Source organism: Trachypithecus francoisi, unplaced genomic scaffold (assembly GCF_009764315.1).
Source record: "Trachypithecus francoisi isolate TF-2019V2 unplaced genomic scaffold, Tfra_2.0 Lachesis_group4, whole genome shotgun sequence".
Classification (NCBI taxonomy): Eukaryota; Metazoa; Chordata; class Mammalia; order Primates; family Cercopithecidae; genus Trachypithecus; species Trachypithecus francoisi.
The window spans coordinates 92,276,586-92,563,636 of NW_022681469.1; the positions used below are offsets into that span (position 1 = coordinate 92,276,586).

Sequence of the window (287,051 nt, forward strand, 5' to 3'; positions counted from 1 at the left end):
CAGGCATTGAGTGAATCGTCCATTGTCTCTGTGTTTGTGTTTCTATGCACTGTCTGTGAGCCCATGAAAGGAGGGGCTGTGCTACTTTCTGGCCACACCCTTGAGTCACAGTATATAACCTATTGAGGTGGCTGCTACCCCACTGACATTCAATAATATTTTGAACAAATTGATTCCATTTCATCTATAATATTCCATCATTGTATTTGCTTTAAAACCTAGATTGTTTACATTGGTTCATATTTACTATTGCCATCCCCATCCCCAGAATGACTATAACTGGTATTTATCTGCTAATGGAGCCTGGAAACAAATACAACCACCTCCTTATGCCTTCACCCACAAAAATAGCCCTGTCAAACTGCAAGCCAAATAAAGCAAAAAAAATTTAATAACCATTTTTTTAAACTGCTAAAAAAAAAATAGAAGGGACCTTGTTTTTCAAGTTAATCAGTCCTCTGTGTTACATAGGTTGTATGAATAAATTTAAATTTTACTTTTTGCCTGTGATGGCAGTTTCACATTGGCCTAAATACTTGGTGATAAACAATTCTTTTATATTTTCTGTGTACTATGGATTTACTCTGAGTGCCTAAAAGTGATGATAATTCATCCAAAGGTAGAATCCTAGGACTTCTAATCAGAGCAAGGTCAAGAGCAATTGCAGCTTGTACTCTATATAACTACACTTGCCTTTTTCCCATGCAACTGTTGAATTTCTGAAAAACATAAATAAATTAAAATATCAGATAGGATATTTAACATAATATGCAAAGGATTGATGGGATTAATATACTAATTTTCATATTACTTTTAATCTAGGTGTCATACTGAAAGTACAATTTTAGTGGCTTTGTAAAAAGCACTGACATAAGCAAAAACTATTTGGGGATAAACAATGAAAAGACATTTCTATAATTTATATGCAAGGAAAGCCTTCAAAGAGGTTGAAATATCTAAAGTCTTGCAAAGTTGACTCTATTAGTCAGGATAGGCTATCTGTTGTAACAAACAGCACCAATATCTCAGCTGAACGCAAGATTTATTTCTTGCTCATATCACATTCCTTTGCAGTCATTCAGGTGTTTTTCCAGTTAGTGCCTCCACCATCCCCTATGGCCTCAAAGTCCTTGCATCCTCAGCATCCACGGCTGTATGATGGAAGAGAGCAAGCGTGGAAGAATCTACATCTATAGGGGTCAGGAGATGTATGCAACATACTTGAACTCTAATTCAAAGTAATTTTTTATTTAGATGGGGTTACATTTAAAGGCTTTTATAAAGTAAGTCAATATAAAGAGAACCATTAGATCATTAACAATGATCTATTGTTGATATTGAATTTCACTATCAAGGCAAAGACAAATTTTAAAGAAGTTTGTGAATGACTGCAATGTGGCATCTAAGGTCTGTTCCAGGTCAAAATTCTGTTACTCCATGACCTGGGTCTGATTTCCCCCACATTCCTCAGTTTCAGGTAAGTCATTTCTAGTTAAATCTATGTTCCTTGGCCCACGGTTTTTCTGAGCAAAAGTTATGGATATGTTGAGCTAATGGTGTATCCTCAATAGAGCCAAGGGGAACTATAAGCATGTGGTACACTGACCACAGTCTGAAGGATCAGGATTTCCATTTCCCAAACATGCTGTGACCTAGAAGTTGTTAAGAAACACCAAGATACGTATATAAATAACCCCTAGACCTAACTGGTTTTAAAGCACCTGATAGCAGAGATGATAGTTGCCTTTTCTAATGGAACGTCAGGTTTGAAAAAAATCTAGAGAAATCCACAAAAAAGCAAAATGAGGCATTATGCATGTGTCATGACATTTTTGACATTTGCTTGTCTCTAAAACATTCCTGGCTGGCCTAACAGAATAAACTCAGAAGACTGCTGGCTAAGGGTCATCCATTGTTATGGGTTAATTATGTCTCTCCCAAATTTATATGCTAAATTCCTAAACCCCCTTACCTCAGAATGTGACTGTATTTGGAGATAAAGTCTTTAAAGAGATAACTGAAGTTACATGAGGTCACTAGGGTGGGCTTTAGTTTGAGGTGACTACTGGTTCTTGCAAGAGATTAGGGTATAGACCCACAGACAGGAAAACATAGGGAGAAGATGGCCATCTATAAACTAGTTTTCTCTTGATTTGTCTTGAGAGGAATCCCTCTGACAGACTTAATTCCAAAGTAATACTTAGGTCTATATGACAGTATGCTAGGGATTGAGCCAATTTGCAGAACTCTCCTAAGTTTAGAGGTTGATCCTCAGAAAGACCTTATTTTTAGAGCAAAAGTCTCTAAAGTACACTTTAGTAAACCACTGTTCATTATGAATATCCCAAACAGAAAGAGGAGGAGAGGGAGGCTGGAAAAGTTTGAATCTGTGTCCCTTTGTAAGAGATAATTTAATCTTATTTATATTCAAGCACATAAAGAAAAAGTAAGTCTTGAAAGTAAGACACAACATCATTACTGAATTGGCAAAAGCTGGAAGCATTTCCCTTGAAAACTGGCACAAGACAGGATGCCCTCTCTCACCACTACTATTCAACATAGTATTGGAAGTTCTGGCCAGGACACTCAGGCAGGAGAGAGAAATAAAGCACATTCAAACAGGAAGAGAAGAAGTCGAACTATCCCTGGTTGTAGATGACATGATCCTATATCTAGAAAGTCCCATCATCTCACCTAAAAGATTCTTAAGCTAAGAAGCAACTTCAGCAAAATCTCAGGATACAAAATCAACGTGCGAAAATCACTAGCATTTCTATAAACCAACAACAGTCAAGCCAAGAGTCAAATCACTAACAAACTCCCATTCACAATTACAACAAAAAGAATAAAATACCTAGGATTGCAGCTAACTACATGGAGAAATACAAACCACTGCTCAAATAAATCAGAGATGACACATACAAATGGAAAAACATTCTATACACAGGGATAGGAAGAATCAATATTGTTAAATTAGCCATACTTTCCAAAGCAATTTATAGATTCAATGCTATTCCCATTAAACTACCATTGACATTCTTCACAGAACTAGAAAAAAACTATCTTAAAATCAATATGAAATCAAAAAAGAGCCCAAATAGCCAAGGCAATCCTAAGCAAAAAGAACAAAGCTGGAGGCATCATGCTACCCAACTTCAAAGTATACTAAAGGGCAACAGTAACCAAAACAGTGTGATACTGGTACAAGAATAGACACATAAACCAAAGAACAGAATGGGGGACCCAGAAATAAGACTACACATCTAGAGCTATCTGATCTTTCACAATGCTGACAAAAACAAGCAATGGGGAAAGGATTCCCTGTTCAACAAATGGTGCTGGAATAACTGGATAGCCATTTGCAGAAGACTGAAAGTGGACCCCTTCCTTACACCATACACAAAAATTAACTCAAGATGGAATATAGACTTAAATTGTAAAACTCAAAACAATAAAAACCCTGGAAGACAACCTAGGCAATACCATTCAGAACATAGGTACAGGCGAAGATTTCATGACAAAGACGTCAAAAGCAATTGCAACAAAGCAAAAATTGCCAAATGGAATCTAATTAAACTAAACAGATTCTGTATAGCAAAAGAAACTATCAAAAGTGTAAGCAGACAACCTACATAATGGGAGAAAATATTTACAAACTACACAACTGACAAAGGTCTAATATCCAGCACCTATGAGGAGCTTAAACAAATTTACAAGAAAAATACAAGCAACCCCATTAAAAACCAGGCAAAGGACATGAACAGACACTTCTCAAAAGAACACATACAAGGGGATAACAAGCATATGATAAAAAGCTCAATATCACTGATCAGTAGAGAAATGCAAATCAAAACCACAATGAGATACCATCTTGCACTAGCCAGAATAGATATCACACAAAAAAGTCAGGAGATAACAGACACTGGCAAGGTTGCAGAGAAAAGGGAATATTTATGAAATACTGGTAGAAATGTAAATTCGTTTAACCATTGAGAAAGCAGTGTGGTGATTTTGCAAAGAACTTAAAACAGAAGTACCATTTGACCCAGATTATTGTGTGTATACTCAAAGGAATATAAATTGTTCTACCATAAAGACACATCACTCCACTATTCACAATAGCAAAGACATGGAGTCAACCAAGTGTCCATCAGTTGTAGACTGGATAAAGAAAATGTGGTACATATAAATCATGGAATACTATGCAGCCATAAAAAAGAATGATATCGTGTTCTTTGCAGGGATATGGATGGAGCTGGAGACCATTATCCTCCTGACTCAGGAACAGAAAACCAAATACCGCATGTTCTCACTTATAAGTGAAAGCAAAATGATGAGAACACATAGACACAGAGGGGAACAACACACACGAGGGCCTATCAGATAGTGGAGGGTGGCAAGAGGGAGAGGATGAGGAAAAATTACTAATGGGTATTAGCCTTAATACCTGGGTGATGAAATAATCTGTACAACAAACCCTCAGGACACAAGTTTACCTATGTAACAAACTTGCACATGTAGCCTTGAACTTAAAATAATGTTTTAAAAAAGTGAGACATTTTAACTTGCATTTATAAACCACAGCAGTGTTTCCCAAAGTGGTCCTCTTGGAACACTAGAAGGGTTCCATGATCAAATGGATTCGAAAAATATTGCACTCTCTATCACTCCAGGACTCACGATTTTCATAGATATATAAAAGGCCCCAAGAAATCTTCCAGTTATACACAAAACTTTTAAAACCTTTAATTCTCTCAAATCCAGAATTTCTCAAACCTATCTGACCATGAAACCATTATTAGAATTACTAGCAAACACCCTGTGGTACCACAGTTTGGGAATATAATTTAGAACAAGAGTTATAAAGAAACAATCAGTGATGAAACTGTCTATGCAGGTGACTATAGGCATGCACCACCATACCTGACTAATTATACTAGAGTTACAATGTTAAAGGAATTGAAATTCCCTTCCTTTAATAATAATAACATTTATTTGCTTTGAGCAAAGCAGTGCATTTGGTCATTCAAATATATGATCTCTCACTTCTTAGAATGCTTATTTGATTATATATTTCCTTAACTTCATGCACCATGTTAAGTGCTAAAGCACATGTAAAAGCTCACAGTTCAGCCTTTTGCTTATTTGCAAAAATTTTTGGCATTTATTGGTAGTAGAGTAATGTCCTTTCTAAACTGGGTTAAAAGGCAGCACGAATAACAAAGAGGGAATCGTCTGTAAGCATGACTTGACTCCAATTACTCCTAACTGAGAGGGCTAAGTAGTTCTGTGTAATCTCTGTCAAAAAGATGACTGGCTCAAAGAGGTTTGGCCCTTACCCGTTGGCAACCATCTTAGTTTTGTGATTGTTTATGCCAAAAACAATCCGCTCAAACAATATGCATTTCATACAGAAAAATAACATCATCCAAAATGGTATAAAGTTATGTGAGAAGCTAACTGTTTCAAATAGATTGATTGTTTTATTTGTTTTACAGTCGTGTATGGAATATTTTCCTACCAGCCTTGATTCTAAAATGCAGTAGAACAGATAAGCTATATTTAAGATGTGAAATTACTAGTAGGTTGATCTTGTTTAATTTTAAAATATCTAACTTGCATATTTTTAAGAACCTGGCCTTCAGATATTTATTCACATTTGTCTGAAACTGTAGATAGTGTCAAAGCTGGAATGTACCCAGGGTGATTCATCACAATAGGGTAGGTAGATGCTGACAATTTCTGACTGGCAGATACCAAATTGCTTCATTATCCTCAATTAACCCCAAAGATTAACAAGCAAGTGAACCACCTGCCACCGTTGTTTATGTGAGATTTTAAGAGGGTTGGGAGGCAAACTGGACTTGGACCATTTCTTGATAAAGATGTCCCAATCCCACCCCCACCAAACACAACTCAATCAAAGCAAATTCTCTACATCTATTACTGCTGAGGAATGCATAATCTTGTTAATTAAAGGTCTAATTAATTCTATTTGTTAAATATATTACCATGATTTTAACTCATTTAAAGAAATTTTATCACTTACAAAATCAACAAAAATATTTAATATTATATGTTCCTTTTCACTAATAAATCTTATAATTGATGACACCTTAAAATTAAATAAAAAGTGTTTCACTGACACTTTTTTAAAAGAAATATTTTAAACAGAATTGGATTTATGTTATATGTTGGTTCATGATACACAGTCCTCATTAGAGTGTGTGTGTTTGTATGCAACTAATAACAGAACATCAAACTACACAAAGCAAAACTAATAGCAACAAAGGAAGTAAACAGCAATTCAGCAATAATAATTGATTACCTCAATACTCCACTATTAATGCTGGATAGAACAGCTAGACAAAAAAAAAGAAAGAAACAGAAAATCTGAACAAATCTGTAAACATATATAGATGTAGACATCTATATGATATATGTAGACATCTATAGAACATATAGCATAACAACAGAATATACATTAGTCTCACGTGTACACAGAACATTCTCCAGGATAGACCATATCCTTTAGAACTTATTGAGGCCACAAACTTCAATAAGTTCTAAAAGGAGGAAGCAATACAAAATATGTTCTCTGACTACAATGGAATGAAATTAAACTCAATAGCAGAAAAGTATTGGGGGAAGTTACAAAAATGTAGAAATCAAATAACACTCTCATAAATAACCAATGGGCCAAAAAAGAAACCAAAAGGAAAAATTACAAAATACTTTGAGATGAAAGACAATGAAAACACAGCACAGCAAAACTTTTGGGATGCAGCTAAAGCTGTGCTTAGAGGGAAATGTATATCTCTAAATGCCTATATTAGGAAATAATAAATATTACAAATCAATAACCTAGCCTTCCTGCTTATGGCACTGGAAAAGAGCAAAAATGAACTTAAAGCAGAAGGAAGGAAATAATAAAGATTATGGCAGAAACTAATGAAATAGAGAATACAAAACAATAAAGAAAATCAATAAAACTAAAAGCTGGTTCTTCAAAAAGATCTACAAAACTGCCAAATGTTTGGATAGCTAGAACAAGAAGATAACAGAGAATACTTAAATTACTAGAATTAGTACAAAAATGGGGATATTACCACTGACTTTACAGAAATAAAGAGGTTAAAAAGCAATACTATGAACAACTGTAGGTAATAAATTAGATAACTTGGATGATATTAACACATAGAAAGACACAAAATGCCAAAATTGACTCAAGAAGAATACTCTGAAAACTACAAACATTCTTGAAAGAAATTAAAGAAGATGGAAATAAATGGAAAAACATGGCCCAAGTTCATGAATTGTAAGATTTAACATTGTTGAAATGGTAATACTCCCCAAACTGAACTACATATTCAACACAATTTTTATCAGAATTCTAGCTCACTTCTTTGTACAATATGACAAACTGATTCTAAAATTCATATGAAATTTAGGGGGACTTAGAATAGCCAAAACAAATTTGCAAGAGAAGAACAAAGCAGGACTCACATTTCCTGATTTTAAAAATTAACTACAAAGCAACAGTAATTAAGACAACATGGTGTTGGCACAAGGGTAGATGTACAGATCAACGGAATATAACTGCCAGTACTAAAAATAAACCCATACATCTATGGCCAACTGATTTTTGACAAGGCTGCCAAGATCATCCAATGGGGAAAGAATAGTCTTTTCAACAAAGGGTACTGGGGCAGCCAGATAGGGACAGTGAAAATAATGAAATTGGATCCTTACCTCAAACATCCACAAAAATTAACTTAAAATGGATCAAACACCAAAATGTGAAAGCTATCACTACAGTAGCTTAAGAAGAAAACAAATGGGTAAGCCTTTATGATCCTGGATGTGACAATGGATTGTTAGATTTGACATCACAATCATAAAGTCTTAAAATAGACTTCATGGAAATTCAAAACTTTTGTGCTTCATCCTCCTTAGAAAAGTGATTATTTTTTTCCTTTTTTTCTTTCCTTTTTTTTAAAGAGAAAATTGTTCAGAGTCACAAATACTTCTGTGCTTCAAAGAACACCATTTAGAAAGTTAAAATCTACAGAATATAGATGCATTTATATGGTGTATATGTATGTGCAAATCATATATCTGTCAAGGGACTAACTTGTATCTAGAATCTATAAAAACTTTTACAACTCAATAAGAAGAAGACAAATAACCCAATGTAAAACATGGGCAAATAGTTTGATTAGACATGTCTCCATGGAAGATATACAAATGGCCAATAAGTATATGAAAAGATGCTTGAGAACATTAGTCATTAGAAAAATACAAATTAAAACTACCGTGAGATACTACTTCACACCCACTAAGATGGCTAAAATCAAAAAGTCATATTCATAGTGACAGAAGACAGGCAAATTCCTAGGCCGACAGGGATGGATCCCTGGTAAAACTCAACCTCAAGCGAAAGACAGTTTAAAGCCTGAAAACTGAGCTGCCAGTTCTGGATACAGTCCACAACTGGAGTGAGAACTTCTATCCCCATCTTACCCTCTCTCTCTATCAGTTCCTTCTGGATGATGCCTTTTAACCAATGCTTTTTCCGTAGCTCACCCGTGGACAAATCAGCATGCATTTCCCCATTGTAAGCCCATAAAAGCCCTGGACTCAGCCTGACAGATGGCTACCTGCTCTCAAGTCGTCTCTCACAGCTGAGAGCCCTCCTTCCGTAACTCAATAAAATTCTTCTCTGCCTTACTCACTCTCAGGTGTCTGCCCACCTCATTCCTCTTTGTCTCAGGACAAGAACCCAGAACCTGTCAAACAGTGGGAGCAAAAAGAGCTATAACACTCCTGCTCGCTGAGCTATGGGAGTGAAGAGCTGTGACATTTCTTGGGGACTCAGACCTTGGGATTCCCCAAGCAAGAGCTGTAACACCCTTTGGGGCTCCACAATTGCTGGCATCTCTGGGTTTTTGGGCACCACCGTGTTCCCTTTGTCTAGATGCCAGACATGGAAGCCACTTGTGGCATGCTCAGTCCAGCTGCAAGCTGAGCTGGAGTATGGCAGGCTTGGGATTTGGCCTGGCTGCAAGCCAAATGCAGCCTCCCAGGCCAAGCAGGCAGAAGGAGCCCAGGAGTCCCCAAGCGAGACCTGGGCAGAGGCAGCAGTGGCCATAATTCTCTGCTCGCAAAGTGGCCCTGAAGGAATCTTGTAACAATATAATAACAAATGTCAGCAAGGATATGAATAAATAAGAATCCTCAAATATTGATGGTGGGAATGTAAAATAGTGCCACTGTTTTGAAAAACAACCTAGCAGTTTCTAAAGAGGTTAAATAGTCACCATATAACCCAGCAATTCCATTTCTAGGTATATTCCCAACAAAAATAAAAACATATATCCACACAAAAATTGTACATGAATAATTATAGCAGCATTATTTATAACAGTTAAAAGGTGGAAAAAACCCAGGTGTCTGTCAATGGACAAATGAATAAACAAAATGTGGTATAGCCATATAATGGAATATATTTATCCATAAACAACTGAGTACTGATACATCATACAACTTAAATAAATCTTGAAAATATTATATTAAGTAAACAAAAGCCAGTCACAAAAGTCTATATATTATATGATTTCATTCACGTGAAAATCCAGAATACAGAAAGTAGTAGAAACAGAAAGTAGATTCATGTTGTTTGGGATTAGAGGTAGGGTATTGGAAGACAGGCAGTAATAGTTAACGGGTAGGGAGAGTTTTTTTGGTTTTTTTTTGAGGTGATAAAAATGTTTTAAAATTGACTGTGGTGATGGTTTCAAATTATCTTTGAATATTCCAAAACCATTGAATTGTACACTCTAATAGGATGAATTGTATAGTATGTGAATCCTCTCCCAATAAAGCTATTTTTAATTGATAATTAATATAGGTAAACAAATTGAGGGAACTAGTGGAAGAATTAGACAATTTCACCATCATAATGGAAGATTTTAACATATCTCTTTCAAATATTGATAGATCAAGTGGATAAAAAAATCAGCTAACTATGGAAAATTTCAACATAATTAAATAACACTGAATGAATGGACCCCAAAATCAGAATACATGTCCTTCTAAAGCACACATGGAACAGTTACTAACTCAATCATGTTAAGGCCATAAAGCAAGTCCCCAGAGTTTCAAAAAGTTAGGTCACACAAAACCCCATTCTATCACTACAATGCAATTAAGTTAGAAATTAATAACAAAAAGAAATAACAAATTTATCTCATATATTTAGAAACTAACCCATAGGTAAAAAAAGAAATTTTAATGAAAATTTAAAAATTTTTAATATATTTTATCCATTTTTAAGAAATCTGAAATATGATAAATGCATTAAAGCTAACTATAATAAAAAATTATACAAGTACATACACTGAAGTCTTGAAGTTTCTCAAAGATTGTTATAAGTCAGTCTAAGCACTGGATAAGAAGAAATTTCTAGCTGATAGGCAGGATAAATTACTCAGCTATACAAAAATATTTAGGCATTGCTGGGATACTCACAAATATTTAGGTATTGCTGGGATACTTGTCTACGAACGGCACTATGGGTAACAAGCTTACAAAGCCAGACTTTTTTTTTTTTTGACTCTCCTCCTGTAAATACATGATTCTCAGTATCCATTGACATGGGAAACACGTTGGGGAGTTCCTGATTTTTGTGATTATACTCCCAGCAATAATTATTCCATCCAAAATGATATTCAGAGATGAAGAGCCTGAAAAAACAAGACTTGATGAGATTTTTTCCTAAGATTTTCCTTTCCCTGCCCAAAGTAGCCAAAATTTAAGTACACCTATTTTAATCGGCCTCCTAGAAACAACATCAAACTTCAACAAGCAAAAACATACCCATGTTTTTATTTCATGGGGCACTAGTTGATATGATAATTTTATAAATGCTGTAGATATTTTACTCACCCAACTTAAAATAGATTTTCCCTGGTAAACAATGATATATTACATACAGGAAAAGTTGTACAGAACTACCTAAAGTACGTAAAATTAGGAATACCACCAAATTAAAATACTCTCTTTTTTGTAGACACACTTCAAGTAATATTATTTTTAAAACATCGGTAATTGGTTAAAATACAACACTCATATATCCAGTAGATACAACTTCTTTCATTATCAAACTAAAATTTCTGGAGTTTAAATTGTCTTTTGACATTTAGAACAAAACTTAAATGCTAGAGGCTAAAACTGTAGCAATGGAGTATGGTCGGCTTTTTGTCCTATACAGCTATCAGTAAGATGAAGTATTTCTGAACTAAAATCTAATAAAAATTTCAATAATATTAAGTTACTATTTCAAAGCCCTTAGGAATGTTTCAAGACATGTGAAGAATAGAATTATTTATAGAATATATTGGCTTCCTCTGAACAATGCTCAAGGAGAGATATATCTCTTTACTTAATGGCTTACAAAGCAGGTTCTCTTAAATATTATACATGCAATGAGCACATTTCTATTCTATGTTCTCTCTCTAATGAATGGCACTTATAATAAGAATGATATAGGTTACCACTGATTAACTATTTTCTTTGCATCAGGATGTGTTACATGCTTTACCTGTCTTACATATACACTCATGGCAATAAAACAAGGTAGTTCTTAAGATTATTATTATTATCACTATCATTTAATTTTAAAGATATAAAATCTGGAACCACAAAAGTTTAATTAGCCAAGGCCATGTACCCAGTAAACATTCAATTCCAGGTATGTAGTTCCCAAAAGCCTGGAAGATTTCCTTTATTCCATGATTTCATTTGCTTTTCCTTGTTATCAGCCAGCTATAAAACAAAATCCAAATAGGTATGTATACACCCCAGAGTGAGAAAAATATGATTGCTTTTGACAGTCTTCCAGGCTCCAGAATAAAACACAAGAATTGTGTTGATCTGCAGCAAGAAATTATTTGTCCTACTTTTGGCCTGCCTGTTTTATTTTCCAGTGAAGATCAAATATTTCGTCAGGCCTCCTTTATGGAGTTGTGTTGTTGGTTTATTTTCAAATAGCTTCTTATTCTCAGAGCACACCTGTGTTAAACTTAATTTTGAATAACTTTAAAAGATGAAATAGTGAAAGTATTGTTTTTGATGTGTGCTTTTCCAGAGTCTTCCATAACCTCGTTTTGAGCAGCAGCTGTCAAATTTTAATATGAGTAACAATGCACATCTATGGACTGGCTGGATTGCCAGGCTTGGAACAGGACGGGGATTTCCAGATGATTCTGAAGCAGGTGACACTAGGGTGACACCTCAAGAAAAGTGATTGTATTGAATATGATTATAATCTTGTTTAAATAATAAGGGTGGCCAGAAGAGGAGTTCCAGGGTCAGATGAACCTATAGTTAGATTTTATTTCTGTTGCTTTCTAGCTCTGATTTAGGACAAATCTTTTAACCCCTTAGCCAGTGTTGTGAGGATTTAAAGAGATCAAATGGGAAAGACTTTCACTCTTCCTTTTTAAAGCTCAGATCTTTGCACAACAAATCCAGTTTTCTTTCTATTCCACAATACTACCTCTAAGAAAGGGCAATGTGCTGCCTGCTCCAAATGCTGTGCCTTAAAAATGCTGCCAGTCTTCTTAAACTCCTAAGCATCAAGCCAAGGCTATTCATTTCCTTGATGATTAATCTTAACACTCACTACTTTTTGAATTTTCCACTGCACCACTTTATTTTGGCATTCTGGGCCTTCTTTTGGCAATAATGCCATTTGTTTGGAGAAATACAGTGAGGGTAGAAATGTAACACTTCACACCACAGTTTATAAGGTACCATGTTCCAGGCAGCAGGAATTCACCTGAGCTTTGTCACAGAGGCTTGCTGCCTCTCTGGTTCCTTTGAATATGGCTGGCAGGTAGCTTAATTCATTTTGGCTTGAGCAGCTTTTGCTCTGGCTTCAAGTAGAAGTAAAGTACCTTTTATTACTGGACACACTTCAGGAGACATAAGTACGTTGGAAGACGCTAAAAGAGTATGTTCTCTAGTCATAGCTGTGCTACAGAAGAGGATAGAAAAAAATTTAAAAGTCAGGAATTTGTACTTTAATCTTTATGTATATAGATCCTTGGTGAAACGCAAAAGAATATTCCCTGATTTATTAACTTCTTACAGCCTACAGACTTTCCATCTTAACAGGGCTCTTAATTTAAAGTGAGTTTCTAATAGAAAGCAAATGGTAGTAAACTTTACAAAAGGATAGAATGGTATAGTCATTAAAACATTATTGAAGTAATATGAAATACTTATTTGAAATGACTACTGGCATCACCAGAAAGGATCTTTAACCTTTCAGTAATTTTATAGTTCTGACTCTTATTTCCAAACTTAGATTTCATCAGCACTAACAGAAAATATAAGAACAGTAGCCTCAGTGCAGGTTTAGTTTATATTTTGCCATCTTTAATTTACAGTTCTCTAGTAAACCAAAATAATAGAAACAAAAATTAGGCTAAAAAATAGTTACTAAAACTAATCATTTTGTAGTTGCATTTCTTTCAGGCAATAGTTTACCCTCAGGAATCTAATTTATGGCACTTATTTCGTCCAGACCAAAGTATGAACTTTGACTCCACAGCTTCCAGACTATGTGACATTGGTGATATTCAACATCTCTAACCCTCCATTTTCTTGTGCATAATACAGGAATAGCAATAATTCCCTCATAGATTATGGAAGCATCAAAGACCAATGCTAAAACATAGTGGGCACTCAACAAATAATAATTTTTACCACACTATGATATGAATATTTTAAAGTAAATAACAATAAAGATTAAGTGGAATTACAAAGGAAGACAGGCAAGGCATCTTCATGGGATGTCTAGTTGTTTGAAGAATGGAATCATACAAAGTTAATCGCCATGAGAAACTTAGAAAATCAGTGTTTGCATTTCTTTAGAATCAAACACTTGAGTTTTCACTGTTTCAAGGTTGAGCTCATCAAGCTAGTATTTGGTTTTGATGAATTTTATGAATTTTTTAGTTTTTCTTACCATAACCATTGTGTCTAAAGTTCACATTTATGGGTTCATCTATGGAAGAACACTGCGTACTTACCACTTCATTAATGTAGAGGTCTTTAGATTTGGAATCTATCCTATTATACTGTAATACCTAAGATTTGAAAGTATATTTCTGTAAGAAAAATGTATTACAGTTATAATAATTTAAGGATGCCATTTTCAGAATGTTAATTGTGTAAAGGCAAAATTACTAAAGCCAAAAAATATGCAACAGCTTGGAATTTAATTGCAACTAGGAGACTACCCTTTGGAAAGTGCATGTGGATGGAAATATTTATGAGTTGGCATGGAAAGCTGGCTCAGTATATTTGCTATGGAATAATTTTAACTGTTACCTTGTTTTACAAGCTGGATTTTATCTGGTGCCTTTTGGGGAGGGTTGAACAAGTCTATACATCTACTCTACATGCTGAGGTTGTTGTTTTAGTTTTCAATTTCAGATATGCTTGAGAAGATTTTAATAAACTTTCACAGGAAAAAAACCAAATAAATCAAAACTCCAACATTCTCCACATAAGAGTGACATGATATTTTACATGCTCTATTGTTTCATATACCATCAATTCTGTACCAGATTCTGGCAAAGAAAAATATCTTGCCTCAAGAATTTTTATTTTTTGGACCACCAACAAACAAAAATCCAAAAATAAACAAAGACCAAACCAAGAAAGAAAGCATGAAACAGTAAAAATCAAAACCATGACTTGCATGTTAAATCTAAAAAGAAACCATATAATAAATTTTCTGTTCATTTTGATTACAATCAAAGTTTGTCAAACAGAGAGGTCTTTTTCACAAAAGATCTAATATCTAAAAATCTACATTTGTCCAAAGTAAGGAACTGATTAATGAGATATATTTAAAATGGATTATTCTGCAGACATTAAGAGAAGGCATTGTAAGAAAACATAATGGCATGGGTAAATGGGCATTATATCTTAAAGTGAAAAAATATAAAATGTGGCCCTATTTCTGTTTAAAAAGTGGTGCTTATTCACTGGAAAATTGGTTTGTAATTCTATTCACCAGAAGTTTTTTTTCATGTGGTATAGACTTACAGTAGTTTATTTGCTTTGAAGTTAAATATATTTTCTAAAATTTCTAGTAATGGATATATTAATACTTATTGTGAATATACTTATTGTGAAATAAGTTCTATTATTGGAAAATTGGTTTGTAATTCAATTCACCAGAAGTTTTTTCCATGTGGTATAGACTCACAGTATTTTATTTGCTTTGAAGTTAAATATATTTTCCAAAATTTCTAGTAATGGATATATTCTACTTATTGTGAATATACTTATTGTGAAAAGAAAGAAATTACTATAATAATAAAATATGAAAAATGGGGTATAAGCAGTGGCTACTGTCTCTTCATAAGTAAGTAGCCTATTCAATATTGACATTTCACTCCCAAATTTATGGCAGAGTGTTCAAGTGTGTCCAACCGGGACAAGTCACCAGAAGAGCCAAGTCATGGACCAAGGAGGAAACGAGCACAGCAGGCCCCAGGTGAGTTAGGAACTGCACAACCACAGCAGATTCAGAATTGAGGAACATAGAGAACACTGTGCAGGTCATCCCAGTAACCAACGGGTCCGGAGCCAAAATCCAAAAGATGAAAGACAACTGTTTCTTGCCCAGTGATATTTTCCATGTTAAAAGGCCCCCTTCTCTCTCCCTTTCTGTATTTTTTTTCTCTCTCAAAAGAACCCCCAAACTGTATGATGTGTTGTGTCCCGAAGGCAATAAAACTTTAAATCAAGAAAATCTTACCTTAAGAATCCATATTCTCAAGGTCAGTAGAGGAATACTCTGACTTGATGATGCCTAATGAACCCAATGTTTTATTAATTAAATCAAGTCACACATACATACAAATATACATTATTTACTTACACATCTTGTTTTTATATGGTTTATATATCTGTATCAATTTTTAAATCCTGTTATTCCTGCAATATGTTCAGAACTGCTTAACGACTCTTTATGAGACTTAGGAGAAGTTAGATGTTAGGAGAGTTCTAGGTGAGTTCTAATTTTCCAGAAATTATATTAGGAAAGTAACTTTAAAATAACTATGTTGAATTCTAGAGAAAACCAATGACCTAAATTTAAATTCTAAACTTGAAACCAAAATTTTTGACCCCATCTTTAGGGTGCTTCTGTTGTGCATATTGTAAGGAGAAGATCAGGTTATACCCCACTGAGGAATTCCTCAGCTAATGTCTTACAAAATTATAAAGACACTTCCAATATACTCATCCTGGGAAAATGATTACTTAATGCATTTATAATCTTTATCTCCAGATTAAAATAATCGGGGGGGGCGGAGCAAGATGGCCGAATAGGAACAGCTCCAGTCTCCAACTCCCAGCGCGAGCGACACAGAAGACTGGTGATTTCTGCATTTTCAACTGAGGTACTGGGGTCATCTCTCTAGGGAGTGCCGGACAATCGGTGCGGGTCAGCTGCTGCAGCCTGACCAGCGTGAGCTGAAGCAGGGAGAGGCATCGCCTCACCTGGAAGCGCAAGGGGGAAGGAAATCCCTTTTCCTAGCCAGGGGAACTGAGACACACAACACCTGGAAAATCGGGTAACTCCCACCCCAATACTGCGCTTTAAGGAAACAGGCACACCAGGAGAATATATCCCACACCTGGCCGGGAGGGTCCCACGCCCACGGAGCCTCCCTCACTGCTAACACAGCCGTCTGCGGCGATCTATCCGCAAGGCAGCAGCGAGGCTGGGGGAGGGGCGCCCGCCATTGCTGAGGCTTAAGTAGGTAAACAAAGCCGCTGGGAAGCTCGAACTGGGTGGAGCTCACAGCAGCTCAAGGAAGCCTGCCTGTCTCTGTAGTCTCCACCTCTGGGGACAGCGCACAGCTGCAGTCCATTAGGGGAAAGAGCGGGGCCGCTGCAGACCCTAACGACTCTGTCTGACAGCTTTGGGGAGAGCCGTGGATCTCCTAACGCGGAGGTTGAGATCTGAGAACGGACAGACTGCCTGCTCAGGTGGGTCCCTGACCCCTGAGTAGCCTAGCTGGGAGACATCCCCCACTAGGGGCAGTCTGATACCCCACACCTCACAGGGTGGCGTCACCCCTGAGAGGAAACTTCCAAAGAAAGAATCAGACAGGTACACTCACTGTTCAGCAATATTCTATCTTCGGCAACCTCTGCTGCTGATACCCAGGCAAACAGGGTCTGGAGTGGACCTCAAGCAATCTCTAACAGACCAACAGACAGTCCTTCTGACTGTCAGACGGAAAACTATCAAACAGGAAGGACACCTATACCAAAACCCCATCAGTACGTCACCATCATCAAAGTCCAGAGACAGATAAAACCACAAAGATGGGGAAGAAGCAGGGCAGAAAAGCTGGAAATTCAAAAAATAAGAGCGCATCTCCCCCTGCAAAGGAGCGCAGCCCATCGCCAGCAACGGATCAAAGCTGGTCAGAGAATGACTTTGACGAGATGAGAGAAGAAGGCTTCAGTCCATCAAACCTCTCAGAGCTAAAGGAGGAATTACGTACCCAGCGCAAAGAAACTAAAAATCTTGAAAAAAAAGTGGAAGAATTGACAGCTAGACTAATTAATGCAGAGAAGATCATAAACGAAATGACAGAGATGAAAACCATGACACGAGAAATACGTGACAAATGCACAAGCTTCGGTAACCGACTCGATCAACTGGAGGAAAGAGTATCAGCGATTGAGGATCAAATGAATGAAATGAAGCGAGAAGAGAAAACCAAAAGAAAAAAGAAGAAAAAGAAATGAACAAAGCCTGCAAGAAGTATGGGATTATGTAAAAAGACCAAATCTACGTCTGATTGGGGTGCCTGAAAGTGAGGGGGAAAATGGAACCAAGTTGGAAAACACTCTTCAGGATATCATCCAGGAGAACTTCCCCAACCTAGTAGGGCAGGCCAACATTCAAATTCAGGAAATACAGAGAACGCCACAAAGATACTCCTCCAGAAGAGCAACTCCAAGACACATAATTGCCAGATTCACCAAAGTTGAAATGAAGGAAAAAATCTTAAGGGCAGCCAGAGAGAAAGGTCGGGTTACCCACAAAGGGAAGCCCATCAGAATAACAGCAGACCTCTCGGCAGAAACTCTACAAGCCAGAAGAGAGTGGGGGCCAATATTCAACGTTCTTAAAGAAAAGAATTTTCAACCGAGAATTTCATATCCAGCCAAACTAAGCTTCATCAGTGAAGGAGAAATAAAATCCTTTACAGATAAGCAAATGCTTAGAGATTTTGTCACCACCAGGCCTGCCTTACAAGAGACCCTGAAGGAAGCCCTAAACATGGAAAGGAACAACCGGTACCAGCCATTGCAAAAACATGCCAAAATGTAAAGACCATCGAGGCTAGGAAGAAACTGCATCAACTAACGAGCAAAATAACCAGTTAATATCATAATGACAGGATCAAGTTCACACATAACAATATTAACCTTAAATGTCAATGGACTAAATGCTCCAATTAAAAGACACAGACTGGCAAATTGGATAAAGAGTCAAGACCCATCAGTCTGCTGTATTCAGGAGACCCATCTCACATGCAGAGACATACATAGGCTCAAAATAAAGGGATGGAGGAAGATCTACCAAGCAAATGGAGAACAAAAAAAAGCAGGGGTTGCAATCCTAGTCTCTGATAAAACAGACTTTAAACCATCAAAGATCAAAAGAGACAAAGAAGGCCATTACATAATGGTAAAGGGATCAATTCAACAGGAAGAGCTAACTCTCCTAAATATCTATGCACCCAATACAGGAGCACCCAGATTCATAAAGCAAGTCCTTAGAGACCTACAAAGAGACTTAGACTCCCATACAATAATAATGGGAGACTTCAACACTCCACTGTCAACATTAGACAGATCAACGAGACAGAAAGTTAACAAGGATATCCAGGAATTGAACTCATCTCTGCACCAAGCGGACCTAATAGACATCTATAGAACTCTCCACCCCAAATCAACAGAATATACATTCTTCTCAGCACCACATCGCACTTATTCCAAAATTGACCACATAATTGGAAGTAAAGCACTCCTCAGCAAATGTACAAGAACTGAAATTATAACAAACTGTCTCTCAGACCACAGTGCAATCAAACTAGAACTCAGGACTAAGAAACTCAATCAAAACCGCTCAACTACATGGAAACTGAACAACCTGCTCCTGAATGACTACTGGGTACATAACGAAATGAAAGCAGAAATAAAGATGTTCTTTGAAACCAATGAGAACAAAGATACAACATACCAGAATCTCTGGGACACATTTAAAGCAGTGTGTAGAGGGAAATTTATAGCACTAAATGCCCACAAGAGAAAGCAGGAGAGATCTAAAATTGACACTCTAACATCACAATTAAAAGAACTAGAGAGGCAAGAGCAAACACATTCAAAAGCTAGCAGAAGGCAAGAAATAACTAAGATCAGAGCAGAACTGAAGGAGATAGAGACACAAAAAACCCTCCAAAAAATCAATGAATCCAGGAGTTGGTTTTTTGAAAAGATCAACAAAATTGACAGACCGCTAGCTAGACTAATAAAGAAGAAAAGAGAGAAGAATCAAATAGACGCAATAAAAAATGATAAAGGGGATATCACCACCGACCCCACAGAAATACAAACAACCATCAGAGAATACTATAAATGCCTCTACGCAAATCAACTAGAAAATCTAGAAGAAATGGATAATTTCCTGGACACTTACACTCTCCCAAGACTAAACCAGGAAGAAGTTGAATCCCTGAATAGACCAATAGCAGGCTCTGAAATTGAGGCAACAATTAATAGCCTACCCACCAAAAAAGTCCAGGACCAGATGGATTCACAGCTGAATTCTACCAGAGGTACAAGGAGGAGCTGGTACCATTCCTTCTGAAACTATTTCAATCAATAGAAAAAGAGGGAATCCTCCCTAACTCTTTTTATGAGGCCAACATCATCCTGATACCAAAGCCTGGCAGAGACACAACAAAAAAAGAGAATTTTAGACCAATATCCCTGATGAACATCGATGCAAAAATCCTCAATAAAATACTGGCAAACCGGATTCAGCAGCACATCAAAAAGCTTATCCACCATGATCAAGTGGGCTTCATCCCTGGGATGCAAGGCTGGTTCAACATTCGCAAATCAATAAACGTAATCCAGCATATAAACAGAACCAAAGACAAGAACCACATGATTATCTCAATAGATGCAGAAAAGGCTTTTGACAAAATTCAACAGCCCTTTATGCTAAAAACGCTCAATAAATTTGGTATTGATGGAATGTACCTCAAAATAATAAGAGCTATTTATGACAAACCCACAGCTAATATCATACTGAATGGGCAAAAACTGGAAAAATTCCCTTTGAAAACTGGCACAAGACAGGGATGCCCTCTCTCACCACTCCTATTCAACATAGTGTTGGAAGTTCTGGCTAGGGCAATCAGGCAAGAGAAAGAAATCAAGGGTATCCAGTTAGGAAAAGAAGAAGTCAAATTGTCCCTGTTTGCAGATGACATGATTGTATATTTAGAAAACCCCATTGTCTCAGCCCAAAATCTCCTTAAGCTGATAAGCAACTTCAGCAAAGTCTCAGGATACAAAATTAATGTGCAAAAATCACAAGCATTCTTATACACCAGTAACAGACAAGCAGAGAGCCAAATCAGGAATGAACTTCCATTCACAATTGCTTCAAAGAGAATAAAATACCTAGGAATCCAGCTTACAAGGGATGTAAAGGACCTCTTCAAGGAGAACTACAAACCACTGCTCAGTGAAATCAAAGAGGACACAAACAAATGGAAGAACATACCATGCTCATGGATAGGAAGAATCAATATCATGAAAATGGCCATACTGCCCAAGGTTATTTATAGATTCAATGCCATCCCCATCAAGCTACCAATGAGTTTCTTCACAGAATTGGAAAAAACGGCTTTAAAGTTCATATGGAACCAAAAAAGAGCCCGCATTGCCAAGACAATCCTAAGTCAAAAGGACAAAGCTGGAGGCGTCACGCTACCTGACTTCAAACTATACTACAAGGCTACAGTAACCAAAACAGCATGGTACTGGTACCACAACAGAGATATAGACCAATGGAACAGAACAGAGTCCTCAGAAATAATACCACACATCTACAGCCATCTGATCTTTGACAAACCTGAGAGAAACAAGAAATGGGGAAAGGATTCCCTATTTAATAAATGGTGCTGGGAAAATTGGCTAGCCATAAGTAGAAAGCTGAAACTGGATCCTTTCCTTACCCCTTATACGAAAATTAATTCAAGATGGATTAGAGACTTAAATGTTAGACCTAATACCATAAAAACCCTAGAAGAAAATCTAGGTAGTACCATTCAGGACATAGGCATGGGCAAGGACTTCATGTCTAAAACACCAAAAGCAATGGCAGCAAAAGCAAAAATTGACACATGGGATCTAATTAAACTAAAGAGCTTTTGCACAGCTAAAGAAACTACCATCAGAGTGAACAGGCAACCTACAGAATGGGAAAAAATTTTTGCAACCTACTCATCTGACAAAGGGCTAATATCCAGAATCTACAAAGAACTCAAACAAATATACAAGAAAAAAACAAACAACCCCATCAAAAAGTGGGGAAAGGATATGAACAGACATTTCTCAAAAGAAGACATCCATACAGCCAACAGACACATGAAAAAATGCTCATCATCACTCGCCATCAGAGAAATGCAAATCAAAACTACAATGAGATACCATCTCACACCAGTTAGAATGGCAATCATTAAGAAGTCAGGAAACAACAGGTGTTGGAGAGGATGTGGAGAAATAGGAACACTTTTACACTGTTGGTGGGATTGTAAACTAGTTCAACCATTATGGAAAACAGTATGGCGATTCCTCAAGGATCTAGAACTAGATGTACCATATGACCCAGCCATCCCACTACTGGGTATATACCCAAAGGATTATAAATTACTCTGCTACAAAGACACATGCACACGTATGTTTATTGCGGCACTATTCACAATAGCAAAGACTTGGAATCAACCCAAATGTCCATCTGTGACAGACTGGATTAAGAAAATGTGGCACATATACACCATGGAATACTATGCAGCCATAAAAAAGGATGAGTTTGCATCCTTTGTAGGGACATGGATGCAGCTGGAAACCATCATTCTTAGCAAACTATCACAAGAAGAGAAAACCAAACACCGCATGTTCTCACTCATAGGTGGGAACTGAACAATGAGATCACTTGGACTCGGGAAGGGGAACATCACACACTGGGGCCTATCATGGGGAGGGGGGAGGAGGGAGGGATTGCATTGGGGAGTTATACATGATATAAACGTCATGCACATGTACCCTAGAACTTAAAGTATAATAAAAAATAAAAAATAAAAAATAAAAAATAAAAAATAAAAAAAAAAAAAAATAATCTCAATTCAGTTTAATTTTCTTTATAGGCTGTATTCCTTTTTTGCTCACTTGTGAATTTCCTTGATTTTTCTGAAAATGAGATGCCCGAAATTAAACCTTGCACTAATAGAGTCAGTATACTAATTCATTCTAATGTTGGCAGGATTTCACTCCCAGCACTTTTAAGATAATTAATCTCAGATTATGAAAAGGCAGCAACTTGTAGAGCAGCCCACCCTATGGTTACAAAGATAAAACAGAACCTGCAAATCAGATGGTAAGTTCAACTAGTAATAATAATTGTTGTTTATTAAGTGGTACTAGTAAGGACATTGTTTTAATTCATCACACCTGTCATAAATATTTGGCCCGAAGGCTGGCTCTTCAAGCAGAAGATTTCCAGCTGGCTTCCCAGAGAGTCTTATTATTTCCTACTGGCAATACCCAAGGACCAGCTCTTCTTCCAGCACCTTACTCCTGGTCCTAAGGGTCTTTCCTTGCACCTCTTATGAGATGCCCCTTGCAGCTCATCTTAATACGCTAACCAAAACAACTACTTAGAGTGCGGAAGCCTGTTCCTGTGAGTGTGGAGACCTCAGGGGACACAATACATTTTACCTAAGTACAGGCTAACCACTCAATTCATCTTATCATGAGTCAACACATAAATCCAGGTTTCACAGCCATCTCCAGTTATACTTCCTAGTTCGTTCCCTGTGACATTGGAACCCTTTACATACTGGTGCGTAAACACATCCAGAAAGAGCCAACCTAAGTGATTTCAAGTAGTCCACTAGTTGGCAGAGGTGTTTACGAGGAAGTGAAGCTCAACAAGGCTCAAGTCTCCAACAGTTTAGCAAGTCAAGAAATGAAAGATAACCTAATTGGAGAATATATGGTATTTCTGAATTACATGATAAATATGTATTAAACTGTGAATCTCCCCCACCCCCAAACACACACCACACTACAGGAGTTCCAATTTTAAACAAGATATGAAAAACCATCAAAAATAGCAACAGCTACCTGACTTAGCCAACATTGCTATTTTAAATAATTTTTAAATTATTAATAAACATAATTCATCACATAAACATAATTAAAGACAAAAACCACATGGTTATCTCAATAGATGCAGAAAAGGCCTTCAATAAAATTAAATATCCCTTCACATTAAAAATTCTCAATAAACTAGGTATTGATGGAACATACCTCAAAATAATAAGAGTCATTTTTGACAAACTCACAATCAGTATCATACCGAATGGGCAAAAGCTGGAAGCATTCCCTTTGAAAACCAGCACAAGACAAGAATGCCCTCTCTCACCATTCCTGTTCAACATAGTATTGGAAGTCCTGGCCAGGCCAATCAGGCAAGGGAAAGAAATAAAGGGTATTCAAATAGTAACAGAGGAAATCAAACTGTCCCTGTTTGCAGGTGATATAATCCTGTATCTAGAAAACCCCATCGTCTCAGCCCAAAAACTTCTTAAGCTGATAAGCAACTTCAGAAAAGTCTCAGGATACAAAATCAACGTGCAAAAATCACAAGTATTCCTGTATAGCAACAACAGACAAGTAGAGAGCCAAATCGTGAATGAATGCCCATTCACAATTGCTACAAAGAGAATAAAATTCCTAGGAATACAGCTAACAAGGGAAGTGAAAGTCCTCTTCAAGAACTACCAACCATTGCTCAAAGAGGACACAAACAAATAGAAAAGCATTCTATGCTCATGGATAGGAAGAATCAATATCATGAAACTGTCCATATGCTTAAAGTAATTTATAGATACAATGCTATTCCCACTAAACTACCATTGACATTCTTCATAGAATTAGAAAAAACAACTTTAGAATTCATGTGGAAGCAAAAAAGAGCCCATATAGCAAAGACAGTCCTAAGCAAACACAGCAAAGCTGGAAGCATCACGCTACCCAACTTCAAACAATACTACAAGGCTACAGTAACCAAAACAGCAAGGTACTGGTACAAAAACAGACACATAGACCAATTGAACATAATAGAGACCTCAGAAATAAGAACGCACATCTACAACCATCTGATCTTCGACAAACGTGACAAAAACAAGCAATGGGGAAAGGATTCCCTATTTAATAAATGGTTCTGGGAAAACTGGCTAACCATATGCAGAAAATTGAAACTGGACCTTTTCCTTACACCTTATACAAAAACTAACTCAAGATGGATTAAAGACTTACATGTAAAACCCAAAACTATAAAAACTCTAGAAGAAAAGCTAGGCAATATCATTCAGGATATAGGCACAGGCAAAGATTTCATGATGAAAACATCAAAAGCAATTGCAACAAAAGCAAAAATTGACAAATGGGATCTAGGTAAACTAAACAGCTTCTGCACAGCAAAAGAAACTGTCATCAGAGTGAACAAAGAACCTACAGAATGGGAGAAAAATTTTGCAAACTATCCATCTGACAAATGTCTACTATCCAGAATCTACAAGGAACTTAAACAAATTTACAAGAAAAAAACAACCCCATCAAAAAGTGGGCAAAGAACATGAACAGACACTTCTCAAAAGAAGACATTTATGTGGCCAACAAATATATGAAAAAAAGCTCAACATCATTGATCATTAGAGAAATGCAAATCAAAACCACAATGAGATAACATCTCACACCAGTTAGGACAGCAATTATTAAAAAGTCAAGAAACAACAGATGCTAGTGAGGCTGTGGAAAAACAGGAGCACTTTTATACTGTTGTTAGGAATGTAAATTAGTTCAACTATTGTGGAAGACAGTGTGGCAATTCCTCAAAGACCTAGAAACAGAAATACCATTTGACCCAGCAATCCCTTTACTGGGTGTATCCCCAAAGGAATACAAATCATTCTGTTACAAAGATACATGCACGCGTATGTTCATTGCAGCACTATTCACAATAGCAAAGAGACGGAGTCAACCCAAATACCCATCAATGATAGACTGGATAAAGAAAATGTGGTACATATGTACCATGGAATACTATGCAACCATAAAAAGGAATAAGATCATGTCCTTTGCAGGGACATGGATGGAGCTGGAAGTCATCATCCTCAGCAAACATACACAGTAACAGAAAACTAAACACCACATGCTCTCACTTATAAGTCAGAACCGAACAATGAGAACACAAGGACACAGAAAAGGGAACAATACACACTGGGGCCTGTTAAGTGGGCAGCGGGAAGTAGAGCATCAGAATAAATAGCTAATGTGTATGGGGCTTAATACCTAGCTGATGGGCTGATAGTTGCAGTAAACTACCATGGCACACGTTTACCTACGTAACAAACCTGCACATCCTGCACATGTATCCCAGAACTTAAAATAAAATATAATTAATTTTTTTAATTGTCCCTATTTTTTTATTTTTATTTATTTATTTATTTATTTATTTATTTTTTTTTTTTTTTGAGACGGAGTCTCGCTCTGTCGCCCAGGCTGGAGTGCAGTGGCCGGATCTCAGCTCACTGCAAGCTCCACCTCCCGGGTTTACGCCATTCTCCTGCCTCAGCCTCCCAAGTAGCTGGGACTACAGGCGCCCGCCACCTCGCCCGGCTAGTTTTTTTTTGTACTTTTTAGTAGAGACGGGGTTTCACTGTGTTAGCCAGGATGGTCTCGATCTCCTGACCTTGTGATCCGCCCGCCTCAGCCTCCCAAAGTGCTGGGATTACAGGCTTGAGCCACCGCGCCCGGCCCTATTTTTTTATTTTTAAGAGTGAACTTCAAAGGAAATCCTGGGTTACTGATGTTCCACTGACACAGTCATTTATTGAAAATGACTGGAAGTCTGCGCACTTACATGCTCTGGGCCTCTTCCTGTTGTCTGTCATCTGCTACATGTCAAAATTTGTTATTTAATCAGAGCTAACATACCCCTTTTAGCCATGCAACTGGATTCTAGATTTGACTTGGTCACAGTAGTTGGAAAGATGTCTCTTTGTTCTTTCTGTGCAGTCTTTATTTAAGCTATCTTAGCAATTATCCTCTTGGTTTCACAAAAACATCACCTCTACATATGTTCCATATGATAAAAATAAGTAAGACCTGGTGGAAAGAAACTGAGATTATTTTCACCCAAAGACCTAGATTTGAGTGTTGACTTTGCCACTTATTAAATCCTGGGCATGTTTTCTGACATTTTCAAGCTTTGGTTTTTTTACTAGTAACATGGAGAAAACAGCTAAACTCACAAAATCATTGAGAAGATTAAAGGAAAGTATATGGAAATCAACTTAAAGAATTATACAAATGTAAATAAATATGTGTATGGAACTATGTAAATATATATGCAAATACATATTATCATTTAGTTTTGCCAAATAAAATGTGAAAGAAACATAGGACTCAGGAATATCAATACTGCAAACCTAGAAAGACAAGAAGTGCAAATTTTGCAGGGCTCAACTTGAAAGTTTCTAGAGGACAAACACTTGTGTTGGTGGAAGGCCATGGTGTGACAGGACACAGAGGCTTGCCTGCTGGAGAGCTTTTATGAGCCTTGGCAGCACAGCATAAGAGAACAGATGATTCAGATCCTCTTCTTGTGAAGTCAAAATTATGTATTAATAGAATGTGTGCTGTGACTGTTTTCCTTGATACAAATGTAAGGAAGTAGTCTCAGAATTTCAGATCTAATTGCTTTGTTTTGGATTCTTGTCATCTAAATTTAATCCTAAAAAATGCATGCTTTATCGGATGATTCTTCATTGTATTGCTTTTTTGTTTTTAATCTACACACAAGGGGTCAGAGCGTATATATTAGAAGTTATATTAAATATTTTAATTTTTCATATAAGACCTTCATGTATTTTGCACACACACACAAAAATGAGAGTATTCTAAAGCCTCACTATGCCAAGCGTAGACTATAATACAGCAGCAGCAGCAGCAGCATCACCTTGGAGCCTGTTAAAGATGCACAATCTCAGGCTCTTTCCTAGACCCATTAAATCAGAATCTGTATTGTAGTAAGAATCCCAAATGATTTATATATGCATCAACTTTGAAAAGAACTGGTTTTGATCATCTAATAGTTAGGTTTAGTTCAGTTATTATGTCATTTGTTCTATCCAACAATATTGACTTTCTCTATAACTCTGATAGAAATTAGGAAGTTTCTCCTTTTAGTACTTATACTTTTTTTTTTTTTTACCCCCATACCATGGAATGTGAAGGCATTTGTGTTTGGGTCCCACTACCTCACTAAGCTTCCGTTCTCTCCCTTTTTGTCTTCCTCCTCCCTCCCAAGCTATGTTTCAGATGTGATGCAATACTCAAATCTTACATTAAGAGGCTAAGTGTATGCTACGTAGGGTCCCAGCTGGGTATTCAGTTTGACTACAGCATTGCTCAAATATTAAATATGGTGATGCTAGGAAGATTTTTAGCCAGGAAGATGTTGAAAAAAGCAGCTAAAAGTGGAAAATATTTATGGCTTCATTAAGATTGGCCTGAGGCACCATGGAACATTTTCTCTCTTAATCTTTTTTCATTATGTAATCTGTTCATGGAATTCCTAATTCTGCATGACATGCCATATGGGTAAATGGGTTTTGCTTATGGATGTAAAGATGGAAATTCAATTTAAATTCAAGGATAAAGAGAGGGAGGAGAAATAGAATTCCATAGAATAGAATGGTAGTTCCTCAGAGGATATGGAACATAGAATAGGAACTCCAGGTTTCAATACCTAAAGAAAGTTTTGGGGTGCAAAGGGGTAAGAAAACAGTTATGGAGATTTGCGAAAGATTGAACCCCGAAGACCATTATTCAGAGATATGAGGAATCTGGGCTCTTTCCTTAGCATACAAAGCAAGTCTTTCAAGGATTTTTGCAACATGAAATGAGTGCACTGGTGATAGGCTTGTATCATATTTTGATTTTAGAAATGAAACAACATTCAAAGTAATCATTTTTAAAGCATTTAAGTAGGAAAACGCTCAAAACTATATTGCTAAAAACATAACCATTAAGATGTCACAGAAATCAAAATATCACATTATTAAAGTCCCAGCAAAATAATAAAAAAAGAATAAAAATATTTTTTAAAATAATCATAAACAAACAAACAAACAAAAAAGTCCCAGCAATTTGACTTGAAAATATTTTGCCATTGGTAGTTACAAAGCAGCTTAAATTCTGAAGCTTTCAAGTGCAAAAAAAAAAAGTATTTTTCGAATTGCAAATTAGCATAAACAAATGGAAAAAATGACCAAGGATGACTACATATGCCTAAGTATGAAGTCACTATAATTAAGAAAACTCACAGCTTTGTGAAGAACTCTATTCTTGAAGCCATCGATTACACTGTAAACTAAAATAGAATTGCCTTTGAAGAAGTTATTTCAGCCCTCTGAGCCTGAATTTTCCCTTTTGTTTAATGCTGATTGCTACCCCCCACCTTGCCTGACTTAATTCATAGGAGCTAATGACACAATGGTCCTTTCTCTGACCAACAATCTAATGGGGACTTTTTCCATTAAATTTTGGAAAAGTATTGCAAAGGCATATGAATAAAATATATTTATCAAAGTATGTAAGGAATTATCTTTATTAAAAAGCATAACATTACATAAAGTAGATGTTCAGAAAAACCCAGATAGTTAATCACAGTTACTCTAGTCTTTAAAGTCAAATAATTGAGGCATAACTGACTGAAACTGTTTGATATCATTAGGTGCAAGACCTTAAATTAAATGCAGGCTTTTATATTGGGCAAAAGCCAAGATTTTTGAGTACTCAAAAGGGTATAATGTGTGTAAGGCCTTCTACTTATTTATTCCTCATAATTATAATTGTATGAGTGTGAAGGAATTCGATTAGCACATTCACATAATTGATTTCTAACCAGAAGGAAAAAGCTAGAAATAAATAAAACCTCTATCTTCCCCCTAGCACATAACTGAAGAGGCAGCTCTCCAAGGGTTGCTGTTTTCATTCCTGACAGGAAGGAAACGCTGAGGGAGTCCATTTCCTGTAGCTTCTATGGGCAGTCTCCATGGCCATTATGGAAGTTTCTATCCCTCTTGCTATTAGATGTTTTAAAATGTCACAGATACGCTTTCTCCTTATTTTAAAACACAAAAATAAAATACACAGATTAGAGAAAAAGGAGCATGTCTCTCAGGTGGCTGGAAACACACACTTGTTTTTGTTTAAGCCTTAATTCAAAGGCACATTTCACTTTTTTATTCTGAAATAATTTCAAACCTAGAGAAATGTTGTAAGAATTATACAAAATACTTTTGTACCTTTCACCCAGATTCACCAATTGTTAACATTGCCACGTGTTTCATCTCTCTCTCACTCTCTGTTTATATGGACGTATATGTACATATAAAAAAAATTCTGAGCCATTTGAGAATAAGTTTTAGACTTCGTATCTCTTTACTCCTTTAATACTGCAGTCTGTGCCTCTTGAGAAAAGAATATTTTCTTACATGGCTCCACTACAACGAACAATTTTAGGAAATTTGACCTTGATGCTATTACCTAATCCACAATTCATATTCAGATTTCACCAATTATTCAGTCCCATCAACTTCTAATCAGCAGTCTTAACAAATAATCTGGACATTCCTTTTTCTTTAAGATACAGTGGACAATCAGAAATTGCAAATAACCATTTTATTTTCCAGAATGCACTAGGTACCAATATAGATATGTCACTAATTAGTTGACCAAACATAATGTCTTCTGTTGTCATGTAGAAAAAAAAAAATAATCCTTAACTAAGGTAAATATCTTAGCTACCTACTAGAAATGGGTTAACTAGGAGAATATACAAATAAGAGACAATTAATATTTAATTAATTCTTTTACTATATGAAAATCATAAAAAAGTAGAAAGGACCTTTTTCTCTTGAAGCTTCTTTGAACTAATTCAAATATATTTAGAGTCTGAAGAATTCTAACTTCACCAGCTCATAAATTTAACTAATCTAATGCCATTTTTCAAAGTTTAACAGTATGAAGATCTGCTGGTAGAATAACAAAGGCCAAAGAACCACAAACAAAGAGCAGATTGGTTTGGTTTGTTTTTTGTTTTTTCCTTAAAATTTGAGTACAATACTTGGGGAAAAGAAGACTGCCTTCTCCTGAAGATTTCTTAGGGGTTACCCTGAAAACTAGCCTTCATGCCATGACAATCCACAATGAGATCACCAATAAGAAAGGAATGGGGGTAACAATTCAGTCAATAACAATGCTGCTATGAAGAATCTATTTGAAAACCCACAGTACTCTTTGTATGGCAGTGCAGATTGTTCAGACCTCTTGGGACATCTTCCCAATATGAAAAAGACATATTGGGAAGATGTCCCAAGAGGTTCAAGTACTCATGTTAAGGCTGATCCCAGACAACTGTACAAAATGCAGACATTATGGCCACTTCCCTGAACAGAAGACTTGTGGAACAGGAAATTCTATCAGCTTTCAGAAAAAAATGGACAATATTTGACTTGGTAAATGCATAAATACAATGTTTAATTAATTCTTTTAATTAAGTTAGAACATTCTAATCAAACAAACATGACTCTAAAGTGTAACCTAATTACAATGGTACTGAGATGAACATAGCTCTATAAGTGCCAAATATTTAAAATCTCAGTTTCTTATTTATTTGCTTGGATAAAATTTTTATTTCTATTTAAACTTTCAGAATTTCAGTCACTAAAATATCAAATTTATTCATATACACAATGAAATCTCTTGTGTTACTAAAAAAAAGAGTATATCTACTGATTACATCAGAATGATACTATGCTACATGTAAGTTGCACAACTTTATAAAGCATATATGCCCAGTAAGTATTTATATCTAAGAAATTTTCCATTGCAATTGTTATTGCACTTTAAAATTGCATATATATTTAAAAGCTTTTCTACCAATTCAAAATTTAAAAGGTAATTTTTAAAGATAGATATCTAAGCCCTCCCCTAAAAAAATTGTGTGTGTAATTTAGTCAGTTTTTAAAAATTTAATAAGAAATTTTTTCTTATGTATTTCTGACTTAATTTAAATAGATTTTTTCTTTCATTTAAATATCACTTTTTTCAAAAAACTAATAGTTGGGAATTACACAAACAATATTTATAATCATTTACTACACCTGTGTGGCTATAAAAAGAATTTTTCTATTTACTTTGTGTTATTACATTATATATATTTTTATTAAAATCATTTTGTTTTTAAGAAAAGTACATTTAGCTAATTTACAGATGAAGATAGCAATTTAATTGGGCTTGGCAAATAATGTAATATAAGGTTCATCCTATAGAAAAGAAATTTTAAATAAAGCAAAACAGCAAAATATTGAAACCAAACCAAATGGTGATACCTTATTTGTGCATCATATTGCCATAAATAATGTGAGAAAGAGAAGAAATGTAATACAGTACATAAATCTTAACTCTTGGCTCATTCTTTGCTTTATCTTTTAGCATAATTAGGCCAAGTTTTAATTTTTTAAAAAATCTTTCTTAAAATGCATTATCTGCTGATGCTGTTATCAGCAATTCTCTTTAGTGTCAAAATAAAATATATTGTACTGGATAAAGCATCCCAGAGCCATACCATCTCCCAGCAGACCCTTCCTGCCCAATTCATCCAACCACTCACACCTTTAATTGTGATATTTGATCCCCAAGTCTAAGTTATAAAAAGAATGGTCAACTAGGAAAAAAAATCTAAATCTCTTTGGGATGGAGTCTTTGAAAACATGCCAACAGCTACTGGACACAGATGAAGTCTTTTAGTTTTTACACACAATGGAAAACAATTACAGATCCAATAAGAGTCAGAGACATCCTTTATTTTCTGTTGTTTAAAAGCTTTACTGCATCTCTTATGAAGAGAGCAGCTACCTTTAACATTAATTTGATGTCTACTTGCGTGCAGCAGAATTGAGGGCACTTACTGTCAGGCCTCTGAGCCCAAGCTAAGCCATCACATCCCCTATGACCTGCATGTATACATCCAGATGGCCTGAAGTAACTGAAGAATCACAAAAGAAGTGAAAATGGCCTATTTCTGCCTTAACTGATGACATTACCTTGTGAAATTCCTTTTCCTGGCTCATCCTGGCTCAAAAGCACCCCCACTGAGTACCTTATGACCCCCGACTCCTGGCCACCAGTGAACAACCCCCTTTGACTGTAATTTTCCTTTACCTACCCAAATCTTATAAAGCAGTCCCACCCCATCTGCCTTTGCTGACTCTCTTTTCGGACTCAGCCTGTCTGCACCCAGGTGAAATAAATAGCCTTGTTGCTCACACAAAGCCAGTTTGGTGGTCTCTTCACACGGACGTGAGTGAAATTTTGGTGCCATGACTCGGATCAGGGGACCTCCCTTGGGAGATCAATCCCCTGTCCTCCTGCTCTTTGCTCCATGAGAAAGATCCACCTACGACCTCTGGTCCTCAGAACGACCAGCCCAAGGAACATCTCACTAATTTTAAATCCGGTAAGTGGCCTTTTTTTACTCTCTTCTCCAACCTCTCTCACTATCCCTCAACCTCCTTCTCCCTTCAATCTTGGCACCACACTTCAATCTTTTCCTTCTCTTAATTTCAATTCTTTTCCTTTTCTGGTAGAGACATAGGAGACGCGTTTTATCCATGAACCCAAAATTCAGGCGCTGGTCACAGACTCGGGAAGACAGTCTTCCCTTGGTGTTTAATCACATGGGGACACCTGCCTGATTATTCACCCATGCTTCAGAGGTGTCTGACCACGCAGGGACGCCTGCCTTGGTCCTTCACCCTTAGTGGCAAGTACCACTTTTCTGGGGGGCAAGAACCTCCCAACCCCATCTCTCCGTGTCTCTACACCTTCTCTGCTTTTCTGGGGGGCAAGAACCCCCCAATCCCTTATCTCCATGTCTCTACCCCTTCTCCACTTTCCTGGGGGGCAAGCACCCCCCATCTCTTCTCTCCATGTCTCTACCCTCTCTTTTCTCTGGGCTTGCCTCCTTCACTATGGGCAACCTTCCACCCTCCATTCCTCCTTCTTCTCCCTTAGCCTGTGTTCTCAAGAACTTAAAACCTCTTCAACTCACACCTGACCTAAAACCTAAACGCCTTATTTTTCTACAATGCCGCTTGACCCCAATACAAACTCGACAGTGGTTCCAAATAGCCAGAAAATGGCACTTTCGATTTTTCCATCCTACAAGATCTAAATGATTCTCGTCATAAAATGGGCAAACGGTCTGAGGTGCCTGACGTCCAGGCATTCTTTTACACACTGGTCCCTCCCTAGTCTCTGTTCTCAATACAACTCATTCCAAATCTTCCTTCTTTCCCTCCTGCCTGTCCCCTCGGTCCCAACCCCAAGCGTCGCTGAGTCTTTCTAATCTTCCTTTTCTATAGACCCATCTGACCTCTCCCCTCCTCGCCAGGCCGAGCTAGGTCCCAATTCTTCCTCAGCCTCCGCTCCTCCACCCTATAATCCTTTCACCACCAATCCTCCTCACACCCAGTCCGGCTTACAGTTTCGTTCCGCCACCTGCCCGGAAATTTCCTCTTAAAAAGGTGGCTGGAGCTAAAGGCATAGTCAAGGTTAATGCTCCCTTTTCTTTATCCAACCTCTCCCAAATCAGTTAGCATTTAGGCTCTTTTTCATCAAATATGAAAAACCCAGCCCAGTTCATGGCCCATTTAGCAGCAACCTTGAGACGCTTTACAGTCCTAGACCCTAAAAGGTCAGAAGGCCATCTTATTCTCAATATGCATTTTATTTTATTACCCAATCTGCTCCCGACATTAAATAAAGCTCCAAAAATTAAATTCCGGCCCTCAAACCCCACAACAGGATTTAATTAACCTCGCCTTCAAGGTGTACAATAATAGAGTAGAGGCAGCCAAGTAGCAACATATTTCTGAGTTGCAATTCCTTGCCTCCACTGTGAGAGAAACCCCAGCCACATCTCCAGCACACAAAAACTCCAAACGCCTAAACTGCAGCAGCCAGGTGTTCCTCTAGGACCACCTCCCCCAGGAGCTTGCTACAAGTGTCGGAAATCTGGCCACAGGGCCAAGGAATGTCCGCAGCCCGGGATTCCTCCTAAGCTGTGTCCCATCTGTGCAGGACCCCACAGAAAATCGGACTGTTGAACTCGCCCGGCAGCCACTCCCAAAGCCCCTAGAACTCTAGCCCAAGGCTCTCTGCCTCCTTCCCAGATCTTCTCGGCTTAGTGGCTGAAGACTGACACTGCCCAGTGGCCTTGGAAGCTTCCTGGACCGTCACAGACACTTTAGGTAACTTAGAATGGAGGGCAAGTCCGTCCACTTCTTAATCAATATGGAGGCTACCCACTTCACATTACCATTTTTTCAAAGGCCTGTTTCCTTTACCTCCCTAACTGTTGTGGGTATTGACGGCCAGGCTGCTAAACCTCTTAAAACTCCCCAACTCTGGTGCCAACTTGGATAACATTCTTTAATGCACTCCTTTTTAGTTATCCCCACCTGCCCAGTTCCCTTATTAGGTCAAAACATTTTAACCAAATTATCTGCTTCCCTGACTATTCCTGGACTACAGCCACATCTCATTGCCGCCCTTCTTCCCAACCCAAAGCCTCCTTTGCATCTTCCTCTCGTATCCTCCAACCTTAACCCACAGTATAGGACATCTCTACTCCCTCCCTGGTAACTGATCACATGCCCATTACCATCCCATTAAAATATAATGACCCTTACCCTGCTCAACGCCAATATCCCAACCCACAGTACTCTTTAAAAGAATTAAAGCCTGTTATCACTCACCTGTTAGAGCATGGCCTTTTAAAGCCTATAAACTCTTCTTACAATTTCCCCATTTTACCTGTCCTAGACCCAGACAAGCCTTACAGATTAGTTCAGGATCTGCACCTTATCAACCATATTGTTTTGCCTATCCACCCCGTGGTGCCAAACCCATGTACTCTCCTATCCTCAATACCTCCCTCCACAACCCATTATTCTGTTCTGGATCTCAAACATACTTTTTTTTACTATTCCTTTGCACCCTTCATCCCAGCCTCTCTTTGCTTTCACTTGAACAGACCCTGACACCCATCAAGTGTGTCACCCAGCAAATTACCTGGGCTGTACTGTCACAAAGCTTCACAGACAGACCCCATTACTTCAGTCAAGCCCAAATTTCTTCCTCATCTGTTACCTATCTTGGCATAATTCTCATCAAAACACGTGCTCTCCCTGCTGATCATGTCCTGCTAATCTCCCAAACCCCAATCCCTTTTACAAAACAACTTTCCTTCCTAGGCATGGTTAGTGGGGTCAGAATTCTTACACAAGAGCCAGGACCGCATCCTGTAGCCTTTCTGTCCAAACAACTTGACCTTACTGTTTTAGCCTAGCTCTCATGTCTGTGTGCAGCAGCTGCCACTGCTTTAATACTTTTAGAGGCCCTAAAAATCACAAACTATGCTCAGCTCACTCTCTACAGTTCTCATAACTTCCAAAATCTATTTTCTTCCTCACACCTGATGCATATACTTTCTGTTTCCTGGCTCCTTCAGCTATACTCACTCTTTGTTGAGTCTCCCACAATTACTGTTGTTCCTGGCCCAGACTGCAATCCGGCCTCCCACATTATTCCTGATACCACACCTGATCCCCATGACTGTATCTCTCTGATCCACCTGACATTCATCCCATTTTCCCATATTTCCTTTTTCCTTGTTCCTCACACTAAACACACTTGGTTTATTGATGGCAGTTCCACCAGGCCTAATCGCCACTCACCAGCAAAGGCAGGCTATGCTATGGTATCTTCCACACCTATCATTGAGGCTACCACTCTGCCACCCTCCACTACCTCTCAGCAAGCCGAACTAGTTGCCTTAACTCAGGCCCTAGCTCTTGCAAAAGGACTACATGTCAGTATTTATACTGACTCTATATATGCCTTCCATATCCTGCACCACCATGCTGTTATATGGGCTGAAAGATTTCCTCACTATGCAAGGGTCCTCCATCATTAATGCCTCTTTAATAAAAATGCTTCTCAAAGCTGCTTTACTTCCAAAGGAAACTGGAGTCATTCAGTGCAAAGGCCATCAAAAAGGCATCAGATCCCATCACTCAGGACAATGCTTATGCTGATAAGTTAGCTAAAAAAGCAGCTAGCATTCTAACTTCGGTCCCTCATGGTCAGTTTTTCTCCTTCACATTGGTCACTCCCACCTACTCCCCTGCTGAAACTTCCACCTATCAATCTCTTCCCACACAAGGCAAATGATTCTTAGACCAAGGAAAATATCTCCTTCCAGCCTCACAGGTCCATTCTCTTCTGTCGTTATTTCATAACCTCTTCCATGTAGGTTACAAGCTGCTAGCCCACCTCTTAGAACCTCTCATTTCCTTTCCATCATGGAAATCTGTCCTCAAGGAAATCACTTTTCAGTTTTCCATCTGCTATTCTACTACCCCGCAGGAATTTCTCAGGCCCCCTCCCTTCCATACAAATCAAGCTTGGGGATTTGCCCCCGCCCAGGACCAGCAAATTGACTTTACTCACATGCCTCCAGTCAGGAAACTAAAATACCTCTTGGTCTGGATAGACACTTTCACTGGATAGGTAGAAGGCCTTTCCCTCAGGGTCTGAGAAGGCCACTGTGGTCATTTCTTCCCCTCTGTCAGACATAATTCCTCAGTCTGGCCTTCCCACCTCTATACAGTCCAATAGTGGACCGGCCTTTACTAGTCAAGTCATCCAAGCAGTTTCTCAGGCTCTTAGTATTCAGTGAAACCTTCATACCCCTTACAGTCCTCAATCTTCAAGAAAAGTAGAACAGACTAATGGTCTTTTAAAAACACACCTCACCAAACTCAGTCACCAACTTAAAAAGGCCTTGACAATACTTTGACCACTTGCTCTTCTCAGAATCCAGGCCTGTCCTCGGAAAGGTCCAAGGTACAGCCCATTTAAGCTCCCGTATAGACGCTCCTTTTTATTAAGCCCCAGCCTCATTCCAGACACCAGACCAACTTGGACTGCGCCCCAGAAAACTTGTCATCCGTACTATCTTCTGTCTAGTCATACTCCTATTCACTGTTCTCAACTACTCACAAATGCTCTGCTCTTGTTTACACTGCCGATTTACACTGTTTCTCCAAGCCATCACAGCTGATATCTCCTGGTGCTATCCCCAAACCGCCACTCTTAACTCCCTCTTAAAGTAAATAAATAATCTTTGCTGGCAGGGCTATGCTGAACCTCCTTGGGCACTCTCTAATTAGATGTCCTGGGTCCTCCCAATTCTAAGTCCTTTAATACCTGTTTTTCTCCTTCTCTTATTCCATTTAGTTTTTCAATTCATACAAAACCGTATCCAGACCATTGCCGATAATTCTACATGACAAATGTTTCTTCTAACAACCCCACAATATCACCCCTTACCACAAAATCGTCCTTCAGCTTAAGCTCTCCCACTCTAGGTTCCCACGCCACCCCAATCCTGCTTGAAGCAGCCTTGAGAAACATGGCCCATTCTCTCTCCACGCCACTCCCCAAAAAAAGTTTTTTTGCTGCCCCAACACTTCGATACTATTTTATGTTATTTTTCTTATTAATATAAGAAGGCAGGAATGTCAGGCCTCTGAGCCCAAGCTAAGCCATCACATCCCCTATGACCTGCATGTATACATCCAGATGGCCTGAAGTAACTGAATAATCACAAAAGAAGTGAAAATGGCCTATTCCTGCCTTAACTGATGACATTACCTTGTGAAATTCCTTTTTCTGGTTCATCCTGGCTCAAAAAGTTCCCCCACTGAGTACCCTGTGGCCCCCCACTCCTGCCCACCAGAGAACAACCCCCCTTTGACTGTAATTTTCCTTTACCTACCCAAATTTTATAAAACGGTCCCACCCCTATCTCCCTTTGCTGACTCTCTTTTCGGACTCCGCCTGTCTGCACCCAGGTGAAATAAACAGCCTTGTTGCTCACACAAAGCCTGTTTGGTGGTCTCTTTACATGGACTCGAGTGAAACTTACTAAGAAGAATGAAGCATAAGTGCTACATTCTCTGGTTTTACCTCCACAGAATTCAAATTCCCATGTTTTCTTTGTGCTGTTCAAACCTGTATCACTAGGCTGGGCGCAGTGGCACAGACCTGTAATCCCAACACTTTGGGAGGCCGAGGTAGGTGGATCATGAGGTCAAGAGAATCAAGACCATCCTGGGCAACGTGGTGAAACCCCATCTCTACTAAAAATACAAAAATTAGCTGGGTGTGGTGGTGCACACCTGTAGTCTTAGCTACTTGGGAGGCTGAGGCAGGAGAATTGCTTGAACCCAGGAGGCAGAAGTTGCGGTGAGCCAAGATCATGCCACTGTACTCCAGCCTGGTGACAGAGCAAGACTCCATCTCAAAAAAAGAAAAAAAAACAAAAACAAAATCTACATCACTACAAAGTATCAGGAGTAGGAGCTGACTTCACTACAAACTAGGGTAGCTTGCAAGCAAACATTATAAGTTAAACAGGGTTAGTTCCCTGCTTCTGGAACTACTTAAGCTGCCCTGACCAGTCCTTTTCACCAAAAGTACCTGCCATTTTGACTAAACTCATGTCAACTATTTGTTTGTTTTCTGACTCATAAAAAAAATTTCTAGTCTAGATCACTATGCTTCTGCTGTGCATTTTTCTGCAGAATGAAGATCTTTATATTTTGTTTTCAAAAGTATAATATCATAAATGTGGACAACTTTGCCAGGTCACCATTTAGGGAAGGAAAATACAATGAAAGATGTTCTACTGCTTTTGGACTCCAAAACAGGCTTAAGTTTGTATTAATTCCATCAAAGTAGTCATCAGCATTATGTACCAGAATCTGACAACTCGCTTTTGAATTCCAATTCTAATATGGGAAAGATCTCAAAAGAGAGATCTTAACCTTTCCCAGTCTCTTTTACCTCATTCATACATAATACTTAGCTCACACTGTTGTGAGGATGAAATTCAAGATAATGTATTACTTTTGCTGTAATACATACTTTTGCTTGCAAGTACCAAATTCTTAACTGACAACATCTTGAACTTATATAACAAGGAGACTGAAGGTAGGTGGTGGCACACACAGGTTCAGTGATTCAGCACTATCAAGGTCACATCTGTTAGGCTCCTGGCCTTTTTCTCGTGTCTGTAAACTCGTGGTCACAAGATGGCTGCCTTATTTCCAATTATCACTTCAGTGTTCTCTATCTAGTCTCCTCCTAGATCTCATTAGGTGGAATTACATGACATACTTAGCTTTAAGAGAAGCTAGAAAAATTAGCATTATTGCACTTCCACAGCTTCTATAGTGAATGTGCCCAAGGGAAGGGATGGTGAGAATGGGTGTTGGAAAAAAATAACCAACAGCATCTGCCATATTTCCTCTGAAAAGTTTTGAACAGTATGTTAAGTAATGTTATTAAATTCCCTTGTAACAAAATATTTTGTTTTTACTCCATGTAGTGTACATTTATACCTCTCCTGAGGCTGCTTACTTTATCAGCTTCCATAAGTCTCTCTGACCCTGGTCTCAGCAGCAAGAGATAGCATGTGAGTTTTTGTTTTTGTTTTTTTTCTACAAAAGCTGATTTAGTCTGCCTTCCATGAAACCTGGCACAGGCATAAAAAAAAAATAGAGATGGCGCATCCCACAGTTACCTTAAGGAAGATAAAAACAAACATACCCAATTATTGTATTAAAAGCAATTTCTTAAAATTTTAATTTTGTAGTAATGTTGTTAATAAATAATTTACTTATGGTATTTCCTTTAAATAACTATTCTATAATTAGTTTAATGTGGCAAGATGTCCTGAGTCTGCAAAACCTGATTCCCTGCCTTGCGTGTTGCTTCTGCTAGGTCACACGTGCTTACTTAATCTTTATTGCCATCTTCTGGAGGATTTGTTTTTATATGCAGATTGTTAATACCAGGCCAATACAACTCTTCTTTTAAAGGGATCTGGAGCCTCAGGCCCTTTCAGTGTCTCAAAGCACTGAAAACACTAGATCAAGTGTCATAACCACACGGGCTGTGGAGGCAGTGCACCTCAGAGAGAATCTCAGAAGTAACAAGAAAGCCAAATGTCCAGAAAAACAGCTCCCTATTTCCAAGCAGAGGCTTGTATTTTCACTATTAAAGTTCCACTTTATGGAAGCCTTCATGATATGAGGCTTTGACCCATGCCAAAATGCAGGCAACACTGGGAATATTAATATTTGAAACTAATTAAATCAATTCTATTTGAGCATAAATGAATTTGGAATGCTTTTCTATTGTGATGAATGAGGTGCAGAAGTGAAGAACACAATACATGAGCAACATGAATGTCACATCTCTGAGCATCACCCATTACTGCCCTGCTGCCTAAAAGGTATACATAAGAGGACCACAATTTGGGTCTGGAACTACCTAGGGAAGGTGAAACCAAGCTGTGAATCCAAAGGGAATGACTAATATGGCAGCCAAGGAAGTACAGCAACCACGCTTTGTAAGCAGTTCACATGCAGGAATCCGATCGCAATCCATTGGGCATCCCATAAGACAAGCTGAACATTGCTAGGAAATCCACCGATGGCAACGGTCAACTTTTAGGTGGAAAGGCTAACAGCTAACACCAGAGAGGACTATCTGCAGAGAGTAGCAAGCCAGCCACCTAGCCAGGGCTTAAGAGTAGGCTGCAGCCTCTGAGTCCCAGGCTGTGAAGAATAACACAAATATTTATCCTTAGAGGGTTTTGCAAGCTTATTCTGACAGAGAACAGAGCTACGACAGTGCATCTCAACTTCCTTACATCTTGCTATAAAAAGAAAATCATGGTATTTTTATCCTGAGAAGAAATGGATGAAGCTACTCATACATAGCAAAGGCTCTGACCATTCACCACATCTCGAACCCTCCACCTCCACGTGACAGACAGGAAGCTCCAGTCTGCAGAAAGTCTGAAGCCTGGTTCTCTAAATGTGGCCTGAAGACAGAGCCAGAGGGAAGGAAGTAAGAGGATCCTAAAGTTCAGACTCAGGGTTAGTGAGGGATCCAGTGTAACTGAGCTCTGCTTAGAAGGCAGATGGCTCCGATTATGCAAAGAAAAGACTTGAAGAGGACACTGAAATGAGCAGAGCAGGGGGAAAGGAGAGGCAGCAAACAGGCTTGGAAAGTTAGAAAATTAAACTTGCATAATTTTACCTAGGCTCAACAGTTGCAGTGTTCCCTTTAAAAAGAAAACATAATCATATTGTTCAAGCATTCATTCATGCAACAAATATCATTGAATCTGTACCACATGATTAATATAGTTTCAGCACTACAGATATACCCATGGTCTCTAACCTATGAGCTTGAGTCTACTGAGGAAGCTTGACATTAAGTAGTAAGTTCAGATTTTTTCTCACACATTATCGTAAGTACTATATAGGTAAAGGACTGGATACTTGCTCTGAGAGAGAACAATAAAACCTCAAGAAACTAAGTACTTTAGATTAAGAGATTAAAAGATGACCTTTTTCAGGAAGTTATATTAAGGTATTCTAAGAAGATGCAGTAAGAAAACATTAGCAATTCTTTTAAAATACTTTAAATATAAACAACGTTTATTATTATATATTATATATAATATTATATATATTTTTGTTATGTGTGTAGTAATACATAGTAATATATACAGACACAGGATTATTGTACAACAGCTAATGACAGACAACTAAAGCTTAGTTTTAAAAACCTGCTTATACTATGAAATATGAAACACCATTACTGGACTCTTACTTTTCTTCTCATATAGAATAACAGTTAATATTTCATAAAAAAATTAAAGACTCAAGAGAAAAAGAGGAAAAAGAAGTTGCCAGATTTTACTTCTAAATGTATATACTTTCATACATATGTGTTTCTACAAAAGAAATATTTAATCTTGGTTAATCTTTATGCAATCTTAATATGTAACAGCTGAAACCTGAGCAAATAAACTTAAATAGGCTCCATGTTCAAGGGCAGAGTTTCCAGGCTGATAAAAACATTCTGCACACTAGTGGTTGCACCTAGCTCTGAGAAGAACATCAATATAGTTGCAAATGTTTATAGAATAAGCAGAGAAATTCATTCTGCTATAATACACAGTTCAACTTAAAATGTAGTCAATTCCTAAAAGAGGGTAAAAACTCTAAACCTTGAAATGATGCAACAGGAGGTTAGTGGGCTAATTTTGCTTTTGTATACAAAAGTTTGTGAGCATCTAGAAGGAAATATAAAGGGGATCTTCTAAGTTGCTAGTTGTGTATCATGTACAATTTGTGAAAATCTACTCAGTGTACATGAATCATTTGCATAAACTTTTCTGTTTGTATATTATATGTCAATTAAAAGTGGCTCATTTGTTGTTTTTGTTTTGTTTTTAGTTTGAGGGGGAAAAAAAATCAAGTTCAGGAAAACTTTATCTGGGACACTAGAACAAACTCCTAAAAGGAAAGCTTAGAGTAACTTTTACAAAATTGGAAACTAGTTGGTAAGACAGTTCCAAGTATATTACTTATTTTAAATACATATACAAGGGAGGATGTACAATATATTACTTATTTTAAATAAATATACAAGGGGGGATGTACAAGAGGTGCACAAAAGCAAATAAAATCAGAAATCATTGTATTTACCTAAAAGAAAATTTCACTGTAACTGTAGCCTTTAAATATCAGTGTCATCCTTTAATCTGTATTCTAATCATATTATAGCTTTATCTCACATATGGTCTTCATTTGCAACACCTGGAAAGTTTTATATTTGTGCTTTTGCAATTTCAATCACTGATGCCTAAGGCAACTACTCATAAAACTGTAAACACTGCACTTTCCTCTTTCAGTTATAAATAAAGAAGAAAAGTAATTGGATGCTTATGTCACAGGATCCTTGGGGTGTTGCTTTTCCAGCCGGAAAAGCTCTGTGACCGGTGTTGCCTTTGCCCGAGTTTTGCTTGAGCCTGCTGGGTTCATTCTGCCCACTCTGCCCAGCAGGCTGCACTCACCTCATGCTACCAACCTGGATCCCATGCCTGCTAAGGGTGAGCCACACGCAGAGTGGCGAGGGGTGTGTTGGTGAGCAAACGTGGGGTCCGGTCACTGTGCACAGACAGGTACACTGGCTGCGGCGGCGGGACAGGAAATTCTAGGCGCCAACACGGGCATCAGCTCCCTGTGAGGCTGCGGCTGGACCAAGCGTACTACAAGCAGCTTCCACTGCTGGCACTGGGGAACGTGGTGGCATCCAGAAGCTTGGAGATTATAGGAACCACAGAACCCCAAAGAGGGTGTCACAGCCCTGACTCGGGGAACTCCTAAGTCTGGGCTCTCTGAAGGGCCACAGCTCCTCTGCTTCTCTCTTCTCTCCTTCTTGTCACCGCAAGGTGGTGGGCAAGGGGCGTGTTTCAGCCCTGTTTGTGTTACAGCTCTTTTAGTCCCACCATCCCGCGGGTCCCAAGTTCTTCTCCCATGCCCAGGAAGAAAGAGGTACTCGGACAACTGGAGGGTGAATAAGGTGAGGAGGTGGTTTATTGAGCGACAGTACAGCTCTCAGGAGACCTAAAGTGGATAGCTCTTACCGGCAGGCAGGTACTCCCAACATCTGCTCAGCCCTCAGCTGAGAGGAGACCCACAGTGTGTAGCTCCTCTCTACAGGCAGTTTGTCCTGATGTCTGCTCAGCCCTCAACTGAGAGAACAACAATGGGTAGCTCCTCTCTGCAGGCAGGTCATCCTGGACATCTGCTCTACTCAAGTCTGGCTGAATCTGGGTGATTCCATGGGCTTCAGGTGGATGGAAGTGTGCGCTGACTGGTTTATGGGTGGCCATGGCAGGCTTGCAAAAAGCACCATAAATTCTCACTTCGGTGGGCAGAACTGGCAGCCCAGCCCGAAGGTGGGGCTTCACTAGGCACCTGCCCCTTTCTGCCCAGGAGCCTGTCTGCCTCCCACCCTCAACCTATGGCCACCAGCACCCAGGCTGTTTGTGACAAGGTGTCTGCAGGTCCACACCAAGCCACCCTCAGTACCCCCTGGCCTTCCTCTTGTGCTCATTTGCACCCAAAGTCCAGACGGGGCCAAGGGAGTAGGAGACTGGCAAGTCAGTGCTGCCCCCAGCACGCGCACACCCGGCCAAGTCATGACAGCACCAGCGCTCAGCCTCAACTTTGCTCTGAAATTGGAGACAGTGCTGGGAGTGGGGAGGAGCCAGGCAGCGGGAGCAGGCATTTCCAAGCTTGCAGGGGCAGGGGGGGCCTTCCCAGGTCCCCAAGAGCACAGGAATGCCAGGTTCGCTGCCACACTTGGGTGGCTGCAGCTGCGCCCGGGAGGGAGGGGATCTGCCCCTCCAACTAGGAAGGGGTGGGGCTTCTGCCTGTTTCTGACTCCTGCTGGCTCCATGGAGCCCGTAGCCCTGCCTAGCCCTGGCCCCACCTCCCCAGCTGCAGGCAGTGTCTCTGCAGCAACCATTTCAGATGGGCCGCAGCTGCCATCACTTACTCCTCAAGAACAATGGAGAAAAATCTGAAGTTGCACTTACTCAATATTTATGAAACGATCTAAGTTAAATTTTATAGTATTCCTCTTTCTTGTGACCCATTTGTTCTTTTCTCTATTTTTTATGTATTTCACAGATATTTTGAGACATGAAACAACTTCTTTCAAGTGATTTCAACATCTTCTATCCTTATTCTTTTGAATATTTTCCATTTACTAATACATTTTTAAGACCTTAATCTACTTAAAATTTTGGATTTCCATGTCACGGATAATTATTTAAGAGTAAGACTCTTCTCCATTTTATCCCCCACCACCAACTGATGCCTTGAATTTTCCTGAGACACAGAAAATTGATGAATATTTTAATTAGTAGTTACTTCTCCTTTGAATGTGTAGCAGTTATGAAGCTCTAGGCAAGAACTGGGCTCAAATTTGTCTCCTAAGTGATATATCATCACTCTTAGAAAACGTTTTAAGTAGTAACCTATGACATAAATTAAACAGATTTACAGAAATCATTTACTTGTGGAAAAAAGAAAGGGAAAGTGAAAGGCAGAGTTTGTGTACTGTGGAAAATTACAGATTTCGACATCCATTATCTTTTTCATGAATGCAGCCTTAAAGTCATTGAAGAGAAAAAAAATCCCTGAGTATTTTCTAATGTTGCTGTTTGTTCCAACATTTGCTTCAGATCATACAATCAATCCTTCATTCACTTTGTTTGTGAAACTAGTTACTCATGGTCACTCAATTTCCTTATATTGAATCCTAACAGAGGCATTGACCAGGACTATTGTTCTCAAAGGTTAAAATACCCCATGAATGACTACATCATTGCCAAAGTATGTCCAGGTCATGGAAACAAACTCAACAACATGGCCAAAGACTCCTGGAGGAGGGAAGGAAGACCTGAATTTTGATCTGGTCTTTCCAACTAACTAAAAGAGAAAACTCAGCCAACTGTCCTATCTTGAGCCTCTGCCCTAGGTATAATTTTATAAATAAAAAAGCATTGTCTAATGCAGGTTTTTCTTAGACGTGTTTCAAAGCACTAAATTGTTTCAATAAAATTTTGAGCAATTCTGAGATATACATCCCCTTCTTGGAGGTTCACAAGGAACATTATTAACACAGTGAAGTTTCTGAGAATTCCTGCAGTTCTGCTTCACTTTGTTCAACCCACACAAAATGTTTTACATGTTTTTGTAACCTAACACCCCTTACCATCTGTGGAGACTTCATTGAGAGTGCTGTACTGGTTATTTTCAAACTACACTCTCTGGAATTCTTTTAGGGATTGCCAGAAAATGTGGTAAGAAGTGGAGAGCAGGAAGGTGGAAAGGAAGCAGTCAGCAGGCAGGATATTGGGACCCCAAGCCCCAATTCAACCTTTTTACTCTGGGTACTCAAAATATAATATTCTTTAAAAATAATAGATCCTTTAATCTTTAACAGATTTTTAATACATTTAATGAAATCTTTAATCTATTTACTTTGAGGCCTCAAAATATAATATTCTAAAATTCTCTGACTTAGAAATGATTTATTTCTAGTATGAATTATCATGTTGAGCTTTTTATGAGATTTCACAGAAAAGGTCCACAGTGTTTCCAAGACAGGGTGTATTAGTCAGAGTTCTCTGGAGGGACAGAATGAATAAGATATATGAATAAATGAAAGGGCACAATAGGTTCTTATAGTAGGTTGAATTATTGCTCATGATTATTCATTCCTGTCCAAACCTTGCTGTGCTTTCCTGGAGGCAGAATTTACTTCCTTGCCCCATTGATTGGGGCTTGGCCTTGTGACCCACTTTGGATAGTGGAATGTGAGTGTCTTACATGCTTTTTTTGACCTCTCTTCATGATGAGACAAGCATGCCCCAGCAAGTGGGTACTCATCAGCCAAGGCCCAGGAATTGGAAGACATGTGAAGCCCAGTGAGACCAACAAAACTGCAGTCAACCTACAGCCTTCTGGTAACATGAGCAAGAAATTAATGTTTATTGTTTATTGTAATAAACACAGAAAAGTAATAAAAATGTAATGTTTACTGTAAGTCTCTGAAATTTAGGGGTTGTTTGTTGACAGCAGAAGCTGATGGCTACAATTCTAAATCAAATGTCTGCAATATTACCCTTGAATAACTTTAAACTAGAAAATAAGATCCAAAAAAGAAGATGCTGAATTAATATATTAAGTTTTGTGATTACCTTATATAACTTTTTTTAATGTTCAATAATATTATCTTTTCTCTCTATATACCCAGATACCATTTTTCTCCCTCCAAGGATAAATGTTTTACTCTCCCATGATTCACAAAACAATTAGAAGTTAACAACAATGCCATTAAAATTCATTATACATAGTTTTCCACCAAGAGAATCAAAGCCAACACTACTTTGGGGTTGAGATTTAATGAGAAAAATTTTAATGTGTATTATCTATGCCTATGATTGTTTATAGACCACTTAATCAGGTCAAAATTAAAACTCAGCTATGCTTAATCAAGTTGTAAATCAAACAAGAGCCTTCTCTACCAATACACATAAAAAGAAGGCCAGAAAAAAAAAGCTATATTTATTTCATCCTAAAAATTAAATTGAAACCACATCTGCTAAAAGCAGGTACACAAGGAATGAGTAAACTTTTGCTTTACTCAAGTTCTTTAGATTTACAGGACAGTTATACAAAAACAGTGTCCCATAATGTATGGAATGACCATGGAATGATTCCACTTAATAGAAAGTACAGTCAGAAAAACACTTAAGAGAAAAGTCTACTAGTAAGGTATCTATCTACTAGGAAATCAATAAGGAAAGGCTTATGAAAGTAATCTATTCTTACTGAGTTAACTAGGTGCACAGAAAAGCCATAAAACCAGGAGCAAAATTATATAAAAACAGTAAGAGATGAAACAGTAGAAGGTTAAAATTTTCTAATAACTGAATACTGATAATGAGTGTGATGCTTAGAGTTTGTGATTCCTTTGAAAAATCTTGAAAAAAGAATTTGTGATCTACATGGGAGATATTTTTCTTACATGATTAAAAATAACATTAACTACTATTTATTAAGCACAGCCAATGGTTAAATGTAATCATGGAAGTACGGCACAGCTATCTGGCATGGGCAAGGACTTCAGGACTAAAACACCAAAAGCAATGGCAACAAAGGCCAAAATTGACAAATGGGATATAATTAAACTAAACAGCTTCTGCACAGCAAAAGAAACTACCAGCAGAGTGAACAGGCAACCTACAGAATGGGGGAAAATGTTTGCAATCTACCCATCTGACAAAGGGCTAATATCCAGAACCTACAAAGAACCCAAAAAATTTACAAGAGAAAATCAAACCACCCCATAAAAAAGTGGGTGAAGGACATGAACAGACACTTCTCAAAAGAAGACATTTATGCAGCCAACAGACACATGGAAAAATGGTCATCATCACTGGCCATCAGAGAAATACAAATCAAAACCACAATGAGATACCATCTCATATCAGTTAGAATGGCGATCATTAAAAAGTCAGGAAACAACAGGTGCTGGAGAGGATGTGGAGAAATAGGAACGACTTTACACTGTTCGTGGGACTGTAAACTAGTTCAACCATTGTGGAAGACAGTGTGGCGATTCCTCAAGGATCTAGAACTAGAAATACCATTTGACCCAGCCATCCCATTACTGGGTATATACCCAAAAGATTATAAATCATGCTATTATAAAAACACATGCACACATATGTTTATTGTGGCACTATTCACTATAGCAAAGACCTGGAACCAACCCAAATGTCCATCAATAATAGACTGGATTAAGAAAATGTGGCACATATACACCATGGAATACTATGCAGCCATAAAAAAGGATGAGTTCATGTATTTTGTAGGACCATAGATGAAACTAGAAACCATCATTCTCAGCAAACTATCCTAAGGACAGAAAACCAAACACCGCATGTTCTCACTCATAGGTGGGAATTGAACAATGAGGACACTTGGACACAGGATGGGGAACATCACACACCGGGGCCTGTCAGGGGGTGGGAGAAGAGGGGACAGATAGCATTAGGAGATATACCTAATGTAAATGACGAGTTAATGGGTGCAGCACACCAACATGGCACATGTATACATATGTAACACACCTGCACATTGCACACATGTACCCTAGAACTTAAAGTATAATAAAATATAAAAATAATAATAAAGAACCACTGCTAAGATCACAAAAAAAAAAGAAGTGGGCAGATGAAGGAGAGCTTGATAGATAAATTTGTTAAATGACAGTTAACAGTGATAGTGAGAGATGTTGAGTAAGTACCAATATATACAGGGGCCTGTAGTTCAAATGCCAGAATATGTGCACTTATAAGACATTCAAATGATTCAAAAATGCATTTCCTTCAAAGACTCAGTATTTACTTCATTATCACTGTGTTAGTTTTCCAAGGCTACCATAGCAAAATACCACAGACTGGTATTTTCTGGCAATTCTGAGGGCTCTCCATGGCTTGCAGATGGACACCAGTCCCCTGTGTCCTCGCATGACCATCTCTTTAAACACATTCATCTCTTATATCTCTGCATATCCTAATTCCCACTTTTTATAAGACCGCCAGTCAAACTGGATTAGGATCCCAACATAATAGCCTGATCTAACTTTCTTTACCTCAAATTTCTTGTCTCCACATAGTCACATTCTGAGGCATACTAGGAGTTAGGACTTCAATATATGAATTTGGGAGGGAAACAATTCAGTCTTCAGCAATCGCACATTGAGTTGAGTTGACTTTCCTAGTTACTTGTGCATGCTATCAACCAGAGAAAATAAGAGACCATAATCCTTTTATGTTTTTGCATCACTATCTACTTATCCTTCCAACCATATTTCTTGAGGTATTCACTATTAACATTCACAGTTTTACATATTATACATTTCTAGATATCCAGCCTTTTTTGTTTGGTCGACTGGTTGATTGGTGGGCTGTTTTACGTTTTACTCAACAGCAGAAAAAATAAAAATAAAAAAGCAGGCCATTGAAGCCAAGTGAAACTTTGGAAGAACATCTTTATAATTCTGCAAGTTTATTCCCGAGAGATTTTATAACACTGTGGGACAAGTCTGAAAGCAAAACTTTTCCTCAAAAAGTTTTAATATTCTGGACTCCAGATTTACTCTAGACCAGGAAGTCCCTAAGTATTTAAAATAAAATAAAAGAAAGTTACAAACATTTCGTAACATTTAAAAAATATTCTAGATGAAAATGAAATTAAATTTGTTTTCTTTTTTCCCAGGTTCATTTTAAAGTCATTTCTGTAAGATCTTCAATAGCCATACATTTTTCCTTCTGAATTTTTACCTGATTTACATTCATAAGAAACTATGTTCTTGCATGCACTGATTAAATTTCTCAGTTGTCATCTGACATCAATAAATATTTATAACAAACTAGCTAAATAAGCTGCATTAACTGAGCACATATATTTTATTTCTCACAAATTGCAGATGAGGAGCTGTCTTTAATTCAAGCGCCTAATTGGTATGTTTAAGTGTATATTAGTATGTGTGCTTATTTGTTGGTTTAGCTTCTTTTAATGAAAATTTACAGTATTGAGAAAAAACACAGCTCTCTATGAAGAGCTATGTATTTAATATATGTGCTTTTCAGTAATACGAGATTGGGCACATCTTTTAATCAGTAAAATGGACTAATATGGGATAATAATTTAGAACAGTATCTAAATGGAGGAGAAAACAAGATTGTTCAAATTTACATAATATTTGAGAGAACCGTCTCCCATACTAAGGACATCTTTGTTTAGATAGATTTAATGTTTCTCACTATACTTTTTAAAGTATAATCAAATTCATAAATTTTACACCCCAAATACTCTTTGAAAAGGCCCAAGTTTTTCTGCCTTTGTCTTGCAAATATTCATCTACACTGAGTGTTCTTTTAAAAGTTACATATTATATATTTTTATTTGTAGATCAAAGTGCTGAATAAACAGTTATCTCTCTAATACACCAATGACATCCTTAAATATAGCTCACTACATTAAAAATCATTCTAGTTCAATGAGAATATCAGCTATCAAACTGAATATCAGTAATAGTTATATTCAGATGAGGGGATCAGAATGTTAACTTTCAAATGGATTACTAGACTATCAAACTCTTCTCCATCATCCTGGAGACACTGGCACATAATACACTTCTTCTCTGAAAAGTGCAGAAAACAAAGTATAGTCATGGTAGGAATTTAAAATGACACATCAAGGAAATATTGATGTTGACCCAAATGTTGCTCTCTTTTTAAAACTTTCTTGAAGACTCAGAAGAACCAATATTTTATGACTCCCAGCTTAGATTGGACCCCCAAGTCTATTAAAATAGTTAAAATGGCAAGTAAAGGGGTAGGCAAGTTGGAGATATGTTTTATTTAATAGTCAACTTCTACATAACATTTGGAACATCGATACCTTGTTGGCGGCTGGGATCTTCATCACGAGGTAAGTATGAGTGCACTGATACCAGGAAGTGTTCCAGCCAGTCTGAAACTATGAGATGAGCAGCTCAGCACAGCTAGAATAAACCCTCACTCTCTGTATAAGACTTACACAACGCAGACATTCTTATCTCAGAATTCCTTCTCTGCCACCTGATGCACTTCTTGACTATTTTGTCTTGTCATTAATTTTATGGCTTTATGAAATGTAAATTAATTTTAGTATCAGATTAGGAAAAACGGAAATGAAAATATGGAGTCACATACAGTGCATAAGAGGATCAAATAAGGATACTTTCAGGTAGTTTTTGCCATTGCTTTCTTTCTTGAGTGAGGAGTTGATTGCATTCATAATTGATTCATGTGTTTCCATTTCACCACTGAAACATTACCAGGTCATCAACGATTCTGCCTTTGGTCAGAAAGCTTCTCCTGCTGTCACTCTTATCTAATCTTATACTGAAAAAATAAATGGCATGTTTTTGGATAAAGCTGGCCTTCTGACTGCATTGGATGGTTGGCAGGAGCTAGAAATGAAACAAGCTATCCAACAACCACATTACTAAGAAGGCAGGCTCCTTTTACAAGATTTATTCCTAATTCTTTTGGGGTTAGAGAGCAAAATGTGATAAGAACGAGGATTGCTTCTGATACTAGTTACACTCTGCTCGCCTCTCTCTAGAGCTCTGTCTTTATCTCATGAATTCCCTGAGACCCAGCCATCACATTTATGTGGATGGTTCTGGCCCAGCGCCTGCCCTGCCCTCCAGACCAGCACTTCAGCCTCACACTTGACACTTCCACCTGGATGTTCTGCCAACAATGCTGGCCCCAAAGTGTGTGCACCTCTGCCCTCTCCCTGCCTCGTTTCCCTTGCCTTAATAAATCTCCCTTCTCACTTTTCTATTTCCTGTTGGCCACCATTATCTGTCACCCATCACTGAAGTCATGTGTGGGTTCTTCTTTCATTGCCTCCCACCTAGATTCTCTATCAGCCTCCCTTCCAAGTGAAGCTCCTGTTTTTGTGTGTACAGTTATCAAAGTCTCCAGACTCTCCTTGAAGCCATCAGTTCTACCTTTAAGATGTGTCTACCCAGAGCACAGCTGTCATGAACTACCATTGCCCCCACATGGTGCATTTGTACAAATCAAGAAAGGCATCCCATCTTCAAGACACTTGACTTCCATCTGTCAAGAAATTTCTCATTATATAACACACTTATAATGACTAAAATATGGTCCTATGAAATACAGAAATCAACAGGGTCACCAGGTGAATGACACTCTCTAAGATTCTGCAGTGAACAATCTGCACACAACACTCAAGGTTGCCCTGTGATCCTGTCATCCCTTAACTCCATACATTAAATGACTCCTTATCACCTGTGAAAATAAGTGCAGACCTGTTAGCCTTGTGAGGAGACGCATCACACTTGACTTCAGCCTGCATCTCCCGTAGCAGCTCCTATGCCTCACCTCCTCACATTCGTCTGCTCCACTCTTCTGGTATACTTTCTCGGGACTCACACTTGCCTGTCATCACACCTTTAATCATCTATCTGCCTGGTACATTCTTCCTCCTTTTTTTTAACCTGTAAGTATTTCACCCATTTTCCAAATGTCATTTCTCCTAGGAAGCCTTACCTTTTCTCCACCCCAAATAGGAAGTGAGCGGTTTCTCCTTTGAATCCACTGTACTTTGTTTATACCTCAGTTACAATATACATAATATATTGCCTTTTATTATAGTTCCTGGCTCATTTGACTGATGTGTGCCCAGTGGTAAACTCTTTAAAGATTGTGTCTCATTTTATGATTTCTTCAGCACCAAGTTTAAGATTTTATGCAGAATAACTTTTTAATTCACCTAGTTGAACTAAATCAGTAGGTCTCACTCCTAATAAGATGATTGATTATAAGCATTCCTATTCCTTGGGAATCTTATCAAAAAGAAATTTTTTACTTTCTATTCAATTGCCAAAAAAATGGAATTATAATTATGTTTCTGGTCTTTATATGTGCATTGTATTCCATTTGCTTTACTTCTACAACAACTAGGTAACCTTCCTGGTCTTAGATACATAACCCATAAGATACATGTTCACTGTTGCATTTTGCTTAACCAAGCAGGATTGAATATGATTCTTTCTTTCCTTTGTTTTATAAAGTTAGTCTATCCTTGATTTTATAGGTCTTCATTTTCCAACATCTTTACTGTATGAATAAGAAAAATCTTACAAGGAGGGTGAGAGTAGTTTCTCTTTTTTGCTCTAGTTTTGAGAGCAGCTCACAAGTAATAATATGACAAGAAGTATTTTTGGTCTTCCACCTGCTGAGACTACCATGCCACTGTGGGTTTTAAAGAGATCAAAATCTCAACTGAGTTAAGAACTTTTAATTCTTTTTATCACTTTGCTGTTAAAACTATACTTAGTGGTAAGAAAAATAATAATTATTTTTATTAGATTTGGATTAATTGATAAATGTGTAATAAGTGCATGGCTTTTAAAGATTACAAATGTTTTATGGGACCCATAGATTCCTAGACCTGTGTCAAAAACTAGACCATGGATGGCAATTAAAGATGGTAATTATCAATGACACAAGGATATAAATGCAAATGAAGTTGGTAATATTTATATTTTAAAACCACCTTAAAGCCCCTGTTATGTCATACTTCCTCTAAGGAGGGAGATTAACAAATAAACACTGACCTTTGTATTCAATTGCCCTCTGAAATGAAAGCAAAGGAAAAGTTTGCTATTACTCATTAACTTTCTACCTTTTTATCAAATTCAGAATATAATTTTCCCTTTCTGTTTTGGCTTCCAGGGAAATCAGAGTTAACTGAGATTGAACTCTTATTTTTCAAGCCTGAAAATACATGTAATCCAGATGTTGAGGAACTAACTCATATCATAGTAATTTTAAACCACAGGGATTTAAAGGTCACTTGCTCTAACATTCCCACTCAAATCTGAAATCCCTCTACAGCTTCTCTGACACGTGGCCATTTTAGCTGCACTTGAATGATTCTAGTGTATACAGCTCATGATTTCATGAAGGAGTTCTTCCCCCAGGGTTAGTTCTAAAATTCAGAAAGCTTACAACTTACTGAAATTTACCTTTTTCTTTAACTTCCCATTAGTTCTGCCCTCCAGAGCTATACTTGATTTAAAAAAAAAAAAAAAAAATCCCCCTTCACATGACTTTCCTCTTTGAATATTTATTTTAAACTACCTTGCCTTTCCTTAGATTTCAATCCGAGCTCTGCTACTTGGTAGCTGTGAGATCCTGGGAAACTTATTCAACGTCTTCAAGCCTCAGTGTTTCCCTCTGTAACATGGAGATAATAATAGGATCCACTTCATAGGGTTATCTTAAGGATTTTATGAGAAAAAAAACTTGTAAAAGTGCTTAACACATTTTCACTACCCCCCGTGACTATCTTAAAGATCTTTTTTCCTCAAATATGTTCTGTTAGTGGCTTATATGGGAAGCCCTGTTTCTCTCAGTTCATCTGCATTCCTCCATTTTTGTGATTATTCGAATTGCTCTTTCGCAATACTTTTTCCACCTCCATAGCAAATAATTAGAATGTGACAGTGATGCTGCCAGATCTCCACAGAGCTAGTGAGCCCTGCTAAACTCACTCAAGTCCCACTTGTCTCCCTGTTGAGGTCTACCTTCTTCTCTGTAGGCCAGAGCTCAGCACAGCGTCAAAGAAAACCATGTTGGTGATTGCCTACTTCTCTCTTGGAATCTCCCGTTCCTTCACTGTAACCTTTGATCCCCATGCAGAGCTGTAAAATCTGGGCTGCCATGTATACCCTTTCTCATTCGGCTTCTCCCAGGTCTCGCCAAATATAAATAAAAAAACTTACCTGCTCTGTGTTATTTTTCATCAGTGCCCTCATCTGACCTGGTATTGGTCATCTAGTCTTGCAAACCAATTGTGTTCGTCAGCTAATAGAAACGCATGGCTTAATTTTTCACCCTAGCAAGAAACAAACAAAAAAATGTTAATTTTAGGCCAACCTTAGAACCTTGACACATCCCTGAAATGACGTTAAGTCTTTGATAACACATGATTTCTTTTTCCTTTTTTTCCTTTGCTGTAGGTATCTTAACAAGTGCGTGTGTATGTGTGTGTGCATGCATGTGTGCACACAGAGCATTGCAATCTCCTACACCCATTAACAATAAGTGGTATCTTCTTTAGGAAGGCAACAGTGTCAATCTCAGGTAATTGGAAGAGGGTGGCATGAGATGGGCCTCTCAATAAGAAATCTTGTGACATACCTTAATAAGGGTATCTTCCCCCAAAATACTTGCATTATCTATGGCTTAGTTCAACCCTAAATACAAATTTATTCATGATCCCATGCTATGAACATACTTATACATAAGAGATATTTCACAAATGCTGTTTTGGGGGGATGAATATTTACTATCAGCATTTGACTTTTTAAAAAATTAAGAAATTAACATAAAAAGATAAAGAGAAGATTTTCAAATGCCTTAGGGCTAGATGTTGTGAGATTCTCTTTCCACAGTATTTTCTTAATGCTCTCTTAATGCCAGATTTCAAAATGAATCATCCAAGTAAACTAAAAAGACCCTGTAATAGATTTTTCAATCAAAGTCAACAGAAGCACAACTTTCCTAAATATTTCATGTATCCCCCAAAACAGAAAATGACTGCAATTTCTCTAAAAGTTAGGCTATTCTCTGAACATATTCCCTCAACCTTTCCCATTTAGAAGTTGTCCACAATAAATATGAGTTCACTCTTTGAGTATGAACTTATAGTTAACATGTTCAAATTTATTCTGCTCACGCTGGTTGCTGGCTTTTCTTAGAAATGTCTTCTATTGACTTGTTTTCTACTTTCAGAGATGTGGCAAATTTCAGAAAGCCTATATTATAAAAATTTAAATGGAATAAAATGAAAAAATAAATCAGCGACTCAAAGAGTTGTTTCAGCTGTTAAACCAGACACTTTAGGTGTTCTGTGCCATTCACCATAAAGTCACCATTTAAGTTGATCAAATTGATTAAGAAGTTGATAATGGCTAAACCATCACTAAAGTCCATCTTATATTTTCACAAACATCCAACTTTTTCACTTATAAAACAAAAAATAACAGATTATTTTTCTACAAAAAGAGTTACAGAAACAACACAGACATATCACGAACAAATGACATTAATGAGATTTCTTTTGTAGAAATTGGCAGCTGGGAGGGAGAAGTGGATAGGAAGGCATGAGCCAATAATAATACTGAACTGCGGCCAACCAGTTAACTAGTTACCTGGGCTTGCAATCTGATATCCTAGGTTGCAAGAATGTTTCTTAAAGTACCCACTAATCTACACATCCTAAAATGTGCCATCATTTTGATGACTATAACAGAGTTTTCCTAAGATATATATTGTCTTGCTCTCTGGAAGCCTCTCTCTACCTCAAGATTTCCTTTCTTTTCCTCTTTGAGACCCATATCATAAGGCTCTGAACAGTTATGCTCCATTCTCAGGGTCATCCCCAAGCTAGCGAGACCTTCTCTCTGACAAGAGTTCACACATTGGTAGTGACTTGCACTGCAGCTATTTTTTTTTTTTTTTTAATCCTTGACAGGTAATGTATTGGAAATATCTTTGGACTGACAGTCAGCTGTCTTGAGAGTCATATCCACTACACCACTTATTCATTGTTTGATTTTGGGCAAATCACTGGACTTCACATATCTTCATAAGTGTTTAATGAGAATAACACTTTGCACAAAATCCAATAAGTAATTATTTAGGGGCTGTTAAAACTAGACATGATCTTGGAGGCTGCACTCCTCTAAACGAGACCTTGTCTCTGCCCTTGAGAAGTTCAGGGTTTAGAAGGAAAGGCAGGTATTTGAATTGGCAAGGAGAATACAGAGCAATAAGTGCCAAGCAGGGGGAGGCCCCAGTGATCTTCCTGGAAAAATGAACATTTCTGAGCATTACTGATAAAAGATATTCCTGGCACTGAAGCTTGTAGCAAAACAGATATAAAAATACGTCAGTTAACATAAAGTCAAAATGTACGCAAGGCCAAAAAGTAAGATGAAAATGGTTCGATTATGGCTGCTAGAAGGGTATCCTGTAGATACAAGGCTGCATTTGAATCAATAAAAATGTATTCAAAATTGTGTGAGTGTGTGAGTGTTCAATTTTGGAGACAGGGTCTTTAACTTTCATAAAATTATTTTAAAAATAATTGAATGACCCCAAAATGCTGGGAATCGATGCTTCCTAAGGTAGATACACTTTCAGGGAATTATAAGTGAAATGCTTGGGTAAAAGTGTATGTTTGTGTGTGTATGCATGCATAAATATATGCACATGTCATCTTCTGCCACCAATTTACATGCTCCAAAAATTGTTCATGTTTCTATACTTACTATTATAAGACGTCAAGTATGGTAAATGTCTGTACTCTATGGAGTTGCTGAAAGTGTTTTTTGAGATTTCCAAGTTGACTAATATGTAGCTCCCTTTCAAAACACACACAAAATATTGGCTTGTATAATCACTATCTCAATGAGGAAGAGAAGTGAAATCTTATAAATTACTTACTTAAATATAAGATGGCTATATTGGAGATGTCCAACAACCTTTTATCTTAAAAGGAAATGTGCAAAGAAAAAATAGTGTTTTTTTTTTCTATTACTGATCTAATGTTATTCTTAAGCCACACACTGCTGGATATCAAGAGGAAAAAAATGTTAAGTTTTCCAAGTAAAAGTGTTAAGTTTCTTCTGGTCTAAGGAGTAGTTATACAAGGTTTGCTTGTATAGCAAAGGGCTTTAGAGGGAAGAGTGAAATATATAGAAATTAAAGTGGTATGATACCCGGATTTGCTTTAAAATATTTTTGCCAGACTAGGAAGGTGCAGGGGCGGGGGAGGGGAGGGCAGAGCAGAATGGGGGAGGGCATAGGAGAAAAAGGAAAAGAAACAAAAAAAAGCTTTTTCATAACGAGTTTGTAGCCAGAACATGAGTGTTGTGAAAATTACCACTAAATCAAAGCCAAAACGAGAAAGAAATGACTCATATCAGCATCATCATTAATAGACATGTAGATTAGGGTAAGTCCACCACTACTGGCCATCTGACCTACAAGTGTGGGGTGATCAACAAAAGAACCATTGAAAAGTTTGAGAAGGAGGCTGCTGAGATGGGAGAAGGCTCCTTCAAGTATCTCAGATTTTAAATGAGTGAAACAACGAATTATTGATGTTAACAAAATGGATTCCACTGAGCCACCCTATAGCCATAAGAGGTAAGAGGCAATCATTAAGGAAGTCAGCATGTACATTACAAAAATTGGCTACAACCCTGACACAGTAGCATGTGTGCCAATTTCTAGTTGGAATGGTGAGAACTTGCTGGAGCCAAGTGCTAATATGCTTTGGTTCAAGGGACAAAAAGTCACCTCTAAAGATGGCAATGTCAGCGAAACCATGCTGCTTTCTTGAAACTCTGCAATGCATCCTACCAACAACTCATCCAACTGACTAGACCTTGAGTCTGCCTCTCCAGGATGTCTACAGAATTGGTGGTATTGGAACTTTCTGCAGCCTGAGTGGAGACTGGGGTTCCCAAACCCAGCACAGTGCTCATCTTTGCTCCAGTCGACGTCACAACTGAAGTAAAGTCTGTTAAAATGCACCATGAAGCTTTGAGTGGAGCTCTTCCTGGGGACAATGTGGGCCTCAATGCCAAGAACATATCTGTCAAAAATGTCTGTCATGGCAATGTTGCTGGTGACAGGAAAAATGACCCATCAGTGGGAGCAACTAGCTTCACTGCTCAGGTGATTATCCTCCACTATCCAGGCCAAATCAGTGCTGGCTATGCCGCTATTCTAGATTGTCAAACAGTTCACATTGCTTGCAATTTTGCTGAGTTGAGGGGAAAGACTGATCACCATTCTTGTAAGAAGCTGGAAGATGGCCCTACATTCTTGAAATTAGGTGAAGCTGTTGTCACTGAAATTGTTTCTGGCAAACCCAGGTGGGTTGAGAGATTCTCTGACTGTCCTTCTTTGGGTCATTTTGCAGTTTGTCATATGAAACAGATAATTGCTGTGGGTGTCATCAAAGCAGCAGACAAGAGGGCTGCTGGAGGAACCTAGGTCACCAAGTCTGCCCAGAAAGCTCAGAAGGCTAAATGCATATTATCTCTACTCCCTGACACCTCAGTCTTAATCAATGGTGGAAGAACAGTCTCAGAACTATTTCTTTCAACTAGCCATTTAACTTTAATAATCAAAGACCAGTTAATGATAACATTGCCTTGTAAAATCTTCAGAAGGAAAGGAGAATGTTTTGTGAACCATTTTGGTTTCTTTTTCATGAGGCAGTTTTAAGTTATTAGTTTTCAAAATCAGTACATTTTAATAGAAAAAAACAAAAATCTGTCACAGAATTTTGAGACCCATTAAGGAAAAGTTTAATGAGGAAAAAAAGAAAGAGAAAAAGAAAGATAGGTTATGTGTCCATGGCAACAAATTGATGATTCTAGAATCAGAATATATGGTAGTTCATTACACTATTTTCTTTAATGTTTTGATGTTTGAAATCTTTATTAAATAATTTTTTTCTTTAAAAGAGTCTGAGCAGAAAATAATTTATTTAAAGTAAATGCTCAGTCTTTCACAGTTCTTTCCTCCTCTGGCATCTGGGCATATGATGCAGTTTATGGGAAATTTTTGTGCTGAGGGACAGGGGGCTTTCATCCCACACCCTCAGGCCCATGTGTGCTATCTTCTGGGATTTGAGGATTTTGCTTATATCCATGGTTAGATGGCCTACCAGGGTCACATTGTGTCTGGAATTAGTTCCTTCCAGTGGGTTCTTGGTCTCACTGACATCAAGAATGAAGCCACGGACCCTCACACTGTTACAGTTCTTAAAGATGGTGTGTCCAGAGCTTGTTCCTTCAGATGTTCAGATGTATCCAGAGTTCCTCCTGGTGGGTTCATGGTCTTGCTGACTTCAGGAGTGAAGCCACTGACCTTTGCAGTGAGTGTTACAGCTCTTAAAGGTGGCACATCCGGAGTCGTTCATTCCTCCCGGTGGGTTCGTGGTCTCACTGGCTTCAGGAGTGAAGCTGCAGACCACCGCAGTGAGTGTTATAGCTCATAAAGGTAGTGCAGACCCAAAGAGTGAGCAGCAGCAAAATTTATTTTGACTAGAGAAAGAACAAAGCTTCCACATTGCAGAAGAGGAACCAAGCGGATTGCCACTACTGGTTGGGATGGCCAGCTTTCATTCCCTTATTTGGCCCCTCCCATGTCTCACTGATTTGTCCATTTTACAGAGTGCTAATTGGTCCATTTTACAGCATGCTGATTGGTGCATTTTTACAGAGTGCTGACTGGTGAATTTACAATCCTTTAGCTAGACACAGAGCACTGATTGGTGCATTTACAATCCTTTAGCTAGACATAAAAGTTCTCCAAGTTCCCACGGACCCAGAAGTCCAGCTGGCTTCACCTCTCAACATCTCAGATGACTTGTTTTGGTGCTGCTAAGTTGTTGCTAGTTGGTCTGGCTCACTGGGCTCTCATGGTGGCACCTGTTATTGTCCTCAGCCATTTGCCACCAGAAGGAAAATCTCTACACTCTTAATCCTGACCTCAGGTCTGAACCACTTCACGTGTCTTACCATCATCTCTAAACCACAATGCCCAACACACAAACACACACACACACACTCGTGGAGGTTGGGATAGCAGAGGGAATCTCTGAATGCCTTGCATGTCAGGGTTGGCCATGAGGCACCAGGAACCTCAAGTTTATGCCTCAAAAGCTAGTTCTGCTAATATTGCATCACAGCTATAAATCATGATGTCTTACTCAAGCAAATGTGTAGGTTGCTCTGGAGGATCTGCCAGGGAAAGCAGACAACCAGCCCTGACACCCTCAGCTTTCCCAATATGCATCTGGATTTGCTATGGCAGCCCCCTCCCCAGCTCCACTGCCACAATATTCAACCCAAAAAAAGCCACAAGCAAAGACACTACCCTTCTCTCTACTTCAAATCATTTATTTAAAAATACATCTTGTATTATCTAACTTTGATTCTAAATATGGAAATTTGCAGAACCCAAATATTGCCCCAATCCTTAGCCCAGGTACATCATTTTGGATAAGTCAGAACCTGAGTGAAAAGGTCACTGCATAATTTTAAGTCTTCTAGTCCCAAGTTCATCCTTCTTTCTATAGTACCTTCTTAAGCATGTCTTTACTAATTTTTTAATCATACTCCAATCCATATTTAATTAACAATGGAGCTGAATGATATTCACAGGTATTTTCTATGTCATAGCCACACTGATCTAAGTTCAGTAACCCTGGAATTAGAGATACGGATAAGATATTAAATCAGCAATGAGAAGCACCATGAATGAAAATAGATGCTTATTTACTGCAAAGGAATAATGATGCCCTACACCTCTGCACTCTGAAATAAAAATGGTTACTAGAAAAATGTTTGTATTTTGTACTTAAGCAGAGAACAAATTAAACGTAAGTTCTAAATAGAAGTAATCACAAGGATCCTTTGTATTTCAAGTAAGTCCTTTTTTGTAGGTTCATAGTCATGTAAATTACAAATAAATATATATTGCTGAATTAATTTTATTTCAATTCAAGGTGGGCTATCTTTGGCTATTTTAAATTATATTGGAAAACTTTGGAAAGAACAATAGATTTGACAAAGGAATTCAACTTCAATATATTATCTTTGTATATCTTCTCAAATTAGCAAAATTTATTTTCCTCAGTGTATCTTAATACATAGTTTAAGGCTTTCAGAACTAACAATTTCAGCTATACAAAATTCTATGACTAGTAAATTTGAGTCTGGTACTATAAAAGATCAGTGCAACTTCTTCTTTATCCTTGGACATAATGTATTTTCCACAAAGTTTAGCAACTGAAAGCAAAAGAAAGCTTATCTGTTGTGTTGTCGTTTGTTGTGTTGGTTGTTATTTGGCTGTGTCCACAGATCATGGGTTTGCCCATTTTTCATTTTCTATGAGCCCTATCTTCCAAAGGCCTTCTGAAACTTTATTTCAAGATCTGTTTTCAAGATACACTCAAGAACGCACTGGTTCAGTATTTCATAGCTCGTCACTGAATTCCTAAAGATTACGTCCAGTATCTTGAATTCCCTGGGATTTTCTATACCCCACTGAGTTCCATACCTAATGGATCGACTTGCACTCTTATTGTCTTGAAAATATATTAATAGGAGTTTTATATTTTTAAGTCCATTAAACATTCAGATGTCTGCACTCAGAATCTACACCAACCCTTTTTTGATCACTGGTCCAAGGATATAATTTTTATTGGATCAGCAACTCTCCACAGTTCTTCCTATAGTGTTCCTTACCTCAGAAAATGGCAGTGTTGTTCTTCCAGTAGCTCAGTCTGAAAACCTTAGAGATAGCCTCCACTCTTCTCCTTCACTCACACTCCACTTCTAGTCTATCAGTTTTATTTTCAAATACACTTCAAATCTAATCACTGCTTACTACTTTCACTATTCCCATCTGGGTCTAAATCAGCATCATTGCCATGCTAGATTAGTTTCCTAATAGGTCTACATGCTTCCAACTTGAATACCCTTCCATCACTCCCAACACACACACACACACACACACACACACAATTATTTATACCACAGTCAAAACGATACTATAAAATACCTTTACTTATTTATGTAGCACATACTTCCATGCATTAGTTTGTGCCAGGAACTGCTCAAAACACTTTACAAATATTAAATACTTTAATACTTATTCTACCCCTATGTAGTGGGAACCATGATTATCCCACTTTACAGGAAAGAAAACAGAGGCACAGAGAAAATAATAATAATTTGCCCAAAGTCACCCAGCTAACAGGTCAGAAAACTGGGACTCAACCCCAGCAGCCTTAGCTCCAGACTGCATTCACTCAGAGCATGTCACTGTCTTGCCTGAGAACACCCATCATCTTCACATCTCACACAGAGTGAAAGTCCGAGTCCCCAAAGGGCTTACTAAAGTTACATGTCACTGGTCTACCTTAGACAAACCATGAATTCTCCCATCTCAGGGTCTTTGATCCATCCCTCTGCCAAGAACACTCATCTTCCATGTATACATTTGTCTTGCCCTCTCTCTTCCTTCAGATTAGTGAGCAAAGACCAGTGAGGACTTCCTAAATTCACACCTGTGCCTTGCCAAACTTCTTTACTCTGCTTTATTTTTCTCTGGAGCACTTATTACCGCCTAAATATATGCATTTGTCTTTTTGCTTTTGTCTACTCCTCCCCTTGAAGATGTAAACTCTGTGAGGCAAGGGCTTTGTCCTTTGTTCCCTGTTGAATCTCCAGTGCCTAGAATGTAGAAGGCCCTTAATTACCATCTGTTGGACAACTTAAGAATTATTGAACGAATCACAAAGATCAATGTGTAGAAGAAACATTTGTGAAAGAGGAAGTAGGCAATTTTGACTTCACTCTTTCTGTCCTGCCGCTTTGACCCCAGTGCTATTTAGCCTGACATTTTAACCCTGCTGTTTGCTTTTGCTTCAACAGGACCCACAATAAAGTGATTCAACATATATAGATGATTAGATTTGTAATGCCATGAGCCAACCCTGGATATAAAATAATCCTAAAATATTTGTGGAAGATTATTCACAGTTTTCTTATGGTTTTGATAAAATTTAAATATAACACTTTAAATCACGTATAACTATAGTACAACTCCGATGAAAAGCAGTATGGAGAGTTTTCAAAGAACCAAAAACAGAAGTATCATTCAATCCAGAATCCCAACACTGCATATCTATCCAAAAGAGAAAAAAATCATTTTTCCAAAAAGATACCTGCATTCGTATGTTTATCACAGCACTACTATTCATAATAGCAAAGATATGGAATCAACCTAAGTGTCCATCAAAGAATGACTGGATTTAAAAAAGTGATATATATATATATACACACACACACATCATGAAATACCACTCAGCCATCAAGTATGTCTTTTGTAACAACATGGGTGGAACTGAAGGCTGTTATTCTAACTGAAATAACTCAAACAAAAAACCAGATACCACATGGTCTCACTTATAAGGGGGAGCTAAACAGCTAAACAGGGACATAGACAGTGAAGTAGACACAGGAAATTCAGAAAGGTAGGAGGATGGAACAGGGTTTAGGGATGAGAAATTACCTAATGGGTACAATGTACACTATTTGGGTGAGGGTCACAGCGAAAGCTCAGACTTACCACTACGCAATATGTTCATGTAACCAAATTGCACTTGTATCCCCTAAACCGTATTTAAATAAACAAATCATATATAATTAATATTGTTAGTAAAAATAATCACAAATATTCTACTCGTGGGAAAATTTTTTATAGTTTAAAACTGACAAAACCTATATTTCATCAGTATAATTGATACCACGGAGGACGGTAGATCTCCCCAGGGTGGAACACCGGAATCGTCGTCCTCCTCCAGCCTCCCAGGTTCCTCCGCCATCCATCGGAGTCCTCCTTCGGCCGTTCCCCTCCCGGGGCCTCCCAGGTGATGAGGGTCAGTACCCTCTGGCGGGAGCCATGCAGCCGTGACTTCCAGAGCCCTTGGGGCAGCATACTGGTTGATTCTTCCTAATCCTTTGATGAAAACTGTGACACAAGATGGCCGCAAATAAGCCCAAGGGTCAGAACTCTTTGGCCTTACACAAGGTCATCATGGTGGATAGCGGCAGTGTGGGCAAGTCAGCTCCGACTCTATGTGTCCAGAGTTGGTTCCTTCCTGTGGGTTCCTAGTATCTCTGACTTCAAGAAGGAAGCTGCCGACCTTGGCCGTGAGTATTACAGCTCTTAAAGGTGGCACAGACCTGAAGAATGAGCTGCAGCAAGATTTATTGTGAAGAGCAAAAGAACAAAACTTCCATACAGCAGAAGACAACCCACGCAGGTTGCTGCTGCTAGAAGGGGTGGCCAGCTTTTATTCCCTTATTTGTCCCCTCCCATGTCCTCCTGATTGGTCCATTTTACAGAGTGCTGATTGGTCCATTTTACAACCTCTATCTAGCTACAGAGTGCTGATTGGTGCAGTTTACAAACCTCTAGCTAGCTACAGAGTGCTGATTGGTGGGTTTTTACAGAGCACTGATTGGTGCATTTTACAAACTTCTTGTAAGACAGAAAAGTTCTCCAAGTCCCCACTCGACCCAGGAAGCCCAGCTGGCTTCACCTATCATCTACAGTTCATGTACAATGAGTTTGTGGAGGAATATGAGCCTATTAAAGCAGACAGCTATCAGAAGGGAGCTCGGGATGGGGAAGAAGTACAGATCTATATCGTAGATACAGCTGGGCAGGAGGACTACGCTGCAATTAAAGACAACTACTTCCTCTGTGTCTTCTCTGTTACAGAAATGGAATCCTTTGCAGCTACAGTTGGCTTTGGGAACAGATTTAAGAGTAAAAGAAGATGTGATTATTCCATTTCTACTGGTTGCTAACAAATCAGATTTAGAAGATAAAAGGCGGGTTTCCGTAGAAGAGGCAAAAAACAGAGCTGACTAGTGGAGTGTTAACTATGTGGAAACATCTGCTAAAACACGAGCTAATGTTGACAAGATATTTTTTGACTTAATGAGAGAAATTCAAGTGAGAAAGATGGAAGACAGCAAAGAAAAGAGTGGAAAAAGAAGAGGAAAAGCTTAGCCAAGACAATCAGAGAAAGATGCTGCATTTTATAATCAAATCTCTCTTATCTTGACTATACTAATAAATATAATTTATAAGTATTGCCACTGAAGGCTCAACTGATTGAAATTACTTTAACATTTTGGTAACTGTTGTATATCACTGAAAGCATGAATTGGAACTGCAGTGAAATTCAAATTTACTTAAAAAAGAAATTAATGTGGCTTCACCAAGAAGCAAAGTTCAACTTATTTAGTAATTGCCAACAATTGTCATGGTCCTGAATGTAGTGTGTGAGCTTGTTTCTTGAGCAGTCTTTCCTGAAATATTAAAGAGGTGAGATGGGGGTGAGGAGAAGGAGGAAAGAGGACTTCCTCTGGTATTTTGTTATAAAGCTTACATTTAATATCATATTAAAATATCTTGGTCTTCTACTGCCTTGAAAAATGACAATTGTGAACATGATAAACTGTACCACTTTTTAAAACCATTGTTATGCAAAATTTAGAAGAAAAAGTTATTGGAATGGTTGTTGCATATAGTTAAACTGAGAGTAATTCATCTGTGAATCTGATTTAATTACCTGGTGATTAACTGAGTGAAGTGGTGTAAACTTGTACGTGGAAATTTTTGAATATGCCTTAATTTAGAAACAGAAAAATACCTGGTTATATCATTCTGGGTGTGTTCTTACTGACACCAGGGGTCCATTGCCCCATGTGTCCTGGTGAGAAAATATATGCCCAGCATGGAGGACAGCTTTTGTATAGAAGATTCTTGAGAATTAACTGCCTGCTAGGAGCCTGTCCAAATTTAGAATGTGTGCCATACGCCGGTTCTTGAAAATAAGATTCCAGAGCTCTTTGATAGCTTTTAATAAACTTCAAGTTCATTTAAAATGAAGGGCCAGCATATACTTGTAAGATAATTTTCGACTGCAAGGATTCAGTACCAGTTATGTTTGAATGAACGCTGTTTTTCTCTAAGATGCTGGTCCGTGGAAATCACTGTCTGCCAGTGGTGAGCATGTAAGTGTTAAGTTTTTGATCTCCTGGGAGCAGGTCACAGGAAGAAAATGTCAGTAGTGCTAGTGCATTTTGCATTGTTGAATGAAGAACACTGTAGCTACATTTTCAGAAGTTAACATCAAGCAGTCAAACCTGCATACAGTGCAGAAAACATGTTTGTCATACACTGACCAAACATCAGGCTGTGTCACCATTGTGTGGTGTTCCTGCAGGAAGAATTCTAGCATGCTATTTGGGGACATAATTTCAGTGGAAAATATGCCGCTGTCCGATATTTTTTTCCTTTTGGCAGTGGAACTATGACAGTTGATTCAACAGAGTATTTTTTTCCTTTTGCTCAGTCCTGACTTAAACAGGTGAAAGATGTGTTCAGGCATTCCAGGTAACAGGTGTGTATGTAAAGTTAAAAATAGGCTTTCTAGGAACCCACTCCTTAGATATTACATCCAATTTCTCATGTTAAGTATTTGTCCTTAAAGGGTTTGAGACACACAGCTTTCATTTTGTATCTCTCATAGGCTATGCCGTGTGCAGAATTCAAATTACCAGTGTAACACTGGCCAGTGGGCCCAGAAATCTCCATGTGTACTCATTACAGTCTTATTAACCAGAGGTCCTAACCACTAACATTGTGACTTTGCTTTGAGACCTTTCCTTTCCTGGGTACTGAGGTGCTGTGAGGCCAACTGACAAAGATGCATCATGTGTCTTAGGCTGATGCCACCACCTGATTTGTTCAGTTGCAATTTGAGCCATTTAAAGACCAATAAACTTCTCTTTAAAATACATATATTTAAATTAAATAATATACATATAATTTACACCCACAAGAATAGAGCAAGTAATAAGTATACTTTATACAAATAGTCAATAAAAATAAAGTTAATCGTTAAACCTGTACATTTTAGTCACTTAAAAATATTTACGGGCCAGGCACAGTGGCTCACGCCTGTAATCCCAGAACTTTGGGAGGCCAAGGCGGGTGGATCACCTAAGGTGTGGAGTTCAAGACCCGCCTGACCAACATGGCGAAACCCTGTCTCTACTAAAAATACAAAATTAGCCGGCCGTGGTGGCACATGCCTGTAATCCCAGCTACTCAGGAGGCTGAGGCAGGAGAATTGCTTGAACCCAGGAGGCAGAGGCTGCAGTGAGCAGAGATTGCAACATTGCACTCCAGTGGGCAACAAAGAGTGAAACTCTATCTCAAAAAATATATATATTATATATATGTATATATACATGCATATATATGTGTGTGTATATATATGTGTGTGTATATGTGTGTGTGTATATGTATCTATCTATCTATATATACATACATAGCTTTTATTGTTGCAGGCACTGTTTTAAGAGCTTTTTTAAAAAAGTAACTGATTTACTCTCATAAAATATTTTATGAGTTAGATGCTAATACTAATATGATCCTTTTTCACAGATGAAAAGGAAACAGAGAAGTTAAGTAACTTGCCCCAAGTGGCACAGTAAGCAGTGACAGAGCCAGAGTTGGAACTCATCAGTCTCATTCTAGAGTCTGTTTGATGCTCTGCCTTCTTTCTAATAATCCTTTATTATTGATTAGAAAATTACAAATTTACATCATCTTATCAGAATTTAGATCTGCAGAATTTAGCACAATCAAGTTAAACTTGTTAGAATAAGATCGTGGTTTTTGCAGGGATATGGGTGGAGCTGGAGGCCATGACCCTTAGCAAATGAACATAGGAACAGAAAACCAAATACCACAGGTTCTCACTTTTAGGTCGGAGGTGAATAATGAGAACACATGGACACATGGAGGAGAACAACACACACTGGGGCCTATGGGAGGATAGAGGGTGGAAGGAGAGAGAGAATCAGGAAAAGTAACTGTTGGGTACTAGGCTTAGTACCTGGGTGATGAAATGATCCATACAATAAACCCCCATGACACAAGTTTACCTGTGTAACAAACCTGCACATTTTCCCCTGAACTCGAAAGCTTAAAAAAGAGAAATAATAACCACAAAAGAAAACTCACAATGGCAAAAGCTCAATCAACACAGTTTGATATGAACTATGATTTAATAATTTCCAGAATTTCCAGTAATTTCCACCAAAAAAGTTGAGGGCAGCAAAAGCAACTTCTGAAAACTAAAATTAAAAATTTTTAAAAATTAAGAGACAAAAAGATGCCATGCAAAATAGTTATCAAATAGTGAAACAGGTTTCATGCAGTTTGCTTTTAATACCAGCCAAGATGGACTCAGTAATGGTTTGGTAACAGATAGCAACCACACTTTAGTCTTTCTGTGATTTGAAGTGAAAAGCTCACTGATTTTTATCGAAAGTCTCAAGAGAGGGTAATGTGACAGACATGTAGCATGAATGTCATTGTTTGTGGTGTCAAGCATCTCATATTTCACTGGCCACAGCAAGTCACATGCCCAGGTCTCCCTTTAGGCAAGTTGTGCCATGCCCTGAATACTCAGAAATAGGAGAGCCACTTATTAACAAGAGTTAGTTCAATCAAAACTCATCAGCATGTGGTTCCCAGATAAATATACAAAATTAGCACTCTAATTACAAGGAAGACAGAGCAGCAGGAAATGCCTGTAGGGCAGCCAACCAACATTTTCTGCCACCATAAATGCTGGCAGTAATAAATGTCATGACAAAGCCAGCATTCACTAAGAGCTCAGAAAATGCCAGGCACTGTGCTTCTTATGTGTTTTCTTATTTAATTTCCAAGTCCTACAAGGTAAGCACATGATTGCCTATGTCACAGAAAGGAAAACTGAAGAACGAAGATTAAAATACTTTTGCAGATCTTAGAGCTGGTAAATGTTGAAGCTGGGACGATAACCTAAGCAGTCCGATCAATACTCCCTCTTAGAACTACTCCCTCATTGTGCTTCCCTTCTGAATTGCACATGATTCAGAGCGTAGAGCACTTTCTCTCTGGATATTCCTGGCTTTGCAATAGTATTCATCTGTGGATCTTGAGTGCAAAATAAAATTTGACCCTGGTGGTTTAGCTATAACTGGAAAGGACAACTTCCACAACATTTTCTCAGAAAGCCCGTTGCCAAGATCATCGAGAACAGCATGTGCTCCTCCAGATTACAGTGATAAGAAGGTTGATGTTGCTGAGAGCCGCAAGTCCTGATGCAGCAGCCCTTCTCTGGGAGAGGGACATTTCCGCTGGCCTCCGCTGAGTACTGTGCATTGGCTTTTTAGGGAAGAACTGGCTGAAACTGCTGGAAAACCACATCCATGGGATTCATGCTGTTGGAAAGGCCGTCAACAGGAAATGGTCAATAAATTGCCCTAAACCCACGGAGCTTGCAGAGGGGCACTGCTGCCATTCTGTCTGGGCATAACCATGCTGTCTACTCACTTGAAGACTATCAGACCCCTTCCATTCTAAGGCAGGAGTAATCGAAAGAAAAGGGAATCTCTACCTGAATAAGTTGTATTCAAATTATTCACCTACACCTCAGAATTTACGCCAATCATACCAAAATAAAATGTAGCTAGTGCAGCGTCTGGTGTCTGCTGAGCTGTAAATCTCTTCAACAGGTGCTTGTTGTTACGGGCTGAGAGACACTGATGATAATGCCCTTGAGGCATTAACCCCCTCCAATACACACACACACACACACACACATACCCATGTCTTCCTTATCTTGCCCTAGGTTTTTTTCAAATCAATTGGATCTCTTTCAATACTCTACACCCCCCTTGGATGCTTTCTTTCATCCTCGGGGTACACAAGGGCTCTGTGAGGAGGCCCTCAGGGCTTTCAGTCCAGGCTGTTCGTCATTCCGTGACTGACCTGCTATTCCAACTCCATGATCACCAAGGGATTCTAACAGGCTTCTAGTCTCCCCTGGCTATGCAACAGGTAGGATACTCTAGGATACAACACATCCATTCCTTTCTGTTTGGGAGGTGGGGAGGACAGGGAGGGCTGGGCAGGATTTGGGTTTCTCCCACTAAATCTTACATCACCATATGTTGTGCTGATTTGGACATAATCTGCATGCCTTTTTACCTTCAAGATTTTTAATTCAGATATTCAAAGCCAAGCATTTGAACTTTGAAAGACGTTATCTGTCTTAAGTACTTGGCTTTTAAGACTTTTGCCTTTGCTACGAGTTTTAAAACCCATCCATCAATCCAACTAACGTCACCTTTCTAAGCAGTACCTGCTCTCCCCCAAGAGCCATGTGCTGCCCAGTGGAGGAGCAGGAAGGAGGTGTCGAGAACTCTCAATAATGGATCTCAACATACTTTTTGTTAGATCTGCTTTCTGGAATGCTGAGTGTTTCCTCCTATTTGGAAATTATGCTAATTTATGTTGCATTCAGTATATGCCAGCAACTTCCATAACTTTAACCTTCAGTCCTCACAGAAACACTATGAGTTGAAGCTTTTATCTTTTTTCACTGATAAGAAAAGGGAGTCTTAGAGACATTGATTAACTTGACGAAGTTCACAAAGGTGGTGGAACCAGGCACTGTGTTAGTCTGTGAATGTATGTAGATTAATGATACAAAGATGACTGCATCGACTGGTGTAAGCATCAAACATGTAAATGAATCTTGGTGGCCCATTTGGCTGGGACTATCATTGAGGTTTACACACATAGGATGGCCATTTAACTAAGGGTTATGGAAGACTTCCTACAGAGATTCACACCTGAGTTGATTCACAAAGGATAAGCAGAAAAGTTAGACAAGTGAAAAAAAAAAAAGAGGAAGTTGGAAAGAAAGGGTATTTCAGGGCCTAGGAACAGCATGAACAAAAGCACAAGGGCAAGCTGAAATAGAATGTTTTACTCTCTGTTTTAGGCTATTTCTCCAGTTACCTACAAGTGACCCAAAATTTCATACGTTATAACAATAGTCATCGTGCTCATAAACCTGCAATTGAGATGGAACCTGGTGGGAATAATTCATCTACGTCCTGTGTGGCATCATCGAGGATAGCTCAAAGGCTGGGACTGAATCAACTGAAGGCTCATTTACATGTGAGTTGACATTGGCAGTAGACTGAGACCCTGGCTGAGTCTATGGGCTAATAATCCTAGGTAGTCCTGGATGGCTCACGTGGCTGGGCTTCCTCACAGCATGTTGGCTGGGTTGCAAAAGTGAGCATTCTGAGAGATACAAACCACGTGGAAACCATAACACATTTTAAAATTTATTTTATTTTTATTAATACATAATATGTGTACACATTTATGGGGTGCATGCAATATTTTGTTACACAAATAAAATGTGTAATGATTAAGACAGAGTATTTACGATATCCATTCCATGAGCATTTATCATTTCTACGCACTGCGAATATTTGAGGTCGTCACTTCTAACTGTTCTGAAATGTACAATACATTCGTAACACATTTTTGACTTAGCCTTGTAAGTTATGCATGTCACTTCCACCATATTCAATTTGTTGAAACAGTCACAAAATGCACCCAATTTCAAGGATAAGAGAAAAGCCTTCAACCCTGAGAGGGCAGAGCAGTGTTTTAGAAAAGCATGTAGATGTGGAAATACAGCTGTTGTCATTTTTCAAATATACAATATAGTATAACTCTAAACATAAAAGAAAAATACAAAATGCAAATACAGTCACTTTCCATAGCTATACTGTGTCTTTCTTGATCTAATCATTCTATTAGCTGCATGAGATCATTGATTGACTCATTGCTTACTAAGAGGGGGTTACTAGCAAAAAGCCAAGAAAAGAATTTAAGTCATTTGCCAGGCATCAGCATGAATTATCCACACAGTAGGCTAAACACAGGAAATCCTGTCATCACTGCACAAAATGCTTCCTGTGTTTTCTTGGCCACATGGCAAATAACCATTCATAAACTTTCTGTAACAAAGACTGATCTAGAAATTGTCAGAAAGCCTTGAATGTATTCTTGCAATTGAAAGACCATTGTAAGCTATTTGTCCCAGCCACCACAGGGACCTCTTTTACTAAAGGCAGTGTTAATAAATCTTGACCAAAAATCTCTAATGATTTTGCAGAGCCATTTCAGTAAAGGTCCTTATTATTTGTGGAAATATCTTCAAAATGACTTGAATCTTTTACTTCATCTCAGTTACCAGGTCCAACAATCATAGCATGCTATTTAATTGTAATGGATTGTAAAATGCTACATCCTACAAGACCCAGGGTGCAAATGGCTCCATACTGCAGGCCATGTCAATGAACTGTAAAGTTGCTACTCTCGGGCAACCTGGAGTGACACTAAAATGATTAGAAGCAGCTCTTCTAGAGTCGTTTAACTCTAAATCCTCAGCTTCTTAGTCACCGCCCCTCCCCTCTATGGGCTCATCAGAGACCCAGTAGAAAAGCAGTGATTCTTCTCTTTCTCCCACCATGATGAGAATAGACATGATGGAGAGCAAATGCGGACATAAGCCCTTTTACCACAGATTTTACATTCTAGAAGGAGTAACAGACGTTAATCACACAATTACATAAGTATGAAATACAAATGAAAAGGGATAAATGTTGTGACGCAAAAGCTCCTGGTTCTGTGAGAGTGTATTGTAAAGAAACTGATGTATGTGTAGAGAAGTCTTCAAGTAAGGGGAGGAAGGGTGGAGGAAGAGGGGATGGAGACAGAGAACAACTCAGGCAAGAGCCTGAAGCAGAAGGCATGTGATGAACTCAAGGAACTGAAAGAAGAAAACGGCATAGCACCAGGATGCTTGGACCTGTGGCCCTAGATGACTGGGGAGTGGGGGGGCCTTGTCCTGAGAACAAAGAGGGCCATTCACAAGGTTTAAGGCTCCAGATATTTTAATTTTTTCCATTCAGGAGCAGGTCTTCCTCAACTACAGAAAGCCACGTCAGGGTAGCCCAGTCGTTTTTTTGTGTTCCCCTTACTGGCCTTCTGCTATAGTTTGTTACCTGGACACTACAGCCGTTGTCCACTCTCTGCAGTGTATGTGATCTCCCTGACATGACTCTTCCTTTCTCCGGGATCTATACACCGCTGACACTTCATCTTCCTAAAGTGCAATTTTCATCACATCACTCTCCTCGGAAACTTTTAGAGGCAAATTCGGGATGGAAGGTAAATTCAAGCACTTCCTCTGTTTTTTCTGTTCCTATATGATCTGTCACCCTCACCACCAGCTCTACTCTTCCCAGAATGAATCTTCTACTTCACCCAAAGTCAGTATTTTTTTCCCACCATCACACGAATGCTCATGGCATGCCTCCTTCTTGAAATTATCTTGCTTTCTTCCTGCCCTACTCTTACTCATCCATTAGAACAGCACCCAGATCCCACAACTCTGGGAGCTTCCACAGCCAGTGCAGTTTACATTTATTTCTCTCTCTGGGATCTGAGAGCTCTTGTTACCTCTATTCTTCATATTTGTAACTGGCCATAAATGAATGCACATTTGCATTCTGTAACTGTTCAGATAGGTTTATCGTGCTTCCATCAAGGACACAAGTTTTTTGTGATCAGAAGCCACAAGTTCTATATTACTCATAGCTCTTAGTTGAAGGGTAAACTTCAGGGAAGAGGACAGGAGTCATTCAAGGATCTACACACAAACGCTGCAGAATGAGCCATTCTATTTCGTGAGCAACAGTGACATCTAGTGGTTGATAGGTTGCATGGCTTCTTCTGACTTTAATAATTAGACAAGGCATTTAGAAAGAGAATATTACAGAATATTTAATGAACCCAAGTTATTCCCACCAAGTACACTGCTTATGAAGGTATTTCAAATATGGATTTATGTGTTCTGGCTGCCCAAAGGCTTCCCCCATCCTCCTGTGGTCCAACGACCCACAAACTGCTGGTAAGAGGTCCCTGCGTGAGCTCCTTGCAAACCGCAACTTCTCTTTCCCGTAGGAAGATCACCAGAAATTTTCATGGAGATTATGCGATTTTCAACTTTCTGCTTCCTGTGAAGATAGAGGTTTATGTGGATAAATATTTATTTTGGAAATAAAGTATGTAATTGAGTAGGAAACTTGAGATGATAAATACGATAGCCAGAGTAGAAACGCACTTGAAAGTCAAACGAGAGAAAGTCAGTGTGGCGTAGAGGAAGTTTGCGGGCTTTGGCTTCTGACAGACTTGGGATCGGATGCCAGGTCTTCCCATAAAGTCATGTGATCGTTATCACAGACTGACGTCTCTGGGACGCCATCTTCACATCCCAAACATCGAAGGCGACATCTATACAGCGTACCGGGCGGCTTGGGGGAGGATTCGATGCAATCCTATATAGTAAGATTTCGGCCTGGAGTAGGTAGCCCATAAATAATAGCTATTCCTATGGCTTTACATTTTACTGGAAATAATTGTCCTCCTCTTTCTAATTTGATATTTTTTAAAACCGAAAACCTGTTTTTTTATCTGAAATTGTCAATAACTCATTCTGATCCTCATTTAAATTACCTCGTTGCTTCTGATTTCAGATGTTTATGCTGAAAAATAATGAGGCTGAGGAAAATATCTCAAATCTCTGAAAATTACGTAGGAATTCTAATCTGCAATAGACCTCAAAATCTGAATAATGATGAAGGGTGTAGAAGAACTGGAGCAGACTATAATTATTGTTATATATAGCCATTGGAAAAAGTGACTCTTTTAACTCAAGGAACCTTTTAACTCAAGGAACTGCTTTGTGGCAGGAGAAAACAGGCCTAGAAAGACATATGTAAACAAATTGATTGCAAGAAAATATTGTGCAGTCCTGATTTGTGTGGCCCCCCTGTGGGCAGCACGGGAATCACAATCACCCTTATAAAACGTGTTTCGTTAGAAAACATCATCTTGGTCTTCTAAGCTTTACCTGAACCTAAGGTAAAGCAAGATCTTGTTTCAAAAGTTTACTTTTTTGCTTATTATTCAGAATGCAGCAAACATTTTTCTTATGTTAAGTATTATTATATGCAATGGTTTATTTCACAGCCAATCCCACAGATTAACGCCACAGACTTCAATTACATAACTCCACAAATAGGACTGGCATAGGTAGCAAAAATGGAGTGACGTTTCTTTGGGAATACAGAATAATAGAATTCCTGCACTAGAAGAAATTTGAGATCTCCATTCTAAATTCTAAGTGAGTAGATAAAAAACACACCTTCTCTCAGTTTCAGCTCTGATGTGGGAGCAAATAATCCTCTCTCCACTTAAGACAAATTCAACCGTCTTCCTCTCCTTCTCAGTATTATAACAGAAACCACAGGAGGGCGGGGCGGGGGTGGGGAAATGGACAGAAAACCTGGCTCTAATTCTCACTCTTCCATTGTTGGTGGGTGGTGGCCCATGAGGAGTGTTAGTCATCCCAAAATCTCAGGGGTGAAAACAACCCAGATTTGTTTCATGCTCACATTAAGGACCATCGCAGTTTGGCTGCATCTCTATTCTAATACTTCTTCCTTCTGGGATTCAGGCTGAAGAAACAACTACTAATAAGGACATGCTATTCTGGTGACAGAGGGAAAACAATTAATTGACAGATGAGGTGACTCTTTCAAGTTTCTGCTTAGAAAAGACACAGGCCTCTTCCAGTCACATGCATTAGTCAAAGCAAGTTACAAGGCAAGCCAGAGGTCAATCGGGGAGGAAGTATACTCCTCGCAATGGAAGGGGCTTCAGAGAGGGTATAGTAAGGAGGGACAGCAAATAATTTGGACAAATAATGAAATATGCCACATTTCTTCAACATAAGCAGATTGCTTAAGGTTTCTTAGTCCTCAGACTCAACCAAAAATCAGATATAATAATCCTTTCCAGCCTAGTCTCAGGATTGCAGTAAAGTCAAGCCTATGATTACCTCAAGGATGACCACTTTCAGAGATTCCGTCCAATAGGTATCATATGGAAACCTGGTGTCTGTATCGTTTACATGCTCCAGGATTAAGAGGCACTCGGGTTAAGTTCTGATCAATGGTTTCCAAACCTAGTCACTCAGAAACCCAGAAAGCTCTTAGAAAATGCACATTTCTTGGTCTTATCCCAAAGATTCTGATTCAGCAGGGCTTGGTTAGAGTTCCAGATTCTGCATTTTAAAAAAGATCCCCAGGAGATTCTGATGTAAAACTAGGTAGGGAATCCCTGTGCTATAGGATTCTTTTTAGCAACAAAATTCTGTAACTTACAGTCAGTAACTTCCCCCCTTCCCGCCTCTTTTTGTTGTTTTTGCAGGGAGGAAGGGTGTTCTTTGGTGAGCACATCTATGCAAACTTAACCACAAAGTCCACAGAAGCTGAGAGGCCAAAGAAAGAGGCTGACATATCTGGTTTCTCAGAAAGAAACATTTAATGGGGGCTTATGAACAGAGGCCGTGTCACAGGCAGCTGAGAGACAAGATGCTGGATTCCCACCCATACAGTTAGCGCTGAGAACCAGGGCTTATATAGAGTAGCAAAGGAATATGTATGACAATCAAAGTCAGTCTCTTCAACTGGCAAGAACCAGAATGGCAAGAATTTAGTTAAGGACAGAATTTATGGCAAGTATGTCTTTAGGATAATATCAAGGTTGTTTTGACCTAAAAGCAGGATTTACAGTAAGTACAGGAAAATAGAAATCTTTAGGCATTCCCAGAAGTCAACATGGCGGATTAGCAGCAAGATGGAGTCACTTTAGCCTCCACAGAGGAATTTTTGTTGCATTGCTTGTGCAACTTTATATTTGAAACTATTATTTGTATTCCAATCTAATACAAATTTAGATGGCTAATTTTACCAGGGAAAAGGAGTGGGTACTGACTTGCTCTCAAGTAAACCAAGGAAAATTTTCTCCACTGGAGAAAGAGTTAGGTGACAGAAAAGTAAAGAGCAAAGGTGCTTCAAGTGACTATATAGCACCAACTGCAGACAATAGTGATGACGGTGGTGATGATGAAGGCTTCCATTTATTCTGTGATCAAATACTTGGTTTAACATGAAATATCTCTTTGAATCTTCAGGACAGCCTAATAACGTAGGAAATGTTGCAATCACCTTAATGATGAAAGATCTAGGTGCCAGAAAAGTTAAATTACACAGCCCAGAAATGATAAAGTAGGATTCATGCTTACATCTGCCTAACTTCAAAGCTCGGGATCTCAGCCACTACACTGTCCAGACGTCAGTGTCCCCTAAGCCTTCCAGGAAATTCCATCAAAAAGACCATAGGAAAAGAAAGAGGAAAAGCCAATGATAACAAAAGTGTCAAGGAAGCAATAAATTGGCCGGGCGCGGTGGCTCAAGCCTGTAATCCCAGCACTTTGGGAGGCCGAGACGGGCGGATCACGAGGTCAGGAGATCGAGACCATCCTGGCTAACACGGTGAAACCCCGTCTCTACTAAAAAATAGAAAAAAATTAGCCGGGCGAGGTGGCAGGCGCCTGTAGTCCCAGCTACTCGGGAGGCTGAGGCAGGAGAATGGCGTGAACCCGGGAGGCAGAGCTTGCAGTGAGCTGAGATCCGGCCACAGCACTCCAGCCTGGGCGCAGAGCGAGACTCCGCCTCAAAAAAAAAAAAAAAGAAAAGAAAAAAAGAAAAAAAGAAAAAAAAAAAGGAAGCAATAAATTTCACTTTGTAACACCTCCCAAGTTGCAAAATGTCAGTGGTTACCCCTCACTGCTGTGTGCCAGCCAGCTCTGCCCCATCAGCAGACCTCCCTCTCTGCTATTATCCCTGCAGAGGCAACATCCTAGATCAGTGACCACAGATGTCACCATGCGTTATCACTTACTTTGTGCTTTCATAGCAATCTCATTTACTATCGTCAAAAACACAAGTATTTAATACAGAAGCCAAGAATCATAAAAATTGAGCTGATTTATCTAAATTAGGGTTTCCTAACTTCGGCATTATTGTGCTGGATAATTCTTTGTTGTGGGCTCTGTCCTGTGCAATGTGGCATGTTTAGCAGCATCTTTTTATTCTACCCACTAGTGCACCTTCTCCTCAGCCCCTGCCAATTATAACAACCTAAAATGTCTCCAGACTTTTCCAGATATCCTCTGCTGGGGGCAGAGTAACTTCTTGCTAAGAATTGTGGACATAAAGTGATGCGGCAAACAAGTAGAAAATATGTTCTGACCCAGATCTTATGACCAACATGGTGTGTGATCCATTGCACCCCTGAGACTGCAATGGAACGTTGAATTTTAGAAATTTATGTCATAGAATTTTAGAACCATAGAATTTGTAAGGGCCCACTGACATACAGGCAACTTCCTTATTTTGCTGATGAGCAAACCAAGGCTTAGAGATGTGAGGTGACTATCACAATTCTATGGCTCAAAATATTTTAAAAATAATTTCAAGCAAACATTCCTAAGATTCTTGGCAAAAGTCGTATTACTGATATGGGTACATCGTGTCCTGTAGCTGCACCAGTTAGCCATCCCATCTGTCAAGAGAGTCTTTCTAAAACATATAGGTTAACTTCATTTACACCAATGCTAAAACAAGTCATGCCATACCTCTGCTGCCCTTCATGTTGAAGCCTTTCAGTCGCCTATACATATTTCTGTAGTTCTAGAAGCCAGAATTCCAAGAAGCAGAAAATCTACCATAGGTATTGGGGGAGGTAAAAGGAAAACCACCATTCTGATCAGATGAGACCATTTGAAAAATGGGATAATGGCTGTGCTCAAAGAGCCTTCCTTCTTGGCATTCCATTCTCGGACCCTTCCCTCCTCTTTTGTCTGTATCCTGATCACTTCTACCCTATAGCTGGGGCCTCTACCCAGACCCACTTTTCTCAGAGGCTCACTAGACAGTATTAGGTCTGTGTGGAAAATTATCGTTTTCATCAGGAACCAGCGAGATCTTAGCTAACCTCCTGCTTCCATGCCTGTAGTGGCAACTGCTGGGATACAGTTCTTCATTTATAAGTTTTCTCAGGTCTCCACTGACGATATTTGAGTGCTTGGTGTTCCAAGGAAGAAAACCAATTATTACTTCTCTTTGGCCACACATGGAATTGCAGAACACATGGATTTGGATGCCAGATGTTGCCATAGAGTTCAATTTTTTTCTGGCTCCAAATTAAAAATGCCTTTATAATACTTAGTCTATCAAGAATTTAAAGAATGCTAAAGAGTGCCTTTTAATTCCTAAAAAAAAGCGATAGAATATTGACATATTACATCAGAATAAAACTAGTGTATAAGAAACCACCAACCCCCATCCCCAGCACACACACACACGCAACAAGTACATCTAATGTATGAATTCAAGCATTTGTCCTGTTTTATAGTGACAGCACAGGAGCTTCCCCTTGTACTAATTAGGTTTTTTATTTTCTGTATTTTCTGATGCTTCGCTATCCTAGGGCCTTGCTGACCTTAAAACGTCTGTCCCTCCCAGGATTAGTTAATTCCTAGAGATAGAAAACAACTCATTCCCCAGGAATATACCTTTTATATGGAAGCCAACCAATCCAGAGCCTCTATTCTCAACCACATCCTTTATCAGGCTTTCACACTATCCCCCTGCCCTAATCACTGCAGGGCCAGCTACCAGGCAACTGGAGACATTATTCAAACTAGCCGATCCTAAACCTGTTTACCTTGCCCTGCCTTTCCAGAGGAAAGCATAGTAAAGGTTCTAGCTCAAGTTTTCCCCATTTCCTCTGCCTCCTGACAAACCCCAGTGGTTGCCCATGTGGCCCTACATGGTGGCCATGCCTTCTGTTTCCAAGGATCTGTAAGTATAAACTTCTTCCTTCATGATAGCCATTTTTAGTTCTGTGTGTCTTACCACATCTGATTAAAGCAAGTCCTGGGTTATTTTATTATTTATTTATTTATTTAGAGACGGAATCTTGCTCTGTCACCCAGGCTGGAGTACAGTGGCACCATCTTGGCTCACTGCAACCTCCATCTCCTAGGTTCAAGCAATTCTCCTGCCTCAGCCTCCTGAGTAGCTGGGATTACAGGCACCCACCATCATGCCTGGCTAATTTTTATATTTTTAGTAGATACCGGGTTTCGCCATGTTGGTCGGGCAGGTCTTAAACTCCTGACCTCAGGTGATCTGCCCACCTTGGCCTCCCAAAGTGCTGGGATTACAGGCGTGAGACACCGCGCCTGGCCAAGAGCTTTGATTTTTAAAGTAGACAAATTTGGTTCTGCTACTTTAATAGTTGTGTTAACTAGGCAACACTACTTAAGTCATCAAAGCCTCAATTGCCTCTTGTAACAATGGAGCTAATAAATCAATGATTAATGACAGCACTGGCATAATAGTAATAATATTTAATATTTATTGAAGCATCTATAAAATTTTTTCACAGTACATAACTCAGAGTAAGTGTTTCTAGTGGGAACTATTATTATTATTGTTAACTTTAACAGGAAAGCAATAAATTTTTTCCTAATGTAAACAGATAGCTAATGGATAAATGATTAGTCATCATCATACTTGCTTACTTTATTAAGAAACAGAGTAAACATGAATAGACTACGTAGCTAGGTTCAGATCACAAAATGACTCTGTGGCATAGTTGGATTTCTGCCCTGTCCAAGACCCAACCCTTCTCCGATTCTTTCATTTCACTTAAAACAAAAAACTTTCATTTGGGGAATTCCCTTGCAGAGTTTCATGGTTTTGTCCCAAATTCTCTTGAGTCTGGAAAATTACTTTGTATTCTTATGTTTAATATTCTGCATTTCTGTTAAAGACGGATTTTTGCTGAGTTAAAGGCCCACACAGTTCTTAGAGGTTCCAATTTAGAAACAACCCTAAATCTGTTGTGGCTTTGAGTTAGTCTTGGCAGAACACTTCAGGGTGGGTGGGAGAGTTTTTAATGGGTTTCTTTAAAGGGATTCTTTAAAGAGCTTGTTTAGGCTCAAACCAAAGTACACTGACCATCCTATTCCCATAGATTTTTAGCAAGACAAGGTTAGAATTCAGAGGAAATGTGGTAGGCAGAGTCTACTGAGAATTTGGTTGATATCGTGGGCCATAAAGTGGTAGTAGGACTATGGTGACATTAAAAGAAACTTTCTCACAAAGACATTTTAAAACTTTTTACTCCTTTATGTTCCCATAATATTAGAGTTGTTTTGAATATATTAATACATGGACAGTTTCTATCTATATATACACATATACATACACACCCATACATTCAAAGTGTATATATACACACACACATTGAATGTATTTATATATATATGCTTTGTATAAAGTATATACTACATATACTTTGTATAAAGTATATACCATACATACATTCAAAGTATATATAGTATAGTATATGCTTCAAATATGTAGTGTATATATATACTTCAAAATACATATAGTGTATATATACTATATATACACAAAATAGTATATATAAATTATATATACATATGTACCGTATAAAGTGTATATACTAGATATAAGATATGTGTGTATATATACTTTCAAAGTATGTATAGTGTATACTTCATACAAAGTATGGTATATATATACACTTTGTATGTATATGTATACATACTTTGTATCAATGCCAAAATACTGTGTGATCAAATTGATGTTTTGCTGAATGTCAAATCAGAAAATGAGCTTTCAGTATCAAAGAATATCTACATATTGTTATTGACAGGGTAGTAAAAATTTAAAAGTCTAATATAAAGTGAACAATCACAATTTTCAAACACTGCCAGCTGGTAATACCTCCTGCAGTCACTATGCAACTTATCTGCTTTATTAAACAGATATTTATCTGAGATAAGTGAAAGACAAAGACTTGTTTCTCTAATATTTTCTTATTTTCTTCATAGCTTTTCTATTTTTATTACATCTAAAAATATATATGATTTTGGGGTTTCTAATCTTTAGGAATATTTTAGGTCACAAATATACCCTGCTCTTAATTCTTTTTCATGCATTGTGAAGAATTCCAAGTGGGACATTTTCTTGGATGAAGTCATGGCCCAAATATAGTTTAAAACTTAAAAGTTCAGTATGTTTTATAATAATGAAGTTAATGTTCTTAATTTTTATATCCAATAACTTTATAACATTTAAAAGAATAATACCATTTTGTTTGTATTTTACTGTATCTTTCAATCAAGTAACAATTTTTTTTTTCAGTTGGAATTTCGCTCTGTCACCCAGGCTGGAATGCAGTGGCATGATCTCAGCTCACTGCAGTCTCTGCCTCCTGGGTTCAAGTGATTCTCCTTATAGTACAAGTCACCAACGTTAGAAATTTAAAAAGTGTCCTTTATACATTAAAAAGATAAAAACAGGATATTATAAGTAATTTAAAAGATAAAATTCAAAATTTGGAGAAATTCCTTTTGAAATGCATCTCACCAAAAACTGACACAAGAAGAAACAGAAAATCTGAATAACCAAATTCTTACTAAAGAGTTGAAATCCAGTGTTAAAAACTTCAACAAAACACCTCCAGACCCACAGGACCTCGTTACTACACTCTTCCAAATATTTAAGAAAGAAATAACATTGTTTTTCCTATAAACTTTTTTTTCCTATAACCTATAAACTTTTTCAGGGAGTAAAGAGGAAATATTTCCCAACTCTTTTTATGAAACCATTATAATTAGATAAAAACATCACCAAAAAAAAAATTTACAGACAAATTTCTTGTAAGCATAGATGCAAAAATCATAAACAAAATAATAGCATATGAAACATAACCATATATAAAGAAAATACAAAGAAAACATATATAAAGAAAATATTTTAAAATTAACCGTACATAAAAAGGATAAATATCTTGACCAAGCATGGTTTATTCTGGAAATGCAGAGATGTTTAACAATCAAAAATCAATTGCTGTAATGTAAGATGTTAATAATAGTGGGATGGAGAAAAAGGAACGCCTGTACACTATTGGTGGTAATACAAATTAGTACAACCATTATGGAAAATGGTATGATTAAAAAAAAACTAATGATAGAATTACCATACGATCCAGCAATTTCACTGTTGGAGATATATCCCAAGGACTTCAAATCAGTATATCAAACAGATATTTGCACTCCCATGTTCATTATTCACAACAGCCAAGTGATGAAATCAACCTAAATACCCATCATCAGATGAATGGATAAAGAATATGTGGTATGTATACAAGGGAATACTATTCAGTCTTTTTAAAAAAGGAGTTCTGTCATTTAAAACAACACGGAGAAACCTGGAGGACATTATGCGAAGTAAAATAGGCCAGGCACAGAAAGACAAAAACCTTACATGAGGAATCTCATGTGAATTATAAAACGACCAAACTCATAGAACCAAAGAGTAGAATGGTGGTTATCAGAGGCTATGGGGATAAGGAGAAATGGGGAGACATTGATCAAAGGATGCAAAGTTGCAGTTAGGAGGAATAAATGACAAGTATTTAAGGTGATGGCTATGTTAATTAGCTTGCTTCAATCACTCCAAAAATTAAATTAAATGTATACATATATCATAACATCACTGTGTACCCCATAATTATATATGGTTATAATTTGTCAAAAAAGTTAAAATTTTTTCAAAAAATAAAATTTGTAAAAAGTAAGGATAAGACTGGAAAACAATGCTAAAAATAATAATGGGAAATTGTGTGCATGTGGGGAAAGGGTTATATAGGAATTCTCTATCCTATAGGAACTCTCTATCCTATCTTCACAATTTCTTTTGTAAATCTAAACATATTACAAAATAAAAAGGATATTTTAAAAATCAATTGTTGTAATTTACCACATCGAAAGAATAAAGGAGAAAAATAATATGTGGTTATATCCTTAGAGGCAGAAAAAGAATTGGATGAATTTTACCATACAATTATAATTTGAAACTCTTAGCAAATTAGAAATGAAAGGAAACTTTCTTAATCTGGGAAAGGATAGTTCCCAAAAGTTATAGTAAAAATTACATTTAATTATAAAATATTATAAGCTATCTCTCTGAGACAAAAGCTTGAGACAAGATACTTGCTATCATCAGTTCTATTAAAAATTAAACAGAACGACCTACCAAATGTAATAATGGAAAAAATCAAAACATAGGATTTTATAATTAATAAACAAAATTGGCATCACAGAAAATTTAAAAAATCAGCAAACTATTAGACACAGTAACTGAATTACTAGATACAAAGTTAACATAAAAATCAATTTAAAAATTTTCTGTATTATAGAAATCAATTAGTTCTGTGTGCCAACCACAATCAGAAAATAACTTTTAAGAAAAAATACATATGCCAACATCAAAGAATATCAAACACCTATGGGAAAATCTAACGATGTATGTGTAAGACAGCTACAGTCAAAACTATAAAGCGTTACTTAGAAAACTACAGAAGACCTAAATAAATGAAAAAATATATTATGTTTATGGATTGAAAAATGCTATATTATACATATATCAATTTTTTAAACATATCCACAAATTTAAAACAGTTAAAATGCCAGAAGTAAGTTATCTGTGGAAAAGGAGTGTTTCATCTTAAAATTTATATTGAAAACAAAGAGACCAAGCATAATCAAGGCAATCTAAAGAAAAACAAAGCTGTAGAACTTAAACAACAGAAACGAAGACCTATTACAAAGCTATAGTAATGAAGACAGGACAAGGACAGAGAAATAGAGCAATAGAACAAAGCCAACCCAAACATATGTATCACTTGTAACAAGGATGACATATTAAGGTAGTTAGGAAAGAAGAATCTCTGTCATAAAAGGTGTTGGGTCAACTGAATATTCTTATTGGGGAAAAAAGTATCTACCTCACACAAAAATTAATTTCGGATGGATTTTAGATCAAAATGTGAATGCTCAAACATGAACTTATACAAGAAAACGTAAGATAACATCTTTGTGACCTTGGAATAAACAAAGATTTCTTTAAAAGGAAAAAAAGGGCTAACTGAAAGAGAAAAAAATAACATATAGCACTATATTGTTGGAGAATATATATTCATCAAGATAAAAACATCAAGAGAAAAGTAATGTACCCCACAGAATTGGAAAAACATTTGCAATTCATATTTCCAACAAAGAAATCATATAGGGTCCACTTAAAATACTCCTACAAATCAATAAGAAAATCTCCAGTAGCACAATATAGTAATGAGCAGAAGACTGATTGAACAGGCACTGCATAAAAAGATATCCAAAGAGCCAATAATAAATATATGAAAGAGTGCTTAACTTTATAAATTACCAAGGAAAGCAACAAAACCTCAATGTAAATACCACTTGTATTAGTCCATTTTCACACTCCTATAAAGAACTACCTGAGACTGGGTAATTTATGAAGGAAAGAGGTTTAATTGACTTACAGTTCCGCCTGGCTGGAGAGACCTCAGGAAACTTACAATCATGGTGGAAGGGGAAGCAGGCACCTTCACAGGGTGGCCGGAGAGAGAGAAGAATGAAGTAGGAACTTCCAAACAGTTATAAAACCATCAGTTCTCATGAGGACTCACTATCACGAGAAGAGCATGGAGGAAACCTTCCCCATGATCCAATCACCTCCCTCCCTCAATATGTTGGGATTACAGGTCCCTCCCTCAACACGTGGGGATTACAATTCAAGATGAGATTTCAGTGGGGACACAGCAAAACCATACACTACTGCACCCACCATATTGACTATTGAAAAGAATCATTATGCCAAACATCGTTGAGAATGTGGAGCAAGTGGATATCTCATGCACTGCTGGTGAGCACATAGAGTGTGCAAGCACTTTGACAAACTATTTGGCTCCTTCAGCTAAAGTTAAACACGTACATATCCTATGACCTAGCAATTTCACCTTTGTATATATCCAACAAAAATAATATGTTTACCAAAAATCATGCATGATAGTATTCATAACAGCACTCTTCCTAATACTCCAAGCCCATAAATGACCCAAATGTCCACCAACGGTAGTAGAATAAAAAATTAAATAGTAGTATATTCACAAGAAGAAATATTATTCAGCAATTACAATGAACAAACTACAACTACATATAAATCCACATGCAAATGGTCAGTTGATCTTTAACAAGATGCCAAGAATACACAGTGGAGGAAAGATAATCTCTTCAATACACGGTCTTGAGAAAACAGATATTCTCATACGAAGTAATGAAATTAGACCCCAATTTTACGCCACTCACAGAAACTAACTCAAAATGAATTAAGACTTAAGCGTAAAACTTAAAACTATAAAAGTCCTAGAAGAAAACATACAGAAAAACTCCTTGACATTGATCTTGGCAGTGATGTTTTGAATATAACACCAAAAGCACAGGCAACAAAGGCAAACAAGTGGGACTACATCAAACCTAAAAGCTCTGCACAGCAAAGAAAACAAGGAACAAAATGAAAAGGGGCCAAGCGTGGTGGCTCACACCTGTAATCCCAGCACTTTGGGAGACCGAGGCAGGCAGATTACATGAAGTCAGGAGTTCGAGACCATCCTGGCCAACATGGTGAAACGCCCTCTCTACTGAGTGAGATACTCTGCCTGGGCAACAGAGAAAGACTCCATTTCAAAAAAAAAGAAAAGAAAAGGCAATGTACACAATGGAAGAAAACATTTGCAAGCCATATTTTGAATAACGTGTTAACACCCAAAATATATGAGAAACTCATACAACTCAATAACAAAAAGACAAATAATTCCATTTAAAAGTAGGCAAGACCCAAATAGATATTTTTTCCCAAGTAAGACATATAAACAGCCAACAGGTACATGAAAAGGTGCTCAACATCAGTAATCATCAGAAAAGTACAAATAAAAAACACAGTGGGATATCACCTTCCAACTTTAGAATGGCTATTATAAAAAGATAAGAGGTAACAGGGGTATGGAAAAAGGGAACCTTGTGTACTTTTGGTGGGAATGTCAACTGGTACTGCCATTACGGAAAACAGCATCAAGTTTCCTAAAAAATTTAAAAACAGAATTGCCATCTGATCCAGCAATCTCACTTCTAGGTGTATACCCCAAGGAAATGAAATCAATATTTCAAAGAGGTATCTTCACTCCCCTGTTCATTGCAGCATTATTCTCACCAGCCAATATATGGAAACAACCAAAGTGTCTGTTGACACATGAATCGATAGAGAAAAGCAATATTATTCAGTCATAAAAAAGAAGGGAACCTTGTCATTTGTGACAACATGGATGGACCTGGAAGACATTATGTTCTGTGAAATAAGTCAGAGATATGTGTGAAATCTAAAAAAGTCAAACTCATAGAAGCAGACAGTAGCATGGTGGTTACCAGAGAGACTAGGAGGTGGAGGAAATGGGGAGATGTTGGTCAAAGGGTACAAACTTCCAGTTATAAGATGGGTACGTTCTGGGGGTCTAAAGTATAGGATGCTGACTACAGTTAATAATTCTGTATTGTATATTTGAAATTTGCTCAGAGAGTGGATCTTAAGCATTCTCACCAGACACAGACACACACACACACCCCTAAATATGTGAAGTGATGGATGTGCTAACTGCAGTAATCATTTCATAGTGTATATGTATATCACATCATCATGTTGTAAACCTTAAATATAGACAATCATATTTGTCAATTATATATGTTAAAGCTGAAGACAGGCCGGGCGCAGTGGCTCAAGCCTGTAATCCCAGCACTTTGGAAGGCCAAGACGGGTGGATCACGAGGTCAGGAGATCGAGACCATCCTGGCGAACATGGTGAAATCCCATCTCTACTAAAAAATACAAAAAAACTAGCCGGGCGTGGTGGCGGGCGCCTGTAGTCCCAGCTACTCGGGAGGCTGAGGCAGGAGAATGGCATAAAACCTGGGAGTAAGAGCTTGCAGCAAGCTGAGATCTGGCCACTGCACTCCAGCCTGGGTGACAGAGCGAGACTCTGTCTCAAAAAACAAAAAAAAGAAAAAAAAAGAAAAAGAAAAAGAAAATTAAAAATAAATAAAGCTGAAGACATAAATTAATTAAAATTATATAAAACTTGAAATTCAGCTCCCTCACTAGGCACGTTGAAAGCGCTTAATAGCCATATATGTGTAGTGGCTAGGATATTGGATGTGTGGAGAATATCTCTATTATTGCAGAAAGTTCTACTGGACGGTTCTGCTCTAGAAGTAACACTTTTAGCTACATTACACCACTTCCCCTGTGCATTTAGATGACATCATGAGATTTTTAAAGCAAAATTAATTATTCCTTCTGTGCATATGACAATTGCAAGTTTATCTCGAGGTTGGCAATTTTCCTAATCATTGGTGTGCCACATTTCCATCTGTTTGCCAGATATTTTCACTTGGACAATAATATCAACCCAAATTTGCATATTTAAGCTGAATGTTACCTTTTCCCCAAAACCGATTCTGTCTCATAACTTCCCTATTCCCATCTTTACTACACTTTTATTCCAAGTTTTAAAAGTTTGATCACTGAACTTATATTTTTTATTTCTTCTTCCTTGTCCTCTGAATCTATCTACCTCCTTAAAAATGCCTCTCAAATATGTCTTACTTACTGCTATCAAACTAGATTTTAGTGAGTCTACTTTAATCTTGTCTTTCCCCGAGTCATTCCAGTATATCCATGACTATAATGTCAAATAATCAGGTTAATTGTACCAAATACCAATGGCTTTGTCTCTTTTATTCTTGGAAAATTATAAAAGTTGTTCTAAAAATTGGTTCAGTGCCTTTTACAATCTTATGTACCTTATCTCTCTCTCCATTTCTGCATGAACAGTCCATCCTATCCAAACTGATCTCATTTCTCTGCCGTGAGATAATTCACCCTGCATTCCTAAAACTATGCCCTTGTTCCTCCTCCACATTTTTCTACTTACTGAAACCTTAGCCTTCCTCCAGAAACTAACCTGAGGGCCATCCTCATCTGTGGGTGAAACCATTTTAGATCATAATGTTCTTCCTCAGTCTTCTTAGATACTAGAATAGTCACTCTGTACTGTTCATCACATAACTTCTGTCTTGCCAGGTGTATTAGGTTCCCCTAGAGAAATACAGTCAATAGGCCTTGTGTGTGTGTGTGTGTGTGTGTGTGTGTGTAGAAAGAGAGAAAGAGAGAACAGGCTCATGTCATTGTGGTGACTGGCACTTCCAAAATCCACAAGCCAGACTAGAAGGCTGGAAATTCTGGCAAGAAATTGATATCTTATATCTCAAAGCTTTATCCTACCATCTTCAGAAGACTTCTGTCTTTTCTCTTAAGGACTTCAACTGACTGGATGCGGCCCACTCAAAACAGCATCTGAGGAATTACAGTAAGTCAAAGCAAAAGTATTAGAGATTATGAAAACAATTGAAGTTTGTGAAGAATATAAAACACTTCTCCATCTTATAATAGTTTGTGGTAAAGGTGGAAACAAGAATGTGTGTGTGTGAAACTTTTCACAGTCAAAAATGATCATCCTACTATTATTTTGGTCATTTTAAAGCATCCATACAATGGATGCTTTAAATACAATCCATACAATATCTTCTTTCTTTCTTTCTTTCCCTGTGACAGGGTCTCACTCTGTCGCCCAGGCTAGAGTGCAGTGGCGCGATGTTGGCTCGCTGCAACCTCGACCTCCCGGGTTCAAAATCTTCTCCTGGCTCAGCCTCCCGAGTAGCTGGGATTGCAGGTGCCCGCCACCACGCCTGGCTAATTTTTTTATTTTTAATAGAGATGGGGTTTCACCTTGTGGACCAGGCTGATCTCGAACCCATGACCTCAGATGATCCAGGTGCCTCGGCCTCCCAAAGTATTGGGATTACAGGCGTGAGCCACCACGCCCGGCCATATCTTCTTTCATATGACCAAAGATCCCATGCTTTCCATCCAGCCAGTTTATCTTAGCTATTTGTCAGATTATTCTTACCAAGAATGCTTGAAGATTAAGTGCATCTCTGATGATTTCTTCTCACATAGGTATTTTGTCTTATGATTTCCATCTTGGCACATGAACCTAGAAATATTTTTTAAGGCAAAAGTCCTTATAAACAAAATATTCTCTCTATTTTTACATTTCCTTGTATGTTCCATAGTACTAGCCATGATAGCATCCATGTAGCTGTCAATAAGTAAGAATTGGCTGGCTGATAGATTTTGTGTAGAGCAATTAAGATGTTCAGAGTTCTACTTTCATGTTGTCTACTTAGTGCTAGATATTACTACCTGATTATCTCACAAATATCTCAAACTTGACATGTTTCAAGTCAAATTTATCTTCCTTTTGAAACAGTGGGTAACAGAGAGGAACACGGGGCAGCCATCATGGTCGACCTGTAGCTTTCCATACAGTGAGGACCTGCTCACTGGCTCACAAATTGCTTTGACTTTGTGTCGCTTTGTCTCAGTGCACTTTTCTCTATCATCTAAATCGTATTCCTTCTGCCTGGGATAGTCTTCTTGATCTTTATATAGCAACCTCCTTTTATAATTCAGATTTCAACTTAAACATTATCTTCTACAAGGGGCTTTCTCTGACCAGACATATATAAATGCCACATTACTCTTCATAAAATTGCCCTGTTTTAATGATATACCAAAAACTGAGCACTCTAATTTTTCTTATTTATGTATGCCTTTTTTTTTTTTCAAGTGTGACTCTCCCTGCAATGGAGTCTAAGCTCTATGACAGCAGAGATATCTAGGCTGCTCAGTGCTTACAACAGTACCTGGCAAAGTATATATCTACAGAATGAGTAACTTTTTTAAAAATCATCGAATGAGCTTGTTAAAAATGTAGATTTTTTTTTCCAGTACATTTCTTTAGATTCTCATTCAGTACATGTGGGGCAAGACCTAGGTAGGTATCTGATATTTTTAACATGCACTCCAGGTGATTCTGATGCCGGAGGTTCTTTGACAATACTTTAAAACTGTGCTATTGACAGCAGATAAAAAACAATATGTTGTCAGCATTAAAGTGTATTTTAAACTTTATTTTTATAATCTTGCATTTAGGAAGATAAAATTTCCTCTAGATAAGTAGTGCCTTCTGTTTCTCAAGACTTTGTGATAGATACTATATAGTCATATTTCTCAAAATTTGATATGTATTACAAACCACTTCGAGAATCTTGTTAAAATGCAGATTCTATTCAGAAGTTTCAGAGTGAGACCCCAAAATCACATTTTTATAATGGATTAAAGATATATAATCTAACTGTATGCTGTCAATAAGAGAATCATTTTAGATCTAAAGGCAAACAGGTTAAAATTGAAAGGATAAAAAGAAATATCCCATGCAAAATTAACCAAAAGAGAGCTGGAATGGTTATAGTAATATCCAGACAAGTTACAACTCAAGTCAAAACCTTTTATAAGAGACAACAAAGAACATTAGATAGTGATGAAACAGTCAAATCACCAAGAAGATATAACAACTATAAGCATACAGCCACAAAATATCACAGCTCCTAAATAAATACTGACAGAATCAGAGAGAAATAAAAATTTCTGTAATAATGGTTAGAAACTTTAATATTACCCTTTTCTGTTAACAGCTTTATTGAGATATAATTCACATATCATAGAATGTACCCATTTAAGATGTACAAGTCAATAGTTTTTGTATTTTTGTAGAGTTGAGCAGCCATCACCACATTCAATTTATACTGGTTTTATCATCTTGAAAAGAAGCCCTGTATCACTCCCATTAGCTATCATCTCTATTTCTCCCCCACTCAGCAACTACTAACCTACTTTTTTCTCTATGAATTTGCCTGCTCTAGGCATTTCATGTTAATGGAATTATATAGTATGTTGTTTTTCGTGATTGGGTTATTTTACTTACCATAATATTTTCAAGGTTTATTTATGTAGCATGTATCAGTAATTCATTTTTATGGCTATCTTCACCTTTTATATAATTTCGCCTTTTATTTTAGATTTTGAGCTTACGTGTGCAGGCAGGTTTGTTACATGAGTTTATTGTGTGACACTGACTATTGAGGTATGAAGAATCTCGTCGCCCAGGTAGTGAGCATAGTATCCAGTAGGTAGTTTTTCAGCACCTGCTCCCCTTCCTCTCTCCTACCTCTAATAGTCTCCAGTGGCTATTTTTCTCATCTTTATGTCCATGTGGACCCAATGTTCAGCTCCCATTTATCAGTGAAAACATACAACATTTGGTTTTCTGTTGTCATGTTAATTCACTTAAGATAATGGCCTCCAGCTGCATTTACGTTGCTACAAAAGATTTTATGGTGTATATCTGCTACATTTTCTTTCTTTTTTTTTTTTTTTTGAGATTTATCTTTCTTTTTTTTTTTTTATTATACTTTAAGTTCTAGGGTACATATGCATGACGTTTATATCATGTATAACTCCACAATGCAATCCCTCCCTCCTCCCCCCTCCCCATGATAGGCCCCAGTGTGTGATGTTCCCCTTCCCGAGTCCAAGTGATCTCATTGTTCAGTTCCCAACTATGAGTGAGAACATGCGGTGTTTGGTTTCTCTTCTTGTGATAATTGCTAAGAATGATGGTTTCCAGCTGCATCCATGTCCCTACAAAGGACGCAAACTCATCCTTTTTGATGGCTGCATAGTATTCCATGGTGTATATGTGCCACATTTTCTTAATCCAGTCTGTCACAGATGGACATTTGGGTTGATTCCAAGTCTTTGCTATTGTGAATAGTGCCGCAATAAACATACGTGTGCATGTGTCTTTGTAGTAGAGTAATTTATAATCCTTTGGGTATATACCCAGTAGTGGGATGGCTGGGTCATATGGTACATCTAGTTCTAGATCCTTGAGGAATCGCCATACTGTTTTCCATAATGGTTGAACTAGTTTACAATCCCACCAACAGTGTAAAAGTGTTCCTATTTCTCCACATCCTCTCCAACACCTGTTGTTTCCTGACTTCTTAATGATTGCCATTCTAACTGGTGTGAGATGGTATCTCATTGTGGTTTTGATTTGCATTTCTCTGATGGCCAGTGATGATGAGCATTTTTTCATGTGTCTGTTGGCGGTATGGATGTCTTCTTTTGAGAAATGTCTGTTCATATCCTTTCCCCACTTTTTGATGGGGTTGTTTGTTTTTTTCTTGTATATTTGTTTGAGTTCTTTGTAGATTCTGGATATTAGCCCTTTGTCAGATGAGTAGGTTGCAAAAATTTTCTCCCATTCTGTAGGTTGCCTGTTCACTCTGATGGTAGTTTCTTTAGCTGTGCAAAAGCTCTTTAGTTTAATTAGATCCCATGTGTCAATTTTTGCTTTTGCTGCCGTTGCTTTTGGTGTTTTAGACATGAAGTCCTTGCCCATGCCTATGTCCTGAATGGTACTACCTAGATTTTCTTCTAGGGTTTTTATGGTATTAGGTCTAACATTTAAGTCTCTAATCCATCTTGAATTAATTTTCGTATAAGGGGTAAGGAAAGGATCCAGTTTCAGCTTTCTACTTATGGCTAGCCAATTTTCCCAGCACCATTTATTAAATAGGGAATCCTTTCCCCATTTCTTGTTTCTCTCAGGTTTGTCAAAGATCAGATGGCTGTAGATGTGTGGTATTATTTCTGAGGACTCTGTTCTGTTCCATTGGTCTATATCTCTGTTTTGGTACGAGTACCATGCTGTTTTGGTTACTGTAGCCTTGTAGTATAGTTTGAAGTCAGGTAGCGTGACGCCTCCAGCTTTGTCCTTTTGACTTAGGATTGTCTTGGCAATGCGGGCTCTTTTTTGGTTCCATATGAACTTTAAAGCCGTTTTTTCCAATTCTGTGAAGAAAGTCATTGGTAGCTTGATGGGGATGGCATTGAATCTATAAATGACCTTGGGCAGTATGGCCATTTTCACGATATTGATTCTTCCTATCCATGAGCATGGTATGTTCTTCCATTTGTTTGTGTCCTCTTTGATTTCACTGAGCAGTGGTTTGTAGTTCTCCTTGAAGAGGTCCTTTACATCCCTTGTAAGCTGGATTCCTAGGTATTTTATTCTCTTTGAAGCAATTGTGAATGGAAGTTCATTCCTGATTTGGCTCTCTGCTTGTCTGTTACTGGTGTATAAGAATGCTTGTGATTTTTGCACATTAATTTTGTATCCTGAGACTTTGCTGAAGTTGCTTATCAGCTTAAGGAGATTTTGGGCTGAGACAATGGGGTTTTCTAAATATACAATCATGTCATCTGCAAACAGGGACAATTTGACTTCTTCTTTTCCTAACTGGATACCCTTGATTTCTTCTCTTGCCTGATTGCCCTAGCCAGAACTTCCAACACTATGTTGAATAGGAGTGGTGAGAGAGGGCATCCCTGTCTTGTGCCAGTTTTCAAAGGGAATTTTTCCAGTTTTTGCCCATTCAGTATGATATTAGCTGTGGGTTTGTCATAAATAGCTCTTATTATTTTGAGGTACATTCCATCAATACCGAATTTATTGAGCGTTTTTAGCATAAAGGGCTGTTGAATTTTGTCAAAAGCCTTTTCTGCATCTATTGAGATAATCATGTGGTTCTTGTCCTTGGTTCTGTTTATATGCTGGATTACGTTTATTGATTTGCGAATGTTGAACCAGCCTTGCATCCCAGGGATGAAGCCCACTTGATCATGGTGGATAAGCTTTTTGATGTGCTGCTGAATCCGGTTTGCCAGTATTTTATTGAGGATTTTTGCATCGATGTTCATCAGGGATATTGGTCTAAAATTCTCTTTTTTTGTTGTGTCTCTGCCAGGCTTTGGTATCAGGATGATGTTGGCCTCATAAAAAGAGTTAGGGAGGACTCCCTCTTTTTCTATTGATTGAAATAGTTTCAGAAGGAATGGTACCAGCTCCTCCTTGTACCTCTGGTAGAATTCAGCTGTGAATCCATCTGGTCCTGGACTTTTTTTGGTGGGTAGACTATTAATTGTTGCCTCAATTTCAGAGCCTGCTATTGGTCTATTCAGGGATTCAACTTCTTCCTGGTTTAGTCTTGGGAGAGTGTAAGTGTCCAGGAAATTATCCATTTCTTCTAGATTTTCTAGTTGATTTGCGTAGAGGCATTTATAGTATTCTCTGATGGTTGTTTGTATTTCTGTGGGGTCGGTGGTGATATCCCCTTTATCATTTTTTATTGTGTCTATTTGATTCCTCTCTCTTTTCTTCTTTATTAGTCTAGCTAGCAGTCTGTCAATTTTGTTGATCTTTTCAAAAAACCAACTCCTGGATTCATTGATTTTTTGGAGGGTTTTTTGTGTCTCTATCTCCTTCAGTTCTGCTCTGATCTTAGTTATTTCTTGCCTTCTGCTAGCTTTTGAATGTGTTTGCTCTTGCCTCTCTAGTTCTTTTAATTGTGATGTTAGAGTATCAATTTTAGATCTCTCCTGCTTTCTCTTGTGGGCATTTAGTGCTATAAATTTCCCTCTACACACTGCTTTAAATGTGTCCCAGAGATTCTGGTATGTTGTATCTTTGTTCTCATTGGTTTCAAAGAACATCTTTATTTCTGCTTTCATTTCGTTATGTACCCAGTAGTCATTCAGGAGCAGGTTGTTCAGTTTCCATGTAGTTGAGCGGTTTTGATTGAGTTTCTTAGTCCTGAGTTCTAGTTTGATTGCACTGTGGTCTGAGAGACAGTTTGTTATAATTTCTGTTCTTGTACATTTGCTGAGGAGTGCTTTACTTCAATTATGTGGTCAATTTTGGAATAAGTGCGATGTGGTGCTGAGAAGAATGTATATTCTGTTGATTTGGGGTGGAGAGTTCTATAGATGTCTATTAGGTCCGCTTGGTGCAGAGATGAGTTCAATTCCTGGATATCCTTGTTAACTTTCTGTCTCGTTGATCTGTCTAATGTTGACAGTGGAGTGTTGAAGTCTCCCATTATTATTGTATGGGAGTCTAAGTCTCTTTGTAGGTCTCTAAGGACTTGCTTTATGAATCTGGGTGCTCCTGTATTGGGTGCATAGATATTTAGGAGAGTTAGCTCTTCCTGTTGAATTGATCCCTTTACCATTATGTAATGGCCTTCTTTGTCTCTTTTGATCTTTGATGGTTTAAAGTCTGTTTTATCAGAGACTAGGATTGCAACCCCTGCTTTTTTTTGTTCTCCATTTGCTTGGTAGATCTTCCTCCATCCCTTTATTTTGAGCCTATGTACGTCTCTGCATGTGCGATGGGTCTCCTGAATACAGCAGACTGATGGGTCTTGACTCTTTATCCAGTTTGCCAGTCTGTGTCTTTTAATTGGAGCATTTAGTCCATTTACATTTAAGGTTAATATTGTTACGTGTGAACTTGATCCTGTCATTATGATATTAACTGGTTATTTTGCTCGTTAGTTGATGCAGTTTCTTCCTAGCCTCGATGGTCTTTACATTTTGGCATGTTTTTGCAATGGCTGGTACCGGTTGCTCCTTTCCATGTTTAGGGCTTCCTTCAGGGTCTCTTGTAAGGCGGGCCTGGTGGTGACAAAATCTCTAAGCATTTGCTTATCTGTAAAGGATTTTATTTCTCCTTCACTGATGAAGCTCAGTTTGGCTGGATATGAAATTCTGGGTTGAAAATTCTTTTCTTTAAGAACGTTGAATATTGGCCCCCACTCTCTTCTGGCTTGTAGAGTTTCTGCCGAGAGATCTGCTGTTATTCTGATGGGCTTCCCTTTGTGGGTAACCCGACCTTTCTCTCTGGCTGCCCTTAAGATTTTTTCCTTCATTTCAACTTTGGTGAATCTGGCAATTATGTGTCTTGGAGTTGCTCTTCTGGAGGAGTATCTTTGTGGCGTTCTCTGTATTTCCTGAATTTGAATGTTGGCCTGCCCTACTAGGTTGGGGAAGTTCTCCTGGATGATATCCTGAAGAGTGTTTTCCAACTTGGTTCCATTTTCCCCCTCACTTTCAGGCACCCCAATCAGACGTAGATTGGTCTTTTTACATAATCCCATACTTCTTGCAGGCTTTGTTCATTTCTTTCTCTTCTTTTTCTTTTGGTTCTCTTCTCGCTTCATTTCATTCATTTGATCCTCAATCGCTGATACTCTTTCTTCCAGTTGATCGAGTCGGTTACTGAAGCTTGTGCATTTGTCACGTATTTCTCGTGTCATGGTTTTCATCTCTGTCATTTCGTTTATGATCTTCTCTGCATTAATTAGTCTAGCTGTCAATTCTTCCACTTTTTTTTCAAGATTTTTAGTTTCTTTGCGCTGGGTACGTAATTCCTTCTTTAGCTCTGAGAGGTTTGATGGACTGAAGCCTTCTTCTCTCATCTCGTCAAAGTCATTCTCTGACCAGCTTTGATCCGTTGCTGGCGATGGGCTGCGCTCCTTTGCAGGGGGAGATGCGCTCTTATTTTTGAATTTCCAGCTTTTCTGCCCTGCTTCTTCCCCATCTTTGTGGTTTTATCTGTCTCTGGTCTTTGATGATGGTGACGTACTGATGGGGTTTTGGTATAGGTGTCCTTCCTGTTTGATAGTTTTCCATCTGACAGTCAGAAGGACTGTCTGTTGGTCTGTTGGAGATTGCTTGAGGTCCACTCCAGACCCTGTTTGCCTGGGTATCAGCAGCAGAGGTTGCCGAAGATAGAATATTGCTGAACAGCGAGTGTACCTGTCTGATTCTTTCTTTGGAAGTTTCCTCTCAGGGGTGACTCCACCCTGTGAGGTGTGGGGTGTCAGACTGCCCCTAGTGGGGGATGTCTCCCAACTAGGCTACTCAGGGGTCAGGGACCCACCTGAGCAGGCAGTCTGTCCGTTCTCAGATCTCAACCTCCGCGTTAGGAGATCCACAGCTCTCCCCAAAGCTGTCAGACAGAGTCGTTCGCGTCTGCACTGGCCCCGGCTCTTTCCCCTGTTGGACTGCAGCTGTGCGCTGTCCGCAGCGGTAGAGTCTACAGAGACAGGCAGGCTTCCTTGAGCTGCTGTGAGCTCCACCCAGTTCGAGCTTCCCAGCGGCTTTGTTTACCTACTTAAGCCTCAGCAATGGCGGGCGCCCCTCCCCCAGCCTCGCTGCTGCCTTGCGGATAGATCGCCGCAGACGGCTGTGTTAGCAGTGAGGGAGGCTCCGTGGGCGTGGGACCCTCCCGGCCAGGTGTGGGATATATTCTCCTGGTGTGCCTGTTTCCTTAAAGCGCAGTATTGGGGTGGGAGTTACCCGATTTTCCAGGTGTTGTGTGTCTCAGTTCCCCTGGCTAGGAAAAGGGATTCCCTTCCCCCTTGCGCTTCCAGGTGAGGCGATGCCTCGCCCTGCTTCAGCTCACGCTGGTCAGGCTGCAGCAGCTGACCAGCACCGATTGTCCGGCACTCCCTAGAGAGATGACCCCAGTACCTCAGTTGAAAATGCAGAAATCACCGGTCTTCTGTGTCGCTCGCGCTGGGAGTTGGAGACTGGAGCTGTTCCTATTCGGCCATTTTTTTTTTTTTTTTTTTTTTTGAGATGGAATCTTGTTCTGTTACGCCCAGGCTGGAGTGCAGTGGCATGATCTCAGCTCACTGCAACCTCCACCTCCCAGGTTCAAGCGATTCTCCTAACTCAGCCACCCAAGTAGCTAAAAATATTTCATGATATATATGTGCTACATTTTCTTGTTTTTCTTTTTTGTTTTGTTTTGTTTTGTTTTGAGATGGAATCTTGTTCTGTCACCCAAGCTGGAGTGCAGTGGCACGATCTCAGCTCACTGCAACCTCCACCTCCCGGGTTCAAGTGATTCTTCTGCCTCAGCTATCCAAGTAGCTGAGACTACAGGCATGTACCACCATGGCAGGCTAATTTTTGTATCTTTTGTGTCATGGCAGGGTTTCACTATATTGTCCAGGCTAGTCTCAAACTCCTGGCTTCAAGTTATCCACCCACTTCGGCCTCCCAAACTGCTGGGATTATGGGTATGAGCCACCATGCCCAGCCACGTACCACATTTTCTTTATGCAATTCACCATTGATGGCACCCAGGTTGCTTCCATGTGTCTGCTATTGTGAATAGTGCTGTCATGAACATAAGAGTGCATGCGTCTTTTGTGTAGAATGATGTCTTTTCCTTTGGAATTACTGGAGTGAATGGTAGTTCTGTTTTAAGTTCTTTGAGAAATCACCACACTGCTTTCCACAATGGCTGAACTAATTTACATTCCCACCAGCCTTATACAAGTATTCCTTCTTCACAGCCTTGCCAGTATCTGTTATTTTTTGACTTTTTAATAGTAGTCATTCTGATTGGTGTGAAGTGGTATCTCATTGTGGTTTTGATTTGCAATTTTCTCATGATTAGTGATGGTGAGCATTTTTTTATGTTTGTTTTGGCCACTTGTATGTCTTCTTTTGAGAAGTGTTTGTTCATGTCCTTTGCCCATTTTTAATGGTTTTTTTTTTTTTTTTTTTGCTTCTTGAGTTAAATTTCTTATAGATTTTAGATATCAGACCTTTATTGGATGCATAGTTTGCACATATTTTCTCCCATTTTGTAGGCTTTCTGTTTACTTTGTTGATAGTTTCTCTTGCTATGCAGAAGCTCTTTCGTTTATTTAGGTCCCATCTGCCAATTTTTGCTTTTGTCACAATTGCTTTTGAGCATAAGCTTTAAATTATTTGCCAAGGCCGATGACAACAAGGATATTTCTTAGGTTTTTTTCCAGGGTTTTTATAGTTTCAGGTTTTATGTTTAAATCTTTAATCAATCTTGAATTAATTTTTATATATGGTGAAATGTAGGGGTCGAGTTTCATTCTTCTGCATATGGCTAGCCAGGTATCCTAGCACCATTTATTGGAGTCATTTCCCCACTGTTTATGTTTGTTGACTTTGTTAAAGATCAGATGGCTATGGGTGTCCTATTTTATTTCTGGGTCCTGAATTCTGCTCCACTGATCTGTGTGTCTCTTTTTGTATCAGTACCATGCTGTTTTGGTTACTGTAGCCTTATAGTATACTTTGAAGTCAGGGTAATGTGATGTGTTTAGCTTTGTTCTTTTTCTTTAGGGTTGCTTATAGATTAGAAAATATCAGAAAGGACAGTCTATTTAACAAGTAAAACTGGATATCCACATTCAAAAGAATGAAGTTGAACTCTTACTTTACACTATATAAAAAACCAACTCAAAAATAGGTTAAAGACCTAATCATAAGTGTGAAAATTATCCAACTCCAGAAAAACACATGGGAAAAAGCTTTACGATGTTGGATTTGGCAAAGATTTCTTAGCTATGATGCCAAAAACACAGGCAAAAACAATTAAAAAGTAGATAACTTTTTCTTCAGAATTAAAAACTTGCTTATTAAAGGAAACTATCCAGAGAGAAGAAAGACAATCCATATAATAAAAGAAAATATTTGCAAATCATGTACTTAATAAAATCCAGAATATATAAAGAACACCTACAACTTACTACAAAAAAAAAAAACACACACACACACCAAAAACGCAATTTTAAAATGGGCAACAGATTTGAATAGACATTTCTTCACAGAAGATACAAATGAGCAGTAAGCATATGAGATACTCAATATCACTATTCATTAGAGAATTGCAAATCACAACCACAATGAGATACCACATCACACCCACCAGGATTTCTATTGTCCATTAATCAGAAAATAACAAGTGCTAGTGAGAACATGGAGAAATTGAAACCCCTGTACATTGCTAGTAGGAATGTAAAGTAAAACAGCTGCTATGAAAAACAGTATGAATATTTCTCAAAAAGTTAAACATAGACTAACCACTTGATCCAGCAATTCTACGTCTAAGTATATACCCAAAAGAACTGGAAGGAGGATACTCAAGCAAATACTTGTATGCCAATGTTCACAGAAACATTATTCACAATAGCCAAAAGGTGAAAACAATCCAAGTGTCCATCAACAGATGCATCAATTTTAAAAATGTACTATATATGTGCACCAGAATAGTACTCAGCCTTAAAAAGTAATAAAATTCTGATACATTGATGAACCTTGAAAACATTATGTTAAGTGAAATAAGCCAGACACAGAAGAAAAAATATTGTATAATTCCATTCATATGAGACACCTAGAATAGTAAAACAGAGGTTACCAGAGACTGCCAGTAGGAGATAACAGAAGTTATTGTTTAATGGATGTAGAATTTCAGTTTGTGATGATGAAAAAGTTCTGAAGACAGATATGGTGATGGTTATACAATATTGAGTATGCCCTTAATCCCACTGAAATGTATACTTCAGATGGTAAAATGCTAAATTTTGTTATGTATATTTTGATAAAATTAAAAGACTGTTTTAAAAAGTTCTGCATTTTTAATCATGTCCAGGCTGGTGCCTATGCTGCTGCTCTTGGGACCATTCTGAGTAGTAAGACTACAGTCTAGAGTAAAGAATAAAACATGGGGTTCCTCAGGAAAAGGAAACATATCTTTTGATTCTTACAAACTAATAGCTGTCACATCATATAAGCTCAATACTTTTTTCAATTATTCATGAGGAGAGAAAAATATGTAATCTAATAGGTTAACTAGGATTTGCAATATAATGCAGAATGTGTCATGAATATAATACAGATACAAGCAAAGAGCAAAAGGAAATCAGAGAAGGAGGTGATTATTTTAAGGGAACAATAGTAGGATAATAAAATCAATGCCTTGCATAAAGTATTACTCAATAAATATTTCTTGTGCAAATGTGCTGTTGAATTGTAAAAATTTTACCTATTATAATTAAGAACTCAACCAACTAACTAAAAAGATATAGGACTGTACAATAGAAAACCAGGTATACAGACACTATGGCTCTTTTTAAAAAGAGTGTTTATTTGACTCAGTGAACTTTCTTTGCTCACATTGTTTCCCAAGTGCAGTATGACATGGAGAACACAGTGTGCTTTACGTGGATACTCACCAGTGTTGTAATCAGTTACAGCACGATCAGAAGATAAGCTTGGTAAAGCACAGTTATGAAAGTGCAGCTCGTTATTTATTGAGGATAGAATGCATGCATGATTTTGGTGTAAACGAACAGATCATGCACTTACCAAGGCGAGCCTTAATTGTTTTGATTTCTTTCTATGAATAGATGCATTTTTATTATATAATTATTAATTTCTATAAAATGCAAATGTTTGAGATTTGTCAATCATTTTATTACTTTTCTTACATACATGTCAGATTACTGGAGATGGTATAAAGTCAGTTTAGCAGTTGTAAATATCTCCCATATGAAGTATGACCATTTACACCTGTAAAAGGAAGAAGAAGCCAACAGATGGCTGTATTTGTATTATGCCTTCCTCCTTGGCACTGAAAGCAGTTCTGATCCACTTTCAATGAGAAATTTACTACTTGAAAGTTTATTAGCTTTTTCAGATGTGTAGTGACTCTTTAATTAATTTGTAATTCCACTTTAAAGTTTAAAGCTATATCTTTATAATTGTCTTTATATAGGGTAATATTTTATATGGCCTAACAAATGAGACTGAGTCAAAACCATCTCTATAGATCCATAATAAAATGATAATTTATAATTTATGAACATAATTGTGATCTTAAGACAAGGTAAAATCCTCAAGTATCATCCCAAGGAAGAGTAAATTATGCTTAATACAATTTTAATGATGAGTAGATTTTCAAAATATTCTAATTTTTTGTAACTGTTAATCCAGTTTGTGAAAGCTCCAAACTTTGTTTGATAAGGTAGAAAACCCTATTCCCTCAAACTGCTGGCTAACAAAAAGTACTGCATCAGTTTTTTAAAGAGAAAAAAGCATGAAGTAGATTGAAAATTTTCGCCAATTCCAGTCAAATGAGTGGCAAAGTAGGAATATCTAATATCCTGACAAACAGTGCATTTTCCTTGGAATCTCACTTTCCTTCTTTTATTCCAATTCCAACACTTCCATTAACTCCAAATCTAAGCCTAGAATGAAGCAAGGAAGTTATAAATTCAATGACAAAATTTGAATCCATGAACTGCCAAGCCAGAAACTTCAGTTGGAGTAGGGGGCTGGGCAGGGTGAACTTCTGAGATGCTTTCTTTTTCAAACTGTGAGAGATGTGGGACATAGAGAAAGGTGTATATCAACTAAGTGATAAAAGTCACATAGCCATGATACATTTGTTAAAATTCTATTTCAGAAGAAGTAAATTGTAAATAAGATGGAAAATTCTGAAAGAGCTGAAGAAATGCAAGAAAATTATCAGAGAAATGGGTAAGCTTTCACTAAGTTCTGTTAGTATTCTTCTACAACTTCACATGCAACTCATCCTTTCCACACCTGTAGCAAAAATGTTTATAATTTTTTTCCAAAAATAGCAATGCTATTTGCATTTTGCTGAACTTCAACATAAGCAGTCTTATAACTAATTAAATAGTGATTTTAGGAAGTGCAATAGGATTAATTGTAATAGGATTTATTTATCCAGGATTTATTGATTTAGTGCTTCAGATATCTCTTCTTCTGAATTTCTCGTTGTTAATTTCTTGTCCACCATTATATAGAAGAAAGTCACCTGCAAATTTTAATTTCAGTTATCTGTGGACCCTTCATTCCATGTGGTACATTTAATACAAGAAAATATTGGATTCCGATTATTTTTTCACTGAATAGAGGTCTCTGTGAATATGTATATTATACAAGTTTCTATACCTGGAATTCATTAATTGAGAGTTTTTAAATGGAAATAATTTTACATCTATTTTATTTCCACTTTTACCATAATAATTGTGTTATATTTGGACATACAATCTATAAAACTGGAGAAGACGCCCCGAGGTCATGTAGTTTATTAATTCAGTAAATAGCCAGAGAGGGTGTTCTTTTGAGTCATTTTCTTATGAGTCAGAATCAGAAACTTCCTTAGGCTAAAGCAAATTCCATTTGGGAACATTTTGAAAATCAAAAGAACTGCATTCCAAACTTCTTTAATCTTTTTGTTGTTATTTTCCCAAAGTAAATGTTCCCCTTTCTAAGCGCCTTTTCCTCATAAATTCAAAACATTATCTAAAGATGCCCTAGCATCCTAGTGTGAGGGGATGCTGAGGGGACAGGTTTATTTTAGAATACATTTGTGCTCTTAAGCATTACCTGTGGACTGAATAAATCATGTGTTCAGCGTATGTTTCACAGGAGGCATTGTAACTGGATAGTTAAGAGTTTGGGCTCTGGCATCAGACTGAAGTTCCATCACTGGCTACATAAACTTGGGTTGTTTTACTCTGTGACTGTTTCCTCATCTTTAAAGTGGTCATGATAATAATATACTACAGACCTCATTGGTGAACCACAAAAGCTAATAGGTCAGTAGCAATACCAACAGCAAACTGCAACATCTATATGCTATCACACAGAAAATTAGAATGGGGAGGTGGTTGTTTTTGCTGGTTTCCATGAGGAACTGAGAAAATACACACCTAATTTCATTTGGATGACTAAAGAAGACTGGAGAGAATGGGAGAAAACAATATGAAAGAAAATAGCAACGGGAATTGAAGGTAGGGGGTGGATGGGCCCTGAAAAGTGAAATTAGTGGAATATAGGTGTGGGGTCTGGCCATGAAATATAGGCAGGATTCCTATTAGGTGGAGGTAACACATTTGGAGCTGAGAGCAGAATCGTCGCAGCTCTGGGCCATGCTGATTTGCACTAATGAAAGTACTGGGCCACCAACCTCTCTAAGATCCCCTCCAGTTTGCAAATCAGCAACTAGCACGCTAGGACTAGGAGCTAGTGCGGGTGTGACCCGCACAATGGAATCAGTTTCCTCTAGGCGCCTCAGGTTCCGCCCTCGGTCTTCGCCAAAGGACACTTGGCCCCAAGAACTGTGTAGAGGGAGGAGACCCCCAAACCCGCCCGCCTGCCCACATGTCTTATCTCGACGCTGATAAAGAGACTTTCACAAAACGATCCAAGCCCTCCTTCGAAACCTTTCCATGAAGGTCAATCGGAGTTAGAAATTATTTCCCTGAAACAACATTTACCAAGAGAAGAGGGTTTACTGGGTCTTAAGCTTCAAAATCTGCATCTAGAGGTGGGGAAACGGATTGTAGGGTTTTGCAATGGTAAAGCATTTTTTTGTCATCTCATGCCTCACCCCAGAGCAAATTGACCGGAACACAAGTAAATTATTAATCTCAGGTGGAATAAAATTAAGTGAATTGTCATTTATCAAAGCTGACAGAATAATGCGTTATAAAGCTGGAGAGGAGCCAGATGTTTGTCTTCCTGTGATGTGTTTATAAAAAACTTAAACTGTTCCCTCCAGTCTTCTCTTAATGTTTCAGAATTTTGCGCATGCATGTGTGTGTGTGTATTTGTGTGTGTGCAACTGACAGATTGCTGTGAAATCAGTGGATACAATGTACAGCTTTCATGTGGACCTCCTTGAAATGTGAGCATACAAAGCTAAGAAATGAAATTTTCAAATAGGGAGACAAAATTCAGAGTACAGTTGTTTAATGTGTACCTATTAGAACTCATTTCATTTAAAGCTCAGATTTTGTTACTAAAGGTTAAAAATTACAGTCCATCACTTCATACTCATTATGATGGCTAATACAAAAAAGATAAAAGAAAAAGGAAAGAACAAGTGTTGGTGAGGATATAGAGAAACTGGAATCCTTGTGCTGGCAGGAATGTAAAATGGTGTAGTTTCTATGGAAGACACTATGAATGCTCCTCAAAAAATTAATAGTAGGATTAACGTGTAACCCAGCAATTCTACTTCTGGTTATATACTCAAACGAATTAAAAGCAATGAGTTGAAGAGGTATTTGTACACTCATATTCCTAACAGCATTAATAGGAATAGCCAAAATGTGGAAGCAGTCTTAAGTGTTCGACAAAACGTGGCAAAAACATACAACGCAATACTATTCAGCCTTAAAAAGTAAATATTGCAACATCTACTACAATGTGGATGAAACACGAAGACATTATGCTAAGTGAATAATTCAAGGATGAACTTTGAAGACAGCCAAACACGAAAGGAGAAATGCTGTATGATTCTATTTATCTGAGGTGCCTAGAGCAGTCAGATTCATAGAGACAAAATAGAACCATGGTAGACAGGGGCTGGGAGGAGGGGACGATGGGAAAATGTGTAATGTGTACAGAGGTTTAGTTTTGCAAAGTAAAAAGAGTTCTGTGGGTAAATCAAAATAAATGGTGGCACAACAATGTGACTGTACTTAGTGCCTTGGTTATACAATTACAATTATTCAAGAAGATAAAGTCTACATTATATCTATTTTACCACAACTTTAAGAAATTCTACTCCAGACACATGTCTTCAAGTTACTACCCTAACAAGTTTACAGACAACCAGTGACAATTGTCTATCATTAAGTCTATTTTTAAAATGTCAGTGTTGGTAGAAATTTGCTACGAAAGTAGCAAAGTATTAATGGAAAAATTTTGTAAATTATATTCACATTGCAACTGTTGCATTTTGAACTTTTATTTTCCAGAACTGTAGAAGAACAGTCAAAACTGAGAAAGGAAGCTGTTGGATCTATTGAGATAGTAAGTGAAATCAGTTAGAAAGTATATGCATTAAAGATTTTAGAGACTTGTCAGTAGTGCGTAGAATGATTGTGTTTATTAGATTGCATCCATTATTTGTGGGAAAAAGGGAACCAAATGATTCATTAAACTATCATAGGAAAAAGTATAAATAATCTCAAAATTCCACAATAAAGGATAGGGAAAAATAGCATAACATCCACATAATGACTCAGTGTTTTAAAAGTGTTTGTGGGGTGTGTGTGTGTGTGTGTGTGTGTGTGTGTGTATCATACATAAATGTTACCAAAGGAGATTTCGGAGTGGTGGGAAATTATGAGTGACTTTTACCATCTATGTTTACATTTCAGTATATTCCAATGATTCTGCATTGTTATGTGTTGTTATTATTTTTAAAGTGTTACAAATCCTTTTAAATCAAAAATAATTATCTAAGTATTTTTTAAAGCCTGTGTATCACAGAATGTGTCAGTACCCTTCTTTGAAATCATGTTTAAGGAGCGTTTCATGCATGTGTTCCCAGACATGGCCTTCACCAACTCTAATCTCTGTGTCAGCCTGGCTGTCAATGTTATGTCCCTATAAATATACATGAAACAGCCCCTGTTTTTTCAAAAGTCAATTAAAAAAGAAAACTGAATAGTAGCAGAACATGATAAACTTTATCAAGGAGATAGCATTATTCTGGAGGAAGGTGGAGGAGTAGATACCCTCTTAATATCCGTAATGCTGAATGCAATGCTCTGGAAGTAACACTATAAATATTTATTAGCTATTGCACTGATGAATGGAAAAATAATTTTTTGGTCTCCATTCATAAAATACGCAGTAAGTTCCTCTTGCTGTTATTCAAATCTAATTACATTTTAATGCTATTTAAATTTTATTTTGGCCTCTCTTGGTAAAATAAATAATCCATGTTTTCAATTCTGCTCATGGCTTGGTTTTGAACAGATGCTATGGGGACAGAATATAATATAAAACACTCAATAGATGGCTTTCAGGCATTTCTTTCCTATTCCAAACAGCCCTTAAAAATTATTATTGACCCCCTTAAATATCCTTATTTACAGGATAGGCATTGTTCTGGGTAGAAAAAGAAATCTAAGGAAGTTAAAATAATCACAAATATAATTCATTACATTTTTACCAGTTAGTTCTGGTCACTGAACTTAGCCATGATATTGCTATGATGCCAGTGAGCCTAGGGCATTGAAAGTGTGTAGATCAACTTTCCATAAACTAAAATATTGTTGTTGCAGTCTCCAAAATATCTTAACTTATTCCAAAATCAACCAAATGGAATGAAGTTTCTGATTCATACCCACCTCTGACCTGACTTGTGTCAGGTATCTACAATTTGTACCAATTTAGCTGCTTTATTTATTTTTATTATTATTATACTTTAAGTTCCAGGGTACATGTGCACAACGTGCATGTTTGTTATATAGGTATACATGTGCCATGTTGGTTTGCTGCACCCATCAACTTGACATTTACATTAGGTGTTTCTCCTAATACTATCCCTCCCCCAGCCCCTGACCTCCCAACAGGCCCCGGTATGTGATGTTCCCCTTCCTGTGTCCATGTGTTCTCATTGTTCAACTCCCACCTATGAGTGAGAACATGTGGTGTTTGGTTTTCTGTCCTTGTGATAGTTTGTTGAGAATGATGGTTTCCAGCTTCGTCCATGTCCCTGCAAAGGACATGAACTCATCCTTTTTTATGACTGCATAATATTCCATGGTATATATGTGCCACATTTTCTTAATCCAGTCTATCATTGATGGACATTTGGGTTGGTTCCAAGTCTCTGCTCTTGTGAATAGTTAGCTACTTTACTTTTTAATGCCTTTAAAGGAGATGGTAAATTCTCAGTTTTAGTATTTGTTTTTACTTTAGATATAAATACATATCTATGATTTTATGCATTTATTTACCATCTTAATCAATGTGTAAAGTCATGTTTACTAGGTGGCAAAGGGTGTAGGCTGCTGTTTTGTGTGTGTGTGCTTGGTGTGTTTGTTTGTTTTACAGCTGTGGTGCTTGTTTTCCTCAGTTCCGCTTTGCTGATGGTCTGGACATCACACTCATGATCCTGGGTATACTGGCATCACTGGTCAATGGAGCCTGCCTTCCTTTAATGTCACTGGTTTTAGGAGAAATGAGTGATAACCTTATTAGTGGATGTCTAGTCCAAACTAACACAAGTGAGTAAACGATTATTTTTCTGTATCACTCAAGACACAAAAGCACTGAATAAAGCAAACACACATTAAGCTCGTAAGGCAGATTATTGTGTTGTAAAACAGTATCCATATAATCTGTATTTAAGTCATTTATTCTGCTATATTGCTAGGCACTAAAGAAACAAAATCTTAATGACCACTGAGGTCTATAATTAAATTAAAATAAATAAATAAATAAGAAAAAAATCCCCTACTAGTCAGGGTTCTCCAGAGAAACAGAATCGATAGGATGTGCGTGAGAAACAGAGAGAGAGAGTGTGTGTGTGTGTGCGCGCGCGCGTGTGTATAGAGAGATTTTAAAGAATTGGCTGGCTCACCTGGTTATAGAGGCTGGCAAGTTCAAGAGGGTGGGCCGGCATGCTGGGGACTCAGCAGAGAGCCAATGTTGCAGTTCAAATCAGAAAGCCATTTACTGATGTTATGTAGGAATCATCTGAAGCCCACAATAGTTCAGCTTGTCTCTCTGAGAATTCAAATAATTTTTTATCAGAAGTGGTGATTACATCAGGATTTAATCAAAGGCTTGGGTCATCCCAGGCCACTAGGATGTAACACATCCTTTAAAAATAAGAAATCAAGGCCGGGTGCAGTGGCTCACACCTGCAATCCCAGCACTTTGGGAGGCTGAGGCCAGTGGATCACCTGAGGTCAGGAGTTCGAGACTAGCCTGGCCAACATGGTGAAACCCCATCTCTATTAAAAATACAAAAAATTAGCCAGCCATGGTAGCAGGTGCCTGTAATCCCAGCTACTTGGGAGGCTGAGGCAGGAGAATCGTTTGAACCCGGGAGGCGAAGGTTGCAGTGAGCCAAGATTGCACCATTGTACTCCAGCCTGGGCAACAAGAGTGAAACTCCATCTCAAGGAAAAAAAGAAGGAGAAAGAGAGGAAGAGGAAGAGGAAGAAGAAGAAGAAGAGGAGGAAGGGGAAGAAGAGGAGGAGGAGGGGGAAGAGGAAGAGGAAGAAATAATCAAGTATGATCAAATCTTTCAGTTTAGTAGTTACTTAGGTTTTGTTTATTTGTTTGTTTGTTTGTTTTTTAGTAGTTTTTAGCCATGCACTATATAACATAATGCAGAAGAGAAGAAGAAAATTATAGCACTAGAGACAGGTACCCTGAATTGGTGGTGAGAGGAACTAGCGATTAGGTGTGGAAAAGGTGTTTTTATATTGCCCTTATTTGTAGGCATCTTTCGTGTATCCTTTGCAGCATCCCATTTCAGGGTCATGTCTTTCAAGGTGACATTATTCTTTAGGTGTAAATGCCAGTGATTTTCCTACGCACTGATGTAATAGCTATGAAGTGTTTTTAATCTGGTAGATATTATAAATATTAGTAATTTCCTGATTTTATGTGCTTTTCCCCAAATTCCACACTAGGAAGTATTGTTATAAATACTTATTATAACTGGGACAAATGACTCTTTACGACCTAGACTGTCTTTTCATCAACAGTAGCCTATCTTTGTGCAGTCTACTTCCCTCTGTGCTCTGTTTGACTTTAAATTCTAATTTATACCTAAATTATACCTTCTTGTTTTCCAAAAAGCAAATCTTTAAGCAAAAAAAAAAAAAAAAAAATCTTTAAAGCAACAAAAATCTTTAAACCCAAAAGCAAATCTTTTACGTGTACTAATCTTGAGTGGAATAAACTCATTGCTTCCATCTCTGTCTTTCCATAATCTCCTGCTTAAACAGTTATGATTTTTTAAATATTTTAATAATATAAATAAAATTAAGAATATAAGTTAAAGCCTGACATATTAATGATGTAAATTGATATATATGCTAAATAATTTGTTGTTAAACAAATGGAGCCACCAATTCACTGAGTAAATATTTATTGATTGTCAACTACATCTGTATGAACAAATGAATGAATGAATGCATGAGTAAATGAGCAACCTGGCAACCTAAGACCTTCTGCTTGGCAGTATTCCTTTTGTTAAATTTTTTCTGTAATTGATTGCCTTACCTGTTTTGGATAGGCTAGGTACTACATATCTAATTGCTATTGCTGTGAATTATAATTTTTGTTGTTGTTCAAGGCTTCTCCAGTTTCCTGGTTTTATCAAATGTGGTAAACATATAGAGGAGTTCAATAATGATTTAGATAAATTCATGGATATTATTGGTATATTATAATACATTGTTAAAGAGAAATAGGGATATTAAGAGGCAAACCTTCAACCTTCTAACATTGATTTTCAGGAGGATAATAGAGCAAGATTATTCATTCCTATAAATAAAAATATGAATAATAGCTATCATTAGTTGGAGATCCATTTTTGTTTGAGTCCTGATCTTTCCAAAATATTACCTCTATCAATATAATCTATACACTGAGATTATGCCATTTTTATGAGATTGCAGGAACCATTTTTAGAAACAATGTTTATTTCCTTTATTTGCTCAGTTAAATCTCATTGAAATCTCCACTTCTGCCATATGAATTTTGGTATTTTTTCCTACCACAATTCCATAAATAGAATAAGGGAGAAATTATTGTTGGCATATAAATAAAGATCATAAACATTGTAATATGTGATGATGTTATGGTTATAACAGATGAAGAGTCATGATGTCTGCAATTCATTTCAAATGTTGATTTTAAAGGTATAAGGAGAAAATTAGAATCATGGATATCGACCACGGTTTTGTGTTGTTGGTGAAATCAGGACTTTGGTATATTACACAGTGTACAATATTTTTTTCTACTAGAAGATATATAGAAAAGTTTACATAGAAAACTAACAACCTGGGCGGGCGCGGTGGCTCAAGCCTGTAATCCCAGCACTTTGGGAGGCCGAGACGGGCGGATCACGAGGTCAGGAGATCGAGACCATCCTGGCTAATACGGTGAAACCCCGTCTCTACTTAAAAATACAAAAAAAAAAAACTAGCCGGGCGACGAGGCGGGCGCCTGTAGTCCCAGCTACTTGGGAGGCTGAGGCAGGAGAATGGCGTAAACCCGGGAGGCGGAGCTTGCAGTGAGCTGAGATCCGGCCACTGCACTCCAGCCTGGGTGGCAGAGCGAGACTCCGTCTCAAAAAAAAAAAAGAAAACTAACAACCTTTCAACATTGTTTTACCATGTTACTATCCTGGTTATACTCAACACGTTTCAATGAGCTTTCCATTTTTCCCATGGCTAATTCTTCTAGAACTTACACACATGTTCTTGCTTTTCTTGGACTTCTGAAATCATTCCCTGGAGTGTTTTAAACTGAATTCAAAGTATATAATCTCAGGCAGAAGCAGGGAATTCTATTACTATTATTTTCCTGACTGTTGCCTGATCAGAGATGCCCCAAAGAATTCTTTCCAGTTATGAGCTATATGGATAATGCTTCCTTATAGTTTTCCAAGTTTCATGAGTACTTCTTCAGAGCAGAGATAATTATTTCTAGTTCTAGGTTAAAGAATAGAAAATGAGATGATGATAAACCTGTTTGTGGGCAGTAAATCTGTTGTCTTAAGAGGGCACTATATTTGGTTTGGAGGGCGATCTGTGTAACAGTATGATCAATTATAAATTAATTTCCTCTATAATTTAAATAACCTTTTTTACAGCAAATTATCAGAACTGTACTCAGTCTCAAGAGAAGCTGAATGAAGATATGACTGTGTAAGTTCAAATGAAATGTTAATATCACATTTGTTGCCTGATGCTTTATTTAAAGCTTACAAGAAAAAAGCAACTGAAATTTTGTATGACCATTAATATTACATAACAAATGATTAAAGCAAACATTTCCTCTTCTTTCATTAGGCATATAAAATGCAATTAGCACATATTTTTTCTTCTACTCGAAAGATGTATAGGTCATATGCTTTGAGTTGTATTTGACAAAGTTGCCATAAATTTAAAAATTGTAAGGATTTGCATTTTTGTAGGAATTTTGCCTCCCAGTAATATCCTAGGAAAGAAAGGACTTGATTTGCCTTCTAAAAAATTATATTCCTTGTGAGGCTCATTGAAAATTCTATTTCTTTAAACATCAAAAATCACAAAATGTGTGCAACAAATAAATAGTAAAAGTAATAAAATACTTTTTAAAATAAAAATAGTAAGGTTTTATTCACACTAAATTTGGAGACTAATTATTCAGACTGTTATGGTAAAGTTGTATCCAAACAAAAAATTGTAAAGTCTGAATAATAAATAATTTACAAGGATGTTCTGTTTTGTAATTTTAGGTATTAAACAGTATGGTTCATTTACTCAACATGTTCTGACTTTCTTAGGTAGACACTACCTCTCTCAGTATATTGACTGGATTTCCATACTGCCTCACTAAAATTTTCTGGGTCTTTACTCTAAATCTAAATGATTCCTATTCTTTTCCCCCAAAAATGAAGACACCATGTTGTCAAGGGACACCCATCACATTGCAGTGACATCTTCTGGGCCTTAATTTTTTTTAATTAAAAAATTATAATTGATGCACAATAATTGTATATATCTATGAGGTACATAGTGATGCTATAATACATGTAATATATAGTGATCAGATCAGATTAATTAGCATATTCATTATCTCAAACATTTATCATTTCTTCATGTTGGGCATATTCAGTATCTTTCTTCTAGCTATTTGAAATCATGTAATATATTATTGTTAACTATAGCCATAGTTAACTATAATACTATAGGACATTAGAACTTATTTCTTGTATCTGGCTATAATTTTAGCATTAACAAATATCTCCTTATCCCTTCCTTCTCTCTACCTTTCCCAGCCTCTAGTATCCTCTGTTCTTCTTTAGTTTTAATTCCTAATATGTCCTGTCCAATATGTTAGCCATGGCCATTTGTGACTATATAATTTTGTTTATAGATTTAGGGGGTACAAGTGCAGTTGTGTTACATGAATATATTGCATAGTGGTAAAGTCTGGGTTTTTTGTGTAACCATCACCCAAATAGTAAACCTTATAGGCATTAAGTAATTTCTCATCTCTTACACCCCCTTTTACCCTCTCAGCCTCTAAGTCTCCAATGTCTATTATTCCACTCTCTTTGTCCATGTGTACACATTATTTAGCTCCCACTTATAAGTGAGAACATGTGGTATTTGACTGTTTCTGAGTTATTTCATCTAAGATAATGGCCTCTAGGTCCATCCATGTTGCTGCAAAAAAAAAAAAAAAAAACCATGATCTCACTATTTTTTATGGCCGAGTAGTATTGCATGCTGTGTGTGTGTGTGTGTGTGTGTGTGTGTGTAACATTTTCTTTACCATTCATTCATTGATGAACACTTAGGTTGATTCCAGATCTTTGCTATTGTGAATAGGGCTACAATAAACATACAAGTTCAGGTATCTTTCTGGCACAACGATTTCTTTTCCTTTGGGTACATACTCAGTAGTGACACTGCCAAATTGAATGGTAGTTCAACTTTTAGTTCTTTGAGAAATCTCTATACTGTTTTCCATAGAGGTTGTACTAATTTACATTACCCCCAATAGTGTATATGTTCTCCTTTCTCTGCATTCTCACCAGCATCTAGTATTATTTGACTCTTTAATAGTAGACATTCTGATTGGTGTAAGACATTGTTTCACTGTGGTTTTATTTGCATTTCTCTGATGATTAGTGATGTTAAGTATTTTTTCATATGCTTTTTGGCCATTTGTATGGCTCCTTTTGAAAAGTGTCTGTTCATGTCCTTTGCCCACTTTTTAATGGAGTTATTAAGGTTTATTTTATTGTTGTTGTTGAGATGTTTGAGTTCCTTGCAGATTCTAGATGTTAGTTTTTTGTTGGTTGCATAGTTTGCAAATATTTTCTCCCATTCTACAGGTTGTCTTTTCACTCTAAAACATAATCTAAAAGATTATTTCTTTTGCTGTGCAGAAGCTTTTTAATTTAATTAATTTCCATTTGTCTATTTTTGGTTTTGTTGTATTTGTTTTTGAGGTCTTAGTCATGAATTCTTTGTCAAGGCCAATGTCCAAAAGAGTTTCTCCTAAGTTTTCTTCTAGGATTCTTATCATGTCAGGTGTTAAATTTAAGTCTTTAATACAACTTTAGTTGATTTTTGTATATGGCGAGAAATAGGGGTCCAGTTTTATTCTTTTGCTTACAGATTTCCAAATTTCCCAGCACCATTTATTAAATAGGATGTCCTTTTTCCAATGTATGTTTTTGTTGGCTTTATTGAAGGTCAATTGGTTGTAGGTATGTGGCTTTATTTCTAGGTTCTCTATTCTTTTTCCTTGATTTATATGCCTATTATTATACCAATACCATGATGTTTTGGTTACTATAGCCTTGTAGTATAATTTGAAATCAGGTAGTGTGACACATTCAGCTATGTTCTTTCTGCTTATAGTTGCTTTGGTTATTAAGCGTTTTTTTTTTTTTTGGTTGCATATGAATTTCAGGATTGTCTTTTCTAATTCTGTGAAAAATGACATTGGCATTTTGATAGAAATTGCATTGAGTGTATAGATTGCTTTGTCCAGTAAAGTCATCTTAATGATATTGATTCTTCAGATCCATGAGCATGGGATGTTTTTCCATTTGTTTGTGTCATCTACAATTCCATTCATCAGTGTTTTGTAGTTTTCCTTATAAAGATCTTTTAATTCCTTAAATATATTCTTAGATATTTTTTGTAACTATTGTAAATGGGATTGATTTCTTGATTTGATTCTCATTTTGATCATTATTGGTGTATAGAAATGTTACTGATTTTTGCACATTGATTTTATAACCCAAACCTTGACTGAATTTGTTAGCAAATCTAGGAGTATTTTGGTGGAATTGTTATGGTTTTCTAGGTATAAGATCATATTATCAGCAAATAAATAATTTGACTTTCTGTTTTCCAATTTGGATGCCTTTTATTTCTTTCCGTTGCTTGATTTCTCTATGAATATGAAGTGATTAAAATTAAATGAAATTTAAAGTTCAGTTTCTCATTCTCAATCACATGTCAAGTGTTAATAATTATATCTGGCTGGCTTCCATACAGTACAGCATAGATATTGAACATTTTTTTCATCATGGAAAGTTCTATTGGATAGTGTTGTTCTGGGCTACAGTGTGAATGATGCTCCCTCGAATTGAGTTTTGCTGCAGCTTCAACTTTCTTTGGTGTAAAGTTCTTTTCTTAGCTAATTTTACATAAAATTTCTTTATATTGGATCTTTTGAAAATTCTTGATTAGGATCTAGGGTAGTGCTTTCTACTGAATTTTTGGTCTTACAGTATTAAGGCAGGGCTCCAATGTACAGTCACAAAGTATATTTTTTTCCACAAAAAGTTTTAAAAAATTTTAATAGGAGCATCTGTTTAAAAGTAGACAATAAAAGGGACAATAAGATGAAAAGATATGTCTATGTACAGTTATTTAAGGGCTACTAAATTTATAAGAAAACATACTTACCTTTTATAGTACTTGTTATACTATTATTTCTTTTTTTAAGATTTATTTAAATAATAAGAAATTTATTACTGAGACCAGCTGCGATGGCTCACTCATGTAATCCCAACATTTTAGGAGGCAGAAGCAGGTAGATCACTTGAGGTCAGGAGTTCAAGATCATCCTGGCTAACATGGTGAAACTCCATCTCTACTAAGAATACAAAAATTAGCTGGACGTGGTGGCGGGCACCTGTAGTCCCAGCTACTCAGCAAGCTGAGGCAGGAGAATCGCTTGAACCCGGGAGTTGGAGGTTGCAGTGAGCTGAGATCACACCACTGCACTCAAGCCTTGGCAACAGAGCAAGACTCCATCAAAAAAAAAAAAAAGAAGAAGGAAGGAAGGAATTACCTATAATATTCAGTACATTATTATTAATTATAATTATTAATGTATTCAGTATGTTAATATTTTTGAAATGTTTGAGATACATATTAAAGAAGACTCCTCAGTCAAATTGGTTTGAAAAATGTTATCTATGACAGCCTTCTATCGGATACATACATGACAGATATGGACAGTAAGGGTTTCATTTAGTTAGCTTGATTTAATCCAAGTTTTCCAAGCCTATTAATATTTGATTATGGAACCTAATTCATTTCTGCTAAAATTGATTAGCATCTGTGGAACTAATATTTTAATGAACACTGATTTGCATAATTTTTTGAGTATAAGGCAATAGTACTTCTTCCATCTGTAATAATCAGGAACTAAAGAATTCTATTCTACCTGTTATTTTCCAAAGAAAATGACTCAGCTTTATAATTTTAATGTTAAGTCTATGCCTCTGTCTTATTTCTCAGAAAATTTTTCTAAAAATAGTTGAATCTTTTGTTGCTGACTCCAGATTGGAATGACTAAATAGTGCCAGGACTACTGCTGGTGAATATTATGCCTCCTCTTTTGCTGTCAAAAGTTGATTACTTAATTTTTTGTTTTTAGATGGAGTTTTTGCTCTTGTTTCCCAGGCTGGAGTGCAATGGCACAATTTTGGCTCACCGCAATCTCTGCCTCTCAGGTTCTAGAGATTCTCCTGCCACAGCCTCTGGAGTAGCTGGGAATACAGACATGCACCTCCATGCCCAGCTAATTTTGTATTTTTAATAGAAACGGGGTTTCTCCATGTTGGTCAGACTGGTCTCGAACTCCCAACCTCAGGTGATCTGCCCGCCTCGGCCTCCCAAAGTGCTAGGATTACAGGTGTGAGCCACTGCGCCAGGCCTTGATTACTTAATTCTATATGAACTTCTAAGCAACTTGATCCTTTTCTTTTGCTACTTCTAATGTATCTAGCATAACCTACTTGAAACAGAAGGGGCAAACTAGACAGCCAACTCCATGTTAGATTAATACATAGTAAGTGCTCACTAAATGAAGCCATTAAATCAATGTTAATTTGGGTGACTTTTGGAATCAGAAAGCTAAGCCCTCAAGGGTGGTTTCATTTCTTGATGCAAAATTAATTGCCTGGGCTCTGGGGCTACTAAAATTCTTCTTCTGGATCCCAGGTAGTTTGGAAGTCTGATTACTAGATGAATGTGGAGTTAATAAGTAGAGTTCTTCCATGTGGAAAACTTGAGTGTGTTGTTTCATTTATTTGTTTATAAGGAATAGTTTTAAAAAAGTGAGTCAGTTCTTCTATAAAATTATTTTAAATTATTTTTTCTGATTAAATTACATTTTCATTGTAGCAAGTGTGAAAAGATAGAAATGCACAAAGAAGACAATTAAATCACTTATATATAATCCCACCACTAATAGATAAAAATATTAATTTCTGTTTATATTATTATAGTATGTTTACATGTATAGTGGTACACCTATAATTTTAGTGCAATTGTACTGTTCATATGATTTTTAATACGTTTGTTGATGTATAATTTACTTAGCATATAATTTACCAGTCTTAATTGTGCAACTTAATGATTTTCAGTAAATGTATGGAGTTGTACAACCATCACCACGGTATTTCTAGAACACTTTTATCCTCCTACAAAGATCTTCATTTGCAACCAATCCCTATTCCCACGCCCAGCTTGAGGCACCTCCTTATCTGCTTTTTATTTGAAAATATTTGCATATTACTGACACTGTATATGCAGCCTTCTTGCACTAAGGAACACTAGCCATCACTTCAGCATGATGCTTGGGAACTATTATAAATAGCAAAATCATCAACCAAAAGCACAAAAATGAGAAAAACTTGGCACTAAATAGACCACGAAAATAATCTTTGTTTACAGTACAAGAGCTGAAACAAGAAGGCAGAGTACGGGCCCTGCTGGACCTCAGCTGAGAACGTGTGCATCAAGCAAACCAAATTTTTGGTCACTCTGTGCATGTCCATAAATAACCATGAAAACACTACAAGTATTGACTTGGGACTTAGAAAAAAAATTTCAGCAAGGAAGCAGATTTGCAAATACTGAATTTTCAAATGATGAGCATCAATTGTATTTTTCTCTCCTGTGTTGCTTGGTACTTCACTCTCCTGGATTTTCAACCACCTCACAGCCTTCTTGGCAGATTCTTTATCTTCATCCCAAGCTACATCTTTGCACAGTTACTGATAGTCCTTGGCCCTCTTCTCTTCTTTACCTACACTTAATTCTTCCTCTTCCTGGGTGTTCTCAGCCAGTCCCTTTGTTTTAATTCCCACCTGCCTATAAGTTACTGCTTTCAAATCCACATCCCCGGCCTAGACCCCCTCTCTTGTGCTTCCATTTCTCATTTTCAGCTTCTTACTTGATCTCCATTTTGAGGTTTAACAGGCATTTCTGACTTCCCATGTCTAAATCTGAACTCTCTCTATGTCTTGCAAATCTTGTCTTTGTCCCAGTCTCTCGCATCTGTAAGTGATACCGTCATCACCAGCTGCTCTACTCAAAACCTAAGAAGTTATTCTTGATTTCTCCCTTTCCTACATTCCTCATATCCAATACATTGGCATTTTTTCCAGGAAGAATCTATTAAATAAAGATTACTTTATTATTACAAACACACACACATACACAATTATAAAACACTAGTGTGCACCTGTAGTCCCAGTGTTATGTACTATCAGTGCCAGCTACTCAGGAGGCTGAGACAGGAGGATCCCTTAAGCCTAGGAGTTTGAGGATAGCCTGGGCAATATAGTGAGATCCCATCTTTTTTAAAAAATCAAATAAACTATAAAGCACTAAGAAATCTAAATATCCATGCGAGAGCAAACAGGTGGCAATTAAACATCCTGGGTCTATAGCATGCTTGAAGGAGACTGTGACTGATTAGATCCCCATGGTAGAGAGAGCATCTCCATAGGCAAAGGGGGCTTACCTGTAACAGCTGTTCAAGTTCTCTCTTCTCATCAAGGATCATGAAAGGTACTCCATTCAAGGTGAGGTGTACAATCTGATGCTCTTCAAGCAGGCCAAATTCTCATAATCTAGAGGATTGAATGGAAAGGACTTTTCTTTTTCAGGATAGGTGTCATTGGAGGCAGGAAGGGAGCTTTTTGCTTTGACAGTCTTCCCAGTCATGTGTCTAGCAGAGAAAGTTGGTTGTTCTTATTCAGGGCATCCATTAGTCTGGAAATTTTTGTTTCTAAAATACACCTAAAATCTGTCTGCTTCTTTTCATGTAGGCTGTCATGATGCTCATCCAAGCCCCCATTCTTCTCACCTTGGCCATGGCAATAGCTTCTTAACAGAACTTCATGCTCAATTATTTCTGCTTTCATCTGTTCTCCACAGAGAAGCTGGAGTGGTCTTTTAAAAAGTTGAACAGATAATGCCATTCCCATGCTTAGATCTTCCAATGATCTTCTGCTTCTCCTGGAATAAAACATGAACAATGTACTGTAAAAACCCTAGAATATGCCAAATTCTCCAGCCTCATTATTTCTTACCACTTTGGACTTCTTTTGTTTCTAGAACATGCTAAACAACTTTTTTCTGACTCAGTCTCTCCTGGGAGAGATGTTTTTTCCTCTCCCTGGAATGCACTTCCTGCTCTTTTTATGGCTGGCTTACTTTCATGTTTTGGATCCCAGCTATAATATCACTTCCTCACAGAAACATTTTTTAACCACTCTATTTATCTGTGCTAGCTCTCCCAACCCATGTTTACTCACCAGTTAGTCTGTGAACTATCACCCTGTTTACTTCCTTCCTAGAAAAACCTATTTTTTTCTCTTTGCATATTGTCTGCCTCCTGCCAGAATTGGAGGACTTATTATCCTGCTCATGGCGGTGTCTCTAGAACCTCACACATAGTGGGCACTCAGTATACATTTATTAAATAATTACATTTCTTATTTGGTCTCCTACTGTAAAATATTTGGATTGTTTTCAATTTTTCTATATTGTTACAAATGCTACAAAGACCAGTTATATAGATGAATCTTTGTATGTATTACCTCAGGGTGAATTCCTTAAGTTGAATTTGGGGCTGACTATGTATAGTTTTTTAAGCTTTTTATCAAATGCTTTTGACTGCTATCATTTTTTTTTTTTTTTTTTTTTTTTTTTTACCCTCCAGTTCCACCTACAGTTACCTTGATTGCCTCTATGGAACTTTTTCATACGGAAGTATTAAAAATACTGAAAGAAGACATAAATAGCAAGAATGCTTTAAAATACTAATTTCTGATAATAATGTAAAAGATGTACTCTATGTTTTACAAGGAAACCTAGATCATTATATTCAATGTACTTCACTCTCATGGCATGTTATTTTTAGTCCTTTTTCTAGTTCTAGCATAAATTTCCTCAATCAAATACTGTGATCGATTTGTGTGTGTGTGTGTGTGTAACAAGAGAAAAATGTTGCACTTCGGTCTCACATTCTAATACTCTTTCTTCAGGTTGACCCTGTATTATGTTGGAATAGGTGTTGCTGCCTTGATTTTTGGTTACATACAGATTTGCTTTTGGATTATAACTGCAGCACGACAGACCAAGAGGATTCGAAAACAGTTTTTTCATTCAGTTTTGGCACAGGACGTCGGCTGGTTTGATAGCTGTGACATCGGTGAACTTAACACTCGCATGACGGAGTAAGAGGATGATATTGTAGTACATTAGCTTTGTTTACATATGTGACATGTAAATGACCTAACTACATTTATTTGCCTGTTTCAGTGACATTGATAAAATCAGCGATGGTATTGGAGATAAGATTGCTCTGTTGTTTCAAAACATGTCTACTTTTTCAATTGGCCTAGCAGTTGGTTTGGTGAAGGGCTGGAAACTCACCCTAGTGACTCTATCCACATCTCCTCTTATAATGGCTTCAGCGGCAGCATGTTCTAGAGTAAGTGAGATGGCTAATGCAATGTTGAATGGAAGCAGCAGTGTGGACTAAATGACACACTGAGTTTGTCCAAAAATGGCTTTTCTATTCGTTTGCCATGTCCCAAACTACAAAGGGATATTATACACCACAAATACTTTTGATTTTGTTCTCCATTAATCCCCTTTCTATCTTCAAGTTATTTGGCTAAAATGAAATGTTTTTAATAGCTTGCTAACATTAAAAACATTTCTCTTCATTTAGCAGTCTAACACAACTTCAAGTGCTAGCATGGATAAAGTATGATGCTGTCATACATGTGATGTGTAGTTGTTGCTGTTGGGACAGCCTTGTTTGTTCTAAATACCCAGATCAACATGTTATGATTCATTTCATTGGGTAGAATGGAATTTTTTATATCATCCTCTTAAAGTTTATATGTATATATACATAAAGATTATTCGAGGCAAGGTCTCACTTTGTCACACAGGCTGGAATGCAATGGGACAAACACGGTTCACTGCAGCTTCAGCTTTGCAGGCTCAAGTCATCCTCCCATCTCAGCCCCCCAAGTAGTTGGGACTACAGGCGACCATGCCCAGCTAACTTTTGTATTTTTTGTAGAGACAGGTTTTCACCATGTTGCCCAGGCTGATCTCTAATTCTTGGGCTGAAGCTGTCCACCCACCTCGGCCCCCCAAAGTGCTGGGATTGCAGGCCAGTGAGCTACCGCACCCAGCCAAGCTTATATTTAAATAAGGCTTTCAATTACATTTCAAATGTCTGCTAATATCTATTTTTATGTACTACATAAATATGTTTCAGTTTTTTAAACAAATTATGTACTTGCATTCTAAATTACATTTTTAGCACTGTTTTGCTGTAAGTATACCACAAAATTGTAATCTTATCTACAGCCTGGTTTTGAAACCAATACTCTTTGTGAAATCTAAAAACAGCAAATGCATCTCTGATATTACTCTTCAAATCATATCTTTTGACAATTCTACCAGTGTATATACTCATCTTCTAGATCGGAGGCACAGTGCTTTAAATTTGGCAATACTAATTGTTCTTTATGGAAATACAATTCATAAAATTTCCAGAGTTTATTTGCTAACAATATACTAATCAACCAAACAAGAATTTTCAGCAATAAAAATATTCTATAGTGGGCTAAGCCCTTAACAATAGGCTTGGAGATTTGGACAGCACGTCTTTACTTAGTGTGAGTCTGAGTGTTGACTGTGTAGCCTTTATAAAAATCTTCATCCTCAGCTTATTTGAAATGAGGAAGGAAATCTCAGTAGAAAGATTGCCTGCAGTAAGTTACTAAGATCAGAACCTTAACTGCCCACAGAAGAGAAGTAAACAAGGAGTTGTAAAGGAATAGCAGTGGGTAGTCTAAATTCTGTCATTGTATTACTTGATCATGAAGAGGAAGCAGGTGAAGGTCAGAGTTGTCCAAATGATGCGATACCAGAGTGGATGGTTTCTAGCTTCCTTCAATTCAACTTGGCAAGTATCTATTAAATACTTGCTAAGTATAAGGCTTTGTGCCAGGTGGTGTTTCCCCTCTAGTGATACACTATAGGAATAAATATCTTTAGTAAGTGAATTCAGAAAATAATGAGTATTACTCAGCTTCTGTTACTCTCTGACTATAACAGTTATCCAAGCATATCTTATATAAAATCAGCTCCTATTATGTGGAATATATTTTTCAGGTGGATAGACTTGCTATGCGAATGGGCAATAGTCATGAATTCACAGCTCTGAAGGCAGTGTCCCCGCTGTTCCCTTTCGTGGAACTGTTGTGCTAATTTCAAAATGTAAAGTGATTAGTAAATGGGACGTATAATAGAGAAAAGGGCATGTGAAATCAGGTAAACCTGTCTAGTCACCAATAGTGATATTTTCCCTTTTCTCTCTGAAATCTTACCTCTTAGTATTTTGACGACAAATTTTGAAAATGCAGAGATAGAGTTTTTAAAAATACCATTAGGCTACTTAGAATTCAAATTCCACCTGACTTAAATGCTCAGTACATTATTACTACGCAGAGCCATTTTTTAACTGTGGTTGTGGTTTATTACAGATGGTCATCTCATTGACCAGTAAGGAATTAAGTGCCTATTCCAAAGCTGGGGCTGTGGCAGAAGAAGTCTTGTCATCAATCCGAACAGTTGTAGCCTTTGGGGCCCAAGATAAAGAACTTCAAAGGTCTGTCCCTTTAAATATAACAAAATATGCTTGGTTTTATTTTCCCCAGTGGCTATTAAGTTGTGTTCTGTTTTTGTAAGGTATACACAGAATCTCAAAGATGCAAAGGATTTTGGCATAAAAAGGGCTGTAGCCTCAAAACTGTCTCTTGGTGCTGTGTACTTCTTTATGAACGGAACCTATGGACTTGCTTTTTGGTATGGAACCTCCTTGATTCTTAATGGAGAACCTGGATATACCATCGGGACTGTTCTTGCTGTAAGTCTTGTTTGAGAACAAGGTATCTGGCCTGGATGATCTTTCCTTACCTAGTTTAGCCAAAATTCCTCTTTGAAGATGAATATTCAAAGATGAATGTTTTTAATAAACAAATATTTGTTTCCCTCAAATTATTTGTACACAGCTTTGAATTATAGTTATGAATTGATGGGATTTATTCATCCAACATGTTTTAGTGTCCTCGTTGTGTCAAGCATCTGCATTCTGCTTTTAGAAGAATCACAATTGAATTCCCCTTGGGAAATACACTGAGTTTTCTTAATCTAGCAGTGAAAAAGGCCAATCTTTTGTGAGACTTTTCCTTGCATCTTGGCTGAGATCAGACAGTGTTCTGCATTCACCTTGCTAAATGTCTTCTCTCCGGAAATGGTCTGTAGAGTTTGCATTCACCTCCTCTTCCTCTGTCCTTTCAGCATGTAGTAATGTTAAAAACAGACTACATACAGTTCTGTCCAATATCACAGTTTGGAGACTTTCAAATTCCTAGGAGTTATGTGTTAATTAATAATTTATTCAGTTATCCTCTCAAGTTACAACAATAAACGGATCAGTTCAGGATTAAGAAATATTTGTCTTGAGGAACCAAAATGATCTGCTCTTTATACTTTGATCCTTGTTTGGCCTTTCCATTCTATATAGATTTCTCTTCTTTCCATTAAATTCATCTTTTGAATTTGAGGCATTCATAATTAAGACTTTAGCTAGTCATTTATTTCATATAAAGTGAAATGTGAACATGAAGGATTTTTCACTCATCCTCGCTCCTCAATTTATGTGTGGCTGGGTAACTGGCTTACTAAGCCTAAGCATCCTCATCTGTATGGTAGGAATAAGAGCTCCTAGCTCGAGGGATTCTTTTATTATTTGACTTTTTGCAGAGATGAATCTGTCTCAAAATGGACAGCTGTTCTCTAACACAAAAATTCAAAACCAGCTTGAGTGAAAACAGTACAATGTCTCTGAGCCAATGAAATCTACTGAATTTTTCTTTTTAAAGTTCAAGGGGTCACCCAGCAAGGAGGAAGGCGCAACTCACCATGGGGTTTATACAAGGCCAGTACACTTCAGTCAGCAGATTTTTCTGATCACACATCCCAGCAAGTGATAACCACAAGACTATGAGATAATCGAAATTTGTTCCATATTAGGAAAAGGCCAAGGATACTTTGGTGATATCTTCCATTCTGTCTTACCTAATTCCTCTAATATTTCTCTGTGAGCTTAAACCAATAATTATATATTACATTCTATTGTCTTTCTTACATAACTGCAGAAAGCTAAATACCATTTTGTTTGTTCCTATAGGTTTTCTTTAGTGTAATCCATAGTAGTTATTGCATTGGAGCAGCAGCCCCTCACTTTGAAACCTTCGCGATAGCCCGAGGAGCTGCCTTTAATATTTTCCAGGTTATTGATAAGGTAAGACCCCTCCTATTGCTTTGAAGAATAACTATCATTACTGCAAGAAGGAGACAAGAAAACACGCACACTCATTTCACTAAAACAATAGGATGGACAAATTTAATGTTGGCCTGTTGTTTATGGGAAAGAGAGATTGCCTTTAAGTCTTTTCTAAGAGGAGATTGCGTAGTATTGAAACCTTCATGTCTAACTCAGTGCACTTCTATAGCAGAAAGGAAACTGGTGTGGAAGAAAACCATCCTTCAACTATTTTTAAAATGTATAAACTGTCAGATTACTCCTTTGAAGATTTACAACATTTCCTTTGTTTTTCCAAGAAACCCAATATAGATAACTTTTCCACAGCTGGATATAAACCTGAATCCATAGAAGGAACTGTGGAATTTAAAAATGTTTCTTTCAATTACCCATCAAGACCATCTATTAAGGTAGGTTAAAACAAATTATACAATCGTGCAGTTTTCTGATATTATCTTCTACTGGCCAAGATCTCTGACAAGATTACTCAGGATCACTTTGGCCAAGATTTTGGTTACTTTGCCTAGAGACTTGAGGAGGTAGACAAATAATGGACAAATAACTCTGAATCAACTAGTTATATTTTGCACAATTCTTTCTATATTCAACTGACTAAAGCATTTTCAGCTCCGTGAAATTCTTCTACTCTGGGTTTGAGAACACATCAAAATGTCTTGGGTTAATGCTGCCACCTATTGGTGGTTCCTAGATGCTACCCCACTCAACATAGATAACTCATTTTAACCCCCTCCTCTCTAACCTAGGAGAATTATGCACATGTGCCTTTCCCTTCTTCCTTTCCTGGGGCTTTTACTGCACCAGCAATTGTGGCAAGTACTTTATCACACACACACACAAACACACACACACACACACACGCAGTTTATCCTACTCCATTCAGCCTTTGACAAGTTCTTGTGAAAATGTGTGTATTTTTGTCTTCCCCCTTTCACTTCATTAGTGTATTTACCAAAAAAGCAGTAGTTGTTAAATATTGCAAAAGGTAATTACTAATGAAACACTTGCTTCATTAAAAAAAGACATGATTTTAAGTGAAATAGATAAAATTACTAATGTGATCAATTTCTAATGTCTGTTACAGAATTTGCATAAAGACCTACCTACTCCTACTTCCTTATTTTATTCTGATTAAAACTTTGATTGAAAATCTCTTATTCAAAGCTCTTTATTTTTTAAAGTTGTGACTTAATTACCTATTACCATTATTGGAATAGTATTGACTTCCACCATTTTTCTTAAGTGTACAGTATTTCAAACTACATTTTGCAACTGCATTTGGATTGGCTTCTTGGGGACTTCAGCACGAATTGTGCCAATATATTGCATGGGAAAGTGTTCTTTGGGTTTTAAACAACTATTTTTAAAATGAACTTTTGAAACATAACCTTTTTTGTTAAACTAAAGAATGAAACTGGGGGGGGGAGGGGTTCACCCATTTTAAATAAATAAAACAAATTCTTTCGAGGAAGGACCAGAAACCAAATCTGGAGTAAAAGTGCAGGTGTGAGAAGAGGTACTCCTACTGGTGGTCCTCGATTTCTCACCTTCTTCAGAGAACTTTTCTCGGCTTGGCCCTTTGAAAGTTTTATGTTTGGCTTATGCAAAGGGTCCATTGCTTTACAAATGGTAAGATCAAAGCAAGAGAATTCAAGGGGAGATTCCCCTGTTTAGGGCTAACTACATACAGATGCAAGCAAGGATAGGTGAGAATTTCTCAACAGGATCACTGTTGTCATTTTGAGAGGGTAATTATTGTGAAGCTTCACTCACATTGCAGATCCCTGGCACACTAAATGCTGTAGCAACCCCAGTCATTGAGAAAATGTTTAAAATGTTCCCTCATGGGTCACCATGAGACCACCAAGGTTTCTAATAATAAACTCTCATCTATTGGGAGACACTAAGGAACTTTGCCAGTTGTTTTATTTTAGAATATGCTTCGCAATTATGTTAATATATTCTAAGGAGGAGCTTCATTCAATAGCTTGTGAAAATATCTGGCAAGATCTCATTCACTTGTTACAAATTAAGACAAGACTTTCATTAGCTTGATAGTCAAAATTCATACAAAATATTTTAGTTGAAAATGTGAACAGTTTACTAGTTAATATTCTGAGAGTGACAGTACTCTTAATTTAGGTCTCCTCTTTACATAGAGAGATAATGATAGATTCTTTTACTACTATTTTCCAAAGTTATTTAGGCCATTACTATGCATGCACATGAAACAAATGTAACAAGATCTAAATTTGTGTTTAAGCTCCACAGAAGAATTTGTTTTCAGTTTATAATTATATATTCATTTTCTGAAAATGTGTCCATCATATTCTCATTGTGGTTTTATGATTTTCTGTCCATACATTCCAATAGATTCTGAAAGGTCTGAATCTCAGAATTAAGTCTGGAGAGACAGTCGCCTTGGTCGGTCCCAATGGCAGTGGGAAGAGTACGGTAGTCCAGCTTCTGCAGAGGTTATATGATCCGGATGATGGCTTTGTAAGTATAGCTAGCAAAACCATGCACAGTCCACCTAATGGAATTTGGAAACACTGCAGGGCTCGCAGATCTGTAACTTTTCATTTTCTTTTTTTTTTTTTTTTTTTTTTTTTTGAGACGGAGTCTCGCTCTGTCGCCCAGGCTGGAGTGCAGTGGCCGGATCTCAGCTCACTGCAAGCTCCGCCTCCCGGGTTTACGCCATTCTTTCGCCTCAGCCTCCCGAGTAGCTGGGACTACAGGCGCCCGCCATCTCGCCCGGCTAATTTTGTATTTTTTTAGTAGAGACGGGGTTTCACCGTGTTAGCCAGGATGGTCTCGATCTCCTGACCTCGTGATCCGCCCGTCTCGGATTTTCAACAGTAGAACTGGGAGAGAAGCCATATTGTTTTCTTTCCTTTGTATCCATTCATTCAGCAAATATTTATTTAGTGCCTACTATGTGTCAGGCACTATTTTGGGTTCTGAAAATACCTAGGTGAATGAAACAGATAAAAATGTGCCCTCATGAAGTTTACATTCTAATAATCAGAGACAAACAATAAAAAAATAAGTAAATTATATAGTATGTTAGAAGGTAGGGAATGTTGTGGAGAAAAATAGCGTATTAACATGTAGCCAGCATCTATCAAGAATTTCCAAGTTTGTCCCGAAAGAATGATGTTGAAAACATCTCCACTTTTCTTTTTTTTTTTTCTTGGAGCTTACAATGTTGTACTTAACTTTCTCAGCCTTGTAAGTGGCATAGAGGATAAGACTGTGATATTCAAAAGGATTAATTCTTAATGCTTCTGTTAAAACTTTCAACAGTTATTTTTATAAGAAAATCTACTCCCCTAGAGCCTGGCTTTATTTAAATTTTACTTCATAGTTTTCATTTGAAGTATCCTAGACCCATGTGACTACATAAGTTATTAGATGAGTGTTACACGTATAAAAGAATTGCATAGAATATCCATGCCGTGACAGAAAACAAGGGTTGGTAAGAAATAGAGACTCTATGAGTTAGAATTACCAAACCCTGGTTTCTGTCACTGGAATATGTTGGGGCAATTGGCAATGGCACCACCTGGGGAGAAGACAGAGGTCACTTATTATTATGTATAGCAATGAATAGGAGACACTTTTGTCTTTTGCAGAGGTGTGAGGTGTTGAAATAATGAAGGCTATTTCCTAGAAGAAACGTAAGGGCCACATCCAAAACTGAAGTTTTTTGTATGTGTCTACATCATAACATTTGTGGAACCTAGAATATGTATCTTTATAATATCTAACTTGTGGATCTTAGAATAAAGATAATCAGATGATCTGGCAACGTTTTAAGCCAATTATTCTTTTGCAGTTTTGTTGGTGTCCATCTACCAGAACAAGTCTACGGACAATATTTATGTTATAAATATTTTATCAAAATATAGTCAGTCTTTCATTTCTAAAATATGCTACTTCTCAGTTTATATTTTGGTCTAGTATGAAAGACCCTAAAATCAATACAGTAAAAGGCATCACAACATGGTTCATTCTTTGGATTGACAGATCACGGTAGATGAGAATGACATCAGAGCTCTAAATGTGCGGCATTATCGAGAACATATTGGAGTGGTTAGTCAAGAGCCTGTTTTGTTTGGGACCACCATCAGTAACAATATCAAGTATGGACGAGATGATGTGACTGATGAAGAGATGGAGAGAGCAGCAAGGGAAGCAAATGCTTATGATTTTATCATGGAGTTGCCTAATGTGAGTACACTGTGCAGCCTGTGTCCTTAGCTTATAGTGGCAGCACTGCAATATTCCAATATAAAGTATTGAAACAACAACTGATGCAGAATAGTAGGGGTGTGATTAAATTCTGGATTGTCCTAGAACAAGCTTGTCCAACCAGTGGCACAAGATGGCTTTGCATGCGGTCCAACACAAATTTGTAAACTTTCTTAAGAGACATTATGAGATTTTTTTGTGATTTTTAAAATCTTGTCACTATTGTTAATTTTAGTGTATTTAATGTGTGGCCCAAGACAATTCTTCTTTCAATGTGGCCCAGGGAAGCCAAAAATTGGACACCCATGTATGAAACATCTATAGAGAAGAATGCATAGTAACAACCAAACGAAGAAATGCATCATTGAAAGGCCAGATTGAAAAGAATCATATTTTGTTCTGCAAATGAAAAGGAAAAAAATGAAAGATATATTAAAGCATAGCAAAGAAATATGAAACAAAATCATCAGGCCAAGCTGAGAAATTATGTCTAAAATGTTTATTTGCGAGGCCATCTTGTGGCTGAGAGTGGGAAAGTCATACACACAATCAGATTAGTTCTGTGACAAACCACAAGAAAAACTAGGATCATTTTTTAAAGCACAGGAAGCTAACATTGCATAAAAAATGTGAAATCAGGCCAGGTGCAGTGGCTCACGCATGTAATCCTAGCACTTTGGGAGGCCGAGCTGGGAAGATACCTGAGGTTAGGAGTTTGACATCAGCTTGGCCAACATGATGAAACCCTGTCTCTACTAAAAAGACAAAAAAAATAGCCAGGCGTGGTGGTGCACGCCTATAGTCCCAGCTACTAGGGAGGCTGAGGCAGGAGAATTGCTTGAACCTGGGAGGTGGAGGTTGCAGTGAGCTGAGTTCCCAGCACTGCACTCCAACCTGGGCAACAGAATGAGACATTGCGGACAAAAAAAAGAAAAAGTGAAATCATATTTGGAAAGCAATATAGTCCCCAAAAAAGTGAAATCATATTTGGAAAGCAATATAGTAAGCTAAAATTCTTGCTAACCAGACTTATGAGATCTTAGAGGGTATTTAGAATTAATAGGGTGCTATAAAGCCATTTTTTTTGTATTTCCTAAAGTATTAGATCCTCAGCATCAGCTGAAATTGTTGTGGGGAGCACCTTGTGATGTATGAAAGGATGAGATTTGTAATTAAAATACATATAAAATTTCACCATCCCAGAGGGTCACAATAACAAAAATGTTTATTTTAATGGGCATATTTCACAAACCACATTTGATGGATTGTAATAATTTTATTCTTATTTTCTAATTTAAAGAATTTGTTATGCCAGTAATTATCTCTTGTCCCCATTATTTAGGATCATAATTAGGACATATTTAGGCCAACAAAATCATTAAAGATTGAAGGTGATTCTTAAATCGTTGGGAACACACGTTTCCTTCTGCTGATGTTTTGCCCCTTTCAATGACCTCCTTTCCTTAAAACATCAGTGCTCTCATTTCCCATTTAGATTAGGGAGCTTTCTGGTACCTCTTAAATCATACCCTGTAAGTTACTACTTGCTTTTACCAAAAGCCCAGTACTACACAAAGATGTCCCTTGCTATAAATCTAATAATAAATTCAGAAGATATAACCCAAATAAACTAAAGATAGTAGCTTATCATGATGAAAACTAAATTCCACAGCCATAGTTAACCAGAAAAATGAGGAGGCACAATAATGAATAAAAGTTCCAGAAGTGGCTAATTTCGGTAGGTGAAAAATTGGGGGATGCTATTGTAAAAAAAAAAAAGTATAGCATTACTTCCCTTATACACAGATTTTAAAATTAATGTATAATAATTAGCTGAAAGTTAGCTTTTCATTAATAAACAACCATGAAATTGGGTAAAACATATGAAGCCAAGGGCAGTTATTGGATGAGAGGTAATGAAAGACTGATTCCTAACAAAGAGGAATCTCATAAAAGTACTCCATGAATTCTGTCTAGTAACACTGAGTTGAAAGGCAAAGATCAAATTTTAGGGAAGCTTGGGCAGCTGGAAAGGTGATAAGAGATCCCCTGTGGCAATGAGGCAGGGGCAGAAGGCCATGTCTGTGTGGGCATCCCTCAGGAATCCCTGTCTGAGGATAAGACTACCTACCCAAGGCTTACCAGAGAGTGGCAGCCATAAAGCTGCAAGCAGAACACTGGATAGAAGTCAGGCAGTGATGTGGGGGTGTTGAAAGTGCAGCCCAGCTGGAATGGAGAGATCACATTAACACCTTTTTAACACCCCAGGCAAGTAGCTAAAACACCAAAAAAGCCACACCTTAGGAGTCATGACCACACCTTAGAGTAAGATCTACCTGCCCTAACAAACCCTGAGACCAAGCCATGACAAGATGCCCAGAGGAGAGAGGTTTTGGAGGTTGTGTTCCGACAAGTTATGTGGCTTTCTCCAAATTCACCCCAAGGAAACCTAAAATGAAGATTGCACAAGTTCAAGATCAGTCAGTACTTGAGTTGCCTACCATGACAAAAATCGGCAGTTTATTTTTCAGAAGAAAACAGAACTCAGAGTCTCTTCAGCACAACAATCACAGTACTCAGTACATCATTTACAAAAATCAGACATGCAAAGAAACAGAAAAATATGGCTTGTATGCAAGAAACATAATCCTAAATGTTTATTCTTTAAGAAAAGGGCTTCAAAATACATGAAGCAAAAAACTGATACATCTGAAAGGAGAAAGACAAATCCACAAATTTACTTGAGGTCTTCAGTGCTTGATAGAATATGTAGGTGTAATATTAGTAAGAATATGAATGAACAAACTATCAAGCAACTAGATTTCACTGGCATTTATAGGACGTTCCAGCCAACAACAGCAGAATACACTCTTCTCAAGTGCACGTGGAACATTCTCTAAAATAAACAGTATTCTGGGCCATCAAAACAAACAAAGCAAAACCTTAGCTCTTTCAAAGAATAGAAAACATAGAAAATATGTTCTCAGACCATAATAGAATTAAACTACACAAATATTTGAAATATCACAAAAAACACTTCTAAAGAATGTTTATCTCAAAAGAGAAATTTTGAGAAAAATTAAAAACTATTCTGAACTAAATCAAAATGAAATTGCAATGTATTAGTATTTGTGAGATATAGTTAAAGTACTGCTTTGAGAGAAACTTATCGTATTTAATGCTTATTTTTAGAAAAGAAAAAATATCTACAATCTACAACCCTAATTTTCACCTAGAGAAACTAGAGAAGGAAGAGCAAATTAACCCAAAACAAGCAAGACTAAGTAAATAGAAATCACAGTAGAAATCAGTAAAATCCAAAACTGAAAAACAGCAATGATTGAAACCAAAAGCTGAAAAGATTTTTAAAAAAAGTATAACTGTAGCAAAGCTGAAAAAAGAGAGAAAGAAGAGAAATGAACAGTATCAGGAATGAAAGATGGTACATGGCTATTGATTTTAAGGATATTAAAAGGTTAATAAGGAAATATTATCAACAATGTTATGCCTGTAAATTTTATAACTTAGGTGAGGGTCAATTACTTGAAAGATACAAATGACCAAAACTCACTCAAAAATAAATAAATAAATAAATAGTAAATAAATAAATAAATAAATTTAGTGTATCTATAATTATTTCAAAAAAAACAGCTGGGCGTATAATCCCAGCACTTTGGGAGGCTGAGGTGGGCAGATCACTTGAGGAAAGGAGTTTGTTACCAGCCTGGACAACATAGTGAAACCCTCTACTAAAAATATAAAAAATTAGCTGGGCGTGGTGTTGCACACCTGTAATCCCAGCTACTTGAAAGGCTGAGATAGGAGAATCACTTGAACTCAGGAGGCAAAGGTTGCAGCGAGCTGAGATGGCACCACTGCACTCCAGCCTGGGCAAAAGAGCAAGACTGTGTCCCCACTGCTCTCCTCCCACCAAAAAAAAAAAAAAAAAAAAAAACTGGATGTCTAAATAACAGCAACAGTTACAAATGAAGTTAAAATAAAAAGCAATATTCACAATAGCATCAAAAACCAAAATTCTTTTTTTTTTTTTGAGACGGAGTCTCGCTCTGTCACCCAGGCTGGTGGCCGGATCTCAGCTCACTGCAAGCTCCGCCTCCCGGGTTCACGCCATTCTCCTGCCTCAGCCTCCCAGGTAGCTGGGACTACAGGCGCCGCCACCTCGCCCGGCTAGTTTTTTGTAGTTTTTAGTAGAGACGGGGTTTCACCGTGTTAGCCAGGATGGTCTCGATCTCCTGACCTCGCGATCCGCCCGTCTCGGCCTCGCAAAGTGCTGGGATTACAGGCTTGAGCCACCACGCCCGGCCTAAAAAACAAAATTCTTAATAATAAATTTAATGAAAGACTTGCAAGTCTTCTAGTAAAAACTATAAAATGCTGATAGACATGAAAACATCTAAAGAAATAGGAAGTGCCTTATTCATTGATTTAGAAACTTCATATTTTCAAAGATTTGCATTCTCTCCAAGTTGATATATAAATATTATGCTTTATCAATCAAAATCTCACCAGTTTTTATGTGTATGTGTAGAAATCGACATGTTGATTCCAAAATCTATTTGGAAATTCAAAAGACCAATAGCCAAAACAATTTTGAAAGAAAGACCAAAGCTGGAGGACCTAAATATCTAATTTTAAGACAGCAATTAAGATCGTGGTAGTGGCATAATGATGGTTGTATAGATCAGTACAATGGAACAGAGAGACCAGAAATAGATTCACAAATACCTACTCAGTTAATTTTTGACAAGGCCAATGGAACTCAGTGGGGGTAAGAAATATCTTTTCAACAAATGGTGCTGGAACAATTGGCTATCCTTGTGGAAAAAATAAAATGTGACCTTTACTTTACATCACACACAAAAATTAATTTGCCATAGGCCTTGTACCAAAATTGTAACGCTTAAACTTCAAAAATTAAAACTTATGAAAATATCTTTGTGACTTTGAGATAGGCAAAAGTTTCTTAGAGTGAAAAGCATTACTATAAAAAAATGATAAACTGGAGTTTATTAAAATTAAAACCTCCTTTTTAAAAGACATCATTTAGAAAACAAAAAGGCAAGACAGAGCACAAGAAAATATTTATAATATACAGTGTCCGCCAAGGACATGAATCCAGAATGTAAAAAGAACTGCTATAGCTTGATGATGAGACAAAAAATAGAAATTAAAAATGGGCAAAAATTTGAACAGACGTTTTACAAAATAATCAAATGAACAATACATACATTGAATATGCAATATTATTAGTCACCAGGGAACTCTAAAATAAAACGATAATGAGATACCATTTTACCCTCTTAGAATAGCCAAAATTAAAAAGACTAACAAATGTAACTTTTGGTGATGATGTAAGCAATTAGATCTCTCATTCATTGAAATAAAAGTGAAATCAGTACAAGCATTTTAGAAAGCAATTTGGTAGTTTATTATAATGTTAAACATACACTTATGACTGAGCATTCTATTCCTACGTATTTATTCAAAAGAAATGAAAACATGACCACAAAAAGTATCTTGTACATGAATATTCATAGCAGCTTTATTTATAATAGCCAAAAATAGGAAACAATTTAAGTGTTCATCAGCAGTTGAATGAATAAACAAATTGTGATAGATCTATTTTTTCTTTTTTTTTTTTTTTTGAGATAGGGTCTCACTCTGTCACTTAGGGTGGAGTGCAATGCACAATCTCAGCTCACGACAGCCTCGACTTCCCAGGCTCCCAGGCTCAGGCAGTCTTTCCACCTCAGCCTCCTGAGTAGCTCATACCACTATACCTGGCTAATTTTTGTATTTTTTGTAGAGACAGGGTTTCACCATGTTGCCTAGGCTGGTCTCAAATTCCTGGCTTCAACCAATCCATCCCCCACAACCTCCCAAAGTGCTGGGATTACAGGTGTGAGCCACCACACCCGGAAAAATTGTGATAGATCTAGAGTTGCCAGATGAAATACTGGATTCCCAGTTAAATCTGAATTTCAGATAATGAATAATTTTTTAGCAATATTGCATAAAACATACTTATACTAAAAAAAATTCACTGCTTTTCTGAATTCAAATGTAACAGCTTTGTGTTTTCCTCTGTGTTGTTTGTTTTTGCTAAATCTGGCAACCCAAGGTAAACTCGCATTGTGTGGAACACTACTTAGCAATACATAGGAGTGAACAACTGATATAACACGGATGAATATCAAAAACATAACGCTAGGTAAAAGAAACAAGCCAAAGAAGTACATACTGTATGATTTTATTTACATGAAGTTCTAAATTCAGCAAAATTCATGTATAGTGATAAAAATCAAATCAGGCGTATCTGGAGGCAGGGTGTGGGTTTTGACTGAAAAAAGTGACATGAGGAAACCTACTAGGGCTACAGAAACGTTCTATATCTTTATTGGTGTGGTGGTAACATGGATGTACCCATCTGTCAATACTCATAGAGTTATATCCTTAAAATGGATGCATTTTATTGTGTATAAATTTCTTCAATAAGGCTGTTTTTTAAAATGTGAAGATCAATCTCTAGAAATTATGGGTTTAGAAAGAATATTTAAATTTATCTCCGTGAAGAAATGAACTTTGAATCAGGGACGTAACCCAGTAGAATATTACTAGCCATGTTTCCTGGATGCTAGAAGTTACCCCTACTGCAAATATGAAAGAAAAAATATCTACTTTGTTAAAGATAAATTTATTTTAAAACAAATCAAAAGAACACCAAAAAAGTCTCTTAAGGTGGAAAAAAGTTTCAGGGGAAAGTTTGTTTTTGCAGTAGTTTTTTTCATACTGTTTTTCAGAGTATCCAGGAAGGAAATTGTGGGTAACATACCAAATTGCTAATAAACACTGCAGAAAATAGTTATTTGTATTACAGTGGTTCTTTTAAAGATTTCAAAGCATTCTAAAAATATCTAAAAGAGATTTTCACATTAGTTTAAATTATGATTAATTTTTCTCAATACACTTGATTATAGTATGGTCTAATTTCTTTTAGTCCTAGCCAAATTTTTCTTATGTCCTCTCTCCTTTGGGCTCTTTTTTTCACAGTGGTTTGTTTTCACAAAGAACAAATCAAAAGTCATAAGCACCCAGAGGCTGAAGTACTGATTAAGCTAATATTAAAACACAACTGGGGTTGTCATTTCCTGTTCTAACCATTTGATCACACTGACTTCTGTTTCTGTGCTTCTTTCCTATTTTGCATTAGAAATTTAATACATTGGTAGGGGAAAAAGGAGCTCAAATGAGTGGAGGGCAGAAACAGAGGATCGCAATTGCTCGTGCCTTAGTTCGAAACCCCAAGATTCTGATTTTAGATGAGGCTACTTCTGCCTTGGATTCAGAAAGTGAGTCAGCTGTTCAAGCTGCACTGGAGAAGGTAAGTGAGCAGAAACGTTTCTTATTTCCATACTCCTGGTTCATTATTGTTTTTAAGTACAAGAAAGTATAGATCTGTAGTAGATCACTCAAGTTCAGAGCCCTCCTTAAGGTATGAAGGCAGGATGTTCATCCACGTTAGAATTTATGTGATGACTATAGGAACTGGTTTAGAGGAGAGAGGAGATTTGGTGGTTGGTTTGTGCTAGAAATATATATATGAGGCTCATAGACAAGCAGTCATCCAGCCTATACCTTCATTCCAAGAGGTTTGCACTTTTCACCTCCCTAGAGTGGCCCACCACTATCATCACTGTTATAACCATGCCCATCCTTTGCTTCTTCTACATACACCTGTGGGATTCTCTTCTCCAACCACTTTTCTTCTTTAGGATACCCCCAGGTATTCATTTTGACCTAATTTCACCTCAAGTGGAGAATCGCTGACCTTGAACCAGCGCCCTTCAACAGCTCTGGCCTCTCAAACCTTACCCTGACCTCCTGCTGACTATGAGCTTCTGTACATACCTCAAGACCATATGCAGTTGTGGCCCTGCACCAAATTGCACTGCATCTAGGAGGGGAGTTGGCAGTGGCGATATGAAAAACCATTGAACACTTTTCTCGATGGCCCGACTCCCTTATAAACCAGAGCCTTCAGACCCCTTACAAGGCTTAATGGCACATTTTACTTTGCATTTGCTTGGAAATGAGTTAAGTGCTTTTTTCTCTAAGAAAATCGCAGGTTGTTTTTTTTTTAAATGCTGCCTTTATGGAACCAGAAACGGATACTGGCAGGCTAAATGTTCACTGCTTATTGAAAAATCTCGTAGTCACTATTATTTAGTAGCAAATCAGATTGTGCAAGTTTGAACGCTTGTTTCCCACCCATGATAACAGTGCCATATGTTGCTTGTGTGATAAATAAATAATCTTTGTTTACTGTTGACACTTCGGCAATTTGGTTCATCTTGGTACAGAAAATACAAAGACAGGACTAATGTTTTATTCTTTTTTTATATTTAGTAACTAGGACAGGGATCTGCATTTAGACTATATTCAAGTCTCACTCTGTCGCCCATGCTGGAGTGCAGTGGCATGATCTCGGCTCACTGCAACCTCTGCCCACTGGGTAAGAGCGATTCTCCTGCCTCAGCCTCCGGAGTAGCTGGGATTACAGGTGTGTGCCACCACGCCCAGCTAATTTTTGTATTTTTAGTAGAGACAAGGTTTTGCCATGTTGACCAGGCTGGTCTCAAACTCCTGACCTCAGGTGATCTGCCCACCTCGGCCTCCCAAACTGCTGGGATTACAGGTGTGAGTCTCCACACCCGGCCAGTTATATAAGATTTTTAAAAATGCATTGTAATAGGCTTTCCAATTGTTTTGAAGGTTTGATGTTGTGCCCGTAGTCTTTTCATCCACTGGTAATCACTTTAGGTAATCAAAACTAGTTCAGACTTTTAAAATAAGTAGATGCTTGGTGACATAATAAACTAATAAATGTTTTTCTTATTGGTTAATATGAAATATCTATCAAAAGTGAAAAAAGAAGAATGCAGATGTTTGTAATCTGATTCCAAAATTACACAAAATAGTAACTGTGAAAAAAATGAAGGCAACATATGAAAATAATAACAGTTGTGTGGCAGAATTATGGGGGAATATAAATTATTTCAAAAATTCATTTACTGTCACTGTTTTTCCACTGTTTAAAGGAGAAAGAGATTAAATCAATGTAGAAATAGGTGTGAAACTGCTTTATGTATGGTTTGCTGGGTGAGGGTAAAGGGTAACCAATAGGATGAAAAGTAGCATAGTAAACTAGATTAATTGCATACTCTTTGGTTTACTGGAAAATGGCTTATGGAGAAGGGGAGAGTTCAAATATAGGCAGGGTGATGGAAGCTGTAGCACCATAAGAGCCCTCTCCACTCACCACCGTAGACGACAGTTATGGAAGCAAGCCCTTGGAGTGGGCTCTAGGTAAGAAAGGTAGGACATCCAGCAGGTCTTGCTCCTGATCAGCTGTATAAGAGGCCCCAGACTCTGTTACATGACACAGCCTAACCCACACAGCAGTTTTCTGCTGCTCAAAATATCCTGCAAGCCACTAACCAACAAAAAAAGGCATAATGAAATGTGTCCCTCCTCCCTGGTGATAGAATCTATACCCATTTCACTCCACAACCTGCCCTCACATATCCCTTCCATCCCCTCCTCTCCATTACTCATTTATCTTCCACTTATACGAAGTTCTAGAACCTGTGAAACAAATCAATGGTATTTAAAAAAATCAAGTCAGCAATTTCTTAGGGCAGGGGTGAATTTTAACTAAACAGCAACATGAAGGCACTAACACCCTTCTCCTCGCTTGGACTATTACAGTAGCTGACTCTGCATCAGCCCATGCCCTCTTCGATCTGTTCTCAACACAGCAGCCAAGTGCTGCTATTCAAATGCAAATTTGGTGACATCACACTTCTACTTCAAATCATCCAATAACTCCCCGCCTCACTCTAAGTAAAAGCCAAATTCCTCACAGTAAGCACAAGACTCTATGGAGCTGGATTCCAAGCTCCTTCTGGAACCTTTCTTCCTACCATTCTCCCCAACAATGCCTGCTTCTTAAACATACCCTCGCACTTTTCATCAGCTAACACACAATGCATATGTTGTTTATTTTGCGATTGTCTCTCTTTCCCCACTTCAGTGTAAACTCTCTGGTGGTGAAGGCTTTGATTGATTAACTGCAGCATCCCCACCTCTAGAGCAATGCTGGCCCCAATAGACAGAAAGCCAAGAGATATTGTTGGATGGACTTCAATGAGTGTGATCCAGGATACTTCTGAGACCAGAAATACTCTTTTTTCTTTCTTTCTTTCTTTCTTTTTTTTTTTCGAGACCGAGTCTCACTCTGTCACCCAGGCTGGAGTGCAGTGGTGCGATCTTGGCTCACTGCAACCTCCACCTCCCCTGCCTCAGCCTCCTGAGTAACTGGGATTACAGGCACGTGCCACCACACCCAGCTAATTTTTGTATTTTTAGTAGAGACAGGGTTTCACCATATTGGTCAGGCTGGTCTCAAACTCCTGACCTCGTGATCTGCCCACCTCGGCCTCCCAAACTGCTGGGATTACAGGCGTGAGCCACCGCACCCAGCGAGACCTGAAGTGTTATTTTCTGGACTCCTTGATTTAGAATAACTACAAACTAGTTTTGTTTCACTAATGATCAAGAAGAATTTCTAGCATCAGCGAATAAAGGTTCCTGCCATAGGGTGTGAGTTTCACTCTGCCACTAGTTTTGACCTGGTGTGCCAATGCAGCAGGTTTCCAAGCTGCCCCACTAGTAGGAGACAGCAGTGAGCACCTGCAGGCCCTGGGGAAGCTGAGGAAACCCACACTGATTCTGTGACAAAGCCTGTGAAAGCTCTTTGAAATGTTACAAGTGGTATGCAAATCTAAGGCATAATTATTATTAAGGGAATTTCAGCCACACCACATCAATGGAGAACCTCTAAAAAGTCCCTTTGGTAATTATGTAGGAAGAGTTATCATCACAGTATTATTCTTTGAAAATACAGGGTTGCTTTCCTGCAGCCCTCATGGGCATCTCTCAACCATCACTGTACTTTCTCCCTATGATGTGCCCTATTGGTCTTCCTCCAAGACCTCTTACATTGTATTTATAATACTTAGAGGACTGGACAATAAGGAAATTGGTATATTACATTAAGCTGTGGGCCACTTAATTAAATTAAGTTCTAAGAAGTGATTATCCAAAGTCGAAGTTGAATCAGAGCAAATTTTACACACACACACACAAATGCATACACATTTTGTATGTCTGTATCAATTAAATATCTCACTCTGTATTTGGAATTTCAAAAAATAATTTATAGCAACACTATAATAGTTGGGAACAGAAAGGGAATTTGTCCAAGGGAATTTCCTTGGCTGAAATTTAGACAGAAAATCAAAGGTAACACACAGAATACCTCATGGGAAAAACATGATTGGTTATTTTATAAACCTGCTTAATGAAGCTCACATTTGTAGGGCTTGATGTTAAATTCTAAGCCACTAACTTCTTCTAGGGTAATGGTTCTTCTCCTTTAATAGATCAGGGCCCCTTTGAGAATCTGATTGAGAAAGGGAAAAATAAACCACCATAACTCCTTAGAAAAGTATACAAATTCACTTACACAAAAAGACTTACATGTACTCTTGAGGGGTTCATAGACCCCTGAAGCCATTTGTGGGTCCTTATTTTAGATGGAACAAAGGAACAAATGGATGATCAGAGCTAATTCTCACAAGACCCCTACAAGGTTAAGACATTTATTCTCCAAAACACACTGAAGCACAGGGAGGTTAAGTAATAGCTAGGCACAGTGAAGCCAGCACCTGGACCAGTCATCCTTCTGCCTCATTCATGTAACCACCAGGCTATATTGCTTCAAGACTAGACTACCAGGAGGTAGAGCTAAAACCGATTCCAGATCAGGCTTCAAACCTCTTAATAAACATAGAATTATCATTTGATCCAAAAATTTCACTTCTGAGTATATGCCCAAAATAATTGAAAGCAGAGTCTGAAAGAGATATTGGTATACCAGTGTTCATAGTAGCATCATCTACAGTAGCCAAAAGGTGAAAACAATCCAAATGTCTGTTGACAGATAAAAGGATAAAGAAAATGTGGTATATACTTACAATAGAATAGTATCAGTCTTTAAAAGGAAATTCTGATGATGCTAAAATATGAATAACCCTTGAAGAATTATCCTAAGTGAAATAAAACTGACAAGAAAGGATCCATATTGCTTAATTCTGCTAGTATGAGATACATACAATAGTCAAATTCAGAGATGGAAAGTAGAAGAGTGGTTACTAGGGACTTGGGGGAGGGGAAAGTGGGGAGTTAGTGTTTAATGGGTATACAATTTCAACATGAGATGATGACAATTTCTGGAGATGGGTAGTGGTGACAGTTGCACAATAATGTGATTAAGATTGTAAATTTTATGTTAGGCTTTTTTTATTTTGAGATGGAATCTTGCTCTATTACCCAGGCTGGAGTGCAGTGGCGTGATCTCAGCTCACTGCAACCTCCGCCTCTCAGGTTCAAGCAATTCTCCTGCCTCACCCTCCAGAGTAGCTGGGATTACAGGCACACATGACCACACCCAGCTAATTTTTATATTTTTGGTAGAAATGGGGTTTCACCATGTTGGTCAGGCTGGTCTCAAACTCCTGACCTCAAATGATCCACCTGCCTTGGCCTCCCAAAGTGCTGGGCTTACAGGTGTGAACCACTGTGTCCAGCCAGGCATGTTTTTACCAAAAAGGAGAGAGAGAGAGACAGAGAATAGTAATCTGAGCCTGAGTACAAAAGAACAGTGAAAAAAATAATAAATAAAAGAATGGTGACAAAGAGGAATTTGGCCTCTCAGAGTCAGAAGGATCCTACCCTTTAAAATGGCTATAATGGTAAATTCCGTATTATGCATATTTTTCCACAATTTTAAAAACAAAATACAACTAGCCTTTTTTCGAAAACCACACTCACACTGTCTTCTTGGGAAAGAAATTCAAACCATACTCCAAATCGAAGCTCTCATGTGGGTTAAACCCACTTTTGTTCCCATAAGTTGTTTATTTTTATACTATTGTATAAATAACGAGTAGATTTCTCTTTTATAAATTTAGGTCACTGTTACTTAGGGGGACATTTCAAGGTTTTAAAGAATATAGTAAAAGGTCTTCTAAGATATAATTAAATATTTTCCCATGATATGGATAAGCATCTTGGTGATTTCTATAAATTAAAATTATTCCTAAGCCTTTCACTCCTCCCAAAATAAGGAAAAGGCCTATAGAAGATATTGATTTTCCTAAGTGCTGTCAAATAATGCTCTTAATGTATTATTTATCAAGAATAAAAATAGGTAAGGTATTATGCTCTTGTGGAAAAAAATAAACTAATTATTGCAGCATTTTCTCTTCTTACCCACCATTTACTTCATCATTTATTTTTTATTGCAAATTTCTCCACAAACGCTTAAATGATTAGTTTGTTAACAAAGTTAAGTAAAGCTGGGTGTGGTGGCTCACACTGTAATCCCAGCTACTTGGGAGGCTAAGGTGGGAGAATTATGTGAGACCAGGAGTTCAGTACCAGCTGGGCAACATAGCAAGACTTTGTCTGTAAAGAAAATAATAAAACGATTTTTAAAAAGTTCAATGATTAAAGGTATTAAATGATGATAGATAATTTTACGTTATCTCCAATTCTTAATTTTCATGTTAACTTATTTAGAAGTGACAATGAAGAGATTCCAGGCCATAAAAAGAAAACATTTTACTATTATTATGTTATTATTTCACGTTCCTAGTTAGGTAGTACATGTGGCTTCATTTTAGCAGAGTTTAGATTTTGAAAGTGTTTCTTTTCTAAAGGGTCTTAACCCAAGCATTCATGCATTCACATGAGTAGATTTCTGCAAGTTGGAAAGAAGGGTCAAGGAGCAGGTGAATCACTCATTAAAAGTGACTTCTAAGTTCCTGATATTTTGCTATTTGTCATCCTACTTGACAAAAAAGAAAGCATTCTCAGACCAGTGAGGTGGTCTGATAGTAACCTCACATTGTTGAGCCTTGGAACCCATGTCGACCCAGAAGAACACTAAGCCAATTGGCTTTCAACATCACAGTCAGGTAGTTAAGAAACAAAAGGCTGTGTTTCCCTCTCACTACCATGGTGACCTTATTATAAAAGATGACCAACTAAAATGTGATACCCTAAAAGAAAAGACACTGAAGAGTAGTGAGAAGTTCTCAGACTGTATTCTCGGAGAACTAGGGTACTAGGGTCTCCAAGGAGCCTCTCAAGTAGTGACAGAGGTGGTGAGGTGAGGTGGAAAAGCAGGTAGGGCTGTACCCTCGACTCCCCCGCCAATTCAGGCAATGAACCGATCCATTTATCTGGATGAGATATGAATGGATGGATAGATAGATAGATAGATAGATAGATAGAAATATACATATAGATATAGATATATAAGCTTCCAGATGAGCTTTTGTTGAAAGGATTTTGCAGTTAAAAAAAAAAAAAGGTTGGGCCAGGCGCAGTGGCTCATGCCTGGAATCCCAGCACTTTGGGAGCCTGAGGCAGGTAGATTGGGAGTTCAAGACCAGCCTGACCAACGTGGAGAAACCCCATCTCTACCAAAAATAAAACATTAGCCAGGCATGGTGGCACATGCCTGTAATCCCAGCTACTCGATAGGCTGTGGCAGGAGAATCGCTTGAACCCAGGAGGTGGAGGTTGTGGTGAGCTGAGATCATGCCATTGCACTCCAGCCTGGGCAACAAGAGCAAAACTCCATCCCAAAATAAAAAAAAAAAGGTTGACGATAACAGCACTACATCATGGAGCACATGTGACTGATGAGCCCCAAATCCAACTGACTCAACCTTCTGGAAGGCAGTGAGTGGGAACTTGTGTTCTCCTAGGTTTTCTACACCACACTTGCCCCCAGGATACTAGAACTCTCTGTGCTGACAGGCTTCTCCAGAAAGTGTATGACGCCTGGTAAAACGCTCTCAAATGCTCAAGGCTTTGTATTGTTTTCCTTTCTTTTCCTGCTGCCCTCTATGGTTATGGCAAGTCCCATAACCATCACTGGTGAGAATCTAGCTGATCTCCTCAGGCCCGTATCTCTGCCTAGCAATTCTGGGAGGGATGTTTTAAAGCACCCTCTATTTCAAAGTCCAAGATAATGACCTGGTAATGTATGGCTGTGCATGGAATTGTAAAGTAATCTGAAAAATGTCAGCGATGTATCAAGTAGAGACCTGTCTTTCTGGTGACCTTTGTTTGGTCAAATACCTAATTGTTTGGCTTTTAGCTTTGTATAATCTGTGAAGTAGGAGAGGAGATAGTAGGAAATTCTTTCAATATTGTACTTTCTAGAAGAAATAATACAACAAAGACGTGTTGAAAATCTACCACACTATCTGCTTTGAGGTATCTGGAACCACAGCGGGATGAATTGCACTATCTACCTATCTTTACACTAATTCTGGCTACAAGACAAAGTATCAGCTCAAATTTTCCTGATCAGTTTTTTAGCAGGCTTTAGCTACCAAAATCTCTTCTATGTTTTAAGTCTGAAGCAATTACTGTTGAATTTCTTGTTGTTGTTCACTATGGGGAGTATATCAGTTTTAGGTCACATTGATGATCTAGTAGAGATGTATTTTTCTAGTATACTTGATAGTATACCTGAGTATGTACAGTACATGTAGGCCCATTTTATGGACCTCTGAGGCACAGTTTTTTTCCTATTAAGTTATTAGATATTTCTGTGATTTTATTTGATGCACTTAGATACAAATTCATGCTATAATAAATTAAATTGTAATAAAATATCTACCTTAATCAAACGTTTATAGTTTAGGCCAGGAGCCTAGCAAAGTAAAGATGACACAGATGTAATGCTTGATAAGTAAATAAATATGAGAAGAGATATATATTAAAATACCTGTGGAGTGAACCCCCTATGAAGAAAAGAAGGTCTATAATAATATAAACCTGTATCAGGAAACCTTGTGATTCTGATTCTGTGAACAGAAGGATACATGGAATTCTCAGACCTTTCCTAGTTGCAACCTTTTAATTGTTTGACTTTATATTCTGTCCCCTCAAATTCTCCTTAGACTGTGATATGTTAATGCTGTTTTTTATATTTTCTAATTTAATTCCACACACACTAATTTGTTTGAGAAATGTTGGATAGTATTGTGAAATAATGGAGCTAATGGGTCACATCATGTGGCTTCATGAGTAAGATTTGAGATCTGTTTGCTTTTGGAAAACAACATCCGTAACTTTGAGGAAACAGAATAAATAGGAGATTTATCAAATAAATATGGGCCAGTAGGCTAGGTGCCTGAGTGTTTTTGCCTTCACGGTTATCAGGTTTCTAATACATACCAACCCAAAACAGCGTCCTTGGACTTTCTTTTAAAGGGCTGTAGGCAAGTCCCAGGTCTCCAAGACCCACAATAGAATTCAAACTTGAACTGTGAAAGAGAGGAGTGGTATCAGCATATAAGCTGAATATCTTACCTCTAAAAAGGAAGACAAATCAGACGAACTCAAATTGAGATATTCTACAAAACATCTAACCAGTATTCTTTTTTTTTTTTTTTTTTTTGAGGCGGAGTCTCGCTCTGTCGCCCGGACTGGAGTGCAGTGGCCGGATCTCAGCTCACTGCAAGCTCCGCCTCCCGGGTTTACGTCATTCTCCTGCCTCAGCCTCCCAAGTAGCTGGGACTACAGGCGCCCGCCTCGTCGCCCGGCTAGTTTTTGTATTTTTAGTAGAGACGGGCTTTCACCGTGTTAGCCAGGATAACCAGTATTCTTTAAAACTATCAAGTTCATCAAAAACAAGGACAACCTGAGACACTGTAACAGCCAAGAGGAGCCTAAGGAAACATGATGATGAAATGTATTGAGATATTCAGGGGTGGGGATCCTAGAACAGAAAAAGAGCATGAGTTGAAAATTAGAGAAATCTGAATAAAATATGGAGTTTAGATATCATGATATGTCAATAGTGGTTCAGTAGTTGTGGCAAATGCATCATAGAAATGTAAGATGTTGGAACTGGGGGATATTGTGTGCAGGGTACATGGAAGCTTCCTGCACTATCTTTGCAATTTTTTGGTAAGTCTAAAACTATTGTTAAGAAAAAAAGAAAAAAAAAGGTTGGCGATAACAGCACTACATCATGGAGCACACATCACCCCGATGAGCCCCAAATCCAATTGAGGCAATCTTCTGGAAGGCAGTGAGTGGGAACTCACTGTTCACTTAAAAAAAAAAAAAAACTACTCATATTTTTAACCAATTTTGTTATACCATTCATAAGGGTGTGCTGTATAAGTGAGGCTTAGAATTACCACACCAAAGTAAACGGGAGACTGAGAAAAACAAGAAGCAAGCTGACTGGGTGGTCAAGCGGTGGCTCTCACTTGTAATCCCAGCACTTTGGGAGGCCGAGGTGGGCAGATCACCTGAGGTCGGGAGTTTGAGACCAGTCTGACCAACATGGAGAAACCCCGTCTCTACTAAAAATACAAAATTAGCCGGGCGTGGTGGCGCATGCCTGTAATCCCAGCTACTGGGAAGGCTGAGGCAGGAGAATCGCTTGAACCCAGGAGGAGGAGATTGCCATGAGCCGAGATCACACCATTGCACTCCAGCCTGGGCAACAAGAGCGAAACTCCGTCTCAAAAAAAAAAGAAAGAAAGAAAGAAAGAAAAGAAAAAAGAAGCAAGCAATAAAAACCCATTCTCCACGTATCAGTCACTCATTAGTTTAATAAAATATTCATAAACTTGACCATATCAGAAAATAAAGCACTAAGCATGTTAGTGCTTAGTAGAACTCTCTTCTACTGCAGAGTAGGTTATACCATAAAAATGACCCATAGAGGCCGGGCGCGGTGGCTCACGCCTGTAATCTCAGCACTTTGGGAGGCCGAGGCGGGAGGATCACGAGGTCAGGAGATCGAGACCATCCTGGCTAACACGGTGAAACCCCGTCTCTACTAAAGATACAAAAAATTAGCCGGGCGCTGTGGCGGGCGCCTGTAGTCTCAGCTACTCCAGAGGCTGAGGCAGGAGAATGGCGTGAACCCGGGAGGCGGAGCTTGCAGTGAGCGGAGATTGCGCCACTGCACTCCGGCCTGGGTGACAGAGCAAGAGGCTCCGTCTCAAAAAAAAAAAAAAATGACCCATAGAAACTTACATATGCTTACAAGTAATTTCCAGTTAAAAATATTATTATGCTTCCATTATCAGATCTTGATGAAGTTAAAAAAAATAAATCTTCCTGTCTAGAATCACAGTTGTCCCCAATCCACTTTGTCATTATTTTTGCAGGACATTCATTAAAATGTCTCAGTCTCATTCAGGATTCCTGCAGAACTTTAGAATGACCAACTGGGCTGCTGAATATATTTGCTTCTTTTGTTTGACTTTGACTTTTGTTTTTAACAGTTTTTTTGAGGTTTCATTGATATATAAGAAACTACATATTAAAACATATGATTGGAAAAATGTAGGCATATATGTACACCACAACCAAGATAGTCAGCCACATTTTTCACATGACTTTTGTAACCATTTCATCCTGACCCTCTCCAGCCCTCCTCCCCTGACCCTTGGCAACCACTGACTTGCTTACTGTCACTGGAGATTAGTTTGTATTTTCTAGAACTTTATATAAAGGGAGCAATACCACATGTATTCTGTTAGGTCTGGCTTCTTTCATTCAGCATAATTATTTTGAGACTCATCCATTTGTAGAATGCATCAATTGTTTGTTTTTATTGATAAATGGCATTCTATTTGTGACTATGCCACAATTTAAACTAATTGGTATGGATGCTCATTTGAATTATTGGGTTTGTTTTCAGTTTTGGGATATTACAGATAAAGCTGTTCTAAACATTCATATGCAAGTCTTTGTATAGACATGTGCTTTTATTTCTCTTGAGTAAATACCTGGGATTTAAATGACTGAATTTTATGGTAGGTATACTTTTTACTTTTTAGTTACGTGTCACACTGTTTTTCTTTTACATTTCTACAAGAAATATATTAAAATTCCAGCTACTCCATAACTTGTCCACACTTCATATGGTCATTTATTTTAATTTCAGCCATCTGAAGAAATGTGTAGTAGTATCCCATTGTCATTTTAATTTGCATTATCCTGATGACTGATGATGTTAAGCATTTTTATGTGCTTATTACCTGTCCATATTTTTTTCTTTGTTAAAGTGTCTGTTCAAATCTTTAGCCCATTTTATATTGAGTTGTTTGTTTTCTTATTACTGGGTTTTGAGAATTCTTCATATTCCTAGATACAAGTATTTTATCAAATATAGGATTAGAAAATATTTCTCCCCATTCTAGGGCTTGGCTTTCTATTGTCTTAAGTGTGTCTTCCAAAGGCCAGGAGTTTTTAATTTTGATGTTTAATTTATTAGGTTTTTTTTTTTTTTTTTTTACAAATCAAGGTTTTGTTGTCATATTTAAGAAATCTTTGAACAACACACACCGGGGCCTGTCAGCAGGATGAGGGGAGGGAGAGCATCAGGACAAATAGCTAATGAGTGTGGGGCTTAATACCCAAGTGACACGTTGATAGGTGCAGCAAACCACCATGGCACACATTTATCTATGTAACAACCCTGCACGTTCTGCACATGTATCCAGGAACTTAAAGTAAAATAAAATTCTAAAAGAAAGAAAGAAATATTTGCCGAATTTAAGGTCACAAAGACTTTCCTCTGTTTTCTTTTGAAGGTATTATAGTTTTAGTTTTTACATTTTGAGTTAATTATTATAAGTGATGTAAGGTACAGTTTAAGATTCCTTCTGTTTTTTTGTTTTTTTTGGTTTTTTTTTTTTTTTTTTTGCATATAGACTTCTAGTTGGTCCTGTACCATTTGTTGAAAAAATTATCTTTTCTACACTGATTTTTCTTTGCACCTTTGTAAAAAATCAGTTGTTCATATATGTGTGTCTTTCTCCAGACTGTTGACTCCACTGTGTCATATTGATGTATTTGTCTGTCTTTGAGTTTATTCTTCTTTTTTGTATTTAATTGGTTTCTGCTTTGATTTTTATTTCCTTTCTTCTGTTTTTTTCTTTTTTTGAGTTTAACTTGCCCTTCTTTTTCTTGTTTCTTAAGTTACATATGAAGTCATTTACTTGAAAAATTTTATTTGGTTTCAATATTGGAGTATTTTCCAGAGATTTTTTCTGTATTGATTTTTATTTAATTGCATTACAGTCAGGGAATATTCATGTATGACTTGAATACAAGAAAGTTTATTAGGACTTGTTTTATGGCACAGATTATGGTCTCTCTTCGTAGATGTTTTGTGTACACTTTAAAAGAATGTGCATTTTGCTATTGTTGGATGAAGTGTTCTATAAATATCAATTGTATTGAGTTGGTGGATAGTATTATTCAACTCTTGTCCTTATGGTCTACTTGTTCTGCCAGTTACCGAGAGAAGGGTATTTAATTCTTCAACTATTATTGTAACTTTTAGATTTATTCTTGTAATTGTATATATTTTGGTGTCATGTATTTTAGAGCTGTGTTATTAGGCACATAAATATTTAGGATTGTTATGTTCTCTTGATAAATTGAGCCCTTTTTCATTAGGAAATAAACTTATTTACTCTGGTTACATCCTTTTCACTTTAATCTGCTTTCTCTCATATTAACATAGCCACTCTTATTTTTCTTTCACTCTGTGTGAGCATGGTATGCGCTTTTTATCCTTTCAGCCTTAACCTCTTTGTTTCTTTATACTTAAAATGTGTTTCTGATAGATGACACATAGTGAGGCCTTGCTTTTGTATTCAAACTGAAAATCTCTGACTTTTAATTGGAGTGTTTAGACCATTTACAGTTAATCTGATGATTGATATTAATATTATTAAATTAAATCAACCACTTTGCTGCTTGTTTTCTTTTTTCCACCGATTCTTGGTTTCTGGTTTACTCACTTCTGTCTTCATTTGGATTAAGTGAGTACTTTTTATGATTTTGTTTTATCTCTTTTGTGAGCTTATTTATATAACTCTTTAATATTTCATTGATGGCTTTAGAGATTATAGTGTACGCACTTAACTTACGACAATCTAACTTCTAGTGATATTATATCATTTCATGTGTAGTATAAAAGCATGCATTAGCATACTTCTATTTCTCCCTTTTTGGCCTTTAAGCTATTGTGATTAGACATCTTACTTTGACATGTTATAAACTCCATCCCACATTGTAAATTTTAAAATCAATCATTAGTTTTTTTAAAAATTCAAATAGGTAATAATAAAAAGTTACATTTTTCTCCATGCCCCATGGAGTTACAATTTCTAGTGTTCTTCATTCTTTTGTGTATATCCATATTTCCACTGGCATCAATTCCTTTTACTTGAAACTTTTAATGTGGTACAGTTCCACTACTGATGAGTCATTTCAGCTGTGTATGTCTTTGTTTCACCTTTAGTTTTTGAAAAATTTATTTCATTGATATAGAGTTTTAGCCTGAAAGTTGTAGGATTTTTTTTCTTTCAATATCTTAAAGATGTTGCTCACTGTCTCCTTTCTTGCACTTTTTTCTGAGGAGAAATCTGTCATGTTTATGTTTGTTCCTGTATATGTAATGATTAAAGTTAAGTCGCTATCAGCTTAAAGTAGACTGTCATAAATATAAGGTTTTTATGTAAGCCTAATGGTATACAAACAAACAAAAGTACCTAGAGTACCTCTTACCACTTGCATTCAACAAAGTCCTGAAGTTCTTAGCCTGCGCAATTAGGCAAGAAAAATAAAAAAGAAGTGTAAAATAAGAAAAAAAAAAGTAAGCAGATTATATGATCTTAAAATTTGAAAACTCTAAAGATTACACAGGCAGTCACACATACACACACAAACTGTTAGCACTAATAAATGAATTCAGTAAGGTTGCAGGGTACAAAATCAACATACAAAAATTAGTTGCATTTCTGTTAACAACAAATCATCTGAAACTAAGAAAACATCCCATTTGCAACAGCATCAAAAGAATAAAATACTTAGAAATAAACTTAAGAAGGTAAAATACTTGTACACTGAAAACTATAATCATTGATGAAAAAATTAGAGAAGATACCAATAAAATACATCTCATGATCCTGGATTGGAAGACTTGATACTGTTAAATGTCAATATTACCCAAAGCAATCTACAGATTTAGTATACAGATTTTGATTTAATACAATCAAAATCCCAATGGCATGTTTTACAGAAATAAAGAACTCATCCTAAAATTAATAAGAAACCACAAAAGATACCAAATATCCAAATCAATCTTGAGAAGAAAAACAAAGCTGAAGGCATCACACTTTCTAATTTCAAAATACATTACAAAGTTCTAGTAATTAAAACAGTATAGCACTTGCCTAAAATTAAACATAGAGGCTAATGGGACAGAATAGAAAGCCCAGAAATAAATGTATGCAAAATGATCGACTGACTTTTGACAAGGGTGCAAAGAGCACACAATGGGGAAAGATGGCCTGTTCAACAAGTGATGTTGGGAAATTTGGATGTCCACATGCAAAAGAATGGAAACTGGACTTTTATCTACACCATACATAAAATCCAACTCAAAATAGGTTAAACATATCAATATAAGAAACTAAAACTTAAACTGAAACTGTAAAACTTAGAAGTAAACATGGGGGAAAGCTTCATGACACTAAGTTTGACAATTACTTCTTGGATATGAGGCCAAAAACACAAACAACAAAAACAAAATTAGATAAGTAGGACTACATCAAACAAAAGCATCACAAAGGAAATAATCAACAGAACAAAAAGGTAGATTACAAAAGGAAAAAAAAATGGAAACCATATACCTGGTAAGAAATTAATATCTAAAATATATAAGGAACTCTTATAACTCAATAGTAAAAAACAAAAATAAAGAACAAATAACCTGATTTAAAAATAGGCAAAGAAGTTGAAAAGGCATTTCTCCAAAAAACACATACAAATGGCCAAAAAGTATATGAAAAGATTCTTGACATCACTAGTTATCAGGGAAATGTAACTCAATACCACAATGAGATATCTCCTCACACCTATTAGGATGACTATTGTTAAAAAAAAAAGATAAGTGTTGGAGAGGATGTGGAAAAAGTCGAACCCTTGTGTATTACTGATGGGAAAGTAAAAAGTTGCAGTCTCTATGGGAAACAGTATGGAGGTTCCAGAAATAATTAAAGATAAAATTACCATTTGACCCAGCAATTCTACTACACACACACACACACACACACATGTGTATATATATACACACATAATTCCAATAATTTGGATATATAATATATATTCAAAAGAATTAAAGTCAGTATCTCAAAGAGGTATATGTACTCCCATGCTCATTGCATCATTATTTATAACAGCCAAGATATGGAAACAACTTAAATATTTATTGACACATTAACAAATAGAGAAAAATATGATACCTACACAAGGAAATATTCATAAGACTTAAAAAAGGAGGAAGTCCATATGGAACAACATGGATGAATCTGAATGACATTATGCTAAGTGAAATAAGCCAGTCACAGAAGGACTAATACTGTGTGATTCCTCTTAAATGAGGTATCTAAAACAGTCAAACTTGTAGATGCAGACAATACGATAGTGGCTGCTGGGGACTGAGGAGAGAGAGATACAGGGAGTTGCTGTTCAGTGGGAATAAAATTTTATTTATGTAAGATGAATGAGTTCTAGAGATTAACACTACAGCATTGTGCCTATAGTTGGCAATACTGTATTGTGCACTCAAAATTTTAAGAAGATAGATCTCATGTGAAGTGTTCTTACTACAAAAAAATTAATCTGCTCAATAACTCTAAAATAGAGGTGGTAAAATTTTCCCTATTATCAAATGAAAAATATAAGACTTAGGGGGGTAAAAAACTTAGACGTCTAAGTCCTCCAAGCCAGAAATTGGCAGAAACAAGATCCAAACCCAGGATTTGCAACTCCAGAAAACACAAATGGTGAAATTATTGAATACCAGATTTGCCATTATAAAAGTCATACACTATAATCTATATATTTGCCATTTGGTAGTTAATTACCATGTAATATATTAATTATTATTAGTTACATCCATCATGATATTTGTCAGATTAACTGTATTACGAGTTTTTATTAAGACAGTGTGGACTTCATTCCTATATCATTAGTCTTCTTAGTCTGTTGTTCATAAAGCTTTCTCAGCTATTCATGCAGTGTGATAACTTGCTTTTAAATTAAAAAAATGAAGGGAAATTTGATCCCAGTCATATTATCTCAGTACATTCTTTTAGAAAAGAGCTCTGAAACACAGGTAGGGCTGCTATAGGGGAGCGTAACTGTCCTTTCTACCTACTTTTTGTGACAAGAGATGGGGATTAAGGATACAGATTTAGAAACTGAATAATAATTATCGTCTTATTTTTAGTATCAGACTAAAAATCAGTTATCAAAGCCCTGACATCTCTCCTGACTTGGATAGATGTTTAACCATCAAAAAATACTGCCCTTTGCCAGTAATCCCAGCACTTTGGCAGTCCGAGGCAGGTGGATCACCTGAGGTCAGGAGTTCAAGAACAGCCTGGCCAGCATGGCAAGACCCTGTCTCTACTAAAAATACAAAAATTAGCTGGGTGTGGTGGTACACGCCTGTAATCCCAGCTAATCGGGAGGCTGAGGCAGGAGAATCACTTGAACCTGGGAGGCGGAGGTTGCAGTGAGCCGAGATCACGCCACTGCTCTCCAGCCTGTGTGACAGAGAGAGACTCCATCTCAAAAATTAATTAATTAATTAATTAAATTTTTAAAAAGTACCCTTTCCCCCTCTTTCTACCTAGTCCCGCTCTGTAAATGACTCTCTTAATATCTACACGTGGGAAAAAACCAGCTGAAGTCGGCTCACATTGAACCCTTTCTACCTCTGTCAGTGGTCAAGGCCAGCTACGTAGTTTGTGGGGTCCAGCACAAAATGAAAATGTGGAGCCTCTTATTCAAAAACTATTAAGAACTCCAGAATGACAGCAGCAGAGCATTAAACCAAGAGTCACAGCCTTCTAAAGCTTTCTTACTTGTAAACAAAAGTGCAATACATGTATACTAAATAAAATTGGGGAAATTGAGATGAGAAAAATACAATCCATAGGCCCAATAACTAAGAACAGGCACTATTAGGATATTGATAGATTTCTATATAGGTGTCTTTTTATGGGTAATTTTTTTAAAACATAGTTATAATAGGATATGTATTTTTCCTGCATTTTTACAGGTAGCATTATATCATACATCTTTTCCACATTATCATTTAATCTTAATAACCAATGTTTTGAGAGGTTCCCTTCTCTTATAGATTTGGAAAAAAGTTTGAAAGAAATTATCACCTGCTTAATCAAGTTTATCTATTGCAATGAAGAGACCTTGTGGAGAGAAGAGGGAAAACCACACCAGGTTTTAGTACCAGACCTTCCAGTGACTGAGAGGCCCTGAACAAGGTTCTTAACTTTCTGAGTTCCACTTTCCTGCTCTATAACAGATAAGAATCAGAAAAGTAAATAGCAGTAACACAGTAGGAATATGAATAGTAACAATGTTAGCTGTCAATTGTTGATTCCCTGGCAAATTTGTAGTGCCAGAAGTGTCAGTTATTGTGCTAGGCATTTACAAAAACAAAACAAAACAAAACAAAAAAAAACACATTACCTCAAGAATAGTCCACAAAATCTTTCAGAGGAAGAATAAGCTAGAAGAGGTAAACTAATGGTTTTCAATACCTGTTTTAAGTCTATAGTAGTTCAGATAGGGCAGCATTGGTGCAGTGACAGACAAGCTGAACAGCAGAATAGCAAGTAGAATACAAAAACAGACACAAAACAATTGTCACCTGATTTATGGTAAAGGCAGTTCTGAAGTATAGAGGGAAATGATGGTCTTCAAAATATGCTGTTGGGACACTTGGTTAACTGTATGGGGAAAATGTACATTGACTCCTACTTGGCATCACACACAAAAACTAATTCCAGGTGCTATACATCACATCCAAATACGAAAGGCAAATGATAAAGATTGTAAGGTAAAACATAGAAAAACATCTGTGTGACCTTGGAGTAAAGATTTCTTAAAAGTACACAAAAAGCACAAATTGTAAAAGAAAAAAATTGATAAATTGGACTTCATTAAAATTTTGAAATTCTGTTTATGAAAAGACACCATTAAGAGAGTGAAAAGAAAGCCAAGTACAGTGGCTCACGCCTGTAATCCCAGCACTTTGGGAGGCTGAGGTGGATGGATTACCTGAGATCAGGAGTTCAAGACCAGCCTGGCTAACATGGTGAAACTCCGTCTCTGCTAAAAATACAAAACATTAGCTGGGTGTGGTGGCGGGTGCCTGTAATGCCAGCTACTCTGGAGGCTGAGGAGAGAATTGCTTGAACCTGGTAGATAGCAGTTGCAGTGAGCTGAGATCATGCCATTGTACTCCCGCCTGGGCAACAAGAGCTAAACTCTGTCTCCAAAAAAAAAAAAAAACAGAGAGAGAGAGAAAGAGAGAGAGTGAAAAGACAATCACATAAAGAGAAACTTGCATTGTAATATATGGTATTCAACAAAGTTCTCACATCTAGAGTATATAAACAACTCATGAAAATTAAAAATAAAAATACAGTTCTAATAGAAAAATGAGAAAAAATGTGGACAATTCACAAGAGAGAATATCTAAATTGTCACTAATCATTTGAAAAGTTGTTCAACTTCATTAGTCATCGGGAAAATGCCAATAAAAGTCACAACATGATAGTTCTCACCCATCAGACAGAAAGAACCAAGTCTTAGAAGATAGAGCAACCATGACCCTCTTGTACTACTGGGGGGTTTATAAAATAGGGCAACCACTTGGAAAATCTATTTGGCAGAATCTAATGAAGCAGAGCATATACACACTTTATGACTCAGCAATTCCTCTCCTAGGTATAACACTAGAATTGTGTACATATGTTCATCAAATAAACATTTACGGCAACATAGTAGGGGGAAAAAAAAACTTAAAAACGATCTAAATGCCAAACAGGAACAGAATGGATAAATAAGTTGTGGGATAGTCACACAATAGACCACTGTGTGGCAATAAGAATAAATTATCTGCAACACTATACAACCAAATGGATGAATCTCAAAAACATAATGTTGAGTGAAAAGATCCAGACACAGAAGAGTATACAATGCATAATCTCATTTATATAAATTACCAGAAAATCAAAACAAGTTCTGCTGTCAGAAATTGGGATAGTGGTGACCCTTGGTATAGGTGAGTGTTAAGAATGACTTGAAAAGAGCATAAGATGGACTTGTAGGTGCTGGTAATGATGGGATTCTTGACCTGGATACTATGATAGGGGTGTATTCCATTTGAAATGCACTGATCTGTATGTACCCTTATGTGCACTTTTCCATACATTAATGATACTTGTAAAAAAGTTAAAAATATATATTACTTTGAATTTGTACCCAAATAGTTAAGTCATATCCCAATTTTAAAGATGAAAACAATTAACTTTCTGACTTTCTTTTCATTCTAATTTCTATTGGTCTTCTAATTCTATTAAAGTTTCCAAATTTCTGTATCCAAGGATAAGATACTTTAATATTTACAATGATACTCCAATGAAGATTCCTTCCTTCCTTCCTTCTTCCTTTCCTTTCCTTTCCTTTCCTTTTCTCTTCTCTTTTCTTTTCTTTTCTTTTTTCTTTTCTTTTCTTTTCTTTCTTTTGATGGAGTTTCACTCTTGTTGCCCAGGTTGGAGTGAAATGGCATGATCTCGGCTCACTGCAACCTCTGCCTCCTAGGTTCAAGCGATTCTCCTGCCTCAGCCTTCCAAGTAGCTGAGATTACAGGTGCCCACCACCAAGACTGGATAATTTTTGTATTTTTAGTAGAGACGGGGTTTTACCATGTTGGCCAGGCTGATCTCTAACTCCTGACCTCAGGTGATCCACCCTCCTCAGCCTCCCAAAGTGCTGGGATTAGAGGCATGAGCCACTGTGCCAAGTCAACAAAGATTTCTTAAATAGTGTGAAGGATGTTATTTCTACTAATATCATGTTTATTTTCTATGCTTTTTATTCTGTAGGCAAGCAAAGGTCGGACTACAATCATGGTAGCACACCGACTTTCTACTATTCGAAGTGCAGATTTGATTGTGACCATAAAGGATGGAATAGTGGTGGAAAAAGGAGCACATGCTGAACTAATGGCAAAACGAGGTCTATATTATTCACTTGTGATGTCACAGGTAATGCTTATGCGACATAATGCTATGTTAGCAGGGTTTATTTTTAACGTTTCAGAGATCATACCACACTAGAAAACAAAAGTTGCAAATTATAATCTTAAATTTCAAAAAGCAACAAAGATTTATAGTTCCTCAGTAAAGAAATTGAGAGTTTCAAATCCTCAGTGTTGTGCTAAATAATATGCTGAAAGTTGAAGAAGTAATGGGTACCTGGTACCTAATATCTGCCAGGCACACTTCAAATAGGCTTCAAAACTTGTATGTGGCCAGGCAGGGTGGCCCACACCTGTAATCCCAGCAATTTGGGAGGCCAAGGAGGGTGGACCACAAGGTCAGGAGATCAAGACCATCCTGGCCAACATGGTGAAACCTCGTCTCTACAAAAAATACAAAAATTAGCTGGGTGTGGTGGCACGTGCCTGCAATCCCAGCTACTCGGGAGGCTGAGGCAAGAGAATTGCTTGAACCAGGGAGTCAGAGGTTGCAGTGAGCTGAGATTGCACCACTGCACTCCAGCCTGCCAACAGAGCAAGACTCCATCTCAAAAAAACAAACAAACAAAAACTTGTATGTGGCAGATACTGTGATCTTTGGCTAGAACACAAAGAAATATAACACACAGTCCTTATTCAAAGGCTTAAAACTTAGCTACAGAGGCAAATTGCAAAACTGTGCATATAGATATTATTAGTTGTAAAAAGAAAAAACAAGATTGATGGGGAGAGACAGAGCTATATTACCCACAAAAGGTTTCATGGAAGAGGTCTTTAAGGTTAAAAGATGGGAGTTGGGGGTGAACATGAAGGATAAATTCAGGTAGGCAGAACAACAGCATAGAAACAAGAAGGAACTTGGTGTGCGACTGAAACAAAAAGGAGGACAGCTTTCCTTAAGTACTTGGGAGTGTTGAGGGGTATAATGGAAAAGAGTTCGATAATGAACGTCAGATCATGGAAGTTCTTAGAAGCCAGGCAAAAGGGTTAAGACTTAATTTGTGTAGGAAGCATCTAAGAGAATGCCTGGCACACAGTGGGCACTCAATAAACATTTGCTGAATGAAGGGATGCACACATAAAACCTTACTGTGTGTGCTACCACATCACCACAGATGGACCAGAAAGCTCATATTGGGCAATCAAGCGGAGGCATGATGATGCTAAAGGCACACAGCAAATTCCCCTTCTTTAGGATCCATACTTGTGCGTGTCATGGATCCACCCTACTGGATTTCACATAGCTTTCTCATTAGGATACATTAATATAGGTCATGGGAATTAGGCTATAGCTCTCTTCTTTGTTCTAGCCTGGCTTTCTTCTCTTGACCTGGAAGGCAGCCTTTTTTGAAGGGCTCTTCTACAGATAACTGATTTCAACCCTTTTTGGTCTTCTTCAACTTTCTAATAATATCTTTGATGTCAATATTATTATTTTATAAATCAGGAAATTTAGAAAGTTATGAGCCCCCATCTCTTCATCAAGTTTATAACTTCAAATTTCAAACCCTAGCTTTCTCCAACTGTGCTAAAATGAAATATTTCTGAACATATCCTAAGAAGCAATACAGTAAAATATGTTTGAAAATGTAGTTTTTGTTGAAAAACTGTCTGCTGCTGATTTTATTTCATATTAGTTTATATTTTGTGTTTCAAAAATAAAAGTGAGGTGTTATTTGATAACTGAATTTTTATTCCACAATAGACTTAATAATTTATGAAGTTTAATATTTTGAAACTAATATGGGTTGCAATAAAAGGAAATAACTGGTTGAGTTAACCCTATTTTGAGATTTTTTAAAAACTATTAATACTAGTATAGTCAGTTCTTTCTTTGGAGTAGTACATCTTTATTTTTTATTGTGATTAAACTAAAACTCCATTATTATGTCTTAAGTTAAAGGCTTTCACATTGTATAAAAAGCAAAAGTGGTGTGTTTGTGGGACGAATGTGTAAAAATTTTAAATACCTTATTTAAAATGGATTAGTATTCTCTGATTACCTAAAATGATGTCCAATCAGATACAACACCATTTTAAATATTAATACTAAATATAATATTCTAAGCATTGTACAGTAAATGTAACATACATAATATCTGCACAAACAAGTAACTCACTTTTAAAGATCTGCACATACTTATTTGCCAATATTGACTGTGGAATCAAAATTAATCAATTTTGATAATTCATGATTGTCACAAACATCACAGTTAATGCTGCTAAAATAATCCTGAGAAGCAGTACAGCAAAATGCTTAAGATGATGAGCTCTGTGTTCACTGCAAATTGACTCCACCACTTAATAGTTTTAGGTCCTTGAGCAAGTTATTTAAATTCTCAGTGCATCAATTTCCCAATCTCTAAGAAGAGGGAAATAGTAATAACCTATTAATAAATTATTGTGAGTATTAAACAGGCTCAATCATATAAAGTACTTAGAATTATTGTTAATGTAATAAACTGTATTATGTTATTGACATTAACATTATTTGATCAAACTTTTTAGAAAAGTTCAAACTATAGAGATTAATATTATAATTATTTACCTAGACTGTCCATGATTATATACATGTATATTGCTTTAGTGGATTTCTATGTGAAAATGAAATATAAACACACATATCAAAATGTGTATTTTTGATACACATATACATAGAGATATACACATATCAAAGCTTATTGTCACCATTATTTTGTCCAGAGACCTTCTCAGGAAAAGAAATTTCCTTTGACTTACTAAAGCACCTTTTCAGAAAATGTATTATGAGGAGAGGTCAAAGTTTTATTTTAAACTTGCCACAAAGTAAGTAACTCCTGGAGGCAGGGGAGAAAAGCCAAACAAGGCAGGACATCATGGCTAGTTCCTGTAATCCCAGCTATTTGAAAGGCTGAGGCAGAAGGACTGCTTGAGCTAAGGAGTTTAACATTAGTTTGGGCAACACAGTAAGACCTACTCTTTAAATAAGTAAATAAATAATAAAAACAAAAAATAAAAAATTTCAAAGCCATATAAAATATTTCTTTCATGGCAGAGACATTTACAGGAAAAAAAAAGAGAAAATGATAGCAAAAAGAAATGCCTGATTAAAGATGTTTAGATAGTCTAGGGCTGGTTAAAGTTCATTATCTCTTTAAATGACTGATTAACAGTTGTTAAGCTTGTCAAAGAATCACGGTGTCCCTGGAAAGTCTTCCGTGTGCACATTCTCCTTGTGCATCTAAATTGACCTACATTTTCCATCTCTTCCCCACGCTAACCGGACCTGCTAGCAACTAGGTTGGCTTCTCATTTCTCTTGTCCTCCTCCTCCCATCTACTCCTGGGAAAGTCACAGATTTACTCATACCACATTCAAATGAACAGAGAATCTGCAGCTCCTTTAAAGTGGTTTCATGGGTAGCAAGAAAAATAAAAACTAGACCTACAGCAATTTGATTTTGAACTTGGTTCTATCCTATAATGTACCAATAAGCAGTTTCTTTAAAGTTAAAAATGTTTATTTCGAGACACAGTCTTGCTGTCACCCAGGCTGGAGTGTAGTGGTGCAATCTCGGTTCACTGCAGCCTCCACCTCCCAAGTTCAAGCCTCAGCCTCAGCCTCCTGAGTAGCTGGGATCACAGGCACGCACCACCACACCCAACTAATTTTTTGTACTTTTAGTAGAGACAGGGTGTTATATGTTGGCCAGGCTGGTCTGAAACTCATGGCCTGAAGTGATCCACACGTCTCGGTTTCCCAAAGTGCTGGGATTACAGGGTCACCACTGTGCCTGGCCTTTAAGGTTAATTTGATTGCTTTGGAATTTCTTATTGTAGAGGAGCAGGCCATATTAGTTCTGTGTTTTGTTCACAGTTCAGGATGGGTAGCAGGGGCAGGCCTGGAAAGCATGATTGTCTCCCGAGGTCTCTCTCAGGCCCAGTCTCACAAATAAAAGTACCCAACTAAATACTACAAATTTATAAGCCCCAGAAATGGCTAGGAAGAAAGCATCAGAAACAGTATCTTCTGTCTCAAAAAGCTCCTCTTACTAAGATCTCTCTTTGTTAGTGATATAATTGTTTTGATTAAGGCATTGTTTTCTGCAGGTGATAATACAGGTCCTTGGAAAAGAAAGGACAATGAGCTATTGTTAGTCACTAACATTTTAGTATGAGATAGACTTATCAGCTCTCTCAAGCCTGAAAGCTGTTCAGCAAGAACTACATTAGAATATGCCACTTTCAATAGCAAAGGCGATAACAGCTTTAAAGAGATACTTAATAAGATTTCCTTGAATTTTTAAGACATTCTTATAACGATAACCTGTATATTCTTCCTGTAAGGATATTAAAAACGCTGATGAACAGATGGAGTCAATGACATATTCTACTGAAAGGAAGACCAACTCACTTCCTCTGTGCTCTGTGAATAGCATCAAGTCAGACTTCACTGACAAGGCTGAGGAATCCATCCAATCTAAAGAGGTAATGGCTCAGTAATCAACCAGTTTTTCCTACATGTTTTCTAATTTTGATTTAATCCTTGTAAAATTTAAAATTTATTTATAGGAAAATATTACTGTAGCACTAAGCTCACAAAACATGTCTTTCCCAAACTTCACTCTAGCATCGGTATGACACTCTAGGTAAGTCTGTCTAAAAAGGCTGCCTTTGTATCAGAGGTCCTTCTTTACCACGGGGAAAAAAAAAAATCTCATGAGACTGTTAGATGATGTTTCTCCTATGAAGCAAACCATGGGTTAAAACAATGCCTTGGCAAATGTGATGGAGATACTAATGGTGATGCCCAAGATTAATTTGAGTCAGATCAGAGGCATAAATGCATGCCACTCCCAGAATGCAGATAGGCCCAGCATGTACACGACCCAGGCTTGCAGTCCCAGGGCACAATTTGAGAAGCCTTGCCCACTGGGGTGGGAGTATTTGTTCCCATGCTTACTGTGCCCATTCCTACCCCCACACCCCCAGGCTCTGCCCGAGCCCCACATCACCTGCTTTGACTCTCCTTCCGTTGATACCCCTCATACCTCCCTGCAGTTCCCATCTGCACCTGAATTCTCACTTCTCTGTCTCAGTTCCACCTTCCTTCTCTTAACATGCCCAACACCTGCTTTGAGCCTCCATCCCACACCCTGAACATTCTCTGCAGCACCCTTTTACAAAACACCCTTCCATCTTAATCTCACCTTAACCCATGCTTCTCCCAGCCTCCCAATTCACTGAGCTCCAGCCCTCTTTCCACCCTAGTCGATCTTTGCTAGCCCCTGGTGCTCTGTAACCTTGCATGCCTTGAAATCCCTCACCCTTGCCCTGTCTCAGCTTCAGTCCCCTAACCTCCAGCATCCATACCATCCCACACCTATCCTCGGCCCATTATTTCCTCCCAAACTAGAGTTTCCTTCTTCTCCTTGGGACTAACAGAGACCTGAGATTGAATCGCCTCTTAGCTGTTCTCGCCATCTTCATGCCCAATTTCCTTGGTCTCACCTGTCAATTATCTGCCTGAAGCCCCTGCATTATCTGTCCCAAAACGCCTCTTGTCCTTCTCTGGTATTGCTAATCTACTGCTTTTAATTTTAGCTAAACTCTTTCATTTTAGGTATGTAGTCCTCTATAGCATTTACACTTAGACATTTTTCCTTTTCTGCTAATTTTATTTTTAAGTCCATCTAAATAAATAAGCATGCAAAGAAAAATAATGGTATAGATGGCATGCCATATGGCAAATGTATGTTAAGAATATAGTACATGAAAGTTTGTACTGAGACACTAGGCAAGAGTGTAGGAAACACTGTGTTAAAACATCTATTGATAGCTGCTGGACCTGCCTCAGCAACTGCTGAAAACACTATGGAAATCTGCCTCTAAGTCTAAAAATATACCATATTTATGAAGTGGATTTTCAAAACCTAAGAAAGATCAAAAACAGAACATTTAAAAAGGAATTTCCAGATTTCTGGACAAAAATGATATAATTGGTTTACAATCTGATATGACTACATGCTCCACACACATGGAAATGATAAAATATAAAATGAGAAAAACCAGTAAGATGTATCTAGGCTCTAAACAGGAGGAATAGCTCTTCACACCAGAACTAGAGCAAAAGCACAAAGTGGTGAGCTGGACAATAGTCACAGACCTGTTCTGAAAAGTAGGCAGAAAAACCTGGTTAGCCAATGCCTGGAGCTAAAGCTTATAAAAATCTGTGAGCCTGGGGAGGCAGGAAACAGATACAGGGTGCTACAACCAAGAACCGAAATAAGCTAGGATTGGCTCAATGGCCGTATTTTTAAGGGACTCTTTAAGACTGTGGTAATCCAGTGAAAAATAAACAAGGAAGTGAAGAGACTGTAATAATCAATAATGAGCTGGGGACAGTGGCATGTCTATAATAATAGCTACAAGAGAGGTTGAGGCAGGAGGATCGCTTAAGCTTAAGAGTTCAAGGCTGCAGTGAGCTATGATCATGCCACTGTACCCCAGTCTGAGCAACAGAGCAAGAACCCATCTCTGAAATAAATAAAAATAAAATAAATAGGCCGAGTGAGTGGTTCATGCCTGTAATCCCAGCACTTTGGGAGGCTGAGGCGGGCAGATTACTTGAGGTCAGAAGTTCGACACCAGCTGACCAACATGGTGAAACCTTGTCTCTACTAAAAATATAAAAAAATAGCTGGGTGTGATGGCACATGCCTGTAATCCCAGCCACTTGAGAGGCTGAGGCAGGAGAATCACTTGAATTGGGGAGGCAGTTTGCAGTGAACCAAGATCACACCACTGCACTCCAGCCTGGGCGACAGAGTGAGACCCTGTCTCAAAAAACAAACTAAAAAACAAAATAAAATAAAATAAGCAAAGGTCAATAATGAAATGAAAAAGAAATGGAGCAGTATTTTAGAACAGAATTAATGGGAGTTCTATTAGTCTATATCCAGTCAGGAAATAGAAAGCACACAATGACAGAGAAAGTTTAGTATAATGAATCATTAAGAGGGGATTGTAGTATGGGGAGTTGGGTAATGAAAGTTAAGATACCTCTAAAGAATACAGAAGTAGCAGATAAAAGTAGCAACCACTACCCCTGGAGTGAAATACACCATCCATAGAAGATCCCTTTCTTCTCTCCAGCAAGGCAGAGAGTCAGATCTCAATGGAAAGGGCACAGTTATGGCTCACTGGATGGCAGAGAAGTTGCTGTGGTACCTTGCTGGTGAGGCTTGCTGGAAATCTACCCTCAAGGGTGCCAAGGGAGGCCTTCCACAGGATGGTGCTGAGCTTCAGAACCTGCCAGGTGCTGGGGAAACTGCTGGCCACTGGGCACTATTGGAACAAGAAGCTGGCCAAGGTTGTCATCTGCAGGAGTCTAGGGCTGTTCTGCAAGTGGGAGGGTGCAGTCATTAGTGACCTGGCTGAGACCCAGGCCTGTGCTCATACGTATGCCTCCATACCCTAAGCCAAGAGCTGCGGAAAGCAACCGGCGGCCACACAGAAGAGAAAGCTGCACTCTGCAGGCACCTGCCTCTGAAAACCTATGCAGGCAGGGCAGACGAGAAAAAACTCACCCTGCAAGAGCTTTCCCAATGAGCACTAGAAAGAACAGGAAGAAATATCTCCTCCTGTAATGTCTTTGCTGCACCCTCTACTGACAAGGCTTAACCTCTTGCCCACTGGTAAAAGAGAAATATTTATCAGACAAAAAAATGCATTTGGATCAGAGAGGCAATAAGTCAATGACCAGGACAGGGGTGGTAATATTTCAAACAGGGGCACAGCGAGCATGAGGGCCTGGAGTTGGGGGTCACAATGACTAAGGAGGACAGGGGTAGGCAGAAAGGTGTGTGGGACACTCAGGGACCGGATCATGCACGGCCTCTTGGGCCATCATGACAAATTTGGATTCTATTCTTCCTCTAACAAAAAACCTTCAGGAGTTTTTAACCAGTGGTTCATGACCTACAAGGAATTTCTGAATAGACTTCAGAGCCCATCAACCTGAATGAAAAAAAATCACAACTTTTTTTCCCCACTAACCCTTGATAGAAATGTAACATCTACTTCGTGAATTTAAGGAACAAGCTACAATAGTATTACCAGTATCTGTGATGTCACCAATGAATATCACAGAAATTTTCATATCACATTACACTTATGGATAACTTAAAATATCTCTACACTCATTACTATTAGTTCTTATGTTATGTTCTAATAAATGAAGCACATTCATAACTGCATCAAAACTTTGGGTTACTTGTTAAGTATTTTGAATACAATGTTTCAATGGGATGGGCTTTCTTGGAGTCCTATGTATCATTTAGTACATTTAAACATTTCTTCAGGGAAGGAGTCCATAGACTTCACCAGTCTTCCAAAGGAGTCCATGAACTAAAACAGGTGAAGCACTGCTGCATTAGAGGGTCTTATTCAGAAGGGCACATGGTCTGATTTACTCCATGTGGCTACAATTTGGAGAACAGTGTGTGGGGGCCAGACTAAGATGAGGGAAAGCAGAATGGAGAGGAGATGATGGTGGCTGAATAATGAACTTGATTGGTCTCACTAAAGCTGTCAGCAGAGAAATAAAATATAGATGGCTAAAAGAGTAGGACACTGGAATGAGACTCAGGACCTAGCACCATTTAAGTTGGAAAGAAAAAGTCACTAGTGAAAGGATCCTAACAAATGGCTGGCAAAATAAGAGGAAAGCCAGGAGAGTGTGGTATCATAGACACCAAGTAAGAAAAGTGGTACAGAAAAAGGAAGAGATCATGTGTGTTAATTGCCATGAAAATCACGTAAAAGTAGAGATTTTCACTTTCAACCAAGATAGATTAACAGGAACTAGATTTACTTTCCTGCTTGATACAACTAAGAAACTGAACAAAATATGTGAAATAATGGTTTCTGACATTGGACATCTGGCCAAATAGGATAGTGATCTCTGTGGAAGGAGAAATAAATGAGTTGAAACTTGTCATTAACCCAGTTTAAGGTCTGAGTAGTTTTTTTTTTGGAGACAGAGTTTCGCTCTTGTTGCTCAGGCTAGAGTGCAATGTCTCAATCTCGGCTCACCGCAACCTCCGCCTCCTGAAACCCAGCAGACATTGAGTTCAGGAGACAGAGCTAAGAGTTGAAGGAGGCCAAAGTTGCCAGAGGTTTCAGAGCAAAGAACTGGAGAGGAGAGAACTTTTCAGAAAGAGAGAAGTCCAAAAATCTGCAGAGGTTCTCCCTTGAGTCTTCATCTGACTACTGATCAGTGTATTTATTAAGGAAACTACCAGTGGTAGGGTATATATCTACCAGAAAAGATTAGAAGGAGCAATTCTTAGAACTCACACAGGGCCAGGAAAAGTTCTTATTAAACTAACTAGAGTAGAAAATCTTTAAATTCAAGAGACACTCGGTTAAGTGTTAAGAAAGATATTGCCTCAGAGGGTAAACTAATTAGTCCTAGACTAAGCTCTGCACTAAACCTAACTAACAAATTCTAATAGCAAGCCTCAAAAGGATTACACTGTTTCCAAGTAATTTAAATGTGTTCCAGAACAAGACTCAATAACATATACAATAATTCAAAAATATTTAGTCCCCAAAAGTATAAAATTTACAATGTCTGGCATCCATTCAAAAATCACCAGGCAAGCAAAAAAGCAGAAAAAAAGTACCAAAAATGAAGAGAAAAATCAATCAATAGAAATAGACCCAGAAATGGCACACTTAGTAGAGTTAGTAGAGACATTAAGCATTTATTATAACTGTATTACATATGTACATATGTCCCCAAAGGAAGTCCAAACCATTGAAGAAATAATGCTTTAAAAATTTGCCAATTTGATGAAAACTTAAAATCCACAGATTCAAGAAGCTCAATAAATTCTAAGTATAAGAAACATAAGAAATCCTACACCTAGGTATATCATAATCAAACTGCTTAAAACCAGTGTTAAGGAGAAAACTACTAAAGCATCCAGAGAAATTGACACAATATAGATGAGGAAAAAGACAAGAAAGCTACAAACTTCTCATTAGAAACAATGCAAACAAGAAGATAATGGAGCGATATTTTTAAAGCACTGAAAGTAAAAAAAAAAGCATCTCAAATCAGAATGCTATTTACAGAAAAATGCCTAATAAAAGTGAAGGCAGAATTGAGACATTTTCAGAAATAAAAGGTTAAAATAACTCACTACCAGCACACCTATACTACAAGAAATATTAAAGGAAGTCATTTGGGCAGAAGGAAAGTGATACTAGATGGAAATCTGAATATACACAAAGGAATGAAGAGTATCAGTAATAGTAAATATACAAGTTACTATAAAAGAATGGTTTGTATATTTACATTTTTGATATGTTTAAAAGCATATTTATTTTTCAAAGAAAAAGAACATGATAGTATGGGTTTTTTTTTTAACACAAATATTAGTAAAATGTTTGAAAACATTTGCCAAAACACTGGGAAAAAGAAACTAAAGTGTTATATTTTAAGGTTCCTAAGTGGTATATAACATTGTCTGAAGGTAGATTGTGATGTTAAAGGCAGTCAAAGTAATGTTCTTAGAGCAAAGAACATTACTAAGGATAAAGAAGTTTCTTTCATAATAAAAAAGGAATCAGTTTATCCAGAACTGCAAATAGACAAATCTGCAATTGTATTGAGAGATTTCAGCACCCTTCTACTAAATCTTAGTAGAACAAGTAAATAGAAATTCAACAGAAATATAGATGACTTTAACAGCACTATCAACAAATTTGACCTAATAAACATTTGTAGAAGACTTCACATATTAACAACAGAATATGTCTTCTTTTCAAATGCACTTGAAACATTTACCAAAAAGGCCCTATTCTGGACTATAACACAAGTCTCAATAAACTTTAAAAAATTCACATACTACCAGCCTGGGTAACATAGGGAGACCCTGTATCTACAATAATAATAATAATAATAATAACAACAATAATAATTAACCAGGGATAGTGGCATGTACCTGTAGTCCCAGCTACTGAGAGGCTGATGTAGGAGGATTGCTTGAACCCCAGATTTTGAGGCTGCAGTGAGATATGATTGCATCACTGTACCCCATCTTGGGTAACAGAACAAGATCCTGCCTTAAAAAAAAAAAAAAAATCAAGTAATGCAAAGTATATTACCTGACCAATATGATATGGAATTAAGTTAGAAGTCCATAACAGAAAGTGGTCTGGGAAACCTTGAAATATTTAAAAACTACATAACTCACTTCTAAATAATGCACAGATCAAAGAAAAAATCAAAAGAGAAACTCAAAAGAGTTTTGAATTGAACAAAAATGAACACTGGACATATCAAAATGTGTAGGAAGCTTAAAGTGATACTGAGGAAGAAATCTGTACCACTAAACACCTATACTATCTAAAAATCTCAAATTAATATACTAAGTTTCCACCTTAAGAAACCAGAAGGAAGAAAATAATAAAGAACAATCAATCAAATCCAAAGTTGGTTCTCTGGGACCAATATTGAACTCACTGAGCAAGAAAAAAGATACAAACTGCCAACATCAAGAATGAAAGAGCTGACATCACTACAGATTCTACATATATTTAAAGATGAATAAAATAATCTTATTAAAACATTTAGGCAAACAAATTCTACAACTCAGATGAAATGAGCAAATTCCCTAAAGTTTACAAACTATCAAAGCCCACTCAAGAATAAATTGATAGTTTGAATAGTCTTACATTTATTTTTAAAAAATTAAATCTGTGGTTAAATTTTTTTCCCTAAAAAAAAAAAAAAATTCAAGCCATATGGCTTTATTGATGAATTCTATTTAAAAAAAAGTGATAACGAAGAAGTTCTTGTTCTATTAGACCAACATCATTACTCTGATATCAAAATTAGACAATGAGATTAAAAAAATAAAATTATAGACAAATATCAGCCATAAACATAGATGAAAGAATTCTTAACAAAATTTAACAAATCTAATCCAACAATATAGAAAAAGAATAATATGTCATCACCAAGCAGGATTGTTCTAAGAAGTGAAAAGTTGGTTTAACATTCAGAAATCAATGTAATTCTCCTAATTAAAAAAATTAAAAAGAAAAAACCAATTATCTCAATCAATGCAGAAAACCCATTTGATAAAATACACCATCCATTTCTGATAACTCTCAGCAAGCAAATAATTAAAAGAAATTCCTTCAACCTGATAAAAGGCAGCTACAATAAACAACAGCTAACATCATACTAAATGGTGAAAGATTAAGATCAAGAACAAGGCAAGGGCATACACTACATCTATTGAACATTCTACTGGAAGTTCTGGCCTGTTCGATAAGGCAAGAAAATAAAAGTATCCAGGTAGGAAAGGGATATGTAGGAGTGTCTTTATTCACAGATGGCATGATCACTTATGCAAACAATCTTATGGAATCTACACATACACACACACACACACACACACACAAGTACTAAAACTAATAAAGTTTAGCAAGGTTGTAGAATACGTGACAATATACTAAAATCAACCCCAATTCCATATAATACAAATGGAAAGTGGGAAGTTAAAATTAAAAAATAATTTTATGTACAAGAGTACCAAAATAGTAAATAATTGAGAATAAATGTGATAAGAAATTATAAAATCCACACACTGAAATCTATAAAATATTATAGAGAAAAATTATTGAGAAAAATAGACTAAATAAATTAAAAGATATTTTCAATGTGAGTGAACAAGAAAATTCAATATAGTTAAGATGTTCTTTCTCCCCAAATTGAATTCACATGGAAATGCAGATAGCCAAAATAGTCAAATAAATGCTTTTAAAAAAGAACAAAGTTGGAAGAGGGATACTACCTGATTTCAATTCTGTTTCAACTACTATATAAAGCTAATTACTAATTCTCATTTCAATTACCTATAGAACTATAGTAATCAAAACATTTCATTGGCATACAAATAGACAAATAGATCAATGGAACAGAAGAGAGAGTTGAGAAGTAGTCCCACACATAAGTGGTCAGTTGCTTTTCAACACAAGTTCAAAGGTAACTCAATTAAAATTTTTTTTCAAAAAATGATTCTGGATCAATTGTATGTCTATAGACAAAATAATCAACCACAACCCATACCTCAAACCACAGATGAAAATTACCTCAAAATGGATTAAAACCCTTACTGTAACACCTAAAATAATAAAACTTCTATAAGAAAATGCAATAAAAAAACTTCATGACTTTGTGTTAAGCAAAGATTTCCTAAATATAACAACAAATGCATAATTTATAAAGGAAAAAAATGATGTCAGACATTACCAAAATCAAGAACTTCATTATCTGTAAAACACTTTAAAGAAAATGAAAAAGGATAGACCATAAACTAGGGGAAAATATTTGTAAATCACATATCTGATCACGACTTGTATCCAAAAAATATAAAGAATTCCCAAAGCGCAATAATAAAAATACAAACAACCCAATTAAATGTCAGCAAAAGATTTGAATAGGCATTTTGCTAAAGAAGATGAGCAGATTGGAAATAAGCACACAGAAAACGCCCAATGTGGTTAGTCATTACAGATATGGAAAAGAAAATCACAATGAGAAATCACTATGCACCTGTTAGAATGGTTAAATCTAAAAAGACCGACTGTGCCAAATATTGGTGATGGTGGGGCACAACTGGAGCTTATTTAACTGGTGGGAGTATAAAATGCTAAAGCTACTTTGGAAAACAATTTGTCAGTTTCTTTAAAAGTGAAACATCCAGCCATTTCTTTTCCAGATATTTGCTCAAGAGAAATGAAAGTATATGTTCACACAAAGCCTTGTATATAAATGTTCATAGCAGTTTTATGTGTAATAGTCTAAAAGTGGGAACCACTCAAAGTTATATCAACAGGTGGATGGATAAATAATTTGTGAGATAGCCATACAATGAAATACTATGCAGCGATAAAAAGAAATGATATGCTGATTTATGCAGCAGCATGGATAAATGTCAAAATAAGTATGTTGAGCAAAAGAAGCTATCTGAAAACAGTAGATAATGTATGATTTCATTTATATAATGTTCTAAAAATGCAAACTAATCTGTAGTGACTGAAAGCATATCAGTAGTTGCAGGAGGAAGGGAGGAAGAGGACTGGTAACTAAGAAGTGTGGAGAGAGGGATGATAAAAAAGCAGGAGAAAACTTCTGGGGTTAATGAATATGTTTATTATCTTGACTTTTTTATGTTTTCATGAGTGTGTAGTTGTGTTCAAATTTATCAAATTATATATTGCAAATATGTGCACTTTGTTATATGAAAACTATAACTCAAGAAAGCTCTAAATTGCATCAAATGAAATTTAAAATATTTTAGGTATCACTTTTTAACTTTTTAACACTCATGTCGTATCTCTTTATATCTATAATTTTATGTTTTTGTATCAGATTACTTTAATACATGTATAACCTGTCTCATATTTAAGTAACACAGCCTATTTTATGATTTTACCGAAATTTTTGTTTTATCTTATTTAATTCTTTTCTGTCTTGACAACACCATTTAAATGATACCATTTTTAATCTTTTATTGTGTATTTTCCCAGAGGCAAAAGAACGTCTTTAAATTACCTATGTAATGTAGATCATTCTATAGGAGGAAGATAGCCCTTCTAATTTCCTGGCTCTGTAATTTACTGGTGCCCTGGGACACGCTAAACCTTAATTTCCTTACAAAATAAGCTAATTTTGTAAAGCACTTAGCTCCATGCTCAGTGCCTGATAAAGAGTTAGTGTGCAACTTAATTTCTGTATATTCTTTTGAACAGTGACCTAACTGAAATGTTGTGCCCTTTTTGATGATGAGCTTTAGAAAACTTCAGCAAAAAAAGATGATGGATACAATCAAATTATTAAGTAACCCAATATAAATGTGGGTTAGCCAGCCTGAAAATGGACTTTAAAGGCATCAGAATTTCAAAGTTCTGTTGTCCAAACAACAGTCTGCATTATAGTGGCCAGACTGAGAATAAAACAAGAATTATAAACTGTTTTATAGTCTTTCTTGAGGAATTCTCTGGTTATTAGGTTCATAAAGAGTGAATGCCATGAGGAAGTTTTAATGAATGAAATACCAAAGAACTCACTGTCTACTTCCCTACTCAGAATAATTACTCACCACAAAGCTGTTCACAAGAATTTTTAAGTCTGAAATAAATACACTACTTATTGCAGACAAGAGCAAAGAGAGATGGTTATTGTATTATTTATCCTCTGACCACTGTGACCACTACCTCCCCTTGTCACCTTCCACGTATCCTAGGAAGGGCTGACAGAGCCAGAATGACTACTTGCATTGTGCTTTCTCTGTATAAAACCTGAAATTTTGTGTAATATAATCCCTCCTCTGTAATAACATCAGAAACAGCAATGGCTGCTAGCATTTATTGGGTGTTCATTGTTTGCAAATACAGTGAGTGCAAATGTACTGAATAAAGCTTAATTGTACAAATAATCCTACAAGATAGGAACTGATACCATTCCCCTTGGAGAAATGAGGAGACAGGCTTGGTGAGTTTAAATAATGTGCTCAGATATTGCAATATTTTCCTTGTACATAAGAGCTCCAAAACAAGCGAAGGTATTAGGAAAATGTTTCTGTAAATACATCATGAAACTTTCCAACTTTCAAGTTTTAGATCGTAATGAAACCTTTACCTTCTGCATTTTCTTTTCTTAGCTTCTGCCTAGATTTTTTCTTATCCCGTAGTACAATATTCCATCCAGTTTAACAAGAGTAAAGAAAAATACACCTATCATTTCTTTTGTGACCCTTGACAATTACATGTGAGTTAACTGTGCTTTTTAAATGATAGCAACTGAGTGAAATGCCAAAGTCAATATTCACTGAGTGAATATTGAACAAATAGTCACTTCTGGCAAAGCTTCTTTTATTTTATGCTTTGGGGTCATCATTAATAATATGGGCAGTGAATTTTTTTAAGAAAAATATTTTCTACCCTGCTCTCTGTTATATTTGATGTTATACATTATAATTCTGTTTATGATGGGCTAACTTCCCTAGATTCTATTATGCACACAAACTGACATTTTTAACAAACATATTTTATTTTTAGATAAGTCTTCCTGAAGTCTCTCTATTAAAAATTTTAAAGTTAAACAAGTCTGAATGGCCTTTTGTGGTTCTGGGGACATTGGCTTCTGTTCTAAATGGAACTGTTCATCCAGTATTTTCCATCATCTTTGCAAAAATTATAACCGTAAGTAAAACAAATTTGCTAACACTTTAGCAATTTAAAGAAAGTATGACCTGAGAGAACAAGCTTATAGCAGTCTGATCCACAAGGGGAAATTTGGGACTTTTAGTGGGCTGCCCCTGGTGTGGGGTCCATAATAGGAAGGTTAATTAATGTTCCCAGGAGATAAGCCAGCATCTGTTGTAAAGTGTGTGGCTGGGCCTTGTTGACTGGGCAATCAGTGAAGACATTGCTTTGTTTTCTAATTTTGACTCCAGTGCTGGATCAGCATTCCAAAACACTGAAAAAATAAAACAGGCAAATACAACTACTTTCCTTTCAACTAGTGGGAACAGTTGCAATTTCTTTTCTTACCAGCCAGCTCAGGGAGAAGAAATAACAAGAGTTTGGAATTGTGCTAAAGGACTCAGGGCAGTTGGTGGGTTTAAAGATCTTACAAGATCCATGCTTACTTTTCAATGTTAACTAAAGTTCTAGCCTGGAATTTTAGTCTCCCTAATCTGCACAGCTATACTATCAATATAAATGCCTGTGTATGTATAATTACTAATTTTTAAGAACAATTCTAGGGGCACATGAAGAAGCCTCACCTTGCAGGTACTACTTAACTAGAAGAATACTAAGAAACTTGAGTGATCCAAAATTATTCAAAATAATAATTCAAACAAACTGGTGGTTTCTTGGGAAATACACTGTGATAATGATAGCAGACAGATGACTCATTTTTCAGATCTCATATGTACATAGTTTAAGAGAATTAAAAGCAAGTTATTTTTTATCATAGATAATGAATGCAGATGATAGCATCATGGTGCACTTTTTTCCACAGAAATGTGTGTATGGTTTTATTTTTATGTTGAAATTTATTTTAAGCCTGGTGCAATGGCTCACGCCTGTAATCCCAATACTTTGGGACACTGAGGCAGCCAGATCAGTTGAGGTCAAGAGTTCAAGACCAGCCTGCCCAATATGGTGAAACCCCATCTCTACTGAAAATACAAAAATTAGCTGGGTGTGGTGGTGCACGCCTGTAATCCCAGCTACTCGGGAGGCTGAGGTATGAGAATCGCTTGAACCTGGGAGGCAAAGGTTGCAGTGAGCCGAGATTGAGATCACGACACTGCATTCCAGCCTGGGCAACAGAGCAAGATTCTGTCTCAAAAAAGGAAAAAAAAAAAAAAGAAAGAAAGAAATGTATTTTAAAACTCCTGATACACAGAAATTTTCACTTTTTCTGTTTCTTTTGTCTTTTCCTCCAAACATCTGATAAAAATCTGTTCTTTTTCAGATGTTTGGAAACAAGGATAAAACCACATTAAAGCATGATGCAGAAATGTATTCCATGATATTCGTCATTTTGGGTGTTATTTGCTTTGTCAGTTATTTCATGCAGGTAAGCTTTTAATAAATTAAACAAGCCTGAGCATGATTACTTTTTGTTGCCATTCTTTCTATTTAAGTTAAAAATATATCAACTAAATGTCACAAAGGAAAAGAATGTAGATTTTTGTTTGTTTGTTTTTCAGGGATTATTTTATGGCAGAGCAGGGGAAATTTTAACCATGAGATTAAGACACTTGGCCTTCAAAGCCATGTTATATCAGGTCAGTGTTAAGTTGAATTTTTCTTATTATATTTAAAATTTATTGTAAAACATTCTAGCTTTAATTCTGTCTCGAGTCAATTTTTGACATAATCTTTCTTTGAAGGCACACTCTTTTTGTTCTGAGCAGCAAAAATTTGATGTCAGAAGTCTTATATTTTTCTAAAAGAAGCAAGTCCAAAAGTGTGATGTTAAAAAATACAGCTTATAGAAAAGAACGTAGGATCTACTCATTGTTCCTTGCATTCGTCTTGACAAGTCTTTCTTTTAATGAATGAATGATGGAGTGTTCTGGGATCAGAATCGAAGGCCAAATTAAAAAGGAGAAGTAAGAGCTACAATATCTTGGGAATGTATCAGAAAAGGAGTTGTTAATTTCTCTGGTTCTAATCCATGCACATAGCTTAAGTTTTTCGACTCTACACTGCTTAAAGCAGCCAATCTCTCTGCCTTTATCAGAAGAGTCCTGAACTCAGATAACATCGGTCTAGCTGCCAGGTCTGCCTGCCTCATGCAGATGATCTGTCACCTCTGTGAAATAACTAAAAATAGGCGGATCAAGTAGTAATCTTGAGAAGTGAGTCTTGGGGGCAAATGGAAGGAATGTCTCAGACTGGCACCTCTAAACTTCTTTCACGAGGCTAAAATGGATTGGGTTACCCTGAAAGCCAGTAATCATTAGTAGCCCTTCACCTCACTTGCTGTCATGAAAGCTCACCAGGCAGGAGCAAATAGCTTCCTGCCAAGGTGATTTCTTTTCAGAAATAGAGTTACTGTCACTCCAACTGAGTCGTCAAAACCCATTTTAAAGTCTTGTGACTTTTAGGAGCAGTACTCTGAAGGCTGCCATGCAACAACTGTACTCTTAGGGAGCTACAAGATACAAAATGCAGAGAAGCAAGTCGGAGGTTTCCCACGGCAACACGATGCTCTAAAGCAATCGGTGACCTTACACCTTCTGTTCAAAAAGGTCCCATCTCTGCTTCTTGTTCCACATTTGAAGACGCTTCTTAATCCAGAAAAATAAAAGTCTACTTATAGGATCATAAATCAATTTGATGCCAGCACATACCTCTCATGTTAAACTTGTACATTATTATTTTTTACTTTATGAATACTTTATGTCTTTACCACAAATCTTCCATGAAGTAAGTTGAGACTTTAATTAACTAACACCATATTTCACATTTGTTGACAATTTCTGCTCATTTTTGTTTTGTTTTAAAAATTTCTTTTTCCCCATTCAAATACATTTATTTTAAATTTCTAGAAACATTTGAAAATGTTTCCTGAATGCCTAGATGCTTGTTTTTATACAGAAGAATATAAATTTTAATTTTTCCAAGCATACTTTGAACTTCCTTTCTGTCCACGGAAAGCTTTTAGTGGAGGAATCTCAAGGTCATGAGCCAGTTTAATGAGAGAAACTGTGGTTAATCTAGTATTTTGATGGTTAATACTTGACATTAATCCTCCATCTAGCATTAGCCATGTGAACATTAAGACTGTAACATTTTTGGATAAAGTAGCTTCTGCTCATAAGGATGCTTCAAACTATCAGCCAGAAACTCTGGGTTTTAAAATATCATGCACATACTTAAAGACTTACGCAGAAAGTCTAGGCCACTTAGCATGTTATTAAATATCCCCATAAGTTGCTTGTTTTCCTTCTTCCTCCTTCAGCACACTTTTTGATTCTTAGCTTTACTTTGCAAAATTGGAGAAAAAGAAGACTAGTATATTTTGCCCTTTCTTTGTAAGCATCTTCACAATTTTGCTTTGTCTATAGTAAGGGAAGTTCCTAGTGTGCAGTCTTGTCTAACTCTTATTACCTGATTTTTGTCATAAGATAAGACTTTTTAAAATTTAACAACCATGCTGAGACTTGCACTGCTTTTTATAACCATTGTTAAACCTCATTTGAGGTAGAGGTATGTATAGAAACAGGTGTGGTATTTTTGTAGATACAAAATCCATATTTTATGTGATTACTTTAGATTCTTCCTGTTGAAAAGAATGTTCTAAGTGTTGCTGACTTCGATCATTGAATAATTCGTCATTCATTGTGTTTCAAAGCTAAGTTTACATTTCTTAATGATAAATAATTACCTATAGAGCTATTGAGTTTTTGAGAATATAAGAAGTTTATTTGTCCCCGTTTCCCTCTAAATTAGATTGGCTAAGGCTTCTTGGGGTTCTTTAAATTATGATAGCATTGATGGTGATCACTAGGGGCTTCAAGATTTACCTAAGCTAATTCCAAAAGGATCTGAGGTAATCAGTCCTGGAGCATGAGAAACAAGTCATGAAACTCAGCTGTAATTCTTCAGTCAGATGACAGGCAGAACAAGATAATTGATTAACAACTTAAATGATTTGTACAACAAACCCCCATGACACAAGTTTACCTGTATCACAAAGCTACACATGTACTCTTGAACTTGAAAGTTAAAAAAAAATGTTTTTTAACAAAAAATATTCATTGAGCCTAACTAAACAATTAGTATTACATGCAATGGATTTTTTTTTTTTTTTGAGATGGAGTCTCGCTCTGTTGCCCAGGCTAGAGTGCAATGGTGTGATCTTGGCTCACTGCAAGCTCCGCCTCCTGGGTTCAAGCAATTCTGCTGCCTCAACCTCCCAAGTAGCTGGGGTTACAGGCACACACCATCACACCTGGCTAATTCTTTTGTATTTTTAGTAGAGATGGAGTTTCACCATGTTGGCCAGGCTGGTCTCAAACTCCTGACCTCGAGTGATCTGCCCACCTCAGCCTGCCAAAGTGCTGAGATTACAGGCATGAGCCACTGTGCCCAGCCAGAAATCCTTTTTAAGTAATGAGTTGCATGACTTTAAATGTAACCTCATTTCTCCCCCAAACTACAGCTGTTATCTTCATGTTATGGTAGTTTCACTTTTTAATTGCTTGCTAACACTGTGTCAGGCAATATCTTTTTTTTTTTTTTTTTTTTTTTGAGGCGGAGTCTCACTCTGTCGCCCAGGCTGGAGTGCAGTGGCCGGATCTCAGCTCACTGCAAGCTCCGCCTCCCGGGTTACGCCATTCTCCTGCCTCAGCCTCCCCAGTAGCTGGGACTACAGGCGCCCGCCATCTCGCCCGGCTAGTTTTTTTTTTGTATTTTTAGTAGAGACGGGGTTTCACCGTGTTAGCCAGGATGGTCTCGATCTCCTGACCTCGTGATCCGCCCGTCTCGGCCTCCCAAAGTGCTGGGATTACAGGCTTGAGCCACCGCGCCCGGCCTGTGTCAGGCAATATCTTAATCACCATACACTTAGAATAAAGTCCATCTTTAATAAAAGCAAATCCAAAAAAAAAAACGAAAATAAAAACCCTGGCCTCTGGTTGCTGCGGTTCAAATCCTGGCCTCAGCACCTGCCAGCTATGTGGCCTTGGACACATAATCTCTAAGTACCTCTAAGTGCCTTAGTATTTTTACTTCTAAAATGTGGGTAATCATATTATCTATCTCATAGAGTTGTTGTGATGATTAAATGAGGGAATACATGCCAAGCACTTATGATGGTTTTATTGCTTTTTATTTCAAGTAGAACTACTGGCAGAAAAAAAAGTAGATATCTACTGGTATCAAAAGCCTGGTGGCCTTTCTTATAATTATATTCCTTTCAGGAAGAGACGATGCAAGCTAATTTTTACTCACCACCTAAGTACCAGAAACACTGCTAAATGTTTTCTTTCTTTTTTTTTTTTTTTGAGACGGAGTCTTGCTCTGTCACCCAGACTGGAGTGCGGTGGTGCGATATTGGCTCACTGCAAGCTCCGCCTCCCAGGCTCACACCATTCTCCTGCCTCAGCCTCCCTAGTAGCTGGGACAGGCGCCCGCCACCACACCTGGCTAATTTTTTTTTTTTTTTTGTATTTTTAGTGGAGATAGGGTTTCACCGTGTCAGCCAAGATGGTCTCGATCTCCTGACCTCGTGATCCGCCCGTCTCGGCCTCCCTAAATGTTTTCACATGTATTGTCTGTACTGGAAAACAATCCCTGGAGTACACAATTGCTATCTTGCCAAAAAGCAATTTCAGACATCTTGCCAACTGAACATCAGATAATGACTAAGATTAATCACATATGTACCTATTCATGGTCTTTTACAGCAAGTTACTATAGAATCAGGAATGTAATATTCAATAATAAATTCTTTTCATATTTTTTACCTTATACTGTATCTTAAAATTATCTGTGCATTCCCTGTCATGTTGAACTCTAGAACCAATTAGAAAATATATAAAATATCTTAATTTTGGAGAGAGAGTACACAATAAAAAGCAGGTAATGTCTTTCAGTTCAGTGGTATTGTGTTTATTATTGTTGCTGCTGTGTATTCACAATATGTTAGGCTCTTGCCTGGGATTGTGCTTTCAAAGTGGCTACTGTCCGGTGCAGACTGTAATCTCCACAGGATGCTCTTTGGGCATCTAGAACCCAAAGCTCACGGAGACACCTTCCCAACACAGTGGGGCTCAGGGTGGTACTATCATGCTGACTTCTACCATATTCCTCCATAAACGTTTTCATCTAACATATGATGTGCATGATTAAGGCACAGCCCTCAACCTGCTACGCCTTTGTTTTGCCTGTTACCTGGGCCTCAGAGCCCTGGCTGGGTTGCAATAAGCCAAGATTTTTTTTTGTTCTTTACTCACTAAAAATAAACCATCTTTCAGAGACAGTTTCCACCTGGTTTTAATCTACAAGCAATACAAGTCGTTCCAGTGAATGTGAGGAAATATTTAATAGCTATAAGAGGAAATCAGAATTCATCAGGCTGAGAAGCGCTAAGATGTGCTGTCTCCATTTGCTGTTGAAAATAAAATTGGTTATTGCATTATGCTTTTATTGCTTATAGTTTTGATCTGACTCCTTCTTTAGATTGCATACCTCTTAACTTCAAGGGTTTCACAGCCTTCTGCCCTTTTAGCTTCTCACAATGCCCACTGTTGTAAGTTCTAGGAGGTAATGTGAAGCGTCAGGGAAAAATCTTTATATGTGGCCCCTAAAGAGAAGGAGATAAACGTTTTATCATTAGTGAGTTTAGGCAGAAAGTTTTGAAAATATTTCTAAATTGTGTTGTTTATTGCCTTACTTTTGTGTGTGTGTGTTTGTGTGTATGTGTGTGAGACAGGGTCTCACTCTGCCATCCAAGCTGGAGTGCAGTGGTGCAATCTCTGCCTCCCAGGCTCAAGCAATCCTCCCACCTCAGCCTCCCAAGTAGCTGGGACTACAGGTGCACACCACCAGGCCCAGCTAATGTTTGTGTTTTTTGTAGAGACAGAGTTTCACCATGTTGGCCAGGCTGGTCTTGAACCCCTAGACTCAATCCTCCCACCTTGGCCTCCCAAATTGTTGGAATTACAGGTGTGAGCCACTGCTCTAGCTTTCATTGCCTTACTTTTGAATTGTGTCTGCTCTTCACAAATGACTTATGAGTAAAATTATAAATCACTTGATGGTTTAAAATGACCATTTTAATTTAACATTGATTGTTATACACTACAGTAATGAGTAATGACTCTAAGTTCTTGGGCTTAAGTTCTTCAGTTTACATATAAATATAGATCTTCATGAAAAAAAAAGCAAAAGTCATTTGATCCATAGTATTTTATAGGAATTAAATACCTGTGAGTGAGGAGGCAGGTAAATGTTTTTTGACTTACAGCAGAAAAATCACAAGTCAGAGAAAAAAAAAAGGTTTTCGACAACTGTATGTTAATTCTCCTTTTCTCTAGGATATTGCCTGGTTTGATGAAAAGGAAAACAGCACGGGAAGCTTGACAGCAATATTAGCCATAGATACAGCACAAATTCAAGGAGTATGTATATTATTTTTATTTTAAATGATGCATGTATGTGGTGTGCACACATGCAATGCATGCATGTGTCTGTACATATATGTGAGCTGTGCTGAGATGACCCACATCATTAAGGAGGCCAGGTAAGTCTCATGGTTAACAGGTAACTCTTAGTGAAAGATGAAAGGAAGCCTTTCTGTTCTGGATATTTTTAACCAAAAATAGAGAATATTTAGTACCTGTAATAGGATAACTAGAGTACTAAAGAAGAGACCAAGAATAAGTTAAAAAAGACCAGAATTAAATAGATAAGAAAAAGTAACAAAATGAAAACACACACACTTTAAGAGTTTTAATATAAGAAAGAGGTTTAGTTTTTCCTTCCCCCAGAAAATAAGATTTTAGTTAAAATAATGTCTAACAATTCAGAGTCATGTGTGCATCAGAAATGATTCTGTACTAGTTGTTATACAAGTTAAAAAGAATTGCGTAATCATGACTAGTAATACGCATAAACAAGATATTTATATGTATTCATAATTAGTGATGGAATGACCAGCATAATGTGTGTCAAAGTCATGCTTAAACAGGTGTGGGGAGTAGAGGAATATAGAAGAGGTAAGTAATAATTTGTTAATTTTCTTCTAATTATTTTAACAAAATTCACCTTTGTATAACAAATGGGATCTTAACAGAGAAAAGCCACAGAAAACAAGGTTTCCTACTTTAAATAGAAGTAAAATAAAGCTTTCCATCTCTGTTAAAATAAGAATTCTAGTAGTGTTTTAGGCTTTCCTTTTTCCTTATCATGCATTTGGAAGAAATGGAAAATGTCAATAATTTGCCTCTGAATGACAGAAAAATCTTACAAGTATTTGTTCTGTTTAGAAATACTGAGATGTTTCTTAAAGCTTTGTTAGCAGAGCAACAAATTGTCAGCTAAAACAACCCATCAGAATAGCATGTTTCTTTTAGAGATTATTTCCACAGGACATGGCAACCATTCTAAGTTTGTTTTTTGTTTTTGTTGTTTTTTAACTTTTGCAAGACCTCTTTGTTTAATATACACCTGCAAGATAGGATTTATACTATCAGAAAATAGAATAAGTGGTTTACAGTTGTGAATATTCACAAGCATTCATTTTGGTTTAGAAAGCTAATTTTATGATAGAGAAAGAGCTCGAGAGGAAAGGGGGCATCTTCATCTCTTCCTGAAATTCTTTTTGTTAATTTGGAAGGCAAGGTTCTAGAATTTTGTTAGATAGTATTTAGATTTTAAAATAGGGCTGAGGAGTTCAATTTTACTGGCATACATGAAAAGATGGTGGATAGAATTTCACTTAATAATCAAATAATGGATATAGCATTAACCTCCATAGCACAATATAATTATCTGATTAACTTCTGAGTTTAGGAATTACGTGGTTTACTACTCCAGGCAGAAATATCAATCCCTATAATTCCATTTGAATTCCCACTCCACAAAATTTGCTATTTTTTCTTTACTGTGTTAATGTTTGTCTATTACAACTTATCTTTCAAATCTTTTCAGAATCTTTTGAGTGGAACAGGCATTCTTACCAGCAGTTATATTAATATGTGAGACATTTATTTTAGCAGATACTTGCTTCAACTGAAAAACCAAATTAGTACTGAAAGACCCAACATTACTGTCCTTACATTTATCAATTGTTTCTAATAAATAGTATTGTCCCTGAGGGAAATTATTGGGAATAGTTGTCAACCTGATTTTAAGCACCTGACTAATATCATTTCATCACTTAAAACTTTATTGTTGCAGTTATTAAGTGCTAGTCTCACAATAACTTCTAGACAAGTCAAATCATTTTTTTAATTAGAACTAGTAGCTAGAGAATAAATGGTTGGAATCCTGATGAAAGATTTTAAAGTTGCCAAATTTAAAAAGTAAAACAAGGGGTAAACTGTCCCAGGTTGCAAAGGGAGTCAGTAAAACTCTCATGCTGATGAGTAGTGGGATGGTACCTGTGAAGAGTCACTGTATTCCAGCTTGGACAACATAGTGAAACTCCATCTCTAAATATTTTTAAAAACCTAATTTTAAAAATTAAATTAACGAATAAAACAATCAAAGAAAGATTTCAGGAGTGAGACTGTGTCTAGTAAAATGTAATTTATAAAAAACTCTTACTTTGCCATATAAAGATGGATTCATATTCAATTTCAATGGACAGTTTTTCTATAAAAGGAAGAGTTGTTTATCAATTTTTTTGTCCACAAATGAGTTCTTCCTCACAAGGACACTCTAGCATAAAGATGAGCTAGGAAATAATAATTTGGGGGTCATATTTCCTGTCATATTGACTTAAATAGTCATTCTCCATCTCAATTTCTTCATCATGTAATTTCAGTTACATTTTATTCTATCACATGTATTAGAATGAATGTTCATAAAACAGCTCCTTAATAATAATAAATCTTAGTTTGAAACCTTTAACTCATGACTGTAAAGGTATTCCTCTGGCCATTTTTTAAAGCTCTGATATTTTGAAAGTCATGATAAAAACATGTTAGTGAAATAGAGTCATAGGAGACAACATGATTCCTAGAATAGTTGTCTGAATACAACCAATTTAACTGATATTGTTTTAGCCCAAGGGAATGGCCTATTGCCAGTACATCTGTCAACAGACTATTTTCTGTGTAATATCTGGTTTAATTAAAGCTAAAAGCCATTTTAGATTCTTTTGGAAACTCAATTCTATAAAATTACAAGGTATTATTTCTGTACATTTTAGCAATCTCTTTTCATCAACCAAAAGTCTTACTTCATTTTTGTCCACAAGAAAGCGTGTTATTGACACCACAGTGTACATTTGATATACCACTGACACATCCAATGCTGGAACCTAGAACTCTTCTCATCAGAGCTGTAATATGTTGCCCAAATAAATCATAAACATTTTTTTCATTTATTAAGTCCAAGAGCCCAGCAAGTTTACTAGTTAGAACTAGGATATTATTACCTGGACAATGGCAACCTCATTTATTGATTTAACTTTTTGACATGGGAAGTGTATAAAACAACTTGACGCTACTTTTGATTCAAACAATGTTGTCATGGAAATGACTTTTCCACAGCATAAGGTATGCATATAATTGCTGTTTTGTCTTGCAGTTTTAGGTTGAATTAAGAAAGATAATCAAATCTACAGCAGAAGCTAATATCCAGAGGCATTTAGTACTTGATAATAGTGGTTAAGGATGGCTCTTTTAAAAAAAGTTTCCAAGGCAGGTGCAGTGGCTCACATCAGTAATCCCAGCAATTCAGGAGGCCAAGGCAGGAGGATCGCTCGAACCTGGGAGGCCAAGGCTGCAGTGAGCCATAATTGTCCTACTGCACTGTAGCCTGGGTGACAAAGTGAGATCTTGTCTGAAAAAAGTTTATTTTTCAATCTTGGCCCTGAATTCATAATACTGCAAAAAACTTTACCACTGCTAAGCCATCAAACTGCCGTGTGGTAAGGTAAGTCAAAAATTTCCCTTGACAAAAACTCACAAAAATGAAGATGGTTAAGTTTACAAGAGCAAATGAACTTAACCATTTACACTACTGGTCCAAAAAGGCATGATAAATTCAATTCCTTCCCATAAAATATATGCTGACAAATAATAGTAAATAACTGTAGGCTTTAAACACTTTACATTTTCACAAGCTTTGTAAATTTGTCCAACTAAGGCTTGTTTTCTGCTCTACAAATATTTTAACCATCTGTTATAATGTATCTTAGTAGATTCTACTTCAGATTGTACTTATTTTTTTTTCCTCAACTTCTTTGAAAATATTCTCAGCAGTACTTGTTCCACAGAAACTATTTATAGTGGCTAACTTTTCACTTACTTCAAATACAATGTTGGCTCCTCAAAAAGCCAGCAACTGAGCAGTGTCAGTGATATATGTCAACCCATCAAGAGTCAGGGAAAACTACTCAAAATAATCTACCTTATTTTTTAATTGACTGTGGATGTTACTCTCAATGTCTGTAACTATGAGCAACTGTTCTCACCAAATGGCAGCCTTATATAAGTTATGCAGTCTCAATACATTTCTTCCACTGCTACAATCAAACATGATATAATTAACTCAAAATCCATAAACGACTTTCTTTGCTTGGCCAATGAATGAGCCACTTGAAAACTTACTTTGGTTTCATTCTCATTTTCATATTTTAGTTTTGTGAAGAAATTCTGCTAAAACAAGATATTTTGTTTTATATTTTCTAGTTTTTCTGAATGTTGCTTTCCTATAAGTTGGGAATATTGCGATGAGTGCTCAGTCTGCTAATGTTGACATATTTTGTATGTTCCAGCACTATTTAGTGTCATGGCATTAAAAAACACAACGCTGAGGCATCTAATTTGAATACAAAATAACTCATAGTCCACTGTTCCTTAAAAACATCGCATTCAAAATCCACATTTCTCTTATTTTCTTGTTTTGAGATGATGGGTATGCAATGGTATTTTAAAAAACTAGGATAAAGTGAAACAGTACAGCAAACCTCAACATGCTCTCAAATTCTAACAGCATCACTGAGATCTGTAGAATGCTGAGCAGAAGCGTAAAGTGATGAGGGTGGCACATGTAGTTTCTGTAGCAGCTACCATCACTATAACCTAAGACAGCCTAAACAATAGGTAAACATGACAGTCAGACAGTTTGTTAAGATAAGGCTGGACGAGGTGGCTCACACCTGTAATCCCAGCACTCTTAGAGGCCGAGGTGGGCGGATCACCTGAGGTGTTCGACGCTAGGCTGGCCAACATGGTAAAACCCTGTCTCTACTCAAACCACAAAAAGTAGCCAAGCATGGTGGTGGGTGCCTGTAATCACAGCCACTCAGGAGGCTGAAGCAAGAGAATCGCTTGAACCCAGGAGGTGGAGGCCAAGATCATGACACTGCACTCCAACCTGGGTGACAGAGTGAGACTCTGTCTCAAAAAAAAAAAAAAGTAGGTAGCCGGGTGTGGTCGCTCACACCTGTAATCCCAGCACTTTGGGAGACCAAGGCGGGTGGATCACCTGAGGTTGGGAATTCAAGACCAGCCTGGCCAACATGGCAAGACCCTGTCTCTACTAAAAACACAAAAATTAGCTGGTCATGGTGGTGGGCATCTATAATCCCAGCTACTCTGGAGGCTGAGGCAGGAGAATTGCTTGAATCCGGGAGGCAGAGGTTGCGGTGAGCTGAGATGGTGCCATTGCACTCCAACCTGGGCAACAAGAGCGAAACTCCATCTCAAAAAAAAAAAAAGGTAAACAAAAGGGCATGTCTGTATTCCAATAAAACTTTATTTACAGACACTGAAATTTGAATTGCATACCACTTTTACATGATGCAAAGTATTATTCTTCTCTTGATTTTTTCCTAACCATTAAAAAAATATACAGAACATTCTTACCTTATGGACAATATAAAAGCAGATAGAGGGTCAGATTTGGCCTATAATCTATAGTTTGTCAACCCATGCAATAAAAAATCCACAAAAGAACTTCAAGTGGCATTTTACAAAAGAAGAAATCCATATGAACCGTGCCCTTGTACTTTTATTCCATTTGTGTGTCTGTATTTAGAGTGTGATTCTCATAGGCAGCACACAGGTCTCTTTGAATATCTGAATAGGATATTGAGGCCATTTTCATTTAATGTGGTTATCAATATTATTAGGTTTGAATCTCTCATTTTGCGATTTGCTCTTTATTCCGTATGTTCTCTGCACAGTTTTCCTATTTTTCTGCCTTCTTTTGGATTAAAATTTTTTAGTATTCTATTTCATCTCTTTTTGGAGGAGTAAGGAAAGTGATACTGCTAAGTATAATGTTTTGTTTTGTTATTCTAGTGGTTACTTTAGGTTTTATAGTACCCATCTTTAACTTATCACAGTCTACCTTCAAGCAATACGATGTCAACTTACAGTGTAAGAAACTTAAAATAGTGCAGTACTTCCAGTTTCCCCTCCAAATCTTTTGCTATTATTGTCATATAGTCTCCTTCTAAATATGTAATAAACCCATACTACATTGTAATTATTTTTGCTTAACAATCATCTTAGGGGGAGGGATGGCATTGGGAGTTATACCTGATGTAAATGACGAGTTGATGGGTTCTGACGAGTTGATGGGTGCAGCACACCAATATGGCTCATGTATACATATGTAACAAACATGCACGTTGTGCACATGTACCCTAGAACCTAAAGTATAATAAAAAATTTAAAAAAACAAAAACAAAAAACTCATCTTTTACTAAAGAATTTTAAATAAATATGTAGAGTCCTATGTATTTACTCATGTAGCTAACATTTCTGGTCTCTTCATTCCTTATTCTAGGTACCTATTTCCATTGGTATCATTTTCCTTCTGCATCTAGTTCTTTTTTTCACCTTTCTTATAGCGTAAGCTTGATAATGACTAATTATTTCAAGTTTCTTATGCCTGAAAAGTCTTTATTTCACCTTAATTTTCTGAAATATATTTCCACCAGTTATGAAATTTGAGGTTGACAGTTTTTTCTTTTCATCCTTTCTTTCTTTCTCTTTCGTTCTTTCTTTCTTTCTTTCTTTCTTTCTTTTTTTTTTTTTAGACACCGTCTCACTCTGTTACCCAGGCTGGAGTTCAGTGGTGTGATCACTACTCATTGCAGCCTTGACCTCCCAGGCTCAGGTGATCCTCCCACTTTAGCCTCCTGAGTAGCTGGGACTATGGGTATATGCCACCATGTCCAGTTAATTTTTTGTAGATACAGGGTTTCACCATGTTGCTCAAGCTAGTCTTGAACTCCTGGGCTCAAGTGAGCTGCCCGCCTCAGCCTCCTAAAGTGCTGGGATTATGGGTGTGAGCCACTGCACCCAACCCAGTTTTTCTCTTTCTTTCTTTCTTTTAGTAGATTAAAGATATTGCTCAGCTGGGCACGGTGGCTCACGCCTATAATCCCAGCACTTCGGGAGGCCGAGGCAGGCGGACCACTAGGTCAGGAGATCGAGACCATCCTGGCTAACACAGTGAAACCCCGTCTCTACTAAAAAATGCAAAAAAATTAGCCAGGCGTGGTGGCAGGCACCTGTAGTCCCACTCCAGCCTGGGTGACAGAGCGAGATGCCATAAAAAAAAAAACAAAAAAAAGATATTGTTCTACTATCTTCTCGCTTGATTTTTTTCAATGAAGAATTTGTTGTTATCCTTATCTTTTTACCTCTGAACATAATGGATATTTCTTCCTTTGCTTTTAAGATGCTCTCTTTATCATTGACTTTGAAATGTGATTGTGATGGGTTTTGATATAGCTTCCTCCTTATTTCTTATGCTTGAAGTTCACTTAAATTCTTAGATTTATGGGCTTATAGTTTTCACCAAATTTAAAAAATATATTCACCATTATTTATCCAAGTATTTTTTTCTGTCTTTCTAGTCTCACCTCTCCTTCAAGGACTCTAATTCTATATATATTAGGCTGCCTGAAGTTTTACCACAGCTCACCAATGCTTGGTTCATTTTTTTTCTGCATTTATTTTGAATAGTTTCTATTGCTATGTCTTCAAAACCAATGATCTTTTCTTCTTCAATATTTAATATTCTATTGATCCTATCATATATTTTTCATCTCAGACATTATATTTTTATTTTTTTATTTCTAGAATTTTTATTTTTTTATTTCTAGAATTATATTTTTATTTTTTTATTTCTAGAATTGTAATATGGATCTTTTTTATATCTTCCTTATCTCTTAACTACTATAATATGTAATATATATATTGGCAGTAGCTTTTTAAATTGATAAGTAAAAGTTTTATATATTTAGGGTATAAAATGATGTTTTACATATGTAGTCATTATGAAATGGATAAATTACGCTATTTAACATATGCATTATTTCACATACTTATTTTTTATGTGGTGAGAACACTTAAAATCTATTTTCTTGGTAATTTTCAAGTTTACAATCTATTATTATTAATTATAGTTACCATGATACACAACAGATCTCTTAAACTTATTCCTCCTAATTGAAATTGTGTATCCTTTTACAACATCTTCTCAACCCCCTGAATCCCCACCTCCTAGAAACCATGATTTTACTCTCTGTCTGTATGAGTTTGGCTTTTTAAAATTATACATATAAGTGAGATCATGTGGCATATCTAACATTTTGTCAATTCTGGGTTGATGTCCATGGATTCATTTTTATCCTTATCATAGGTCTTATTTTGCTACTTTGCATACCTGGGAATTTTTTTTTCCCCCCCCAGACAGGATCTCATTCTGTCACCCAGGCTCGAGTGCAGTGGCATAAACACAGTTCACTGTAGCCTTGACTTGGGAGCAGGCTCAAACAATCCTCCTGCCTCAGTTTTCCATGCGGCTGGAATGAGAGGTACATGGCACCACACTCAGCTAATTTTTTTATTTTTGTAGAGACAGGGTCTCACTTTGTTGTCCAGGCTAGTCTTGAACTCCTGAGTTCAAGCGACCCTCCCACCTTAGCCTCCCAAAGTGCTGGGATTACAGGTGTTAGCCACCATGCCCAGCCCCCTGCCAATTTCTAACTGTGTGCTAAACACTGTGAATTTAAAATTTTTGGTGCTGGATATTTTCATATTTCTATAAATATTCTTGGGTTTCATTGTGGGATACAGTTAAGTTACCTGAGAATAGTTTGATCTTTTTGGGTCTTGGTTTTAAGGTTTGTCAAGCAGGACTGAGCCTACTACAAAGGCAAAACCCTTCCACATACTCTACCTAATGCCCTGTGACTCAGAAGGTTTTCCAGTCTGGCTGCTGTTACCAGGCACTAATCCCAGTCCTGACAGGTATGCACTGTTCAGCTGAATACTCAAGAAGGATCCTCTGCATATATCTAGATTTATCATTCTGTGACTCTCTCTCTTCTCTAGTATTCTATGCTGCAAACTCTAGCTGACTTAGATTCCTGAGATTCTCAGCTTTGTCTACTCAACTCAGAGTCTGTTGGGCTCTTTGCACTGCCACCTGGAAACTCTTCCAAGGGAGTAAGCCAGAGCAACCACAGGGGTCATCTTGTTCGTTTGCCATCTCTGCCCTTGGTTGCCTTATGCTCAGTGTCTTGAAAAACACTGGTTCATGTATTTTGTCTATTTTTTGTTTGGTTTTAGATGAGAGGATAAATCCTTGTTACTCCGTCTTGGCCAGAAGCAGAAATTCTACCATATGGAATTCTTATTTCTATAATTCCACACTGAGTTTCCTTCCTTTTATAATTTTCTTATCAAAGTGATATTCCCCACATCTAGCATAGTACCAAAGACATAGTAGACACTCCATAAATAGTTATCTGAAGAATTACTTAAACAAGACATTTTGTTCTTAATTTCAAAAAAACGGTATTTTTGTGCTCTTGCTAAAGAATCTAAGAAAGTTTAATTAAATTTCTTCTGATTCCAGTTTTAAATTCTTTCCAGAGGTATACTATTTTTCTGGGTCTTTAAGACCACATTCCATTTTCCTTCAGTCATTGTAGTAGTTCTCAAGGCCAAGAGTCTCTTATTTTCTGTTTACTCTTCTTGGAACAGAAGAAATATATTCAGATCTTTCTCATTGTGCCACCACCACCAAAAAGCAGGGTTTGTGGCTTGTTCTCGGTTGCACTGACTGAACATTTCAATAAGTTTGTGGTAATTTAAACTAAAATGAACTATAGGAAGGATATAATTCTATTTTCCAGAAGCAGATTAACACAAGAATGGAAAACCCAAGTTTATTAAGCAAGCAAAGATACGCAAGTACAAGCCACTTCGTAGAAAGTTCTTGTGTCCCAGACAAAAAACTCAAATAGAGAACACTGTCTCATCAAAAATCTGTCAAATTCACTCTTGGATATTTTTAGAAATTAGGTTGGTATGTATAGTCCTTAGGCAAACTTTAAGTGACAAATATTTGTATAGTGTGGCTCTGTAAAGTATGTCTACTTCTTTCCCTAATACACTACTGGAGTTTATGCATGAAAACTACAACGCTTGGCAAGCTTTTTGTCTTTACTTGACTTATTATCTACTCCTTTTATTTATTTATTTTGAGACAGAGTCTCGTTCTGTTGTCCAAGCTGGAGTGCAGTGGCATGATTTCAGCTCACTGCAACCTCCACCTCCCGGATTCAGGCAATTCTCCTGCCTCAGCCTCTTAACTTGCTGGATTACAGGCACCTGCCATCACGCCCAGCTAATTTTTTTAAATTTTTCATAGAGATGGAGTTTCACCATGTTGGCCAGGCTGGTTTTGAACTCCTGACCTCAGGTGATTCACCTGCCTCAGCCTCCCAAAGTGCTAGGATTACAGGTGTGAGCCGCCGTGCACGGCCTCTACTCCTTACTCTATTTCCTTTAACTTTAATGTCTAGAGATGGAATGCGTGGTGTAAGAGTGTGTGTGTGTGTGTGTGTGTGTGTGAAACAGGGTCTCACTCTGTCACCCAAGCTAGAGTGCAGTGGCATGATCCTAGCTCACTGCAACCTCGAACTCTTGGGCTGAAGGGATGCTACCGCCTCAGCCTCCCAAGTAACTGGAACTACAAGTGCACACCACTGTGCCTGGCTAATTTTTTCATTTTTATGTAGAGACAGAGTCTTGCTTTGTTGCCCAGGCTGGTCTTGAACTCCTGGGCTCAAGTGAACCTCCCACCTGGGCCTCCCAAAGTGCTGGGATTAAAGGTATGAGCCACCGCACCCAGCCTAGAGCTGTAATTTTTTTTTTTTTTTTTTTTTTGAGACAGAGTCTCACTCTGCCACCTAGGCTGGAGTGCAGTGGCACTATCTCGTCTCACTGCAACCTCCACCTCCCAGGTTCAAGCGATTCTCCTGCCTCAGCCTCTCAAGTAGCTGGGACTACAGGCGCCCACCACCACGCCCAGCTAATTTTGTGTTTTTAGTAGAGACGGGGTTTCACCATGTTTGTCAGGCTGGTATCAAACTCCTGACCTCAGGTGATCCTCCCACCTCGGCCTCCCAAAGTGCTGAGATTACAGGCGTGAGGCACCGCACCCAGGTGAGCTATAATCTTTAAAGTTAATAGAACACAAACAACAGAAGGTAATGAGGAATCAGGAACTATATTATGGTTACCTAATAGGAAATATCCAAACAGAAAAGAATAATGCCCCAGTGGATATGATTTATCCTTTTGACAATATAGGTACTGTGCCAAGAATTGAAATCCAAAAAATTAAAAATCACTGGCTTCAAAATATTAAAAGAAACTACCAAGTGGAAATTAATACATGTATCAAGGCCTACAAAATATAACCCCCTATCAAGTAATTGATGACAATAATTCTTGGTAATATTTAGATAAAACAAATTTTATATTTAAAGAATAATGAATAACTTATTCTCAACAAAACATAATTATAGTTTTAAAAAATAGCTCCAATGATTGCACATCACAATATATATAAATTTTATGTAGCTATAGGAGCATTTAGTATTTTTTTAGGAGCACTTTCCAGTAATCAAGGGCAAAGCCCAATATTTCTTTATTGTACCCCTATTACCGTGTTATTAAACACAGTACTTTAGTGGACATTTTAAGGGATAAACACAAAAGCATTACCATATAGTTTTCACAGATACACTTATATGCATTAATAAACACTAAAGATGAATTGTGGAGACATGTATTCAATTCAAAAGACCATAGTAGGGAGAGGAATGGGCCTGGAAAAGAGGAAAAGTTATTCTTAAGGTCAGCTTTACAGTAAGGAAAAGCAACAAAATTTGAAAACAGGAGCCTTGTCATTTCCCTAGAAGAGAAACTGGAGCATCTAGGGGCTCTTTCGGAAAAGCAAAATGGGTGAAGCCTGAACCCTACAGCCTGCTACAGATACAACTTTTCTTTGGGAATTCTAGAGTGGTGAATCCCAGCGCGCCTTAGGGAATCTCCTTTTGCCATCTATTCAATTCCCCAGCGATCTCCTCCAGTCCCAAGGCTTAGATGGCCACACATGTACCGACAAGGCCCAGGCTTACGAGCACATCCCTGAACTGAACGCCACACTCCAGACTGGTCCTGCTATCTGGAGCTTGAGATGACCCCGCACCAGGAGCACTTAGTATTATGGAAAGATATAGAAGGCCTCCAACAACGCCAAGAACTTAAGGTCCACAGCATCTCACCCATTGTCTAGTCCATATGACTCTGAAACTTACGGTGGGGGTGGGAGGCAGAGGAGCAAGGACAGTGTATTAGTCAGCTCGGGCTTTCATAACAAAGGACCACAGACTAGGGGGCTGCAACAACGTTTATTTCCTTACAGTTCTGGAAACTAGAAGCCCAAGAGCAAGATGTCGGCATGATTGGGCTTCACTCCGAGGACCTTGGCTTGTAGTTGGCTGTCTTCTGTCTCCGTCCTCACATGACCTCTCTGTGTGCGATGTCTGCTGTGTCCAGATTTCCTTTTTTTTTTTTTTTTTTTGAGACAGAGTTTCGCTCTGTCTCCCAGGCTGGAGTGCAGTGGCTCGATCTTGGGTCACTGCAACCTCCACCTCAGGGTTCAAGCGATTCTCTTGCCTCAGTGTCCTGAGTAGCTGGGATTACAGGCATGCACCACCATGCCTACAGCCTGTTACAAATACAGCTAATTTTTGTAGTTTTAGTAGAGACGGGGTTTTGATCAGGTTGGTCTCAAACTCCTGACCTCATGATCTGCCCGCCTCGGCCTCCCAAAGTGCTGGGATTACAGGGGCGAGCCACAATGCCTAGCTCAAATTTCCTCTTCTTACAAGAGTACCAATCAGGTTAGATTAGAGCCCACCTTAAATACTTCACTTTAACTTAATTACTCCTGTATCTATAATTTATTTATTTATAATTACCTTATCTCCAAATACAGTAATATTCTTTTTTTTTTTTTTTGCGATGGAGTCTGACTGTGTTGCCCAGGCTGGAGTGCAGTAGCACGATCTTGGCTCACTGCAAGCTCCACCTCCCAGGTTCACGCCATTCTTCTGCCTCAGCCTCCCGAGTAGCTGGGACTACAGGCGTCCACCACCACGCCTGGCTAATTGTTTTGTATTTTTTTTTTTAGTAGAAACGGGATACACCGTGTTAGCTAGGATGGTCTTGATCTCCTGACCTCGTGACCCACCCACCTCCGCCTTCCAAAGTGCTGGGATTACAGGCCTGAGCCACCGCCCCCGGCCCAAATACAGTAACATTCTGAGGAACTGGAGGTTAGACCTAAACACATAAATGGCGGCGGCGCAGGGGGCGACATAATTTAGTCTATAACATACATCACCATTTATCTCTTTTATCCTTAAACTTCCAGGGGATGAAGTGTAAGTCAGCATTATGTGCCAAATGGAATCCCCATTTAGGTCCATGGTTCTTTTTTATCTTTTTTTTTTTTTTTGAGAGGAGTCTCGCTCTGTCGCCCAGGCTAGAATGCAGCGGCGCCATCTCCGCTCACTGCAAGCTCCGCCCCCCGGGCTCACGCCATTCTCCTGCCTCAGCCTCGGAGTAGAGGGGACTACAGGCGCCCGCCACCACCCCCGGCTAATTTTTTTGTATTTTTAGTAGAGACGGGGTTTCACAGTGTTGGCCAGTGTGGTCTCAATCTCCTGACCTCGTGATCCGCCCGCCTCGGCCTCCCAGCCCATAGTTCTTAGAGTTAGTGCATCATACCCTTAAACACTTAACCAGGCTCTCTGTCCATCTTAGTTTTCAGTATTTCATAATTTTTTGAGTGTTTGCTGTTGTGTGTTTTTACATTTTTGAACTTTTCTTAGATATTTTAGTGAGAAATTGGAAAATGTTTCAATCATCACCAGATACAGGCCTGAAACTGAAACCACAAAGATTTTAGGAATTAGGCAGAGCCCTGGAGGGAGGGAGGATTTGTTATTATTATTTTTTAATGAAAATGCCAATTTTTTGATAGTTTGGTGAAAATTGATGTAATCTTTTATGGAAGCAATTTGGCAATACCCATCAAGAATGTAAGAGTATATACACCTTTTGAAATTTCTTCACTGGTTTATAACTTGTACTACAATCATTTATTTTGACTCAAATTATCCCAGATGTAGACAATGGAAGTCCCTTCAAGTTGGGAGAATTACACCTTTTAAGGTGTAATTCCAGTTAGAAATTTAACAGCAGGCCATTTTTAAAGGAGAACAAAGATTTTTTATAAAGATGTTCATTACATCTTTATTTTTAATAATGAAAAATTGAAGGCAACCCAAATATTTTTGGAGAATATTTAATGATTGCAGTATAATGTACAAGGATTAAATCGGAATATAAAACTGCATGCAGGTAATAAACCGAATCTGAATGTGTGTAAGCATTTATGTCTAGAAGCATGTAGATTTTAACTTTATCTCAACTTTTTCTAATGATCCTGTTTTCATGATCAGAACAAAAAAATATAATTCAAAGTGTGGTCGATTCTTCCTGTCTTTCCAGGTAAACAGGGGCCCTCATTTTTTAATCCCAGCACTAAAGAACTAATGTTTCAGCTTATTGCTTAAGTATCATACATCCCACTGAAAGATGATCCATAAGATGTGTAGTTCTTATAAGAATTATAAAGATAATTCTACATATTTGAAATTATTTTAAAAATTTATTTTACCTCATACTATGATGTTTCCAACTCCTTTTCTCTCTTGATATTGCCTCTTAGATCTTTACTGAGTGAAACCAATTTATAATGTGCAAAAATGGGATCAGAGAAATCTTATCCAAAGTATACACTTTAATGAATATCCTTAATCATTCAGCTCATCACTACTATGATAGAGTGGCTAAGAGTGCTGGCCTTCCGTCAGTTTAGGGGAAGGGGTAGGACTGGGGTTTGCAGCCCTGATATTATGACACCCAGTGTGGTGGCAGCCCAGTGCAGGGAAGCAGAGCCAGAGCAGGGTGAGGAGGGTGTCCATGCAGGGAAGAGGCAGGAGACATGAGAGCAGATGTGTTACCCACAGAGAGATTAATCACATAAATCAATCTATTAAAGACAATGGGAGCCAGTTCTCTCCCTTGTGAAGAGAGGGATAACAAGTATGGAAAAGGAGAAAACTGTAAATAAACTTACAATGTTGACTTGGAATTGGAGGTATTGATATGACTCATGAGTTTCAAGAAATATAGAGAAACAAATATAGATGTAAATGTGTGCATGTATCTATCAATACACACACACACACACATTCTCTAGTTTGGCCACTGACATTCCAGTAATAATGAGTACGACTAGCACCATATCTTGACTGCTAAATAAAATTCTCCACTAAAAGAACCTAGGGATCTTTGGAGAAATGACTAATTCCAGAAGTAGGGCAGAGACAGTACCAGATGACACTGGAAAATCATTTTGTGTCAGAAAGTAAGGACATATTCCAAAACTGATAGGGATATGTCAAAGGACAAAGCCAACTTGAAGGGACTTCCACCGGCCACACGTGGGATAATCTGAGTCAAAATAAATGATTATAGTAACAGGTTACAAACCACTGAAGAAATTTAAAAGTCATTAGTTCATACTGCAATAAATAAACTGAAAGTTTGATGAGAAATTGGATTTTGACATAGCTTCAAACTGCCTCAAAACATTTATTAATTACAAAGGGAGAAAGAACAACTTCATAGTGGAGAAGGCTGGAAGAAACCATCTTAATTAATTATACAAGTGCACAGTGCCTGGAATAGGACCAGTCAAAATTGCATGCCACTTGATAGGATGCAATGAGAAGAACACAGCATTACTTCTCTAAGATTCTTACCAAAGATGCATAATTTGAATCTAAATGTGAGGAAATATCAGATAAGCTAAAACGAGAAATATTCTGCCAGATACCTGGCTTGCGATCTTCAAAAAAGTCAATGTCATGAACATCAAGTTAAGAATGAAGAACTAGGCCGGGCGCGGTGGCTCAAGCCTGTAATCCCAGCACTTTGGGAGGCCGAGACGGGTGGATCACGAGGTCAGGAGATCGAGACCATCCTGGCTAACACAGTGAAACCCCGTCTCTACTAAAAATACAAAAAAACTAGCCGGGCGAGGTGGCGGGCGCCTGTAGTCCCAGCTACTCGGGAGGCTGAGGCAGGAGAATGGCGTGAACCCGGGAGGCGGAGCTTGCAGTGAGCTGAGATCCGGCCACTGCACTCCAGTCCGGGCGACAGAGCGAGACTCCGCCTCAAAAAAAAAAAAAAAAAAAAAGAATGAAGAACTATTCCATACTAAAGGAGACTAAAGAGGTGTGACACCTAAATGAAATGTGTGATTCCAATGTAGACATCCTTTCACTATAAAATGCATTATTGAGACAATTGATAAAACTTGAAGGAAGTCTAAGCATTAAATGATAGTTATGTAATTTCCTGATTTTGATCATGGTATTTTGGATAAGAGAGAGAATGTTCTTGTTCATGAAACACCATCTCTAAGTATGCAGAAATGATAGAGTATCAGGTCAGCCACTTAATCCCAAGTGATTCAGGGAACAAAGAGTTTTTTATCCTCCGGTTACAAGCATATGGCTGTTATTTAGTCTTACTACTTTTGTTTCCTCATCTATTGTACAGTACTAGTGATAGTATCCATCTCTTTGCATTGTTATGAGATTAAATAAGATGGTAAAGGTAAAGTGCTTATTTAGTGCCTAAGGTTGGGCCTTTATCCTACTTTGGCCTGCTTTTAGTGTGTCTTCCCTTCTGCCCTGCTGTTTCCTGTCCGTGCTGGTTTCCTTTCCATGGCAACTCTTGCCTCTCCAACACAAAGCTTCATGCTCCCAAAAGCACTCAGTCAGATGGCATGAGTTATTCCTTGCATGATTATACTATATTCACCAATAGAAAGAGATAATTTGTGTGAAAGGTAATATACAATATACAAAAAATATACAAAAATCTCATTTTTACAGTTCATAATGCAAATTTTTTCCATTCAAATAGAAGTTAATAATTCACTTTAGAACATTTTTTAAGGTGAGTTAGATTCTATTGCAGTGAATATCTAAGCTAAAGTATAGCATCCTTTCCCTTTTTACTCTCCATGAAATAGAATATGTAAAACCTTCTAAAAGAATTTATATGCATAACTCAAGCTATCTTTTTCAAATACTTAAATTTTAAGTACATGTTGGTTATGCATATATGTAAAACTGGTACTTTAATGCTATTATTTATTAAAATATTGGTTTTCTAGAAAATTCCTAGCAAATGTGATTACAACTTTATAAATAGGAAATAGTAAAAAATGCTTAACTAAAGATAGACTGTTTCTTTAGTTTTTTGTAATAGTAATTATGATTCTGTCATTTTCAAACATCAGCTTTATTACCAAGAACTTATCTGTAAGTGAGTGTTGAAGAGGTGGCAGGGTATAGGTATCCATGTGTATGCATAAGTGAGTTGTTTTATTATTGCTGGGTGTTTGGGTGTAAGGAAACAAGAAGACTGTGGGTATGCATCTATCACTGAGAAGACAAAGGAAATCCTGTAACTTCAGCTTTCAACACACTCAACTTGCACTGGGCTGTAAAATCCTGCTAAACTATTTAAGGAGAGGTCTCATAGCAACATACAAGTCTCCCTTTAAGGAGGTGGTATTTGATTTCAGATTGTCTGTTCCTATCATGCTTCTGTACAGTCTTCTATGGTGTTCCCTTAAACTAAAATCCAGTTCATTTGGACATCTCAATATTGGACATCAAGACATGAAAATAAAGTATATTTCCTTAGTTTAGGGCATTTTGAGGCAGGCGGATCACCTGAGGTCAGGAGTTTGAGACCAGCCTGGCCAACATGGTGAAACCCCTTCTCTACTAAAAATACAAAAATATTAGCCGGGCTTGGTGGTGGGTCCCAGCTGCTCCTGAGGCTGAGGCAAGAGAATCGCTTGAACCCAGGAGTCAGAGGTTGCAGTAAGCCGCAATTGCGCCCCTGCACTCCAGCCTCGGTGACAGAGTGGGACTCCATAAGTAAATAAATAAAAATATGTATCTTATTTAATCTCAAAGTATAAATTCAAGGTATAAATTTAAGTATAAATTCTTTTTTAAAAAAGTCTCCCTTGTTTTGCAAGGAACTATAATAGGAATCCTTGTAAATGTAAAGTTAATTGAGTTTTTTCCCCCAAAATATATCTGATTATAGGCAACAGGTTCCAGGATTGGCGTCTTGACACAAAATGCAACTAACATGGGACTTTCAGTTATCATTTCTTTTCTATATGGATGGGAGATGACACTCCTGATTCTGAGTATTGCTCCAGTACTTGCCATGACAGGAATGATTGAAACCGCAGCAATGACTGGATTTGCCAACAAAGATAAGCAAGAACTTAAGCATGCTGGAAAGGTAAAATGAAGACTGTTATCACCATCGTAACATTTAAAGAGAAAAACAGTCAGAACTTTATGATATGTTAACTATATGATATGTTAACCATCTTTATGATCTATTAATTTCATCTCTTAGGGATCTGTAAAGTGATATGTATTCACAGAGAAATGCATACAGACCAATTTAGGATAGAAGGTAGATATGTTATAGCAATAGGGTACATGATTTAGAGCACAGGCTCTGGAGTCTAATTAGCTGAGTTAGAATCCAGATTCTATCCTAACGAATATGTGATATGAGCAAGTTATGTCAACCCTTTGTAGACTTCAGGTTTCTCATCTGCAAAGTGGGAATAATAAGAGTATTCACTTATAATTTTTTGTGAATATTGCATAAAACACAATGTTATTATATGCAAAATACTTAGAATATTGTCTGGAAGACAGTAAGCACTTACTAATGTCAGCCATTATTACTGGGGAAGTTTTCCAACATCATCATTCCCCATTTTCTGGTCATTGAATAATCAAATTTTCTTGAGCAATTTTTCTGAATATTTTATTTTTCAAAACAGGCAATTCAGCAGTTACTGAATGCAAGGCAATGCACCAATATTGATAACATATAAAACAAGGCTTTAGAGACAGGACCAATAAATGAACAATTTATTTAATCATTTGGAAAATGCCAAGACATATAGGTATTTAAGCTTCTTAGGATCAACCATATTCATATGAATATTATATTAGAGACTGAGGGAAACATTATTGTGGTATCGTAACACCTAAGAATTGAAAGAGACATCATCTGACCCAACCATTAACCTGAAGTAGGAGTCCCTTGCACAACATCCCTGTCAAGTGTCCATCCCCATCTCCTACCACCTATTCCTCCAGTGGTAGGCAGTACATTCCTTTCCCAGGCTGCCTGTGCTTGGATAGTCTTGGGTGGTAAGCAGTTCTTTTCCTTTTCTTTCTTTATTTCTTGACTTATTTATTTATTTATTGGTGGACTTTTATCTTACTCTTTTTGGTTTTCATCTTGGTAGAGGTCCAAAATCTGTTTTTCATGACAGCCCTTTAGCAGCTGAATTGTTGTAAACAAGGAGTCTTCTGTTAACTCTACATCCAGGTCTTTAAGATGTTCCTCATATCCATAATCCCAGAACTTTGGGAGGCCGAGACGGGCGGATCTCTTGAGGTCAGGAGTTTGAAACCAGCCTGGCCAACATAATGAAACCCCGTCTCTACTGTTAGCCTGGCATGGTGGCGCCTGCCTGTAATCCCAGCTACTTGGGAGGCTGAGGCAGCAGAATCACTTGAACCCAGGAGGAGGAGGTTGCAGTGAGCCGAGATTGCACCACTGCACTCCAACTCGGGCGACAGAGCACGGCTTTGTCTCAAAAAAAAAAGAAAGAAAGAAAAAGGTGTTCCTCTCCTGATACTGTTTCAGAGCTCTTGGCTACACTGGTGTACATCCTCTGAATAGCAAAATGATGTTAATATCCTTTACAGTCTGTATCACGGTGAATGTGTCACAACTGGCATAGCATAAATATCATATATATTCATGAATAGGAATGCCAAGCACATGACTCACTGTAATCTCATTTGCCTGAGCCTTAGACCTTTCCACCTTTCTTGCACAAGATAAGGACCCTTGGATTGTTTGCTTGTGCTGTATAGTCTGAACTACCTAGCAAATATTTGCCTCAGAGACAGTAAACAGTTGTTTAGACCTCCTTGTCTAATTTAAACATTGCAATAATGTATACAATTTCTAAATTAATGAGGCCTAATTAATTATGTTTTCATCTTATTTGTCATCTTATTTGTCATGAGCTTTCGTTGTATATGTACCCTTTGACTTTTCCTTTATGTATCATTAGAGCAACCTCAAACTACACAACAAACAACTCTAATCAAATAGGTAATTGGAGGCATTTTCCTGTGGCTTTTAATAAGTCAATTTACCAAACATCAATTTAGAACATAGACTAATAAAATGTATCAATCCTTCTTCAGTTGCATGTGTAGATTTGGACAAATTATCAAATGTTTAGTTTTTAAGACTTTGAATGGGCTCGGTGCGGTGGCTTACGCCTGTAATCCCAACACTTTGGGAGGCCGAGGTGGGTGGATCACAAGGTCAGGAGTTCAAGACCAGCCTGACCAACATGGTGAAACCTCGTCTCTACTAAAAATAAAAATATTAGCTGGGCATAGTGGCACACGCCTGCAATCCCAGCTACTCAGGAGGCTGAGGCAGGAGAATCGCTTGAACCAGGAGGCAGAGGTTGTAGTGAGCCAAGATCGGACTACTGCACTCCAGCCTGGGCAACACAGCGAGACTCCATCTCAAAAGATTAAAAAAAAAAGAAGACAACTTTGAATAGCTTAATTAGTTTTCAGTTTTTTTAATGACTATTTTCTAAGGGTCTGTAATAATATTTATCCTGTCTCCATTATGAAAAATTGTCACAAATTTGTTTTATGCTCATTCCTTTTGTTTTTCCTCAAACAAGTTTTCAGCATTCTTATCCATTTTCTTCACATACTGTGGAACGTTGCAAATGGAGGTTTCTTTGAGTCCATTTTTAAATTAATGAGAATTTTTAAAAAACCAACATCAAACTTGGGAGCAGAATCCTTGTGTCCTCACCACAGTCCAGAAATCTAGTTCCCTTCTGCAACCCAAGTTCATCCTCAGAGAAGGCCAAGTGTCTACCTGGTCTTTTCTGTCCCACAGTCCACTCTGCCAATCTGGAAACAGAATGTGAAAACAGGAAGTTTCTCTTTGAAGCCAATACACGTTCTCATGTGTATTGAAAAGCTATTCTAAACCAAAACTCTCTTCCATTTTGAATCCCATGTAATTATGCATTCTCTTTATAAACTACATAAATATGGAGAAGTATTCATCACATTTGAATTAAATGCCGTTTCACATTCACAGACACCAATATGAGAAATGACTTTATCTCATAAAGAATTTTATAACCACATGCCATGTTACTTTCCTGTAATGTTCCTGAGTCCTTTTAGGTTGCTGTTTTTAATTCTTTGCTAGAATAAGATAATTATGTGATTATCTCTACTATCTTTTTGAGACAGAGAAGTCTCACTCTGTTGCCCAGGCTGGAGTGCAGTGGTATGATCTCAGCTCACTGCAACCTCCGCCTTCCAGGTTCAAGTGATTCTCGTGCCTCAGCCTCCTGAGTAGCTGAGATTACAGGCACGTGCCATCATGCCTAGTTAATTTTTGTATTTTTAGTAGAGACAGGGTTTCACCATGTTGGTCAGGCTGGGTCTCGAACTCCTGGCCTCAAGTAATCTGCCTACCTTGGCCTCCCAAAGTACTGGGATTACAGTCATGAGCCATTGTGCCCGGCCTCTGCTCTCTTTTACTTGAATTGTTTCATAATTTGTAGGAAGCTCCTTTGCATGTGAACATAATGCTCACTAATGTTTTATTCTTCTGTCTATGGAACAAGTTTAAATTGAAATTCAGTAAAAACTTGAATGGGGCTAAACTTAGATCAGTAGACTAAATCTCAATAAGACATTTTCCTTAAGCTTATTATCCTAAAGTGTCATTTTTCTATCTTACTTTCTGGGAGGAAAGGAAGCTAACAATACTTGTCAGGAAAACTTACTGACTTGATATAATTAATATGCCCCCAGTGTGACTGACTGGAATTCACAAATGGGAAAAGATTCACCATTACTAATTTTATTTCTATATTGTATTGTCCTATTTTATAAGATAGCAACTGAAGCTGTGGAGAATATACGTACTATAGTGTCATCAACAAGGGAAAAAGCCTTCGAGCAAATGTATGAAGAGATGCTTGAGACTCAACACAGGTGATTGTAGATTCATACTGACTTCAAAAACTTAATTTTGTTCTGTAAAGGCAGTACTCTTGAATGACTCCAGTGGTTTGCCTGCTAATTCATTTGCTCTTGAGTCTTTCCTAATAATGGCCATGTCGTAATTTCTCATATGACTTCACCAAGAGAAACTAGAGAGGAATTGAGGGCAAGCGCAATTAGAATAAGTATTTTAGGTCCTCTCACATTACCATTAACTATCTGTTACTTAGTATGCACATTTTTCTCATCTTCCTGAAAGAATATTAATGAAATAACATACGCAAGAAAGAAAATAAAATTGCGGGCCGGGTGCTGTGTCTTATGCCTGTAATCCAGCACTTTGGGAGGCTGAGGTGGGCAGATCACTTGAGGTCAACAGTTAGAAACCATCCTGGGCAACATGGTGAAAGCCCATCTCTACTAAGAATGCAAAAATTAGCCGGGTGTGGTGGTGCACACTTGTAGTCCCAGCTACTCGGAGGCTGAGGCAGGAGAATCACCTGAACCTGGGAGGCAGAGGTTGCAGTGAGCTGAGATCACACCATTACACTCCACCTCCAGCCTGGGTGACAGAGCAAGAGAAAAGAGCTCAGCCCTTTATGCTAAATCCCTAAAATAGTTTACATTTTAAATACGAATATATACATAATAAATGCACTTACTCTTTTAATTTTAAACTAGTCCTCCTTATCACATTGACTTAGTGATGCTTTTTATATTACTTTATCAGAAAGACAGCTTTGTACTGTTTTGGACCCATACTTGTAGTTGGCACCACGCTTTAATTTCCTCTATTCTGTGAATGAAAGATTATAATGGATACTTAGAAAATCCTTCCAAATACTGCCAAACCAAATCTCTAACTCTTACACTAGCCATCCTTTCACAGGCTTTGCCCATTCATTTAACAGTATGTAAAGTCAAATTTGTTACACAAAACTAGAGAGTGTATGACTATAGAGAAAAGAATTATAATATTATCTGTCTTTTCTCAAAAATTTCTCAGTAGTAAAAAAAAAAAAAAAAACTTTCTCTTTAATCATTCAAAAAATGCCTTTCTACTAAATTATAACATTTCAAAGTCCTCTCTATTTATTACTCTATGTTTATTAAATTGACCTTGCTGTAATTCATGCCTTATTATTTGGTAAATTTTGTACATTCCAGAAATACCTCGAAGAAAGCACAGATTATTGGAAGCTGTTATGCATTCAGCCATGCCTTTATATATTTTGCCTATGCAGCAGGGTTTCGATTTGGAGCCTATTTAATTCAAGCTGGACGAATGACCCCAGAAGGCATGTTCATGTAAGTCGTGGAAATAGTCCAGACCTGGTGGCTCACACCTGTAATTCCAACACTTTGGGAGGCCAAGGCAGGTGGATAACTTGAGGTCAGGAGTTCGAGACCAGCCTGACCAACATAATAAAACCCCATCTCTACTAAAAATACAAAAATTAGCTGGATGTGGTGGCAGGCACCTGTAATTCCAGCTACTCGGGAGGCTGAGGCGGGAGAATTGATTGAACCCAGGAAATGGAGCCTGCAGTGAGCTGAGATCACTCCATTGCACTCCAGCCTGGGCAACACAGTGAGACTCTGTCTCAAAATAAATAAATTAATTAATAAGTTGTACAAAAACCTTGTAAGGGGGTCAAGTACTTATTTACCAGAAAGATGTCTACTTTATAGTGAATTATCATTTAAATCACATATGTGGAAAAGGTATGCTTGAATTTTTGTTAAGATGGAATTTTTTTAAATATACATGTATTTTTAAATTTTGTATTGATATATAATAGTTATACATATTTTGGGGGTACACGTGATATATGCATATAATGTTTAATGATCAAATCAGGGTAATTGGGATGAATTTTATTTTTAATTGACAGACAATAATTGTACATATATATATATGGGGTACAGTGGGATGTTCTGATATACGCAAACATTGTGAAATGATTAAGTTGAGCTAACTGTTTTTGTTATTTAGTCTCTATAAGAAGTACAGCATAACTGGCAAAATACTGATACTGATATAAGGCATTAAATCTGAATTAAATTCCCAGATGAATTGTTCTGTGCTTCAGTTTACTGGAACATGGGAATGTAGGGGCAAAATATGCCTTCTTGTCATTCATTCCTTAGGAAATTTGTGACACATTATGAAACTCTCAATGTGGAGATGGCTTTCTAAAGTAAAGACTGTAAATCAGTGAGGCTGAATTCTTTGCTAAGCAAATAATCCAGAAGCAAAACATACAAATGAGTGTTTTCCTTCAAAAATGTCACGTTTGGAATTGAAAGCAGTATCCCAGTGAGGCTACTTCTTCCCAAAGCATTAGTTTGGAGCTCCTATTTTGAAGTTCTGGTCACATAGTTATGAATTTATTTGTTTTACAGGAACATCTAATGCAACTGCCAAATTAGAAAAATTAATTTTCAGTATTAATTCTGAGCTGAGAGCCTAAAATATCAGAAATATTGCTAATCTATCATAAATGGCATTGCTAAGCATTTAGAACTAGAGAAATCCATACAATACTTGACTCAAAAAAGTAACATTATATTATTTTTAACAAGCCCACCAAAAAATGCATATCCATGCAAGTATCAGCCTCTTCACAATAACGAATTGGGAGATTACACCTGTTCCAAGGATGCTGCCATTTAGCAGAACACACTGGGCATTTCTCTTTGGGTTTTGTTTCCCAAGTCTCAGGACATTCCTTTGCCTATCCTTATTGTTGGCGTATTTGTATTTTCAGGATAGGTTCAACTTGAGGAAATGGCCAAAAGTCATTTAAACCTGAGTAATTTCAGAATAACTTGGAATAATTTTTCGTTTCTATTCACATGAAAATTTATTTATTTATTTATTTATTAAGCATTAAGTGAAGTCCCAGGAAGTTTCTTTGTTAGGCACTGATGAGAAAACAGTCCACAGCTCACCAACCCAGTATTCCTAAATCTTACTTGACACCAAAGCCACTTAGAAGTTTCCTAGAAGCAGATTTCCTTATAAAACAGGATATGCAAATGGAATATCTGCATTAAAAATTTCAACAGAAGGGCCGGATGTGGTGGCTCATGCCTGTAATACCAGCGCTTTGGGAGGCCGAGGCAGGTGGATCACCAAAGGTCAGGAGTTCAAGACCAGCCTGGGCAATGCTGTAAAACTCTGTCTGTAGTCAAAATACAAAAATTAGCCGTGTATGGTGGTGCACGCCTGTAATCCCAGCTACTTGGAAGGCTGACACATGAGAATCACTTGACCCCAGGAGGCAGAGGTTGCAATGAGCCGAGATCACACCACTGCAAGCTAGCCTGGATGACAGAGTTAGACTCTGCCTCAAAAAAATTAAAATAAAATTTCAACAGAAATTGCAAGTTCCCTGTCCTATGTTCTCCTAGCCTCTAAAATAGTGTGCACTATTGCCTGTGTGAACTTATATAAACCACAATTGTATTTAGCCTTGGACTTCATTCTCATTACATAAAACTAATTACTTAGGTAGATTAACAAGAAACAAAATCTAAAACACATAAATTATTCAGCTCACCACTCCCCATTAGCCAGTTTTTCCTTTGTTCTAATATAATCCAGGCACTCCCAATTTTGAAAATTGGTTGTATTCCAAAAGTTTGTTTGCAAGTCAATAGTTGAAACTCAAAATGTTTTCTTCATGTTGCTCTAAACTTTCTGCAGCCTTCTTCAATCCCCAGGTCACCATTCCTTCTGTATAACTAGTTTTCAGTATTAGTAGAAAGCAAGCCAATTAAACATATTCATAGTAATGTAGGATGTTTGATGATTTTCTAAATTCTCACAGAAGAATTTTCATCTCTTTTCATCAATTTCTCTTTCACTACTCTTTCTTTGCTTTGTAATCACACCTATAAAAAATATAAGAAGGCCAGGCATGGTGGCTCATGCCTGTAATCCCAACACTTTGGGAGGCCGAGGAGGGTGGATCACTGGGTCAGGAGTTCAAGACCAGCCTGGCAAACATGGTGAAACCCCGTCTCTACTAAAAACTACAAAAATTAGCTGGGTGTGGGGATGGGCGCCTGTAATCCCATCTGCTTGAGCGGCTGAAGGAGGAGAATTGCTTCAACTCAGGAAGCAGAGGTTGTATTGCAGTGAGCCAAGATCGCACCACTGCACTGTAGCCTGGGCAACAGAGCAAGACTCTGTCTCAGGAAAAAAAAAAAAGGTGTGTGTATACATATATATATACACGTATGTATATATATACATATATATATACACGTATGTATATATATACATATATATATACACGTATATATATATATACACACACACACGTATATATATATATATATGAAAAAGAAATGTCTCCCAGGACCATAAGTCCTCTTCTGCCTATTTCCAATGTCTCTGATCTTCTTTGAAGCAAAGCAAATTCCAAAGGGTTCCCTATTCTTGCTCTCTGCACTACTTCTATCTCAAATTCACTCCAGTCAAGCCTTAGTTCCCCAACACTCCATTAGAAGGACTGGTTCTCAGGGTCCCACTGACCTCCAACCCTCCCATGCATACTCAGCCCCCGCAGTTCTCAGGTCTCCTCTAACTTGGCCTCTCAGTAGCATTTGACATCTCTTTCCTGAAACATTTTCTTCTCCAGGCTTCTCCAGGCTTTTCTCCTTTGTCCTTGGCCCCTCCTCCTCCACTTTCTTTACTGGATCCTGTTTTTCAGCCAGGCCTCTGTGTGTTGGAGGGCGTTAGAGCCCGCGGACCTTTCATTTATTACACTTTCATTAGTGATCTCATCCAATCTGTCAGTTTTAAATACCACCCGTATCCTGATAACTTCCTTCTGTATATTTCCAACTTTGGCCCTGCCCTGAGCACAAGACCCTTATCCAACTACCTACAAGACACCTCCACTTGGATGATTAATATCTCAATGTGTTCAAAACAAAATTTAAGTTTTTTCTCCCCAAAGGTTCTCTTCCCCAAAACTTTCCCATCTTAACTAATAACACTAACCACCATCCACACAGTTGCTCAGCCCAAAAATGTTGGAGTCATCCGTGTTGCTTCTCTTGTCATTGTCCACCACATAAATCACTGTTTTCTCATGACCCTAATTCCAAAATTCTTCTCATCCTTTCCACCCTCATCCAAGTCCTCCCTGCCTTGACTGGACTACTGCAACAACCTCACCAATGTCCTTGTGTCCACTCTTGCTTCCCTATAATCCATTCTCCACACTGCAGCCAGACTGATCATTTAACGCACAGATCTAATAGCATCAGTTTATTAAAATTCTGCAAGATCTAGATCTTCCCATTGAAATTTGAATAAAGCCAAAGTCCTTACCATGACCTGAAAGACCTTCATGATGGGGCTGCTGCATTTATTTCCAATTTCATCCACTTCTGCCTCCCATGTGAACTACTCATCAGTCCCACACTTGCCATGTCTGTCCCTGGACCTCCCCATTGCAGGGTCTTTGAACTTGCTATTCTCTGCCTGGAATACCCAGGCACCCAGGCTAAGTCCTCTCCTCAGAGGGACTTTCACTGATGGTCCAAAGTAGTTCCTCTAACCCTCCCTCCTCATCACTCTCTTTCACCATGTTTTGTTTATAACACTTATGACACTTATGATTCTATTAAATTATATTTTGTGTTTCCATATTTATGAGTGCATAGACTGAGGGTAAGTTGTAACCTATCTTGTTCACTGATGTTTCCCAAAAGCCAAAAATAAGTGGGTGGCACATAACAGATACAAAATAAATATTTACTGAATGAATGACTGAACCAAAATTAAGGGGGAGATTTGGAATGGTACATAATTAGGCAGTCCAGTCATTTCTGGAAATGTGCCTCGGAGTCACCTTCACACTTTGAAAATAGGAGTCTGTTTTTCACAAATTCTTCTAATTTTCTTCTTTTCTACACCCATATGGTCTAATACCAGGTGCTTTGGCAGGAGGACTGGATCTAAATCGAGGGCAACCACTGATATAAAATTCGATGTGTGGAATTGAGAATTTACCTCCACCTACTGAGATTTGTTTAGATTAAAACTAAGCAAAAAATGTCTCAGTTGAAGAATGATACAACCTCAAAATCATGCCAGTACTATCATGCCAGCAAATGACACCAGTCAGGATGTTTCCTTTAAGGGGCTTCCCAGGATCGCCAACCATTCCGTTACTTATGAAAATTGCTAATTGAGCCACGCCGGGCGCGGTGGCTCAAGCCTGTAATCCCAGCACTTTGGGAGGCCGAGACGGGTGGATCACGAGGTCAGGAGATCGAGACCATCCTGGTCTACACGGTGAAACCCCGTCTCTACTAAAAATACAAAAAACTAGCCGGGCGAGGTGGCGGGCGCCTGTAGTCCCAGCTACTCGGGAGGCTGAGGCAGGAGAATGGCGTAAACCCGGGAGGCGGAGCTTGCAGTGAGCTGAGATCTGGCCACTGCACTCCAGTCCGGGCGACAGAGCAAGACTCCACCTCAAAAAAAAAAAAAAAAAGAAAGAAAATTGCTATAACGGCAAACTTGATTGAATCTTTACTTAGTTTTAAGAATTTGCTGTATATTATCTGTTTAATGCTCTAAACTACCCTGTGAAATATTATGGTTCCCATTTTACAGATGAGAACAATTAAGACTCAAAGAGGTTACCTAACTTGCTGAAAGTTATGTAATCAGTAAGTAGCAGAGCACAGATTCAAGTTCATAGTTCCAGATTCCAGAGGTTTGGTTTACGCAATATATATTATTATTATTATTTTTATTTTTTTTTTTTTTGAGACGGAGTTTCGCTCTGCCGCCCAGGCTGGAGTGCAGTGGCCGGATCTCTGCTCACTGCAAGTTCCGCCTCCCTGGTTTACGCCATTTTCCTGCCTCAGCCTCCCGAGTAGCTGGGACTACAGGCGCCCGCCACCTTGCCCGGCTAGTTTTTTTTTTTTTTTTTTTTTTAGTAGAGACGGGGTTTCACCGTGTTAGCCAGGATGGTCTCGATCTCCTGACCTCGTGATCCGCCCGTCTCGGCCTCCCAAAGTGCTGGGATTACAGGCTTGAGCAACCGCACTCGGCCTATTATTATTATTATTATTATTATTATTATATATTCTGTAGCCAAATATTCATAGAATATTTCTGTGAAATTATTTTTTAAATAAGTCTGGCTTAGTTTTTTAAACATTTGAATATTCAAAGTTGGGCTGATTCCTCACATATAAATGGAACAGGTGACTTGCTTAGTGTTATGTTATAGCCCTAAAATAGAAGAATGAAAAGTCCCCAATACAAAATTTCTTCCCTGAGCTGGCCTACCATGCTTCCTGAATTTCTTTTAATTAAATTCATTAAAAGGGGGTCTCTTCTAGATACATAAGCATTTTAACTCTCAGAACATAAGAGTAATAATTAAAGAATAGTACCACCTTGGTATTTCCCAGTGCCCCAGGGGAAGGAAGAAATAGAGAGCTGTCTGAACTAAATCACTGGTATTACTTTTCTTTTCTTTTCTTTTCTTTTTTTTTTTTTTTGAGTTGGAGTCTCGCTCTGTCACCCAGGCTGAAGTGCAGTGGCACAGTCTCAGCTCACTGCAACCTCCGCTTCCTGAGTTCAGGCAATTCTCCCGCCCTCGGTCTCCTGAATAGTTGGGACTGCAGGCACATGTCACCACACCAGGCTAATTTTTGTATGTTTTGGTGGAGATCATATTTCACCATGTTGGCCAGGCTGGTCTCGAACTCCAGATCTCAAGTGATCCACCTGCCTTAGTCTCCCAAAATGCTAGGATTACAGGTGTAAGCCACCATACCCAGCCTCACTTTTTGAGTTCCATTCAATCAGAATACAGACAGAATAAGGGTACCCATACTTTTGGAGTATGGACAAATGATTCTCCAGGAATTCTCTTCCAGTATTAAATGTGGTTATTGGCCAAAAGAGAAACATAGCACTATGCATAATGTCAATAGATGAGATTTGTCTTCAACACCAAAGAGGATTTGGTCCTAGAGATCAAATATGACCCCAACTACCATGAATGTGTCACAAGGTCCCTTTAGACACACTAAATTATATCTGGTCCAGAAGACTCTGTACCTTCCAGAATCTAGGATGACAGACAGCTTTCGATCTCATCAACTAGCTAAACCAAAGGAATTTACAAAGAAAACTCCCTCTTACTAGAATTATCCTTAGGTAGAAAGCACTTTGCGCCATTCTCTAAACTAATGGTTTTCCAGGTCATCAATCTAGGAACTAGTTAAAACTGTAGATATCTAGATTTCATCCTGCAAAATCTGATTTGTAGATCTAGTATGGGGCAGGAATCTTCATTTTATCAAACATTCCAGATTACTCCAAGGCATAATTTATAGCTACAAAGATGGGTTATCTGTGTCTCTTTCAAAAATGACATTGTGTCTCAGAAAGGGAGATACAAAAGGGAGTTTTAACAGCAAAATTCTTTAATGTGCTCATAATATTAGTTTGTCAGCAAGGCTTTTTAGAGGAAAAAAGCCTCTAAAAGAAAAAAAAAAGACAACATGCATGTCTTATGGTAGAAGCTGTCTCTATCTCTATTATCGTAGAAGTTTATCTGAAATGAGCATTTAAAATAAGGTGATAACATTTTCATTCTGCTGCCTTACAGACAAGGCATAATGGCATTTAGAAAATCTCTTGTTTAGGCTCTCATGCACCCATGTATAGTAAAACACTCACCTCTCCCTTTGTTAGTCCTGGTAACACATTCTATTTGTTATTCCACTATAAATGTGCAGATTTAGAAGTACAAAATAAGTTTATTTTCTCCTGTCTCTTTGTGTTAGTCCCTTTAGGCTAGTTTCCAGCTGACTTGCCTTTTGCAATACAGACCAAGAACCATTCCTAATCAGGAGAGGTTTCTGTAACCTTCCTTTCTCCACTGCAAAGCTTTCTCTATTTCTGTGAGTTTCTTCCATATTTTCTATCTATATTATCAAGAAGCTAAGCAGAGCATATAGGTAAGAAAGAATCAGGACATGGCAGCCTTCAGTACAGTAATAATAAAAGTCACAGCTTTGAAAACTGCCTGAGAAGCAGAACCAGGCAGTTTATGGGTGTGTGTCCTAGTTCTCTTAAACACCAAATGCAGTTCTTGACAAGAAACCATATTGTATTTCCAATAATAAGGTGGTTATTGGCCAAAAGAACAACATAGATGGGTTTTCAATGAATAGTAACAGTTGGTCAATACCTTGAAATAATAAAGGATGGACAGAAGTGAGCTAGGCCTGCGCCATCATTTTTGCCCTAGGAGGCTGGGCAGCTGGGGAAGAACTGTGTCATTGTTATGATTAGGAAAGTAACACTGGTTAGACAAAACAAAGAAAACAGGAAAGACTTCTTTCCATATTGGTGCCATGGCAGCCACCCAGCTCTTGCCTGGCTCCTCCCCAGAGATTATCCGGAAGAGACAGACAAGGACAAGGCAAGAAGGCTAAATCAACCACTGAAGGGACCTAAAGGAGAGAAATCAAAAGACAGTTGATATCTAGGGCCTTGTGAAGATTCTAAAATGGGAAACAAGTGGTAACAAACTCCAACATGTAGGAAAAGACCATTCCAGCCAGCTTTCCACTGCAAGTAAGACCATGTAGGGGAAAACACAGAGAGGAAGGCAGCTCACGTTCCAACCCTACAGTTTCATGTGCTTCTGGGCAAATTGCATAATTTTTCTGAGCTAGAGTCTCCTCATTCATTGACTGATAAGTTTCCATTCTACTTATCTCCTAAGTGATTAGATGGTATCTTGTATATGAAAACATTCTAGGATCCAAAGAACCAAATAAATGTTAGTTGCTTATTTTCTCTCTCCTATCTGTTGAGAAAAGGATTTAGGGTGGGAAGCGGTCTCTGGGTTGTATATGGATGATACATAGATGAGCATGGGAATAATTTTAATGACTACCTCTATGGGGAAAGATACTCTGCTTTCTAATCAAAGAAAGAAACTTAGTGAGTAAGGACTTGAAAAGTTGTGATTTGGGCCAGGCGCAGTGGCTCACGCCTGTAATCCCAGCACTTTGGGAGGCCGAGGTGGGCGGATCACAAGGTCATGAGATCGAGACCATCCTGGCCAACACAGTGAAACCCCGTCTCTACTAAAAATACAAAAAAAGTAGCCGGGCGTAGTGGCGGGCGCCTGTAGTCCCAGCTGCTCGGGAGGCTGAGGCAGGAGAATGGCGTGAACCCGGGAGGCGGGGCTTGCAGTGAGCCGAGATTGCGCCACTGCACTCCAGCCTGGGCGGCAGAGAGAGACTCCGTCTCAAAAAAAAAAAGAAAAGAAAAGAAAAGTTGTGATTTGACTGCCATGCTAATGTCTACAGAAGTGTGAGAGCTTTTTTGTTTTTGGTTTTTTCTTTTTTTTTTTTTTTTTTTTGCTGTTTTGCTGTAGTGCAGTGGCATGACCTCGGCTCTCTGCAACCTCCACCTCCCAGGTTCAAGCAGTTCTCCTGCCCCAGTCTCCTGATTAGCAAGGATTATAGGCATGTGCCAACACACCCAGCTAATTTTTGTATTTTTAGTAGAGATGGAGTTTCACCATGTCGGCCAGGCTGATCTCAAACTCCTGACCTCGTGATCCACCCACCTCAGCCTCCCAAAGTGCTGGGATTACAAGCGTGAAACACTGCACCCAGCCCCATTAGTGACTTTAAAATATTTGTCATGATACTAAATTATTCCTCTTTATATATCCCAAATGGGTGAAACTCCTCAGGACCAACAGTGGCATGAGAGGTTGCCCTGTACATTTCTCCCAGTTAGGCATTCAGTTCAAATGCCTCCAGGAGTTTAAAACAGATTTGAAGGATCTGGTTTAACTATGTTATGGAGTTACAGCACGGGTTGTTCTACAATAAGTACTTGTTGAGTGGAACTGAATTTCAGTTTAGCTCACCCTCGCTAATTGGGTCTGATTAGGTAAGGACAAATTCTGTAGCAGACCAGTTTTTTCCATGTGTGGGCCTTGGCCTACCTTTATACAGAATCCACCTGCAGAAAAAGCCTAAAGATTACTGTCCCTGGGCAGTAATCCCTCACTTTGGGAGGCTGAGGCAGGCGGATCACGAGGTCAGAAGGTCGAGACCAGCCTGGCCAACACAAAAATTAGCTAGGCGTGGTGGTTCACGCCTGTAATCCCAGCTACAGGAGGTGGAGGCAGGAGAATTGTTTGAACCCAGGAGGCGGAGGTTGCAGTGAGCTGACATCATGCCACTGCACTCCAGCCTGAATGACAAAGCAAGACTCCTCAAAAAAAAGAAAAAGGAAAAAAAAAAAGATGAAGATTAGTGTCCCTGACTCAACCCCAGATAGTCCATTACCTCAAAGTCCACACTTCTCTTCCAGGGTCTTCAACATAACTCTCATCAGCATCAGCCCCCATCCCACTTACCTTTCTCTCAGCACTCACTCAATAAAGACAGAATCAGGGCTTTTGCTCGTACTCTCCCTTCTCTACTGAACCCTTTCTTCCTGCTCCATTCTCCATCCTTTGGGTCATTTACCTCCCACAAACACAAGTTCTGAGTTGAAGGCCCTTCTCCCTTTCTCATGAATATTTCCATTTTCAGAGCGACCTAACAAGGACGTCCGCCTCTGGACATTTATGTCTAATGCTTACCATTACTTTTATAGTGGAAATGTTAGGACAGGTAGAGATTTTGGCATATCTCAAATCATGGGAAGAAGCTATTTTCTCAGTTGTTGATTTCAGAGAAGGCTCTACTCTTGTGGGACTAGAAACCAGGTCTCCTAACTCATAATCCAATTATCTTCCCAGCTCATCTGCTGATTCTTGGATCAGACTGAGGCTTAAGTCTGACTCAGTCTGATTTTTCCTTGCATTAAAACCACATTTAAAACAAACAAACAAACAAACAAACTTCTGATTGGGTTACCTAAACTCGGTAACCATTTCTGATGTTTATAGCTGGGTATCAAATAATTTAAATGGCATTTTGAGCTTTAAACACTTTCTGTAAATATCAGTCTAAAAATGTCTTGATATCACAGAACTAAGTAACAATTATTTTAGTGTTATTTTTGTTTTTACATTTTATACTGTGTTTGATCTTTGTAAAGCCAACAAAATTCATGATCTGAGGTCTAGGTCACTGAAGAGATTGCATCAGCAACAACATCTACCCTTTGGTAGGCCCCATCGAGGGAGAAATTCACAAGGAGCCCAGACGTGTTTACTTTGCTGTTATCCAGCACTGCAAACAAGCAACTGGGTTCTGTGATGTCCTTTTACTGCCTAATGTTTAAATATTGCCAGTGACACTGGTCCAGTTTTAGCCTAATTGTGCCTTTAGCTTTGTTACTAAGATACATTGTTTTGCATTCTAGTACAGTACTTTCATATCTAAAATGAAATAGAAAATGAGGGGAAAATATTTAACCACGGTCAGGTCCTGTGCCACAATCGAGTAAATATTCTGTGTGCTTCCAAACATCATTTGTATACTTACCATTTTATCATTAACATGTTTTGAAACGGAGATCATAATCAGTAACAAACCTAAAAGATCAAAGTTCTTCTTTCAGTCTTTTTAGTCAGATTTTGCTTTGGGAACCCAAGGAAAATAGGATCCCCATGATTTGCTCTCGAAATCATGTAGCATATCAGACAGATAACCAGTCATTTAGCTTCAATTATCTGTCCTAACTGCATTATATGCAAAACAAACAAACAAACAAAAAATCATATCTACTGTGTAAATTCAGATCTCACTACTGGAGATTCATTCTTCCTATTGTCAGTTGAATTATCTGTCAAATCTCCAAGCAAGCAAGCCTCATATCAAGATGGCTAAGAAGTTTTATATTCACTAGTTGGGAACTTTGATCTGTGGCTCTAATTGGAAGAGGCATTTTTAAGATTACCCAAGCTCCAAAGGCCATTTTGGTGTACAGAGCAAGGAATGATTACCACATGGCAGAATTTTTTTAAAGAGATAACTGTTGTTGGGCCTTCAGCGTAAGGGATGCTGTCTACATCAAAATATTATATTCCTGTGCCTGCTTTTTTCTTTATTTTTAGAGTTCTACTGTTTTACGATGGATCGATGGACCTAAGATTCAAATGCTTTATCTTTTGATAGAGTTTGTACTGCAATTGCATATGGAGCTATGGCCATCGGAGAAACGCTTGTTTTGGCTCCTGAATATTCCAAAGCCAAATCAGGGGCTGCACATCTGTTTGCCTTGTTGGAAAAGAAACCAACTATAGACAGCCACAGCCAAGAAGGGAAAAAGCCAGTAAGCACAACTATGATCTTAAATGTCCAAATACAGATGGCAACAGTAGGAACTGGGGGCTACTAAAGATGGGAGGGAGGGAAGGAGGGGGCAGGGGCTGCAAAAGTAGCTATTGGGTACTATGCTCAGTACCTGTGTGACAAGATCATTCATACCCCAAACCTCAGCATTATGCAATATACCCAGATAACAAACCTGCACATGTACCCCCTGGATCTGAAATAACAGTTGAAAAAATAAAATGAAAATATAAATGAAAAAAATAAAAAACAAATGTCCACTTATTAAATGAAGGCATTCTTTGGAAAACTCTGCAAAAGCTAATGTCATAGTAACATAAGGAGTTATAAGTTTGTAGAAAATAATTTCATGGCTGCAAATGGGGAAAAGGAGTCTTGTCTTAATCAAATTTTTACCTCTACTACTAAAATGTATATTTCATATTTTAAAATATAGGCTTTTAATTTATATGCCTGATGCTATGAGAATGTTCTTGGAAAAAAACATTGCTTCTTATACTGAATTCTATTTAGAAACAAAGGTTTTGATCTTGGAAGAAGATTCTTATTAAGGTTTATTTGGTTTTTTTTTTCTCTGATAATACATGAAAAGTAAACAATATTCTGCTGCTTCAGACACCATTTTTCATGGGAAATATATTTATAAACATAAAGGGAGAAAAAGGAAAGCATACCTATTAAATTGACACACACAAACAAATTTAGCCTCAAACTCTAAAAGACTGTGAATATTAAAAGAGAAATAATAGGTAAGGTGTATAGTTTCAAAACAAGTCTCTCAATAATAGTCTTATACATTAAATAGATATTCAATTTTAGGACATTTCTAGACATTTTGATTTTTAAAATAAAAATAGTCATTAGGTATATACTTAAATGTTTTTAATTTATAATTATTTCCCTCTAGAATTTTAATAGTAGATATATATGTATGGTAGCTTAAAATAATACAGCATTACTAGAGCTACACAATTATTAAGAAGAGTGCCTGTTAGTGACAGAAATAAGAATATCTGGAAATGCTCAAAATAGAATGCTTCAAAGACATGTCACAGTCCAAATAAGATTTTGTTCTTGTCTGTTGGAAAGTCAAGGATGTAAGAAGCAATTTTTAAAATTTAAGATTTATACCATTCAGGACATAGGCATGGGCAAGGACTTCATGTCTAAAACACCAAAAGCAACGGCAGCAAAAGCCAAAATTGACAAATGGGATCTCATTAAACTAAAGAGCTTCTGCACAGCAAAAGAAACTACCACCAGAGTGAACAGGCAACCTACAGAATGGGAGAAAATTTTTGCAATCTACTCATCTGACAAAGGGCTAATATCCAGAATCTACAAAGAACTCAAACAAATATACAAGAAAAAAACAAACAATCCCATCAAAAAGTGGGGAAAGGATATGAACAGACATTTCTCAAAAGAAGACATTCATACAGCCAACAGACACATGAAAAAATGCTCATCATCACTCGCCATCAGAGAAATGCAAATCAAAACCACAATGAGATACCATCTCACACCAGTTAGAATGGCAATCATTAAAAAGTCAGGAAACAACAGGTGTTGGAGAGGATGTGGAGAAATAGGAACACTTTTACACTGTTGGTGGGATTGTAAACTAGTTCAACCATTATGGAAAACAGTATGGCAATTCCTCAAGGATCTAGAACTAGATGTACCATATGACCCAGCCATCCCACTACTGGGTATATACCCAAAGGATTATAAATTATTCTACTACAAAGACACATGCACACATATGTTTATAGAGGCACTATTCACAATAGCAAAGACTTGGAATCAACCCAAATGTCCATCTGTGACAGACTGGATTAAGAAAATGTGGCACATGGCCGGGCGCGGTGGCTCAAGCCTGTAATCCCAGCACTTTGGGAGGCCGAGACGGGCGGATCACGAGGTCAGGAGATGGAGACCATCCTGGCTAACACGGTGAAACCCTGTCTCTACTAAAAATACAAAAAACTAGCTGGGCGAGGTGGCGGCGCCTGTAGTCGCAGCTACTCGGGAGGCTGAGGCAGGAGAATGGTGTGAACCCGGGAGGCGGAGCTTGCAGTGAGCTGAGATCCGGCCACTGCACTCCAGCCTGGGTGACAGAGCGAGACTCCGTCTCAAAAAAAAAAAAAAAAAAGAAAAGAAAAGAAAAGAAAATGTGGCACATATACACCATGGAATACTATGCAACCATAAAAAGGATGAGTTTGCATCCTTTGTAGGGACATGGATGCAGCTGGAAACCATCATTCTTTTTTTTTTTTTTTTTTTTTTTTTTGAGGCGGACTCTTGCTCTGTCGCTCAGGCTGGAGAGCAGTGGCCGGATCTCAGCTCACTGCAAGCTCCGCCTCCCAGGTTCCCTCCATTCTCCTGCCTCAGCCTCCCAAGTAGCTGGGACTACAGGCGCCCGCCACCTCGCCCGGCTAGTTTTTTGTATTTTTAGTAGAGACGGGGTTTCACTGTGTTCGCCAGGATGGTCTCGATCTCCTGACCTTGTGATCCGCCCGTCTCGGCCTCCCAAAGTGCTGGGATTACAGGCTTGAGCCACTGCGCCCGGCCAGAAACCATCATTCTTAGCAAACTATCACAAGAACAGAAAACCAAACACTGCATGTTCTCACTCATAGGTGGTAACTGAACAATGAGATTACTTGGACTCGGGAAGGGGAACATCACACACTGGGGCCTATCATGGGGAAGGGGGAGGGGGGAGGGATTGTATTGGGAGTTATACATGATATAAATGATGAATTGATGGGTGCTGACGAGTTGATGGGTGCAGCACACCAACATGGCACAAGTATACATATGTAACAAACCTGCACGTTATGCACATGTACCCTAGAACTTAAAGTATAACAAAAAAAAAAAGAAAGAAAAAAAGATTTATATGTATAACAGTGTTGCTACTCTCATTTCTTTCTGCAGATTATAATAGAGGAATTGAGTATCTCACTGATCTATGTCCTTACAGAACCATAGGCATGGCATAGACTATGGAAGTATTTCTTATAAAGGCTATAAAATTATTATGTATCTAATCTTTATTTAATTTAGTGTGTAAATGTTTCTGAATATCCCTCTATGCTTTTAAAAATTAAAATCTGGGCAGGGCATATTTTAATTTACAATTTAAAATAGTAAGAATAAATGTATTAAAGTTTAGAAGTTTTCTAGAATACCTCTACGAGGTGTTATACAAAATATATACTAGAGTATACACAAAACTAATTGAATTCCTCGTGTTTCCAGACGGAGTCTGGCTCTGTTGCCCAGGCTGGAGAGGCTGGAGTGCAGTGGCGCGATCTCGGCTCACTGCAAGCTCCGCCTCCCGGGTTCACGCTGTTCTTCTGCTTCAGCTTCCAGAGTAGCTGGGACTACAGGCGCCCGCCACCGCGCCCGGCTAATTTTTTGTATTTTTAGTAGAGACAGGGTTTCACCATGTTAGCCAGGATGGTCTCAATCTCCTGACCTCATGATCCGCCCGCCTCGGCCTCTCAAAGTGCTGGGATTACAGGCGTGAGCCACCACACCCGGCCGTATTCTGGTGTTTTAAAACCTTTTTTATACAAATGCAGAGAGGAAAGTACACCAAAAAATTTTTAAAAAATAAATAAAACAAAAAGAAACTTTTTATACAAATAATATTCATAGGTTGTAGGGGGCAAATGGAAAATACTGACTAAGATAAAAGAAACTACTACTACACTACTCTTAAATTTTGGCAAATATCTTTCCAGATTTTTTTTTTTCTATTTCCAGATCTCTTAACCACATCTTAACATCGAATTCCTTTAATGAGAAAATAATATCTTTTTTTTTTTTTTTTGATGCTCCTCACCCCCACCTGCCCTTGCTTCTTACCTGTATATGATGGGCTCAGAATGGGTCGAACATGACTAGTAAACCTGACTGTAAGGATGTGTTTTAAAATCCAGCCATCACTACCACCATACACACACGAACACACACACACACACAAATCCACTTACTCGTTAGTTGTTTACTCTAACAACAAAAATTAATAAGACTTAAAATGCAATTGAGACGAACACAAAGATCAAAAGAACTTAAAATCTTATGAACCAAATATATAAAGGGAAAGTTAATCATTTAGTGATAGTTCTGGAAAGTCTTTTTTAAACATCCTGGGTGTAGATGAGTATTGGTTTAGAAATCATTAACCAGTAAACAGATTGATGCATAGAGAGAAAACTAAACATTTAGGCAACTGTCACTGCCAAATAATGGTCAATTGAAAATAGAGATAGGGCCGGGCGTGGTGGCTCACGCCTATAATCCCAGCACTTCAGGAGGCTGAGGTGGGCAGATTGCTTGAGTCCAGGAGTTTGGAACCAGCCTGGGCAACATAGTGAAACCCCATCTCTACTAAAAACACAAAAATTGGCTGAGTATGGTGGCACACGCTGATGGTCCCACCTACTCAGGAGGCCCAGGCGGGAGGATGGCCTGAGCCTGGGAAGTGGAGGTTAAAGTGAGCCGAGATCGCACCACTGCCTTCCAACCTGGGTGACAGAGCTAGACCCTGTCTCAAATAAAATAAAATTGAAATAAAATAAGAAAGATAAATCAGAATTCAAAACATACTGTACCTTCACTATAAAACATGGCCCACCTTACAAAAATTACACTTATATATATAGTTTATGAGAACCCCAGCTTTTCTGAATTAAGTAATAAAGGTTTGTAAAGCACAAACCAAATTAAAAATAAAAAATGTATTACTCAGATAAACTGGTCAAACAACTAACTGCGGAATGGAACTGTCTATGCAGCAAAGCTGAAGGAAGCAAGTGGTTTTTAGAAACTCAGTGAAGTCAATAGTGAAGATAACAAGAAATACAGACACAAAAAAATATAAACAAAAGTGACAGAAGGCCAGGCGCAGTGGCTCACGCCTATAATCCCAGCACTTTGGGAGGCCAATGTGGGCAGATTCACGAGGTCAGGAGATCGAGACCATCCTGGCTAACATGGTGGAACCCTGTGTCTACTAAAAATACAAAACATTGGCCAGGTGTGGTGGCGGGCACCTGTAGTCCCAGGAGAATGGCATGAATCCAGGAGGTGGAGCTTGCAGTGAGCCAAGATCGGACCACTGCACTCCAGCCTGGGCAACAGAGCGAGACTCCGTCTCAAAAAAAAAAAAAAAAAAAAGTGACAGAAACCCACTTGCAGTCAACAGCTCTACAGAGATGCATACATGTTTAGAATTAAAAGGGCAATGGAAACATGCACAATTTTCAAAAAGCACTTAGCCAGTATGCAACAGTGTGTTACAACCTTCCCAAGTCACTCTTCTCAACTCTGTCAACTTCCTTTCACAGGACACATGTGAAGGGAATTTAGAGTTTCGAGAAGTCTCTTTCTTCTATCCATGTCGCCCAGATGTTTTCATCCTCCGCGGCTTATCCCTCAGTATTGAGCAAGGAAAGACAGTAGCATTTGTGGGGAGCAGCGGCTGTGGGAAAAGCACTTCTCTTCAACTTCTGCAGAGATTTTATGACCCCGTGCAAGGACAAGTGGTAAGACTGAATTGAAACACACCTAATCTGCGGGTTAGCAGTCCTATTCTTAAACATTCACCAGGGCTTAAGCATCCCCACTGGTTTGGGTGGGGCAAACAATGCAGAAGTTAAAAAGAAAAAAAATCTCTATCTCAACCCTTAACTAAGAGGACAAGCAAACCATCACAAAAATGATGGTTGGGACTTTGAAGTGAAGTACAAAGGTCCAAAGATTCTTCCACAATTCTGGCAGCAGAAATGTTGATCTTAGCCGTGGAATTACTTTAGAACGTGGGTGCTGGAGGTCAGGTCTAATGTTCACATCGTGGCTCCATATTCTGTTCTGGTTTAAGACAGAGAGAACACTGTTCTCCACCTCCTTAGTTCAGGCTTCTGCTTTCCCACCACTCATCCCCACCTTCCAACCGTCGAAACCTTATGCATGGTCAAGGCTTATTGGAATCAGCTCCATGAAGTCATGCTTCTAATATCTAAAATAATGTAATCTCTCCATCCTTTTCATCCTTTGAACCTAAGGATTTTTTTTTCTTACTTGGCACTTGTCTTACTATACCTTATATTGTGGTTTTTCCATTATCTTGTCCTCCCGCCACCACCCACCACCACATCAGCATACCTACACTAAGCTTCCTGTCCTGCCTCCTGCCCCTACAAAAAAGTTCCTAAAACTCAGACTGCCATGTTAGTCCTCATTCTCCTGCAATGTACAGTCTTTCACCCTTACAGATTCTCAGTGAGTGTTTGTAAAACAGAGTTTAGGGACTCAACAGAGTCCTAAAGGGCTCCCTTGAACTAGGCGACACTCATCTATTCACACATAGCATAGCACACTCCCTCCTCTGAACTTTCCACAGTTAGAATATACCAGAGTCTATGCCATCAATCAGGTCCTTGATGCCCTGGCCCCTGCCTCCCACTCCAAGCTCCTCTCTTATCACTCCCCACCTCATCATGCACTGTGCTTTTCCTGTTTTGGGGTTTCTGTGTGTGTGTGCGTTTCTTGTTTTGTTTTGTTTTTTCGAGACAGAGTCTCGATCTGTGGCCCAGGATGGAGTGCAGTGGCACCATCTCAGCTCACTGCAACCCCCGCCTCTAGACTTCATGCTATTCTCATGCCTCAGCCTCCTGAGTAGTAGCTGAGATTATAGGCGTGCGCCACCATGCCCAGTTAATTTTTGTATTTTTTTGTAGAAACAGGGTTTCGTCATGTTAACCAGGCTGGTCTTCAACTCCCAGCCTCAAGTGATCTGCCCACCTCAGCCTCCCAAAGTCTCCTCATGTTTTTTAAACACACCTATGAACCTTTTTTTAGCTATTGCCCTGCCCAGAATGTCCCCTTTGCAGGCTCCTTCTCACTGTTCATGTCTTAGTCTGAACATCCTTTCCTTAAGGCCTTCTTGGACAACCCCCTTCTCATGCCTCTCCATACCCTCCCCACTGCCTCAGTCGCTCTACCCTGTTACCCTGTCTTCAGGGTACCTTCCTCTCCTGAGTTTATTGAGTCATTTGTTCATGTGTTTATTGCATCCTTCTCTGCTAAAATATAAGCTACAAAAGGGAAAGAGCTTTCTCTTATTGACTACTATTTCGCTGGTACTGGAAGAGTCCCCCTCACGTAGTGAGCATGCTCATCAAATATGAGTTGAGTGTTGTTATCTATTTATGTGAATAAACATGGCTGTGTGCAAGATGACACAGCTTTACATGTGGAGTACTCTATCATCTCCACATACTTTTCACAGGGTTTTCTGAAAGTCAGGTCCTGTTACAGTGGAGGGGGCAGTAGTGAGTTATATGCTGTTTGCTTCTATACAATATATGATTTATGAGCCTTCCTTGGGTAACCTTATATTTTAAAATAGCTTGAATTCCTATCCTTCTTGTTACGATTTGTGTGTGTTTGAATACAGCGAACTGTAACATGATACAGTTGTGTGATCTTCACACACCATTCTCCATTCTGCTTTTGGCAGCTGTTTGATGGCGTGGATGCAAAAGAATTGAATGTACAGTGGCTCCGTTCCCAAATAGCAATCGTATCTCAAGAGCCTGTGCTCTTCAACTGCAGCATCGCTGAGAACATTGCCTATGGTGACAACAGCCGTGTGGTGTCATTAGATGAGATCAAAGAAGCAGCAAATGCAGCAAATATCCATTCTTTTATTGAAGGTCTCCCTGAGGTAAGAAAATTTCTGAAATCTTGAATTACAAAGCTGCCAAGTAAGCCTAAGAAGCTATCGGGCCTACACAGTTGTTTTTATGTATTCCTTGGATTATACAATTTATTTATTGCCAGAATCTAAAGTTAGATGTAAAACATGAAGTCAGATGTGAAAAACCAACTTTGAGATTTTCGTGTGACTATTTTCCCAAGACCAAAATGTATTAATATTCACCGGATTAACTTTCACATTTTGATATTTGCCTTCTGACCATCTACACTGTGGCTGGTCCACACTATGACCTGCCCCACTACTGCAGCAGCCTCTTCATCCGCCTTCCAGTCTTGCTCCTCTATCATTTTTCTTCCTCACAGCAATCAGAGGGATCTTTTTAAAACCAATTAGATCCTATCCCTCCCCTGCTTACGACTGCCTCATGGCTCCCCTGTGCACTCAGAATAAAGCCCAGACACCCCATGGGGAGGGGCTGCTGAAGCCTCTGTGATCTGGCCCCACTGTTTCCCCAGCAACAACCTCACCACACAGTCACTTTGCTGCAGCTGAGCTGGTCTCTCCTGTCTCATGAACATACCAACTTGCTCCCCACCTTAGGACATTTACATTTGCTGTTGCTCCAGCCTAGACCTCCCTTAGGTTGACTTTTGGCATAGTAATGCCTTAACTTTCTTTTTTTTCTTTTTTTTGACGGAGTTTCACTCTTGTTGCCCAGGCTAGGGTTCCATGGCGCAATCTAGGCTCACTCGGCTCCACCTCCTGGGTTCAAGTGATTCTCCTGCCTCAGCCTTCCAAGTAGCTGGGATTACAGGCATGTGCCACCACGCCTGGCTAATTTTTTGTGTTTTTAGTAGAGATGGGTTTTCTCCATGTTGGACAGGCTGGTCTCGAACTCCCGACCTCAGGTGATCCACCCGCCTCGGCCTCCCAAAGTGCTGGGATTACAGGTGTGAGCCATCGCGCCCAGGAAGAAGTGCCTTAACTCTCAAGCCCTTTCAAATGTTACCTTTGCAGAGGCTTTCCCTAAACATCCTATTTTTAAAAGTCCCCACCAGTCCTATCCCCTATCACTTTGTCTTCAGGGCATGTATCACAGTCTGAAAATTACCCTGAGTACTTAGTTATTTGTTTAGTGTCTCCCCTCCACACTAGAGTAGAAGATCCTTGCCTGCCATTTTTATCACTTTGATGTCTGTATTGACTGTGACAATTGGCACAAAGTCTCAGAAAAGTCAAAAATCTTGGCTAACTGTAGAGAAGCCTTAGGTAATGCAAGCACTGATACAAATCCAAAAACAGTGCACAGAGAGGGTAATTATAACTTTAAGTGTTTATAGTATCTGAGTGTTTGCAACACACACACACATACACGCACACACGCATAAAATAAATAAAATAAAAATAGAGATACTTTCATGCAGAAGCAAATTTTTACGTGTAATTTTTATAAACTAAGTTTCTATCTCACTTTAAAGGGAGATAGTTAAGTTTAACAACCAATAGATCAAACAACTAATAATCTAGAGCCCTGTTCTTTGGTGCAGGCCAATAGTCACCATACTCTGTTTTATACTCCTTCCCTCACCAGCTCCTCTCTATACTACATGGTGCCTCCATCTAGAAACAGGCCATTAATGCAATTTCCCTTACTCTGGTAAGAGTTTGCAGTACTAAATATATTGGAAGGATTCACTTTTTTTTTTTTTATAAATATAGCGACACTGTGAATGTCTTTAAGTGGCAACTTCCTTTTTAACCATGACACTGCATTGTTAATTTGTAGTCAGATTGTTATCTGTGTAATCTCGATAATTTGTTTTATGTATTGTGAAATGCCGTCCAATTGATATTTGTACTATTTAACTTTTATTCTTTTGTTTCCTTTGAGACAAGGTCTCACTCTGTCACCCAGGCTGGAGTGCAGTGATGTGTTCTTGGTTCACTGCAGCCTCGACCTCCCAGGCTCACCTGAGTCTCCCTGGGATCACAAGCACATGCCACCACACCTGGCCAATTTTTGTATTTTTTGTAGAGATGGGGTTTCATCATGTTGCTTAGGCTGAACTCAGGCTCCTGGGTTCAAGCAATTTCATCCACCTCGGCCTCCCAAAGTTCTGGAATTATAGGCATAAGCCACCACACCTGGCCTAACTTTTATTTTTAAATTGTTTATTATCTTCTATTCATTTTATTGTACCAGTTCTCACATTTACTCAAAACTACATGCTGCAAAGATCCATTGTGCAAACTTTTTACAACAGGCTTTGAAAACTAAGATGTTATTTCCTTTAACTTTTTTAAAAAAGAGTAGCTTATTTTTCAGTGTTTTAAATTTTAACTTTAATTTACCTTCATGTCTTTGTTCCCCCCAAAACATGTAGAACCATAAGGAAAACTGATACCAAAATAAAATTGTTTAAAAAAATCAAATCAGATAATTCCTAGAAAAACTACATATTACTAAATGGCTTCGGTTAGTACCCTGGGTAGAATAAGGCTGCCCTCTTATGCTCAGTTGGCTGGGAAAAAGGAAGAGATGAAACCAGCCACTCATTCCCCAGCCCTTCTGGGAACCAAGAACTATGCTGATGAAAATTCATTTGGTGGCAAAACGATGTGAGGATATAATATAGTCCTTTATTTATATTTATCCCACTTAGAATAAATAATCAAATACATCTGCACAAAATTCATGTATTTGATTACCAGTTGCTTCCCCACATTCTTCTGGGGGTGTTAAATAATATATTATCTATTAAATATAGAAAATATATCATATATGTATAATATATAGAATTTTTTCTTCTAAGGTTGAAAAAAAATCAGAATTATTAAATATATATAACTCTAAGGGTTTCGGTAAGGAAGTGTAGATCTGTGTAACAGCTCAAACCAGAAGGGTGCAGAGCAAGGAGTCAACTTAGAACATGCTGAGAGTAATGAAATACATCTACCACATATCTCATAGAAATATCCCACAGACATTTGGAAATACAGGCCTGGGGCATAGGAGAGAAGTGGAAGTAACACCACCTTGATCTCAGGGATCCTCTGAGTCACACACCAGGTATGATTCTTTCTTAATCTTCACAATATCACCCAGTGGCAGCTCCCAGTCAAGCCACATCCTTAAGTAGGACTTTGACCTCTGGAATCACCCTGAAAATCCAACCCAGTGCCTGCAGGGATTCTCCAGAATGCAGTTGCTTTAGGATTCAACTCTGGTGTTCCCTCTGGGACGCAACTGACTTTTAGCTTCCAGGTTCATATTAAGGAGCCATTACCCCTTGAGTTTCTCATAAAAGAGGTGATTTTAGGGCACTCACCATCCCAGTGATTGCCAGAAAATGGATTCAGATTTTTGGCTAAAGAGAAACTCTGTCGTTCTTCATTTAAAATAAATAAATAAATAAAAAATAAAAAACCTTCAGTTTAAATATATGCAAATGTTTTTAGGTAGCTATTGAGACAATGTGTATATCCACATTTGTAATCTGTTCTTAACAGTGGGCAAAACATCTGAATTTAGTTTTCATCCAATATGTTCTTTAAACTTACACTCTCCTACAATCCAGAGAAGGCCAAAAACTGCAAAGTGATTCCTAAAGTAGTTTTGAATCTTCTTCAGCTGCCCTAGAAGAATTCACGTACAATTTAAGCGAGGCTGGCAGAAAGGGCTACGAGCTCATTATCATTCCCACCTCCCTTCCCAATGTTTAGTTTAAGATTTAAATGATGAGTTGATGGGTGCTGACGAGTTGGTGGGTGCAGCACACCAACATGGCACAGGTATACATATGTACCAAACCTGCACGTTGTGCACATGTACCCTAGAACTTAAAGTATAATAATAAAAAAAAAAAAATTGAATCCCCTCATTTAAATATGAACTTTGCAACGTTTGGAGATGAATAGCAGACACAATTTTACCTATGGTTCCAAATTTAACAAAATGCATTTTAGGAGGAAGGGGCCCAAGGCCTCCTAGTAGTCCCAGATAAATCACAGAGAAAACAGTGAAAGTCTGTGTTCTTTGTAGAGCATTCACTTCAGAGAAGATATTTTTACTGGGCTTTAGTAATTCAGACACCTGTTGTTTGCTATAAAACATGCACCTGTGCATGTTACATTGAAAAGTAAGCTTTGAGATGATGTAGACACATTTCGTTATAAGGTTATACCACAAGTTCGCGACACCCACTGTGTCCAAAATGCACTGCCTGAAGGCAGTCAGATGTGGAGAGAAAGGCAATTCCCTCAAGTTTCTCTAGGTTACCAACACAAAATGAACAGCTAGGAATCACATGCTGCACGTGAAATGCTGCTACAGGATTACTCTTTCCCGCTCTACCCTTGGACCAGCTTTCTCAACGGAGCTAATCCATCTACACATTCTTGTCTAGGTACCAAGGGTTTATGTTTCTTACAAAAATGCCAAGGGCCACTAGAAAGCAATGTGAAGCCTTGAAAGGAAGCCAAGTCAATGGGACAATCTAAAAAGCAGGCAAGAACCTGCTTACCCCAACTGTACTGACCAATTGTGATTCAGAGGACCATGATGGCTTCAAGATTTGTGTGAAATTTTCTTTACCCTTCCATGAAGGGAAACACTGGAGAAATTAGGTTATTAGTAAGTAGAGAACTATGAAACACTGTGAAGTGCTAAATGTCACCATTACTACGCAGTGGCCTGAAAAGGTGAATAGACTGTTTCAAGATGCCAACCTGACTGGGCGTGGTGGCTCACGCCTGTAATCCCAACACTTTGGAAGGCCAAGGCGGGTGGATCACGAGATCAGGAGTTCAAGACCAGCCTGGCCAACATGGTGAAACCCCGTCTCTACTAAAAATACAAAAATTAGCCAGGTGTGGTGGTGGGTGCCTGTAATCCCAACTACTTGGGAGGCTGAGGCAGAGAATCACTTGAACCCGGGAGGTGGAGGTTGTAGTGAGCCGAGACTGTGCCACTGCACTCTAGACTGGGTGACAGATCAAGACTCTGTCTCAAAAAACAAAAAAGATGCCAACCTAACTTATTTCCAGAAAGATGCATGTACCACTGAGACTCCCATCCCAGCATCTGTAAGGAGGTGCCCATAGAGGCTTAGCACGAGCCAAAGTGAAGAAACCTCATAATTTCCTGTTGTTTTACTACTGTGAATCATTTTAACCTGAAAATAGTAGGTAATATAACTTAATGGAAAAGTATTTGTGTTTACTATGAACTTGTTTCTTGCTGATAATTTTTTTCTTATGCTTTAATTTGAAAAATTTCTTTGTGGAAGCATAATGGCAGAGGTCTGCTGTCTGTGATCAGATTGGATATGTAAATGAGATGGTAGTGTTTACTGCGGCTTTAGCATTTATTTGCAACAAAGCCCAAGAACAGATTTCAACATTTGTTGGGACACAAATTTTCAAGAGTAGCAAAATTTGAAATATTTAGATGGTTCTCGCCCACAGTTGCCATGCTAATTTAAATAACTAAGACTTGCTTTCTTAATTGCATGCTCCTATAATAGAAATACAACACACAAGTTGGACTGAAAGGAACACAGCTTTCTGGCGGCCAGAAACAAAGACTAGCTATTGCAAGGGCTCTTCTCCAGAAACCCAAAATTTTATTGTTGGATGAGGTCACTTCAGCCCTCGATAATGAGAGTGAGAAGGTAACATCATTTTCTTTTATCTCAGAATATAATACCAAATATAAGCATCCAATAACATGGAAGAAACCAAGGTAAGTTTGGAAAAACAAAGGCCTGGAAAAAATTGTAGTTCTAAGGTCACCAGTTCCCATTAAGGCTTTGGGCTTTTACAGAAAGGTCAGTAGGTGGTGGGGAGGTGGCAGACAGTTGAGACAGAGGGAATCTCATGTTCCAGAAAGGTTTTCTCACTCAAATTGGTCTCATTATCAAAAGTGGACCAATTTTCGAAATGTTTTTTCATTCAAGGAAAGAGCCCAAGAAAAATAACTTTTCAATTTTATTATTACTCCAGTGATGCCAAACAAACTAATAAGGTAATTTGTATGGGTGAAAGAGTAATCTACATTGCAGTGTCAGAGCCTGAGAGTTACTCTACCTTCGACAGACTCAGCCTAGTTTGAGCAGGAAACAAGGAGTCAAAGGGACACATGAGAATGTACTTGCACAGCAAGCTTCTCCGGCTATTTGATTTTGCTATGTCCTTTATCCCTAGGAGTTTCTTGCAAATGTAGGCACTTATTTAGTACATTGGTTAAATGAATGATAATCATTAACATTTATAGAGTATGCATTACATGCTATTATGTCAGTCTTCACAATAACATGACAAATGAACTTCTTGTATTAGCATGCCCATTTTACAGATTAGCACACTAAGGCTTAGAAAGATTAAGTAACTTCTCTAAATTCTAATGGAGGGTGTCTGACCTAAGAGCCCAGGCAGTTAATCCACCCATGATTGCTACTTGTAGATGATTATTATTCTTGATTCCTAAAGTGACAGTGTATTATGAAAAATAAACAACAACTAACTTTTGGGATCAGACATATCTGGGCTGTAATCCTCACTTCATCAGTTACTAGCAGTATGACCTTGGCCTAACCTCAGTTCAGTTATCAGAAAAATAAAAATACTCTCATTTTATGAGGTTATTGAAAGAATTTAAATGAGATATCCATATTGGGAACATTTTATACATTCAACAAATATGGGTTTTCACCCTCCACTCCCACTTTCTCTATATAGCGTCATAACCTCACTCTTGGCTGAAATCCTATGCTAACAGGACAGTTGTACAGCTAAGTCCTACCAAAAACAAAACAAAATTATGAGAGAAAATTAGGGAAATAAATTAGACAATTCTACTTAGGTATACTGCTTAGAAATATTCCTTTCTGACTTTGACTTTAGAACTACTCAAAGAAATAATAGTAGAAATTTGAGTAGTATTAGAACTACACAAAGAAATTGTAGTAGAGGGCCAGGCGTGGTGGCTCAAGCCTGTAATCCCAGCACTTTGGGAGGCCGAGACGGGCGGATCACGAGGCCAGGAGATCGAGACCATCCTGGCTAACATGGTGAAACCCCATCTCTACTAAAAAATACAAAAAACTAGCCAGGCGAGGTGGCGGGCGCCTGTAGTCCCAGCTACTTGGGAGGCTGAGGCAGGAGAATGGCGTAAACCCGGGAGGCGGAGCTAGCAGTGAGCTGAGATCTGGCCACTGCACTCCACCCTGGGTGACAGAGCGAGGCTCCGTTTCAAAAAAAAAAAAAAAAAAAGAAAGAAAGAAATTGTAGTAGAAATACTACTATAATTCTACTTAGAAATACTACTTCCTCACTGTAGGTTTAGAACCACTAACATATAAACAACTATTTCATTTTTATTCATTCTCACAAATGCTTTTCCAGCTGAAAGTCTTACATAATGTATCTGTAGTTAATCTTTTTTTTTTTTTTTTTTTGATACGGAGTTTCACTCATGTCACCTAGGCTGGAGTGCAATGGCACACTCTTGGCTCACAGCAACCTCCACCTCCCAGGCTCAAGCAAGTCTCCTGCCTCAGCCTCCCGAGTAGCTGGGATTACAGGTGCCCACCACCACGCCCGGCTAATTTTGTATTTTTAGTAGAGATGGGATTTCTCCATGTTGATCAGGCTGGTCTCGAACTCCTGACCTCAGGTGATCTGCCTGCCTTGGCCTCCCAAAGTGCTGGGATTACAGGCGTGAGCCACCATGCCCAGCTGTAGTTAATCTTTCTAGATTTCTATTGAGTAAGGTGAATATTTTACAAGTAGGCCAGTTCCTTTCAGGACAAGCAAATAAAGCAAAGAATGTTATTAGATTACCTTAATTGATTTGACTTACGTAAGTTTACTGACATCTAACTTAAACTGGTGATCACAGGTCTTTCTCTTTTCCAGGTGGTTCAGCATGCCCTTGATAAAGCCAAGACGGGAAGGACATGCCTAGTGGTCACTCACAGACTTTCTGCAATTCAGAACGCAGATTTGATAGTGGTTCTGCACAATGGAAAGATAAAGGAACAAGGAACTCATCAAGAGCTCCTGAGAAATCGAGACATATACTTTAAACTAGTAAATGCACAGTCAGTGCAGTCATGCTGTTGAGATAGCACATATTTTGATGTTTGTGTAATGCAAAGAAGGAGTACTTAGTAATTACTTGGCAAGCTTTGATCTCTTTTATTGTATATATCAATATCTAGAATCATGCTACTCAAGTACATACATGTTCTGTTCACACACCATCTGCCCTTCAGACTTAAAAGGAAGCAAAAATTTGCTTATTTCATGTAAGTGAAATAGTGCTTATATCCTTCACTTTATAAAAATATTCTAGCACATTTGCTTGCAAAGCAATTTTCTACAAAGTGAATTTATTTCCCATCAACTTCTGCTATAAAATCAGAAATATGTTTCCAGGGGGAATATTATCCAGTTAACCATGTTGAAGCTTTTAGCAAAGGGAGTGTAAGATAAAGTGGGGCCTGTGGCATTGCAGGGAGAGTGTCTTTAACTTGGAATTTTGTTTTGCAGCATATATTACAGTACTTTTGCTAGTCCCTTTTCTCCAGACCATATGGATTTTTCTCATAATATGTCTCTCAATATTTCTCTCAATAAGTATTCACTATTTCTCAAAATTTTATTCTATTTTGTTGTTGTTGTTGTTGTGCAGGGAATAGAAAGGATTATGATGTAAAATTTCTGGGAGGATTAGGTAGCTATCTCCTAATTCACCAGTAAGTGAAGTGCCTCACATGAGCCATCCCAGAGATTCATTATTCTAAACTTTGGGTTTGGCAGAATAAATCACAGGCCTGCCTGTTTATGAACACTTACTTACTTAAAATAAGAGCTACTTTTGGGCCGGGTGCAGTGGCTCACGCCTGTAATCCCAGAATTTTGGGAGGCCGAGGAGAGTGGATCACTTGAAGTCAGAAGTTCAAGACCAGCCTGGCCAACATGGTGAAACCCCATCTCTGGTAAAAATACAAAAATTAGCCAATCTTGGTGGCGGGCGCCTGTAATCCCAGCTACGTGTAAGGCTAAGGCAGGAGAATTGTTTGAACCTAGAGGCAGAGGTTGCAGTGAGCCGAGATCGTACCACTGCACTCCAGCCTGGGCAACAGAGCAAGATTCCATCTCAAAAAATAATAATAATAAAGATAAGGGTTACTTTTATTGTGGGTGAAAATGTTTAAATGTCTTTCTCTATAATAAAATAATTTGCTTAAGTTTTATATGTACTTTATCATATATAATGTGTAAATGATTTTAAAGTTTTGTGTAAATAACAATATTGGTAAAACGAGTTACCTTTTCAACTTACTTAAATATGTGATGTCACCTGGTGATTTATCTTTATTCTTCAGTGTATTTTCTTCCATTTACACATTTAGCTAGCCTCTCTAAAGTATACTCTACCAATAATTGAAATCTTATTTAAAAAATTTAAACCATTTATATATTATGCCACTTTCTTTAAAATGCAAAATGAAAATAAGATTGGGGACTTAAGAATCAGATGCATTGTTTAGACGCATTGGCACTGTCTGCCACGTGGTTATTTTGCTATGCATGAATATAGAGCTCTTGGTAGTTTCTTTTCTCAGGGTAGGGTAGACAAGAGGAAAAGAGAAATATAGTATGGACATGCTCAGAACCTCACAGCAGGGGAGCACCTCAGGTTCCAATTCTGTAATTCCTCCTAGAAGGGCAAAGACAGTACCTGAAATGTCTGCTTACCCCTTGAACCTATCAACATCTGTCCCATGCCTACAGATATCAGTAAAACACATTCCTTTCTAATGTATAACCCTGCTAGTTTTTATTTCCATTTTATTTCTAATGAGTTTAAAGAAAGCTTCATAGGCAGAATTCTCATCAATAAAGCTACTGCCTGCACTGGACCAAGCAATCATGCTGAGAATTGGGGTCCCAGAGAGTTTATAAGGATTTGTAAGGTTATCAGCTGGTGAAGGCAGAAAGTAGGTAGAGATCAACTACTTTTTAGGGGTTGCCACAATTTAAAGGTTTATTTCTTTTTCAGACGGAGTTTCACTCTTCTTGCCCAGGCTGGAGTGTAATAGTGCTATCTCGGCTCACCACAACCTCTGCCTCCCAGGTTCAAGTGATTCTCCTGCCTCAGCCTCCTGAATAACTGGGATTACAGGCATGCAACACCACGCCCAGCTAATTTTGTATTTTTAGTAGAGACGGGGTTTCTCCATGTTGGTCAGGCTGGTCTCAAACTCCCAACCTCAGGTGATCTGCCCGCCTTGGCCTCCCAAAATGCTAGTATTATAAGCATGAGCCACCGTGCCCAGCCAACAATTTAAAGATTTAAAATTGCTATATTGTTCTTAAAGTTGTGTTTAAAATGTATCATTTTCATTAAAACAATAGAACAATAGTTATCAGTTTTATAGGCATGACTTTTTATGGCTTTTTAATTATTGCACTTTTCTTCCTTTCGTTTTTTTTTTTTTTTTTGAGACAGACTCCAGCTGTGTTGCCCAGGCTGAAGTGCAGAGGTGCAATCTCAGTTCACTGCATCCTTGACCTCCCGGAATCAAGAGATCCTCCTACCTCAGCCTCCCAAGTAGCTGGGACTAGAGGCCTGCACTACCACATCTGGCTAATTTTTGTTTGTTTTTTTAGACACAGGGTTTTACCATGTTGCTTAGGCTAGTCTCGAACTCCTGGGCTCAAGTGATCTACCCTACTAGGCCCCCAACATACTAGGATTACAGGTGTGAGCCACCTCACCCTGTGTCCTACACTTTTTTTTTTTTTTGAGATGGAGTCTCACGCCATTGCCCAGGCTGGAGTGCAGTGACATGATCTTGGTTCGCTGCAACCTCCACCTCCTGGGTTCAAGTGATTCTCCTGCCTCAGCCTCCCAAGTAGCTAGAACTACAGGCACGTGCCACCATGCCTGGCCAATTTTTATATTTTTAGTTGAGATGGGGTTTCACCATGTTAGGCTGGTCTCGAACTCCTGACCTCATGATCCACCCACCTCAGCCTCCCAAAGTGCTGGAATTACAGGCGTGAGCCACCACGTCTGGCCCCTATGCTTTTCTTAAAGCAAGGTATTCTGTAGCCAAAAAAGAAGCTAAATTAGGCCAGGTGTGGTGGCTTACTCCTGTAATCCCATCACTTTGGGAATCTGAGGTGGGCGAATCACTTGAGGCCATGAGTTTGAGACCAGACTAGCCAAAATGGTGAGACCCTGTCTCTGCTAAACATACAAAAATTAGTGGGGTGTGGTGATACATGCCTGTAGTCCTAGCTACTCAGGAGGCTGAGGCAGGAGAATCATTTGAACCTGGGAATCGGCGGTTGCAGTGAGCAGAGATGGTGCACTGCACTCCAGCCTGGGTGACAGAGGGAGATTCTACCACCCCTACTTCCCACCCCCATTCCCAGCCCAAAAAAAAGCTAAATTAGGAATTGATATTTTTATCTAAACAAACAAAATGGTACTTCGGCAAATGTATTTATTTATTTTTATAATTTTAACTTTCATTTTAGATTCGTGGGTACATGTGGAGGTTCCTTTTACATGGGTATATTGCATGATGCTGAGGTTTGGCATACAATTGATCCCATCACCCAGGTAGTGAGCACAATACCCAATAAATAGTTTTTCAGCCTTGGCCCCCTCGCTCCGCACTCTAGTAGTCCTTGGTGTCTATTGTTGCCATCTTTACATCCATACTTCAGCAGATGTAAATGTAAGTTTTACATGTTAAATCACTCATTAAATCTTTTATAAATTAATTATTAATAATACCTTAGGTGTATAGCTTACAAGTTGGTATTTACAAAAGGGCTTTAAGCAATGAATGCCAGATTATTCAGGGCATGAAATCAGTGAATATAAGACATGTAGTCTTCTTATAGTGCCTTGGATATGGTAGATATTCAATAAATACTAGGTGACTCCATTTAAAAAGTCAAAAATCATAGCAGGTATGCATTACTGATACTAAAATGAGCACACATTTACTGAAAAGATGACCTGGAAGGCTTCAGTTGTTTTGCCTCAACAATCGTGTATTAGAATCTCCTCGACATGGGTATTATCAGTCATGGGTGACACCTTCGATAGTTTACTTCTAGGCTAGCCTCTTTCAAGTCCATACAAACTTTTTCTTTCCATTCAGATGGCAATTTTAATTTTAGTTAAATACATTTTTAATTTTATTTTAATTAATTTTAGCCTTTTATCATAGTTTATGAATTGGTTTGATTTATTTAATTTTGAAATAATTTGGTATTTGAGCGTACATTGCCTGATTTCTTTTAGAACATTGTGAGTCTAATTTCCCACAAGGCTTTTGTCTAGATTGAGGCATATTCCCTAGTTCAAGGACTTCTGGTCTAAGGCAAACACTGATTTCTGCCAGTCATGACTCATAGCCTACTCCTTACTTGGATTGACCTCAATCCAAACTGTCTGAGCATCCTTGTCCTTTGCTTCTCCTCTACCTCTGGGCTTGGATATAGTTATAAAACAAGAGACTAGAAGAAAGAATGAAACACCAGTTTAAAACAATATAACAAGGCCAGATGCAGTAGCTCACAACTGTAATCTCAGAACTTTGGGAGGCCGAGGTGGGTGGATCACCCAAAGTCGGAGTTCAAGACCAGCCTTACCAACGTGGTGAAACCGCGTCTCTACTAAAAATACAAAAATCAGCCGGGCATGATGGTGTATGCCTATAATCCCAGCTACTCAGGAGGCTGAGGCAGGAGAATCACTTGAACCCGGGAGGTAGAGGTTGCAGTGAGCCGAGATTGCACCATTGCACTCCAGCCTGGGTGTCGCAGTAAGACTCTACCTCGAAGAAAAAAAAAACAAAAAAAACCCGGCCTAGAAAATCCTAAATACAATGAAGGCAGCTGTCCAGAGAGATCAAGATCTGTCAGAGTCATCTGTAAATATTAGTGTGTTACAGCAGGGGTCCCCAACCCCCAGAGCACAGACCAGTACTAATCCATGACCTGCTGGGAACCGGGCTGCATAGCAGGAGGTGAGCAGTGGGTAGCAGTGAAGCTTCAGTATTTACAGCTGCAGCCATTCTCCATGGCTGGCATTACTGCCTAAGCTCTGCCTCCTATCAGATCAGTGATGGCATTAGATTCTCAAAAGAGTATGAAGCCAATTGTGAACTGCACATGCAGAAGATCTGGGTTGCATGCTTCTTATGAGAATCTAATGCCTGATGATCTGTCACTGTCTCCCATTATCCCCAGATGGGACCACCTAGTTGCAGGAAAACAAGCTCAGGGCTCCCACTGATACTACATTATGGTGATTTGTATAATCATTTTATTATATGCTACAATGTAACCATGATAGAAATAAAGTACTCAATAAATGTAAAACTGCACTTGAATCATCCCAAAACCACTGCCCTCCTTCCCCGGTCCATGGAAAGACTGTCTTCCAGGAAACTGGTCCCTGGTGCCAAAAAGGTTGGGGACTGCTGTTAGAGTAGCTCTCAGCCATCAGATCTTATCCTTTAAACTGCCCTTCCTTTGTAAGAGGGATGGCTGCTCAGTGAGTCTTAAAATAATTGAAACACCAATGAGGATACCAGTGGTATAAAAACAATTTAACAAGGATAAGGTATGACACAGATGTCAGTGAAAAGAAACAAAATAACATCACACCTGTTTTAAAACTAACCCAGCCAACCTATTTTATATATTACCACTCCTTAAAACAAGTTATGGTATGTTCTCATGCTAAATCAACTTAAGTCATAGCTAATAAACTGATTTGCAGCCTACTCAATGTGTCAGTTTCATAGCATGCAGAGTATATCATAGCGTTACATATGACTTACTCTATGAAAATATTTCCTAGGTTAGTGTCAGTTTATGTATTCATTGCTTTGGTTCTGAGCTCTTATTCCAAGAGCGTTTGTGAAGTGGAATCATAATTGATAGGAAATAGTCCAGAGAGGAAACTGGGAAGATTGGAAATGGAAGAATGAGGGTAGAGGGTTTGGGGTATACAGTAGCTTTCAAGCCTTGATTAATTTCTCTGCCATTTGTAATAATTACCACAAATTTTAAAGCTCATTTAAAAACCATAATTATAAAAAATGCATAGATCAACCAAATGTCTATAAATAGTACAAGTCTATAAATAGTACCCCAACTTGCCCCCTTTTAGCAAAACCACACTGATGAAGCCTGATTACCTTCCTAATGCTGCTGTAACAAATTATCACAAACATAATGATGAAAGAATACAAATTTATTATCTTACAGCTCTGGAGGTCAAAAGTTTAAAATCAGTCTCTTCGGTCTAAAATCAAAGGTGTCATTCCTTCTACAGTCTCTGGAGAATAATCTGTTCCTTGTTCTTTTTCCTAGTTCCAGAAGCTTCTAGATGGTCTGCATTCCTTGGACCTCTGCTTCCTTCACCAAACCTCCAACTCTCTCTGCCTCTGCCCCTCCTCTTACTCTTATAAGGACCCTTGTGATCACACTGGGCCCTCATGGATAATCCAATATAATTTTCCCATCTCAAGATTCTTAAACTTAATCATATCTGTAAAGTCCCTTTTGCCATGTAATGTCCCATGTTCACAGGTTCCAGGAAAGAGGATGCAGACATTTGTAGAAGGCTATTAGCCTTCCACAAAGCCTATCTATTTAAATTTTTATTCCATGGAGAAGGCAAGCCAAATTTTGCACAGCTTTGCATTGAGTAAAAGTTCAATCCAATGTCATCATTATACATAGAAAGAGCAAAAACTCACATATCTGGCCTTCAAGTCCTGTGCTTTTTCCATTGCAACATGCTTCTCCTACACTGATGCTGGGCCAGGACTTGGAGGACTTGGAAGGTGTTTGTCTTTCTCTCTTCACTTGTGCTACTTCTCTTGTGCTACCAAATTCCTCTATTGCTGCTGTTTCCTTTTGTCCTAGACTAGATGTATTTAATAAAAGCTTATAGTAAATTCTACTTTTATTTATTTATTTATTTGAGACAAACTTTTGGTCTGTCACCCAGGCTGGAGTACAGTGGTGTGATCTTGGCTCCCTGCAACCTCCACCTCCCAGGTTCAATCAATTCTCCTGCCTCAGCCTCCTGAGAAGCTAGGATTACAGGTGCGTGCCACCACATCCAGCTACTTTTTGTATTTTTAGTAGAGATGGGGTTTCGCCACATTGGCCAGGCTGGTCTCGAATCCCTGACCTCAGGTGATCTGCCTGCGTTGGCCTCCCAAAGTGCAGGGATTACAAGTGGGAGCTCCCACACCTGGCACTAAATTCTACTGTCTTAACATCGTTATTCTTTCTACTAAATAATTTTATTTGCCAGCAAGTTAAAATGGCATCGTTAATACTGTAAGTATATGAGCTTTCACACACTACTGAGCCAGCACACTTTTGAATTTTCCTAAAACTATTTCAGACTACTGCTTCTAATGATGACCTATTTTTTTAAATGAAATGTTACATATGGCATTCACTTTCAGTACATTATCTCATTTAGTCCTCACATTGACTCTATAATGGTAGATATTATTAATACTATCTATTTTTAAAGAAAACAAAAGCTTAAGGAAATTAAGTAACTTGTTGAGAGTTAGAATCTGATTCAGAACCTTTTCTTTCTGAAACCAGAGCCTAGCGTCTTGACTGTGGCACCAAGGTCTTCTGTCCACAATTTATTCAGGCAAGATAGCTGATGCAGTCATGGCTCACAGAGTGCACTGGGTCAATGTGAGGGTCAAACCAAAATTTTGGCAGCAGCTGCATGGTCTAATTAACTTAACCAGGCACACCCAGAAAATACTCTTTATATCCACGTCACTAAAACAAGATTGAACTCAGCTCAAGGTAGATCTGTTTTTCCTTTAGTGTTCACTTACACATATAATTCTTGGGGATTCCGATACTTTTTATATGGAGAAAATTGCAGAACTATGAGAATTTCAAGCCAAGAAAAATGGAGAAAGAAGCACACTTCTTAGAAAAAAGCATAGTACTTTGACTATGTCTGTGGAAATATTCTGAAAAGCATCGCCAATGCAATTGAGCTTGCTAGGCATGTTTTCTTAGTGACTTATACTTAATTATCAAGGTTCAGTTTAATCCTACTAAAATGTTTTGATTTTTAAACTGTGTGAGTATCTGCTTAAAGAAGATGTTAGTTTACTGAGATTTCAGAAAAGCCAAAGTTAGACAAACAATTGGGTATTTAAAACTGTAAATTCATGCATTCACTGCTGCATCGTTAGACTTAGGGGAAGTCTAATAAGCCAGCCTGTGTTTTTTAGATTTAAATGATGGAATGCCATTATTTATGAACCAGGTAAAATTTGCTATTGAATGGGGGTATTTCATCTAATCAACTTTACTACATCACAGTAAAACAATGCGTGGCTGAAATATTTTCTACCCAGTTCAAAGTCAAGAAGAGATTTTAGGAAAATGGTTGAAATCATTACATTACCAGAACATTCTGGACAAATGAAGCAAAAAGAAGGATGGAAGGCAGGAAGACAGGCAGTCAGGAAGGAAGCAAGGGAGACAGACTGAATATTTGAATACACTCAAACAATTTTTAAAAATGTAATACATACTAGTAAGCAGCTTAGGACTGGAAGTATAAAATACTCCACCTTCAAATCCTCAGAAAACCTAAAAAAAAAAAAAAAGTGATACGTGTATTTATTTATTTATTTATTTATCTTTTGAGACGGAGTTTCGCTCTTGTTGCCCAGGATGGAGTGCAATGGTGCGATCTTGGCTCACGGCAACCTCTGCTTCCCAGGTTCAAGCGATTCTCCTGTCTCAGCCTCCCAAGTAGCTGGGATTACAGGCATGTGCCAGCACACCCGGCTAAGTTTTGCATTTTTAGTAGAGACGGGGTTTCAGCATATTGGTCAGGCTGGTCTCAAACTCCTGACTTCAGGTGATCCACTTGCCTCAGCCTCCCAAAGTGCTGGGATTACAGGCATGAGCTACCGCACCTGGTCTACACATTTAAATTTAAATCCCTAGTCCTACAGCCCCAGTTCAGGCCGAATTACACCTAGTCTACATTAGTTTCATAAATTCCTTTAATCTCCAATTTCCTAGAGCTATGTCCCCCTGAGAAGAGATGGGTTAGTGAGTAACAAATTAGCCAAAAAAAGGGGGAGGGCAGGGAGCCTGGCTCTCATAAGAGGCCAAAGGAAAAGAGGAGAAGTGAAAGGTAGTCATCGAGAATCAGAGCATGGTCAACATGGTTCCCAAAGATGGCAAAGAAGAAATCTCCAAAGTAACAAAGAGAAGTTAAATGTGTTCAATTAATAACTCTGGGAAATCCATGTGGACATTGAGAAATGCAGAGAGAATTGTTAAATGGAATGTTTCTGTCACTTAGTAGTGGTAACAATAAGATAATGTGAAATGCCAGGTGAGGTGGCTCAAACCTGTAATTCCAGCACTTTGGGAGGCCGAGGTGGGCTGCTCACTTGAAGTCAGGAGTTCAAGACCAGTCTGGCCAACATAGTGAAACTCCATCTCTACTAAAAATACAAAAATTAGCTGGGCATGGTGGTGGACACCTGTAGTCCCAGGTACTCAGGAGGCTGAGGCAAGGGAATCACTTGAACCCAGGAGGCAGAGGTTGCAGTGAGCTGAGATCGCACCACTGCACTCCAGCCTGGGCCACAGAGTGAGACTCCATCTCAAAATAATAATAATAATAAAATAAGAAGAAGAAGAAGAAGAAGAAGAAGAAGAAGAAGAAGAAGAAGAAGAAGAAGAAATAAGCTAAAACTATTAAAATAAATTCATATTTATTGAACACACATATATCAGGCTTAATAAGTGGTTGAGCCTTATAGGCATTAACTTACTGACAAGAAGATACACTCTATTGCTATCAGATTTTACCAAATGGGGAAACTCTGTCTGAGGCACTGGGTAGTTAAGGAACCTTACCAAGGTCAAATAGCAAGGAAGTGACAGAAGGAGGATTCAATGTGGAAAAATCTGACTGTATAGGCCACACTCAGTTAATTCATTGTCCGTCTAAGATGGAATTGGAAACAGTAGGGTACCTTTGAGTTGTACATATAGAAGTAACTTGCTGTTTGCCTCCTCCTTACATTGCAAAAACACAAAGGTACACAGTTCTTCTTTGGTTATTTTATTTTATTTTTTTAATTTTTTTTGAGACGGAGTCTCGCTCTGTCGCCCGGGCTGGAGTGCAGTGGCCGGATCTCAGCTCACTGCAAGCTCCGCCTCCCGGGTTTACGCCATTCTCCTGCCTCAGCCTCCCCTGCAGCTGGGACTACAGGCGCCCGCCGCCTCGCCCGGCTAGTTTTTTGTATTTTTTAGTAGAGACGGGGTTTCACTGTGTTAGCCAGGATGGTCTCAATCTCCTGACCTCGTGATCCGCCCGTCTCGGCCTCCCAAAGTGCTGGGATTACAGGCTTGAGCCACCGCGCCCGGCCATCCTTTGGTTATTTTAACATGAAACTAGATTTTTTTCTGCCCACCCACACTCTGAAAAAAAAATCTTGTACATAACCCAGTTGCAGCTTGGAAGCCTTAGAAATACAGCTGCTGCAGGAATAACACATTTTCCCTGTGACTCTTCATTTTTCTCTACCTTCCAAAAAGCATACTCCCAAGTGTATGGGGAGATTAGACCCTGGTTTCTACAGATTATCTATCACTGTTGAACCATCCCTGCTATCTTTATTTTCAGGGTGTTTATCGAAATTCTTTTGTTCCATTTGCAACCCACTTGCTGAATCATTCCTCTCTTTAGTTAAGATTTAAAAAAATCTTGATAGCTGTATCATGCTAAAACCAAGACAGACTTACAAATGTTGAAACTGAAAAAAAAAAAAAAAGTAGTAACACATGCATTGGGTGAAGTGTTGGCTAAGTTGGAGTCATCAAAAGTGGTTTGGAAATGTGCACAGCAGTGAGCACCTATAGTCCCAGCTACTCAGGAGGCTGAGGCAAGAGGATTGCTTGAGCATAGGAGTTCAAGGCCAGACTGGGCAACATAGTGAGACTCCATCTCAAAAAGAAAAAAAAAGTGGTTCCAGTTTGCTTACATATACTGAGGCTCCTAATCATATAAATGACTTTCTAAATACTGTAAAATAAATACAGCTTAGGACTGTAAGTATAAAATACTCCACCTTCAAATCCTCAGCAAACTTAAAAAAAAGTGATACACATTTATTTAATTTATTATTTTATTTATTTATTTATTATTTATTTTTTGAGACAGAGTTTTCCTCTTGTCATTTACAAGTAATGACATTGTTTTAAAATTGGGATGTTTGGTGATGGGCTATAAAATTTTATATATTTTCATATATTACCAAAAGTTCTTATGACATTAGCCTAGACAAAATAAAACCATTTGGAGAGACCACTAATAAATTATATCACAAACCCAGCATAGACACAACCAGCAAGAGAAGCGCAAACATCATGAAATTTTGATCATACACTTCTGAAATGGAAAGACAATACACCACGGTTTTTCTCTTATATCTATTGTGTTTCAGGTTGCTCCTTCAGTGAAAATTGGAATCTTTGCAGAAAATCCAGTCTATCAGACAAGAGTTAACTTTTTTCCATTTTTTTTTTTTGATGTGGATTATAGAGCCAAAGATAAAAAATAGTTAGTTAGATGTAATCAAGTAAATTCTTCTAAAATGTCTAACATCTTAGTAGAACATATAAACTAAGGACCTAACAGCTCACCTCTAGCTCCAGGTCTGGGGTCCACTGAGTGGCATCAAAGAGGTACAGTGATGGGCAAACTTTTAAGAGAATGTCCATAGGTGGTGTCAGAATCTCAAAAGAGTTTGTTAATCCGAAAAAGGATGAGAAGCACTGTTCTAGACAAAACAAAATCCTGTCTCCAAAATCAGTCACTTTATATACAGAATTCATGAGTAGGAGTTTTAAACTTGAGTATGGATGGAACAATTAATGAAGTTCAATAAATGCTAACTTATTTTCTCTCTTGTAATATACAATAGTCTTAAAAAGACATAGGAGGTGCAGTGGCTCACATCTATAATCCCAGCATTTTGGGAGGCCCAGGCAGGAGGATCACTTGAGCCTGGGAGTTGAGACCAGCCTGGGCAACACAGCGAGACCTCATCTCCACAAAACATAAACAAAATTAGCCAGGTGTGGTGGCAGGTGCTTGTAGTCCCAGCCACTTGAGAAACTGAAGTAGGAGGATCACTTCAGCCTGGCAGGTCAAGGCTGCAGTGAACCACAATCATGCCACTGCACTTCAGCCTGGGTAAAAGAGGAAGGCCCTGTCTTGAAAAAAAAAAAGACATAGGCTCTTGCCTCCATTTTTTAGTCTCTTTTCAGTGTGTTCTGAATTTCTTATGTATAGTTAAAAGAAAGAGCTGTTACTTTTTAAAAAGTCTATCTAGCACGATCAGTGAACCCTTTTAGAATGCTATATAAAATGCAACATTTAAATTTACTTAAAAATCAAGTAACTCTATTTGAAGGAAAAACCAAACTAACCTCTGCCGCCTTGTAATAGTTTTAGACAAAAATAGATAAGATTTAATTCTGGGTAAATACATGTACACATACAGACCAAAGTTTAAGTTATTTTAACACACTTTGAACATTTTAAAATTATAAAACTATAAAGCCTACATATTGTTAAATTTTTAAACAGTGAATTTTAGAGTCAGGGTAGGATGATGGGGTGATTTTTTTTTTCAGATGATGACTTTTTTCTTAGAGAAATAACACAAGAAATATTTTACTTTTGTTTTACAATTATAAGTAAGTTCTCAGATTATGACTATGATTCATGATCATGTGCAAGGCTGATTTTTACCCCAGATACATTACTGAACAATAAGTAAGCATTCAGTATTTGTTGATTTAATTTTTATTTTTAAACAAAAGCAAAAATATTATTTAAAATATCACTATAAGATAAATTTGTGTCTACTACAAGCTGAGGCTGTATTAGGGAAATCGTGTTGTTCAAGCTCATAATCCTTTTTCCCTTCTCTCCCCTCAACAACTCAAAGGTTCAAGACTTTTTGGTGTTGATATGTAAACATTTCTTCCAAGAGCTAATGAATATGTCATTTTGGTCTTACAGAACTTCATATTTGCAGCCGGGCGCGGTGGCTCAAGCCTGTAATCCCAGCACTTTGGGAGGCCGAGATGGGCGGATCACGAGGTCAGGAGATCGAGACCATCCTGGCTAACACGGTGAAACCCCATCTCTACTAAAAATACAAAAACGAGCCGGGCGAGGTGGCGGGCGCCTGTAGTCCCAGCTGCAGGGGAGGCTGAGGCAGGAGAATGGCGTAAACCCGGGAGGCGGAGCTTGCAGTGAGCTGAGATCCGGCCACTGCACTCCAGTCCGGGCGACAGAGCGAGACTCCGCCTCAAAAAAAAAAAAAAAAAAAAAAAAAAGAACTTCATATTTGCAGAAGAATAACTCTTTTAATTATATAGCATTATACAAGAAACTTGACTTAGAAATAATTAATGATTAACTAGATCTGATTTAACTGTTGTATGCTATTTCTCCAATGGCCATAAAATACCAGAATTTTCATTTTTATTTTTATTTTGTGAGACAGAGTCTCGCTTATTGCCTAGGCTGGAGTGCAGACACGATCTCAGCTCACTACAACCTCTACCTCCCGGGTTCAAGTGATTCTCCTGCCTCAGCCCCCCCACCCCTTTCTAGTAGCTGGGATTACAGGCACACACCACCACACCTGGCTAATTTTTGTAGTAGAGACAGGGTTTCATCATGTTGGCCAGGCTGGTCTTGCACTCGTGACCTCAAGTGATCCTCCTGACTGGGCCTTCCAAAGTGCAGGGATTATAGGCATGAGCCACTGTGCCCAGCCCAGAATTTTTAAGTAGATCTTTTTGTCTAGCTATGATAGTTTATTCAAATCAAAGTTATTATCTATGGTGGACATAAATGAATGAATTTGATTTAAAGGTCAATTTTGTAGCTTCATGCAGCCAGAGACCAAAATATCTACCTGAATCAGTTAATAAAGTAAAATATAAAAATCTTAAGTAGTTTTTTTGGCATTCTGTAGACTCATTGATTGACTGAATTTTTCTTTCTTTGCTTTTTTAACCAGTTAAAAGCTTTTTTCTCTTTTTTTGTTTGTTTCTACAACTGGTCACAAAGTTACAGCTTTTATAGAGACTGCCACAGAAAAAGACACTTAGTAGAATTTAAGATTCAGATATGTTCAATTGAATCTATATTTTAGTATCATATGACAATGCAAAATAATGTTCACTCTTCACCGAAACAATAGGTTTGTTCCCCCAAAATTCCTTTGTGAAATAATAACATAAAGTTGCATTTTGCCTACTTACTGTAGTCAATCTAGGACTAATAAAGGGAAAATGACTTTCCAGTCCCAGTTTAAAGGAACTATGCATTGCAAAGGCTTGAAGTGAGTTTCTGCTTCCAGAATCAGCACTCTTTTCCCCGAGAACATACTCCTTGGCCAGATCTTCTGCCTCATTTTGTGATCAAGTGGACTATCTTTCTCAAAGCAGGATAGCCACAGAGAAACAATTCATGAAAGAGGATATTAAAATGGCAAATAAACATATGAAAAAGTTTAGGGATCTAAAATTTATTAGACAATAATAAGATTCATTTATTTTTTAAAAAAGGAAAAAAGATTAAGAATTCAGGGCTGATTCTCTAAACCACTGTTTGTTGGAATATAAACTGCTACATACTTCTTGGGGAGCAATCTAGATCTAGATCTAATATCTATCTAGAGCCTTTAAAATGTTCTTATTCCTCTGGAATTCCTTCCTTTTTCGGTATCTTAAGGAAACAATCAGAAATTAAAACAAGAAGTCATGCACAAGGATGTTCGATGCAGCATTGTATGTAATATTGATCATGTGGGGAAAAAAACTAAATATTCAGTATTACAGGAGTAGGTAAAATTTTAATATATGCATATTTAATATATGCATCCCATACAGTATTTTTAGCCGTTTAAGATAAAACTTGCAGAGAATTTTTATTTATTTATTTATTTTTAAGACAGATTTTCACTCTGTTGCCCAGACTGAAGCGCAGTGGCACAATCTTGGCTCACTGCAACCTCTGCCTCCTGGGTTCAAGAGATTCTCCTGCCTCAGTTGCCCAAGTAGCTGGGACTACAGGCGCCCACCACCAGGCCCGGCTAATTTTTTTTGTATTTTTAGTAGAGATAGGGTTTCACTGTGTTAGCCAGGATGGTCTCGATCTCCTGACCATGTGATCTGCCCGCCTCGGCCTCCTAAAGTGCTGGGATTACAGGCATGAGCCATCGCGCCCCGCATGCCCAGCTAATTTTTGTATCTTTAGTAGAGATGGGTTTCACCATGTTGCCCAGGCTGGTCTCGAACTCCTGACCTCAAGTGATCTGCCCGCCTTGCCCTCCCAAAGTGCTAGGATTACAGGCGTGAGCCACTACACCTGGCTGATAATTTTTAATAGTAAGGAAAATTTATTTTAATATTATGGTGGGGAGGGGAAAGCAGGTTAGAATCTTGCACATATATGTAAGAAAAAAAATCACACAGAAAAAAGATTGTAGGTAACAACACAATTGTTGTGTCTGAGAAGTAGGATTAAGGTAATTTGTGTTCCCTGCTTCTACACAATTTCTTATATTTTTCAGTGAGCATCCAATTGTCTCCAAAAAATCTTACTGAAATGGAAAATCTATGGATTAGGATGAATGCAATATGATTAGACAAATTTGTACTTATATGTGAATGCTTCCCTTATAATTCACAGAAGCAATTATATTTTTTAAAGAAATATTTATTAATCCAATGAGTATCTAATTGGTTTGATAAAACAAAGTAAAATGGGAAGATAAGTGGGGTAATTTGTGGGAGCCTGTACACTATTTAACTTCCCAGGGAGTGCTATTATTAAACCAGCCTCCAAAATAAGATTTCCTAAGTTTTCCACTTTCCAGTTTCTCTTGAACCCTCATGGTAATAGCTATATTACCTGATAAAAACAAAATCTAAAGAGTAGCTGTCCTTTGAGCCTGGATCCTTGATACATCTTCTGTTTATCAGTAAAAAATTCCCTGCATTGTTCTTAAGGATTTATCTGATTGGTATACATCGGCTGTTAATATTGTTTTCACTTACTCTGTATAAGGTATATGAAGGCAAGATAGAGGAACCTTAGATGCCAGGGTCATTCTCCCTCTCATCTTTACTAGCCTGTATTGTGTATAAGCTATACAGACTTTTACTCATTATTTCTGGGCATAATCACAATAATTATCAAAAGATAGAAAACTACTATAAAAATTAAATTAATAGCATAAATGAACCAGAAAACTGTTACATAAATATAACAGCTTGTTCCTTGAGAAAATGGCATGAATAAATGAGTATTATTACCTTTATTTCCTAAAGCAATACTTCAACAGGAAAAAAAAAAGAAACCCTCCTGCAACAGAGAACTTCTTAGTTTCTGATTATTTGGCTATAATTTATGGAATACTTAGTAAGTAAATTTGATACATAAGTACTAGTGCTACAACTTATATATGACTTCTAGAAATACAGGATTCCACATTTTGTACAAGTGAAGTGAGAGCAATTCAACAGGGGGGTGGCTGTAAAGTACCTGAGGAATAGAATTTGTAAGACCAAAACTTAATTATAGAGTCTCAACTGCAAAAATATAATAAATAGAAATGAGATTTTTTTAGATATTTCCTTTTATACAGCATTAATGTTAGAAAGAAGGTGGAGATGTTGACCAGCAATCATCAGCATAATATTTTTTTCTTGGAAGCTAGGTAAATGTAGGTTTTTCATAAGGTAGAGTAGTACTGGTGTTCTAAATGTATAAGGATAGTTCAGAATGAAGCCAGATGAGGTGAAAAAAAAAAAAGAAAAGCGAAAGAATAATAGGAAAATAAAACTTATATTTTCACCCTCCAAGTAACAAGCAAATCCTAATGTCCTATATTAAAATAAGTAAACCCTCTTTACATCCCGTATGCCCCTTTTAAAATAGTACAGAATGCTACTATAAGCTTTCGTGAACAGTCACAGGCTACTTTGTTTTTACATAATCCTTTTTTTTTAGGTTTGTCCTTATAGATATGTAAAATTTATTAAAAAAAAACAAAAATGAGGCCGGGCGCGGTGGCTCAAGCCTGTAATCCCAGCACTTTGGGAGGCCGAGACGGGCGGATCACGAGGTCAGGAGATCGAGACCATCCTGGCTAATACGGTGAAACCCTGTCTCTACTTAAAAATACAAAAAACTAGCCGGGCGACGAGGCGGGCGCCTGTAGTCCCAGCTACTCGGGAGGCTGAGGCAGGAGAATGGCGTAAACCCGGGAGGCGGAGCTTGCAGTGAGCTGAGATCGGGCCACTGCACTCCAGCCTGGGTGGCAGAGCAAGACTCCGTCTCAAAAAAAAAAAAAACAAAAAAAAAAAAACAAAAATGAAAAATCAGCATATTTAGTTAAATTTGGATTTCAAAAAACCAACAAGTCATTTTTAGAATAAATATGACTCAAATATTGCATGAAGGATATTTATTTTAAAATATGATTTATTGTTTATTTGAAATTCAAATTTTACTGAATATCTTGTATTTTATCCGGCAATGCTAGGTATAGTGAGAACGTATTTTAAATAAAGAATATTTTCTTTTTTGATGAAATGCCTTACAATCTTACTTAAATAAAACAGAAATATATGCAAATGTATTACGCCATGGAGTATAAATATGCATTTATCTAAACTTGACAACAAAACTATTGAGTTTTAAAAGAGTCTCACTCTGTCGCTTAGGCTGGAGTGCTGTGGTGTGATCTCAGCTCACTGCAACCTCCGCCTCCTGGGTTCAAGGGATTCTCCTGCCTCAGCCTCCTGAGTAGCTACGACTACAGGTGCGCGTCACCATGCCCAGCTAATTGTTTTGTATTTTTAGTAGATAGAGGGTTTCACCATGTTGGCCAGGCTGGTCTTGAACTCCTGACCTCAAACCATCCACCCACCTCAGCCTCCCAGAGTGCTGGGATTACAGGTGTGAGCCACTGCACCTGGCAAGTTTTAAATGTTTCTATACTCCGATAAACTCAGTTTCTTAGCAAAAGTGATCCTAAAGTTTAAGTTTTAAAATATGAGGGGAAATTAATTTAATTAGATTATTTATATTTTTGTAGTAACTACATTGAATAATAATGATTAAATAAGTCATCTGAAATTATAGGATAAAAATAGGTATAAGTAACCAATAGAATATTACAATTTTGGCTAATTTGAAGTGAAAATATTGACCATTTAAAATTTAATCTGATGCTTCCATACATAAAATAAAAATGCAAAATGGAACTAAATATGTTTTCTTAGATTTTAGTTAACCATGAAAGAAACAAAACTTTGTTATAAGAAACCATATCTTAAAGACATATCCATGAGGAATATCTTTCTACTTAACTTAATAATTTAGTACATAGTCTGTCTTGGAGGCAAATCCCAGCTGATCGTAAGAAGCTGAAAAAAAAAAGGTCGGCAGTTTTCTAAGCTACAACCTACCACCGACTGATAGGCGATGCGTTTTTTGTTTTAGGGGGGTTTTTTTGCCTTTATTTCTTCATTAAAAAAAACTCAACTATATCAATATTGATTTCTTACATTTGACAAGTATACCATCATAATGTAAGGTGTTAACAATAGGGAAAACCACAGGAACTGTCTATATTATTTTTACAACTTTTCTGTAAATCTAAAATTATTTCGAAATAAAAAGTTTACTTAAAAAGTGAAGGGAAAAAAAGAACATGCCATTGCTTTTGCAGCATAAAATAATAAAAGTAGTTCCAAACAACTTCATGGACATAAATATTAATACCATTTCTTTACAGTAGGGATCTATTATACCTCTATTGTGAAAGTAATATTTTCTCTACAAAACAACGAGCAGAATTTCAATAATGAAAAGTTAACCAAATCTGATTTTCCTGATTTTACTGAAACACTTAAGTGAACACATCACTAAGCAATGTATTTCAAATTTAATAATTACATATGAAATGAATTATTAATCTATCATATACTTTCTACAAAGTGTATGTAGCTGGAAACTATACAGTATTCTGTAGCCAAAATATTTACAAGTTTGTTTTAATGCTCTCTGATCATTGCTATGACAACATTCAATTGTGATACTCACTAAAATATGTCAATACTGAGGACACAGGAAGTATAATGTATATGCACCTTAAACTTAACCACTGCAGTTTTAAGTCAAATAGTTATTTACTGGGAGAAAGAGTAAAACTTACTTTGCCTCATAGTAAAAAGCCACTGAATTGTCCTCTATAAGAACTTTCTTTTCTTAAAGTCTGGGGAGAAATATAGTTTAATGTTATAAAAAATATTTTGCCCTAAATAAAAACTTCATTTATCTATAGGAAAAGTCCGTGTAAATTCTCTTAAAGAGGATATATAACTCAATAATATTTTTAAAGCTAAATAATGTGAATGTCTTTTAAAAACATTTCCACCTGACACTAGCTCCCCTCCCCACCTCCCCGCAATAAGGCCATTGTTTGTTACATTGAAAGGGGAAAGAACCTGCTTAGAAAAAAAAAATAATAATAATCATAAGAGATAGGCATGTAAGAGAAAAAATGAAGCATTGATCAGTGTACAAGAATGAGCACAAAACTTCCTGAAATTATGGGAAACCTGATGATAGGGTGCCTACATAATTAGGGACATTAAATTGGGTGCAAAATTGGGCAGTACAAATCCTTTATTTTCAGTTGAACTAAACAGTCAGTTGAACTTTAGGGGAAAAAAGAAAAATATCTACTTTCTTTCTTCTATTTCAGCGCTTAAAATGGAGTAGCTAAAAAACTTAAAGCTGGAAGGATTGGTTCCCCCAAAGATGTAAAGATAACCCAAGGTGAATGATTAAGGGTTTTTCAACATTCGCACAGATTTCAGGGTAAAATGAGCATAATGTAAATCAACTTATTGTTTGAGCCCTTTCAAATTAGTTGCCAAGAGAGGAGTGAAAACTTGATAAGCAGGCTCCAGTTTCTGTGTGTTGATTTAGAAATCTTAAAGCTTGAGGGAGCTCAATTCATTTAAAGGAAGAAATGTAAAGAGACAAAAAGTAAACAACGAAAATGCTATACAATGAAGCACTAAAGTGAATGGGGGTATAGAGGATTTTCTTTTAAAAACAAAACAATAAAGAGTTCCATTGTGCTTTAAATTACAATTTTAGAGAGTTCTTTAAGTTAAGGGTCTGATTTTCTTTTGAGTATCAAAATGTCATGACCCATTTACAATATCCAAACTGTTGATGCTGTTTATCTAGCTTGGGGGGAAATTAAATATAAATATAAATTGATATCTCCAAGAATTAAGTCCACATTTTCTAATAGGCAGGTGGCTATTTTGAGTGAAGCAGCCAAGGCATTTTTCCTTTTAACCTTCCTGCATGGAAAGTCAATTTCTGAACTGCAAACTAGATACCTTCAGAACACTAATGATCAAATCTTACGCCTGCAGCAACTTCGGGTCCAGCCTCTTCTCAGGAATCAAGCCAAAAAGCACTATTTCACTAAAAGAAGTGAAGACAGTTGGCTAGACTAAATCCAGGTATTTGGACATAAATCTCAGGTGGCTCATCTGCCTTTTTCCAGAAAATGCGTCCCCAGCTTTCATCAGTGTGTGCTTTGTCTTGATAGAAACGCATATTTAATCATCAAAGCTAAGCATTTTTTTACCTCAAAAATAAGATCCTTTAGTACTGACTTTTAAAGTATTCGTAAATTAGTTATAAACTACGAATGAAAAAATAAATGACGGCACAGATTTGTAGGGGCAAGAAAGGTGAGTTGGCAAGGACTAGATCATCTGCATCGAGATTTGAAAGACACTTGTGGCTTACTTGCAAAGCTTCATTTAGCGTTGAGCGTACGAGGGAAATTCTGTTCCTGATGACAGCGCAGTGGGAATTCCCACTCCAACAACCCATGAAATGTTACTGCATAATTATTCACCTTCTGAGGCCTATTACGACTTATCAGCAGAGAAAGAAATTTAATTTAAACTCACCCCTCTGTGCTAAAGAATGACTGGGACATGAGATCAAAGCGCCAAGCTCTGTCCTCCAGTGGTTTGCAACACCTAGGCACAATAGGGTGAGAGAACGCAGCATTCCAGCGCTTCCCGGCTTTCCGGACCCCGGAGAGAGGGGGTGGGGGTGGGGGCTCACATCGCCGGCTGGCCTGAGGGAGGAGAGTGGTGGCGGCTCCGGAGGTGGACTTGTCAATTGTATCCTTAAGCTCCGGGAGGCCAGATTGCTTCTACCGGCGGCTGCACGGGCTTCACAAGCTAAGACAGGCGACCCCCCCCTTCATTCCCCACTATGGGGGATTGGGGTCAGTGGACCCCGTGGATTTAGCCACGAGGGGACATGACTAGAGCCCTGTCACGTGCAGGTGTGCGGCTCTGAGAGCTCTTTCAATATAAGTGCGGAAGAAGATTTATGCTGCAGCCTCATCACACGATGCCTTAAATGCATGTACATAGTGCATGTCTAACCACCCATAAAAGCCAATTTTAATCCTTGGCGTATCTCGAGAATACAAAGTGGAACCCACAGATCCGAACCTGTGCGATGAGCTTCCAAGACCAGAAAGCCTAAGACCTAGAGGCGACTAAAAGAGTCAGGGGGTGGGGGTGGGGAAAGGTTCACCGGGAGCCGGTTCCTTTCCTCAGGCAGCCTGGGGAGAGGCAGGTACATTCTCCAAATAAAGACCTTTAAGGGGGGCATGACACTCTTCTCGGAAGGGTTGATCTATCTTGATCTCCTTTCAGATGTCACCAGAATAGAGGCCTCCAGAATGTTGCTAGCACTCCCCAAAGACCCAGTGGCCCAGAGTCAGGAAAGAAGAGCGTTGGGAAGGAACCCCAAGAAAGGTTGTTGCGTTTTGGGTGCAGTGCAGTAGAGTTCTGTTCAACAGGTTCAGTGATTCTATTTCTGTATCCATCCACCTACATATCCATCACATTTTCTCTTAGTCACCAAAGTAGCTAAACTTTTTTGATATCTTGAAACTAAAAACAGCAAAGAGTTTTCACAGCCAGTCACACTTAATTGTGCCTTCTTTATGAAAACAGTGTGGGGAAAGGTGGTGAAATTCCTTCACTCGAATCTGGCAACCCCATGGTAAAATGACAAGAATAAATCTTGCCACCTATGGAGGACGCTGCATTTCGATGCTGCTGGGAAGAGAAGGCGAGTGCGAGTGAACACAAAGCAGTTTGGCCAAGAAAAGAGCACAGGAGGTGAAGAAAGGCAGGCAGCCGTGGGCCAGGACAGAGAGAAATCTGAACAAGTTCAGGAAAAAGAATCTGAGTCTGTCCACGCCGCAGCAGGCTCCGGTGGCACCGGCAGGAAGATCAAAGCACGGCACCCCGGGACAGGGTGGGACAGAGGCCCCGGGCTCCGAGGCTCTAGGATGGCGCAGGGCAGCGGGAGGATGCGGGAAAACTGCAGAGCAAGCGAGGGAGGGAAGCAAAGGCAGGGGAATCCATCACTCCGTCCGGCCCGAGCGTCTTTTGAGAGCCCAGAGACCAGAGCCGGGCGCGGGGAGGCTCCCCGCGGCGATTCCCACAGCGGGTTTGCCCAAGGTCAGAGGCCCGGGACTGGCGGGCGCGGGTCTGGCGGGCCTTACACGCGCGGGGCGCGCTGCAGAACGAGAGCAGGGCACAGGGTGGCGCTCGCTGTCCGTGCAGCGGGCGGAGGCGGCCGCGGCGCCTTTGTGTGCGGTGGGCGCGGCGTGGGGCTGCTTGGGTCTGCAGCCCGAGGGAGCGGCGGGCCCGGTCCGGGGCCAGGGCTCGCAGGGAGACCTCAGAACACCACCCCACTCTTCGCTGCTACCCGCGGGCTGACCGTGCGGCTCGCCAGCTCGGAACCCTCCCCGGGAGGGCCCGGGGGTCTTTCTTAAAGCACCCGGCATATCGAGGAGCTGGGAAGAGGAAAGCAGAGGGCAGCGTTTAGAATGGCTGGGAAATCCTCCCGGGCTCAAAACCTCCCGCAGAATTCATTCGAAAAGAGAACGAAGGGAACTTTGGGCAGGCCGGACCTCGGCTCAGCGCCCTGCGAGAGAAGCAGAGGTCGCTGCCAACGTTTCCTCCCGCGCAGCAAGAAGTTGGTGCCTGAGAAGCAAACTTGAGGAATGGGCTTTTTAAAAGCAGCAGCCCCACACCGGGCGCAGTGGCTCATGCCGGTAATCCCAGCACTTTGGGAGGTCGAGGCGGGCGGATCACCTGAGGTCAGGAGTTCGAGATCAGCCTAACCAACATGGTGAAACCCCCGTCTCTACTGAAAATACAACAATTAGGCGAGCGTGGTGGCGGGCGCCTATAATCCCAGCTACAGGGGAGGCTGAGGCAGGAGAACCGCTTGAACCCGGAAGGCGGAGTTGCAGTGAGCCGAAATTGCGCCGTTGCACTCTAGCCTAGACAAGAGCGAAACTCCATCTAAAAAAAAAAAAAAAAAAAAGGCAGCAGCTCCGGTAGATGGACTTTCAAAAACGACACTAGAACACCAGGAAAAAGCGGCTGCTTGTAGCGGAGCTTTATTCCGAGTTCGAGGTCACCTCAAGCCCTCCCCACTGTCCCTAGAGCTCTTGAAGCCCCGACTGTTCGTTAGGAATCAAAGCAAAATGTATAAGGCTGCTTTCCTCACCGCCGAGAGACTCCGCAGAAAATTAAATTAAATTAAACATGCGCCGAGGGACCAGGGAAAAATAGATTCCCCACTCCCTGCCGCCACTGTAAGCAAATCAACATTTCTGCTCACAGGGAGAGCAGCGAATCTAAAGACATGGCCACTGACACGCATCCCCTTAAATCGCAGCGGCTAGGGTCCAGGATGGCAAGGAATTAGCAGCTTTCCTTTAATCCGGAAGCAGGCAATAAATAGGGAGAAATTTTCGAATCTTATTTTTAAAATAACATCAACTATTGTATATTGAGCAGTCTTCAAAAGACGCCACCCAGAACCAAAGCCCTGACTTTAAAATGGGTACAGCATTACTCTATTTCAATTCCTTACTTTAACACCATTTTCTTGAAATACAGGCACAGAATTGATCTTCTGCGCCATTTTTTAAAAAGGAGGGAGATTGGGAGGGAGGTAAATTGGGAGGGAGGGAAGAAGGGAAGGAAAGAAAGAAGAAGGGAAGGAAGGAAGGAAGGGAGGAAGGAAGAAAGGAAGGAGCTGTGGAAACCATACTTTTAAAAAGAGAGAGAAAGATAAAGACGTTGGTAATATCTGGGTTTTTCTTAGGGGTGTAAAGAGAAATAATGCCTGTTTGGACAGAAGCAGCAAAAATCAGTAGTAAAATGAACAACCACAGTTTATTCAAAATACCTGCATCAAATCAATCCTTTTTTGAGGCTGTTCATACAAAATGCTGAGCAAAATTTTTAAATTCTTTGATGATAATGTTTGTGTTTACCATCTTAGGTAACCAGATAATAATCAAATCCACACTTTTTTCCCTCCTTTTTCTGCCTTAATTTACCAGCCAAAAAGATCATCTGACCTTTGAGCTAATCCTCTACAATAAAATATTTGTTTTTTTAAAAATTCCTCTACAAGCCTTCTGTAGGATTCCATTCAACAATCTCACCAAAAGATCCATGAAAGAGATGAAAATGATAGCAAAATTATTGATCTGCCTACTCAGGAATCCAATCTCATCACCTGCTTGTCTTTAAATTTTAATTTCAGCATTCTCTAACCAAAGGAAGCCCAGTTGAGAAGTTATGCCAAGATTGGGGTAGGAGCAGGGTGGAAGGAAGGCAAACTCATTCAGGAGCTTTTTCCAGCATCAGTTGTTCTGAGAGGAAGTCATCACATTGGTTTAAATTAAGTTTCTCACATAAAATATTTCAGTTGATAATCCAGCCTCAACAAATCATGGTCACATTTCTCAGTGAAAGAGATCATCCAGAGAGAGAAGGTGAAGGAGCCAAAAAAGGAGAAAGCAGGATAGGGAAGAAACATTCAAGTTTGTAGAAGAGATGAGGTAGGAAATGGAAATGGTTGGATTGGCAGCCCTTTCCAGACTCTGGAGGGTGGGCTGATATATGCTGGCCTGACCTCTGGGTCAACAACTAGTTTAACTCTATCTTGATCTGCCAGACTGGAATCTTGTCCCTTGGTTCAAAGTGAGACCTGGCCTTTGACTTCACTTGAGTGAGCCTCTAGCTACTGCTAGGAGGTGCTTTATCAGGGACAAAGCAGGAAAAAAAAAAAAATCACAATTTGGTACTTCATCTGTTTTCCCAAGAGGATGCTCATCCCTAAAAGGAGAACCCTGCCCACCCTGCAGAAAATTAAGCTAGAAATACTGTTCAATAACCACCAAAACAAACCAAGTAAAGCTGGAAGAGTGAGGAGCCAGAAGGAAGACAAAGTGAAAGTTTGCACATCTGTACAGCAGAAAAAAGTCCCCCTTCAATTACCCCAAAGAAATCTTCTTCCAGACAATATTTCTCATTGTCATAACCCACCTCTTAAATCAATGTTGATTCTGCATGAAATGCAACTGATATTATAAATGTACCAAGCAGCTTTCCTCTTACCTGCCACTACATTTAACTCCTTCAGAATCCCTCTTTCCGAATCCCTCAGCACTGCAACTTTTCAATAAAAAAGAAACAACACTTAAACTGTGTTCTGCTCGTTATTCCTAGGAAGAAAGTGACAGAAAGAAACTATTTTACTTTTAAGATCCATTATTTAGAACTACAGTATACCAAAGAATCAGAGTTAACTTGTTTGTCTGAAACCATAGAGACTGGAGGCCTCAAATACCTGTATAGATAGCAGGATTAAAGGTGTCACCTACTTGGACATGAGCTACATTATTCTAAAACATCTTTTATCCCTAATTGCTTTTTCCTCTCAATTTACAATGCTCATATCACTTTGTATTTTCACTTGTTTCTATGTATTATAATTACCATATATAGATTTCAATGGAAAATGTTCAGTTCAAGATGTATACCAAGACTATACTTAGGGTGGGGAGATTGCAAACAGAAAGAAAGAAGCTAAACTTGTAAGAATCCGAACACGCTAACTTTTTATTCAATTTGATTCAAAATAATAATATTAATCTAATAGTGAAATAGTGATATAACATCAGTCAACATTTAAAGTATTTTATGTTTCAAAGTATGGCTCAAGGAACACCCATTGCTTAAATGCACTTAGACATAACAAGACAATATTTTTTATTGGCATCATTGACACCTATGAACAATAGCCTAGTAAATAGATTAAGGTTTAACCTTCCCTTTCTTTGGTGGCTGTTTAGAGACTTTTAAAGAACAGATAACTCATTTCAACAGGAATCTACTACTGATATTTACCTCTACATAATCTTTAGCTAAGACTTGGAATGCCAAAAACAAGCTTTTGTTAGCTTGACCTCCTCCACCTCCTAACAACAAAAGTTGTCCCCAAACCCATGTTTTTATTTTAGATGTACTGATCTTCCAATGTAAGGCTTGGCCTTTTAAATACTACATGCAATCAATGGCCAACAACCTGACTCCTTCTGGAGACTGAGAAGGAAAGAGAATGGTGAAATTTCTTTGAATTGTGACTTAGTACAAATTTTAAGAGGTCAGTAAATCCTGATGCTATGAGCTAAATCTACTGGTAAATAATCAATTACATTCCTTAGACACTATAATCTTTATCTTGGTAAACAGAGAAAACACAGCTTTGCCAAATAGATCTTTCCATCTAACATCTTAAAGGTAATTATTTAAATATTACCACAACAGGGTTATATTTTGTTTAAATTAGAAATTAACTGAAGATAAAATGCACATGTCCATAGTTTAAAAAGGGGAAAAAATACAGATTAAGTAGCCTAGTCTTTTATCTGAGTTTATTAATACCATTTAAAATATTACAAATAAATCAATTACATTTCATGCATTTAAAATGCAAATCTAAAATGCTCCAGAGAAAGGCTTTTCATTTCAATGTGAAATATCCAAATTATTTCAACATTACAGTGAGCAATTAGTTTGCAGAATCTGCAAACATTTAAATGTAGTATCAGAAGTATTAACAGTTAACAATATTACCTTCAGGAAATACACAAAGGTCAAAGTTAGTCGAGTTTCACTTGGACAATTTATTTAATACATGGGTTTTGGCAGACCCACTTATTATGAAATATAGGAGAACTCTCACTTTAACTATGCCTGAACTGCCAGCAAATGCAAATAAGTACATGCTCCATTAAATTAAATGTCATCCAACATTTATCAAATATTGTCTTAGTTACAGCTTGATACCTATCTAAATTCATATTTGAGCAAAACTAGGCCCCGAAAGTGCGTTTGTGGCTCTGCACCTCCAGAAGTGAGTTCAAAAAACCTGCAGCTCATCAGAACTGCAACAATAACTCTTAATTTTCTTGTGACAAAAAAAAAAAAACAAGTTTACTTCAATATATTTTCAAATATTTACTGGAAGTAATGTACAAGAAAAATACTATACAAAATCATCTCCTGGACAACTGTACCTCACACCCTTACACTGGTGGAGTTATATTTAATTGGTAACTAATCTAGAACGATTCTCCAGTTGTACAAACCATTAGGTTCAGATATATTTTACAAAGGTTCTTTTTTATTTTCCTATTTTCCCTTTTTTTGGCATTTAAACTACAGCCTCGTCTGAAATAAATGATAGCTTCTTCACTTGTTTGTAAGTTTAAACCACACAAAAAAAGTGTAACCCTACGATCTTCAATGTATTGCGAGAATTTACAGAAATGGGTACTATACAAACTGACGGCCGGATTAACAAAAAAAAAGATTGGGAGGTTATGTTTGGGAGTGGTGAAAAAACGAGGTAGAAAAGGACAAACATGGAGATAGTTAATCTGGTCTCACCGGAAAGGAGTATTTTTGCATAAGAAAAAAACACCTACCCTCACCCCGCCCCCACCCCATAAGTTAAGTTAATGCGGTCAAAATAACTTTGGGATCAATACTAGCAGTTTCGAGAGAAAGAATTGCTCTCCGTTAGAGGAAAAAACTATCATAGAAGGGAAACCAAGTGGAAGGTTGCTATTTTCCCCTCAGTTTTTTAGTTAAAAATAAAATATATGCTATAAAGATGAAAGAAAGCTGCCGCAGCGATTCGACAAGACTGCCCTTTGCTGAAACTTGCATCGGTTCCACCTCAGGAACAAAGAAAAAGAGGCAGAGCTGACATTGGGAGATCTAAACTCTGCAAACTCTGGGTCTCGGTGCTGCCAAAAGGACACCCCACCAAGCCCCGACAGCCTGCGCAGGGCGTCCGGCGATGCCCAGGGGCCTGGCAGGGTGCTCCGAAGTCGAGGTGCCTAGGTCAGCGGCTAGGTCAGCCCGGTGGCGCTGTTCTGCCCAGGCCTCCAGCCTCGCCCTCCCCAGTGATCGGGCTCAGGCTTGCTCAGCCGGGCCGCTCCTGCCCGTGCCGAGGCCCGCAGTCTACCAGGCACTGGATTAGTCCAGCTCTACCTCCAGTGGCCGCTTCCCTCTAAAAGTTACGCCCATCACAACCTGGGGGTGGAGAAGGGGAGGACAAGGAGGGGAGAACGAGAAATAAAGGCCCGGCGAGGCGCGGGTTCCAGCTGCACCGGGTTCAGACAGAGTTACCCGCGGAAAGGGAAAGCCAGGGCCTGGGACAGGATGAGTTTTACTTACATGTCCATATCCCCTTTACAAAGTTAAGTCACAGAAGGAAGAGGAGGAGCAGAAACAGAAAGAGACAGAGAGCGAGTCGGATGCAATAGGGAGAGGCTGGAGTTGAAGTCGGGACAGACAGGGCCCAAGAGGACTCGGTGGGAGGAGGTCGGGGAGAGAGGCGGGCGCAGGGTGGGCGTCACTCTAGGCCATTGCGGTGCCCGGGCTCGGGGGCCTGCAGCAGCTCTGGGGAGTGGCAGGGCGGGCTGCCCGCGGCGCTGTGCTCGCTGTCGGTGTCGCTGCCCTTCTTGCCGCCGCTGCCTGAGCCCGCCGAGCCACCGCCGCCGCCGCCGCTGTGCGTCTTCACGTGCTTGCTGAGGTGGTCGCTGCGCATGAAGCGCTTGTTGCAAACTGGACAGGCGAAGCGTTTCTCACCGGTGTGGGTCCGCAGGTGCCGCTGCAGCTCATCGGAGCGCGTGAAGCGCTTGCCGCAGAAGAGCCAGTTGCACACGAAGGGCCGCTCACCCGTGTGCCAGCGCAAGTGCGCCTTGAGGTGCGAAGTCTTGCCATACACCTTGCCGCAGCCCGGGATGTGGCAGCTGTGCAGGCCCTTGCGCCGCAAGCTCGCCCCGGCAGGGCCCAGCCGCTCTGCCTCCTGGCAGTTGGGGCAGTCGCAGGTGGCGCGGCCGGAGTAGCGGCGAGCTGAGGAGCGCGGGGAGCCCCCCAGCGGTGCCGAAGGCCCAGCGCTCAACATGGAGCCCCCCGCGCCGGCCAGCGGCGACGGGGCCGAGTCCGGGTAGGAGCCAGGCAGCACTGGCTTGAAGCCGTCCATGAGATGCTGCCCGGCGGGGCTGAGTAGGTGCGAGGAGGCGCCGCTGCTGAAGGCCGAGTGACTCAGGCCCGAGTAATCCGAGTTGTAGCCTCCGAGCGGTGAGTGCAGCGAGGTTTGGAGCCCCCCGGCAGCAGGGTGCAGCGAGCCGGGCAGCGCAGCCGCGCCGTTCGGGTTCTGCACGTCGATCCAGCCGGCCCCCACGTCCCACCAGCTGGAGGCGCCGGCTGAGCCCACCTCTCCCGCAGCACCCAGGCCCGGGTGCGAGGGCTTGAACCACGACTCGTACGGGTGCGCCATGCCCACCCGCGGGTAGATGCCCTGCAGCCCGTCCACAGAGGTGTGCACCTTGGAGATGAACACCGGCTGGTGGGAGCCGTCCTGCGAGTGCGCTGAGGAGCCGCCGCCGCCGCCCCCGCCGCCGCCGCCGCTGCCGCCGGAGACTCCGGGGGCCTGGAAAACAGAGTAGTCGTTGGCGAAGGGCGAACTGGAGGCGGCAGCTGCGGCGGCGGCGGCGGCGGCTGCGGCGCTGCTGGAGGTGAGGGAGAAGGCGCTGGAGCCAGGCGAGCCGCCGCAGCTGAAAGAGTCGGACACCAGGGCTGCGGCCGCCGCGGCTGCTGCAGCGGCCGCCGCAGCCGCTGAGGACGAACCGCCGTTCCTGGAGGCCCCGGACACGCCGAAGCTTGAGAGACTGGAACCCACTACGTTGCAGCTGGAGGAAGAAGAGGACGAGGAGCGTTTCCAGGGGTGGAAACCTTTCCCGAAGGAAGAAGAGCTATCCGAGAGGGAGGAGGGAGATGGGCTGGGGCTGCCGATCTTATTACAGGTAGCAGCAAGCATGGCCAGAGGAGTCGATCCCAACCTCGGTTCTTCCTGCGAGAAGGAGAGAAGGAGTGGGGGAGGGGAGGTGGGCAAAGGGCAGGTAGGGGGGAGGAAAGGAAGAAATGTGCATCAGTCCCCCGGTAGCCTCCAAAGCGCCCCACTGCACCCCATCTCTCGCTGCGGCGCGCCGCCACCGACTCACCTGGCACCCCCAACAGCCCCGGTGCCCGGCCGCTTCCTACTCTACAGGAGGGGACAAGTTTGGCTGCCGGCGTCTGATTCGGGAGCAAAGCACCACGCTAAAGAAGAGTTTCACAAGTATTCTCACCTAAAACAACACTCTCTTGCACACAAGGCCCCAGACACTTCGTAACAAACAAGCAAAAAGTCCAGATTGGAAAGGAAGGAAGTTTTCTTTGCCGAGAAGCCTGGGGGAAAACCATTGAATTGCTTTCAGAAGCGCTTCCCCTGTAATCCTGAGAGCTTTGAAAAACCTGTTCCGGTCCCCAGAAACCCATCCTGGGTTGTTTCTCCCAGGCCCAAAGAGGTCAAACTGTAGCGCTCACTCTTTCTTTCTTTCTTTTTTTAAAAGCATATCTACAATAGTAAAAACGAGACGAGTTCAACGTACCTGCGAGACAAGGCGGGCTGCAGAATTTTTTTTAAGGGTTAGGGGAAGAATCTGCACTTTGCCCAGTAGGAAAAACTTGCTCTCTTTACCCCCGAAATCGGTGCCTGTAAAATGGGCTGGGCGCAGGTCTCCCGGGCAGGGAGCAGTCAGGCGCTGCGCGGTGGCTTGTCTAAACGCCCTTCGAACCTTTTCCTGCGCTGAAAAAAAGTGACTCTGCCCCCTTCTCCCCCTTTTTCTTTTCTCCAAACTCACTTGTATTTAAAGAAAAAAAAAAAAAAAAGCTCTCAATAGAGAGACTGATAGCCCGTGGCCTGGCCGGGGCGACTTTAACCCCCTCCAATCGGCAATAAAAGGAAACTAATTAAACCAGCAAGAGAAAATCCTGAGACTCACCCCTAGAAGTGAAGTTGCCATCACACAAAAGTGCCCTCCTCCTCTCAGAGGATCTTTTTTATATTGATAAATCAGAGGCAGTGTTTTTTTAGAGGTGTGCAATACAATGATCAGTTCCGCCCATTCCACCACAACTGTAGCTCCCTCTCCGGCTTTGAAGTGCCGCGGAGGCGCGGCCAGCCAATCTGCGGCCTCGCCGGGCCGCGCGGCGCGCGCGCCGTGAGGTCATCGGCGCCGCCGCCTGCCGCCGTGGTGGATAGGGGAGTGGGAGCCGAGGGGGCGGGGGCGGCTGCGTGTGTTACAAAGCGCAAAGCGCGCGCGCGCGCGCTTGTGAGTGTGTGTGTAACAATGTAACTGTGTGCGAGTGTGACCAGGCCGAGGAGAGGACACTGAGGAGACGGGAGGGAGTGGTGATGTGGGTGTGACACTGTAACTGTGACAGTGTGGTAAAGGGGGGAGTGGAGAGAGTGCAGAAAAGGGAGGGTTTTGTGAAAGGATAACTGAGTGTGCGACAAAGCGGGGTAGACAGAGCAATTAAGTGTTGAGGGGAAGGGTGTGAGTGTACGAGAGTATAACTGTGAGTCTGACAAACCTAGGGAGGAAAGAGGGACTAAAGTGGGTGGGGGGTGAGTGTGTTTGGTGTAGGGGAAGGAGGGCTGTGAATATGTGTGTTTGTGCGACAGAGAAAAGGGAGGGTGTGTGTGGGCGCTTGTGTTGTGTGCGCGCACCAAAGCTGGTAGTGAGGAATGGGAACAATGCAATAAAGTGTGTTTGTAAGAGAGAGACTGTCGAGCTGAAGAGGGAAACCTACTAAGTTGATGGAGGCTGAGTGAATAAATATTCACAAATGCTGCCCCCGTCGCCAACTTCCTTTGGCTCCTTGTACCTAAAGTATTGAGTGATTTTTTTCTTCTTCTTATCTTGGTAAACACCGTCACTACATTTTTTAAGAAGATCTTGATACCCACCTTTTCTTTCCTGGCTCTCCAACGAAACAGTAGAAAGGTTGAGAATCTAAGGGGTATTTTTAGGGATGCGTTGGGACGTGGATGCGCGCCTGCGCGCCCGCGAGTTGTTTCTTTGATGCCGTGGCTTTTTTTTTTTTTTTTTTTTTTTTCCCTGAGGTGGAATTCTGCTTTAGAAGTGCACGTCTCACTGGGGAGGAGGTGCGTTGGTCCCGTGGTGTTGAGTAAATTTCAATACAAAAGGATTAGATAGAGAAGGGAGTAAGCGAGGGTTGTTTTTTCTTTGGGTGAGAAGTTGAAGAGCGTTTTATGGAATTCAGAAATTTTCGCAGAAAATCCCACTGCCTCTTTCTGAGAAAAGAATCAGTACTTTGATTGAAATATATGAGTTATATTTATCTAAGAATAGAGAGGAGCTTTTGACAAATCTTGGACCACATTTATCCAGGCGTCAGTGTCTAATGGCGATTGGTCCAGAGATCTATCTATGAGTGTGTGTGCATGTTAATAGATACACTTAGTTCAAATTCGGTGGGGTTTAGTCATTTGCTTGCCATTTGTGTTATTAGTTGCCTTCAGAAATGCCATTACAATTTCACTGCCACCACAAGGGAACTTAAACCACAGAAAGCACACCACCAGTGTAGCAAAAAGTCCAGTCTTTACAGCCCTACTGAATATTCATAAGTTATAAAAACAGTTCATATTTTTAACCAGTTACAAATGCTCTCAGAAGTCTAATTTTAAGATGAAATCAACTAAAATGTGACTAGCTGGGAGAACTGTTTTATTTTGACTGGGGAAACATTTTTATTTTATTGTTGTGTTTGAACCCCCCTCGAGGGTTTCACAGCTTCTAGGGATGTCAAAATATCCTCCTGTGGTTTACAGAATTCCGAAGTCAGGTTGTATCGTGTAAATTTCATTGAGCAGAGTTGAACTGATGTTTGTGGTGTGAGAGTATACATTTCTGACCCTTTTTTAAACGCTGTGGGGATATTGACTGTACATCATCATATCTATTGATTAAGGGGGTAAGGTATACTCTCATACTTTGAAGTAAGTGTGAAGTAAATTAATGAACTGCTTTCTTTCTCTGAAGGCTGACGCTTACCATAAATGTCATGTTTCTCCCTGCAAGCCGCTCTGAATGATTTTAGCGTGTTGAGAAGGCGTGACAGGCCAGCCCAGAAGGAGGAAGGGGTGGGGGAAGGAGGGTACTCCGTTTAACAAATAAAAGAGAATTAACTTCATTGCTTTGGTCTCCTTCCGTAATGATATTCATTTTAAGGGCCTAATATACAGTTGTTCAGATTTGGGGTTTAATTCTAATCAATACCATCATCCTCAAAGGTGGAGAAAAACAGCTTTGAGGGGAGGCTCCCATCTATGACTGATTATTTATTTTATCTTTTTATCCTCCTATCTTCTGGAAGTGAGGCAGGACTATTAAAAAGTTAAATGCTGATACTGAGAGTAAACAGAGGCGTTAACACTGTTTCCTCAAAAATGCCAGGAATTAGAAAAACCCAGCATCATGTGACTGCAGTTTTGAGCTACCTAATTCTAAGATTTTTAATGTGTATAAATTCACTTTAGAATCATATATCATTCTTCCTATAACATAAGTCACAATGTTGGTGTGGATTTAATGAAAATACTGGATTCTTCAATTTGTGTAAGATTGGCTTGCAGCATTTGGGGATTTCCACAAAGGTTTGTATGTGCAACTTTCTTCATTATATATATGTATATATATTTTTATTAGAAATATATGTATATTCCATTTACTTTCATTTAAAAAGTGAGCGATTTCTTTCATAGTAGCATTGGTCAAAGGGCATTTTTTTTCTTGTACTATCCTTCTTTCACTCCCTCTCCAAAAGAAATGGTTAGTGTTTGTGACATGAGGCAGAAGGCAGCAGTGTTAAAAAGACAAAGAGAATTATATAATTGACCAAAAATTTCAGCAGTCATAATTTTGTATCTAAACATGCTTGAAACTAGACTTAATGACAACTCTTTCTCCACTTTGGAGAAATGACCCGATCATTCTTAAATCCTGTCCCATAGGAGAGAACATCTGTAATCCATTGTTGATATAGCCTGCCTGGTAAAGCATTTCAGGGTGCATACACTTCGGTTTAACTTTTACGATATTGATTATTACTCTTGAGTATTATATTGTGATAATATAGATGTTTGAAAAAGAGGGGGAAGAAAAATAGGAAGTACAGGCTTTCTCACATTAATTAAAAGTTTCCCCACCCCATATGAAGTTTAATGTGCTGGCAGGAAGAGGGGTAGATGGATATTCTGCTATTTCTTGCAAACCTGTGGGATCCACTATCAATAAAGCTAAAATCTATTAGCATTCTGTATGCATCTGCAGCATAAATTTCATTTGAATTTCAAATTTAATAAACCAGGAGGTCTTTAATCATCCCTGGTTTTATTTGTTTGATATTAACATGCTTATTGACCGGGTCTGGTGACCAGTTTGATCATTACAGGACAGCAAAAAGTTAATTAAAACGACCACAGCCCCTTAATCATATCATCTGTCTCATCCATGTCGCTCTCTTTATTACCGGTGATGATGGATAGTCTCCCAGATTAATTTCTCTGTTTCTTCGATTTGGACAACAGCTTTTGGGACCTAATTTACATCCTGGGAACAACTTGCTCAAGTATATCTAACACCTTGCAGCTACAATATACATCAACATCTCCTTAGATGGAACAGAAAAAGGAAGCTTTTTTGCAGGCAGGTTTGAAGACTAATCAATGCTCGGATCTGGAGCTCTTAGCTCTCACAACCAAAGAAACAGAAGGTCCTAAAATCAAATTAGAGGCCTCAATTCCTGCTTTTCCTTTTGCGGGAGTAGGAAGTGAAATATGCCTCTGTTGTTTGATTAATAGATTAAAATGTGTAGCTACAGCGACAAGTAAATAAAGTCATTTGTAACCATTAAGTACAATTAGGGATTTATAGTGAAACACATCAAAGTTATCCAGGCTTTCAAGTGTCCGGCAGCTCATCTACGCCAAATACGGTTTTTGAACTTGTTAAGTGTGGACCACTATAGAAAGAGTGCCAAATAATAATAATAATAATAATAAATAAAAGAGAGAGAGAGAGGGAAAATAAAAGGAAAGAAAAAAAAAAAGCCTAATGGAAAAAAAATGCACACGAACTATAGCGCGTACCTCTGCTGGGTACGTTTAAATCCGGCTCTTTAGCATCTCCGTTTCCAGAGCGTTGGCAGGGACAGGCAGCTATGGAAGCTGACCGGCGGGTGCCCGCGGGAGACAGAGCGAACGCGGTGCTGGCACTGTGTCCCTGGCCTGCGCCTCTCCCAGAATGGGAAGACGACCCCCAACCCCTTGGCCAGTGTGCGGGGTCCTCGCACGCAGACGTGTTGGCTACTAAATAAAGCGTGAAGAGGGATCGCTGGGGAGCTGAGTGCCGCCGGCGGCCGCCGGGAGCAGAGAGCTGAGCCAGGTTGGGGGTGTTTCCTCGTCGAGAGCTCTCTGGTCAAAGTTTCTTTCCCGCTGGAAAACAAAAACAAAAACAAAAAACAAACCAAAACCAAAACAAACAAACAAACAAACCTGGCCAGGCGTGGACCTGTAAATTCCTGAGGGGTGCCCCTCAGCTGTCCATTTCTCTTTCGTGTGGTTTTACTAAGAAGTTACCTAACATTTCCTGGAAAGGGAGGTAATAAAAGCTCCTCGCTGGTGGCAGATTGGTGAGCCGTAGGTGGGAAGAGATCAGTCGGCCAGAGCCCAGAGAGGGCTGTATTTTCCTGATTGGAAAATTGGAACTTCCACGCTAAACAATAGCCTCTATTAGTGAGGTTATTCGGTTTCAAACTGTCCGGCCACATTTATAGCCGCGTCCTTACTTTTCTGGTATTGCTTAATTGGATGCATTTGTTGACCACAGTGAAGCAATAGTGACTCTTGATCTACTGGCACAGTAGCTTCTTGGTGATGAAAAGCGTTGCCTTGATGACTATAAATAAATGAGACCACTTGAGAGAGCATTTCATATTTTTTCTTGACTTGATATTTTTCTTCCATTTATCCTTAATATTTACTTTTTCTTCTCTGCCACTTCAAAATATTCAAAAGTTAGGGACAGTTTAATTAAAAGAGATTTACTCATCTGACTTAGCATATTACCAGTTTTGATTTATTTTAGCCGGATATTCAAATTGTATAAGCTAGAAGATAAGGAAGACTTTCCCTATGTATCAAACAATCATCTTAGTAGTAAGTAAGTTCATAGATAGGAAAAGTATAAAGATATTTACCAAAATTGACGTTTGAAATCTCCATCTCTATGTACAGCCTGTATTAAAGGAAGAAAACAAAACACCTTTCCCTATTTATTGTCAACATACATAATGTTCATATCTTCATGCTATTTTAATGTGGCCTCGCGTTACTTCTACATGCAGGCTTGTACTCTGCAGTACTTTTTATATTCATCTCTGCCAGCCCATAGATAAAATTGATAATTAATTCTACAGCACTTTGTATTTCTCCTTCATCATGTAAATGAAGGGAACACATGTAGGGAAAAGAGTTTGCTCATTTGGGGTGAATGGTGTGTGTTTGTGTGTGATTGTCGTTCAAGGCAAGAGAGCAAAAGAGAAGCTTAGACATTCAGATGAGTGTGTCTCTGATTTTTTTCCTAGAATGGATTTGTTTCCGCTATTTTCTATTTTGGTATTATATATCACTTTCTTACAGCTAACATGCATAGTTAAAAACTACTAAATTCTTATCCTCAACGCTATTGATTTCTTTTCATTCTGTTCTGTTACTAGAGGAGGTAATGCTCCCAGATTACCCCGGGGTCTCCTCCAGACGGTTGACAATTGTAATCGCAGTTTTGGGAAGATAAATGTTACTCTGGGAATTGTGTTTAATTACAAATAATCTAGGAGCTGCTCCGGGTCTCTGGGTTTAACCACACATATGTTCAAATCACTGTATAAGGTTTACAAATGGGTGATATTTGTGAAAGGGGATACAATTCACTTTCTACAACCAGGGGACAAAGTAGCATGCTCCCCCACTTGGAGTTTGTCAGCTGATTCTTATAGATGACACGACCCAAAATAACACCAATGACCAAAAAGTGTGGTGTCTTAGAGCACTTGAAAGCCTAAAAAAATTCATTGGAGTTTACTTTCAGGTCAATTTTATTAAAATGAAAATCTGAAAATTAGCCATGCTTTCTTGAGTTCTCAAATTCTCTTGCACAAATCCATTTGTGTAGAGAATATTTTTGAGTTCACATAGGTTTTTTTTTTGTTTGTTTATTTTATTTTGACAGAAGTTGTGTGGATGTCCCCTGAAATAGCTCAATGGTTATTTTTTACTGTTCCTCTTGTAACTCAGCTGCTACCTTTGTGTGTGTGTGTGATTCTTTGCTTATATGGCAGCTCAATTAGCGTTGTTTGTGTGTGTGCGCTCGGTTTTTTCTAATAGTCTTATTAACAAGAAAAAAGGTGGCGAACAGGTTATTCTCTTAACCTGACCTGGCTCTAAGAGTAAGATGAGCAGCACTGAACAGATGTCCCCATTTAAGCCGTTCCTTTCCCACATGCCTGCTGGATATTGCAGGCGCGCAGGAAGCTCGCTTCAAACCTGGCCCATTTCAGGCCATAATGGCCACGTTATTTCGGCCCAGTGAACACGAACAAAATCGCGTGCTTTAGAATCATTCGACTCTGAGTCCAGGAAAAGCAGGGGGTGTGGTGGCAGTGGGGGTGGCTAGGGAGGGGTGCATATGAGTGGGGGAGCCGATTTCATCTCGGATCGCAGGAAGAGAACTTGCTCAAAAGAATTTTTCCCCAGCAAAAATGGTATAATTTACAGCGCAACTTAATAATCCGAGGGGCAATGCAAAAGCCCTTTGCGTTGTAAACCGCTTCTAATTACCTGCCAGAGCAATTAGCTGACTATCACGAAGAAATTAGATCGCTCAATGTAGCATAAATAATGCGAATAATTTTGTAAGAAGAATGGAAAGCGAGACCTGGTGTTTCTTTATAAGGAAATAACACCTCGTACTGTACGAGCCCTCCATGAACACATATTAATGTCTAGGCATGCATGGCAATGAGTCCGAGCAGGAGCCCTCTGGCTGTGGTTCAGCACTTTTTCCGTTTACGTATGCGGGGTGAAAGTCGGCTTCCAGGCATTCGATCTCCAGCCTTCCAGCTCACAGTAATTAACACATAGCGACTTCAATGGGAAAACCTGTTTTCCAGATGATTTTTACAATGCAGCTTTATGTCTCATTTGGCAGTTTAAATAGCTGGAGTTGTTTTCTGGCTTCATCTCTACTATCATCTGTTGAGCATATTTTGCTTAGAATATTGAATCCCAACCAAAATTTGGGTACAGGCTATTGCTGACTTTTATTTTCTTAAGAAGTGGGGATATCAGGAGCCATTTTGAAGGATACTAGAGCAAAGAATTCTTGTGAGAACCTGTCAGTGCCAGCAGATATTTGAGTTCCTGAATGCGTTTGCAAAGTACATTGGGATATTTTTGTATATACTTCACTTTAACTTTTTATTTAAAATCTACCTTAATTATATTTTCTAACTAACTCACTTCTCTTGAGTGATTGTGTCCTATATGGGGGTTCAGATGGTGAGTTCACACATTTCTTAGCAAAGAAAAATGCAAGTAAAGCTACAACCTAATTTGGGAGGAAAGATGAAGGTGCATTTAGGTGTCTGAAAGCACCATAAGCTCTTTGAAATTTACTTGGTTTGTAAATTACAAGTGCGAAAATAACTTCCAAAGATGTTTGGAAAAAGAATATATGCACCAACACCTACACACACACACACACACACACGCACACTTGAAGTTGTCGCCTGCCCACAACTCCACCGCTTTCCTGTGCCGCCCAAGGGAAATGGGTCTCACTTGAGCCCCTTTTCCTGTAATAAACGAGGTGGGTCATACGTTTATGTCAAATTGAATCAGTCAGGACAGCTTCCGTGGTAATTAAACTGGACATCGGTATTGGTCACAGCAAAGGGTGCCTTGTGAATTCAGATTTTACTTGGTGCATCACAACTGTCAGGTTGAATCCCGCCCCTCACAGAGGTCTGAGTCATGGGTTGCCACTCTCCCACCACCTCTGCCAGCTCATCCCTACCCATGAAAAGCTTTGGCCCTCGTCATTTCTGAAACATTTTTCACGACTGAGTTCAGTGTTTTGCAGGAATTCATAAAGATCTTGTCCCAGTGGGCCGCACATTCCCAGTTTTCTCCTGCTAAGAAAACATCGACAGTTTTGCTGGTGACTGGAGAGTTCTAGACGAAAACTGAGGAAACCTAATTATTGTTATTATCATTATTATTTTTGAGACAGAGTTTTGCTCTCGTTGCCCAGGCTGGAGTGCAATGGTGTGATCTCGGCTCACTGCAACCTCGGCCTCCTGGGTTCAAGAGATTCTCCTGCTTCAGCCTCCCGAGTAGCTGGAATTACAGGTGCCCGCCATCATGCCTGGCTAATTATTTGTATTTTTAGTAGAGACGGGGTTTCACCATGTTGGCCAGACTGGTCTTGAACTCCTGACCTCAGGTGATCCACCCACGTCAACCTCCTAAAGTGCTGGGATTACAGGCATGAGCCACCACGCCCGGCCTGGGAACCCAAAATATTTATTTCATCAACCTTGGCTACATATGGGGTTACCCCTGCTTATGGTGTCAAGTTCATGCAGCCCCTCACCGCCTTTAAATAGAGAGGCATTGGCCGCCTTAGGCTACCCCTGCCCTGAGTTTAGAGCTGTTGAGTGTAGGCCTACAGGGAGGGGGAACCACTGAGCAGAAACCAGCTCCACTTTAGAAGGTGCTGGAAATAAAATATCCATAACAGCTGTCGGAAACTTGACTTGATGCGCTAATCACTCGGTTCAAGGGTGTCTACATTACAAAGTGTGAAGTCCCCACTTCCAATCCCAGACAGAAACGCCCTTCTAGACGGAACAGAGAGCATGTTTTTATTTAAGACTTGACAAGTAGCAACTCTTGTTCTGAGCAGAGATTATTTTTTAAAAGGAAATAAGATCTTGACTCCTGCTTATGAATTCTGGAAAAGTCATAAAGGTTGTTCAGATAATTTTCCACAAGATCTTCATCCGAACCTTCCCACTTGCTGATTTTTTTTCCTTGCAGCTTAGTTTCCCCTAAACATTTTGCATCGCTCCCTCCCCTCAACATGGCCCTGAAGATTCTGCATCTTAAATAACAAGGACCCTGCAGGCTACTAAAGGAGGCTGCCCATTTTAATTCAAAACAAGCCACGAGAGCTGGTCTTAGAAAGAGCTGGGAAGTGAAGATCAACCTTTTTTTTCTCTTGAAGTGCTTGCACTTAACCCTCAATCGCCAAAATAGTACCTCTTTCTCTCTCCTTTATTAAAATGTTTCTTTCATTCTTTTTTTGTGGGGTGGGGGAGGGGGCAAGGTTTCTTAAGGTAAAAGAAATAAGCTGAACAGATTCATTATTGTTATGTCTGTAATTGCTCTAACAACATTTTCCAGTGGGGCCTCATAAGGCAAACATGTTGGTCTTTGATCAACACTGAAGAAAGCAAACATTAGAAAACCAAAACCCACTACTTTGGAGTCTACACTTGGCATTTACAGCCCTGAAATGGAATGCCCATTACCTTCAAAAGGGCAGCTATTAACGACAGAAAGTTCTTGAGGTTTTCTGTAGATAGTGCTTCAGTAGTTTTCTAGTAGTATTCTAACCTAGGCATAACTTCCTCTCTTCTGGTGAAGCTGGGGAAACCCATTTGCAAAGTGAAACGATTTGACTAGTAATACCCAATGTCAGTTTATTTGAAACTATAGATAAAAAGGGAAAAACTAATAAATCCACTTTGATTACTTTTCTGCTTAGGTTCAAGACGTCTTCTAAGCTTAGATAACAAAAGTGATTTCAAAAATTTTGACATACTTACCAAATGAAACTCTAAGAGGTGTGCAGCAAATTAATACGAGCCATAGTCAAACCAAAAGGATTTTTTTTTAATAAAAGAAACCTGCACTGTTGATTTTATTGACTGACTCGATTTCAGTGTTTTAATCAATTTTAACAAAGTTAACTAAAGACAGGTTAATTGATATATAGTATTTAAAACTTCAAAAATAAGCCGCAGATGTTCACAAATATTTTTTATTAGGTGATTTGCTGTTGATTTACCATTTAAGTAAAAACATCTATTCTTTTTTTCTAACTTAAGCTACGGGGATCTGAATTTCCTTCCCTTTAGCTTTCTCAGTCAAGATTTGGGAACAGAAATTCCAAAATGCTTAGAAATGGGTGGGAAGATTGTAGGTTTAGAAGTCTGAGGAAGGAAATTACAAGCCGATGCTGATTGACTTTTAAAAGGCCTGGCACGTCCCAGTTTATATAATTACTCAGTTAGAGGAAGAACCTTGAGGACCGGGTGTCCCAGATCACTTAAAGCATCGGCACCCACCACGCTCGGCTCATGGGCAGGGCCCCCGAGGCTGCCACCAACCCACGGAGCCTTGAGGAGCCGTGCTTTCCCGCTGTGGTCCAAGGAACTTCGGAAGTGCTCCCGCTTCCGGTTTCACGTATACCCGGGGTGCGTTGCCATACAGGTTTGTCCCGTTTTAATGCTTTGACCCATCTAAGATACGAGGACAGGAGACTGAAGAAGTAAACGAAACGCAATGGCCGAGGGGTAGGGCGGGGAACACAGCAGGAAGAGGACAGGCTCCCCCTTCACCTTCACCCCCAGTGTTGGCAACGGCTCAGGGATTCTCGGAGCTGAAGCTTCTTCAGAAAACAGTCAGCTTAATTAACATCCTGCCCTCGGGGAATCTAGAATAAACGGCGAGTAGTGGTTAGCTTTCCCCACTAGTTGCAGGATCTAAAAGCAATGAGTGACGGTTGTCTGTGCAGCAGTCAGAGGGAAGAGTGACAGTTCCAGACGAGGGGCAGTCGGACTTCTCGGCAGTCTACCGCCAGTTTGGAGTGCAGATCTCCACCGACTGCGCCACAGACAGTCTCCGTCCCCAGCAGTCACAATATTTGCACTCCCCTTTCTTTCTGGCTTGCCAACCCCTCCCTTTCCTTCCTCCTCAACCCTCCCACCCCGCACTCGAGGGACAGCCTGCCGTCCCGGGTCCAGCCCGCGCCTCCGCGCATCTTCCGGTCCCCGGCACAGGCCGCCCGCCGGGGCGCACACGCGTCCCCGCCTGCTCGCCCGCCCGCAAGGCCCGGGTTGCTGCGGCCGCGGGCGCAGGAGGCGGAGGCGCGGGCGCCGGGCTCCGCCGCAGCCCAGCCCAGCCCCGCCCCGCCCCACCCTCTGGCCCTCCCCTCCGCTTAGCCGCGCTCTCCCGCCGAGCTCCGCCGCCGGCTCCGCGCTCTACCCGGCCCGCAAACCGCTGGTCACCGCGGCTCCCCGGCTAGGAAGGCTGCGCCGGCTCCCGCCAAGGGGGAGGCGCCACCCCGCCCCGGGGCGGTTGTCTTGCTGGGACTCCTGGGCTGGTCACAAAGCCCCTCTCCGTTGACCCGGCGGGCCTGGAGTCTGGTGTGCGGCGGCTCCCCACCCCTGCACTCAGCCGCCCGCCCCGCTCCTCCTCCTTCCCTCCCCGTCCCTCCTCCTCTCCCACCCCCCGAGGGCTCGCACACCCCGCGGGCGGGAAGGTGCCGCCCTCGGGGCGGACAAAGGGGCAGGCCGGGCAGGAGGGGCTGTAGCCGGCACGCGCGGCCGCGGGAGGGGCCCGCCTCGCCCCTGGCCGCCGACCTGACACCTGCTGGGCAGCCTGCGCGGCCTGGGGCGGAGGCCAGCGGGCGGCGGGATGGGAAGTGCCAGCGCTGGGGCGTGTGTTCGGGAGGGGGTCGCTGACGGGTCAGGCGGCTTGGGACCCACCCCACTAGGGCAATAGTGACCTGCTGCTTCGCTAGCGTCCCCTTTCAGGTCTTGACTGGACTTTAAAGATCCTTTAGAAAATTTATATTCTAGTTTTTATGTCAACGACTATACATCAGAATCACCCAAAGGGCTGGTTAAAACGCAGATGGCTGGACTCGTCCGCAGTTTCTGCTTCAATAGGCCAGGGGTAGGGCCCAGTCATTTGTATTTCTAACTTCTCAGGTGCTGCTGCTGCTGCTGAACCGGGTACCATACTAGGAGAATCACCGCTATGCCATTCATTCCCCACTGCCCGCTAACTGTAGAAGTGGAGAGAGGATCTCCCGCAGGGATCCCAAAGACACTGCTAGTGCTCTCGTTGCCAAAGTAGTTTTATCTCTTTTGAAGATAAGCTCTGTATTGAATACGGACTGGATCTTCTCGATAGAAGTTTGACCAGATGCTAGAGTGGAACCCTCACGCTGCTGGTGCTGGAGAAAGCAAGTCTGTTTAGATAGATGCCAGGCAGAGAAAGCCACAGTCCAGTTTCCATTTCCCCTAAGGAGCGGGAAACCAGGGCGATGGGTCTCACCACCCCAGCACAAATTCAAAAGAGAACCAAACAATTTCATTCCGACATAATGACAACTTCCCACCTTCTCTTTATACATTTTTTGATATTTCGATCGAAATATTCTATCCTATGTTCTACATATTTCCGTTGTTTTATATTTTACTGAAGGACCTAAACTATTTTAAAGCAGAGCAAAATAGCTAAATGATAGGCAGAGAGGAGATTTAAATAAAAGTTTAAAAAGCCACAAATTTACAATTGTTTTAAAAAAGCATATCTATGTATTTAAAGGGAATATAAGGAATTGAATCATTGAAAATGCACTTGTCCTTTCAAATCTGTTTTTTTCAAAATTTTTTTGAAAATCTAATGTGAAATATATTTTGACATTCCAATCCAGTGAATTAGTTAAGGGAAAACTACCCAAAAAGAGGCACACTAAACTTTTCTTATCCCCAGTGGGCGGTGTTAATCATCTAGTTTGAGCCTTGTAGTTTTCATTGTTGAATACTTGGGTTCTCTCAAAGGGAAGAACGTTGGGGACTTGCATTCACTGTTTTTCAAGAGGAGATTAAACACAAAATCGATTTAATGGAGCATCTGTAATCTTAAATACGAGAAGTCAAGAGCTAAAGCTATAATAGAAAGGTTAGCTTTCCTCCATTGTTCACACAATCTAACTCATATTTTTGGAACTTAATTATCAATGAAAGCTACCACATCAATGCAATACAGTATGGGCAAATTACAAGAACCTTTTACTTCTCCCAACTGGGTTTAAATTGCAAATCTTAACACTGAACAGTGTGCTTTTGGCATTGAATATTCAATACAGGGAAATGTGTTTTAAGTGAACCACCCAAGGGCCCAGGAACATTTGCTTAATAATGATACTTTGCAATTCTATAGGGCCTTTCAGGCAAGGATCTCAAGTGGAATGCTCTTTAACTATACCCTGCATGGGAAACCTTGGGAATATTTTAAAGTGCTCACTTAAGGCCTATTGGAAGGAATCTTTTAGTATAGATTTCACAGTATGATTTTAAGAAATGAGGTACTGCAGAATTTTCAGTCTCGGGGGTATCATATTCATGGGGATTTGGTGGTTACTGAACATTTATTAGTTATTTTATGTGAAGATTAAAATGTACATTTTCTCCAACTTTTTATTTTCAAAAAATTTAAACCTACAGAAAAGTTGAAATAATGGTACAATGTAACAGTTAATTTCAAAGAACACCCATATTCCCTTCACTTAGGTTCATCAGCTTTTAACATTTTCTGACAATTGCTTAGATTTTCTCTCTAAGTAGATGGGTAGCTAGACAGACAGACATACGGATCTACTATATCTGAATAGATAGGTAGATGTAGGATGTGATTGTTTGTTCATACACATATATAAACTTACTTATCTATTTCAAGTAAGTTATAAACATCACTGAACTTTATTCCTAAGTACTAAAGCATGCTTCTCCTGATAAAAGAGTATTCTACATAACCGTAAAGAATACATTCTTGTTGTTGAGTTTTTAAATGCATTCCAATGGTTTTATTTTATTTTTGTATTCAGAATATCCATAAATTTTATCAATGTTGTCTACAAACTTAGGAAATGAGATTTAAGCCAGTACTGGTGTACAAAATTCTAAAATACTGTTGTGTTACCTAGGCATCTTGGGAATTTTAGAACCTGAGATTCTAATTAAGAAATTGCTGTATAACCCGATTTCAAAAACAATTGAAGAAACAAAACCATTTGCACATGCTTACAGAACACAAACAGAATATTTACATTTCAATCCAAACAAAAAATTCTGTTTTTACCTTAATATTTGATCTAAGTTATCAGAATAACGGTCTTAATTATCCACTTCATTTTGCTAGCTAGTGTAGACTTGACCAAAGTGAAAATAGCATTGGCAGTTATGTACTCTGAGAAGTGTGTGTTTACAATTTATATAATTTCGCCAAAACGGCCAATTAATTGGTATAATTATGAATGTCTAGACTTAGCTTTTATGGGTAGGTTAAAAAAGTAAAACCTCTCGTCTTTCCAATGGTGGCTTTCTGCTAGCTTTAATGATCCATATTTTTCCTCGATTGAATATTTTTGCATGCTTAATTTTAAAATATTCTCATATGTTTCAATAATATAGACATATTAATTAAAAGTAATTAGCCAAAGACTATCAAGTACATCTGCTTGTCTCTTACAAGTCCTTGAATTATTACATAACTTAATGTGTGATTTGTCCCACTTTTGGAAATGTATATAATTATATATTTACCTCTGCAGTGTTAGTGTCTTATACTTAATATTCACTTATTAGCATTATTCTATCTTCTTTAGAAAGCCAACTTCTAACCTCATGAAATTCCTGTAGCTTAAAATCATCTTACAAATAAATGTAGATGAATTTTGCAGTTTGTTAGGTGTGAAATTTATACAGCTTTATATAAAAATTAGTGGGAATATTAAATTTTATATATGTAATTACCTCCTTCGGTCAGTCACTGTTATTTTGATTATTTTAAATGTAATTTAGGCCAGGCACAGTGCTTACACCAGTAATTCCAACACTTTGGGAGGCTGAGGCGGGCGGATCATGAGGTCAAGAGATCGAGACCATCCTGGCCAACATGGTGAAACCCCGTCTCTACTAAAAATACAAAAATTAGCTGGGTGTGGTGGCACGAACCTGTAGTCCCAGCTACTCAGGAGGCTGAGGCAGGAGAATCACTTGAACCCGGGAGGTGGAGGTTGCAGTGAGCCAAGATCACGCCACTGGACTCCAGCCTAGGAGACAGAGCAAGACTCCGTCTCAAAAAAAGAAAATAAAAAATAAATAAATAAATGTAATTTAATGTTTTCTTTTATTCTTATGTAGTTCACCTTTTTTTTTTTTTTGAGACAAGGTCTTGTTCTGTCACCCAGGCTGGAGTCCAGTGGTGTGATCATGGCTCACTGAAGGCTTGGACCTCCTGGCTCAAGCCACCCTCTCACCCCAGCCTCCCAAGTAGCTGAGATTACAGGTGTATGCCACCACACCTCACTAACTTTTGTGGTTTTTTTGGGTAGAGACGGAATTTTGCCATGTTGCCCAGGCTGGTCTTGAACTCTTGGGCTCAAGCAATTCTCCTGCCTTGGCCTCTTAAAGTGCTGGGTGTGAGCCATTGTACTTGGCCTCGTTAATCTTATTAAATAAGAACTGCAATATGAATTGATTTAATCAGAATTTAAGCATCAGAGATATATAATCTAAATTGTAATACATGGTTTTTGACAACTGCTAATGGTTATTGTCTCTGTCCCTGAGAAATTTGTTATTACTGATCAACTGAAAGAAATTAAGAACGACAGTATTTCCTTTTTTCTTTTTGCGATGGAGTCTCTGTCATTCAGGCTGGATTGCAGTGGCGCGACTCAGCTCACTGTAACCTCTGCCTCCCAAGTTCAAGTGATTCTCCTGCCTCAGCCTCCCTAGTAGCTGGGATTACAGGTGTGTGCCACCATGCCCAGCTCATTTTTGTGTATTTAGTAGAGACAGGGTTTCACCATGTTGGCCAGGCTGGTCTCAAACTCCTGACCTCATGATCTGCCCGCCTCAGCCTCCCAAAGTGCTGGGATTACAGGCGTGAGCCACTGCGCCTGGCCGAGAACGAATTTTTTTTTTTTTTTTTTATGAGACGGAGTCTTGCTCTGTCGCCCAGGCTGGAGTGCAGTGGTGTGACCTTGGCTCACTGCAAGGTCCGCCTCCCTGGTTCAGGCCATTCTCCTGCCTCAGCCTCCCGAGTAGCTGGGACTGCAGGTGCCCACCACCCCACCCAGCTAATTTTTTGTATTTTTAGTAGAGACGGGGGTTCACCGTGATAGCCAGGATGGTCTCAATCTCCTGACCTCATGATCTGCCCTCCTCACCTCCCAAAGTGCTGGGATTACAGGCGTGAGCCGCCACACCCGGCCTGAAAATATTTCTAAATAAAATTGCTGTATTTTTTCATACTTTAGGAGAAGCTATATGATATGAAATGACCACCAAATTATAAATTGGGAAAACTAGTTTCTACTTTTGATTCCATTAATTTTCTGCATTAGGTTAGATGATATAACACTTAGTCTGGCTAAGTCTCAGTTTGCTTATTTATAAAACAGGGATATTACCACCCAGTCAACTCCAAAAGAGGACTCTGAGGACTCAATTAGATAATATATGTGACTTGTCCTGTTTATGGAGCACCTCCTTTGGAGAAATGTAAGCAACAGATATCTGATTTCTAGACATTTACAGTTCCTGGGTAGGAGAACAAAAATGCAGGAAGGTATCACATATGGTAGAGAAGAGAATATGTATTACTAAACATATTTGTTACTTTGGGTCAATAGGGAGTTAAAACTAGGGGTCTTTGGTTTATTATGAAAAGATACATGTAACAGATATTACATATTTTGGAGGCTAAAATTCTAACTTTTCAGATTTTTTGTTGAGTAAATCTAAGACAAACTTACAGCAGCCCTTATTATTTGAGATATGTACTAAAGCAATAGCATACAGTATATACCTAGTATGGCTAGAATAAAAAGGTAATACTAATAAGTCAGGGAAAAACTGTTTGTTGGCATTTTGCATGGATTATCATGCAAGACGGTGTTCTGAGACCTAATCAGTTACTATGGCCTTGTATCAGTATCTTATGTACAAAAAAAGACAGCTGGCTTTTAAAAAATTTCTTTTTATTGAAGTAAATGGGACTCTGAGACTGTCACCCTCTTTTGTCTGTTGGGGATCAGATCCTGCTCACTTTGGGGCACTGGCTCTACATCTGTCACTCCATTCACCAGTGAGTCTCAAAGTCAGGACACTACAGCTGTCCTGTTCTTTTCAACCTTTTCTGGGATAGAAGAGATGGGACGACTTGCCAGCTGGTCAAGGCTTCATCACATATTCGGCAAGTCTGTACAAGCACTATCATGTAATTGTATTGTTCTCTCTTTTGTTTGTAAAGCAGAACTTTTCAGTTTAAAAGGTCACTGGAATGTTTATTTTACTATGTGTCCCTATTTAATTATTCTACTTTGAATTGTATTTGTTAATAAAACAATAGTGACAAATTGTTAGCCATAATTTATGTTGGCCATGCACATGCGTGCATTTGCATAGCCCAAAGCAGTTAGTAAATGGAAGAGGACTGGAGGATCTAGTCAGGAGGTTCTGGTCAGATTTCCTTCCAAACAAGGAATTACTGTTAGCTTCCCAAATAGGGTGTGGACATAGGCAAAGAATCTTTTGTGTTTGAAAGTAGAACATTAAAGGCCGGGTGAGGTGGCTCAAGCCTGTAATCCCAGCACTTTGGGAGGCCGAGACGGGCGGATCACAAGGTCAGGAGATCGAGACCATCCTGGCTAACACGGTGAAACCCCGTCTCTACTAAAATACAAAAAACTAGCCGGGCGAGGTGGCGGCGCCTGTAGTCCCAGCTACTCGGGAGGCTGAGGCAGGAGAATGGCGTGAACCCAGGAGGTGGAGCTTGCAGTGAGCTGAGATCCGGCCACTGCACTCCAGTCTGGGTGACAGAGCGAGACTCCGCCTCAAAAAAAAAAAAAAAAAAGAAAGTAGAACATTAACATTCTGCTAATTCAGTATTAATAGCTTGAATCTTTCACAGAAACTTGAATGTACAGCAATCAAATGGTTTTTCAGTTGGTTGGTGACTGGGCTGATTCTGTCCAAACTCTGCATCTTTGAGTTGGAATTCGTGGAGATCAAAGTTCACCTGGGCTTTATCTTTTCTGGCTATTATGTTGAGAGTGTGTGTGTGTGTGTGTGTGTGTTTGTTTGAAAGAAAAAAAAAATTGTCTTTAATCATTTCGATAGTCTTGGTGAAAAAGTACTAATTATAATTTCTAGCTCCAGAAATTTAGATCACTCCACAGGTGGATTTGGTGCAGTTTTCAATGAAACACACTTTAGAGCCACCAACCAGCAAACCAGATTCCTAGGAAGACCCCAAAACACAAATTATTGGAGAAACATAACAATTTCAAAGATATTTTCCATTTGGAAATTCAAATTTATTTTCTACATTAAGACTATTTTTTCCAAAAGCCTGCTTAATTCAGGGTACTTCATAAAGAATGAAGAATATATGATTTCTACACACACACACACACAGAAGGTTAAGCAATTTAGCTGTAACTAATACCAAATAAGCAGTGAGACTGGGCATGGTGACTCATGCCTGTAATCCCAGCACTTTGGGAGGCCGAGGCAGGCAGATCACAAGGTCAGGAGACTGACACCATCCTGGCTAACATGGTGAAACCCAGTCTCTACTAAAAATACAAAAAAAGTAGCCGGACGTGGTGGCATGTGACTCAGGAATACCTGAGACTGGGTAATTTATAAAGAAAAGAGGTTTAATTGGCTCACAGTTCTGCAGGCTGTATGGAATATGTCACACTGTCATCTGTCTGCCTTCTGGGGAGGCTTCAGGGAGCTTTACTCGTGGCAGGAGGTGAAGCAGGAACAGGCATGTCACATGGTCAGAGCAGGAGCAAGGGAGAGTTGGGGACGTGCTGCACACTTTAAACAACCAGATCTCATGAGAACTCACTCACCAAGAGTACCAGGCCGTGAGGAATTCGCCTCCATGACCCAAATGCCTCACAACAGGCCACACTTCCAATATTGGGGATTACATTTCAACATGAGATTTGGGGTGAGGACAAACCCAAACTGTATCACTATCCATATGGAGGCCACCACCTGCAAAGAGTTTGTCTTTCTGTGGACTCTAGTTCATCAAGGCTCCCTTGGACTCCTACCTTGCACTAGTGCCATAAAAAATAGGATTTTTATATTTCCATTTTTTGTTTTTTGTTTCGTTCGCTACTGGAGTAAAGGTTTATTGGTTTTCTATTGTTGAGCAATAATTATCACAAATTTAAAAGATTAAAACAACCCACACTTATTATCTCAGTTTCTTTTTTTTTTTTTTTTTGAGACGTAGTCTTGCTCAGTCACCCAGGCTGGAGTGCGGTGGCGTGATCTTGGCTCACTGCAAGCTCTGTCTCCTGGGTTCATGCCATTCTCCTGCCTCAGCCTCCCGAGTAGCTGGGACTACAGGCGCCCGCCACTACACCTGGCTAATTTTTTTTGTATTTTTAGTAGAGACGGAGTTTCACCTTGTTAGCCAGGATGGTCTCGATCTCGGCCTCCGAAAGTGCTGGGATTACAGGTGTGAGCCACCGCGCCTGGACTATTATCTCAGTTTCTATTCCAGCATGGCTTAGTTGCTGGAATGAACTCAACACATTGGCTGGGCTGGATGTGATTTCATACTGGATTGCACAGGATGAAATCAGCACATTGGCTGGGCTGCAACCTTATCTGGAGGTTTGACTGGGGAAGAATTCACTTCTAAGATCATCGCTCAGGTTGTTAGTAGAATTCATTTCCTTGCAACTGTAAGCTGAAGGCTCTGTATTTTTGCTCTCTGACAGCTGGAGGCTTTCCTCAGTTTCCAGAAGCTGCCAACAGTGCTGTGCCATGTGCTTGCTTACTTCATCAAGCCAATAAGAAAAGTATCTAGAGTGGGTTACCAAGATGGAATCTCATGTAATGCACTATAACTTCAGGAGTGAATCTCATCACCCTTGCCATATGCTCTAAGTTAGAAGCAATTGACGGATTATGCTCACACTTAAGACAAGATTATACAGGGACATACATATTAGGAGGAAGAAGTCATAGGGGCTACCCTAAATTCTGCCCACCACAGAAGGTCTTTTGTGCCCTTACACATTTTAACTGAACGTAGAAGTCCACAATAAAACTTTAAAAAGTCCAGTGTCTTTATGTGGTGGATATTACACCTTCCTATTGGATATACATATTAGGAACCTAGGAAAAAGGTAAAGACTCTTCAACAACACTAGATGACAGACCCAATTCAGCACTAAGAACTATCAGGGTTGAGCATTGCTTATAATACACCCAAAATAGGGTAGAAGAAGCATGGTCAAAACTTATGATAAGGCTGGCAAGAAGACATTCTAAGTGGTCATTCAGACAGAGAATAGATTGTGCATCTTTTATTAAGTTATGGATTTCAGTAATTTAAAACCCACAATGCTGATCTCACAATTAGATCATTCTAGTCAACAAAATAAAAGCAAAACAACTCCCAAAACTTTGTTGGTGCAGTCATTTCAAACAACGGAAAATGGACAAAAGAGACACCCTGACAAGAAAGACAATAAACACAGTCATAATCTGGTTCACTGGACAACTGTGATTATGGTTATTTGACTCAACAATTGTAATTATGGCTAGCTACAGTGATTACTGAACACACATTACTTGGTGGCAAGTTTGTGGTCTCTTCCCTTTGTATCCAAAGGAAATACTCTACCACTGCAAAATTTTAGCTAAAGAAGAATTAATGATTTATCTCATACTGGATCGTGAAGAATGAAAAGAAGAAAAGAAAACCTTATTACATATCATAGAGCTGAGAAGGTTTTCCCTCCTCAGACTTCTATGCATTACATTTTTTCAAAATAGATTTTTTTTTTTTACCTTCTCTCCTTTTCATAACTACTAAAATCTGTATCTTTTTCATTGGTTACTTTAAAATTAAATGGTAAACTAACCTTACTAATTAAAATTACATATCAGCTGTCAAAGGGATACCATGTTATGGGATTGGTTTTTTCATGTGTGATGTAATGGATAATGTAATTTTAAAAAAATGATTTTAGCCAGGCACAGTGGCTCACGCCTGTAATCCCAGCACTTTGAGAGGCCATGGCAGGTGAATCACCTGAGGTCAGAAGTTTGAGACCAGTTTGGCCAAACATG

At 38.5% G+C, this 287,051-nt stretch overlaps 2 protein-coding genes and 2 pseudogenes across 3 annotated transcripts; 3 read left to right on the top strand and 1 right to left on the bottom strand.

Moving 5' to 3' along the window:
- Positions 1-58,814: 58,814 nt before the first annotated feature.
- On the top strand, positions 58,815-59,962 carry LOC117072163 (annotated as a pseudogene).
- Positions 59,963-65,296: 5,334 nt separating this feature from the next.
- On the top strand, positions 65,297-66,369 carry LOC117072801 (annotated as a pseudogene).
- A 37,951-nt stretch (positions 66,370-104,320) lies between these two features.
- ABCB5 (ATP binding cassette subfamily B member 5) lies at positions 104,321-235,208 on the top strand. The gene is made up of 27 exons (XM_033193035.1): positions 104,321-104,373; positions 107,631-107,685; positions 109,745-109,895; positions 113,507-113,561; positions 122,216-122,407; positions 122,493-122,664; positions 124,742-124,866; positions 124,947-125,124; positions 126,451-126,564; positions 126,885-126,995; positions 128,977-129,102; positions 130,633-130,836; positions 138,089-138,259; positions 159,054-159,215; positions 163,534-163,674; positions 175,330-175,473; positions 176,759-176,863; positions 176,997-177,074; positions 182,838-182,921; positions 201,069-201,272; positions 205,023-205,123; positions 206,300-206,440; positions 218,285-218,441; positions 223,828-224,025; positions 226,002-226,208; positions 231,728-231,874; positions 234,120-235,208. Exons 1-27 carry the CDS (start codon positions 104,321-104,323, stop codon positions 234,324-234,326), a joined length of 3,783 nt encoding a protein of 1,260 aa, XP_033048926.1. The 3' UTR covers positions 234,327-235,208.
- Positions 235,209-261,227: 26,019 nt separating this feature from the next.
- SP8 (Sp8 transcription factor) lies at positions 261,228-265,819 on the bottom strand. 2 transcript variants are annotated; one of them, XM_033193034.1, is made up of 3 exons: positions 265,712-265,819; positions 264,890-264,986; positions 261,228-264,738 (listed from the first exon to the last, which is right to left on the bottom strand). In XM_033193034.1, the coding sequence occupies exon 3, from the start codon at positions 264,703-264,705 to the stop codon at positions 263,236-263,238; it is 1,470 nt and encodes a 489-aa protein (XP_033048925.1). In that variant the 5' UTR covers positions 264,706-264,738; positions 264,890-264,986; positions 265,712-265,819; the 3' UTR covers positions 261,228-263,235. The 2 variants fall into 2 exon arrangements, with proteins under 2 accessions (XP_033048925.1, XP_033048924.1); XM_033193033.1 differs by lacking the exon at positions 264,890-264,986 and having other exon boundaries at positions 265,712-265,813.
- Between the last annotated feature and the right edge of the window lie 21,232 nt (positions 265,820-287,051).

What these genes read in the sequence shown, in the direction of transcription:
- ABCB5 (XM_033193035.1), top strand. Translation starts at nt 104,321, where the DNA reads ATGGAAAATTCTGAAAGAGCTGAAGAAATGCAAGAAAATTATCAGAGA. An exon ending in CCATCGGGACTGTTCTTGCT is followed by an intron (nt 125,125 to 126,450) that starts GTAAGTCTTGTT and finishes TTGTTCCTATAG; the next exon opens with GTTTTCTTTAGTGTAATCCA. An exon ending in TTCAAGCTGCACTGGAGAAG is followed by an intron (nt 138,260 to 159,053) that starts GTAAGTGAGCAG and finishes TTTATTCTGTAG; the next exon opens with GCAAGCAAAGGTCGGACTAC.
- SP8 (XM_033193033.1), bottom strand. Translation starts at nt 265,732, where the DNA reads ATGGCAACTTCACTTCTAGGG. An exon ending in TGGCAACTTCACTTCTAGGG is followed by an intron (nt 264,739 to 265,711) that starts GTGAGTCTCAGG and finishes TCCTTCTCGCAG; the next exon opens with GAAGAACCGAGGTTGGGATC.